Here is a 228,088-nt window from a genome sequence, read left to right as displayed (position 1 = left end):
GAAACAGATGAAGTTGAATCAAGAGGGTTTGTGTAGTTCATCTGTAAATTATGGTTTTACTCAAATAAAATTAATTTTTTTCATTGCTTACTGTATATTTTTAATTGGTTCTGAGCTATCTTATTCTTTATGCTCTAAGATATACAGTGTGTTGTTCAAAGGCCTCTGTTTCATAAGTTCGCTCTCTCCTTGCAGTCATCAGAGAAAGCAGTGTTTTCTTCATCTTCAAGAAATTCTCTACTGTTGCATATTGCAGTAACGGGATGATGTCAAAGCTGTAGGCTGGTACAGTGTGTACAGTGCTGTGCACTTCAAGGTGTGTGCATGGGCAGTTTATAAATCTAGGCCACAACAAGTAAACATGGCAGGCTCTGAGAGTACCAGCTACTGTCTACTTTACTGATGTAATTTAACATAGGACAGAAGAGTGATTGCTTGAACACTCAGAAATTGGAGCCTTGTTTCATGTAAGGCAAGAAGGTGTGTATATGATTCATATGGGAAGCTGTGCTCAGAGTCCAGGTCTTACATATTTGTATTAGTTTTTCCGTTACACCTTGCAATAAAAGAATGTAATTTATTTAACCCATCTGTATTGGGTTTCAGTGCCATTTTCAGTGAGTGTCCTAAAGTTCCAACTCAGAGATTTAAACTGCTTGCATCACTGTGCAATTTTTTTTCTATGGCATATAAAATATTCCTATTGACCATGGAGAAAGACTATAGATATAAACCAGACCACACATAGCATTTGAAAATTAAATCATATGAAATTAATAAAATACTGTGCATGGAGACATGTCAAGCTTTGTCTGCCCTAAAAACCAGTTAACCTGATCCTGATGTTTCTGCATTGCCATGGCTGGTACTTGGCTCCAAGCAGTGCCCAGCATTTCCAGCCCCAGAGCAAGGGAGATTCTGCAACATATCCAGTGCTGCTCACCACCGGTGTCCCCCCCAACCAACGGGACACTTGCTCAAAGGGTAAATAAATCATTTAAAAAATCAGCTGCCTGGTATTGAAGAAAAGGTGTGGGGCAGGGGTTGCCTGTGAAACAAGAAGGGCAAGGAGTTGTGTTGTAATGGAGTTGAATTAGTGGCGCAGCTTTGGAGTTCACCAGTTCAGTACATAACAGCTTTCTGGAGACAGTTGAAGGGAATGTCAAAATCACAAGGCAGAAACGAACTATAGACGTTTCTGGTGATTCTTGTTCTAAGTTTCTACTTGATTATATCCAGTGATATTCCACTGTAATTATTTGCAAGCTGATTACTCAGTGAATTTTTAAGAATAATGTATTTGAATGTCATAAAGTGAGCTTAGTAAACTCACTGGCAAATGATTTAAAATTATATGTCTGTAAATTATTTGTAATTATGGATCCCAGTTAATGAATATCCTAGAATCAATTGAAAATGCAGTTGTTAATAGTGGCTTGGCATAAGATCAGATTGTGTATTTGGCTTCTGTGGCAGGTACAAACATATCATCACAAATTGATTCAAGTAAGAGTAGCACTGAAATCCACAGGAAGACAGATACTGTGTTGAGATAATTTACTTACTCTGCCATAGCCTGTTTCTCCCAGAAAGATTTGTACCTGTTCTTGCTAATGCCATAATCAGTTTGAAAGTTCAATGAAATCATAATTTTGATCTTCAAAAATCAGATGCTAGCTTGTACATGCTTGTGCGTATTTAACCACTTTCTTTTTAGCATCATTTAGTGATCAGGACCGCGCTCAGTCTGTCTGTGGTGAGGGCAATTTCAAATGTATTATTAATTTTCCTTTCATAGCCCCATGTCTCACAGGAGAGGTTGGAAGTCCTAAGGCACCATTCTGAATCCAGACTGGGTCACTGATGCTACTGAGATAACTGCTGCCTTTGAAGAAAAAAAAACAAAACAACAACAAAAAAAAAAAAAACCTGGCTGTAAACTGGTGTGTGCTATTTATGAGTCAGAAGCCTGCAAAGGTGCACCAGGTTGTCTGCCAATGCCGGTCTGGGTAGGTATGCTTGTTTGGGCTTCGCAGCTGGCAATCAATAATGTGTCGCATATAAAAGTGTACCAATGGACGTCCAAAGCTTGGCCAAAAGGGAGACCTTGGAGACCTCACACTCTTACCCCCACTTTTAATGGCATAAGGAGGCAGGCGGGTAGTGACACTAGGTTCAGGGTGAGTCTGTTGTTCCAGGCAGGTTCATAGGCAAGTCCAGATGCACTCTGTTTTCCTGTCATTAGCACAGTAGTATTTTATAGGTAAGGCCTGCTTTTCAAAATCAGCAGTTTGGGATCCTTGCCCTTTGTGTTCTAGTTAGCAGCTTTATGTCTTCAACATCTGTGGGGATTGATTGCCATAATGCTGTGAACAACACCTGTGAGTTGAGCGGCACGAAAGGCTTAGCTACAAGGATGGTAAGTTTTGCTCACAATGTTTTTCTTAATCATCATCCTGTGAACCTAGAACTAAAGCACTGCTGGCACGCAGCATGCTTTTTGTTCAGCCAATTTGTCAAAGCCAGCATCTATGGCAAGTGATGAACACAGAGATTTGCTCCTAGCAGTCATGCAATGTTTTAGTCCATGAGAATCACATAGTTTTCACTAGAGTGTGCTTTTCAACAGGTAAAGAGACCTGTGTCTGGGCATAAAGTTTCAGGTTAATGAAACTGTCTGCAGGGATTTATTTCTACAGACCCAGAATCAGTTATGATTTTTGAGAACATTTTGAAATGCAGTAAATTTTAGTAAGACTTCATTAATGTTTCTTAGATGAGCATTGAAAATAGAGGAATTGAAGATAGCATGGTAGAGCTGCTGGAGTCAGCAGATCACAAGACAATTGGTCTCTCAGGCCTTTCTGTTCCTTACACACATGAGGTGTGACAGACGTCTCTGCTTCATTTCCAGTTCCTAAAAAACGGAGTCAACCAGCTTTCTGATAGTTGAGGAGGAAGAAGAAACCTTTAAAACACTTTTTAGCCAGAGCCCAGAGCAGTGTGTTTCTATGTCACTGGAATGATTCTGCCCATGTCTCTCATTCTTTATGCCTTAGGTCCATCTACCGAGGTTTCCTCCAAAGCCCAACCAAATAACCAAGCTTCAGCATTTAGATCTCTGTGGGCTGCAGCAGCACTGAGTTGCAGGTCACAGGCAACCTGGTACATGTGAGCACCGCCATGGACTCCTCAAAGCAACTGCTAGGACTTTGTAATCTCTGATCTTGCAGTACTGTCACTTGTAGCCAAGTGCTGTGTCTACGTGTGAGCCTCATTATGCCAAAGAAAGAACGTGCGCTGTCCTAAGGAGCTTACAGTAGGACATCAATATTGATTTTTCCCCTCTGCTGCCATGGTTGCTAGGTAAGAAAACATGAAAAGTCATGCTTTATTATTCGCATACCCTTCAGCCATAATGCATTCTATTTAGGGGCACATCCTCTAAACTTTGGGCCAAATGGCAAGGTTGCACAGGCTGCAGAATCCTTGAAAATAATTTTGCGTAATGTATTTCATATTCAAGTTCCTTTTCCATGGTATTTCTTTCTTTTAGAAAAGGGCTTATTTTTTTAAGCAATGGGCTACGTGTAAAATGAAAAGACAATCCAGTCTGTCTTTTCTATGTGGTATTGCTGATAATCACCACTTTTCTCATGGTTACTATGGTAACTTGGCATCCTTATCTGCCACCTTTTTTGGCACCTTGAAAAAAACTGTTTAAATTCAGTTCCCTGATAAACTGAAGGCTTGGCTTCATGATACCCATGGGAGTATGTAAGTGTAACAACAATACTTGTCACTTTTTCTTATTCGGTGTTTAACTAGCTTGTTAGCAGCTGTACAGGCAGTTCTAACTGTGATGTTTTGGGATCCTGCCGCAGGCGTTATCACCAGCGCAAATGCGAACACCCTGGATGAAACCCCAGAAACAGCCGTGAGCTCCCAAGGGGTCACACGCGGCAGCCCACAATGCGAAGACCTGAGCAGGATTTTGCTCTTCTCATGCCACTCTAAAAGCAGTTCTGTTTCCAAGCTTGACAGATTTCAAGAGGAAAAATAATCTGTGGACATTGAACTACATGGGAAGAATTATTATGAAGGTTCCTGTGGTAAATCAACAGTGAATCAACAGCCTTGTAATTTTTTTAATCCCTTTCCAAGTGTGTGCCATCCAGTCTGCATGGCAGATGAGATTGAACCCAGGCTGGGGATGTTGGAGAGCAGGGCATGCACAATGCACTGCTGAGAGGCATTTTTGGAGGTGAGTTCAAGGCCAGTGCAAACATCAGGTGCCCCAGCTGGGCACGGCTCCCCAGCAGTTCCACCTCTTTTTTTTGCTCTAAGGTCACCAAAATGATGCTTGTGATAAAGGTTGTTTTTCTAGTTTTGTCAAAATGAGGCCCAGATACATCCCCTCTGCTCATGCAGCCCCTGTGCTGGTGCCCTCAAGCCTCTCTGCACGGAAGTACCCTCATCACTGGAAGAGAAAAGGAGGTGTCAACACCTGAACAGCTCGTGTTAGCTCCCGGCCATCGGGCACAATGGTCCGGCGTGTCGGCAGAGGGACTGAATATTTGCTGAAGCCAGAGCGTTTGGTGATCCATCCCTGCGGCTGTGGCCTCTTCAGCAGATCTCAGGTTTTTTTCCTTTGTTAGCATGTTCTTTTGCCAAGAGTTTTGAAGGGCAGACACGTTTGAAAGGTATGTGGTTGCAAAATAACAGAGGAAAAATGCTATCAAGAGCCATTCAATAAAAAGCAATTTTATTTTTGCAGTGTGGCTGGAGTGCTTCTGGGGACTGACAGCGTGTCCTCGTCCCACTCCTCACAGATACCCTCGCCTGGCCGCTGCCAGAGAAAAGACAGGGGCTATGCTGACAGCAGGTCCTCTGTGCTGACCAGGTACAGCCACAGTAAAATACTTTTCATAAAGAAAACCAGCTAGGCTCCTAGTACAACTGTTACTACACCGGTATTGCTAGTGTACTTCAAACAATGTTTACATTACACTGCTTAGGGTTTTTAATCTATTAAAAAGTTTATTATTGGATGATTGTGCATTTTATCTGCATGGGAGACCAAAAAACCTTAGGTCACACAAATTACGAACGTCGTTTTAGAGCACTGCATATTTATTAGGCCATCTGCTACTGAAGCGCTCGAGGCAAGAATCTTCGTACAGGCAATCTATTCACAGCTACTGTTTTACCACCTGATGTGCAAAATATCAAAGCTCTGGATGCATTTATTATTGTGCTGAGTAATTTTCTAATGAATTCATAAAAGTCAGGAAATGTCCCATGCAAGAGTTTCCTTTACATGAGGCTGCTGTTCTCTCACCGGGGCTGAGAGGGGCCCCTGAGGAGGAATCCCATCGTGTCGATAGGTTTGTTGTGCTGAACACACGGTTGGGTGGCACTGCGTTTTGTCATTCCAACCTCGGTAGGAGGGATTCTGGCTGGAGGGCCTGGCAGATACCTGTATGGCATTTCCCATGTATCCATGTGAAGCTCAAATTAAAATAGCTGCTCTGTTCCCAAGAAAAAAAAAAAGCAAGTAGCTTTTCAGAAACAGCCAGTTCCAAAGTAGTATTAATGCCTGGGCGAACTGTGTGATGTTCACAAAAATACCAGAAGATGATCCAGCTTTTGGGTTTCCTCATTGTCCTTTCTAGTGACCGGAGAGCCTCCACGACGCACGTACATCCACAGCCCCGGTGCAGCCCACAGCCTGGGCACCACTGCAGCCCCTTTGTGGCCCAAGCATCTTTACCCAAACGTATCCCCGTGTCTTCTGGGACGGAGCCAGGAATAGACCAGTGGCTATGATAGAAATCACCCTCAGTGCTGAGGTAAGTGCCTTGGGTTCAGAGACACACAGATCACAGCATAGCAGCGAGGGAGGTTTGGCAATGCTCGCCCACTCAGAAATACAGCGTTACTTTTCCAGGTACCATCCAGCCATTTTGCTCCCTCCCAGCTCAGTTTTCAGCCCCGTTCTCCTACTTGCAACTGTAAACCCCTGGGAGCAGGGAGAGCCACCCTGTGCCTGGCTCACACCCTGCACCCCAGGGCCTCTCCTCCCCACGCTGTCAGAGCCCGACATTGCTTAATGCAAACTGCTACTGCTGCTTACAATTTTGCAATTAATTTCCAATACTCGGTGTTGAATGATAGAGGGTGAACCGAGAGGGCAGGTTCCTGCTCTGAAGTGTTAGTGTGGTAAAATACAGGCATGCCATCTGTGTGCACACACGTCCCTGCACGGGGCTGTCCATCCCCAGCACACCCTGCAGCTGGGACTGGGCAGAGGAAAACAGGGATGGGCAGGGGCCGTGTGGGAGAGCCTGGACACCCATGAAGGGTTCCTGCCATCCCCAGCGAGCTGCTGGTCCGCTGCAGTGCCACATAGTTCCCCCATACATCCAGGGTCCCAGAGCTGCCTTCTCTGGGGTGATACCAAAGGGTCCAGAGCTAAAAGCTTGCACCGCTGTGAGGCTCCCAGACACGAGCCCAGGGCATCACGTCCTGAGCAGCAATGTCATATATCATTCAGAGAGACGTGTTTCATAAGGGAGTCTCTTACAGCAACAGACGCTTCCCCTGCTCTGTGCACACTTACAGCAAGGCTGGGACTCTTTACGCTCGACCCTATGCAAAACATTGAGACTCCTCCATCTCTGCACTGAAACAGCCGCCTCCTGCCTGTGGGTGTCTGCTGCGGCAGCGGAGCTGGAGGTGAGCGCCTGGCAGCTATTGTGCCATTGATACATGACTCTACAGTGCCCTGATCTCTTGCAGTGCATTACACCTTATTTATTATGATCTGTAAATCCTCGCGTGCCAATAGAAGGAAATGTCTGATCAGTCTGTAAGGCGCTCAAGGGACTCATCTTTTACTGACGTCTTCTGTTAACTTCCAGCTCATGAGCCAAGCCAACACACGCCAGGTGCTGAGACACCCGAGAGGAGCCTGTCGGCTCGCATCGATCCATCACTCCGTCTCCTGCTGTGACTTCCCCTCCAGAGCCACCTGCAAGCCACACGCGCACAGACAGAAGGTATTTATACCTTCCTCCAAGTGAAACATGGGGCTTGATATTACTTTGTGCGCTGATCATGTTGAATGTAATCGTGGGAACACTTCGCCACTGTTAGAAGTTAATGACACGTTGTTTAAATGGGAAAGAGACATCGATAGCCAAATTTGTAGCTGGAGCTGTACCACTGAACGCCAGGCACATTCCTGGCAGCGCTGAGCCACGGCAGTGTTGCCATTGCTCGTGGAAGGGAAGCCGCGCTGAGCCCTGGCAAGGCTGGTGGCCGGGGACCTGCTGCCCTGGCCTCGCTCCCTGGGACACGCTGTACCTCTCCTCGGGCTCTGCTGGCCTGGACCCCATCCATGTGCACCCCGGAGCACCCACAGCCCAGAAAGTCTTGGCCATGGGTGTGTTTGCAGGTTCCTCCACAAACAGCTCTGGTGCATCCAGAGCAGCCCAGCGAAATAAGGATAACGGTGCTAACTTACAAATTGCTTTCCCTTGCCAGTCCTCCAGCTCTGCAGTCCTCTCAGCTGTAAACTCAGTGCCATGAGATTAAAATGCGCAACTATGTAACACCTTATAAACCACATAAATATGAACTGGCAAGGCCCCTTAACAATGAAGGATTTTGCACAAAATCTTCAGGCACTAATTCAATCTCAGGGCTCTCTTTTCATTGCAGTGGTATGCAGTGCCATTAGGAAACCTTGACTGCATTATAACCTTTTATTCTTCTAAGGCATCTTTTTTTCTATCTGAAACAAGGTTTTATTTTGACCCAATCATGAACATAAAAAGCATAAGAGATACAAATGCACTTAGTGATAGATGTGTTTTCTTTGGAAGAGTGTGCAACATTGTGATGCTAGGAAAACAGCTATTAATTTGGAGGATATTTTAAAGCTAATGGATAATTATTATTCTGTGGAATTTTTTTCCCAATGAAGAGTTTAGTTTGCTGGATGGTCCCTTCCATTTGCAGCACTGACGTTTCTCTTCCCCTGCATTAACATGTTACCATTCAGAACAAATGGCTGTGCTTTTGGCTTTGAATTTTTCTTCCCCATTTTTGACAATTGCTTTTTATGTCTTGTATAAATCACTGTAACACAAGATAAAGTCAAGCACATTCAATGCCTGTGAATAGTTAAGTTACTGTTTCTCCTTTGTGCAGTAGCCCAGAACTATATTTTAAAGCAGTTACAGTCTTTTATCAAGCACATGTATTGGCATATTTTTGTAACTGGATTACTGAGCATACTCTTAACAACTGTTAAGCAGCTGTCACAGACTATCGTGTAAATCCTTCTTAATTCATGGTTTGTTGACCACAGTGGTTCTGGATGAGCATCTGATGCCAATTCCCTCCCGTGGGCAGCATGCCACCTGCTACCATGTCGCCATGGAAATTCCCAAAGTTCCTCTTGAAAACCCAGTCTGTGTGTTGCAGACCGTCACTGCTTCCTTAGGAAAACCAAGCCGGAGAGGTCACACCATTTGCAGGGGGTTGATGAATGGAATAGCCCGCAGCCAAGCAGGCAGAAGCCTCTTAGTCCTACTGGCACCCTCAAGCTCGTGGGAAAAGCCTTGGTCTTGTGTGGGACAAGGAAGCGGGAGCGCCCCATCCGCACGAGCAGGGGGGTCAGGTCCTGGGGAGACGGCAGGTGACACCCAGCTCTCAGGGACATCTGTGGCTGTAACCAGCCTGATGGCACCCATGTCTGCAAACTTCCTGGGTGTCCCAAATCAGCATATAGCAACACCCAGGACACGACTTGTTCAGTGCAATCTGCAGTCAGTGTGGGTGGAAGGGGTTTATTTTGCTCATTTTATGGGCTGATTTATGGCTTGTTTAGTTGGGTGCCTCACCCACATTGCTAATGTTGTAACTAAACCTTGTTAAAGTGCTCCCCCCGCCCCCCTCAGGCATGTGGTGTAACTTTTTCCCCTGAACGATGATTATTATATGGGGGGGGGGGGGGGGAACTGTGTGGTGAGAAAGGGTGTCAGGCAGGCTTGATTGTAATAAATACCTATTTAGCAGGCAGGGTATGTTTAGTCCTAAATCAAATTGTATATTAAAAGTGGAAATTGCTGAGATTGGTGTTTACCTGTGAAACCAAAATTCCTTAGTAAAGAAAATAATTATAGATGCAGACTCTCTCAAAAACCAGTTGTGAGCCCTCATTAAATAGTTAAAATCAAGATGCTGGTGTGAAGCACAGCATCAGCACATCACGTGTGGGTTGGCTTGGAGGGATCCCTGTGGCAGAAGCATGCCAGTGGGCTGTGTGTCTACATATCCCACAGAGCTCTACCCCACATTTTTCCGGTGCATTGCGATGCCTTCCAACTTTAAGGTCTTCTGGGAGATAACAAACTCCATGAAGTAATATAAAATCAGGTTAAACAGGGCACAAGGGAGGAATCCTATTACCAGAAAAGGTGATGAGTTCAGGGAATTAGGTGGGGGGAAAATGAAAATTGTCTTAATAATAGTTGTTTATTACCTGTAACCAGGCACCAGACACCCTAATGAGTGAGTACAGAGGCACAGCGCTCACCCCTGGCCATGGTGCCTGTTTTGCAGAAGCCCTTCCTCTTATTTTAAAGCAGCTTCTGTTCAGCTTAACTCAGTGCTGGATTTGCCCAGGAACTTCTCTTCCAAGGCAGACCCAGCAGTTACTGCCAGGAGAGAGTGTCTGTAGATTCGTATCTATATAGATACTTACACAGCTAGGGGTGTGTGAGTGCCAGTGGGGCAGGCAGGAGAGTCCTGGGATGCTCAGGGGAAGCTGCTCAGCGGCACATGCAGCACCGGAGAGGAGGTGTTGGTGCCCAGGTGGCAATGCTGATGGCCCCACAGCAGCAGAAAACCCTGCAATGCCGTACAAAGGCATATTCGAGGCTCTCGCAGGGCCAGGGAGCTGCTCACCGTCACCTAAACCTTCTGTCCTCCTGCGGCTGCAGAGCCAGGAAGAGAGTGGCCCTTTCCTGTAACTCTCTTGCAGCACTGCATCATGAGATGGCTCTTCCAGGAACAGTCTCCTCGTGTTTGAGCTTTATGGCTGAGGCATGCTGGAAGCTCACCAACGACTGCTTGGATGTGGGCTTTTTTTAGTCAACCCTGTCCAAAAGCAGAGACTTTCTTGAAATAGCAGGTGTTCCTCCTGGAAGAGTGTTTTAAAGCCAGATCTGGGAGAGTCATTCGAAGGACAAAGACACAGATGAGCCTTGGGGAAACAGTTTGGTCTGAGCCTGGTGTGCTGCGTGTTGATGCAGCACAGCCGGCAGCATCGGTGCAAACAGCACTGCTCCCCAACACACATCACCAACGTGCTGGGACATCAGTCATTCACCGGCAGTTTGACAGGGTCTTAAAAGTTATGTTAGTTGGGAAAGAATTGTTGAGGTGTTAAAAACAGCAGCTCACCACAGTACATGCAATGTAAGGTGCTTGGATTTCATGAGCTGAAGCAATGTGAGTGTCTTTAGCCCAGATTAGCACTTTCCCCTCCCAAAGATGACAGAGCTGTGGTGAGGGACCCCTGCCAGCCCAAAGGCTTTGACTCTCGCCTGGCAGGGACAGTTTGCCTCAGGAGCTGCACCATTTCTCCATGCAACCCCTGGGTGGACACTCAGTGACTGTCGGAGGTGGGAAGAAAAGGGGAAAAAAAAAAAAAAAAGCTGGATTTTTCTTGTGGAGCTGCATGAAAAAAATTCTTTATAGAGTTTTTCAGGCAATTAGCCAGCAGTACCAGATGGCACATGGAATCGTTCCTAAAAATGAACTGGTCCTGGTGCTGCCCTACATAGAAGTTAATGGATATTAAAACCATGCAGTTTTCAAAGAAATGAAGACAGAAGTGCGGGCAGTTTGCAAGCTGCTTGGAGCAACTATACATTGTGTGTGTGTGTGCGTGCACACATGTGCGCTCGTTAAGGAGAGCCATTAGCTTTGGCATCAGTTCTCCAGAGTCAAACACAGGAGACCAGCTGTAAGGAGAGCCCAGCGGTGAGCTTTTGGATGCTCTAGAAGTGTCATTTATTGATTGGAGAACAGCATCTTGCACTGCTTCAGTCATGAGGGAATTTCTTTAATGTGTTACACAAGTGTCCTTCATGTTTGGCCAGTCTGGCCTGAAGACCTCTGGAGGAATTTGCACCTTTGCAAATTTTACCATTTCCTTTAGTAGCATCAGCCACTCCCTCTGGGACCAAACTGCTGCTGTGATGGCTTTGAACTGCATCGCTGATGAACATCTTCTTGTGTACAGCAAACCTATTGGGAAAACATAAACTATTGAAATATAGCAGGCAGAAGAAAGACTTTTCACCCTCTAAGACCGTAATGCTTGAACTGTTGGTGGGTTTTCACTGTAAGGGACGCTGGGGCCGGAGCTCCAGCATGGGGCTTCACACTGTCTCAAACACCTCCTTCGGAAAGCGAGGAAGGCAACTCCAGCCTCTCGCTCATCAACTCCTTCAGTGTACTTGTCTTAACCAAGAGTAAAGGCTAAATAAGCACATCTAAACAACTGAAAAGCATGTCAACATCCAACTTCAAAATAAAATGCACTGAAGTGTGAAATTATACCTTTTATTCCATAAATCTCCAGCAACCAGCACAGTCCTATAACTTGTATCACGCTTTAATACTGGCAGAATTTAACACACCATGCAAACCCCATAAAGTAATTACATTTCATCTCAACAAAGAAAAAAAATCCCAGCTCATTCAGCCCCCTCCATCTGAGGAAGGATTATAGACGATTCAGTGCATGTCGATTTTTCCTGGTGATAAATCCAAAGCAGGTCACCAGTGAAATGGTAATGTGAATTCCCAAGGCAGCTGATTTACAGGGAAAAATAGAGGTGTTATTTAGTGTCCTTCAAGGCAGTGTCACCCTGCTTTCTGAAACTTCCTGAGGTTTATCCTCTACTTAAAAGAAGCTTAAAAATGTAAAACCTACCTTGAACAGACCATTTCGGCACTTGGCAATTGCCCCTTGTGCAGGTTGGTTATGTGCTTCACACCAGATTCCCCTTCAGCCGTTAAAGACTTATTTCATTTTGCAATAAATGAGGTTATATGAGTGATGATGATGATGATAGAAAGCCAGCAGAAGACACTTGCAGGTCAACATCTTGCAACACTGGCCATCAAGCCCCAGGAGTTCGGGCACTCCAGACCCACAGGTCAGGCTGGAAATACTTGTCATCAGAGAATTTGTTGGCTGCCCTTCTGCCAAACCAAGGGTATGTCTGTACACAACAAACCACAATTAATTTAACTAATTTATCTATTAACTGCCCTCAGATAAAGCCTCCAAACCTTAATTAGACCATTGTGATTAAATGCAATTAAAACCCTTAAAGCAAGTCGACAAGGACTGCAGGCACTCATTTCCAAAGCCCAGCACAATGCCGCAAACACACACAGGAATGAGGGTGATGGCAAAAGACGCTTTTCCCCACCAGGCACAAAGCAACACAGCACCAAAGACTTTCTACTGTAGAAAGCCACTTTTTCTAGTGGCTGACTCAGCCACTGCAACTGGGTGACATGCAAGGGGACACCTGGGAAAGGAGACAGGATGCAGTGGCCTCCTGAGGGATGAGGATGAGCGGCTTAAATGTCCTAAAAGGGGAGATGAATACGATTGTCTGCCATGGTCTATGTTGATGCATCAGCTCAAAATGCGATGATGCCCCTCAGCAGCACTGAGAGCGATGGGGCTCACTGGTGGGATGGGCGCAAGGGAACTCGCTGATCTTCACTGCAAGCACACAGGTTTTTTTCCTTTATTCCTTTCAAACCACCAGGCATCAGTTTGCTTTTCCTCGTGTTTGTTTATTTGCATCTCAGGCCCAGCCTTGCTTCTGACCTGAGCAGACTCCTCCAACACAAAAAATGTTGCACAGTGATGGGAAACACGGCGGGGAAAAGCCATTGCAGCTTCCCAGCGCCTGGTGCTGTTGTATAAAATTCAAGGCATACAATGCAGAAATAACTTGCGCAGGCATTTCCATGCTTTTTCAGGTGATATGACTTGTGAATGTAGCTCAGTTCCCAGTTCACCCCAAGAAACTGAAGACTTCAAATGGTCCACACAATTTCATTGCTGTAGTTGAGTCTTGTGCATGGAGAGGTAGGAGGGAAACCATCACAACTGCCGAGAGAGCGAGCAACATTGGGCAGTAGCAGTAGAAAGGATTAAATTATGCTAAGGACCACCTGAACACAGAGTGGGCTTGGTGGAAGACATAAAACTTGATGGGAAATTTTTGTTTCAAAAAGTTCACAACTTTTCTAGGGGACTGTGAGCAGTGGAAGACCAAAATGAGGCAAAAACCTACAAGGTGAGTGCTAGTCAAGTTGCACAGGGCAAAGAATTTGATCATATTTTGCTCAGTTTTGATAAAATAGGCAAGACAAAACTAGAAAGGGCTCTGAGAGGCCAGAAAATGTCATTGGGGTGGGGGGCAGCAAGGAGGTGAGTGGCAAGCAAGAAAAATCAGGTTTCTATATATAAACCCGAGCCAGGTCCCTCGTTGCAGCTCTGGTCATTTCTTTTGCCCTTTAGACTTTTCAAAAAGCTGACACTATGCTATAACTTTAACAACCCCAAATCATTCCTCCTAATGGCACCTGTATTCAGATTTATATTCTGTAGTGAGTTGGAGAAAAAGGAGAGTTGCAATAGGCACCCTGCGGCACGCTGGCCACCACAGTTCAGTGTGTGTACGCCACCAAGAAAAACCCAGCAGGTGCAGGAGAGTTCCCCGAGTTATTTCCTATTCTCTGTCTAGCAATAAAGACACAGTTATGCTGGGTGGTAACTCTTAGCAGATGGTGACTTTTTAAAGTTGATTGCTGTATAAATGATACTTTCTGAGCTTGTTCCTTTTAATTCAGAGTCTCAGTAGCGTGTTCAAATGTCAGAGAGCATCATATTTCTATCTTTTATTTCCTTTGTGAGCAGAAATCTTTAAGAAGTCTAGGAATTACAGCTTGGGAGAAAAGATAGGCTCTCTCGATAAAAGTGATCTACTTTACAAATGTTACAGAATACAATAAAAACAATAGATGCAAAAAGCCCCACTGGCTTTGTTCTCAGTGGAGAGTTTAATTTCTATTGCACTTTTTAAAGAGACATTTTGTCTGCACCGTAATGGTTTACTGGATTGGTGAGGTCCATTAGCAGCACAAAGGCAGGATTTCCTCTGCTGCAAGCACAGGGAGGTTGGGGGAGTGGGGCTGGAAGATATCAAATTAATCAGCTACTACTGTAGCAAATAAAAATAAAAGGACAGCTGAATGAGAACCTTATTTACCCCCCAGCTGCCTTGCAGTCCCAAGCCAGGGTGGCCGTGTGCCAGACCCCTGTGGCATGCCGGGTTTTTGGGGCACCACACGACCCGGACTGGCAGCCACAGGCTTTAAGGCTGCGCTTTAGTATAAACCAGATTCAGAGAGACCAGAGTCAATGCACTTTGGCTCCAGCTGCAAATCCAAAACCTGTGCAACAGCTCCCAAAGGCGAGAGGGCTGTTATATTGCTCCAAGCTACCTTCCACCTATGGCCAGTGCGTTTACCTGTTTCCCTTCCCTTCTTTACTCATCTGAGCAAGGTAGCTACTGATGACCTGCTGGCACCATGGTCCCAAAGAGCTATACTTGCACCTGGGAGCTGCATCTGGAAGGCTTTCCTGGGTTTCTTTCAGTCCTTCAAAAGCCTATTTATGTAAAGTGAGCATCTGAGAGTGTATACATGTTATCTTTTTAATGGTATTGTAGCTGGAAACCGGATCCTCACTTAACCTTTGTAGCAAGGGAGGGTGTTCAGACCAGCGAGGGCTGCCTACACAGAACTCATGAGGTTGCAGTGCTCGCCCCCAAAGAGGAGCCCCTGCGAGGACGATAGGTTGGCTCTGAGGGGTTCACTCTACATCAGCCACCAAATCGGAAAAGATACGTCTGTCAATAACTGGGTTATATTTTACCACAATTTGCTGCCACCGCTGCCAGCACCAGGTGCCAGCAGCCCCATCACATACATCAGACCTGGCCTGCACGAGCTTTTGCTGGGGTAGGCATAAAGGAGCACGATCTCCCCCAGAGCCCCCTCTGACAGCCGGTCAGCAGGCTGGCATCCTCCACATCACCCTGGCGAGGTTTCCTGGGGGACCAGGAGAGCAGCCAAGGGCCCAGTGTCCAGCCCCACCCCCCCCCAAACCACATCTCCCTGCGGGCCCACACACTCAATGTCACCGTGCTCCCCACTCCTGTTCCCTGCATGAGGCAGCCTGTAATGGCTCACTCTGCCTGATTACAGAAAAAAGCAGCAGTTTTGGAGTATTCAGAGGATGCTTCCCCATAGTCCTGCTCTGTCGTAACTGATAAGCAAATCTGGCCAGCCTGGCACACAGGATTACCGTATGCTCCTGCAAACATTGCTTTTCAACGACACAGGCATATCAGAACCAGCCACAGATAAACTCGCCCCGCTGACCCAGTCCTGAGGACTGCTGCCTCCTGCCAGCATGTCAGTACTCTGGAAAAAAGCAGGTGACAAATAGAGGAAAGCACATGTGTGATTTGTACTACTGCGGACCCCTCCCCACTGCAGGACAGCCCTTGTGTCCCCAGCTCAGGGCAGCTGTACCAAAATTGGTGCTATTGTGGCAAACCGGGGAGATTCAAAGGGCTTTGGTGCAGCCACTAACCTGCCCTCTGCACTTCACCTCCCCTCAGAGTCTGTGTCTTAGCCCATTTATTTATTGCATCTCATCATTGACAAAAAAGGAAAGACGTCCCCTGGCCAGAGGGAAATGTCCCACCTAAAAAGTGAACGATGCAGTAAAACAGCAGAGCATTCTTGAGAGCAGCGGTAAAAGCAGCCACCTCTTGTCCTCAATTTATGCTGCTCCCATCACCCTGGGCATTATATTTGTGCTGACAAGGATCAGTTTAACCCCTGCCTGCAGTCTAATAAAAAGCTGGCGTGGTGGAAGCATGCATAATCCTTCTTCAGTGTCCTAGGAATGGGTGCAATAAAAAACTTCTGCTGCTGCTGCTTGGTGGCTGCAGCTCCTGCCTGGAATAAATAACTCCCTGCTCGATGCGGGAAGTGCTTCGGACCACAGGCTTCTTGGACCCTTGTCCCTTTACACTGCCACAGCCCAGGGTGGGCAAATCATGTCAAAATAGAAAAAAAATGCCGGAATTGCTGTGTGGGTCAGGCCAAAGTGTCTGCTATAACTCAGGAGATGGTGGCCTGTGGCAGGGAGCCAGCCAGCCCCGTTGTCTCCTCCTCCTATTCCTCCTCTCCCGCAGCCACAGGGCACACAGCCTGATGCCCCAGAGCATCTGTGAGCGCAGTGTGTGGCCAGTGGTGGTCACCCACCATCCCTCAGTATTTACTAGGGGCAAAACAAAATGAAAGTCCCAAAGGCTCTGACATCAGTAAACAATGGGATCTTTCCCCCTCTCATCATTAATTGACCGAATCAGTGCTGCAGAGCTGGCATTATGCTCCGCTACGCTTTGTAATGAAATCACTGCCTGTGCATAAGAAACAAATTTAATGATATGATACTAATAGGGTTAGAAATTTCCCATGCAAATATTAATAATTTATACCTACTTTCATTTTTAATACTGTATGTGATCTGTAACAAGAAAGTACTGAGGTCTAGAAGCCCCTCTCACCAGTCTTGTCTGGGGAGGTCGCAGTCATTACCGGGCTGGAGACAGAGGCCCCCGGCACGATTTCACTGGAGGTGCAAATTAGCATTTGGAAATCATGTCCTGGCCTGTGACCATGTCTCAAAAAGGAGATGATGCTTAAAACACGGGCGCTGCTGCATGGCACCAACCAGCAACAGGAGATGGACAGCGAGCTTTGGTGCTGCCCGGGCCCCTTCCTGCGGGCATCCCTGCAACACCCGCACCCAGAGCCGGGGTTGCCAATTGCTGCTGAAACGAACCTGGGTGAAATGAAGCAGTGCCCCAGTAGTTACAGGGCACACCAGGCACCTATCTGTGTTTTGAGGCAGCTGCCAGCAAAAGAAGCAACCTTTGGGCTGCAGTCCTGATTTGGGCACTGCGGGGCAGGGGAGGGGGGGCGCATTTTGTTGTAGAAGTAAGGAGGGATTTGTGTTTAATGCCCTCTTTTGCAGCAGTAAAAAAGTATCTTAAAGAAAGGGCAGTGACTGGGGACCTGAAGGGTTGAAAGAGAAGCTAATTCCCTCGGACAGGCATAATTGCTGCAAGTCAGAATGCTAAAAATGTGAAATTAGGAATAATCAATGGCTGTTTATGATCTGTGTCTATACTGTGAATTCAGCTAATACGGAATAATTACACTCCACTAATTCCTGGTATTTGTCATCGTTCAGTTGCAGAGGAGTCCTGCAAAACAATAAAAACAGATTGGCTGCGCCGGGCCCGAAGACTGGGGGCTTAGCACTGCACGAGCTAATTTCTCTTTTAATGGTAAAAGCAGTTATGATTTCCTTTATTTATTTTTCTCTCCTAGCAGCAAAGCCGGCGCCAGCGGGCTGTGCTGCCAGGGCTGCAGCGGGCGCGGCGGATGCGCTACACAACAGCACCCCCAATAGCCTGCACCACCGCGCAGCCGGGCGACAGATGCCGGCTCGCCAAAACCCCTGGCCAACTAACCACCCTTCTCTTGTGAAACAGTCTTTTCACCCTTTTTGTCCAATATTGTGATATCATCCCTCCTATCAAACTTTGTCCTCGTGCATTTCTTCTTCCAGCCCATCTGGCAGAAGGGAACCCTGCCGGCATTTCATCCGGATGCTCGGGCTGTGCTCGGTCACCGGCACGCCGGTGAAACCTATGGGATGGGTCATCAGGTTGCTGGCATGATTCACTCTTCAGTCCATGAAACACCACTATGCAAAGGTGGGAGAGGAGAGGTGAGTACAGGGCAGGATGGTTTATTCGTGGGTGAATAATCCCCTGCGGCAGCACAGGCAGGGAGGTGCGGAAGGAGGTGCAGACTGCGGGGCCCACCCTCGCCCTCTCACGCATGGCATGCGGGAAATGCAGGTGGTAGTTAACACTAGATAAACAGAGAAGTAAAAGACTGTTTCCTTTTAAAGGTGCTACATTTAACATCTGTAGTATGTGGCTTAGCCCAGCACAAGCAATCTGAAACCACAAGCCACAGCACTTTTCAGGACATTTGCAAAGTGGCAGTGGCCAAACCTTTCCTAAGAGCAGCAGAATTTGTGATTAATTTAGCCCAGCAAACACCTTGCAAAGCACGTGTGTCCCTGCAGCACTGCGGAGCCCCACAGACAAGGGCTCTTTGGGGGGAGCCTCCCACTGGTGCTGAGCTCTCGTAGGAAACAGCTCCTCAGGGGAACAGTGCTGCAGCCACTGGGATTTTTTGGCAGGAGCCACTAGTGCCCCAATGCTCCCCACCACCCACTGAGACCCCACATGGGGCCCATGCAGCCAGTGCTGGCACAAGGAGGGAGGAGGAGGAGGAGGAGGAGGAGAGCAGTTCCTCACTCGCCAGCTCGCTCCTGCTGCTCCTGCCATGGTGCTCATCGCAGTGCGGTGACTTTGCACCACAGATTATTCATTCCCCAGCTTGGCAGCTTTTTGATATCACATCTATTATTTTTTGCTTAATTTCTCTTTCTCTGTATCATGCAGAAGCCTCCCGGGGAAAGCCTGCAGATGAGACTGATGTAATTCCATTGCACTGCACAAGTTAATTATTTGCTGAGTCGAGACTAAGCTGATGCCCTGTTCCCAGCACTTGATGTATTCACTGATGTTATGTGTGATTTAAAAGCACCTTTCTGCCATGTGCCACAGTGGGTGGGCAAAACCTGGGCTACCGCAGGGCATGGGGACAGACACGAGGGGTCCCCGTGCCAGCACCGGCACTTGGGCTGTGCCGCAGCCACATCCCATGAGAAAAGTGTACAGTTCCCCAGCCTTTCCTGCGGTTTCAGGGAAATATCTCGGGTGAAATGTGCAGTTGCAGAAAGCAGAAGCATTTCACACAAGGTTTCTTTGTTGGCATGACAAGGCCCCCGGCCCCACTAATGTTTTTTGCTTGTTTCCTCTGCAAGCAGCAGCAACATCTCCATCTCCACAGAGGACCCAGGAGGCCTCAGGTCCCTTGAAGCAGGAGGAGAAATTCATCACAAAACAGACATCCCCCCAGGGTGCTACAAGCCCCGCGCCACGGGCCAGCTCCTGCACGAGCGGGAAGCGGGGCGACAGAGCAGAGACGCATGCTGCGGCCCGCCGGGGCTTGGGGCACTTCGTTATTGAGCTGAGCCAGTTATTGCCAGCAGCTAAACAAACTAATAGGAAGGATATTTCCCCGGAGAGGGAGGAGGTTTCTGATTTAGACTGTGCTGTTTAAGCCCAGACTCTCACCGCAGCTAAAATTTCCATCTGAGGGCAATAATTATCCCAATGCAAAGCCCAGGCCTGTGTTTGCTTTTCTGCTGCCTGTCTGGAAGGTTTCAGTGTAGAAGCTGTAATTTCCTCCAGTGCACATTCCAGCACCCCTTGCACCCGGGCTGCATCCTGCACCCCTTGCCCAGCATTGGGGACCAGCACCAGGGGGAGGCAAAGAAAAGCTCAGTGCACAGTTTTCTGCAGAGAGCACCCTCAGGTATTGTCGGTCCCACAGGGGCTCTGCTCCAGCCCTCCACCAGCTGCAGTCCCAAAGGCAGCGCTGCCACTGCTGGCCCTATGTCTCCTCCACTGGCTCTTGGATGAAAATTGCTTTAAAAGCTCCGAGAGAAGCCATTTGGTTCTCCTAAGTGATGGGAATGCAAAAAGCAAAAGGAAAAAGGAATGGGAATGCTTTTGTTCTCAGCTGCCACATAAATGAGGTTCAGCTTTGGAAAATGTATAGGGCCTCTAGTGCTAACTGCAGAGCTGGAGTCTCCAAGGAGTGATTTCTTCCTTCAGAAACATAATAATAACAATAAATGATTAAAAAGAAAAAGGCCTAAATCTATACCTACAGTTAACTCAGGACTCCTTTGGAGTTCAGGACTGTTGCTGGATAAATAAATGCTTATTTAAAAAAGGAACCTCCAGCCTCCTGCAAACACGAGGCAGTGAAGCAGCGCCCGGGGCCAGCCCACACATGTGCAGCGCGGCGGGGGGGAAAACCTGCCAGATCGAGTTATTCCAGAATTATCCCATGTAGGGGGGACACTAGTCCTGGCTTCCTGCCCACCCGCTCCCATTGCAGCACCCTCCGCCAGCCACGCTGCCTGCTGTGCTGGTTTGGTGCAAGTGCAGAGGGTCAAGGCTGGTGCCCACCCTAGGAGAGGTTTTTTCCTCTTCTGATGTGGCACAAGACCAAGTGCCAAAGTAGAGAAAAACCTCCAAAGGAAACACATGAGCTCGTGGCTGCAGGAATGACTTCCTTTCCCCTGCTGTGGGACAGCTGCTCCCAACCGCTGCCGGCCACTGTGCCCCGGGGGCTGGCATGCTGGGGTGCCCAGCCCCGAGCTGGGCAGCGAGATAAGGCTCCGGGAGGTGCCGTGAGTCATGGAGGGCCGGGCCGGGCTGGGCAGCCACGCTGCCAGGCTGCCAAGCACATGGTGCCCCAGCTCCCTGGGATGCCCCGGCACTCACGCTGCCTGCGGAGAGGGAAGGCGCGCCTGGGACACTGAGAGGTACGTAGGCTTACCCCCTCCCCAACCGCCTTGCAGAAATGGGGCTTTTAGAGCATGACTGAAATAATGCCTTTCTGCAGCACTTTTCTTTTGACTTGCTGGCAGGTTAGAGGGTTGCACAGGAAAGGTTCTAGTTGTTCTGCCTTCTCCTAGCATGGAGGTGAAGGGGAAACCCCATGCAGTGGCACCTTTTCTGTGGGATTCAGCTATGCTAGTGTCATAGACAGAATTAATGAATTACCTCTGTTAACAGCAGGGATTAAATCCACTTTTCCACCCATTAAGGCACATGTGGTAGAACCAGCTGTGTGATGGGTAGTCCAGGTCAAACCCCTTTATCCATCCTGGCTTTGGATGAATTTGCAGGGTGTTCGCTACGCAACACTCCGGCGTACAGCCCTGAGTGCCTGGACACCTCCCAGGCGCCAACTGGGAGCCCTCAGGGTGCTGGCACCCAGGGCTTTGCTAGCTGCCAAAAATGCATTTCAGGTCCTCCCATACGTGCAATTACTAAAAACCAGAGCCCTTTTCTGTGGCTGCCCAGTGGAGGGCCTGCCGCATGGCCCACACTTACCCTGTGCTTTCAGCCTGAAAAGTGCCTCTTCCCAGCAAACAGCTTGCTGCCAGCACTGAGCACCAACGCTTGCGTCCCTCCTTTTGCCCTGGGGTTTTGGTACGGGCTGCTTTGGTACGACCTGCAATCCATGGCACAGGGATGCTCGCCAAGCTGCCGGCCACCATTCCCATGCTGGAGGGGATGCGATCGCTCCCCTCCATCTCACAGCTGTCACAGCTCTTGATTCAGTGCTTGGGGAAACCTCACCAGAGAGGCGAGCTCATAGCGATTTAGCTTTGGGCTCAGTGACATGTAGAGAGAACTGGGCAAGCGGCCGCCAGTGACAAATAAAAGAACAAGAGACGGAATGGGTAGCAGCCATGGATGGGTGATGCTCCCCTGGCAGCCGAGCGCAGGATGGGGCCGTGCCTGCCCCGTAACACAGAGCAGGCAAGGATGCACCCGCAGCACCAAAAACCGCCTGTGCCCTTCACACCAACCCCATGGCCCGGCTTCCTCGGTGGCACCTCCAGGTGCCATGTCCCACTTGGCTGCAGTCCTGCTCCCAGGTGGGGCTCGGCCATCACCTGCCCACCACCGCGTGCGTCCTCTTTGGCGGCTGTTTCAGGATCTGGGCCTCACCCCAGTTAACTACGGACTTGCGCTGGGGGCAGTTTCACCATAAGATGGCCTCTCCAGCTGTTTGGTGGGTGCGGCAGCTGGCCAAGTATTTTTATGAGCTGAGGAATTTATAAGCCCTAAGGCAAACAGCGCTCTCCCGCTCAGTCAGATTGACTCCTTTTGAGACTAAAAATGGCATTGTAGCGGCCTCCATTCTCCTGTGGTGGGACCAGCCCCAGACATGCAGCGGGTGCGCACCCATCCTGCACCAGGCCCCTTCTGTGCCCTGCATTTAGTTTCACAGGGAAACCCTGACTTTTGGAGGGGTGACTCACTGCCTGTGGGCACAGGTGACATCTGGCAGCCACCCTCTTCGGAGCTGCATCCCCACCCCGCGCTAAAATGATGTCTCATTCATGGTCAGGGATCTGCTGGGGGTGAGAGACACGTGTGCAGCTCAAAAACGGGGGGGGGGGGGGGGGAAACAAAACAATAACACCAGAAGTTTCTGGGGAAGAGAAGTGAAGTTTTCCTCTGTTGGTGGGAGGAGATGGGAACGTTCACCCACCGTATCCTGGAAAACCTCCCTGCAATGGCAAGGATCTGCCCTGGTTTCTTCTTGGCAGCAATAACTCAGCGCTGCCAAGTGTCACTTCAGTCCTGAGCAGGCTCGGGGCAGAGCCTTTGCCTTACAATGCCACAGAGCTCTTTAGCAATATTTGTCTGAGAACATTTTTGTTCCTGGAATAGTTTTTAAGCAAATAACTTTCAGGTTTATTAGTCAAATAACTGTTTATCGCCCACCACAGTTCCTTCCTTTCTCCCTCGCCTGCAAGTCACACTCTGGCAGATGCCAGAGTAGAGCCGTCTTTTTTTCCAGCACAGCCTTAGCAAAAAAAAAAAAAAAAAAAAAAGAAGTAAATCCAAACAATTAAAAGAGAATATAATAGAAAGCTCAGGATAGGGCTAACCTCTTGTAATGCAATCAGGTTCCAGGAATTTCAGCACCCAGGGACTTGCCCAATAAAATTTACCTGAGATTAAGGTGAAGATAAACAGCCCAAATAAATACATGACTTCCCTAAAGCGGTAGTGTTTATAGGTTTATTTTTCCATTTCTCTTCCTCTGCAACAAAATCAATACGTGCATAGAAAAACCACAAATTTGGCAAAGGAGAGCACTGTGCAACAGGTCCCAGTGAGACCAGCATCCCCTGCAGCAGTGGGGACCAAATGGGGATGGTTTTGCAAACCCAGGGGAGTTTTGCTCCACTCGCTGTGTCCAAATCACAGTCCAGGTCTGAATCCTCAACAGCTCCAGGCTCTGCTCACAGCATTTGGATGGGAACTCAATAGGCTCCAAAAGCAAATCAATACCAATTTCGAAGACTTTGTGACTTGCCAAGGAGGATTTTAAGGCCTGCTTTTCTGCTCCCATCACACCCGTCACCTCATCAGGCACCAGGCTGGGGAGCCAGGCATGGGAGAAGTTCCCTACATTTACAAAGGAAAACTTCAGACTGGAAGGAGCAAAAGGCAAGAGCCCGGTGCTGTCCTGCCAGATGCAACCACAGGCAACATTTGTCCTCCAAAACCTTTAAACTGTCCATTTTCAGGTCTGTGGCTTTTCCATTAGCTCAGTGAAACGGGCTTGTTCATGCCAGCTCCGACACGAGGTTAAAACCCATTTCAGGGATACTGTGCCAGGGGGCTGGGATGGGCCAGGACAAGGTGGTGTGGGGAAGGGCTGTGGGTGCTGCGGACCCCCATGCCACCTCCTGTGGAGACAGATTCCCACTCATGGCCACTTTCCTCTGGGAGGAATAACTGCAGAGAGAAGTGAGATGCTGCTGGGAAGCAAATGTCTTTAGTTGATACCCGATAAAAACACACTGCTGTGATACCAAGGGTACACAAATACCTTCCAAGGTATTAAAATGCAGATAAGCCATGAGGCCACTCTCCCATGGGAAGCTGCTAGCTCCCAGCCAGAGTGGCTTCAGCAGCTCCTCGTTGCCACAGCCTCACGGCAGACATGGGTGCAGCGAAGGGTCCTCGTGGGGAGCAGTGCCGGGCTGCAGCTTTGGACAGCTGAAATGTCACTGCAGGGCTGCCGCTCCAGCCAGGCATCGGCCACCCTGGCCCGCTGCAAACTCCCTCCAGGGCTGCAGGCAAAGCAGAAAACAGCAGCTTTCCTCCTGCAGTGCAGATCGCTTTCCCCCTTGTTTTTAAAGTTGCCTAAAAGCCCCATGTGGTGATGATGCAACCTACGCCAGGGTGCAGGGGAAGCATCTCACCAGGGTGCTGAGGGGGGATGCCAGGCCCATCCCACCCAGGGGGTCAAGGGAGGATGCTGCACCACAGCCATGGTCAAGCACATGGCCGTGGGCACTTTGCCTGAACAAAAGCCCTGGGAGGGGACCCGGAGCAGGGCTGGGCAGGAGACAAAGATCTTCCTTATGACGCAGGAGCTCAAAATCAACTTTCAGCCCAGCCCTGCTACAACCCGTTGCTCCTTTTATCCTTTGCTTCCTTTTACCCTTCAAACAGGAAAAGCAACTCTCAGCATAGCTCTTTTACAAATTTTCTACGTCAAGCCTCGCTAAAGGGCTGCTTCAGTTAACATTGGGATCTTTAACTCTGAGCACACGTCTCACGGGTGACAATTTGCCTTAGGACTCCTTGGTGTTTTCCAGGACGGATGTTCACCAGGCTGCATCCCCGAATTTTGAAGGTAGGAGTGGATCCCCAGGAGTCCGGTGCGTGGGGTGGCTGGTGCCCATCCCATCCATCAGGGCTGGCAGCGGGAGGGAGGGGGGCAGATGGACTTGCTCAGGTAGGAAATAGTTTACACTAAATTACAACCACTTCCCATTCACGTGGGTGAAGATGCTGCAGAAAAGTGGAAACATTTCTGTTCTTAAATCAGGTGTTCCCAAACCTGGATGCTCTGCCCAGCTCAGCAGCGCTGCACTTCTCTTCCCTTCCCTTTCTGGTTTTAAGGAGGATGAGCTTGTTCCCACAGATTCCTCTGACTGGGCAAGGCCAAATTGCAGCTTGTCCTCAGATGGCATTTTGCAGCCTCTAATATTTGCAACCTGCTTTGCATAATCCCAGAAGGAAATCAGAAGGAAATGCAGCAAAGCCGTGGTTGAAAATGTGCTCCCTGAGCTCATCACAATAGAAAAGCATGATCTGTTACTGAGAAAAGGACATGAAACATAAGCGCACAGGGCCACAGGCAGTCACAGTGAAGAGTTCAGAGGCTTAAAAATTAAGCAAGCTCAGTCAGTGCAGCCTGCTCCAATGTACGGGAGCCAGGACTTCAACATCAGGGTGGGACCGAGCACATGCACCTGATAAGAATTTATACATCTATGGTGACCTCTTACTTACCGCAAATATGCGTAAGCATAGCAATTATTTTTTCATTTAATATCTGCCTGGGTTTGGTGGGTTATAGGTATGCTTTATGGCATTTCCTTCTTTTTCTCAGGGTGACTCGTGACCACTGACCACCCCCTTGGTTGTGCTCTCTCTCCCCACCACCATGCGGGTGGCAGGTAAGGAGGGAGACAGATATTTACTCTTCTCTGTCCATTTTTCTACAGTTCTTTATGCCTCCTTCTCATTTACATGTCCCCTTCCAAGCCCAGCTACCCCAACCTTCCCGTGCCAGGGCCATGGGAAAGGGCCTTTGTATAAGCATCAGGTTTTAAAAAAGATTTGTGTAGGTTTCAGCCTGTTGTGTTTTTCACAGTGAAACCCTCTGCGGCTGGGCAGAGATGGCTATTGAGACATTCCTGGTTCCATAAGAGCCATTCAGCTGCAATATAAGTATATTTTTCTGCTCTCTTTCCATGCAGGAGTGGAACGTTTTGCTCCAATGAGCACTGCTTTAAAGCCAAATGCCAATCACATTTGTATTAGCAGCTGCTCAGCTGTAGCTAGTGACTAATTGGGGGATAGCAGCCTTCCCAGCACTGGGGATGTAAGAAATATTTGAATTTACATAGCTTTCTGACTAATTATCAGATTTACTTTAATGCAGAGAGAAATATGAATAGTGCCTCCCAGTAGGAGGGTAATGTCTATCTGAGCATTGCCACACGCTCTAGAGATATTAATTAAGAAATCAGAGTCTTTTTAGAGAATGAAGGAAGGAGCATTAGCTGCCTTCTCATGCCATACAAGCGCTGGCTGCCACCCTGTGCCTTGGTCCTGGACACACAGACCAAGCCCCCAAGAAGCCAGAAGGATGCTCTGCTCCCCGACCCGCGCTGCCGCTGCTCTCACCCGGCTCCTCTCCCACCCCTCGCAGGCATGATCCGGTATGTGGCACTGCTCATCACGCTGCTGGGCACCTGGTTCATCATGCAGACATACTTCGATCACAGATGGAAAGCCATCAGCCTGCGGAGCTGGCTCGGTGAGGCACTGGCAGGGCTTCAGCCAGGCTTGGAGGGAGGGTGCAGACAGCCCCATTGCGAGCCAGACCCCAGGGCTGCGCACAGTCGCCATGAACATTTGCACTTGCAGTCCCTGGCCAAGGCCAGAGCCACCAGCTCTGACCATCAGGGCAGGGAGGGGACAGCATGGTGGGAAGCTGCACTGGGGCAGGTGGCTCTGGGGATTCTTGCAGCCACAGGGAGCAGTTTTGGAGAGCCAGTGCCTGAGCGGCTGCTCCTGGCTTGGGGAAGAGCCAGCAGCTCTCCAGGGTGTCTAACCTTCCTACTTGGTACCCACAGGTGTCACCGACAAGCCCAGAAGTGAGTACTGCTCTCGATGACTTCTCTTATTGCGCAACACTGCTCCGGGGCCAAGGGTGATGGTGGAAGCACAATAGCTGCCCTCAAGAGCTCCTTTCCCAAGCAAAATCCCACCCTCCCAAACACAGGGGAATTTCGTTACTGCACACAGCAGCAACGTCTTTGGCGGGCTCTGCAAGCACACAAACCTTCACATGCCCCCCCTGCCCCATCAGAAACACCCCCGGGCCACAGGCTACAGCAGGAAGCAGGTCACGGGTCCCTACCCTGGCCAAGAATGGGGAAGCTCCAGGCAGAAAAGCCACAAGGGACTGGCCTTGAACGAGCGCCAGCTCCAGATGCTCCCCTGGCACACACCTCTCTGCCATCCCCATGGCATCAGCCGTGCCATCCCACTGCTCACACCCCGAGCAGCACCTGGCACCCCGGCCAGCTCATCACACCCCACCCCAAGCCCTGGCACCATAAAGCTTGAACAAGCAGCTGGTCCCAGTCCCAGGACAAGCCTCCTTTGAGCAAGAAGCTGGTCCAGGCATTACCCCCTTAGTGGGCCTCTGTGTCCCGGTGCCAGCCCTGCTCAGCCCCTCAGGGACACGGCTGGTGTCCCCCCGCGGGGGGGCCAATGCCATGGCTTGCAGCTCCGCTCCTCCCTCGCAGGCCAGCAGCTGCCCCGGCACAAGTGTGGGAACCAGAAGAGCTGCCCCCCAAACTATTTCGCCTTCAAGATCATCAGCGGCGCTGCAAACGTGGTGGGACCCTCCATCTGCTTCGATGACGTGGTGTAAGCAGCACACAGCGTGGGACAGGGCTGCCCTGGCTGCCCTGGGCTTGAATAGGGCACGTCTGGCCTCTGCTGAGCACATCAATGGCCATCACAGTGCATTTGTGGTTAAAAATGTTTGGAAACAGTTTTCTTTGCTACTGCTTCTGAGGGCATTTTGTTGTCTGCAGCCACACATTGTCCCATCAGACTGTTTCATTGGCACCAGCCTCTCCAGGGCATCCCTGCACTGACTGGTGCTCTCTGCTTTCCTTTCCAGCCTCATGAGCAGCGTGAAGAACAACGTTGGCAGAGGCCTGAACATTGCACTGGTGAACGGTGAGTTGGGTGGGCATTAACCACCTCCCCACGGCCAGGGTCCCTTCCTCCCCTGGGAGGACACAGGCCACCGGGCACCCCGTCCCAGGCACCACAGCTGACCCAAAAGTGCATCAGTCCAGTCTCGCATGGGGTGCACAGCCACAATTATGGTTGCAAGCACTGCCAGGGAGATGGGAACAAACCCACCTGGGTTGCGCACGATGGCTCCAAGAACTCCACCAAGCAACACATTAGCCACCACAGCAAATATGGCACACTGAGGGAAGAGCAAAGCATTTTGCAGCAGCAGGAACACCAAGCTGGTGGCTAGGCAAAGCCTAGAGCCACCCCAGTGCAAACTCACCGTGCTCTGTTTTGAATTTTAACCTTCCAGGAACAAGCGGGCAGCTCCTGAAAGTGGACAATTTCGACATGTACTCCGGAGGTAAGCGCAGTCGCTTTGCTGCCTGGTAGTTCCCAACCAGGGCTCACACCGGCACTGCTGGCTGCCGGCTATTTAGGCTGCTCCTCTGTCATGTATTTAACAATAAAGTCTAGCAGACTTTGACCAAGATTGCCAGCTCGGGCAGTAAAAGCTCGCCTTTCCCCGAGGCCATTGAGCCTGGAGTCATCATAATGCATTTGCATCCAGATTGGCTTCTTGCTTCTTTTACGTGCACATAATAGCCTGAAAAACATAATTTCTCTAAACTGAATAAACCAGGGCACTCAAGACCTGAGAAAGGCTACTTTCTGAGATCAGGTAGTTACACTAATCCTGAGATTTTGCAGTTTAACTTAATTTTTGAATGCTGGTGGTGGCTGAGCAGCAGCTTGTTCCCCTGCCTTTCGCAGGAGGGTAAATGAGGAGCTCAGGGCACGAGGCACAGAGACTGGTGGCAGCGAAGACCGTGTGCCTGTGCCTGCCAGCTTCAAACAATCTTCCTAACAGCAAGAAGATGCCCTGAGCCGGGGCAGCACCCGCTCACAGCCCAGCTGGCACTGACATACAGATGCTGTAAATCCCACCGTTGTTGCAAATCTGTTACCAAACTCTCTGGAATTTTGGCAGGAGTCCTCAAAATCACATGCTAAAACCACCCCTATAGTGCTTTTGATTTACTCTTTGCTGTTCGAGCCTTCCCCAGGGATCAAATCACTCTTCCTGCTTTTTGGTTTTACAACCTGTTCTTGGTAACTCTGGAGTTTTAAGGAGAAGCACCAATGTTATGAGATTTCCCTCCAAGTTTGCGAGCGAGATGTGCAGTGAGAGAGGCACCAGGAAGGAGAGAGCAGTCAGCTCCTGTACCACTAGATGGGGCATTGGACTCGAGCATCCCACAGATGCAGGATGAGGAATTATTCCTACAACACAGTCGAAGGCTCTGCAGCTGAGCAGACTCATTTCTGGTGTTGGGAAGTAAACTCACGTAACAAGATTTCATAGTGTGCAAACTTTGCAGTTGTGCTGGCAGAAGGAAAGCGCCAGCCCCAGGCGTTGCGGGAGAGCCCAGGTGGGAACACAAGATGAGGAATGCAGCATCTGGGAGCCTGTCCTTCCCCAAGCCCATGACCCCAAATCCTGGCTAGCACCAGCACAGCCTGGATACTTCCCACTGACCCAGAGGAGGTTCCCCCAGCTGCCACGCAGCTGCTAAATCCTTTTTTCTCCCTAATGCTCTTCTGTCGTAGACATTAACAAACTGGATAGCTTCCTCCAAGAGATCCAGCATGGCACCATCGTGCTGACAGCCAGCTACGACGACGCTGCCACAAAGTGAGTTTGGCCCTAGGAGTGATGTCTGGCTCCCCAAAAACCAGCAGCTGAGGGGAGCTGGAGGTGCTGCTGCCAGCAGCAGAGAGGGGACAGGAGGGGTCACCCACCTGGCACCACACTAACACCATCTTACCCTCTTTCAGGATGAACGACAAAGTACGGACACAGTTCATGGAGCTGGGCAGCAGGCATGTGAGTGAGCTGGCCTTCCGGGACAACTGGGTCTTCCTGGGAGCGAAAGGGCTGAAGAGCAAGAGCCCCTTTGAAGAGGTACAAGGCCCTCCCCTGCCACCAGCTCTGGAGGCTCCCATCCTCTTCATAGCACCTCCTGAACTACAGCTCACCTGCTTGTCTTGCAGGAGACGTGGGCCAAGGGTGCTACCCCCCACATTAAGCCAAGCTGCAAGTTTTGCCACATTGCAAACTTGCATTGTGCCACCAACCTCCTCATTCATATTCTCTCTCTCTTTTTTTTCCTGCAGCACATCAAAAACAACGAGTATACAAATAAATACAACGGCTGGCCCGAGCTGCTGGAAATGGAGGGCTGTGCCCCCAGGAAGATGGATTAGCATCAAGCCCCAGCCTGCCACAGAGGCGAGACCAGTCTCACCAGGACACCAGCCCCATCATGGGGACCCCAGCCCTGCCACCGCCCGGTCACACAGCCCAGCAGCGGCTACCTGCTCCCAAGGACCAGCCGTTTCACAGCAGGGGCTGCGCAGGGCTTGGAGGAGAGCTGTACAAGGGCCCCAGAGCCCAAGCAAATGCCTGCAAGGTTTCAGCCAAGCTGTCCTCATCTATGGGTCAATTTGGGGTATTTCATTTTTCTGTCTTTAAACCAAAAACTTCATAAAAGGTTTTTCAGATTTCTTAAATAAGATATCTAATTATAAAACACTACCTTCTCACTTCATTTTCAAACACAGTCCAAGCTTTTCCCTGCAGGCACAGCACTGCCATGCCCTCTGCCTGGTACCAGCTGGGCATCACCATCACCCATCCCACGGCACTGCACACGGGTGCTCCCACCACACACATGGCACAGGGCAAAGTCATCCCTGGGGATGCTCAGGCCTTGGTGGTTCCCCCCCCCAGGCTCCTGCCAACCCCCCGCTGTCTTCTACAGCCACAGTAAGGACAGACGGCCACAGGGATGGCTTGCAGCAATGTAGGTTAATATTTGCAGACCGAAACATTTCCCCCACCCAGTGGCATCTTCCCTGGGTTAAATCCAAGCTAAATCCTCTGTGGTACATCCCCGTCAAAGGTCAGGATAACACCAGTGAGGTGCCAACCCGACTTTGCCAGGCAAAGAGGGAGGGATGGATGTGCAAGTTTCTCAGCCAGCTGAAGTTGTGCAGCATAACCAATAGGTGGGAGCCTTTTACCGGGAGAGCGAGGGCCAGCGTCAGTCTGGAGCAATACGCACACACGGGCTGGCACCCCACTGTGGGCACCCGCACACCCACGTCGCTCCGGGAGCTGCACCCCAACCCAGGGCCAGTCGACACCGCCAGGAGAGGAGAGGAGTGATCCCTGCCCAAACGCAGGCCAGCAAAGCCCTGCAGACCTCCTTCCAGGGTGGTCCCCATGCTGCTGCCCAGCACTGAGGGGGTCTTGGGGGAGCATCTGCCCCCTGCTCGGATCCAGGTGCATTCACCAAAGCACTGTCTGTACCCAAAACCTCCCTGAGAGCAAGCAGTGCCGAGATCAGATAAGCTGCATGAGCGATGGCCTGGGCTTATCTATCATCATGGACATGGATAAATTTGCATCATATACAGACTTTAATTTCCTATGATTGTATCTGGTTTTTCCCCATTCTTTAAAGCAGACCAGCAGTCTTGCAGAACGTGAGGGTGGAACATTTCTGCTGGAGCGCTTGGAGCAGTGCAGGGTAACACAAGGCAATCCTGGACAGCCTTTTCTACCTCTAACAGCAGGGTTTGCCCCAGCCTAGCTTCTGCAGGCAGTTCACATTGGTTATCTGAGCCCAGGTCACCCCATGGGAGCAGAAATAGTGAGGGGCGTTGGCAGGCTAAGGCAAGGAAGATACACAGCCTGTCCTGCACCAGCCAGCTTAGGGATGAAACCCTGGATCCAAAACCCAGTACCACCACCCAACACCAGCAAGGCAACCGGTTTTCCCTAACCAAGGAAGAAATCCCAAAATATATTGTGTAACACCTGTAAGAACTTCCAAAGGCAAAACTGAAATAAAACCCCCGAACAGCCATCACAGAGGAATTCCCCAGTAGCTGTAGTATTTTATCCCAGCTTAACCTTCTACGCTCTTAATGTGCACCTGATCACAACGAAGGAAGCCTCTGCCATAAATCGATCCCTAAATCTGCTGCAACAGCAGCGGTTAATCCCAAGCGCTGAATCATCCCTACCCGTGGCAGCAGCGAGAAATAACACAATGCAATAGACACAACAGCCCTCACATCACACAGCCCTGCATAAATATGCCAACTATTTTAAGCCCCCTCAAAGGATCTAGATTTGCTCATAAGCCAAACTGAAAACAGCCTAAGAGATGTAAGGGTGGCTGCATGGGGTAAACCAGCACACAGCATCAGGTACAGCCCAGAAGACAACCAGCCCCTTTGAGCTGCAGGAAACTCATCCTAGTCCTGTGCAATGCACATTAGAAATCTGGTTTAAAGCCAAAATAAAGGAAATTTATTTTTCAGCACACTACAGATGGTTAAAACTAGATCTGAATCTATTGCTGAGCAGTCACTAAGGTACACCGCTACTTTCAATAAATAGGGAGAGCTGAAAGTGGAACTCCTGTGCAGAGACCTTAATCGTCAGCCAATATGGTGAAGAGCCATTCCTGCCAAAGTCACTGTGTCCCAATAAATAAATCTGAGCTTTTCAAAAGTCCAGAATCTGAGAGACAGAGGTATAAATATGGCTTCAGGAGTCAAATTTAACTTGCTCATTTTTAAAAAAGATCTGAAAAGGGTGGTGAGTGCAGAGGCAGTAATCCCAAATGAGGTTTTTTAGTGCCTTGGCATTTTGAAAGCTGTATTACTGCAGAGACAGGCACCTACCTGGCTGGTTTTCACTGTGCCGCATCCCCCAGAGACTTCACCAAACACAAGTCTTGACCTGCCTGGCCTCCCAGGATGCAGATCCGGGTAACCTGGGCTCACCCAGGGGCCACAGTGGGCTCCAGCAGCAAACAGGCAGCCTGGGGCGTTCGCAGGAGCAAAGTTTGCAAAATCCAGTGCTGCAACAGCAGCCAAGAGCCAGGATGCAGGCACGTAGCAGAGAGATAATCCTGCCTTATTTTGGGGGTACAGATTTATTTCGGCAAAGCACCAAAGCAGCGGCTAGGAAGGATGCCACAGGCGAGGACCAACGGGTGCCGGGGGCCCGCAGCTGGGCGAATCCACATCCTGTGACATCTTGCCCTGTCAAGTGCAATTACTGTAATCTTCCACAGCCTCTCAAAATACGGATCCCAGCTTAGAAACCGGGCATCCGCAGCATGAAAGCTGCCTTTGTGCCCGGGCAGAGCCTGGGCGCGAGCCAGCCATTAGGTGCATGAAGAAAATGAGTTCTCCATGTGCTGGGAGAAGGGAGGAAAAGCAAGCTTTCCCGCACAGCCCCGCTGCAGACAGGCTGGATTTCACCCGTGTCTCCCCACAGCGGCCGCCGAGGGGCCAGGAGCTGCACGGCCACGCATCCCCCCGGGAGTAACGGGGCCAGTGACCACGGGGAACCGGCTGGTCCCGCACCCCGGGTGAGCAGGGCACAGCCAACACGTCGGACCATGGGGGCAGCTCACGGGAAAAAGGTAACGGGGCAGTTTTATTGGGGGCTGCTGAAGCAGTGGCGGGATGATGGAGAAGGCGCCATCTGCTCACGTGTCTCTTGTTTTGCTCCACGCGTGCTAAGGCGGCTGATGGCAGCGAGGCATTAGAGGGAAGGGACCCACTCCTGAGTGCAGGTGTCACTTGTCAGGGCTGAATTAAGTAATTCCAACTGATGGGCTCAGCATGGGAGCATGCCAGGGCTTTCAGGACAGCAAGGAGGGAATCAGAGCATTGCATTAGGACAGGCAAACTTTGGCTTTCTGGGGAGAAACATCAGGCTTGCTCCAAGCGTGTCCGGCAGCCTGCAGGCTGTCTCCCACAGATGCAGCGCAGAGCAAGCCCCGAGTGTTTCTTGGCCTGTGAATTGCTGCCAGCTCTCTCCCGGGACAGGGAGGAGCTGGGCCAAGTCCCGCAGCACCCACGCACATCTCCCTCTCCTCTAAATCCCCCAGGGAGAGCACCAAAACCGCTCCGAAAGGAAACAGGGTTTTACAAAGTCACAGCCATGTGGAGGCAGCTAGAGGTAGTTGTGCTGAGGATGCTGTTAGATGTCATTTTGCTTTCATGTCTGATGACATCAGTGCCTAGAGACGCATCATTGCTATTCAGTTGTGATGCCCTGATCCGGTATTAGACTTCTGGAGCTTGTCTCCCAGCTCTAAGAGAAATGAACTTGTGCACCACGCTAGGTCAGTAGCTTCTATTTCAGTGGGGACAGCAGTGACCCTTTGCTGCAGGGGGGACCCTGTATGCTCAGCTGAGCATGGTCTGTGTCTGTGGCCCTCAGAGATGTGGGCACACCCAAACCAGGTGCCTTGCACAAGTTTGCAAACCTGCTGGGCTTTCTTCCAAAACCAGAGCTAGACACTGTTGCAGGGGTAGCATGCATAAAAGCAACCCCTTGGCCAGCATTACCAACACCCAGAAGGAAAATCCGTGCTGATGTGGGACAAGCAAACATTTATCTATTTTCCTGGACCTCAGAGAAGGGACAGGTACAGGAGGTGCTGCTCCCAGCCAGCCCTCTGTGTCTCTGGCACCCAGCCGATGTTGCACTGGCTTCATACACAGGGAGCCACAGTCATTCCCGGGGCTCAGGGCTACGACAGCACACCTGGCAAGAGCCACGCTTTGCCCACAGCTAATCTCCAGACCTTTACTCACATGGCAGTGACCTTCAGGCCTTGGCGCATTTGTACAGGCATGAAAGCAGCGAAATAAGCTGGTTAGGTCAGGCTTGGCTCAGTGCCACCCAGTTCAGCCCCTGCTGCATTCAAAGTGATCTATGCCAGCCTCCCGACCCCCAGACTGGCTTTTGGACGGCTTTCCCCATTGCTCCCTCTTTCCAAAACACCATGATCCCACCGCAGCCTGGCAGTGAATGGCCTGGCTTTGAAAAGCTCCCAGGAGCTTGGGCTCTCCTGTCGCGCCAGCTCGCCCTCAGCTTGCTGGCAGCCCCAGAAAGTTCTGAGACAGTTCTACTTTCATGGGCACCAAAAGGTCAGAGATTTCACTCCCATTTCAGCCTCCCAAATGTTGCCTCAGTTGACAAAAGCCTGTGCCACTGGATGGCTAGCACCAAGCAGGGACATCTGTGGCGGCTCCTGGGTGGGTGCTTTACTCTTAGGCTGAAGCTGATGGGGGAATGGAAAAAAAAAAAAAAAAAGACAGCTCCTTCTGCTGCATTTCCAGAGTGGGCATGAACAGCAGGCTCCAGCCCTCCTTGAGGACAAGGCTGGGTCCAGGTGATGGGCAGGAAAGCTCTCCTTCCCCCAACCCTTGTAGAACCAGCCCTGCTCAGGGCATGGGGCAGGTCAGGGGCTCTGCCAGGCACAACCCCATCCACCAGCTACATTCCAGAGGGGACCCACACAGGAGCACGGAGCAGGAGGAAGGCTCGGCACCCCTCGCCAGCACTGCCTGCATTAGCAGTCTCAGCTGCACCCCTTTTAAGCTTAGACCAGAGCAGCACTCCAAGGGGATTACAGTAGCGGATTGTAGAGTGCAAGGCAATCCCCAGCTCCACAACAAAAGGGACCGGAAAGGCTGCCAGCATGGCTCCAAGGACATTTCTACTTTCAAAGGCTGCAGCTGCTCCCAAAAAACCTGTTCTGGTATCACCACTGTCCCATGGGTACAAGCCAACAGCAGGGCTCCAGCAGGACACAGTCCCCTGCCGGGGTACCCTTCGCTGCAAGGCAAGGACTTCGACAGGGACCAGTTCAGGGGTGCTGCAGACCCAGGGCCAATTCCCTGCCGATTCCTCTGCTCTGAAGAGCACCAGCCCCACTGGGCGCAGGAATGCAGCTAACATCCCTCTAACCACAGCAAACCGCCTTCAGGTAATCCTGCAAGCACGGTCTCCCCAGCAGCCTCTCCCCAGGCAGATGCTCCCAGACCTCCAGGCAGCAGAGGGGGTTCTTTCCAGGCACCTGCACCTCTCCACTGCTTTTCTCCCCAGTTTCTCAAGGCAGGGTTTGCATAGCAACCATTTCCCCAGGGAAAGTTTTCTGTCCCCAAATTCCCAAGAGTGTCAGTTTACACTAATGTCAGATGAGCTGAGATTAGCCTTGCTGCTGAGCGGGGAGCTTTGCTCTGCGGCTGGTTTAAAACAACAAGAGGCAGCACGCCAGCGCCAGGGAGAGAGGCTCCGCTTGTTCAGGCAAACCGCACTACCTGGCTGCCCATGCTGAAAACTGGGGCTTTGCGAGAATACTTTAAAACTCCTCCATCTGTGCATTGCAGAGGGATGGGACCAGCATTTCTGGGGCCTGCAGGTGCAGTGACTGAACTGGGAAGACCACAGAGCAGTGCTGCTCCCTCCCAGCCCCCCATGTTGTCATCCACCCTTGTCGTGGTTTAGCCCCAGCCAGCAACTAAGCACCACGCAGCTGCTCGCTCACTCCCCCTGCCCCGGTGGGATGGGGGAGAGAATTGGAGGAGCAAGAGTGAGAAAACTCCTGGGTTGAGATAAGAACAGTTTAATAGTTGAAATAAAGACAGTAATAATAATAATAGTAATAATAATATACAAAGCAAGTGATGCACAATGCAATTGCTCACCACCCACCAACCAATACCCAGCCAGTCCCTGAGCAGCAATCACTGCCCCTGGCCAACTCCCCCCAGTTTCTATACCGAGCGTGACGCCATATGGTATGGAATAGCCCTTTGGTCAGTTTGGGTCAGCTGTCCTGGCTGTGCCCCCTCCCAGTTTCTTGTGCACCTGGCAGAGCATGGGAAGCTGAAAAGTCCTTGACTAGTGTCAGCACTACTTAGCAACAACTAAAACATCAGTGTGTTATCAACATTCTTCTCATCCTAAATCCAAAACACAGCACTATGCCTGCTACTAGGAAGAAAATTAACTCTATTCCAGCCAAAACCAGGACAGCCCTGCATCAAACTCCCATCAAAACCTAAAATATAGCCACATCTCCCCAGCACTGCCCTCACATGTTTGTCACCAGCCACCGCTCTCCCCCGACATCGCTCAGAGTTTTTTCTCTAACACCTGCCGATGCTGCCCATCCCTCACACAGCTCACCACAAGGCATTTAATCCACCCAAGGGATTTTCCCCACAAACACAACTCACCCCACTGGTAAGGGTGTCCCCATGGACCAGCCAGAGAGGTGAGCTCTGTGCTGGCTGGGGCACACTCTCTGGTCTTTCATCCACCCTTCTCCTCAGGGCACAAGGGAGGTAGCCTGGGACACACACCAAGTCCCCCAGCCACCCCAGCATGGCTGGCCCAGAGCAGAGCCCTATTTCAGACCAACTTTGGCTTCTGCCAAGCTGCTCCACCAACATGCTTAACTTCACCAGCGATCACACACGTTAGTCACACACTAAGGGAGGTGAAGGTTACAAAAATCAACACTTCTGCTCCAGAATAAAAAGCAAGTCCTAAAAAATATTCTTCTTCAAAATGGTTGGATATTCTTCTTCAAAATTGCTCTGCCCCTCATTAGCAGGGGGCAGCTCTCCAACAGGTAAATAAGTGCCACTGCCCTTCCAGCAGCTCTGCTGTGGGTAATACCAGGGTCATGTTCCTACTAAGTATCTGTGTAGAGGTCAGTCATCTTGTCTGTCAGGAGAATGGTCTCAGTTTTAAAAAGGCATCTGTCTGCTGCTGTCACAGGGCAGGGAGAGAATAAGAGATAAAAGTTGTGATTTTCAGGGTTTTCCACCCATCCTGAAGGCAGGAAGGAACAGTCATATTTTCCCAGCATCACTTAATGCTGAGCAAGGGACTCCCTTCCCCAGACCCCTGGCGAACACTCGAAAGCAGACATCCCTCCCATGGGACTAACCCCAACAGTTCAGCTCCGCATGCACATATCCTGCTTGGCATCAGCCCAGCACCAGGTCCACGCATACAGCGTAACTCCACTGTGCTCAGCACCATCACTTTTCTTGACTAGCACCAGCTTCAAAAACCATGGTCCAACAGGGAGCAGAGCTCCAAAATGCCAAAGCAACTTTTAAAAGGAAATTTTAAAAAGCCTATATTATTAAATGAAATATCCAGATTGACCAAAAAGCTGGTTCTCACCATTCAAGAGCTTAGAAATTCTTACCCTGACTACAAAAATCCTGGGCCCTTGTTTTGGAAAGCACAGGAGTAAGGAGAACAAGAGGATCTATGGCTGGCAGAGGAGAGGTTTATAATGGAAAAAAAGGGGCTGTTTCATGCCAGTGCAGCAGAGCACAGGGAAGAAACTGCCACAAAGGGAGCAGCACGATGGCTGTCCTGGTACAGGGACACCAATCACACGAGGCCAACGGAGCAGCCCCAGGGCCTGTCTTAACCAGCATCTTCCCTTCAGCTACTGGCATGGGTAGCAGCTGGAATTGAAAATGCTTCAAAAACAAGATGAGGAATAAGGCCTAAATGGCTCCCAGAAGGGATGGAAGAGCTCAACCACAGAAAGACAGAGGCATGAAACGCAGCAGCTGTGACACCCAGGAGAGGCTCCGTGGTCCAGCAGCCCCTCTCACATGAGAGGGGGCATTAGAGGGACGCAGCCCTCCGAGGCAGCGGGCTGGGCCACCGCTGCCCCATCGTGCTCTGCAGACCAGCGGGCACAGTGGGATTTTCCTGGCTCTCCCTGACGGCTATTTCAGAAAGCCGGTAGCCAGTGTCCCTGCCAGCTTTTTCAAAGCATCCCTGTGCCCCGGCAGCACAAGAGCCGTCCAAGGGACCCCGCCGGATCTGCTGCTGGAGCAGCAGCCATCCCCCCTCACCAGCCAGGGCTGCCGTTCCACTTTCAGCAAGAGGGGCTGTGGGTGCCAAGGCCCACGAGCAGAACAAGTCCCACTGACAGTCACTGAATGCCATCAGTTGTTTGGTGGCACTGGCCCTGGGAGCAAATCCAAAAATCAGATGGCAACTGGGATCCACATTTCAGTGTCCTGGAGCATTGCACTGCTCAGGGAGAAGGGCTTGCCTTGTACTGCCTGCAGCAAGCCTTGGTTCAGAGGGGCAGGAATGAGAGCTGGTGACTTTGCATACTGGGAAAGTTCCCTAAGTGCCTTATGAGAATGTGGAAATAATCAATGAAAAGCCCATTTCTGGGCAAAATTAACACATACCCAGAAAATAACAGCTCAGGCTCATGAGACAGAAAACAACTGTAAGTCCTCGCTTCTGTCTGACACAGCACAGCCCAGAGCAGGAGAGCTGGGCCAGGGCTGGTCCAAAATCTCCACAGAAACCCCCTAAGGTGACTTTATCCTGCCTCTTCTTTCCTTCTTCTTCTTCAGCCCTTTAAAGTCCCACAGGTGGTGATATCTGGGAACTCCAATTAAGCAGAGACACTGCTCCAGGCTTTTATAGGTTTAAAAGAAAGTAAAATAAAATGCTGTAGCATCCAGCCCTCAGAAGCCAAGCTCGTTACAGTGGGTTGCTCTAGCTTCTGGAAAGACATTACAGCTTTATTTCTTACCTCTTTATCCCAGATACCACAGGTAAACCAGCTCCAACACCTAACATAACCCACTCCCTGCCTCCAGAGAGGCTGACATTTTGATCCTCAGAGGGCTTATATGGGCTCAGTGCAGGCAGGGAACTAATTTGCACGCAGCTGCCCCAGTTTAAGGCTCTGCCTTTCCCAACCTGTACCGCTGCTTCTGCAGCTGTGCTAGATCAGCAGCCTATGTGCTGCAGCCTCCATCAACAGTGCAAAACCAGCTCCCATGACATCCATACTTCCCTAGACAGCTGACTTTGTGCTGAAGCAGCGTAGGGGTGCACACATAAACACAGGACATGCAGCCCCCGTGCCAGTAAGGTGACTGAGCACGTCTCACCAGTCTGTGCGTGAGAAGCTGCGATACATGGGTTTGATCCGTGGTTGAAGGTGTGGGGCAGGACACAGAGGAGCGTGCGGCCAGCCCCTCCAGAGGAAGGGCAGAGGCACCGGCCAATGCTGCCTGCAGCATCCAGGGCTGCAAGGGAGCCACGGAAGAGGGCTCAGCCTGAAGGGAGGTACATGATGCGTTCGTGGGGAGACCAGGAAGATCACTGCATGGGAAATGCAGCAGCTGCCAGGTCTGGGGTGGCTCAGCAGTCCTCAAATAAAAATGGATTAAGGCAATTAAAAGCTTTATTGCTTCGCTCTGCTCCTGGGGAGCTTGTTCAAGTGGCTTCTGCTGCCTCCTCATGAACTCTGCAATAACAGGGATGCTTCACCTCTTCCTCCACTGCTTCCTCCATTTGCAGCCCATGGTGGCGGGCAGCCTGGTGGGTGGCATCTCGTCCCAGATAACAGCCAAACCTTTTTGGCCCCTTCCCTTTGGAGTACCCTCCGCATAGGACCCAGTCAGCTACTGCTGGCACACGCTACCCGCAGGGAGCAGACCACCCCGCTCTGCCTCGCCAGCCTGCTACCAGCAGTGCCTGGGGCTGCCGGGGCATTTCTGCCCTTATTTTTCACAAACCCCATTTCTCCAAGCTAAGGACCGATTCTAGTGAGCCTGGTGAGGTAAAGAGCATGACAAAGTGGTGTCAGAAGAGCAGATTTCTGATGGCAGCACTATCCTTGGCCCCTAACATGTAGTCCCTAGCTGTGAAATGGAGTAATGATGACACTGCAGCCTGGGGGCTCTAGGACAGCATGGCATGGTGCCAGAAATAAATATTGTCCCTATTATTCATGTGGCATAAGCTTCTGGTTTTGCAAAATGCCATTCTTCAAGGCACTTTAGAGTGTCTTAATGGTCTCTCTGCAGCATGACAGCAATTCACTCCAAAACTGCTGGAGCCCTTTTCTGCCAGTGACTGATGCTCTTCCCGTGCAATCAGCAGCATCCCCAGAAATAGTGGAGCAGTCTTTCACATCATCAGTGGTACCACACCTCCAGCACAGGGCAAAAATAAGCTCCTGAGACAGGTAAAAAATGGTTTATCCATAGCAACAGCTTAACTGCTGCTAACAACATTGAGGTGGGTGATGCAGGTATTGCCAACAGATAGCACGGCGAGAATTTGGCTTTGTCCTGGCATGCAGCAGCGTTACGTGCTCTGCACATTGCAAGGGACCAGATTAAACAGCACTGAACTGCAGACAAGGGTTTCCTTAGGACAACGGGTCCATCGGCACCACGCTGATGGATGGATACGCTGCTCCGGTTTGTGCTAGGGAGCTGCCGAAAGCCTCCCCATGCCCTTCACAGCAGGACGTCAAGCTTCACACTCAGCTTGAACGCTGACAAATGAGCCTTGCGCACCAGTTGCTGCGGGGCTGAGCCCCGTCACTGATCGCTGTCATTAATCTGCAGGAAATTTTCAGCTGAGGTCTGGTGTGTCGCACTCCATCTCCCCAGCCGCGGGGCCCCGTGCAGCCGGGGAGCAGCATTTGCTCAGCTTCAGCGGGGAGTTCGGCAGGGGTCCCCACCCCAGGGCTGGCGGTTCCACTGAGCTCCCCTTCCCATGCTGCTGCTTCCCTGCTTTAGCTTTTTTTTGCACTTTTTTCTGGGCAGTCTGTGAAATCGGACTCGATTTGCCACCCTTCATGGCTGCAGGAGGGCTGTGCTTGCCTTCTGGGGCCAGCCCCACCAGGAGGGTTTGGGAGGGGAGTGGCATTGGTGACAAAGACAGGCAGAGGTCAGTGCAGCACTCATCTGTGTCAAATTGTGTTTTCTTTATGAATAAAATAACACCAAGCGCTATTTGAAGCATTTACAATTTTCCATTTGACTAGGTAGCTAAGTGGCCACCTGGCTGGTGCTCCCTGAGAGTGGCACAGGAGCTGCAGTAACGTGAGCCTCGTCCCGTATCCAGACCGAGAGTCCAGCCTCCTTCTTCAAACCTAAATTTACAAATTGCTGTTGTCAAAAAATCCCCAAGGCTGCTGGTTGTCCTCGTGAGAGTGGCCACAAACATCCGCCCTCAGCTCCACTTTAGCCCAAGAAATGCTGCAGACTTGTAGAGGTCAAAAGACTGGTAATGAAATGTTACACCAATAACTTGATATTTCTTAGAGACCTTTGTAATACGATAGTGAAATCAGCTATGGTTGTGGCCGTAATACAAGCTCACAGTTTCGCTTGAAAAACCTGCTCCCCCCCGGGCAGGTGTGTATGGAGGGCTGGACAAGGGCGGCTGAGCGCGGGCAGGCAGGGACAGGGAGCGATGGGGCTGGGCGCTGGGCTGGAGCAAGCACCGGCTGCCGTGGTGGTTCAGAGACCCTGCTGAGACCCCTTCCCATGACAAGGTCAGTGCCGCGGCAGCAGATTTCATAGCTGCTGGCTTAGGGGCGCCGGGATGTGCCTGGACACCGACTCCTGGGCGCCTGCCAGTCCCGATTGCAAAACCTGCCAAAATAACAGTGTTCCATAATGAGCTCGGAGCAGAGGAATGTGCACAGTCAAGCTTCCCCACGGGGAGTAACCCGCCCGAACCCAGCATTGCTCTGCCCCTGCAAGAGAGAGGAACCCGCAGTTTCTCGCAATAGCCCCGATCGCAGCTACGTCGTGACTGCCACTGGGAAGGCAGAGCCCAGTCTGCCGGCTCCGGAGGGAGGGTGTTGTTATACTGCCTTTCCTAGCCCTCAGGAAATTTTGGAAATTCATCCAAACCGCAGCACTTCCTCCGGCCAAGGCCAGCGGGGAATTAGCAGCAATATTAGGCGTTAAGGCATGCTACTGATTTTCTCTGTGTTCCTCCTCATCAAGAAAATGGTGTCATCTCAGCAAACATGTGCACCAGCTTGCTGAATTAAATAAGCCTCAACACCTCACATGGCAAGATTTTGCAGCAAAACAATCAAACTGACAGATTTTTGTGCATTGACATCACAGATGGGAAAAAGTCTTACTAATTCTCAAAAGTTTCTTCCAGTGGATGATTTCACTGAGATCTCTGGATCAGTCCTAGCTGCTGCAAATGAGCACAGATAGACCAGAATTCAGCAATAACAGGAGATTTAGGCAACAGCTTAGAGAGTATCTCAGCATCCAGGAGCACGTAAGAGATGTTTTCATACAGAGCAGCAAGAGGGTATTTGGGGCTAATTGAAAGCAGTGGTAGAGTACAATTTGGCTAACCTCTAAATCACATGTTTGGTGGCTTCATCACACATAGAAATGCTGGCTTTGATCTGCAACCATCAATGCCTTGTTCCAGGTCATGACAACTTCTTTCAAAGCATCTGGGTTAAGCAGTAAGACTATTTTAATCAATTTCATTCACTGAACACCGATGTCAGCAGCTGCTACAGCAACAGCGAAGGGACAGAGTACCTTTCTCTGAGCCCATCTACTCCCAAACAGGCTGGGCAAATTCCAGCCCTGCTAATGGTGCCTCCCTCCCAAAACCAGGTCCGCAGGAGATTCACATCAGTTCTCAGCCTGGGTGGCATTTTGCCCACTTTAATACCTCTTTATCACTGTGATCTGGCTGCAGCAATTCTTGCCTAATTTATTAGCTCAGGCTTTGGCTGTAGTGCAATATAGCTGCTACGATACTGCACCTTAATGGCATCTGTATTGATCTGAACCTGCCTGAAGCCATCCTCCTCGCCCTTTCCGTGGCTCACGGTCTGACCACGCTGACAGCTCATTTCCTTAACTGCTTTCATCAAAGCACAAACATGGTCCAAAATTACCGGCTATCAATTTTGCTGCAAGTAAATATTAGAGTACCCACGTGTAGGACAAGTAACACTGATTAATGGTTTATACAGGGAGGCTGGCTTTAAGCTGTGGTAGGAGCATTGCACTCCCCGAGCAGGGAGCCATGGAGGAGGATGCTTCGTTAGAGCCGGTGGTTCAAACCAGCCTACACCTGCCAAACTGCCTCCAGACATTTGCTGTAGGAGCTCTTTGCTGTGCGTCGGAGTCAGGGCCTGGAACAGTCCTGCTGGGATATAATGATGGCCAGGATGTTTGGGAGTAACATAGAACAGTAAAAGTACAACATGAGACTACTTACCATTAATACTTTATGTTGCTTTGTTGCATTTAACCTCACTTAATAGCCAGGCTAACTCCAGCTCAAGTGGCAGGTGTCCTCACTGACATGGTCAAAGCAGGCTGGGCATCCCAGGCAGGAGCTGGCCTGGGGGCTGGAAGTGGTACCTGCTCCCATCAGCAGTGTTTCCAGGATCCTCCTTCTCTTGCTGGAGAAATTGCCTGGCCAGGGCCGCTGTGGGCTGGTTGCTGCTGCCACCGATGGAAGCACCTGAGGGGCTTGGGGCAGCTCCTCCTTCATCCGACTGCCCCACTTGCATCTGTCCTGCTCACCTGCAGAGGGGCACAGTGTTACTGTCCGATGCCAGATTTTATTATTACTTCTTACTCCTGGCAAGACGCAGTCATACTGCACACAGAAGTGATTCTTACATGGAAATAGGAGGTTTTGGGAAGTAGCAGGCATTTTCCACGCATTTACTGCAATACACCCTCCCCATCTGAGCTCTCCCTGTGACAAACAAAGCCCTCTGACTCCTGGAGTACCTGTCCCCATGCCCAGCTGGATCGGGGACAGAGTCCTGTCCCCTGCTTTGTCCCACGGGAAGCTGGCAAAAGTCTCTATCATCTGGCAATCATTAACTCCCTCCTGTGAGCTGGGGAGGTGCAAGAAGCTGTCCTGCTCTGCAAACACACTAATGGCTCGAGTGGAGATTAGCAGGAGTATGTTTCCAGCCACCCTGCGCCACGGAGGTGACGGCGTATCAGGGACCAGGCAGAGCTCTGACCAGCCTACATGTCCCCTGCCCTTGGCTTTGCCACCACCAAGGTCACTGCCATGGTGCAACCAGCATGACTTCTTAGGTTGTTACGGGATTGCATGAAGTTTGTGCTGGGGGCCGGGGCTCACGGAGTGGAAGGGAGGGCTGGGCTGCCCGGCCAGTCCCTGCCATCGCAGGCAGCACCTCAGCCAGTGTCTAGCATTAACCCAGCGGAGGAAATATTTAACCAGCCTCCAAGACCTCCCTGCAATGGGAGGTGAAACACTGTCTGCCTTCAAGTCCCAGCCCTGGGTGACTTCAGCAGGGCCAGAATTTTGTCTGCAGATCAGGAGCCCAGGCACGACTGGCAGCGATGCTGCACTCCCAACCCCATGCCGAGAGCGGAGATTTAATAAAGATACAGGCAGGCAGGGCCAGGCAGAGCTGTCTGCTCTGTAATTCACAGCTTGCATCGAGGCTCCTTGGCGCTGTGGCCGGGTGGACAGCAAGTCCGTCTCGGCGGCGGCATTATCTCACTGTCATTGCATTCATGTTGGGCTGGCTGCATTACACAACCATGGAAAAGCCAGTATTTGTCTTAGGTACTCCCTTGACATGCGTGGGCTTTTTTAGTACACAGGAGACATGTCCACACAAGAAAGCTCCCAGTGCCGCAGCAATTGGCTAGAGAAATGACAGCCAGCATCACTAGCAAAGTAACTCAGCAGCTAAAAGTCCATCTAATGTACAGCCCCAGTAACGAGGACCCAGCTGTGGGCTCCCCCAGAGCCGTCCTCCTCTTCCCAGCATTCATTAACTAACCGTACAGCCACCCCCCCAGTGACACTCCGGTGCACATTCAGCATAGCGTTATTTTCTCTTTACGTGCACATTGAATGAAAAAAACCACATCACTTCCTCAGCAGGGCAGAGTCCAAGTCCCAAGAAATGAGCCCTGTGTGGCCACATATGCTGGAGAGCTGTGCTGGAGCCACCCGGCTCTTCTGCCAGCTCCTGGCAAGGGGACTCCCCTGGGCTTGCTCCTCTGGGGGTGACACCTCCAAACAGGACCCCCACCTGCAAACCCCCGCAGCGTTCACAGCAACACGGGGCAGTGCGGGGCACAGGAGACGCAAGGAGTGATGCTGTGATGAGCTCCCCGTGTCGCCTTCTCCTGGGACACGAAGCCACTTCATAAGAAACACGGGGGCAGCTGGTGAATGACGCAACTCCTTGTCTGCAGGAGCCACTCCAGATAAATATCACCCAGCAATCATCCGCCTTCACACAGTAACCTTCAGGGAGCTACAGGGGGAATACAATGGCTTTTTGTTAATCCCAAAGACTCAGGAGCACAGGGTGAGATTGCTTACTAATTTAGATAGCAAAGAGAATTGTTGTGCAAGGAGGTCCTGGAAAAACAGCTTTGCCATGCAGAGTCCTTTGGTTCAGGATGGGAGGTCCTAAGCACCCCACAAACCCACTTCCCTGCAGAGAGGAGCCCAGAAGTGCAGCTGGTCAGGCACTAGGGTGTATCAGACAGAAATATGTCCAGAAAATTGCCTTTTTCCAATTTGTTTTACTCAGTCGAAAGCAGGTGTTGATGGATCACAGCCCTTCTCCACTCCCACATCTACCAGCCATAACCACACTTTCTTGGGAGCTCAAAGCGGGTTTAAATTGATGCCCTTTTCCCACTTTGACACATCTCCAGTGAACTCACAGACTCGATGCTCAGCACCTGGTGTTGAGCTTTAGCCTGTTCAAAGGTGACCCCAAGGGGAGTTGTACAGACGTGCATCCATCTCTTTTTCAGTTCAAAACTGAGCCAAATGGTTTTTTGGAGTGTGCAACAAGCAGCCAGGCTACCGGGCAATGGGCGATGTGAGGGGAATTTGCACGGCCACGAAAAGCTCATGGAGCACACAAGAGCTGCGAAGCAGGTTGCATTTGAGCAGACAAACTGCATAACCTCCCCACTTAAAGCCCTCTCCTCTGCCACAGCCTTGGTCTAGGGGTAAAAGCTATGTGGGATCTTCAAAACCCTGCCTGTGTCTAACCCACGCCTGGTTGGGACGGGCTGAATGTGCTCACACAAGCACACGTACGCACACACCACACACAGGGGAATGCAGACCAGCCTGTCCTCTCATCTCCTGCATCTGATGCTCCATGTCAATTAAATTTAACAGCTCCTGGTCAGGAGATTAAAAAAAATATATATTTTTAAGTTTCTAGTAACGAATGACCGGCAACTCCTCCTATGTTTCATCTCCTCTAACAGAGCAATACCTGTACAGTCCTTTCCCATTTCTCTCATCTTTTCTTCCAGAAAGAATATTCCCTTCAGCCCAAGTGCCCGAGTGGAAGCAGGAAGCCCGGGAGCAGCGGCTCAGGTGAGTGCCAACAGCCCACACTGCCCCATGGAGTGCTTTGTGAGGCGAGCTGGGAGAGGCTGGGGCTTCTGTTCACACCTGGCTCTGCTGAGCCCTTGGCTGGAAAACACGGCTGGGATGGGGGAAAAAATGCTGGGATGGGGAGAGGAGCAAAACATGGAGAGGTGAAAATAAGTGAATAAGCACCCCCGTGCCCATGGCAGCCTGGGTCCTTTCTCCAGTCCTTCACGGGGCCAGGAGCATCAGGCCAGGAGGTGGCCATGCTGGTGCGTGCGCCCATGGGTGCAGGGGTGTGGGAACGCGGCTTGTACCTGCACCTCAGCAGTGCCCCCGGGCTTCCCTTATCCCCTTTCTCTGGGTGGAAATGGTTTCGCCCCACCCCTGCCCACCGCCTGGGACCGAAACGCTGGGCATCTGCAGGCTGGCATGGGGTGACCCAGGCAGAGCCAGACCACAGCACCCATCTAAGAGCCAAAGGAGCTGCTGGGGTGGTTTTACTCCTTCTCCACCCTCAACTTTGCAGCCTTTGGTTTCCCAGGCCATGGCAATTCAGGGACGGCTGACATGGTACCTCCAGCCATGGCAAGGATGGGGACAAGGGGCCCAATCCAGGCAGGGGCTGCATCTCAGCAGGATGAGACCCATGGCAGCAGGAGCCTGGGGCAGTGATGCAGTGGCATCACACAGCACTGGTGCCACCAGGATGCCCAGGACCCCTGTGCAGGGGCTGCTAGCCCCTCCCACAGTCCTTACCCATGAGGTGCAGCAGCTGCTCCCCCTGGACCATGTAGCAGTTAGTAGATGATGGGGTGTTGCAACATGCCGGGGAATAATCACGATAACTCGAGCGGTTGCCCTGGTGCCGGGCTTGGCTGTTGCAGTGGTTGCTAAAGAGAGTGGGCGTGCGGCTTCCTCTGGGGCGATCTGATTTCTCTGGGAGCATGGTTAAGGCACGCTTAGGAGAAATCGTCCTTCTTGGAGCAGGGACGCGACCTCTCCGCCAGCAGCAGCAGCCGTGCTGAGCGGGCTGCTCAGGTGCCTGGGCACGCACAGAGCTGTTTGCTTTGCGGGGAAAAAACTATTATCTCCTTCTTCTGTCCTGGGAAAACATCATCCGGCAACGAAGAGCAAAGGGAGCAAGTGTTCAGGGTGGCAGAGGAACCTTTGGGACCAGCACTGAGGAGTGGGCAAAGCCACCAGCTGCTGCCAGCTGAGCTCCAGCCCTCAGTGGGGTCCCTGTGGGGTGGTGAGAGCAGCGGGGAGGGAGTGCTGGTGCAGCGGCCACCTCCACGTGACCCTCCGTCCCCGCTCCCGCTGGAAAGACCGGGCAGGAGCCAGGCAGCTTCGTCGGACCCGGCCAAAAAGTCACGCAGGCACGAGCACAGCCGGGCAGAAGCGGCAGCCTCAGCCCCCGCAGTCCCATGTCGTGGGGCGCGGGGCAGCACCTGCCCCCCGGGCTCCCCAGGGCCACGCTGCGGAAATCAGGTAAGCCCAGGGCCCCCCGAGCCGCCCCGGGGGGTCCCCGCATCTCTGCCGGCTCCCCTCTGCAGGGACAGGCTGCTGAGCCCCCATGGGATTAGGCTGCACTGCATATGTATTTATGCACAGGTGACTTTGGACCCTGTTTTAAATTTTACTTGAGATATCATGTTACTTTAATGCTTCAGTAGCTGGTTGAGAAGCTGCCCTTCTGCTTCTGCCTTTCAAAACAGACCCGTATCCCACAGGAAATTCCCCAAGCTAACCCATGCTACAATTCAAACCTTCTTGGAGAGGCATTGGGCTGGACAGGGGGCACTTGCTAATACAATCCCTGCAAATCAACATGGGAGGATTTTCCCTGTATTCAACAAAATACCTTTGCATTACCTTAAAATATTAATTAATGATTGATGTGTGTCTCTATCATAGGCAGGCAAATGCACAGAGCAAATATTTGATAAGATATTAAAAGTAAGTTTGCGATTATCAAGAAAGACTGCTAAGCATCTGTCACTGCTTAACAAAACTAAACAAGCCGCTCCGCATGCTGCTTGCAAAAGGCATGGGGCTGACGTCCCTTGGTGATTGCTAACAGACTGGGATCCCAGCCTTGTTATCTTTGCTTATCACAGTCCAAGGTAATTAAATGAAATGATTAACCAGCGCACCCAATCCTGCCTGCCTGCAGGCAGAGGGGAGCTTGCTGCTGCCTGACTGTACAAGCATTTCCATCACTAGCCAACACAAAACAGGGTACCGGTAACTTCTACACACCAGACAGCTCCGCTAGCCCCAAACGTGCCAGGATTTTTCTCTTCCAAATACGTGCGCATGAGTGCAAAGCTCAGCAGGTGACCATGGTGACATTGGGGGTCCTTTACATTTAGGGTGATTGCAGCTGATGGCATGTGAGCAGCCCGGGCTGCGCCCAGTGCCCGCCCTGTGCCCCCCTTTTGCGGGTGCAGTGCTGGTGTAAATGGGGGACCCCAACACTGCGGGCTGCAGTGCTGACATGGCGCTCAGTGAGGGTGGGCAGGACTGGGGGCACTGGCTGAACTGGGGAAGCTGGCTATGCTGGTGGAGAACACTGGCTGTACTGGTGGGAAGCACTGGCTGTACTGGTGGGAAGTTCTGGCTGTACTTGTGAGGAGCAATGGCTGTACTGGTGGGGAGCTCAGGCTGTACTGGTGGGTAGTCCCATCCCCAGCATGTGCTCAGCGGAGAGGCAGAGGCAGGAACAGTGATGTGTGGCAGCAGGGCCGGGAGCAGCAGGGCTACGTCTCCCTGCCCTGTTTATATTTCCATTAGAGTTTTCTTTTCCTTTCCGACCCGGCGACCTCATGGGGTTTATTCCTGAATGTCAGGGCTGAGCGAAGACGAGAGGACCCAGTGCGTGCGCGCCTGCTGCCCCGAGGCAGCCACCCGATAGCTGGGAACCGCTTTCCAAGGCAGCCACATCAAGTTACATTCACCCTATTGCATTATAAATACCAGAATTAGCCTTGCTTAATTATTTAAAACTATAGATTAAAAGCAAACAAAGGCTCTTTGCCTCCTTTCCGGAGCACGTGTATCATTTATCAGTGATACGGTCGCCTGGTGACAAGCAAGGGGGAGCGTGCCAGGTCCATCAGTATGAGATGCTCCCAAGCTGCCGGCATGGCAGGAACCAGAGGAGAGGAAAATCACGGTGAAGATGGGAGCTGGCACCCTCTCACCCAGGGAGGGTAATGATTAGTATCTGCCAATCTTTGGGCTTGCCATATTATTATTATTATTATCATCATCATCATCATCATCATTATTATTATTATTAACAACGTCATCATCCATCACCAGGTCAGTAAGCCACAACAGTCATTAAGCTAATGTGAAGGAATGACAGGTTTTTTGTTCCGGGCTTGGCTGCATAACAGCCACATGCAGATTAGTTGGGGTGTTAAGGTGCATTTTGTGGGCTCAGCTGCAGAGACTTGCTTGCCAATGGGCTTCCAGTCACTGAGAGCCCAAAGCCTCGCCTCCACATGGGGCAGCACCCGCATCTCACCCACTAAAGCCAGCACCTGGGTGCCTCGTTCTGCCCTGAACCTACCATGCAGAAAGTGGCTTTCAAAAGCAAGTGCCTGGCTTTGCTCATCCTCCTGGCAGCAGATCCTCCCCAGCACAGTCACACGCCCGAAAACTGCTCTCACCACACAAAGCTTTGGGGCTCACGGAGACGGACACACAATTCTTTCCCTGCCCCATGATGCCGACCCCAGCTATTCTGTGTTTCTAAAACACAATTAATTAATGCTAGGAAAATCACGCAGATTAGCAAATGCCACAAATTCAAGAATCCAAAACAAAAAGACAAATTTTCAGCTTAATTCTTTGTAGGACTTAACACACAGTGTGACCTCTTCTGCCATTACACTCTCATGGGAAAAGCTGTAGGGCCAAACTCCAGCTCCACTTCAGATGGTGGAAATGCATTGACCGAAAGTTCATGCTCTAAAATGAAAAGAAATACTAACTTCTGGTTAACAGGGACAAGTGTGCTGTACCAGTTCTTAAAAGGAACTGAGGCTGGTTTAAAGGTCTCATGCACCTCTACCTGCACATGCAAACCCTTGCAGGGTGTGAGGATGGGCTCGCTCATCTCAGCCTTCCCAAGGAGGAGGGGTGTGAGGGATGGTACCCTCATCCTGGGGAAAGGAGGGCTCCCCAAGGAGTGGATACAATTGGGGGCTGTAGCCCAAAAGGGAATGTTCCCCCCGTGATTGCAGTCAAATGTGTCAGAAACTCACATTATTTCCCAGGCTCAGGTTACTTGTGTAAATAGCTTTAAACTAGCCCTGCTGACCGTATTGAGTGTGTTGGTTTTGCAGTCTCCTTACTTGCAGGATGTGCATGACCAGCTTCTTTCAGCAGCCCTTCGTTAATCTGTCAGTTCTTTAAAAAAAGACGCATTCATGAATAAATCCCAGGCATCCAGCAAACCAGAGGTTCTTCTCTGTAGCCACAGTTTAAGTGATCATTTCTGCCCAGGAAATGGTCCCTTGGGTCAGTGGTTTTACAAACCCAAATCAAGGGCTCTGACCCTGGGTGTCCTGAGGTTTTTGCCCAGTCTCGTCCCTTCTAGCAAATAACAGGGTTTCACAAAATTACAAATAGCAATATCCTCTGTGCTTGGATCCCATTCCTAGAATAATGCCTTCTGCCTGTTTTCACATGGATGGCATTTCACAGAGGCCCATTCTCTGCCCAGAAAGGGATGCTCATACAATATTTTTAACAAAAGCAGTTTGGTCATCTGCCCCTATCTGCATCCCATCTGCACCTCTCCTGAGGTGCTCTAGTTGGAAAATCAGTTCTCAAATGACACAGACAGCAGAAATAAAAGACTGCAAACTATGTTTGCTTTATAGATTTCAGCTAAAGCTAACACTGACCTGAGCTGCAGAAGACAGCATCGACAGCTTTGCAAGTTAAGGATGCTGAGAACCAACAGGGCAGCATTGCATGGGGCAGGGCACGCTGTGGAGCAGGGCTGCCTACCGTGCTGAAGGAAGAGAAACACGGCTTGCAGGTGGCGTGGAAAAGGGCCGAGGGATGAGCAGGGGAAGGATGAGCAGGTTGCAGAGGGGCAGGACGTCAAGGAGAGCTTGGCAAAACAAAAGTCAAGGGGGAGGAGGCATTTCACGTGAAAACTGCAAAAGGCAGCTAAACGCTGGAGTCCTGATGCACCCTCCATTCTCCTATACATTCATAAGATGAGAGGTGCTGGGTAGGAGCCCAGACCTCCACCCTACAGCTTTCTAAACCCAACAGCTATGGATTAATTTTCTTTTCAATCTTTTTTTGTTTTTCCTCTTGTGGAGAACGGCTGGAGCCATGCAGGCAGCCGTAAACAGAGCTGCACCCCTCGGGTTACCTGCCCTTTCCAGGGCCATTAATCCCCTTAACATTCCTGGGGATTATTTCCATCCCGACAGGACAGCGAAGCAGGCTGCCAGCGGCAGCACAGGGAGCAGCACATGGCACGCCGTCCCAACACAGAGAGGCACACAGGGAAAGCCACCACGGAGAGACAAGTCACTTAATCCTAAATAAATGCTCTGTGAAGGGCATCTCCTTCAAGCGAGGAAAAACCAAAAAGCAGCAGCAACAAAGGGAAGCGTAGCTCAGCTCCGGCTGCAGCCGAGCCCCCGTGTCTGACGCCTCTCCCTGGGCATGAGCCAGTCCTCCCCCTCCTCCTCCTCTCCATGAGCAGGCTAAAACCTTTCTCCTTGCCCTGGGCTGCACAAAAGCCACTCAGCACCCCAAGCAGCACACCAAGTTTTACACTGCTAGTAGGTTATATTTAATGTATTATTTGCAACATTCAGGTTTTCAAAGGCATTTAATGTTGCACCAAAACTGCCTGAGATCCTGCTCCCCAACAGACTGGGGCTGAGCATAATCAGAAGTGGAAACAATTTGCCCCAGGATTGCAGACTGATGATTTTATCGCAAGTCTCACAGGAATTGGGGGATTTATAAGCATTTCCATGTGGTCTGAGCAGGAATTTGGGCTTTGCTTTAGGTCAGAACAGACCAAGATACTAAAATGATGTTTTTCACCTCCAGCCAGTCCCACACCCTGGGGCCAGAGGGTGGTTGGTCTCTGGGCCATCTCAAAGATGCTGAATATTCCCTGTGGGGTCTCCTAGAAAACTAATCACAACTGGGAGCATATTTCACAGCTACAGCTGGGAGATGAGATAACACCGCACATGAAGTCCAAGTATCTGCCAATGGCCCTGGCCTCCTCATCCAGGCAGTCTTGCTTTTTATTTACAGAAAAGTCACTTGGAACTGTACCTTTCCTAGAAAGCCTCAGGCTTCTAGAAATGAGGAAAGGGAAAATATTTAAAAGCAAGCAAAAGACTGAGTATGTCGAAGCAAACACAGCTACTTTTTATAAGCAACACTCCAAAGCAAATCTATTTAAAAGGTCACGCTGTCTTTCTGAGTACAGCAGAGGGTATTAAAATGCACATGTATTTCTTTGTTTATATCTTGCCAAGAACAATATAAAAATGTCTAACACCTTTTGCTGATTTATGATGGTGGCCAAGGAGGTGCCAGAGCAGAGCCTTGTTCATTGATCTATGGCTGAATCATGCAAAAACAGATATCCTGCTGTAAATCCACTGCAGAGACCTGGCTTGATTTATACCTCCAGCACTATAAATAATGACAAAAAGCAGCCTGATAGCAGTCTGTCTCCCCTTACACGGACATGAATTACATCAGGTCTTGAAGATGATAGATCTACTCCACAAGAAACATTTTGCACCGGGTCCCTATCTGCCAACCTGCAGGAGAAAGGATGCCCTGTCCTTACTCCCAGCATAACCCCAAGCTGCATTTCAGACGCACCAATATTTTTAATTCTCATTTATTTTTCTTTTTCTGCTCAATGCAAATGAAGACATTCCTTGAATTGTTCCAGACTAAGGTCTTCTGAAAGTTTAAAGTGCTGTTCTTGTTGGGAGGTTCAAGGCTCCTTCCAGTCCTGGTCAGGGACGAGGTCAGGGCTTTGACTTTTTCCCTGGGGCAGCAGTATGGACACCTACTGGAAGCCAAAACCCTCGAGGTCGGTGTCTGAGCACCCCTAGGCACATCTATCGCAGTGAAAACCAAGCTCAGAGCTACCTGCTGGCCCCTGGCCCCCGCAGTATTGTTCAGACAAATTGGACTCGTCGTAAGGACTTTTGCATGCTGATTTAAAAGCTGCCTGGCCAGAAATGCTTCCAGTCAGTTTCAGTTCCTCCCACTCCTTCCTTCCCGTATTTTCTTCATTTCTACTAGTTTCAGGGAAAAGTTCCCCATCTACCTTCAGTAAATAGGTTGATAAATTGCTGCTTCTTTGCAAGCCTCAGCCATGCAATATTCGATTGCTGCAGTCTGGAAATAACCACATTAGCCGATTCAAAACCTCTAAGCTCGCCACGGTGCTCCCCCAAAATGCTGCATAAGCAGAGGGTCCCCCAAGGCCAGGGGGGGGTCTTCCCTGATCATCCTGGGTGTCTGGGGGGTGGAAACACCACAAGACCAAACTGAAGGGCTGGATGACACTGTGCAATAGCGCTGTACGCTGCTGGGCATTAGCCCTGTGTGGATGCGGGGACAGCCTGCCCCAAGCAAATCTCCCAGGGTCTGGGCCGTGGAGGTAGGGAAGAAGGGACTCACACCCCTGAGTTGCAAAAGGAAACCCATACATCACGAAGGCAGGGGGAAAACAGTACTTTATAAGTAACAGTGCCGCACCAGTGCCCCAAGAGCTAGTACAGCTCAGCAGCAGGACCCGAGAGCTACTTGCTACAGAAAAAAAACCACCAAAGTCACTAGAGTTACAGCCATTTACAGCATCCAGGTTGGTCCTTCAGGCTTGGTTGGCCACATAATCCTTCCATGCTCGCTGCTCGTCGCATTATCCCCTAGCAGAGCACAACAGGAGGATTGAAGATGGACAAATCCAAGATTGATATGCCCCAGCCCTTCTCCTGCCGTGTGGCAGGATTTGGTACAGAGCTCACAAGCAGGCGCGGGCATCGCTGTCACTGGAGGCAGCTCCGGTCTAAACAATGGCACAGGAACAGTGGGAAAAGGGTGACAGGACGACACAGTGACACTCAGGCTACTCTGTTAGTATAGCTGTCCAAAAATGGTGTTTGCATTAAAAACACCTGGCATTTTATTTAAGTTACTCCATGGAGAGACTTTCTTGTTTGAAGAATGAAGACATTGCTTTTCCATTTGAAATGGGAGCTCATCCATTTCATTCATGCCAAAACAAACCTTTGCTTTTGTACCCTCCTTCCTTGTCTTTTGTCTGCCTCTTCTCCTGTGAAAAAAAGACCAAAAAAGAGAAGAAGTAGCAGAAGGAAAAAAAAAAAAACCCACAAAGCAATTTTACCCCAGTGAAAACTTGACATGTTTTCTCATTGTTCAAAACCTGGCTTTCATCTAACAAAAATTAGCCATGAAATTGTGCTGCCTTAACCCTTGGCTGTTCTTCAGTCCCTGCATCTTGCTGGAAGGCAACGCTGAGCCCCCAGTTTCAGCCTGTGGAGTCCGGGCCCACAGGGGTTTGAGTCAGCCTGGCACTTGCCATCAAACATCAAACCACACCACCTTCTCTTTTGCCAGCAGTGATGTATGAGCCTAGAGAAAAATAATTAGATACAAGAAATCACTGGTTCCAGCTTCCAAGCACCCTTTAAATATGTACCGAAATATTCACCCCAATTACACTCACGTAATAAGCTCTGATTTGTTTTTCTTTGTTCCCAAAGCAGTAGGGCACTGGCCACATTAACATTCAATGAGAAGTTGTTTGATATTGAATCATTTCTTCAGCAGTATTATTCCTTATACAATTCTGTTTGATTGCAATCCACTTCACATTTGATAAGTACTTACTGACTATGAAAGAATGACCTAGGCTGCTTTCTCTTGCCTTTTTTTATTGATTTCTCTTTTAAAAGGGTTTTATTCCTTTTATACATGAGATTGCAGTAAGAGAGAGAGGCAACATTACTGAACAACTGTTTTCCTTGTTGCTCCACCAACCCATATAACTTCACACTAAGCCCCCAAAAATACTGTAATAACAAGACACTTAGAGACATAGAGCTGCCTACACCCTTTTCCTGGGACTTTTTGTTCTTACTGGTAAAATTCCAAATTGTTCAAGTGAATAGCCAGGAATAAATTGCTCTTTCTGAGCCCCTGATTAGACAGTACACTGAATAATTGTAGGCAACCCCACTGTGCTCCGCATTTAAAGACACAGCCCACTGTATGCAGTTTGTCTTACACCTTGTGCTTTGCACTCACTTTGTATACGTTTTTTTGTAAAGGAGAAATGTAGAGCACTTGGAAAATACCAACAGTGAACATGCCCTGTGGTTTGCGTGAAATCCAAGCTGCCATCACTTCCAAAACAGTGGGCTCTTGTTCTTACATCCAGAACACACAAATTATTACAGCACAATCACATACTACATGGGCAAATTATGCTTTTCTTGGCATTGGGCTCAATCCTGATTATTAGGCCAGCAGGATATCAGCAAAATCTTTCCTTGACAAGAAGTGTCAGATACAGCAGCACTTCCTCAGGCCTGTGTTTTGGAAGCCCCACAAATCCCGCAGCATCCCCTTGTGCTAAGGGACTGACAGCCTCAGCCAGGACGACCAAAGCAGCAGCTCAGCGCAGTCTACATCCATGGCTGCTTCCAGTTTTAGTTAGACCTATCTTGCATTAATTAATCCTTGGCATTAAATGCTGCAGCCACTGAAGCGAGCGGCTGGCAAGTAATTTAAGTGATCTAATTAATATGTGTCTCATCAACAATGTAAAGAGAATACTTTTTTTAAACCTCTAAAAAACCTGCACCAGCACATGGAGACACATGCATGCAGACACTGGCACGGGTGTTGAGCAGCCGGGTCAGGCACCATCTCTTCTCCTCTGTCTTGCCCAGGGAAGGGGACTCCGGCAGGTTCCCACACCACAGCTGGGTGAGATCTCTCATGCAAACACCTCTCTTTTCTTCCAGCATCGATGTACACTGAAATACAGCGGGAACGACCAGACGGTGGGAATATCCTGACTCACCCGGACTACATAGATGGAAACCCAGACCTCATCAAACCTAAAAAGCTCCTAAATCCTGTAAAAGCCTCAAAGAGCCACCAAGAACTGCACAGAGAGCTGCTGATGAACCACAAAAGGTAAGAAGTCACAGCCTGCCGCTGGAGTGGTCTGAGAGGTGCTGAGCCATCGGAGCTCAGCAGCAGAGGCACAAGCGCCAGCGACAGCCTGCGAGTTGGAAGGGCACGATAAATCCCTTCACTTGCAAACGAACACCATGTAAAACTTGCTGTAGTCCTTTCCTCTTTTCTCTGATGCGATGGTTTATTTTAAAACAAAAGCAGAACGAAAAGCCTCCTGCTCTGCCACTCTGAAGCATTAGCTAGCACTTTTTGCAGCTGCTGGCTATTGCCACCCACCTCACGCCACAAGCGCTGGAAGATGCGAGGTATCCCTACAGCCCCCCTTCTCAGTGTCCCATGCATGTTTTCTCCCTGGTCCTGGTTTTTCTATCTCCGTCACTGACTTGCCAAGTCCCCAGTGATGTGCAGCCTTCCTGTGTGCTTTAAGGTCCATCCAGAGGCAGTAAGAGCTGCAGGCTGGATGGAGCCATTGAAAGCTGGGACAGCATCAGTGTGAGATCTTCTGTACAAGAAAAAGGCTGTGTCCCTAAAAATCAAATTAATAAAGATAGGCTAGAATTCACATTCCTGATTTTCCACCCCATCACCCCAATTTAACTCTTCTGGGGGTATCAACAACATCAGGATAATGACACCAGGGACTGAGAACCTATAACCACATCATTCTTTTGCGGCAACTGTCTGAACATCAGTGCAATGAAAGCATATTCAGTTCAGAGCCTTTTTAGCACAGCAAGAAATCTGCTGGCTTTATATTGACATTTTCTGAATACCCTGAAATATTCTGACATGACAGCACTTTGACCATCTAATTAAAAGGAGCACAGCTTCTGTTCAAAAGGACTACAGTCATTACGAGAACCAGACACATATATTAATTCGGCAAACAATCAAGCCTGCCAGTGGGCTGCATTAATCAATACTGGCACTGGCTGGGCTTGGGTTTGATTTGATTTTCACAGAATCAGAAGGATTACAGGACCATGCCCAGGCCATTCTCCAGCATCGAGGCAGAGGTAACTATACCAGCCCGATATTTTTAAAACTCTCTGGTTTGAGAGTGACCATATCCTGCCTAGTGATACTGCTCAGTTTAAAGGCTCACCCACCAGCATTGGTTTTGATCTCGCAGAATGTTATTCCAGTCTAACCACGATGGACCAAAGCATCAAGAAACTCCTGCAATGGAGGTAGCAGAGATGAGTGATGGCAGACAGGGTACAGACCCCACAGCACCAGGCTGAGCTGAACTTCAAACTGGCGAATACAAAGTGCATCATCACTTTGTACTCAAGTCCTGTGCCTGCCACCATGATATATCCACATGTGCCATCAGATGCTGGCAAGAGGCACCCCCTTCGCAGCCATCCTGCATCTCCTGACCCCTCTCATTTCAGTCCAGTACATCTCAGGCATCAATTTAAACCTGCTTCAGCTCTAGCCTCCCAAATATTTTTCAGCAAATATGTGAAACAACCCCTACTGCAAACAATAACCCATCATTGCTGGTTTCTTGCCACTCTCGAATCCACCAGTTTTGCTTCCTGCTACATGTTACTATAGGGTGAGAGAAGGGAGAAGGGAAAAGAGAAAGATCTATAACTTGCTCCTGTTTCTGCTTTGCTGTTGTTTTTTCCCCTTAAGCAGCAGGGAGAAGCAGCTCAAATCAGTAGCTTGTGCAAGAAAACCCTTATCTTAGTCAACACCTCTGGGTACTAACAACACAGGCTGATTAAATCAGAGAGTAGTAACAAATCCACAGGCAACATTGCAAGCTGTGTCTCCAGCAAGCCAAGGCAGGTTTTCTCTCTCTCAAGCCTTGGCAAAAGCATCTCTGCAACGTCTGAGTTCTTCCTGACTTGAAAAAATATCATGAAAGCTCTGGGGCCAATGCTATGGCTACCTTTGCTGATGTTGCCATGAACTTTGTCCCACCATAAAGCAAAAACCAGAAATGACAACAGGAAGCATCGTCAAACGTGGCACTGGAAGGATGCAAGCACTGGTCCCCGGCCATGTTGTGATAGCACAGAGGTTTGCTGCATCTGGAGAGCATTTCCTACTCCTGCCTGCCAGTTCAATTTCTCATGATGTGAGATACCACCTCAGTGTCCGCCACCCTGCCAAGGAAGCTCAGTAGTCCACAGGGTTTGATGTCTCTGCTTTCAAACAACCTTGGCAGAAACCAACCAGCCTTCAGTCAACAGAAACCTCCTGGTGCTGAGATGAACGTTGCATTAATGGCACACGCTGACCCGCCATGCCCTGGGCAAGCCCTTAGCACAGACATGGGGAGGTCCCCTCCTCACCTCAAAACAGACCTTCACCCACAGGAACACCAAACACCCCACATTTTACAATGGGACTTGTAAATACTCTCAGCCCATTGATTTAAACCAGCGTTAAACCCAGGCCATGAAAGTTGTCAGGCCCCACTCCTTCCCTGTGTGTGACAGCTATGAGGTCTTCAACTCCTTCTCCTCAAAAATACAACTTCAGTCATCACTTCTAGTTCTGTATTTTCTTGCAAGATTATTTACAGTCCAGCTACTATTGCAGAAGACAGCCTGCGTAAATGCGGCCTCGACCACTTCTTAATAATCTGTTCTTCAGCAACATGAAACTCTGTGCAGTTGCAATAAAGTCTCCTGAAATTCAGCAAATGTTCAACTTCCCAGCAGCTTCAGGTTTTTGCCTCTCTCTGACAAAGATTCAGCAGGGCAGAGAGTCACCGCTTTTAGTGATTTAACCAGGAAGCTGATGGATTTTATGAAGGCAGATTCCTTTTGGCATGGAGGAGATGAGTTGGTTAAACCACTATCCTGGAAGGGCAGGAACCATCCCACAACCACGCAGGAGCACATCTGGACTTGTTGCGCATTCACCCATAACCGACACATCCACAGGACGAGAGGAAATGGGCTCAAGCTGCCCCAGGGGAGGTTTAGGTTGGATATTAGGAAAAATTTCTTCATGGAAAGGGTAGTCAAGCATTGGAACAGGCTGCCCAGAGAGGTGGTGGAGTCACCATCCCTGGAAGTGTTCAAAAAACGGGTAGACATGGCACTTCGGGATATGGTTTAGTCTAGTCTACCCTTAATTGGTTTAGTGTGGACTTGGTAATGTTAGGTTAATGGTTGGACTGGAAGATCTTAAAGGTCTTTTCCAACCTAAACAATTCTATGATTCTATTCTATAACTACTCCCATGCTTCCAGGGGGGCAGAAGCTGGTGGGAAGTTGGCCAGTGTCAGCTGCAGGAGGTAAATCTTAGTGTCTAAATTCAGGCATGGCAATATTCAAAGTCTCAGATTTCTGAAATTTGTTTGGAGAACTTCTTTCATCTCTTTACCACGTATTCATGCCTTGCCCGCTTGTCCTTGACATGTCTCCTTTCCCATGATCCCACCCCTCACAGAACAGGGCTTGGAGCAGCCCCACTTCATCTGAGATGCTTCAGGTGGCTGAAGGGGAGCCAGGCACCTGCGCCATCGGCAAATGCTCTGGCTTCCAGGAGAAAAGGACGTTTCATTTTAGCCTCTTGACCCAAACTCTCCAAGTCAAGAGGGGTATCACTAGCCCTCAGCTCCGAAGCAAAGGTGGGATGCAACACAGAGGAAAAGAACTGCTAGGACAATTATTGCAGATCAATGACTACCCCTGCTGGTGGAAAAAACATTGTCATTATTTAAAATGCCCTCAATGCTGCTGAAGCCGTCACTGACATAATTAAAACCAGTAACAGCAAGAGCCAACAGAAGGTCCCATTTCCATACCCAACCCTGAAAGTTGTAGCACTTCAGTGTAATGCGATTAGCAAAACTTCCAGTGCCACAAGCCCCAGACACAGACAGCAAATGCCGTGCCCACCCGAGGCAGGCAGCCCAAGGCACCGTCCCGCAGTAAGGTGCTCCTGGTAACACCCTTAAAGCTTTGTGGATGGATTTGTGGACCAGGACTGGTTTGTGGACCAGGTTTCCCTTCTCTCTCCATTTAGGACCAAGAAGAGCTTTGGTGTTGCCGGGCTGGCAGTGGTTACAGCCCAGGGTATAGGCGCTCCAGCCCTAATTTGTCTGTTTTTTATCCACAGAGGCTTGGGTGTGGAGAGCAAGCCAGAGCTGCAGCGGGTACTTGAGCACCGACGGCGAAACCAGCTCATCAGACAGAAGAAGGAAGAAGAAGAGGCAAAGAAATTGCAGTCTCCCTTTGAAAAAGAGCTATTAAAGAGGCACCAGAGGCTGGATCAGGTAGAACTGAGTTTTCAGTCATCCCCGGGTTATCCTAACCACCCCGCATGAGGCACAGTCCACAGAGGAGTTGGGTGGGCTGAGGCTCAACCCAAGGTATAGTGCTGCTACCCCTCCATAAAATGGGAGCCACAGTATGTCCTTCACTGATGCCCCATGCAGCTGCAGTACCCTCATCCTCACAGTGGGATTCACCTCGTTCATACCACCTCGCCCAGCACCCCCGCCATGCACCACTGGCCCTGGGTCTCCTCCGGGTCCCACGTGGTGCCCTTAGGGCATGCTTTCCAGTTCAAAGCACCCCAAATAGCATGGGGGCTCTTACAGCATCCACCACAGGGGTGCTCAGGACCCTGGGGTGTGGGGTGAGAGGCTGCAGAAGTGCTGGAAGGTGCAAACCCTGCTGCAATCACACACAAGCTGCTTTTGGGAGCAGTTCCTGGCACGTACTCTGGCCAAAAATATGCCTGGGGAGAGCAGTATTCAGCATGGGTGCTTGTCAGCAGCACAGCCATGCCCCGGGTGCTATCAGCGCCTGCCCTCTTATCCAAACCAGTGCAAGGAGCAAGTCAGCTTGTTGCCACTGAAAAGAAAGTCATTCCCTGTCCTGCTTGCCAGTATTTGCACTGCAAATAGATGAAACTAGTTTATTTAATTAATGACACAACAACTCCCTTGTAATAATATCAGCCAAGCCAAGATCACTTGAAAATCAAAGCCCAGCACTCTCAGAGAAGAACTGGGAATATGAAACAAGATGGTTTAGGGACAGATCCATAAAGACTTTGCATATAAAAGTGAAGAAGTACAACGGCTTACCCACCCACCCACCCAACCCCCCCTGCCCTTAGACGATAACCTAATGCTGAGAGCTTTTCCCAGGCTCACTAGCCTCCTTTCCTGGGAATGATTCAAACCTCCTCCATGCCAGGTCTGAAGTGAAGCACTCCCCTCTTTTTCTGCCAGAGATGTTCCTCCCTAGAGGGAAAAAAAAAGTTTCAGTTGGCCAGAAAAAGAGACTCAGGGTAAACATGGCTCTGGTGTAATGGTTTGGAAAAAGAGAGCACCAACACATGCCCTACACATTCATTCAGCTTTGGGCAATAAGCAGTGGACACCCAGCAATAATGAAGCCCAGCATTTTAATGTAGCTAATGCACTTTTGTCCTTTAGCACACACAGATAATGGTGACTCTTCTTTCTTACAGTTGGAGAAAGAGCAGGAGAAGCAGGAAGCACATGCACCAGAGTTCATTAAAGTCAAGGAAAACCTGAGAAGAACATCGACGGTGACTGGGGACGAGAAAGCAGCGTAGCTTCTGCCAAAACTCAGCGGGGATCCTACCAAGGCCAGCGCTAATGCATACACACTGACATCTCTGTACATGGTGGACATTCACAGCCGCACCGTTGGGGCTACTTACGGTTATTAACACTTGCTCCAGTAGAAGGCACAGAAAAGGTTTTCCCAGCCCAGGAGAGTATCACTGTGGAAAAGGTGCAATATTCACCGAAGAAGTACTCACATGAGGAAATGCAGAGAGAAATGATGTTATTTCCCCCCGCCCAGATTGTGGGTGCATGCTAACCTCCAGCTAACTCTTGGCTAACCCTTGAGACACAGTGACTGTTTCAGCCAGGGAAGTCTGTGGAGGGATGGTTTGGAGGACCCCTGCTTCTTCCTGGAGGCAGGCTCACCAGGCACAGGGTGACAGGAAGGTGGCTGCAGCTCTGGAGAACCTCCTGGAAACCTGGCGTAGTAACTAAAAGGGACAATCTGCGTATTACTGAGAACAGCCCAGGTAATGGCTTTCCCAAGCATCACTGGTATTGCACCAGTGTGCGAGTCAAGCCTGGCTGAGGCTGTGTGTCCCAGCAGCACACCTGTACTATTAGAAAAATCAACATCTGTGTGCCCGTACCAACGCAGCACAGGCAGGTGCAACTGTTCTGCACGAGCACCTTTAAACTGCATTTCAAACCTGTTTGAAAATAGCTATTTAGGTAGTTCCATGCTGCGGCAGAAGATACATTGGACTGTACCATCAATGCCCCAAGTGGGAGGCAAATGCTCTGTGCAGAGAGCAAAGGCTGGGTGTTTTTAGTGTGGGTGTTCATGGAAGCGTGCAGTGACCAGGCAGCAGATCCCTGTGGATGCAGCAGACAGACAAACTGCTTCTTGCCCCTGGACTACTGAGCTTCAGCCCCCGACTCGGCAGCTGGACATGTGCTACCATAGGGACCCACAAAAGTGTCCTGTGGTTGAGAGGTGGTAATGTCATACTGGTGTCAGGCTGCTGTCCTGTTCACCCTGCACACACCTGACATCTGTAGGCACCAGGGGCTACAGGACATGTAGACACTGATGCAAAACTATTTGTCAGTGCGTCTCATCCCCTTTTCCAGAGGTCAGAGCGGCCTCATTTCAGTTGCCACCTTGCAAAGCTAAAAATCTTCTTGCTGCTGGTAGAGCAAAGCTGAGATAGACGGTGCATTTGCACTATGTGTGGACAGAGCCTACCACATTGATGGGGCATCCGTGCCCTGAGGTGTCCAGAGTTAAAATTGCTCCTTCACAGAGATCTCAGCTTCTTGCTTCTCACATCAGCCCTGACACAAAGCCTAAACAGCATAACTCACCAGCTGCCTTTGAACACTGGCTCTTGAACGGCAAGCTTCAATGGACCTAGTCAGCTGGGAAGGTAATACCTGGTTAAACAATATCTACTATCCACAGCTTCAGTGGATCCATACGTAAATTAAGGGAAACTGGGCATTTTTCACATATTTATTAAAAGGTTACTAATCCATTCCCTAGTCTCCCTGGCCCAGCAGGGTGTTTCATTTCAGAGGACTGTTGCTCGACCTGGCATCTGAGCCAGATCACGTGTCAAGAGCAGTGATACAGGTGTGGGGCTTTTGCCACAGTCTTGGACTATAGAAGCCCTTAACTCAGTTTCAGTCCTCAAGAGTCCCATCTCACGGCACTGTCTCTCTGGTAGTTTTTAGCCCCTTGCTCATCATGCTTTTTCTAGACAAGTTTTTATTTCAGAAATCCAGTACATATGGTCACTATGGGTCAAACAAGATCTGAAAGGATCTGTTATGTCCTTTCCAACTGTGAAGATTTTCATATAGGTTATGATTAAAACCATGAGGAAGAAGCAGCATAGACTATTTTTTCGGGGGGAAAAAAAAGCCAAATTTCTCCAAGAAAAAAAAGGTGTTGCTAAGGATGCTTGTACACAGCTGTAAAGAATGCTGTATGATACTCCATAGATAACATTGGTTTAAATAACAAGCCAGAATTACTGTGCTGGGGTTTTGTGAGTGGTTATGGTACAGAGTAAGTAACCTTGATCAAAGAGCTCAAAAAAATTCAGCAAATTAATTTGTAATTTTGCCACAGATGGAAATGCACTCCAGAAGAGGCAATCTGTCACTCCATATGCACCAGTGAAATCAGTGTTATCGGCTCACCCGGGCTGGGTCGGGGGCATTTATGCAAGTCCTTGGGTGGGAGCCATCCGGTAAGGTCTGGGTAAGCTGAGTGCTCAGATCAGCAATGAAAAGGTTGAAAATATTTTGCTGCGGTCTTCATGAGTACGCAAATATTATCTGGGGGAAAAACAAAATCAAGATGTCACCCTTTGATGTGGTGTCCACCGAGCACAGAGTGGGGGCTGCACACAAATGCAGCTGGGGATTGCTAAGGGGTGTCTGGGTCACTTTCAGCGGGTGTCCAGAAGGGAAAGGGAGGGCCAGGTCATACTGTCCTAACTCAGGCTGAGCTAACAGAGCCACAAGAAATCCTGCCAGCAGTGGAAAGACAGCAGAAAGCCCTGACCCGGCTGCCCACCAGGACCCCATGGGTCCGCACACCGACCCACCAAACTAGCGCTGGCAGCTCCCGTGGGGCCGGGATGGGCTGTAGCAGCCCCGTGGCACACAGCGGGGCACACGGCGCTTCGTCCCCAGCGAGAGCTGCAGGCTCCAGCCCTCCGTGATGGCACGTGGGAAATGATGCTTTTATTGTTGAAGCATTGGCTTAAAAAATCACAGCGTTTTCCAGCACAGCTCTTCTCACCCCTGCGAACTGGTAACCGCCTCCCCGGCTGGGCTCAGACCCAGAGCCTGTGCAACCTTCACCGATGCTCCTGTGCTTCATGGCGCAGCCATGTGGAGGTGGCACCCGAAAAAACATCAGTGCAGGCATCACCAGGAAGATTTGGGGGTATCTTTGTGTCTCTTTTTCTTTTAAATTAATTCCTTCCTATGCCCCTAAAACACATCCCTGAATAAACGTGGTGTATCCAGAAGATGCAGATTATCAGAGTATTGATGGAAGACAATTTTTTGCACTGTGTATGTTGCCTATGTGGTATATAGTCTATATTCTGTGTTGGTGTTTATACATTTATATAAAAATATATGTCATGCAACTCTACTTAATTATCTCACACTGTTTAATGTGGACACTTCTGAAGAAATAAACTAAACGATGATTGTATATTTTGCTCTTTTCCACAAGGAACTGAAAAAGCTCCGAGGATGCAAGCAGACAACAGCCAAATAAACTGAATGAACATAAAAACCAGTGAAGTCTGTCAGCAACTCCTTTGTTAGCGCTGTGTTAACTTACTCATCAACAAGCTGTTTTCATCATCTGCACCCAATGCTGCATCCGTTGCTTATCCGCAGACTTCATCTCAATTTACTGAAAGTTTAAGGGCACAAAAATTGTGTAATCAGGCTTTGTGCACTGAAACTTCCCATATGTTTGATTCCTAACTGGCCACGGATGCCCACCTGCCTGGCAGGGTAAGACCCACAAAGCCAAGGATTGGATTCAATTTAAAAACTCAGTTTTGAACTGAAAGGTAATCCTCACACCAGTGAGCTCGCTTCATTATTTTAAAACATTTTTAAAGTGTTTTAACAGCAACCAAAGACCACAGATTAAATAGATGAGAAAAAGGGAGGATGCTTCACATGGGCAGGTCATACACACCATGCTCCCCGAGAGCCAGGAGTAAAACTGAATGCAGCAAAGCAAACAAAAAGGACTTCTCTGTCTCATTAGCGATATCCTTAACAGCAGAGACGCCAGCTCCCCGCTCAGAACAAGGCAGAGACGGTGCTTGGATGTGTTTGTCTGACACCAGGTATCCGCTGGGGTTGCGCACCGGGAGGTACACAGCCTTCCCAACCCTCCGCACCCTGCGGCACTGGTGTGGGCCATCAGCTCACCAGTAGGGATGAGGGCTCATTGACTAAAGCTGTTCTTTGGGTCAGCTTTCCAAAACATCTTCCCACCTTGTTGCCACTTGCAATAATAGCTCACTTGCTATCCTACCATGGCGGGTTGCGTACTTCATTTCCAGGCACAAACCACACAAAGGGAAATGTCTTCACTGGGGTGCGTGGCCTCTGGCGAGACGCAAGACCAGGGGACTCAGGCAGGACTTTGTAAAATGTTTTATCAACCTTTCACAACGGTAAGGTTTCGATGGGCTACACCCCAAGACTGCTTATGCTAATCACACACCCCCTTTCACACGTGGATGCCAAAGGCAGCCGTTCATATCGTGACAGTTCCACTTCTACGGAAGAGAGTAAGAAACAATCATTTCTCTTCTTTAAAGATACGCTGCCTTTTAGCTACGCAGAAACAGCTCCATTGCCTGGATTTTTCTTACTGCCAGAGTTTTCAGTACCAGCTTTGCAATTTATCCAGGTCATGCCGAGATCTCTTTTCCTATGCACTCACTCCTGAAGTGCTCCTAGATAGTCTGCTGCAGTGGAATTTCCTGTCAGGGAACCCTTATATTTTACTGCCTAATTTACTTCTCATTACCGCCTCAGAAACGGCAAATTCTGGTTTTCTTCCCCAAGCTAGCAGTATCCTCAGGCTGGCCCTGGCTGAACACACCTTCTCAGGAACTCTCCTCTGCCTATCCTAGGTATTTCTCTGTATTTAGATCATCTCTGAAAATTATCTAAAACTGCCACAGACTGACCAATAAAAGCATCATATGAAACCTGTGAGTCGCACACGATACCAGGGATATCCAGGCTTATGGAAATAGGGGAAAATGCAAAATTATCAGCAACATAATAATTGTGGTGTGTCCCAACACACCATGACCAGGTGCTCTTGTGGATTTTGTTGCTTCCCACCACAGCCCATGAGATCTCTGGGCACCCCGCAGGCAGGTGGAGCCGAGGCGTATGAGAACACTGCCGGGTGTGCAGCTCCGGTGGCACTCCAGCTCAGACTTCACTAACGCAGACTGGCAATGACCTACCCAGGCAGCACCCAAGCCTGCCCAAATATAAGCCTGCATGAATGTCAGGTTGCAAAGAGGTTCAGGGACAGGCTTCTTCCAACCTGTCATCCCTGGCCCTTCCTTCGGGAGACCCAGACCCGCTAGCTGAATTGCAAACAGCACTCAAAAAGCACAAGGCTGAGCGCTTCTGGCTCCAGCAGAAGAAAATAGCAGAGAAAATAGAGGAAGCCCATGGATAACTTCAGAAAGATGCTACTGCCTCCCAAGTGCTGGCAACCCCGAGTCACCATAGGATGTGTCCGTAGGTATGGACTGGGATACCAAGCAACAGGGCCATAGGACACCCTATTGCTCTGGCAGGGTGACAGAGCCTCCCAGCATCTTTAAGCTACCAGACTCATCCCTAACGCACTGTCCACTGCCCGTGAGCACACTCATCACATTACAGTCAGCTGTCCTGATTTCTTGTTGCTCCTCACGGCTGCTGGGCTCGGTTCACTCAGGCTTAAGCTTAAAATTATAGTTATGCAAAACTACATCTGATTTCCCATCCTTCGTTTAACTTCCCACGTTAAAGTAACTCTACAGTACAGTGAATGCCACCTGTTTCACCTCCTTCCCCGACAAAGCAGTTTCCAGTGAGAGACAAGCAGGTCTGACGCAGCACAGACTCGCCGATGAACTGCAGGCAGGAGGGACTGATGGAGCCAGGGGGGTGTGAGTTGCCAGCTCCTGCCCACCAGACACCAGGACAGACTGCAGCGGGGACAGATTCAGGACTGCCGGAGATGAAGGCAGCACGCACCCCGTGCAACCTCCATCCGCCCGCCGGCACAGCCCAGCCTGCGAGGCAATATCCCCGGTCTCCTGGCGTGCACCCCAAACTGCAGGAAGGGCTGAGGGCAGCGCCATAACCGCGCTGGGAAAACCTTGAGCAAGTCAAATCCACGGGCGAGTGGCGACGAGCCGGAGGGGTGCTCTCCTCCATCCTGAGCAGACTACAAAACAAAAACAATTAAAAATACCGGGATAGAGGCAGGGTGCCACTTCGGTGACAGAGCCGGAAGTGCAGCCTCCAACACACAAATGGCCTGACGTGAGATCGGAAAAATGGCATTTTTGTTAAATGCAGAGGCTCCAGCCCTTCTGGCACCGGTTGCTGTGGGATTTTACGCCTAGCAGGCGCACAGGCCGCTGCCGGCAGAGGTCAGCTCCGGCTCGCCGCCGCGCACATGCAGAAACACCCACGGGCCTGCTCGGGCTCCGCTGGCCCCGGGGACAAGGTCCGTGCAGCGGGGACACCGGGAGCCGAAGGACGCGTGGGACAAGGTACGCGGGGTTTTGCGTGTGCACGTAGCAGACAGACAGGCGGATTTTTTCCTTACGCAGCCTCACGGAAGAGGGAGCTGGGGGCTGAGCCGTCCCAGTGCTCCAGTGCCGAGCCCGGCGCTTCCTGGGACGACTCAAGGGCAGCTCTGGGTTACTCCAGTCTTGCGTACTCGGCACACTGCTCGGAGAGTTTTCTCCCTCCCAGGACAATAAGACACCTTGTCTTAAAGGTCTAAATATCAGAAAAGCAGGAATTAAGAACATATTTGCAAGAGTTTCCAGAGTTTAAATCTCTTATAGTACTAAACATAGTTCAGGAAGGCAGGCAGCCTCTTCAGGGGAAAAAAATCTGCTTTATTTTCCACACACCACACTTTTTTTTTTTTTTTTTTTATTAGTATCCTGCGACAAATCCTGCTAACACGGGAATTACCAGATTGGGAGTTACCGCAGAGCCGAGCCCCGTGGGAAGCGGGACGGAGGCCGCACGGGCAGAGCCGCCCGCGCTGCGAGCGCAGGCCCAGGAGCTGCTTCGGGCGCCCCGGGGCAGGCAGCAGCGGCAGCCCCCAGCGCGGGGGCAGCGGGCCAGGGCCAGAAACCCCCTCAAACATTAACACATGGTCGCGTGATACTCCAGCAGTAACTTCTCGTAAAGTATCGGGGACGTACTAGCGAAAGAAGAAGATTTTATGTTTAAAACAAATATCATAAAACCTGCATTTTGAGCTCTTACAAGTGCCCTAAATTTTCATGCTCCGTATCATTGCAATGAGGACAAGACCCTGACTAAATATTCACGCAACACCTGTTTGTTTGGTTGGGTTTCTTTTAAGCTAACATGGAAATGTGCCTATTTATGTACAAAGTACATTCCTGCACTTATTTCGCTGAGGACAGTGCCCTGCAATAGCTGTGCCTGCAGCACAGGGAGCCATGCCCCAGGCTGCCTGCGCAGGTACAATATCCTGGCCAGCCTACTGAAACCGCTCCTCGCTGCGCCCAAACACCTTCGTCAACCACCCACTGAAGGGGTGCCAGCGCCTAACGAGCCCCATCCCTTCCCAGAGCAGCTCAGTCGCCAGGATGGCTCTGGCAGAGACCGGCAAGGGCTCACAGGGCTCAGTCCTCGGCAGCGTGAATCCCGACCTCGCCAGCGAGAGGCAAACAGCCTCTTTCAGCGTGGAAAAGCTCACGGCCCGGCTGGATGGCGGCGCAGAGCACACTCGGATCCGCAGGGCGGTGGGTGAGTGAGCCTTACGAAGCCCCTGGCTGCAGGCTGGTGCAGAGCATGCCTACATCCCCACTGTTTCTGCTCCCCCTTTGCATGGTGGGTTTTGTGCTCTCAGGGCTTTGCTTATCGCCCATCTCTAAAAAAAGTGGGAGCGTGGAGTTGGAGTCCCCTTCTAGGGCAAATCAACACGACTCCTCCGCAGCCACTCCCGCTGTCTGAAGCTTTTCCCCTTCCCTGTTCCCATCCCCAGTATCTCTGGCAAGACTGGTTAAACTGGAATACAAGGACCGGGCATCTCTGTCTCTGTGCGAGCGGGATGCGCGCGGGGGCTAGTGCTGCTGCGCAGCCATGCACGCCATGCGTGAATGGCAGCCAACGACCCCCTCTGCACATCAGGCCCATCCAGGTGGGGAATTCCTTGTGTGCGTTGGCTTGGCCAGGCTGAGCTGCTCTCGCTCATGATGGGTGTGCCGAAAAATGACTCTGTGCTCAGAAGGAACAGAGAGGAAAAAAATAAAGCTCTTTTGCCTCTGTAGCTATCCCCATAGGATACCCTTACCAAATGAAAACGGCACAGGCCACTGGGATCGCACGCTTCATGGTGCAACTGGAGTTCAGTAAAACCTTAAGTGTGAAGGGACTCAAAGGTTTCAAGGCAAAAAGGGAGCAGCGGGAGCATTCAGGCTGACACAGAAAGAGCAAACCCAGGAGTCACTTCGCAATGCTGCGAAGGGCTGGTAAAGTCCCGAGCTGAAGCGGTGGTGCCGAGTGGGACACCCAACAGCTCCAGCCGTTAGCTGCCCTCCAGGCAAAATCCAGCCGACCGCAGCTCAGGCTGCCATCACAGCACGGGAAGAGCAATTAGAGACAGAGGGATCCATAGCATTTTCTGTCTGAGGCACAAAGTCACCTCTGACGCCCTGGCCAGGGCTGGTGCCTTACCCTGCAGGGCCACTATTTCCACTCAACAGGAGACCTCTCTCAGGCCCACTCATTTCCCCCCTTCCCTCCTGCTTCCCCAAACCCACTGCTTTTCCGGGTTAGGCATGACAGTCATCAGAGCCAGCACTGGTATCCACGACCCCAGTCCTGCCTGCTCCTCCCGAGCAGGGCTCGAGGCACTGCCTGTACCTCCCCAGCCCCAGGAGAACCAACTCTTCTGTGTTGCTTTGCAGTCCAAGCTATCGAATGCGACCCTGAATTTAGCAGAGAAAATCAGTATTTCCAGAGCCAGAATGAGAGGTACGAAGCAGCAGTCAGAAAGGCTGTTCATCTCCAGAAAAAGATGCACGAGATGGGATGGACTGAGAATGGACCTGAATTTAAGTACATTTACAGGTGATTTTTTTTTTTAGTATACAACTAATTTTTTGTTAATAGTTTTATATGCCAACAAGAATCAGCTTTAGCAAAGGCTGGGAGAGGCCAACAGTTGACAGGTAAGGTTTTGATACAAAAGTGCTGCAGGTTTTTACTTTAGCAGCACTCTCAGGAAAAGTGAAAATTATGATACACAGCAGGGAACCTCTCAAAGAGCAGCACGTTGGTACAGTGTGATAGATCACAGCAGTTCACATCCCCAATGCTATACTTCTACTTCAGCAAGCTCCTTACTTGTGCAACAGTTCTCATGCCACCCCTCAGACATTTTTAAATGTATAACCAGAACTGGAAGTGGTGCTGTTTCAGTTATTCTACTGACTTCTAGATAGAGAAAATGGCATTTATTAATTTATCTGGAAAACCCATATTGTATTGAAAAAAAAAACCAAACTCCTTTGTTTGTAAGTAAATGGAATAAAATATTTTTCACAATCCTTTCCTTAAAAAAACTTTTCTGAACACTTTGCATGGCGTTGAGCTCCAGATTTTAGTTTTAATTGTTTGCCCCTCCTCCTTTCCCCCTTTGCTAAATAGAAGTACCAGTTTGCTGCTGCCTGGTGCACAGTTATTTTGGTGGGTTGCATAACCAGTAAGAAGGTGCAAGTTCAAAAGCGTCATTCAAAAGAGCAATGCCTGCACCTTACAAATCACCACTGACACTCAAAGTCACTTCCCAGTATTTCCTCATATGAAAGATTATAATTTTTTACACTAAGCTCTTTGCCGCCTACAGCGAGTGGGACGGATAAAGGGGGAAATCTTCTGTCAAGAGCTTCTGGACCTGATCATCATATTCCCAATAAAAAGCAGCTCTCCACTCCTCCCTCAGAAGAAAAAAAGATTCCAGCAGATTTTAAAAACCTGACAAAACTCAACCGCCTCTCCCACCTAGGTTTGCTTTTATCAGGCCCCCTGTCGCCAAGGGCTTTGGCAGGGCCAGCCCTGTGCTGCCACATTTTGCTGGATGAAGAGCACAGCCTGCCTCGCAGGACAGCTCTCATCTGATGAACCACCAGGTGAGCACCAAGCTCTTACTGACAAAGTCCTGGTGCCTCCTGGTGCCAGACACAGTGAATCACTTGCATACATTTAAAAGCCAGCTTTTTTAAAATCGCAGTTAAAGTAACATTATTTCTGGTTGGGATGCCAAGGGTTCACTAAGTCTTTTTCTGTTAATCAAAGCAATTTCCCTTTAACTTCTTTGTTCATATTTTTCCCCCCACTTTTTCAGCATGACTGATTCTCTCTCAGGGCCAGTATAAAAGAAAGGGCGCAGTCATTTGTTAAAAATAAAAGGTATCTATGTGGAATGAGATGCGCACTAGAGCACTGCAGTAAAGCAGTGTGCTAACAGCCATACAAAGCCACCGAGAACAGCACACCCACTTATTTTTAGGTGTGAGAGGACATGTACTTATATCTGTGAGGTGATTCAACCATATTCTGAGGAAGCCCAGGAAGAGGGACTTTATTCCTTATATTTTCTTAGGATTTCTCGCACACATGCAAAAACAAAAACCTTAAAACAAATTAGTTTCTGATTTGCACCATGGAAATTACTGTACCCAAGTTCCCATACGCAGCTTCTGGAATAGTGCTTTTTAGGATGTATGCAGCCCTATCAGCTGATGATGGCAAAGGACCTGACCAGACAACAAACCAGGTGTTACAAGGATGTATTTGCATTTTTCCACAAGAAAAAAACATCTCAAGTCAGGCCAAGTCTCCACGAACCCCAGTATTGTTCATAGTATTATTCCCTGACAGTGACTGATAGCAAACACCCAGGGAATAGTACAGCAACAAACCCAATGTACCGAGGTATTTCCCCAGAATGGGAATGGGAAGGTTCAGGAAATCCAGGTCTCAGATGCCTATATGTGTAATTCAGCCTAATGTGCCCCACAGTGAATTGCCAGGGTTCAGGGGTTTTAGGGTAGGTTAGTGAGGGTTTTTTTAGCTCAGCCTTAAAATGTGACTTAAATAATCAGGAAAAAAAATCCCATGAAGTAAAATAAAGATACAAAGGGCTCACAAGCTATCAGAGCCACAGGAGCTTTGGAGCTGGGCTGTGTTTTTAGGAGCTCAGCATCTGCTACTCAGAACAGATAATTCCTCCAAGAGCAAGTGAAATAATGAGCTAACAACACTTAAGCAAACTATGTTATGAAAGAAGGAACAAAAGCAGCTTGGAAGAGCACTTTTCCTGCAATACTGTGTTGATGCTGAACATTGGGTAAGGTATGACAACGCAGAAATCAAAAGGCAGTAGGTGGCACTGTCTTGTGACCGCTGCAGTGTCACTGCCTCATTCATCACATCCCTGGAACTTCATCCGTGTAAGAATATCCCTTGTGCCTTCTCCACAGGGCACTGTCAGGAGACGTCGCATTTCTCCTTCACCGCATCTTCATGAGAAGTATTTCAGTGCTGGGCTCCGACAAACAGATCGCCAAGTGGATTCCTCTTGCCACCCAGTATCAGCTCATTGGAAGCTATGCCCAGACTGAACTGGGGCATGGTAAGTCTGCAAACAAAACGCAGCGTTTCTGTAGGACGAGAGGCTCTGGTCCAGATTCTTGGGGGAATCTGAGTTCAAGCTGTCCGTGCTTCACTGGGGCAGGGGTGGCTGGGGGGCAGAAAATGCCACCTGCATGTTACAGGTTGATGTTCTCAGTGTTCCTCTGCAAGCTGGAGATGCACTAGCTTTGGTTTTGCCAATGTGGAAAAAATTACAAGAGCGAGGGCGAAAGCTCATGGTTAGATAGCAGGCAGTCACCATTGGTGGAGGGGATCAGCCAGGCAGCTTGCCCAAGTTGATGGTTGTCACCATCAACCAGGCAGCTTGCCCGAGTACCATGTGGCTTAAGAGATCTTTGCAGGAGATGGTGTGGGGTTACTGGGAGCATCATCCCACGGTTCTCATCAGGAGGGTAAACCACAAACCCCTGGTAATACCCACACCAGCCTCCAGGAATCCTCCACTCTCTCCATCCTTGAAGAGATTATACCAGGAGATTTTTTTTTTTTTTTTTTTTTAAAGGAACTTATCTTCAGGGTTTGGAAACAACAGCAGTCTTTGATATCACTACACAGGAGTTTATACTGAACACACCAAAGATCTCTGCCATGAAGTGGTGGCCTGGAGACAGTAAGTACCACACACAATATTTTGGTTTTCCTCATTTGCCTCCTTCAGTTACTCGGTCTGCCCTGCTCAAGCAACACGTTTGAGGGCCCAGATGCTAACAGAGGACTTCAGTAAGAGATGGACACATCAAGAGGCAAGTAAGAGACCAAAGGGTTTTGTACAAGTTCAAAGGCCAGAAGGGAGCCACCATCATCTATCAACAGCCCTTGGGTGGCAGGGCTGGAGAACTTCGCTCAGGGAAACTCCTGCCTCTGCAGGAACCAATCTTCTCTTCTTTGTAAACAATACTCAGACAACCAAAAACTGCAGGGAGGCCATTAGCATAAAGGATCAGCATAAAGGATTCAAGTCATCAGCCAGTCTCAGCATAAAGGATTCAAGTGTGAAATTCATGGCTCCCTTCAGGAAGGTATTTCACAGAAAATAGCTGGAGTTACTCTAACAGCCACAGCACTTCCTACTCTCCCAGCACTACATGAACTTTAACTACTTATTTTTTCTCATATGCTGATGCGAAGTGTTCATCCAAGCCTCACGGGCAGCAACAAGAGGCAGAAGGATGATGCAACTTCCAAGAGGCAAGAGCAGGCTCAGAATGCAGATTTAGGCAATCTCCAGCTTCCAGCATCTGTGGATCACACCTACCCTGACCCACATGTTAGCAAGACTAACACACAATTAGCACTGACTGCTGTGAACTGTGCAAGCGTTTGTGCTGTACCTTGTCTTAAGGGAATGGGACTGTTTTTCTTCTCGCAGTGGGAAGGTCAGCAACCCACACAGTGGTCTTTGCTCAGCTGTACGTCCACGGGAAGTGCTATGGCGTGCATCCCTTCATCGTGCAGATACGCAGCCTTCAGGACCATTCACTCTGCCCAGGTAAACAACCCCAGACATCACAGCACTTGTGCAGGTGCTCTGCCTATTTTGCCCTTAGATGTTTTCTAAAACATTGGGCCCAGGGAGAGAGAGTTATAATTGCCAAAACCAAACCAAGACAGAAACCCAAGGCATAGTTATCATTAACCCCAACCTTGTTATCTAAAAGAAGATTTAATGTATCCTCAGACATATCCAGACCAAGCCGCCTTCTTAACCAGAAGCCTGGGCTGCTCTGACCACCTCTGCATTAACACCTCAGTTCTGGCCCCGGCCAACACGGGTAACAGGTGGATCATGGAAACAAACTACCACAAGGCATTCGAATGCCTGCTTCATCCCTCAGGCAAGATCACCCATGCTGGGGAAGAAGCAGAGCTGAATGTGCCCCTCCTTTGAGATCCCCAGCCTGACACAAAATGGGGAGAAAAAAGTTCAAGTAGAAGTAAGCAGGCCATGTTTTCTCCCACTGCAGGCATAACCGCAGGAGACATCGGTCCCAAAATGAATTTTGAGCACGTTGACAACGGCTACCTCATGCTGCAGAATGTGCGCGTCCCCAGGGAGAACATGCTGAACAAGTTTTGTGAGGTATGTATGGACTCACATCACAGACTCGCCCGTCAGACTCTCATTGTACAGCCAGAGAGACAACAGGGACCTGCCTAAATTTAGGACAAAAATCTTCCTTTGAGGTGTCTGCAAGTCTCTGTGGTTTTATCAAGGGCAGAAGTTACCTGAATCCTAAATGAAACTCAGTGTCAGGAATTCCATGTTCAGAGGTTGGGGATCACGGGGCAGGCAGAACCTATCTGAGCCAGAAGCAGTAAGGGTTTGTCTCTTCAAATGGATATGTTTCATCCATAAAAATATTTAGTTTCACATTCAGTGAAGGATTTTGATGTCCATTTTATTCTATGCATAGAGATTACACAACCATCCTAGTGTTGAACTATTGAAGAAGGTGGCATCTAACATCCTCTCTCTGCTCTAGGTTCAACCAGATGGTACCTATATAAGACGGGGGTCACAGAAGATTAATTATTTCACAATGACTACAGTGCGCATTTCCCTCATTTCAGACGAAGTTATAATACCTCTAATGAAAGCTTGCACCATTGCCATCCGATACTCTGTGGTTCGCCGGCAGTCCAAGTTAAAGCCTGGGTAATGCCACGCAAGTCCGCAGTGGTGGGAGGGGGACCATACACCATGTTCCCCCCCACCAGTCTGTACTTCTCCATTTCATCTTATCTTCCAGCACATCAGTGGTTTATTTCCTGGCCCAGATAGGGTATTACAAACATGCTCCCCATTATTTACATTAACGAGCTTCAGTCAAAGTACAAGAGAATGTTTACAGTTCTTTCTAAGATAACTTTCATAGTTTGAATAGCTCAGTGGTTCACACAGACAACTTATTTTTCTTACAACCGGCCTTCCCATGTAATCCCATAACTCAGCAGAATCCAGACAAAGCGGACAAGTTGCTGAATTCTTAGTCCACAGCATCCTACTAGTGGGCGCGACATTAAAATACCTTCCAACATCCACAATTCCAATATACACACTTTACAACACTGAATTTTATTAGTCTGGTAAGAATCCCTGTAATTTTTAAGTAGATACTTCCATTTGAATGGATTTCAAAAATTTCCACTTAAAACTCCTTTCAAAAGCAAGAAGATCCTAATGAGAACATGGTTTGGTTCAAATGCAAACCAAACACATGAGCACAGCATGCTGAACTATTGTAATAACCAATTCCATCATTTGAAGTCCTAAGTGTACTAACCACAGCAAAAGTGGTAAAGAACATCCAAAAAAAGCTCCAAAAGCTTAAAATAATTTAGGTTTCTCTGAAAATATTTGAGTCTATCTACACCCACAGCCACAAGATCCAGTTTGAAAAGCAAGTTTTTCAGAGTGCAGTGCCACCACCTCCCCTATAACACCTAACAACTTGCTGTCCTTGAAGGCTTTGTCCTCGTCCTCTCCTGCAGTCCCTGTCCTGCCTCCGTACTGACCGATCACACGTTGCAGCCTTTTCTACTCTGTTTGGCTGGTTCACCAACACAGCAGAAAAATCACTTTTTTCCTAGTCGGGCTTGTTTCTCTAACAGCTTACCATGCTGGCCAGATTTGCTGCCACAAGATTGGCTCAGTCCTGTTCACATACTGCTTCTTGGTAATGCAAAATGCTGGTTTTCATTATGCAACAGGTAAACTAATAGTAGCTACGCCCATGTCCATGTTTTCCCTACTTCATCAGCTGTCTTCCAACAGGGAACAAGAAGCAAAAATCCTTGACTACCAGACTCAGCAAGAGAAATTGCTGCCTCAGTTGGCAGCAGCCTATGCCTTTCATTTCATCAACGACTACCTGCAGGAGCTATTTGACAAGGGATACAGAGAGATTCAGAGGAAGAACTTCGACACGCTGCCGGAGGTGAGCTGCAGCAGGATTGGCTCGTACAGCTGGCTTGCACTTAGGCTGCACTTCTCATCTCTGAATATCAAAGTATTTTAGCAAACTGGACAAGCATTCCTCTCACCACTAGATAACTGGAGAAAGAGGAAGCACTAAGAGATCAAATAGCTTGTCCTAGGTCCACAAGGAGTCAGCAACACCATTTGCTTTACCACCCCAAATTTTTTGCTTTGGTAACTACTGCAGATTGAAAAGCAAGTCCTTGAAAAGCAAGTCCATTTGATAAAAACCCTGTTCCAAGTAGCTGGTGGCGCAAAGCATTATTTCACAACTCCATCTACAAAAGCACATGTAAATATTCATTTCTGAGCCAAAACCAAAAATGTGACTTTCTAGGTAGAACATAAGATTTTGCAATTAGAAGCTTGAAATGAACACACGCTCTGAACAAGGGCTGCCAAATCCACTGCTGGTTGAGAGAAACCCAAAAATGTATAAACTGACCACAGCGTGCCTAGCACAAGGGTGTGCAGCAGCCCAGGCAGAAACCAAAGGCCAGGTTCAGGGAGCTGGGTGCTACACCAGCATGCAAAGGAGGATCTGACAGGGATTTCATGGTCAGAAATTGCAAAAAATTAAAAAAGGAAACTTATTCTGAAGATTGCTTTAAAACACTTTCACCATTGACACTCTGCCTTTCTTTTTTTCTTTTTTTTTTTTTTTTTTTTTTAAACAGCTCCATGCATTTTCTTCGGGCTTTAAAGCCATGGTTACTCAGTACTGCACTTCAGCAGTGGAGATCTGCCTCCGGGCATGCGGGGGACATGGTTACTCCTTGCTGAGTGGACTCCCTTCCTTGTATACGAAAATACTTGCCTCTTGTATTTATGAAGGGGAAAACACCATTTTGCTCCTGCAAACTGCCAGGTAACAATTCAAATTTGTTCATCCAAAAGCTCGCCCTGTCATTTATTCAGCCTCTACTACTTCTTCAAAACCAGTAAAACCAGCTACTCCTTTCTCACAGCACCATCTTAAAATACAACTCAGGACATAAACTATTCACATCTTCTGTCTAACAGGCATGGAGGTGTGTGGGAATCCGATTATCTCTTCTGGTTTTGGTTTGGGGATGCATGCAGGTGCTGTTCTGCATAATCTCATTTTCCTCTTTGTCTAGTAGTGCAGCAAAAGCATTGCTATACAAGTTTTGCAGTTTATTTTTTTAAGCAACCAATGTAATGCAATATTGGTAAAGTGAGGTTGATTCAGAGAAGGCAAAGTTGTTGAATACTGAAAGCAGATGAGTCATGCTCCAAGAACATCACTTGCCTCTGAACACGCAGACTGATGATTATCCAGAGTAGATGAAATACAGGACAGAGAAACCACAGCTGCTTGAACTTTTAATAACGTGTGTTTTTACTAGAAGGAGAAAAACAGTACACTTCCCAGGGACAGATGTGCTACCACGTAGCTCTGTGCTTGCATGCAGACACCTCTGCACTCATTACTGCTGCTTCTTGCAAGGTCAATAGCAAGGTCAAGAGAAATGCTGTAACCTTTTACTTCCAGACCTGGTCAGTCTAGGTTATAGCAGAGGTGCCAAAAAAATAAGGGAGTGGGGAGTGCTCCGTGGACACATGTTTAGCTCCAAGAAAGGGTCTCATGTTTGCTAACATAATGTGATTCTGTGTTGGGGATCACAGAGGGTAAGAACAAACCACCATTAAGACTCCCAGAGCATTAAGACTCAGGCTGCAAAGTTGATAATGTATCTAATCACCATGCTGCTGAGACTGCTAATAGCCACAGCAAGTTTCTTCCTAAAAATTCATCACCACGGATTGCCGTAGCATTAAATACGGTAGACAGGCTACCCTTGAGACCCATCACAGATCAGGTTATTGCAAATAATATGCAAAACAAAAGGTCGTTACTTGTTCAAGTCCATTCTGGACCACTGATGGGATGGGTCACACCTTGCTGCTCCTCACCCGAGCCCACTTTACTTTTTCAATGACTATTTGCTGCTTGGGGATCACAACCATACCCTGCTCTGACTGTCAGCCTCTTCCCAGGTTCCTGATTAAATGCTTCATGACAGCCAGCACTGGCCAGCCTGTTCCGCCATCTGTCACTTACCTGGCTGCCATGAAACCCGGGAAGTGTCCAGCCAATAACAAGTTGGATTTTCTCAGTCCAGATATTTACACTGAGGCCTATCAACACATGGCAGTCAGGTCAGTATGGAGGATGGGAGACAGGGTGTCTCTCTGACATCAGAAATGTGGTAAGAGCTCAGCTTCTTCCTTGCTTTAAAGGGAGGTAAAATAACATAAGTTACACAAGAATTGACACCATCTGCTCCTGAAAGAGAACAGGAAGACTCACACAGGATTAACAGCCATGTCAAATGTTCAGTATGAAACTTTGACATTCAGAACATTAGAAGTTTTTAAGCCACATGCTACCTAACACCTATATTCCATAGAGTTGACTCTATACCAAGCTGATGGCACTATGTAAGTAAATCCCACACCACATCACTGAGTTGCCATCCAGTAAAACCTTTAGGCAACTGGACCCTGTGCAATTCCATACAGAAAGTTAAAATTTCACATACCTGTGAAACTGATGTTTGTTTTCAATTAACACCACAGCAAACACAGAGCTGCTCATTCTGTCTGTAGCCTTTCAACTACACATTCAACTACTCAACACAAATAAAAATGGTGTCATGAGTGGTCTTATTAGTATTATGTGCATGGTTATGGGCCGTATAGGCATCGTCTCTGAAAACCAGGTAAATAGACAGACAACCCTGCTGTCATTCAAATCAGTGTAAAAACAGAGCCATTCTTCCAAAAGCTTCAGTGTCAATGGGAGCAGGATTTGGATCCCTGTGTGGAAAACTAGAAACATAACGTAACATCCATCCAAATTATCACCACTTTATTTTGTTTTGCAAACTCTCCTTAGACACACACAAACCAAGAAAAACTCAGCAGACCCCCTGATAAACTACCCTGGAAGCTGAGAAGGCAGAAATCCTTCAGTACCGGGGTGGTCTGGGTGCTTCTCCCAATTTGTACTTAGATTTCACATAATCTAAGTCTGCTCATACTGAGCGTAGATAACTTCAAATGTCAAAAATGCCATTTTGCCATACGATCACACACGAGTCTGAGTATGAAATGAGTGCATGTGGGCTGCTATATTCATATACAATATGCTTTTTCAATTTTCCAGACTCATAAGCAGCACAGCAGCTAAACTACAGGGCTTGATTCAGTCTGGAGTCAAAAAGCATGAGGCGTGGAACCAGTGCACAGTGCAGCTGGCGCAGGCTGCAAAGGTTAGCAAAATTTATCTGCTTATTTGACATTTGTCTTTATGATACAATATGCAACAGAAACGGCATCATTAGCTTAAAGTCTTGGTGCTGTTTGTTGTTTTCTGTTAGCATCTAAGGGACACCACAAAAACCAGGGCACCACTGTGGTCTCCATGGTGGAAAAATCATAGTAAGAAGCAATTCCTGATCTGAAAAATTTGCCAATCTGAATAGGCCAGGTAGAAAAAGACTAGAGGGAGTAGAAACAAAGTGGGGGGAGAACATCCATGGTTATGCTGCCACTACTAGCAGAATCAGACCTCCCATCTCCTGCAACAAGAACTCACCATCTCCAGCTAATGCTCATCTTTTTATAAGACTCCAGCATTTCTGGCTCCCCAAGGAATGCCTCCCCAGAGCCACCTTACTGAAAGCTGACGGAGTCACAGCAAGGGTGAAACATGCCTGGTATTTCTTACATGTGCTGCTCTCACAAGGAAAGATAACTGCAGGGAAAACAATGAAAAGCAGTGATAAGTGCAATGTTAATTACTACTGAAAAAAAAAATCAAATCAAAGTCAAATTAATACGAAATTCAAAACCAACTCCCAGTGCACGTGGATCAGACAGGCAACCAGCATGCCTTCAGCTGAAATAGGATCAGGACAGCAGCATTTGTTCCCTACAACAGGGGTTAGTTAGTACAGAACGAAACAGAAAAGAAAGCAAGAGGGGAGAAAAGCCCTAAATTTAAATGAAAACCAAAAACACTGATGCGTCAGTATCTCCAAAACCCAAAATTCTTCTTTTAATACGCAATTAAGTCCAATTCCTCTACAATTACGGTGAAGGTCATCCTTCCTTCCTTCCTAAGCTGAGGAAAGGAAAATTTTTGAAACAGATCCACGGCTTATTTTAACTTCATTCAATTTTAATGAAAAACAGTTTGCTGTAATCTACCTTTCAGCCAGAGACAACCCAAACTGAAATGGCAAGAAGCCCTTAACAGGGAAAAAGGAACCCTACACATACCTAACTGTGGTGATACCATCTTGGTGATTTCATAGTAGGAAACAGCTCCCTTGTAGTCAGTCAATTAGATGAAGTCCTTGATGAGTCAAACTCTGTCTCAGCAACAGCCGAGATCCTTTCAAAACCATCGGAAGCATTGGTCTGCTCATACCAGTAAGCACAGTTATAATCCTTCAAAACAAGAACTCACTGAGTAAGGGAGCAAAGACTTGATCTCAGCAGCAGCATTTTTTGTGGTCACCTGTCTGCTGTGCATCACCCCATTTCCAATTACACAGACTCAGTGAAAGCAGCAAGTAACCAATGCTGTAAGCTTGAAAAAGCACAGAAAAACAGTGTAATTGCCTCAAAAATAAAGGAGACCTCCTATAAACAAAGTGACTTTTAAAAATTACCTTCCCAATAATTGTTTAAATGTAATTATATTTTTAGTGTAATGAAACTGAAGCAAAATGTTCCTATTTGAGATTGCCTCTAGAAAAGGCTCTGACCAGCGCTCCCCGCACACAAACATGAACAAGCTGTTCCCTCCTGCACCCACTCAAATGGGTGGCCAAGGACTCTGGCCTGAAAAGCAGGGGAGACCACGTGTCAGAGGAGGAGCTGGAAGCCAGCTCTCTCTGAGAAGCGAGGTGGAGAACCTAGACACAGGACTTGTCAAAAAAAACCTATTTCTGAAGAGCCTAACATATGCAGAGGGCTGGCTGTGGTATTTGTCAGTGGCGATTGTGCTGCTAGACTCTTTAGAAAATGGGATCTGGGCCTCCAAAGTTTCTTAGATACTTCAGGGAGAAGAAGAGCCACCCAAAACCCTTGAGTTTCCCCCATAACTTTAAAACCTTGACAGCCTGCTGCCTTTTTGGGGCACTTCTGTATTTACCTCTTATTCCACACCTTCCCTGGAGACTTACCCACACAACTGGCATGGCAGCTATACAAACTGACGCCTGCCAGCTCTCAGCTGAGGTGGCTCAGACACTGGGTATGGCTTTGCTGCAGACTCCACGCAGGTTAATGCTCGAGTAGACACCCAGCTTCTCAGGCAGGTTCTGCAGTCCGCGCTGGCCTCCGCGCTGCTTGAGCATGCTGGCAGGAAGAGCTGCAGTGCAGGTGTGCTGTGCTTACACCCACAGCTGGGAGGAGAACTGTACAGTGGGGGAGCGAACCCACACAGATACCAACACCACCAACCACCCGCAGTAATGTCAGCATAACAAGAGTCAGCCCCGCAAACAGGTGGAGTCAGCCTGCTTCATTTGCTCTGGACATCAGCTAATATTTCTGTAACTTGGCAGTTAGACACTCTACTGGTGTCTGACCCAGAAATTATCAGTTTACTTAAAACCACAAAAGCAAGAGGTAAGTTTCGTTGTTCTTCTGTGACAGCGGATGTTGTCAGAGCTGAAGCCCTACAGACACTGAGCCCAATGCACCATGAGCCCAAGGTCTTCAACAAAAGAGTTTTCTCCTGTTGATATATATAGCAAGATTCACTTGCTAGGGGTCACCACAAGCACATTCTAATGTGTTTCCATCACACAAACTCTTTGGGGTATTCAACAGAAATATTTAGAGTAAGTACTACCATGTTTTCTGAAGCGGTTTTTCAGAGTTTACAAATACCAGAGTGTTGACTGTTTACACCCCCAATTCTATCCTCTACTGTCACTGTAAGACATGAATGCAAAAGGCCTGGTCAACCAACAAACAAAGAATACAAGCTGGAGAAGTGCCAGGGAATTGAAAAGGTTTTATATTCTTTGAGAGAATGTTTGAGTCACTTGGCCTACTAAAAGTGTTTTGAGGTGCATTCACTGTTGATTGCATTTGTTTTCCAGGCTCACTGCCACTACATCACAGTGAAAAACTTTGTAGAAACTGTGGAAAAACTCGAGACCACGTCTGGCATCCAGAAGATTATGAAACATCTTTGTGACCTCTTTGCATTACACGGCATCTTCTCAAATGCAGGAGTCTTCTTGCATGATGGATACATATCTGGAGCTCAAATGGACATGGCCACAGCATCATACCTGGGCCTCCTGGCTGTCATTCGGTGAGCTGCTCTAGCATGAGAGGAGATACACAGCTATTCAGTTTGTCCCTGCGATAGATATAAAATGGTGCTGCTGTACCTATGGCAACATCTCCAAAGTCAATTCACCTCATTTGGTTTTTATTTTCATTGCCTGGCAGCACTAGAAATTGATTGAAGCATCTACACAGAGCTCATCTTCACAGCAAAACAGACCTAAGTGTCCAGCTCCCCTACAATCTCTAAATTAAAGTTCTGTAACATGAAATCTTAAATTATAAATCAAGAAATCCTGAACGCTTTCTATCATTTGCAGTAGAGCAAAAGCAGGAAAATAGTCAGAGCAGCACTGGAGGAGCCACAGCAACTGATCACACCCTGCAAAATCTGCTTAAGCCACAGCTAATACAGCCTACTCTGTTGCCATGGCTGAGTTGCAACTGGTACCCAAACAATCCTGCCTACAGCTAGTTCAGATGCATCTGCTCGACACCATTTATTACTAACGACATGAATTCTGAGATATGCTAAGTTTTTAACTTACCACAACACTCACAAAGGCTTTTTGACAAAGGGTTCATCTTTTACTACTCAGTGCTGTTTGTTAAGAACATATTAACTTACGGTGTAGAGAAGCAAGTTGCTACTGTATACAAAATTCTACTTAAGCCACCTGGAAAGAAACAAGAATACACCATAACCAAGAGCCAAACAGGACTGAGCCAAACAAGCATTTTCAGAACTGAAGTTCTGAACAGAATTCAAGTTAAGCAATAAGCTTAACATTACATTTCCAAAAGCCTAACACACTGTCATCTCTGGAATTCATTGCAACTTCTTTGTTTTAGTCCATGCCTTGTTAACAGGATTCAAGAATGGAGTGGGCATTTACCTGGGCAGTTAGAGTCAGTTATTTCCAGTTGGTAGAAAGGATACAAACACTTCCCAGTTTGTAGCAAAAACCTGGCCTTTCCCAAGCACCCAAACAGCCCTCCCCCAAAGGAACTAGTAGATGCAAATGCCAACATTTAAGCAAACCACTTTGCATCCCTGTACTTCAGGTGCGGGGTACAGCCAGCACGACTTCCTACACCCAGGACGATGGGAGGACCAGGAAAAATAAACCATCTCCTGCTTAGGAGAAGATGCTGTTGTTACATACTTGTCCTTGTGCTCCAGCTGTCTGTTGCTGACTGCTGTCAGACTGGCCCCTGGGCCAGATGGGCCCTTGGTGTTGTTCAGTGTAGCTTTGTTCTCACAGACACAAAGAGAGTAGAAGACCTTGACACCCATGACGAGGTAGTACAAATACTTAAGAGTAGAATAAGGTTGGAGATCAGCAAAGCACTTCACATCAATCTAGTAGCAACCTTATTCCATTTTCTAAGACAAACACATACAGCATAAGAAAAAACAAAACAAAACACCGACAAAAATCGAAAGCAAGAACTGGCAGAGTCTGCTGAGAAAACATCTGACATGAGATTGAGTCCTAAATTAGGGAATTAGGGACAGACCCCAGGTGATTACAAGACCCTGCAAATACCCATTCAAGAGTACAGACAACGCAGGGCGTTAGTAGAACATGCCTCTGAGGAATCAAAACAAGCAGGACTTTCCCCACAGTGTAGGCAAGAGGAAAAACTGGCACAGGCTTTTTAGGCTGAGGAACCTGGACAACTGACTTCCAAGTTTACCCAACTTATTTTCCTCCCTTACAAAGCACTACCCGCTTCAGTAATATGAATGTCATTCATCTACTCCGTAGGAAGGATGCTGTTCCTCTAGTGGATGCTTTTGACTTCACAGATAAGAGCTTGAATTCTGCGCTTGGCAGTTACGACGGACAGGTTTACCAGCGGCTTTACGAGTGGGCTCAGAAGTCACCGACCAACAAGCAGGTATGAATGCTGGACTACAGCCAGGCAACTTCTGCATTAGCCAGAGCAGAAATTGTTTGCTTTTCTATTAATAAAAGCAATACAGATAACAGTAAGTGGAATAAGAGCCTTTAATTCTTATTATCTCACTCTGAACAATGACCTGTGATACTCCAATTATGCCACCTATAGTCTTAGCTCAGACATTTAACCTAATGATGAATTACAGCCCCCAGAGTACTAGAGTTTGTACCTAGGAGCTGGACTGTCACGTGCCACCTTGGTTTTTAAACTTCTATCACTTAGGTAACATTGTACAAAATAAGCTAACACAAATGTCTGTTTACATAGCTTACATATTATGGAACAACACTAGATGGCTGCAAGAGCCACTAATTGCAGGACATTTTCCATTCACTGGTACTTTTATTAGTGCAATACTTAATTTTTTTTAATAATATGTTTAACCAGAAAGTATAAACATTAAACAAGGCAATTTCATCCTTTGTGGTCTTTAGCACTTTACTTTCACTTCTTAATACATCCATATTGTGGAGTAATGGAAAATTCTGCACAAATAGCAAATAGCTATTGCTCTGTTTGAAAACTCATTTTGCCTTAAGTGAGATTTTCACTGTGGTAATCAGCAACCCTTTGAAATTCTACAGCTGAACACAAAATTTGCCTTCAGCAAACATTCAAGTTCAAGCATATTTTTTGAAGTTAAGTAGTATTATGCTGTTGCATTTAGGATGAGTATTATGTACTGGTTATGAAGGACAGCACATACTATAGGGAAAGAGACCTTGCATAGCTGAAGTAGCTGGCTGTTTGGGTTTTTTTAAATAGTCGAGCTTTCTATATTTCAGAGGTCATTCTTAAGAAAAAAATTATAGCCTTTTCCTTCTTCTTAATTGTCATTAATTCCCTTCCACATTCTCTTTCTGAACAGATGAGCCCAGCTTATGAGAGGTATTTGAAGCCACTTCTTCACAACACACGATCGAAAATATGAAGACCATGATCTAAGTGAAGGCCACACATTTCCTTCTGATCTTTGTGCAGCATTACATTTATGAAGCATCAGTAATGACTAATCAGAGTTAATAATCAGACGCTTACTTGCAGTTGCAACAAGTATGAAACAAGACTCTTAGCCAGCCATTTGCATTTAATCAGACAGAAGCCAAACAATGCTGAGTGGTACCCACTGCTGTGAGGCAATCTAGTCAGAAATAGCCTAGGGTTTAATGTTCTCCAACCTGAAGCATCCTGATAGCATCAAAACTATGCCATTTGGCTTTCTTATTCTTTTTCTAAATCCACTATATGACAATTGAGGGAAACCCCCACACACATTATGAGCACCCCCTCAGTGTGTTATAACTGTACAGTGCCTTTAAAAAAAAACAAACCCAAAACCAAAACCCACCCAGCCCCCCCCCCCCCCCAAAAACCACCAGCAAAACACCTCCCCCACTTTACTGAAAAACCCAAAGAAGGTAAAAATATGGTCCTTGGTTTCTAGGAACAACTTGCTCTCTTAGATCAAGACGTATATTAGAAAGTACATCTGTTTGGACAATTAAAATAGCTCTTAACTTGCTCAGCAGTGTAGTATTTCTGGCTAATGAAGATTCAGACAAAGCCGATGCCAATTCCAGCCTGCAGAATTTACTTTCCCATTAACAGAGCCGCTCATACTGTCTTTCTATAAATCTCGGGTTCCAATAAAGTGTATTATTTGGAATACTGCTTCTCTAATTATTATACTTCATAATTATGGAAAGGGCAGGCTGATCCAGGCCAGTCATTAATTTGCTAGTAAATTAAGCGTTGCAAAGAACATCTTGTGATCATAATTCAATGCCAGTTAACACAGATAGTTCTTACCACATGTTGCAGGAAGGAAACAACCACTTTTCCTGAGCTTCATCAGTTCAGCTTTTCTTTCCCTCCTTATAGGAAGAATAAAGGTCTTGCTGCCTCTTATTACGAAGTCAAACCCCCTACAATGTATGAAGAGGGCGAGACAAAATAAGACAAATACACCCCTGAGACAGGGATGGAAAGCTCCTGCCTTCAAGAACCAGCAGCTACCATAGAAATCCAAACCCCTCTTACATCCCCAAAGAGCTGTGGTCCGCACAGCCCAGAGAGAAAGCAGTTGTGGCAAGGAACGTTTGTGACAAGAACTTCGCGGGAGAGTGTGATCCATTCATCAAAACAGGTATCAACTCTCTTACTCCCAACAGCATTCAAGTTAGAGCATAACCAGAAATTCTATTAATAACTATGACCAAGTGCCCAAGGTAAGCAGAAACGGCTAATCAACATTGAGTAAAACCACAGAACTTGCATGCCTTGACTTGAATATCATCAGAAACAGCACTCCAAAGTTAAAACTACATATATAAAGTCACTAGATAAATCGCTGACAAACTAGACAACGCTACTTAGCAGCTACAAGTATTTAGGCTCCATGTTCCCTCCATCCCTATCCCTTTAGCCAGTACAAATACTTGCCATCCTTTTGTTAGTTATAATGCAGTTTTCAAAACACAAGCTTTTTCCTATAACGAGGACAGCTGAATCAACTGATTAAGACAAAAAGGAACAAAATATATCAGTAATGGAGGAGAATGAAGCCCTACCAGAGCATCTGAGCTACTCTGCAGAATGGAAAAACAGGTTTTGGGTGGGGTAGTTTTGTTTGGTTGGTTTGGGGTTTTTAAGTATTAGAGTTCTAGAAGACAAAAAAAAAAAAACAACCCAAAACAAAATAGTATTCTGTATTTCACATTTTTATTAGCTTCTTGCTGGCAGGCATTACACTTGGGAATAATATTGCACCAGGCATTAAAAATATGAATTCTACCACAGGGACATTTTGCATTTAGAATTCAATATAAATATTTCTAATCATATTTCCATGGCTACAGATAATATTTGGTTGCTTGATTTATATGCATAGAAAGAAACAGTTGTCATAACTGTAAGAAACTGTACTTATCAAGTACTTTTAAAGGGTGGGATTTGTTTTCCTAGAATATTACAATACTGTTTATTGATTTAGAAACTAAATTAGTCTACATGATAGCAGCTTTTCCCCAACTGCATCTTAAATTCTGTTTGTTTCTCGCACCCAGTATCGTAGCATTAGATGGATTAGAAACCATTTAAACGGAGGTAATTTTAGCACTTTAAGTTGCATCAGAGAATTGTGTTAATGACACAAAATACCCTATTGTACTAATTCTTCGGACTCCCTCTTTCAAACAAAAAGGTGTCTTGACTGAACAGGCACATGCATGTTTTTTTCGGAACAGGACAAAAGGATAGAGCTGCTAGAGAACGAAATTCCTCCAGTCCTTACTGATAAACAATAAATAGTCGTATAAAAAAAGCCCACATTGTTGCTTTAGTCAAAATCCAGACTCTCTCGGGTTTACTGTCCAATTAAGTTGCTAAACACTGAAGTGGCTCCTGTGGAGTCAGAATCAGTCATCTGTTTTCCGTGCCAGTCTACAGAAAGTCCAGTTATGTTCCACTGTGTTTTCATTGGCACGCTCACTCATATGATGAACTCTGGTATTCCTGATCGTGAAGCCTTGCTTTGTGATGTACTCCATCAGATGGACTCTGAGCGACACTTCCTGGTGGTAATCACATGGCCCGAAAGTGAAGGAAACCTGGCAGTCCCTGGTGTCCATCATATGCTTATTCCACTTTGTGAAGTAGTTTGAAATGCCTTCCAGTAACGAGTGGACTTTTGTCGTGATAGTGAGCTGCGTGATGATTACAGCCACCGGGTTGGAGTACTTGGAAAGCTTGCGGGTGCTGGACAGCTCCACCACCTCCTCAAAGGTATCCACGGGATACAGCGGCTTGGGGTCATTAAGACACTGAATTAGTGGTTCAATCTGATAGAAGTCCGCTTCCTTCCGAAGTAGGTCGAACTCCTTGAAGTCCAGTGGCAAAGTGAGCTCTGAGGTCCTTAAAAAGTTAAGAACATAACGGAAAAGTGGTCCATCTCTGTCAATAAAGTAATTGCCCTGAGAGTCCCTGGCAGTGGGGAAGTCTCCCCTGAACATGGCCCCAAGCATTGAGTCAGGATATCTCGTTAGAGTTGTAAGGGATGTCGTATACATGTGTCCACCCACATTTAGCGTGACTGGATCAGTCATCTAGAAAGAGAGAAATTGCAGAGTTTATCAAGCCACCACAAGAAGATTCAATCACCTCACTGACACATATAGCAAATACTGTTTGAAAACTGCAGGCTCTGGACAGAATCACGCTTCTCCCATTCAAAGCCTTTAAGTGGTGTTTAAACCTGAACAAATCCAAGCCACCTAGCAACAAGGCACAACTGGCAACTAGACAGGATGATACTTAACATTCAGAACGCGCATTTCCAGAATGCTTTAGAAATCTTAACAACTGAGCTACTGTCACAGAAGTTTTGCATTTGGGCAACCAAGTTTTTTTCCTATTCTACAGATGGGGAAATGAGAACAGAGAGATTTCCTGAAGAACAAGTTAGTCTGAATGAGGCCCATCAGTGCTCCTTACTTTCACAATCTGTTTCTCATTCTAGAACAAAAACAAGAAGCAAAAAAAAAAAAAAATCAGCTGAACAAGTCTTAAGCCTCTCTCTCCCCCTCAAAAGAGGATGACAGTGCAAGTTTAGACACAGGACAAACAGCTCACAATCAAATAATCCATGTATTAGTTGAGGCATCATTAAAACAAGCAAACAAAAAAGAACTTTCAGCTTTTAATGCTAAAAAGAAATATTTATTAGCAAATTTGCACACTGCATAGAAGGGGGCAGAGCACAAACCAGTCTCCATCAGCTTCCAGATAGCACATGAGGAAGCAAGACAGAAAGGAACATAAATCCCATCTGGCCACCAACCCTAACAACCAGGACTGAGGCCAGCCAGAGAAGAGAGACATATGCATGGCAGCAGAATGTTTAGAGAAAGAGAAGAGGAGAAAAATAAGATGCATTTGTCTAGTTTGAAACAGGGTTTACCAAGGAAAAATATTTTTCTTTATAAGTAAAACGACAAAGTCCTTAAAATTATATGCAGGAAGCACAAACTACTTTCAGCTTTTGTGTGTTAGGAAAACGGTTAACAGTGAGCTTAAGGCATCGGTTAAATACTCACTGATTGTACCTAGGAAATATGAATCTGAGCTCTCCCCACAAATAGCACGCGAGGTGAAGCACTCCAGAGAATGTAAGCTGTTGTAACACGCGCAGTTTTTCTTCTCACGTGACTGAAGCTCTGGATCTACACAAGACAGATCTGGAAGGATTCTTACCGCAAGATCTTGAAAGCCCAGTTGTACCGCACAGCGCACACTTACCATATATCCCCAGTCTCCATTATCCATCTGTTCAATTGCTTGAACTGTGGTATTCCAAGTTTAACAGAAGGCTGCTGAAAGGATACGCAATTCACCTCTTATTATCTCCCTGCAGGAAAAAGCACACACAAAAACACAAAACAAAGAACAAAACATGGCAGACCATTAGTACCTACAAGAACAACCGAGAGGAATGCTTTCTAATCAAAGGCAGGCTCTCTGCCAGGAGAGCATTCAGCTACAAAGCCACATTAGCAGGAGAATCTACAAATGAGCTTTTCCCTCGTTCTCCCTTCACGCTACCCACAGGACTGGCTCCAGAGCACACGGGTAATCACCAGCTGTCTGACCATCCCTGTTTTGTTCAATAACAAGCGATGTGCCACTGAGGATAACGTACATTCGCAAACAGACTACCTTTCACCTGGGAAACCGTGAGTACTTTAGAAGACAGACGTCCTTTTCCCCATTAAAAAAAAGTTTATTTATCCACCATTGAGGTCATACATGTGATCCATTAATATTAGTCAAAATTCCTATGCTCCAGTTTCAAACTGTGCAGAAGAATAAATCAAGCATGAAGTCAATGAACAGTAAGAAGAAAAAAAAAAATCTCACTGAGAAATTAATAATTCAGTAGTGGAGAACTGCAATTGATAGCAAGAACATTAATCTACAGACAAAGAGTATGAGTGGACTTCACAGACACATACACACTCTTGAAAGAAATCTCTTTAGGGACAAGGCAGAGGACATCAAACATTTTCAACAACGCTCCAACAAAAGCAATTTGAGAAGTGGTTCATGCCATAACTTCCCAGAAGATGCTGAACTGCTGACTTGCATAATAAGGGGACACTCTCCACACAAGCACAGCAAGGGAAATCCACAGCCCGGGTTGTGCAACTCGAGGTGGGGAAGCAGTGACCCCAGACACCAGTGGAGATTTTCCAAAGGTGGCCTGTCGACCATGTCAAGCAATGCATGGACATGGAAGCCTGTCGTCAGTAAGCCTCTATCCCTACCCAGAACCTGCCTCTCTGCTAGCATTGCTGAAAATTTAGGTCAGTCTGTTTTAAGTAGGGTACAGCTTCTCAGCTTTGTTTATTTTTACATCTTAAAGACCACACAGTTACCAAGACTTCTGCTCCCATCCTCTTAACTAGCAAACTTCAACACCACAGTCACCCAGTTAAAAGCAGCACCAAGATTTAACAGAGCCAGAGCCCTACATTCCAAAAAACCCTGAAGGTTCACAGTTAATTCCCAACCAAAAAAATTACTTGCCCTTCTCATTCCTAGCAAACAAGGTCGGTCTCATTCTCCACAGAGCAAGGCAGCACATCCCACCTCTCTGGGCTCTGCTACCCTGCCCAAACGCACAGCCCAGGCACAACAGCGTCCAGCAGGTCAGGCTTCGGGGACCAGCAGCATGAGCACAGCCTCAGCTGCATCTTAGATGTATTAAAGAGCAGAAAAACCAAAATGAGTATACGAAAATTGTGAGGTCAGACAACAGAAGATTAAGGAATACTAAGATACAGAACTAGTCATACCAGGATCCTGTTTTTACAAATTAGAGACGAAGCATGCCTCAAGAAAGTACATTAAAGCACCCCCTCCCCCCGACAGCAGATAAACCTGGAATGCCAGCTCTTTCGCCAACCTCTGTAATTATTTTTTTTAACTGCTCACAAATCAAGAAGTGAATTAATTCAGGTATTCTTTATTTGGAATTGTCATTCAAGTACAGCTCATTAACTTTTATCAACAGCACAGACCTTTTAAATTCCAGCACTTATAGGTGTTATTCTGGTCAAGTACACCACCAGTATAACATGCAGATACATTAAAACCACAGGAGAGACTGGTACAGATTTCTGATATTCAAGGAAAACATTCACTCGAAAGTGAAACAATGAAGCCAGACAGAAACTTCACTGGTAATCATGACAGCAGATATTTGCAGTCTTAATAAAATTAACTGAAATTGTATGTTCAGAATATTTTAAAGACAGATAGATGCCCATCAGTTATTTAAACTGGTGGACAGATACTATGTTATTTTGGTCAGCATCTAAGTCCACGCTACAGATGAATCAAGACTTTCTTTATCAGGGAAAGAAACAGATGACACTGCCTGTCTGTACAAGGGCATGAACTAATCTTTGATCACAGCATTGCTACGTAATACCGGAGTGAATAATTTACGAGAGTAATTAGCTGAAATAAACTCAGCCCTCAACATATAAGTGGCATCAAGAAGCCTCACTGACCTTTGGTAAGGACCCAGAATCACTAGGCACGCACAAACCTCCCTGGCAAAGCCAGGGCTGGAGCGAGGTGCACAACGTGAAGGAATGATACCGGGAAGCCATCCTAAAAGGCCTGAGTGTGATCACAACTACTCACTGCTTCCCTCACCAACCTGGGAGCTCTGAATTTCTAGACAACTTCACAGGCAAAAATAGCTCTGTTCAGGTACAACCCAAGATAAGGACTAGCAAACGACATCACAACAAGGGTGGGGACATACACCCTTCATGATGTACACCCTTTCAATGATGCTTTAAATTCTTCCTGAATGAAATACAGTGATGCATCGGTGGGGGTGGGCAGCCACTCACTCCATCCACACCCTGGGGTGGGCAGCCTCAAGCCAGATCTCGTCCCTGTGTCACACAACACCATACCACACCCAGGCACAGTCTCACTAACGTGGCTATTCGTGTCCAGACAGCAGGTAACAGACAACATGCAGTTGTATCCCAAGACAGCCTGCCTTTAATAACTGTAAGAAATACTCATTTAAGATGAAATTCAGCCAGACAAACTGCTGACACCATCTAAGACAAACAGGATGTCATTCTTCAGTGAGAGCAGAAGCGCACTGATTGTGTCAAACCACAGTCCTGCTTTCGTTAAGCTGCTTCTGCAAGCAGGGAGAAGATACACAGCACAAACATGGGCATAACGGCTGCTGCCGAAGCCCAGCACCAAGCACATCCAAAACTATGAGAAGCGAGTACCTCTGAAGAAAAGCACTCAATTCATCATTTTATACTTAATACACCAAATTGGATACCTGCATTTATAAAATGCTCATTCTTATTTCATATGTTATGACTCAGAGGATTACCAGGCTATTTACCAGCAACACTACTGCAACAGGTAGTCCCATTAACTTCAGCAGGGCTTCTCCCAGAACAGAGCTGCTAACATGCAACCATTTTGCAAGCTGAAATTCAGAGAAAGCAAATGAGAGTCAGCTGAACATCTGCATCTGCGAACACATACACACACACACGGACTCAGGACAGGCCCAGGGGATGCCAGCAGCACTGCCAAGCGTTTGCACTGCTGGGACCACGTGCACTGCGTTTAGTCAAGGCCACAGGCCACACACTGCATCTGGAGAAAATCACAGTGTTTGTGTCATATGCAGTTACTGAAACGAGCAGTAGAAATACACCTAACAGGTAAAAGTTAAAAGGCACACACCACCTGATTTGCTCCGAATGTTTTTCATCTAGTTTTTCCAACAAAAGAATTAAAGGATTTACTTGTGGCACTAGTCTTTAATGTACAGTTTGGTACCAATACTACAACACAAGCTGTTTAACCTCCACGCAAACTGCTTAGCCTCAATAGTTACCTTAGATATCAAGGTCAATATAGAGTTGACAGGAATTCTACAAATGGCAACTTAAAAACTAAAAAGAACAAAGCCAGGACTCTACTTAAATAGATAAATATACTTGGTATTCAAGTTACTCACCCACTTGATGAGCTCCCTGCCTCTCACATTTAGATTGCCAGAGACGAGAAAAAGCAGCCCCTGCCCTCAGCACAGGTATGCTGTATGTGGAAAACCTCTCTATTCCCCAGCCAGTCATAACATTTGGAAGGTAAGTTTTTACTGTAAATCATTATCGGGGACTCACCTGAACTGACAAGAACTAAGCTAGCACCAGTGATGACTGTACTCCACCAAACTGTACAGCAAGACGATAGTCTGCAGAGCAAATCCATGAGGATCCAGCACTGTGCTACCCTAACCAAGGGAGCGAGGAGGAGGTAAGCTCTTAAAACAACCATTTACCGAATCTTCTGGTATTTCAGCAGATCAGCTTCACTAAAGAAAGCATCCGTCACCTTGTACACATGTCAAGTTTAAATGACTAATGCAGTTTATTAAAAATTAACTTAGTTCTTGCTTTTCTTTAGTTGCTTTTTACTAATACTTAGTCTTCACCTCAGGCAGGAGGGAAAAACACTCATGCTAGCCACTCAGCGTTTTCACTCCTTTACGTCTATTAAATTCCAAGCTTCTGAAGTTTCCTTCCCTTCCCCGAGGATCTCTACAACATCCTGGTTTAAGTCCAGGTTCCAAACTTTTATTTTAACGGCTACTTGTTTGAAATGCCCGCATCATGATATTACTTTGGCCCTCCTCTCACAAGGGCCAAAAGAAGGCACTGGTATCTAGCCTGGTCCTGCTGGCCCTGTGCTGAAGGAACCCCAGGCACCCAGGCTTTCAGCACCCACGACAACAGCTGGGTTTTACCCATGCATATTGCTTCTGTAAAACTAACTGGTAGTTGTCTGTGTGTGGAAACGGGTCTCCAGTTTTGGAGGATGGCAGGCATCAGAAACACTGAGCCTCCCTGCACACACCAACAGGGCTCGGCACATGCGTGGACCGAGGAGCAACAGCAAGACAGGGGCAGAAATCCTTCCCGCGAGCCCAGGCTAGAGCGGGGCCCAGGCCTGCAGCAGGAGCTGGGAAGTGCCGGTTTCCATCACAGAGGAGCCAGAGAGCTCATGGTGGACGAACTCTCCCCAGGATCACAATGATTCAGCAAAGATGCTGCAAATGAACCCAGACATTTTGCCCCCCCCCCCCAAGTGACCCAAGAGCCCACACCCTCGCCCCCACCCCAAACCAGCATCCCAGCTCTGCCTCCCTCTCCCCGGTGGGGCAGGAGGACCCACGCCCCTCCCCGCGCGGGGCACGACCCACACATCCCTGACCCCCCCTGCCAGAGATCACCGCCGGGCACCCCGGCTCCCACCCCCGCATCCTCCCCCCAGCCCAACCGGGACCAGGACCCAGGCACCCGCTGTCCCATCCCCACCCGGACACCGGGGCCCCAGCATCCCACCCCGCAGCCCTCCCCCGGCACCGAAAAGGCCCCAGGAGCCCAGCCCCGCGCCCTGCCCCTCACCCCGAACCGGGAGGCGGCCATCCCGCCTTAAAGCGCTCCCCCACAGAGGGTGCGGGCTCGGCTCCTCTCCCCGCCCCACACGGGCCCCGGGCGCCCGGCCCCGCTCCGCTCCGCTCCCCCGGAGCAGGGCAGACCCCGCCGCCCGACCCCACGCCCCCCCCGCCCCAGGCGGCTCAGCCCAGCCCGGCACTCACGGGCGCAGCTCCCGGCGCTGAGGCAGAGCCCGGCGGCGGCGAGGACGACTGAGGGCGAGCCCGGAGTTGAGCCGCCAGTGCGGGCGGGGGCGGAGCGAGGGGGTGTCCTGGACAAGCTCCGCCCCCCGGCCACGCCCTCCCCGGTCGGTGCTGGGGCGGGGCCGGCGCCGCCGGGCCGCGGGGCGCCTCAGCGCCGCCCCCGTTCACCTCAGGGCCGCCAGCCGGGTGGCCGCGCTCGGCGCCCGCCTCGGCCCCGCGTCCGGCCGCAGCGTCACCGAGGGGGCTGGGAGGGGCCCGGCCCGGGCAGCCCCGTCGCCGAAGGGCGAAGCCGTGGCCGCGGGCGGGGCGCTGGAGCCCGCGCCATGCGCCTCCCCGTCAATGCAGGGCGGGCGCACGGTTGTCCCCAGCGGGCCCAGCCGCCGCCGCCGGGACCGGAAGTGGCGTACAAAGGCCGCGCCGCCCGCCGTCGCGCGCGGAGGTTCTCGCGAGAGCGCGGAGGGGCGGGGCGAGACCGCTGGCGGGGGGCGGGGCCCCGTCGTCACCAGCGGCGCGCGGCGCCCCGCTGGCTCCGCGCTAGAGGACACGGCCAAGATGGCGGCGGCTGCGGCGGCACTGCGGCACCTGGCCCCGCTGGGCGCCCGCCTCCCGCCGCGGGGCCGCGCCGCCGGGCGGCCGCTGCAGCAGCGCAGGGGGATCCGCCTCTCCGCGCCCGCCCCTATACAGGTAGCGGGGCCGCCGCGGGGAGGGGTGTCCCGAGAGAGGGGCTCGTCCCCCTCAAGGGAAGCGTCCGGCCCCGGGGCGGGTGGGCGGTGAGGCGCGGTGAGGCGACTCCCCGCGGTCCCGGCGTGTGGGGAGCGCGGCGGCTGCGGGCCGTGCCCCCACCCCGCCCGACTGCCGGTGTCTCGCAGGTGACGGTGCGGGACGCGCTGAACCAGGCGCTGGATGAGGAGCTGGAGCGGGACGAGCGCGTCTTCCTGCTGGGCGAGGAGGTGGCCCAGTACGATGGCGCTTACAAGGTGCGTGGATGCCGTTACCGGGCCGTGAAGGGGCCTCAGGCGGGCCCTGACTCCTCTCTCCTGCCCTGCAGGTCTCTAGGGGCCTCTGGAAGAAGTACGGGGACAAGAGGGTGATCGACACCCCGATATCAGAGGTATGGCTGCCCCTGTCTCCTGTCCTGGCGATCCCCTCCTCAGCCGCTCCCCCGGTGCTTATCCTGGGTTTCCTTCTCTTTCAGATGGGCTTCACAGGAATTGCTGTCGGTGCTGCTATGGTTTGTAAATTTGCATTCCTTCTGAATTAAACATTTAAATTATGTTTACGTAAAAACATACTAATATATATTCTAATATATTTAATAGGCAGGGTTGAGACCAGTGTGCGAATTCATGACGTTCAACTTCTCCATGCAAGCAATTGATCAGGTTATAAACTCCGCTGCCAAGACCTGTTACATGTCTGCAGGATCAATCGCTGTTCCCATCGTCTTCCGGGGCCCCAACGGGGCATCGGCTGGAGTCGCCGCTCAGCACTCACAGTGCTTCGCAGCTTGGTACGGGCACTGCCCGGGACTGAAAGTTGTTAGTCCTTGGAGCTCAGAAGATGCCAAAGGTCTGCTGAAAGCATCAGTCCGGGACGATAACCCAGGTGAACACAGGCAGATCACCGCAATACCTAGCACTTGATACTGAAAAGAATGTCTGTTTTTCCCTCCTACCCCATTTCAAACAAAAAAAACTATTGTTAAACCCTAAAACACTTAAGGTTTTACTGCAGCTTTAGGGTAGTTACAAAGGCACAGAAGTATTGACTCAAGTACTTAACTTTTTCCTAACAGGTACTTGGCTTGCTAGCAGTAGACTCTAATTTTGTGCTGTTGCCACCTATGTGTCTTCAATGCCAGTTTGGTATCAAACAGGAAACTTGGAAGAAGCATTTATGAATCTATCGTAAAGGGGTTAAAAAGGATGAAGATGACTCAGGAGGTGTTCCTGCATATACAATGTCTATGTAACTAATTTTTAATGAAATTCACGTGATAAATTCAGAATGTCATTAATTAAAAGGAGGGCAACCTTTGCCTTTGTTCCTCTTAAACACGCATGCAAAATCAAAGACCTTTCTAAAACTAGTGATTCTACCGTCATGTACCAAAAGTTAAATATCTGATCTCATTTAAGACTAATTGTAGACAATTTTTTAAGTAATTCAGCATTGAAGTAAAGACTGTGATTAGTTGTTTTTTTTTTTTTTGCTTCTGCAAACATACTCTAAGTCCTTGTTACGTGAATGGGCTTAGTATCTTGAGCTAGTCTGCTGCAGTACCGTTAACTATCAGTACAGTCCTCTGCCTGCAGATGTGTGCATTAATCCAAGTATGTTTTCTTTTAGTTGTGATGCTGGAAAATGAATTACTGTATGGTGTTCCCTTTGAAATGTCTGAACAGGCACAGTCAAAGGATTTTGTGGTTCCAATTGGAAAAGCTAAAATAGAAAGGCAAGGTAAGCTGAGAATACAGTTTGTTTCCTTATTAACTGAACTGCTTAGGGACTTTTTTTTTTAGCCTTTTTGCTGTTCATACTGCTGTCTTGGGGCACAGAAAAACGTTTCAAATCTTAAGTGTTCAAATGTTATTTTATACTGTAGTATACTTCATTGTTCTGTTGCCCATATAAAGAAAAATCACTTGATTCTCTATATCTTATCTAAAACTGTACCTTCCTAAAAGATTTGTTCCTTAGTATAAAGATGTCTAAAAAGCTTTTTTTTTATCTTAGTATGTAACTTCTGTCAAAAACACAGAAGAGATCGTTGTAGTATTTCAGCCCACCTGTTCAGAATTTACCACTGAATTATATGAATGTTTGAAAAGGATAATCTGAAAACTATATTAAATACCACCTCAGTTCCGTGAATTAAAGGGTTAAGTTATGTCTTCACACAGTCCTTCTGCTACCACTCTTCATGCTACGTATGGGCATAGAATACTTAACATTTCAAATAAATTTAAGGAACTTAAATTTACAAGAGGATCCTAACATTACCTTGAAAGGAGCCTGAGGCCCAGAGAAAAGCTTTAAATCTTAAGGTGGTTTTTCTTTTTTTTTTTTTTTAACACTTGTTTCTATTCTAGGAACTCATGTTACATTAGTGTCACACTCAAGACCTGTCGGACACTGTTTGGAAGCAGCTGCTGTACTTGCCAAAGAAGGTGTAGAGTGTGAGGTGGGTGGGGTTTCTGTTGGTTTTCTCTTTCCCTAGAGTGGGAAAAAAAGCAGGGTCTTCTTGTTAGGCTCCGCAAAACTTCAGTGTAATTACTACAAGCTTCTTACATTTGTAAATGCCTTAAGCGTCAGTCAGCCAAGCACATGCATTTCATGTTTCTGCATTTGACCTTTTCATCACAAAATTAAGGCACAACTGCTAACGGTTTTCAGATTGACCTAGCTGCACAGTAAGCAGAACAAGGACAGTATGTATTAGTGTGGTTGTATCTCGATACAGCATGATTCCCCTGTCTGGGATTTGCCAGGAGCCACCAGAAACTGTTCTGCACAGTCTCTGCCAGGATAAAAAGTTAGAAATTTTATTAAGTCTTGTCTTGAAAGTCAGTAGATGAAAGTGCTAAAGGACAAAACTCACGGAGTCCCCCTTCCCCACCCCCAGGTTATAAATCTGCGTACCATTCGACCGATGGATATTGAAACAGTGGAAGCCAGCGTTGTAAAGACAAACCATCTTGTAACTGTAGAAGGAGGTTGGCCGCAATTCGGAGTAGGAGCTGAAATCTGTGCCAGGATCATGGAAGGTACTGAGTTTTGCAATAAAAGTGTTGATCTCATTCCCTAGACTTCTTGATAAAGCCAGATGAAGGCAAAGTTAGGGTTTTATATCTGAGGAGCTTGAGCCTAGTTGTCTTGCTCCAGAGGTTTTCACAGGGTGGATCCAGCTCTTACTCTGTTGTGAGCAATTCTTATCCCAGGAACTTGACGGTGTGAGAAGCAGGATGAAAACCTTTTGTCTAAACCATAATACATGACGATAAAGAAGCAGGAACAGCGCGCTCTAGAATATTAGACCTACAGGACCAAATTTGTTTAAATAGATTAAGATTCAGAAATTGAATTGAGAGAAAACTGTAGTGCATGGCAACCTTGTTGACAACTGTCTTCTGTTTCAGGATCTGCTTTTAACTACTTGGATGCTCCAGCTGTGCGTGTTACCGGTGCAGATGTTCCTATGCCTTATGCAAAAAATTTAGAAGATAACTGCATACCTCAAGTAAAGGATATAATATTTGCAGTGAAGAAAACTTTGAATATCTAAGTTGTAAATACATGTTTTAAAGTCCTGCTTTAAAAAGTATCAGTGGTGTAAGGGCAAGTTGTATGCATAACTCTGTTGTATAGCTACATGAACTTTTGTACAGTGGGGAAAGTATAGTGACCTCCCAAAATATTTATATGGGGTTACCCTCTAAGCCACACTTTGTATAAGCAACACTGTGTTAATGCTTGTTCGGTGGGTGAGTGCTATTGTATGTGGAGAAATCAGATTCGAAATTCAGAGTGAGGAAAAAATCCTCCGTTGCTGCTTGGCTTGTAATTACCAGGCTGCTGTGTTAAACTGGCTGTAGTGGTGGTTGAGTGAAGAACCACAGTGAGCAGAAGTCCAGCCCTGGAATGCTGTACAGCTCTCGAGGAGCCCATGGTCACAAAGCTTATTAAAGGTGAATGATCAAACTGCAGCAAGCAAAGCCTTGCTTTTCAGTTCAACAGTTGAGTGCAACTATCTCCACAAAGTGGCTTTGGAAGCCTGCGGTATGGGCTAAGAGATAGCTAACGTGTTCAGTTTGAAGAGCACTCCACTCATGCAGGAAAGCTTCTGCACGAGAGCTTAAATAAAGATCCTGATCCTCTTCAGTATGTGATGGGAAACACTACCTAATTTTTCTCTTCACTAGCTGCCACATACAGTGATTAAAAAATACTTGCCCAGATGCTTTATGTATTTTTTTTTTTAAACTCATCACATGGGCTAACAACGGCATGCTCAGACTATAGTTCTTACAGTGCAAAATAAGTTATTTTATTCAGATGCATTGAGCCAGAGTCTGCAGCAGCAGCAGCAGTATAGATTGCAGTTGAAGAGCTGGGAAACAGTTGCAGCAGCCTTTAGGCAGATCACCGTGTGCCCGGGTTTAGCTAAGGGGCCAGTCCTGACAGGCAGGGAGAGCTCTGCTAGGCTTTGTTCAGCAGCTGCCGGTACAGAGTGAAAGCTGCCTAGAGGAGTCTGGCCAGCGTGGCATGCTCTGTGCCACGGACAGGCTGCCTTTCCGCGGAACTTACCTCCGTAAGCAGGCAGAAGAGCTCGGATCCTATTTCAGTCAAGGGCCAGGAATACCTTCCTGGGTTTCCTTTTAGCAGAAGTGCTGTTAGGTTCTTGGGAAGTCTGGCTTGCAGGTGAAATCCTAGCTGAATATACCCACCACCACGCCGCTGAAGGAATTCCATTAACATTTTAATAAAAATGACTGAATATCACAGGTTACATGAAACTTTGTACAGATAGTCTCTGCATAGTAACAAACACTGATGTACTTGAATTTAAAAAATGGATTATCTATAATCCTTTAAAGTGCAATTTGTTTAAGGTTTTAAATCAAAAAGGATCTTTCAATAAAGTTTAAGCTGTAGAATTAACTTGAAGTAACTTTGCATTTAACCAAATGATGAATAATATCCCAGTGCCCTATTAAGTCCCATTTCAACTGTTTCCTCATTTAAAAGCACTTTCCCTTAGAGTTACAGGTAGGATGTCCATTTAAACAAGTTTAATGAAACAGTGTTTTTACTCCACCAGCAAATAGGGTGGGAATAAGACTTAATTCTCCAGTTCCCTCACCTGTGCAGTATGTGTTAAGGGTTGGGGGGGAGGGTATTGGGTTATCTAAACCAAAACTTGCTGATTCAGTGCAACAAGAATTAAGATGAGTTACAACTGCATGAAAAGCGTTGAAAAACTGAGCAGACTAAAACTACATTCCTGTAATTTGAAAAAAGGGGTGGAATAGAGCTAGAAAAAAAATGCATTAATTCACCATGATCATGGTCATTCCTATTTTCAGATTTTTATTCAGCGATATAGAAGTTGCTGTACCCCTGAAACTGTAGCTAGAGAACAAAGTTCTTGAAACCAAGTAAAGAATGGAGTACTTATCACAGCATGGCAACGCAATTCAGACAGGGTAGTGCTGCTACTCAAGAAAAGCTGAAATAGGGGTAAACGGAGCTACAGTGTGATTAGCCGCTATATGCTGGTGGATCAGTTGCCGGTCAGGAGGGTCTTGTTCCCAGACAGCACAGGAGAGGGAAACGGAATTCAATCCTGGCGTGCGTGACCAGTGGCCTCAGCTGATCCTGGGAGCACTGTAGTCACAGGTCTGTGTTTTCTTCAGAGTTCCTTTCTGAAAGTTTTGAATGGAGCTGAGTAAGGCTCCTCGGCTTGCACTGACGTCAGGCTGCGGGCTTGGCTGCGTTGGCACCTCTGCACTCAGAGGAGGAGCTGCTGGTGGCAGGGGCGGCGGTGGCGGTGCTGGGGGTATCGACGATGGTCCTGTTAAGTTGAGGAGAGAAGATGTGGTTTGATTATGCCAGGGAGGTCATGCTGCAGAGGACTGCAGCTGATTAGCTGGACTTGGTCAGTCCTGCATTATTCACGTCATTCCTTGAATGCCAGTGGAGTGTGAAGAACAGAACAGATGAAAAATGCCAAAGTGATCAAGACCCTCTATCTGCAGGTGAGTCACGTCATCTGAGACACCTCTGACATGAAGCCTGAAGTGCCTCAGTGCTCGGGGATGCAAAATGTGACTCGGTGTCATCTTGCACTGAGGGAAATGGAGATCACTTAACAGGACTTCCCAGCTTCAGCTTCTCTTGTTTGTCCCCAGTGAAACAGTTTGCTCTTTGGGTCATGAACAGTAACAAAGACTGGAAGCAAATCCTACTACCTGTTCTTATTTACATGGCTAACTTTACATTCTTACAAAGGACCACGTCGCTATAGTATTTGTGATGACTGCTTGGTCAGATTATATTCCATTTTTAAAGTACTAACTGCAGATAGAGTTTTCTGGAAGTGTTTTACGCTTCCACAATACTGTCAGACTTTCTCTGAACATGTTGTAACAAATGCTTGTGTCACAGGCTGAATGAATCACAACAATCTGCCACTCACACCGCTTGCCTGCCTCTCGTGTTCCCACCAGTCACCTTTGCACTCTGGCCCTTGCTTTCTGCCCCTGTCACATCCATCTCATGCTTCTTCATGCCTTGACTCCCTGGAAGCCAGAGCCCACAGCAGTGCACGCAGGCAGCGAGCCCAGCAGCGAGGGCCTGCCTGGAGGTGCTTCCTGGCAGCTCAGATCCAGGCAAGTTGCCTTGTTTGTCCCAATCAGCTCACCCAAACACCCTGATCTTATGCAACTTTGCTGCTGCGCATCGCGCCAACATTTCTACGCAAGTATCAATCAAAAGATCCAGGCAGGACTAAGAGCAAAGGGCTTCAGAGGTGATCGCTTGCCATTCCACAAGACATCCACATGAAGGTGACATCTGCAGCCCATCACTAGCTATATAGGGAATGATGGGCCTGTCTTGTCTCATACGTTCTGGAATGAGTACGGGCATAATGATTAGTATCTTAGAACTATTTAGCAGTGAATTTTAACCCCATCATCTAGATCATGAGTTATTCCATAGTAAGACCAGAGAGATAAATGGCACCTATAGTCTAACATTTGCTTCCAGTAGCTCTAACCTATAAAGAGGAATATACTGGTACGTGGCAAGAACTACAATACTAAAGGACAACAAAGCAAAACAACATGAGGCCAACTAAGAAACTATGGGCACTGAAGTAGAACTGTTTGCTATGAAGTAGGCAAATACCAAGCAGCTAAAGGACATCCTGCCACACGGACTCAAGAGGTATTCAGTGAAGGGTAAAGCTCAGCTACGGAAAACAAAAAGCAGGTAAAGTTCTCTGTGCTCCACTTCTCTCTCGATTCCTCACTAACACCTGCTCTCAGACTAACAAGTAATAGCAAAAAAAATACCTGCTGTAATTAAAAAGAGCAGTTACACTAGATGAAAGTCATAAGTCAAAGCTGCCTCATTTTCTATTTGTACCAGCCTTTGAAGAGAGACTTTTCCTATATGGGAGCAAGCTCAAAATTCTGAGTATTCACACAAAGCATCCAATTTTGCCAGTGTACATTAATACATGCTGTGATTTTAGTACTTCCAACTCCTCAGAAGAAATTCTCATTGGCATGAAAACTTTCTTGACAACAAAACATGGCAGTACATACGGGCTCATCTTCACTCTCCTCCCTTCCAGAGGAAACACTCAAGTCCTAGTAGAAATACCAGAGATCAACTGAAACAATTTAACATGGCTGTTGCACGTGGATCAACTCTTTTAAGTAAACAAAACATTACACACTGTTAGCACAAATGGAAATAAATTGCATATCGATGCCCTGAGGCCATCTAACTTACCCAAATCTACTTTTTACACTAGCCAAAGATGTAAGTCAATTTATTAATAGAAATACTGGAAACCCATGCCCTAGGTTAGAGTCCTTCTGTTTGTCATGTGTGTGCAGACTGTCAGCAAAGAGCAGCAAAGCAAATCTTGACACTTTGCCAAAGGAAGAACAAGACCAAGAACAGTTAAAGTAACCACTTTTGTGGTTCAAGCGGTCAGAGCAGAACATTGTAGGACTGGCGTACCAATGCTATCACCAAACTGATCAGATGAACTGCTGTAAGACAGCCAAGACCAGCTAATCATAAATTAAATGGCTTGAAAGAGATGCAAGAACTGCAGAGAACAAAGACAAGATTTTTCACTGGAACTGCACAGTGAGGTTGAAGAGGCTATGCAAGTAGTCGTACAAGATGCAATAGCGAATGACCATGAAAACAGTGGCTCTGTTTGGAACACTAATACAACAGTAACATATGCAGTGAAAGAAGGTACACATTTGACAGAGAGAGGGGCAGAAAAGCCACAAAGTGCTTGGATCACTAAGTATTATTAGATCAAGATTCTGTGTGTTATCTTCCAATTTTGGTCCGGTTATTTTACAATGGTGGCAGAAAAGACAGGGAATTAGGGGGAGAGGCCACCTTCCTTCCAGGCAATTTGTTAAATTCCTCAGGACTATTATTGAAATTGAGCTGCCAACAACATCATACAGTTAAACTCCTGAGAGCTGATTACAGACAATGATACTCTTACACCTGAGCTCTGCCTTAAAACATAAATACATACAGTTTTTAGGATGGTATCTGATTAGCTATGAGCATTACATAGTGAACCCATTAATTAAGAGCACGGTTCTGAAAATCTTCAAATCAATTCATTTCAATTAGTCAATCAAAACCAAGCTGTCCTTCCCTTCTTGACACGAGTGGTGCAAAGGAAATCTTAGTTCATGCTGGTGTACTCATGCAGTTACATCTACAAATTAAATTGTTCTGTCCAACAGTGAAATACTTTCCTATATTTACTAGAAAAAACATTTGAGAAAAGAGCTCAGTTATAACTAGACCTTTCCAATACATATGTTGGAAGAAGTTGCCTGCAAACACACATTCTACTCATTCATGCAGTTGTTAGAATAAAACACTCAAACAAGAACTTACCAAGGGTTTTTTACAGGGACATTTTTGTTAAGAGAGTGTGTTAAAAGGAATAGGAAGTAAATCAGATGTTGTAAACTTGATGCCTGAATTGAAACAAAAACTTGATTATGAATTTTAAGTGGCAGTAATTGTGCAAACAGCATTAAAAAGTTGGCTGAGAATGGGATGCAGACAAAATCATTTTAGTGATAGAGTTTTTAAAGATGCTGTATTTCATTAAAATAATCCATAAGAATGTTCAGATCTTTTTCTTCTATTCCCTCCCAATACTAAGCAAGTTCAAGATTTGCATTCAGCTTTCCCATACAGAAACAGAGCATCTTTAAAGAGATAAATCAGCATTAGCTTACTTTTCCGAAAATTCACGTTCAAAATGATGCATGCTCTATTGAAGACAGCAGAGAAAGAGAGAGGACACAAGTTAATCATCCGGTTCTCGTGTCAAAGTAAGAAAAACAGATACCATTAGCTGAAAAGTTAGTACAAAAATCAATACATTCTTATTCACTAACAAATATGAGGATAGCAGATTGATTATTTCATATTACATATACAATACTTTGATTCTGAATAACGAACCACAATTTTCCATGCTATAAGCATTATTATACTTGATGAACAAATACAACACACATGCTTTCAGTTGCACATGCCACAATTCAAACTTTACAGGATTAAAGTGCATTTAGAGAGATTTAGCAAGAAATCTGCAGGAAGATTAGCCATAGAAGATGAAATCCATTCAGTTCAAGGAACATTTCCTGTCATATTAACACCTGTATTTACACTTAAGCTCCATGGATCAGAGACACTCAAGAACAGCGCTTGCTAAAGCATTCAGATTGTCTTACAGAAAGGTAAAGAGCCGAAAAGGTGCACCATATGGGTGTCTATGAAACGTATGTCGTACTGAAGGATTCAGAACAACCGGGACAGAAAATGATAGCTAAAGTTAAGTACAACTCTCCCACTTTTGTTCCCGCGGGGAAGCAAAAATGGCTTCCTCAAAACTTCTTTCTATTGTAAGAGAGCTCGCTGGTATTTTATGTGCTTATTGGATTTAGAGAAGATGCAGTGAAGTTTTAAATAACCCATATCACAGTGTTCTGCATCCCTTCTGATCCTAGCCACAGCTCACAGCCACAAAGAAAAATAACAGATTTTCAAGAAAGCAGAGAATTGTGCAAGTGGAAAAAAAATAATCAAACATTCAAGGGGGAATGTCAGAAACACGGGAAATTACATTAGAATCACTTGCCACGATCTAAACAACGTATTTCAAAGATGACATTTAGGCGAGCATCTGCAACAAAACCAGCCCAAAACATTCTAGTCAATGAGAAAAGCCCACGAGAGCCTGCATTTCTAGTAGACACTTTTCCCCTCAAAGCAGGTCATGCATTCCATCCTACAGTTGCAGCTATCATTACAAAGACAGCTGAAGCCAGCAATCATTTTCTTTCTTAGTATGTGTCCTGGTTTCGGCTGGGATAGAGTTAATTTTCTTCCCAGTAGCAGGCATAGTGCTGTGTTTTGGATTTAGTAGAAGAATGTTGATAACATGCTGATGTTTTTAGTTGTTGCTAAGTACTGCTTATGCTAGTCAAGGACTTTTCAGCTTCCCATGCTCTGCCAGGTGCACAAGAAACTGGGAGGGGGCACAGCCAGGACAGCTGACCTCCACTGCCCAAAGGGCTATTCCATACCATATGGCGTCATGCTCAGTATAGAAACTGGGGGGGGTTGGCCAGGGAGCAGCGATCGCTGCTCAGGAACTGTCTGGGTATCGGTCGGCAGGTGGTGAGCAATTGCATTGTGCATCACTTGCTTTGTATATTATTATTGTTATTATCATTATTATATTGTTATTATTATCATTACTATTTTACCTTATTTCAATTATTAAACTGTTCTTATCTCAACCCAGGAGTGTTTCTCACTCTTACTCCTCCGATTCTCTCCCCCATCCCATCGGGGCAGGGGGAGTGAGCGAGCAGCTGCGTGGTGCTTAGTTGCTGGCTGGGGCTAAACCAGGACAGTATCTTTTGCATTGACTATACCAAGCACTCTACTGCAAGCTAAGTCTCACAAGGCCTTTGTTCAGAGACAAAGCACGTCTCAACATGTGAGAAAAGCCCCTGAAGTGGGTTACTTCCCCAGGGCATGTCAGCCTGGAGCCTGTTCCCCTTTGGTCAGTCTCTGTCTGCACATACCCACACACTACATTGATTTGGTTGGTTACAGGCCAGGACAAGGGCAAGAGCTTCTGTTGGGTACACTTTTCCATGTCAGTCTTCATTTTGCTACAGCATCTTATCAGCAAGATGCTCTGAGACGCCATGATTCTAACACAACCACGACCAAAACAGAAAGACAGATGGAAAGCCTCATTCCCTTTCTGATTGTCATCTCACCACACCGATACCCACAAGCAATTTTGGTTTAGAGGTAAATATCCTTAGTGAGTACAAGGAAACTGGAAGAGAGAGATACAACCTATAGATCCATCAATTGTCACAAAGAAAGTCCTACCATGGGGCCGATGAGTCTTTCACCGAGTCAGTAATAGCATACTTGTTTAGAATAGCTAAAACTACAACATTGCTGGTGAAAAAAAAATCAAGCACACTAGCTTTCTCTTGGAGCTAATATTTGAAGTTTCTTCTATGAATCCTACTCACAAAAGCATTCCTGAAATGGTGACACTTGCCTTTATACCTGATCAAATGCATCAACGCCATCAGCACACTAAAGCGCTTTCCAGTTGGAATGCAGTAGGGCAACATGCACTGTGTCAACGGGGCTGATCACCACGAGTCACCATGAGCACACTGGCAGCAGGATGACTGACACACTGTGACAATGTGGTTTGACCAACAGCCAAGGTCTGAGCCCAGACTTGAGCCATTCTTAGCCATCTGAGCAGCATCTACACATAAACCTGCATCACGTGCTCAAAACTTGAAAAAGCTTTCAAGCAAGTTCCAACACGTTAAAACGTAAGTAAAAGGTAGTTTTACTGCAGAAAAAAAAATGTTGTCTAAACATCTGTCCATTTTGGAGGCATAAGGTTTTCTTTTGCATTTTCAGCTACTTCCTTTTTAAAGCATAAAAAACTGCAAATAAACCCTCCAGCTAAGAGTTGTACATCCAGAGAACAGCGCTGTAATTGTGCAACACAATAACAGTAATTATCTTGTTCAGACTAACTAGGAGAAGTTAGTTCATAAAATATACACTTCAACATACCCTCAACTTGAAGGAGAAATGACCAATTTGAATTTCAGCATGACTGATTTCAATGACATCACACAGACTGCAGTGTCCTTTGAAAGACCATCCACAGCAAACACAAATTTGATTGCATCGCTTCAGTTAACAAGTTGTGCTGTGTAGAAACTTCTTGGGACTAGGAATCATACGGCATGAGTCATCATAACAATCGGCAACGCTATGGACTGCTTCCCTTCTAGAAATGTATTCCATTAGCACCTGTTGCTGTTAATGTTTACCAGTGCTCCTCTTCTAGCCTTTCAGATTGAAGCACGTCCACTAGTGTTCAATATTCAGATTTGTAATCAAACTTCATGAACATTTCTATTGCCCACTCAAGCAGATTCTTCACCACTTCCCACCACCTGCCCTAAGTTAGCAAAACTGCACAGCTACCCAGCAAATTGGAAGAGGGAACTGGAAAAAAATTTAAAGATATTATTTTCAACCCAAATCAGTTTCCGACTTGTTCCTACCAGTTCTACTGGTGTTATCAATGGGCTGTAGCAGAACTGGGAAGATTTCGGCAGCCTAAGCCACTGAATTTGTCACACCCCAAATTCCTGAAACTATATCACAGCAGTACAGACGTAAAGAGACAATACACAAAAACAAGGGATCAACAAATAGTGCTTCAGAGTCAACAGACCATTAACATCAGAACAAATGCATACTGCAACATGAGGGCCAGAAAATGTCTGGAAAGTAGCAATGTCAGTAGGACTGGAGTAATAGAGACGTTTAAGCAAGCACTTACACTCTGAGGGTAAATCCTATCATGTATATCTCAATAAAGGTTATTAAATGAAAAAGAATGGTATAAAAGGTTCTCTATGGCCCTCAAAAGAGAGCAAATGCCCACACTCAGGCTGACACAAGATAAATGTCATCTCTGTGTTCAATCCTTGAAAACCACCATCCCCTAGCCATCCTTGGGAATAACACCCACAGTTGCAGGGATGGGGGAATAAAAAACAAAGAAAAAAGACAAACACTGTAATGACTCTTGAACTTACCTGCTGTAGAGGGCGGAGTGGGGGATGATGGAGATGTTAATGGGGAACTCGCCCCAGAGCCTGCTAAATAAAACAACAGTCTAGTAACTAAAGCTGTGACATTAAAATTCAACACAGTCAGACAAGACAGATTGTTGGAAACAGGCCAACTTTATTGACTGAAGATCCAGTTCTGCTTCCACTGATATCTTGGGAAAGATTCCCATTCATACGTACAGTGTCACTCAGACCTGATCTGAACAGAGAGACTTAACAGTACACAGTATCAGAGGAGGTCCAAACACATAAGAAGCACACTCAACAGTATTCCTCAATGGGAAACACTTCTTTTCTGTTGCTTAGGCTGTTGGATTTCAGCGTCCAAATTCTGTTCTCCTTAAGAGTTGTGCCACTGCATGGATGGCACCCCATTTCTCCTTCTAAGAGATGATTTTCAGTCAGTTGCTGTACTCCACAAGTTACTGTGATATCTGACTATTCCACAATAGGCTGCTTTTGGACACATTTTAGCCAGGCAAGTCAACTCTTAAACTGTTCGGTAGTACCAACCATTCCTTTTAACTAAATGAAGACCTGTCAAAGGCTCTGTTGTTTTAGAATTTGGCACTGAAGCAGCAATTAAACAGATAATTTTCTCATCCATCTTAACACCTTACTACAGAATACAGATCACCACAGAGTTTCTCTCTGAACGCTGCATTACTAAATGGCCCAAATAATGGATGTTACTATTATTCCACTCAAATGTCAAACAGAATGAAGAGATTGATTTTTTTTTTTTTTTTGAAGAATGGGGGATAGAAGAGAGGACATATTGCTTTATATTAGGCAGCTGAAAATCTAACACTGACAATATTTTTCAGCCCTTGATTTATCTATTATTAAATACCCAAAACAGTGGTATCAGGCTCTGGCTATCCAATATTAATGTGTAAACTGATGGTGACCCTGGATCTTTCAAGCCAGAAAATGACAGCAACAACAAAAACACTGACATAGCTGTGTAGAAGCAAGCTCTTCTCTCTGTAGTTACCTGAGTTATTTGAGTTGCTGTATTTTGCTGAGTGTTCTTCCCCACTTTCATAGGCAGAGCGTTTTGACTTCTTTAAAAAAAGAGCAGAAGAAACAGAAGATGGGAATGAATAATTGCTTTCCATGATAAGGATTGCACTGACACACAGATTTGTAACAGCCACCCACTGTATCACACAAGGCTTATCAATGCCCAGCATCCCTCTCCCCACACCCAACATGTGCTGTCATGATGACCACAGCAGCAAGGCTGTTCTGTGCTCAGATATCTCCAGGCAAGCAAGCAGGGCAACTCCAGTGTCCTCTGATCACAAGGGAAAGGCAGAAAAATGACGCACGAAAAGGAAGAGAAACACAGACAGCATGCTGCAAAAGCAGACTACAAAAGGCTCCAATACCCTCACCGGGCAGAAGGAAGCAGCAAAGGCTTCCTTCACATACACATACACATACACATGCCTTCTGTGTATGAGGTGTTAAATAAGCCTGTTTTCATACAGCAACCTCAACCAGGTTAAACCAATATGCAAGTCAGCTACCATTGTAACTTAAACTTCTTAGGAAGTGTATTGCTTAGCTACAGAAGTGAAAACAATCAGGAAGTAGTACAGAAAAACACAGGACAGAATAGACAGCATACCTGTGGTTGTGCATGCTAAACATTCAGAAAAGATACATATCTTTTTCTGTATGAGAAACCTATTTAAAGATTGCTTACTTTTCGTGCTAAGATCTTCCTTTTCTTTTTTTCTTCTTCAGAGCCATGATGAGATTGAGCTCTTGTCAGCCGTCTGTGCTGGTGAATCTTCAAAATGAAGGGAAAAACAGAAAAAGACCATGTTAAGATCTTAAATGTTCTCAGACAAGGCATATGTTTGGGGTACAAGAAAACACACTGTAGTCACTTTACATGTTTAGTTTTCTTTTTTCATTTTTAGGTTTTATCTTTACTGTTGCTGGCAGAGGATGGAGCCTTATCCTGCAGTTAAAATGATCATTTAACTTAGGAGCCACTGCCTGTGAAGCTGCACCACTTAAAACAGTGAAATACCATACAGTCAACAGATGTTCTACAGCTCCTTGTACTGCATTTTTGGGAAAGCAAATCTGTTGATGAAAGACTTTATTAGTCAAAGTCACTTTGAGTGAGTAAAAACTCACTTTCACCATGTAAAAGTGATAAGAGGAAATGGAATGTCTGTAGGAAATACAGTAAAGAAATGCAGACGTTACCAATTTCTGTTCTTCTGTTAACCGTTTTTCTATGCATTCCTTGGAGGTTTTCAATGCCTCTTTTAGCTTAGTAGGAATCTAATACAAAATGGGGGAAAAAAAAAAAATCATAGCACAAAACATGATAAATGAAAACATAACTTCACTGCTCAAAACTCACCATTCATCTGATCACGTTGCCCATTTAAAGCCCGAGGTTCTGACACTATTCCCTTAGTGAAGGAGAAAAGAAGACTCCAGATGCATGTTTTAACTCCAAAACTAGCTACAGATCTAACAGCAGGGACAAAGAAACACTGAATAATGGAAGGGATATTCTAATGGCAGGGACAGCTAACTGTTTTGATACTCCGGTCCCATCCCCAAACTGCCATGAGGCTAACAACACAAGACACAGCACATGCCCTCTGGAAGAAGTGCCCTGGGGCAGCTCCCCAGTGGGAACAGATGTGGCTGCCCAAAAGTCCCAGCACTGCAGCGCTGGAGCTGGCAACAATGTGCTGGTGGTGTCACCCAGCAAAATCAGTTTCCACAGGTGTTAGCAATTCATTTCCTCTTGCGGCAACAGACCCATATTACTTAGCAGCCTCCGCTCAGATAGAGCACCATCATCAGTCACACAAATTAGCTCCAGCACAGGAATTACACTTGCATACTCATGGGTCACACTGTGCCCCCCTTCTAAGGGGTGATACAACATTCTTGGGTACAATTCACCAAAGGAATCCAAATACTGGTGGCAATCGCCATAAAGTCAAATAAAGCCAGCTCTCCTCTACGCTATTTGTCAGTTAATGCATAGCTTACCCACAGCCTGGCACTTCCACAAACATCAGCAAATCAACATTCAACTCTACCTTAAACTGTGGTTTCTCGGAGTTTGTTAGCAGGACGTCACTGAATAATCTGTGAGTGGACGAAAAAACACAGAGGAGGGAAAAAAAAACAGAGTATTATTCCCAAGAGATAGGCAGAACCACAGCAAGAATACTACTGGTTCTCTTCACTTAACTCCCTCTTTCTCCTTTTCCATCTCTGTCCTCATCCTAGGCCACTGCTTTTTTTTTTTTCCACAGGTTTTTATGTACTGCTTTTTATTTTCCAAGCACTGCCGTAAAATTAGCAGCATTCAGCCCTCAGAATGTAGCCAGTAGTGATGGCAGTTAGCAAGACTGTGTGAAGTATTTTGAAAGCTGATAGAACAGGTACAATTAGCAAAGGCAGAGAAGGGTTTCCCCACAAGAAGAATGCCTTTTCCTTAAAAGTATATGGATTCTTTAATGACAAAAGATTACTAGGGACTTTATTTTTCATTTCACCTAAACAAAATCATTGTTCTTTTTAAGAAAACTCTCTCAGCATAACTGTTGTTTTAGCATTAACAAGAACAATGTGAAAGATCAATAAGTGAACTTAACATTTGAAAATATCTGCATTCTTGTCTGTACTCTGGCAAAGGCAGCTAAAGCAAATAGTCTAATATTTTTGCTCTCCCCTCTACGGTATCAACAGCAACAGCATAAATGATTAATCCTTTTGCATCCAAAACAAAGACACTAGAGGGCAATGGCAGTCTGAAAATAAACCTGTTAGTCCCTTTCAGGATACTTTGTTCTGAAGAACATACTAGAAAACTGTCCCAGAAAGAGATCTCACGCCTGGCTCCGAGATAAAGATTTCAGAGATTTTTTTATTGCTGTTCACTATAGAAAATTATCACAGGCCTATACCAGAGCAAACAAATTCAAGTCTAAAATCAAGCTTGTAAGAACAGTATTCCATGAAAAATTCAAATACAAATCAAATCTTAAAAGACTTTTAAAAAACCCATGAATGTTCACCCTTATTTACAGGGCATTTTTCTGACCCTTTCTGATTACATGTCCTTGCAAAATTAAGCAAACTCATAGTTTATATGGTTATAATAAATAATAAAGCTCAATAAATATTTAAGTTACATTAATTGCATTGCACATCAACATAGAACAGTTGTGAAGAGTATTGCTGTGAAAGGAGTGTGGTATAATATCCTACATATCAGATACAGCTGGGCATGGATTGTTTGTTCAACATCTTTTAACACCTGTATATTCCTGTATTCACAGAGTTTTCTTACAGTATTTCTCCCCTGCTTACATTCTCCCCTCTACCTCCCACATCCTTTAAGAGCAGAGTAAGGGAGGAGTAGAAGGAATCGAAGGCTGAGACAAGCCTGCAGTGTCTTTTCCCAACCAGGAAACACAAATCTTGGGGCATGCTCTAAATGTACTGCAATCTGTTTACTGTGAGACCAGACCCAGATTTAGGCATGGGCAATCTGTCATTTATAAGGTCATGACTCTGGCACCTTATATTAAGAAAAAATAAAAGCACTCCTCACTAGGAACCGCGGTTCTATGCTCAGCATGCTGGTGACATGTCACAGCACAGTGACAGCAGACAACTTCCCTGGTAATACTTGTCTCCCAATTGCAGGAAGGGCGGTACTGCAGACAGGTAATCATCTCCAGCTCAGTCACGCACTGACATTGCTCCCTTTCTGCATCCTAGTCTTGCCCCATACCTGCCTTACCACTTCACTGCATCATTGGGAGGACAGCCTGTAAGGAAATTTATTCTGTCTATGCTTCAGAGAATCCCTAAGCCAGCCCTGCAAGAAACCAGCCAGAACTTCTACACAACATTTCACACCCAGACCCAGTCTAAATGTCACTGCAGAGCAAAGCAAGAGATCTATTTTGCTAGTTGTAAGTAAACTGATAGTAAAATCTACTGAAGTAGGTCTGAAGGGGACATGCAAAAAGACTCCTTATTCTAAATGCTTTAAAACAATCTGTACATGATCCTAATCATGCTTGCACTACTTTACTAGCTGGATCAATTTAAACTATAGCACCATGCTAAATAAAATGCATTCTTAACAGCTCCAACACACCAGGAGACAGAGAAATGTTAAATGAGCATCTATCGTATTCACAAGGGATGGGTTCTACAAAGCCTATCAATTTTAAAGCTTCATTTGGGATGCACTATACATCCTTCAGAATGAGGAACAAATCTTTCTGAAAAGGAACAAGAGCAAAAAGGTTCTTCCTCCTACTATAATTAAAAACATTGCTGTGAGTATAAAACAAGTAAAACAAGACTTACGGCATCTGTAAGAGCCGTGAAACAGTTGGCATGCCATTCTTCATAGCTTCACAGGTCAGAATGGATTCCAACACAGACACTACCAAAGCAAGAATAAGAATGAACACATTTTTGCACGGCATGATAGCGAATGATTTAGAATGAACATCTGGCCCCTAAGTATTGTATCAACTAAGCAGTGATGAAGCTCTGTGGCATGTGGTTTTTATTATAATGTTAGTATTACACATACAAACTTTTCAAGAATGTTAGACATGAGGCAAGGGAATCCAGACATCTAATTACTTATTACATACTGCTTTATCACTCAGTTAAAAAAAAAAAAAAAAAAAAAAGAGGTTTTATTTATATGCTATCTACATTACAGGAAGAACACATTTTCTATTTTTACAAATTACTAACTAATTCTTCCCAGTCACAGGCTGCAGAGATCTTAGGCTGTTATATCACAGCACTTCAGCTTAGGTAAAAGGTGACAGTACTCAGGAAGCTGAGACTGACATTTCCTGGATTGTGTACTAACCAACAAACACTGATGGTGCAGGAGGGAAGCTGTCTACTGGAATCGTATCTGGGGGTCTTCCGTATGTCATTTCATACAATAAGTGTCCAAAGCAATGTACGTCAACACCTTCTAAAGTCTGTGGAAGAACAAAAAAATAAAAACACAACTTGCTAGAACTAACCAGTTTTTCACAACTGTTTTGAAAACATGTGATAACATATTAAAGAAAAAGTGGTCTTGCATTTGAATATAGAAAAGAGGAACCATTAAGACAGTTCCTAACCACAACCATTTCCCTGCGTAACTGCAGCTCAAATGAAATCTTCACACCTCAAGCTAAAGAAGCTACTCCTGTCTTTATGTGATGATACAAATGGGATAGCAGTACAGTCATGTTCTGTAAAAATGCATGAAGTAGTAAACTCTTTTCATACACAGCAGTTTAGAGAGCCATACACATCACAACCAAGCACATTTTCCTAGCTAAGTCAAACAGCAAAGAATGAGATTCATAATATGACCAGCTGTCAGTTTACAGGGAGGTAGGTAAGACAGCAAAAATGCATACCAACCAAACGCAGGAGTCTCTTTCACTCCTCCTTAGGTTTGTACAAGCTGTACATACATGCTCAGCTCCCAGACAGCGTATTTCCAAGATATTTGAATCATGTTTAAACAGAAATAGCTCTTCTTACTGGAAGAGGCTTAGAGCTTTGATGGCACTAACAGATTTGGACTAACCATGAACTTTTGATCGTTTCTTTGACAACACAGTAGAACCTGTTTAGCAAGGTCAGCAAGCAGCTGTCTCGTGATGCTGTATGGCATTTATTACAATGAGCACTTAAAGGCAGGGCAAGATGCTGGCTAAAAGACTGTATTGCTGCAATGGGGCAAATTTGTTTTCATATTTTTGTAGGAAGATAATATTTTGCTTTGCAAGCCTGCAGTTAAGAGATACCCTTCAAACAAATAAAAAACATCTTTTAATAGCTAGACATCTGCAAGCATCTGATCAATTTTCACAGTATCCACCAAAGAAAAGGCCGATTACTACTCCTAACTAAGACCAAGTAATAAGCTGCGCTCATTGTACAGACATACAAGTGAAAAAGTGTGGTAGACAATATGCATGTTCCTATGAAATACAAGACCAGGGTGGAAAGACATCTTAAAACAACTACAGTTTACCTCTATTTGTGCCAGCACTGCTGTCACAAAAACACTCACCTGCACTCACCTTCTACCTGCTTACCTTTGGCCTCAGCCTCACTCCAGTGTGCTGCAACACAACTTCTGTGCAGCCAGACAGTGATTTGGAGGAAGCAGAAAAGGGGTTTGATGGAGAAAAATTCATATTAAAGAAAGGGGGTTGAGAGAGGTTTTTTTCATTTTAGTCAGTTCTCCACAAACAGAAGTTGAGGATAAAGGGATGCATAAGAGTCAGCTGAATTAATTGTCTGAATCTTACATTAATTTTCCGAAACTGTGAAAAGTATGATCGATAAAATGATGGAAGGCCCAACAAGGAATTTTCCAGATCCAGTAACTTGCAGGTGTCCCCATCCAGCATCACATTGGCAGAGTGAAGATGGCCATAAGGAAATCCTTTCTCATGCAAGAATTTTAATACCTGAAAAAAATCCAAGACAGGACCACTGTCAGAAGATGCTCTGATGATCTCAAGATCTTAAATGCTCCAATACTAAAGCAGATATGTAATAAAAGAGGCCCCTATTTGGAATGCTTGCTCAACTTGATCTTCTACATCATCTTTCACTAGATATTCATTTCCATTTCACTGGTAACATTTGTCACAAAACAAACATTTGATGCTGATCCTCAAAGCAGGCCTGTAGACACCTCCCACAGAGATCTGGAAACTAAAATTCACAATTCTACTGAATATTATAGTTTGAATAAAAATTTTAAAAAACACATTAATGACAATTAATTTATGGCACATGTTCTGCAGGCTATGAATTACTTCTTTCCCTTTTCCCTTAAGGAAAAAACTACATTACCACACCTCTCCCACTTCAGCTCCACACGTACCACCTTTTTTTTTTTTTTTTTGGTCAGGCATGGCCTCACACATAGATATCTAAATTCAACTCCCAGCAGCTAATCTCAATTTACATTTAGCTTTGAAGTCTGCTGCTGAAATAAAGCTTCCGTGCTCAAAAGTTTGTCTACTTTTTCTAGTTAAACCAGTTGGCCTCAAAAAAAAAAATTAATCAAAAGGCTGGCAAATAAAGCAAAAAGAAAAGATACCTCTAATATTTGCCTTCCATATGTTTTTATTTGCTGAAGTTCAAGACCTTGAATTTTTTTGGGATTGCAATACTTCTTCAGGAACGGGTCTTTTGGCTTTGCCTTTAAAAGAAACACACATATCAAGTATCATGCCCAGAAAAGCCAGTAATTTTCTTAGTTTGCTTAGCAATGGATGGTAAACAGTTTTATAAAACACATACTATGATCATTCCAGCAAACATTCTACCATTTGAGTTGGGGGTGGCAGGAGGGAGACATTACCTTATAAATAAGGTCCTTTAGCGTGCCTTTTTCACTGAATGGTCTAACAACCAGCGCTGAAGATTCATTGGCAGTGGCAAAAGTGATTTTGTAAATATAGGGATGCTACCAAAAGAAGAAACTGTAGGTAAGTTCTAGATGACAGATTCTGTAATTAATTTTTGCTCAATTCACAAGGAAGAAAAGATCTGCCTGAATTGTATGTTTAAAGTAATAAATTGGATTCTGTCAGTGATATTTGCTCAACTTATTCAATCTTAACCTGGAGTAAATGCAAAGAAAACTTCACAAGGACATGGTTCAATTTCCAGATAAATAATAATAAAAAAAAAATCTACCATCTTTTTTTAACAAAACAGACTGGCAGTTTAGACAAATGAAGAATCCAGCCCCATTAATACTTACACATGAGCAGCTTTACTGCAGGCTTAAGTCATGCTAAGCTAATAAATTCATTCATGGTTTTATACAACTATGGCACATAAGGAAACCTGGCATTAATAGCTGTCATAACAGTTTTATGTCTTCAGAAATTATTGTAACAACTTCCTGCAACTTTGTGAAACCAAATGAGACAGCACAGTTGGAAATAAATTACACATACAACATATACTTTAATTGAATTGCAAGTTACGAAAAGACCCCTTGTTCATGTCCTATTTTAATACATTGGTTTCAGTCTGGTTTGGGGATTGAAAAGCCTAGTTTTCAGCCTCTTCTGTTGTGTGCATCTGCTGAGCTCCAAAACTGCACAGAGGTTTACTAGTTTAAATACCATCCTTTTCAGCCAGTCTCTCACATCTTAACATCCTTAAAGAGAAACTCCTTTTGGAGTCAAATGTCAGGTTTTCAGACAGAGGTGCCTATTGGATTTATAATGTGGCACTGCACAGGAGCTTAAATTGTACAGCCTCCCCTGTACCTCTACCAAGATATTCCCGTCCTAAGATTAAAGAACTGAAAAAATAACGACACTTGTTGCACTGCCTTATCCACTGCTGCCTGAGAATACCCCCAGCACATGGGTTAGCAATTACACCTAGACAGCACTATCCTAACAGCCTAAAAGTGTTGGAGCTGAAATAAAAACTCATGATCTCACACTACTGCACAAGAAGAAAAAAATACAATTAACCACAACTCTGAATCTCCTGTAATAATCCTGTAGGATTATTATTTGTGCTGAGAACGTTACCTCATATTGTGTGGGAAATGTAATTAAAAGGTTCACACACCTTTAAATTTAAAATTACAAACTATGTCTACTAGGCTACATGTACTTTGCAAGATCAGTCCTTGACAAGCACTTTTGTGCAGGCACAATTTAAAAGTCTTCTAGTAATACTCACAGAACAGGAAGAAAGAAGTTTCACAGCATACTGCAAGTCTTTGTCAGACAAGTATTTATCAGGGCCAAGATCAGCCTGTAAATAAATAGGAAAAGAATGGCATCATAATAGATGTTGCACTCCATACAGAAAATGTGATCTATATTCTGCTCTCACAAATTAAGACAGCTACTTGAAGGTATATTTTGAAGAGCAAGCAAGGAAATTACATACAGAATGAAATTTGAAGAGGCTGAATAAGGCCATGGTTTCACAATACAAAGTGGCTGACAGTAAGTATTATTGCCTGCTTCCTCCTCTGTATCTGACATGCATTACTACCACTGATTGGACTCTGCCAACCCCAAACTTGACAACTGTGTGCATTGTAAACTGATAAGGCTTAAACCCCACCTTCTTCCTCTCCAGCAAAAAAACCTTCCCTCCTACTGCAGGCTTTAGTGGTATCTGCTCTCCAGTGAAGTCTCACAAACAGCTATGCTGATATAATTAAGAGGGCAGCACATTTCAGCACAGGAACACAAGCAAGTGTTTAGTAACAACAAACTATTTGGTGTCAATACATGTCTACCTTAAAGGAGCAATTCATGCTTCTCCCACCTATTAGTTTGTTGGTAAAGCTAAACATCCGAGTAAGGAAACCCACCACTTTAAAAAGGATCACCTTGTCATTTTCAGTGAGCAAATGTATACTACGGTCAACAGCTACATCATTACAACTGCAGAAACAGGGGTGCAAGAATGGGAGCAAATGACCAGGCACAGAAACCTGCATACTGGATTTGCCACCAGAGAAAAGAAACATAAGAAGTTCCCACACCACACATCCACCTAAGAGCTTTCAAGGCTCTTTCAAAGCCTGAGCTCTTAAGTCTCTCTCTTTGTCACTCACACATGGTAGTCAATATAAATGAAATAAGCCAGGTTCATTAAGAAAGACTTGAGTATGAGATTAAAGTATATATACCCAGCTTAACATTAGCCGTTCCTTTGGTTGATTCTTAATCTTCATTAAGAAATATTTCTTACGTATTCGCCAACCTACAAAAGAAGAGTCATCAACAGCTTTAATTAAAACACTACTAAATCATATGGCTTACAGGCAGGACAAGGTCTCTAAGCAAAGATAGTATTGTAATCTCAAGACAACTCATATAGTTGGGGGGAAAAAAAAAATCAGACTCGTTTTCATGCATACATGCTCTTCTTACCTATATCTTTTAATGGTTCTACCACTTCCCACTTTGGCTCTGATCGGAAGAACATTGAAACATGCTGTAAGGCAATTTCTGGAAAGAAAAAAAATTTGAAAAAGTTTTTAAGAGACTACTTAAGATGATTATCCACATGTCAGGTAAGGTTCAATGCCAGAAGGAAGCCTGCAGGAATTCAGACTGAAAGTCAGCAAAATCACTTTAAAAGGAAATCAGATAAAAGACACAGTTAAAGGGCGTTTGCATTTTTAACCTGAGAACTGAAATCCACAGAGAAAATGGAGAAAGCATTGCATTAAAAAAAACTTAGCTTACTGAGTTTGCATTCTGTCTGTGCTAGATCTACATTTCCAAGTCCAAATCCAATACTCACAGTGAATATTTCCCACACTGCATTAGATCACGAAATGCTTCTGCTATACCTGTAAAAGTGCTTTTACCTCTCTTTAATGTGCATCTACATTGCCATTACTACACGTAAACTAATCAGTTCTGTTTCATTATGTGTTATTCTGTCCTTTTCTGTGCCAGCAAAGGTATTTTTCTAGCTATCATGATTCAACACACATTTTGGGGTGGGGGGAAGGTCATGCTTCTGGTTACTGAATTCTCCCACAGCTGGGAACACAACTGGTTTATTCATGAAGCAATTTGAGGGGAAATCTCAGTGAGAAGTGGTGACAGCAGGGGGAGAAAGGGAATCATGCCAAGAATGAGTTTTCTCTACCATGGCTTATCTTGGCATAGAAACACAGCAAAAAGGTAAGGATGTGCTAATCTTTCTGCACTGTATCTTCTCTCTCCTTAAATAGGCTAGGAAAAAGAGAACAGTGCAATAAGTATCAGCTCACTACTCCAGTATTTAAGAAATTACAAACTGATGGTGTTTCCAAAGACCATAGGCAATGATTTGATTGCTACTACCCCCCCAGCAACTTGCTGAAAAAAAAAAAAAAACTTGATGAAAGCACTCAAAATTAACACAGTGTCTCCTTGAGGATTTCAATTGCTTGCTCAGCATTAGCCAGCCAAACTGCATCTTTAAACTGTTACTAATAATTTACAACTCCTCCACAGCTTATCATAAACATCCGGGAAATGTTCTTTGCACTTTGAAGCTGAAGACACAAGAATGTTACATAAAGGGAGAGCAAAAAGACAAGTGGAAAGGAAGCAGTAAGTTCCTGCTTCAGTAGGCTCTGCTTTTACGAAAACAAGCTTTGCATTTTGCAAAGAGTCAGTCTGCCCATGAACTGAATCTGTGGAGTGGATTTCATTGCTAAGAGGAAGTTTTTTTTCAGTCTGTAAGACAAATATTTAACAATTTCCAATGGCTGAAGCTGAAGTCAGACAAATTCAAAGAAGAAACGTTTAATAATTTTAATAACAAAAAAGAGAACTTATCACTGAGATATCATTTTAAGGGATGCAGTGATTTTCCAGTATTTGGGGGGAAGGGGTGTATGACTTACTAAAGCCTTGAAAAAGTACTCAACCTAGCTCAATTAGTTCTAGGAAGTCTCACAACCTGAACTGATAGTGGGAGCTAGACAAGACGACCACAATTGTTCCTGTTGATTTGAAAAACCTCAGAACCATGACGAATGCAATGTTCAGTGTTCAGAAGACCAGCTGTTTTAACAGAACACAGAGCTGACAAACTTAGCTCCACCTTATGCTGTGGTAGAAAAATAATTTCCAAACACCAATGCTCCCCATTTATCATGAACCATGAAAAAGTAGATGTCGCTCTCACCAACCCCCCTCCCCCAAAGTTCTGCTTATATAGATCTTGACCCTCATCACTCCTCTGTAAAATAATTCAAATATTTAGATTTGACAATCACAGCATGATTCATGCACAGAGCTGGGGAAACATTATCATAAATAATCACATGCACAGTATGATAATTTTGAAGGTTGGTCTCCCCTCCACCCCCCCATGCTCCAGTGTAAAAGTGAAGCTGTAATGCAGTTTTGCAGTTCCTCACTTACCAGTGTAGTTTACAGAATAGCTGTTTGGGTCCAAGAATTTTTTTACCAGTTCACAGTTAGACAGTATGTGATGGGTAGTAATTACATCAAGATAGGCCTGGAGTCCCTTCTGTCTTTCAGCTATGAATTCACGCTCCATATTTCCAATCAATTTTTTTGGAGGAAGAGGTAGACTTAGAGTTGAGATCTTAAAAAGAGAGGAAAAATTAGTAACCTTGCTCTCAAAATGCCTCAGGGATATAAACTAACAACCCAGAAAGTAAAAGACTCTCAGCAGCAAGCTAACTACTGGATAACTCTTCCTGTACTGTGTATATACAAGCTTTTATGTTTTTTCTAAGTACTGTTATCAGGGTGAGCTAGTCAGACAACAGCTCGCATCCCACTGTGAAGAGATTAGTAAGTGGAACGACACTGAAAATGCAAGGAGATAAATTTTTGTTAGTGAGTCATGCATTTAAGATCACTACACAAAACTTTCAAATACTAAATGGGTACAATTTTCAGCCAAATCCTTTCTATGACATACCTCTGCCACAGCACAAAAACAATTCACACCTTAACGTTTTCTCTGGCTAAGATTTACGCTTTCTTATTTCATGAAGTGCAGATTAATAACTTCCCTTTGCCTCTACGGCCTTTATAGGTAATTTAAAGCCCTTACTGTCAGTATTTTAAATCTGTAATTTCAAATATGGTGCAACTTTTCCATTTTCTCTTCTGAATTTGTTGCTGTATAGTTTTTAAACAGCTATACATCTTTCAACCCAGAAATAGCTGCAATCTACCAGTGGATGTGCAGTAGTTGTTTTATGTTGACGGAAGTGATCCAAAACTTCAGATAAAATGAGAAATACTTCGAAATAGGACGATGAAAAAATGTGCAGAAATTCAAAGCCTTATGTAAGTCAGATCAAAGAGATCATCTTTAGAAAACAAAACTAGGTTGCACACAGTGTTTACATTCAATTATGTCATGTGAATTGCCAGAATAAATTTTTCATGTTGTTAACACGTTGTTGTCCTGCAGATCAAAGCACCTGCCTTGGGTATGCTGAGTCTCCATGGGAGTTATCTTTAAGAAATGTGTACTGCAGGAATCAATTACACCAGATACAATAACCTCAATTTCTAAAGCAAACAGTTCACCAGGGAGAAGACCGGGACTTTTGGTGGTTGAACAACTTTCATTTTAACTAGTGGAAAAAGTAAAGGATTAGTTCAGAAGTAGCAATCCCTTTCCTTTTTTTCCCCCCTCCTTTTGAACACAGGAGTTGTCCCCTGCTAACCTTAGCACTTCTACTTCTCCTGTTTCTGACTGCAAATCATGGGCTGAAAAAGAGCTATAACTACACCTGAATTACAGAGGACGTTAATAAAAGTCATCCTATCCACTGAGCATTTTTAATGCTCTCTTACACCCAAGGGGTGAAAATATATATATCCAGGAATAAACCCAAAAGCAGCAATATACCACTTAAAACTAATTTGGTCAATTACTGGCTGTAACACCAGAGGCATACAATACTTTCATTTGTCAGACCACTCTTACTTCAATTCAAAAACAAGTTTCTAAACAAAAACTAAATCCATGCCTGGTATTACTCACTTGAAAAGCACATCAAATCATAATCACCTTTACGTTCTTGACCTGACAGCTAGCTACCGTCAGAGAGAAAAGGACTCTAGTTCAGATGTTTTCAAACCACTATCATTTGTTTTAAAATTTATTTCAATAAACCACACATCTGCTATTTTTCAGCAGAAAGTAACATTCACCCCCAGGTTTTTGTAGCGATCTGCCAAAACACATAGCACAGTGAGAACACTGTCTACCACAAAAGAACACCTCACTGAGATCCCGACCTTGCAAAGACCTTGCATGCTTTCAAACACGAGCAGTACTTCTCAGTGGCCCCAGCTCAGCACTGGAGCCAGGATGGGCTTTCCCGCAGAAGAACCTGGGAATTAACATTCTTATCTTCAAACCACAGCCCACTCAGGAATGTCTGTTCAAAAGCTGCAATAAAATGCTTCACAAAAGCCAGATATCTTGCTGCAAATACTGTACCAGTAGTTCACTTAATAGAACAGAAGAGCGGACAATGATCTCCACACATCTCCATCAAATAAGTGAAGAGGAGGAAATGCACGACAGTCTGGAAGGAGGTTTTCAATCCAGTACGCAGCTGAGAGTTCAGGGAATCCGGCTTGAAACTTTCTGATGCAGATCAGGGATGCAGGTATACACCTCTCATTATTTCCAAGATGTTTGGCAGGACTGCATCCCCTAGCCTAGACAGTTTGGAAATTCTTAATCCTTACTATTATTGCATAGGTAGCACAAGATTAACAGCAGAGAAGTTGCATTCCAACTCAACTGCAGCTGTGTGTTCAAACACAACCACCCAAACCTACAGAGAGGTCAAGTGTGCCATAAGAACTGGAAGAACTTGGGGCTTTACACCCGAAAGAAGCTCCAGCAGTTTTTCTAGCAACATTTTAGTTTTGAAGGAAGGAGATTGAGTTTTGGTATCTTCTTACTGCTCATTGCTTTATAGTAGGGGGGGGAGTTTTGTTTGTTTGTTTGTTTACTCTAATTTCAATACACACAAGATGAGAGTTCTATGAGTTTAAAAACAAGTCATGGGACCTGAATAGTGTGATGAAATATTGTTGCTTAGAGTTCTGGATGGAAAGAACTGAGGAGTGTTGCATGTCTTAATAGATCAGAAAACTTCAGCTCCAGCATCACAAAGAGCAATTTATAAAAAAAACTCCAAACAGTGGGAGAAAAGAGCAATTTTAACATGCTTCTTGCCAGCTACTGTCTGCTGTCTCTCAAGCCCTGGCATACGGAACTAGGCTGGAGGAGCAGTGGTGTTTGTCAAAAGCAGAGCTGTGCATCTTTGATGAAGGCTTAAAACTCTCTTCCTGCCCTTCTGCTGGGCACATAATGAAGAATTACACCTCTTAGGGCGGCTCTCTGTACTAGCCAGAAAAGGCTATCTCCAAGCAGAGATACGTCTTTGCCGTTCCAGACTGTGGAAAGCAGAAACAGGAGTTTGAACATCAAGGGGTGAGCAGTAGTTTTCACTGAAGGAGAGCAAGTGCTAATGAACACAACCTGTTAATTTAGCCGCCCTCTGCATACCCTCCTATCCAAGTTACAGGTATGTCTTGATGATTCTATTTTATCTTTTCTAGCCATCCAAGCAGCTGACATTTTTGTCGCAGGTCTTCGTATCTTATAGCTGCAAAATCTCGCTCTCATTTCAAATTCCTCCTTGTCCCACTCCGCAAGGTGCTCTCAAATAATTTCCTGAACCTTCCACTTTTATCATTCACCTCTGTCTCAGACGCAAAGGCCTTTTCTTTCTGTACTACATCATACATAACCTATTTACCTTCACTTTCTAGACCTTCCACCTAGGCCTAACCTTTCAGTACCTGCCATTTCTAAATTGTAAGTCTTAAAGGTCCATTGCCTTTTCTACTAAAGCTGCCTCATTTGAAAGTTAAATGAGATGGCAACAAAGCTTTTTCATGCCTTAACACATTCTATTCCCCACGGTTAAGAGGAGCTTGTTACAGGTGGCTGCAAAAGTGAACTCTTTCTTCCTTTTAAAACCTTTTCAAAATACTCTCTCTGTGATCTCCATCAAAACTTGACTATGGTTAAGACTACAATGACCACTATGTACTGTGACGGACTAGTACCATCTCATTTCCTTATGTTCCCATGGGTGCTTATCTAATCTTAAATCTTGGATTTCTTTGGAGCAGGAGACATCTTTGTATTCCATTTATTCAGCACATCACACAAGACGTTTCTAGGTCATGATATAAGTTCCTACGTGCTACTGCACATTCAGTAAAATAATTCCACAATGCAACCATGTTGCATCTGTTGAATTACGACTAATTTGCTCCCCCATCCACCTTCTAACATAAGAATCAGTTATAGCTGACTATCAGTGCACAATTCAACATCCTTACGTGTTTTTGCTCACTGAGGTTCATCAAGCAGATAGCTGATTTGATGGGGGGTGGGAGGAGGGAGGGAAAGTGGAAGCAGTATTAAGCTCTTGAATTCACACAACATTTAACGGGAAAAAATTTCAAAGTCACAAAAACCTATCCTCAAATCGCAGCAGCATTCACTTTTTATCTTGCTTGCATAGTGCTATGGAAATCTTGAGTAACAGGTTTCACTCCTGTAGATGCTAGTCACTGCTGCTTCCCCCCTCTTCCCAAACACACTCATATACCCTGTTTTTTCCCACACAAACTGAAAAGAAATAATTGTCCTAAAAAGCAAAAGGAAACACACAGTAAGTCCAGTGTTTAACGAAGGAACATTTTCCAGTGATACAGAAAACCATCACATGATAAGCAGCATCTGGTAGTGCTTTTAGACGAATATAAATAATGAGACACATAGCACTTCAAGGCTGAATTTATAAGGTTGGTATGTGCCTTGGCTTTCTTCGAATCAAAAGAGGAACAAATAATAACACATAAAACCGGAACAAGTCACAGTACTGAAGGGAAAGAATCAGTATCTGCCAATTTCCTCCATTTCTATATAAATTGGTCCTGTTGATGCTAAAATTAAAATTTTACAAGAGAAAACATGAGTGAAAAAAGTATATATTCAATTTACATTTGAAGTCACAGTTTCTCTTTACAGCTATGTGAATTCGTATTTTTTCTTCACTGCAATATATAAAAATATCACAAGTCATTTTAAATATATCCTTCTAAATGACATTTTATATTTATATATCAAGGGTGAAAGTTACCTGCAAGCTGTTATTAAGCAAGTCAAAGTCACTGTATCGCCTCACAATCTGCAAAATATAAAGGCAAAATTCAGGAAACATACTACTTTTCCCATTAGCATTTTACTCTTCAAAATCCTATCAAAGAAAAGTAATTCCCATTTATAATCTTCTCCTTTTAACCATTTTTGCTGGATTTATGTCACGTTGCCAGAGAGCAAGGAAGAGTTTTTCATCACATCTCGACCAGGACGAAAATGCATTTCTAAATATTATCTTAACACAGCTTAAAAAAATACTTGTGACCAAAGCTGCAAACAAAGCATTTTTGCCATATTAGATGCAACAACTTTTCATAGACATCTTCATTAGTACTTCTAGGTTTCATTGGTCATGTATCAGCAAGGCTGTGATTTTAGCACTAAGAAAGGCAAACGGCATTTAAGATTTAAAAATGATGGTTATACCAATACATAGTAGTAACACGACAGGCATTTTTCCTAGAATATTCACAATAGCAGCAGACAACATGCCTTCTGTAGCTGGCAGCAATACTGTTTTTCTCTTAGTTTTTGACCAAAAGTATTCAAGCACTTCATGTTCTCAATTCCAAACCAACACTTCCCTCTCCGGCTCAAATTTAAAAAGCTAGGAAGAGACAATTTTCAAGTTCTTCCTAAAAAAGCATGCTGGTTACATGAAGCACAGTTTAAAGAAATTACCTGCCAACTGTTTTCTGCTGAAACTCCTCTCTGAACACGGATTATGTATTCCTAATAAAAGGAAAAAGTTATTAGAAATGAGAACTAATGAGCTGAAGAAAGTTATTAGGTACTTCTCCAAATATGACCACTATCCAATTAGGAAACATTCAGAAACAGAAACTTCAGATCCAGATTTTAAGTGCCTAGGTGAAGGTGAGAGCTGGGTTTGCTCAGACCCATCACTAGCAGCTTGCTCTCTCTGCTTCATGGAGAAGACGACAAAGAGAGGTCTAAGAGCTTGCAGACCTGTGAAGCACTTAACAGTTTCATTTAGTTAAGGAAAAAGATAGTAAAAGCATACTCACCACACATCTCTGCTGACAAGAGCTGAAGAAACCTCTCCTCCCCTCACCTCCAATATCTAACAATAGCCCCCAGGAATTACTGCTACCACCGTAACAGAGTAACATGCCAGTAAATACCTACAGCTGACCAACCTCTAATTATTTTTGTACAAGAAAGGTTACCACAAAAGCTTTGGGGTGTGCTTGAGTAACCAGATTGCTATCACTTTCTCATGATGATAATTCTTCATTTATATCGCAGGCTTAATGTTAGTTAGTTATATATTAACTATGCAGATATATCTAAATCTCATTGAACCACTTTCAAATTTTAAGAGTTAATAATTCTCCCACCACAATTACATTCATAAAGTACAATTCTTTTCAGTCTCTTCATTTCAAGCTCCACTGTACCTTTTGTAGACTAATACATGGTCAATACAGCAATATCATTATTTGAGATTTATCTAATCTCAAGAATAGATATTAAATATTTTGTACACCTACTCAGACATACTTCAAGGAAGCCATGATTTTGCTTACCCCTACTCTGTTTAAGTTTGAAAACAGCTCTAAAAACTCTTGTGACATTTCAAAGATCATTATCGAGGCAAGTCCTTTTCGTAGAAAGCCTATAATCTCCATTTTAGATACTGTTTAATTAGCAAGGATATAAAATTACTCTGGGCTAAGTGTAGTAACAGATACTTCCTTTACCATTTGCATACACAAAGTTCTATAAATGCAGCTCTTTTTAAAGTCCCATGGCCACATAATTTACACTGAAAAACATGCAAATGGAGAGCCAAAAAGGAAGGTGCTGCCTGAGAATATGCAACTCAACACTGAAGAGTGCTGGAGAGTACCCAGAGTCAGAAGAGGGGGAAGAAGCCACACAGGTACCTATGCTTTTACACTTTCCTTCCAACTGTATCAGTCTGAAGAGTAGGAGAGGCCTACATCCCCAATGCCTTTTTAAGCACATTCATCTTCTCTGCTCTGCTTGGCCAGGGGTGACCAGGACCCACCACCGGTGCTCAAAGTACCACGAAATCCCCCAGGCTTCCTCACTGAACATGCTCAGTCGCACTGCACACCTGCAGCTACAAAATTCGAAGTGAGAACTAGAAATTCTAAACCAAACACAAATTCAAGCCATGGCTCACAGTATTTCTAAGCTGGAACATGCAAAAAGCTCTTTGCATTTGTGCGAAGCAACGCGTTGAGTACCCACCCAGTTACTGCCTGCAGTGCAGCAAGCATCACATGATAAATCATTTGTTATTCAGCTCAGATAACTTCATTCACCCTGGTACAAACTTTCAAATGTATTTTATGTAAAGTGCTGAATAATTTTTCAATTTCAAATGCCACCCAGTTTTGCTGAACTGCTTACATCAATAGGAGTCTTACACAAACAAAAAGGACAGATCAGAGCATTATGCACAATTTTTTTTCAGATATTAAAATTAATGCTGCATTCCAAATTATCATGAATAGACAATAATGAAATAACAACAAATAAACAAAGGCATTTCCAGCACCTTGAGTTTATATACCAAATTTGTCCATTCTGTAACAATAACTCTGTCTGGCATGTACCTGCATACCAACTAGATAATTCAATTAATTGAGTGTTTGATCCATGAAGTATTATAAATTCAGCTTCACAGTTAAAAATCCACTACAGGCATTTATTAGTAACTTCTTTCCAGTACTGTGAAGCATCTTCTGTTTTTGGAAGTTGCCTTCAAAAGCACACAGAACTAATTCTCCTCTTTCAAATGAAATTAAATTAAAAGCTTGTACACTGAACAACAGAAATATACTACTGAATGCAAACAAAGTGGAGCACATCAGAGAATCCCTCCTTGGAATTAAATTCCCATTTAATATTTACCACCATGAAAATTAAGTAGTGTAAATCAAGAATTATGACTATTCCAGACAAGAGGCAAAGACAACACTTATCAGATGGCATTACCTTGTGTGTTCAACCTTAACTAATCCAGAATTTATTTACTGAAGTTTCCTTCCAAAGCACAATGCTGCTCAGGCAAAAATGCTATTCCATTTTCTAAAATTCACTTAAAATATCCTTTATCATCAACAGCTGTCAAGTATCTGTAGCAATTTTGAACTTGAGAACAAATTCAAGATGAGTAAGCATGAAAACCAAAGTGATTTAAAACACTTCCTGTCCTAGCAGCTTACTTGGAAATTACAGAAATCCAAGACATCACAAACCAAACCATGTAACTATTATACTGGAATTAAAGCATCTCTTTTCTGAAAGTCAGCCTGACATGCTCTCTCCATATTCTCTTCTCTTACCTATTTGAAGTTATAATTCAGGTATTTTCCTGCAAAACAAGAAGCCCAAATCCTCATAAATAGTAAGAAAAGTCCACAGAGCTGACTGCAATTCAACCAGTGTAATTATGTTTGGAAACTGTGCAACAGAAACCAATTAAAGGGACACCTGGAAACCCAGATTCCCCACTAACGTGGCTTTTCCTGGTTTGTGATCTTTGCTGCATTTTGGGAAGCAGGAAGAGGCTACTTCACACACAGCCAAAAAATTGCAGCAACTGCTTATTCAGCAAGTCTCAAAGGAACGTTGGCTGTTTGTCTGAAAAAACACGTCAGTGATGATTCACCATGTTCAGTCATTCATCTTTTCTAGGATTTTGAAAGAAGCAGAGTTGTTGCTCAATTCCTTGTAGCACTTACTCGTTATCCAGTGATTAACCTTTTCTATTGTACCTCAAGAAAAAGCTCTCGGGCACGCAGAACACACAAATTCATTAGACAACCATCGAAGCATCTTATTCCATACAGCCACTTTGATCAACGCGACAGTCATCTCTTCTGGAGATTCTGGAGATTCTCACAGTAAGATTATATTACAAAACTAGATTTGGGCCACGACTATTTTTTCCACGCAGACTAGAGCATTTTCCCATCCAGGTCTGCTTTGGCACCCTAAAGCACTAATTGAGCCCCCTTGTTATGTCATGGGTTCACAACCTGAAGCAAGAGAGCATCGCTCCCCCCAGACGTGGTTGTTAGTTCTGTCTGTATGGAAAAGGTAGGTCCCCACCATGCTCTCTCCATCAGCACTGACCATAACAAAGAATCGGCCACCTCAGCACTACCTTGTCAATACAACTAATCAAAAAGCATAAATGGTCTCCTGGGTTTTTTTCCTAAAGTAGATAACGAGATTGAAAGTCAAAGAATAGCTATAGTAGAAAAGCCATGATAAGAAATACACCACCATTCCCAATATCTGCCATAGCTACACATAATCAGCAGACAACAGTACGCCGAGTTTCAGTGAGAAGTTGATACTTCCTATTGCCTCCACACGGCAACAAGCTTGTCTTGAGATTATAATTAGCACCGCTGATATATGCTTCCCATAGGACCAAAGAAGAGCTTTCAACTCTGCAAGAAAAAAGCCTAAATGCACGAAAGCCTTCATTACTCTGCCAAATTCTGTTTTGTTTAGGAAAAAAATCTGAATTACAACAATTTTCTTCTGAGACAGACTGATTTGATAGTGGGACTGAGACTGTGCCCACGGGAAATACATGAAAGTGTAAGGAAAAGAGATAGGGACATTCAGAATCACTTGTGTTTAGCTGCAAGGAAAATATGATGGAAAAAGCTTCAGAAAGGGCTAGTAATCACCAGAGTTCACTCCAGCTGACAATTTTAGCAATCAACAACCATGCTCATTGAGGTCTAGGTTAGCTACACTCATGCAGAAATTCCTATGGCATTTTTCACTCCTATGTGAATGGCTCAAAATCTTTCCTATGACTCAGTTTACCAAGCAACTTCAAAGGAGCCCTAACAGCTTCTAGTTGGCAAAGAAAGGTCCAGCTTGCAGAAGAGAGGCAACCTCACGCTACTGATTTTGCCTGCAGGCAGCAAGCTCACTGGCAGCAGCAACTACATAGGAGCCCCCACCAAGACAGACCATAAAACCATTCCCCAAGACAACCTCCCTGAGTCCCTCCAGACTCACACAGGTAAGGTTTGTACGTCCGCTGCTCTTCATACCAATACTGCCAAACCAGTTCCTGCCACAACCTTGATATTCCAGCAGCAGTTCAATATACATTTTTAAAGATGCCAAGCAAAGCGGTTTTACCTATGGGATTTCCTGGCTGCTCCGATTAGCCAAGAAAGCGGAAACTGGTGCTGGGAGGAGGAGGTAGGGAGTAGGGAAAGCTGTATGACCCCAGTTGCACACTGTCATTTCCTAAAATCTTCCTACCACTAGAGAGTGCTGGATAGAGTTTCTGAAAAAGTATTTTCCAAGCATCCACATGGATCAGTGACAACCACGCTGCATTTCTCCAATCCTTTGCCAATAACAGTTTCACAATCGGTGCCTCGGATTAATGTTATCCTGAACTTACCCATTTTCATGCAGAGCCAACATTTAGGTGGTTTCCCCCCCCCCCCAAATTCACCAAGATTATTCCCTGGTATTCCAGCACTTGTTAAAACATCCGCAGCTCAGAGCTGCTCACATAATTTTTTTAACATTCGTAGGTGAAAGTTACACAGCAAATGTTTAACAATTGCTGTTTATCATCTTTCCTAGTTTTTTAAACAGAAAGCAAACAGGAAAGAAAGGCTTTTGCAGAGACAAAATAGGAAAGAACAAGTGGTGATTTTAGAGATTCATATAATAAAACACAGAGAGTCTTGCTAATATTGGGTAATATATTCTGTTTTCCCAAGAAAACAGTCTCTAAATTTCTGGTTCAGGATAGTCAGTCTATTTTTCACAGATTTCTGCTGTACACCTGTTTAATCCAACAGGCTTGAAAAGCCAACCATTACAAAGATCCAGGTCACCTTCAGGTCACATCAACTAAAAGTTTGAAAGGGCTTTATTTTATGAGCATTAAAGAGAGGAAAGCCTAATTAAGCATGAATACAATCCCTGCTTAAGTAGGCTGGATTGGAACAATTTCCAGTAAGAAGCTCTTCTAAATGTTTATTTAGAAAATCTCCCATGTGAAAAGTAGCAACAAAATCAGGAAAGCCGCTCAGACTCAGGGACCTCTTCACTACAGGGCATAGTACTTACTTGCTATTGCAAAACCCGCCATTAAACCCATCTGAGGTATGAGCAGCAACAGCGGTGTTCACCTGCATTTTAAACAATGCACGTGTTTGTCCGGGGACATTATACACTTCCACACCCACTGTATCACTGGTGTAGTAATGAGTAAGCCATTCAACAAGTGAAAGCTATGAAGTAGGACAACTGCAGAAAAAAAAATAGGACACACATTTACATGTAATGAAACGTACTGAACAAGAAAAGTTCTGGAGAGAGACAAGAGAAATAACAGCTTTTCAGTACCCTGCATCACCATGGCCTTCAGTACTCAGTATTTTTCAGGAAATACTCAGTAGCTGATAAAAATATTCTAATTATATTGCAAGATCTCTAAGGCAATGGATTTACTAAGGTTTGATACAGCAACTAATATTTTGAATATAAACTTTGCAGGAGCTACAAACGCAATACTAATTTAGTAAGTTCACCAGTGGAAACCATAAGGTTGGGTGTCGTGGTTTAGCCCCAGTCAGCAACCAAGCACTGCACAGCTGCTCGCTCACCCTCCCCACTGGTGGGATGGGGCAGAGAATCGGAAGGGCAAAAGTAAGAACACTCATGGGTTGAGATAAGAACAGTTTAATAATTGAAATAAGTAAATAAATAAATAATATTAATAATTGTAATGAAAAGGAAAACAATGAGAGAGAGGAACAAAACCCAGGAAAAACAAGCGATGCAACTGCTCACCACCCAGTGACCGATGCCCAGCCCGTCCCCTAGCAGCGATCGCTGCCCCCCAGCCAGCTCCCCCCATTTTCCATACTGAGCGTGATGCCATGGAATAGCCCTCTGGCCAGTTTGGGGCAGCTGTCCTGGCTGTGCCCCCTCCCAGCTTCTTGTGCAGCTGGCAAAGCATGGGAAGCTGAAAAGTCCTTGACTAGTGTCAGCACTACTTAGCAACAACTAAAACATCAGTGTGTTATCAACATTCTTCTCATCCTAAATCCAAAACACAGCACTATCTATACCAGCTACTAGGAAGAAAATTAACTCTAATCCAGCCGAAACCAGGACACTGGGATATCTAAAATTAGGTGTGATGAAACAGCTATCTTTTTTGAGCTCAAGCCGGGGGAGGGGGGGAATGTGGGAGGTGGTCAAACATACTTATGAATTCCAGTGGGGGAACTGCATTTCCAAAACCTCAAACAAGTGAACTCTAATAGTTTTCTGTCTAAAGCCACTTCTCAAAGTAACTTCATGATTTTTTTTTTTTGAAAGTGAAGGCAACCTTGTAGAGATTGAGTTCCTTATAAAGCAGATGTGCAAAGTCCTTTACAAGCTTTTAAAATAAATCCTACAGTTCTAGAAACATATGGCTCCATTTTTATATCACAGAACAATATAGGAAAAACGTAAGTGCTTTTTCAACATTTTTCTAACCTAAAAGCTATGAGTGTCAACATTCGTCATTGCTTAAGCAAAACAAAAAAACTCCCAAAGTATGTTACGAGAGGGATTTATTTCAGCTGTTCATTTCCAAATGCCTTTAAGACAACAATGTACCGTAGCAAAATTGGCTGTTTCACTACAATTTCAACATGAAACGCATGAAAAAGGAAAATCACTTCAGAGAAGAATTAAGGAACCTTCAGAAGAAGTACATGTATAACTTGCTAGTGGGTTTATGACTTTAAAGTGCTCTAAAACTTGTATGTACAGATGTGCAGTTCTTATTAAGGAATATGTCTAGATTATTGTGAAAGAAAATAGCATCCTATTTTACGGCTTAGAAAGAAAGCCACTTTTAAATAGTGAATACACAGATGAAATATTGCAATATGAAGCAAGCTCAATAGCCAAAATTTATTAAAGCTTTAGTGCTGAAAATGCCTCTGTTGTCAGAGCACAACATTTGGCATTAAAATGAGACTCTTGCAAATGGCTTAATATATTGGACGTAATTCCACTCCCATTGAATTCAAGGAATGCAATGGCAACAAAACAACTTCATTTTCTGCAAAAAGGTTGGTACAGATACCTACCAAGAGCACTGAACCATGCCTATGAAAAGGTGCCCAACACACTCCTGGAAGTTACACATCTCTCTTTTTATGCAGTGCTAGTGAATGAAGCATATAGCAGGATACAAAATGAAGCTGACACGGTTTGCTCATGTAATTTCAAATCTATTAAGTGAGGTTCCACTGGAATGCATCTGCAATATAAATTTATTTGGCTTTCAAAATGAAAAGGACTCCATAAACACTGCACTATAGAATTATTTGTATATAAGTGCACATTCCAACAAAACTCAGACTGCTTGTAACTTGCTTAACCAGGAAAACAACTTTTGTAAAAAAGAAAAGGCATCATTTTCATCTTCAGTTATCATTGGAAATAAATATGCAGGAAGAAAACCTCAGCCGATGATTTCTTTGTTGTAACACAAAAGCATGGAGATCATGTACCGGCTGAGTTGTACTAACTCAAGTGAGAACTTCTCAGTCTTTCTGACTTGAAAGAAACATAAAGAGCTGTGAGCATATCGGACAGTTTTGCAGTTGATTTCCTAACAATCTAAACCCTACATTTACTAGGTTTGTATACTCTTACTAAGCAAAAAGGGCAAACCCTCAAAAGAACATTTAAACACTAGCTTTGTCCCTTCTTAGGTTTCTGGAGAATACAGGTAAGTAGGTAGTAGTTTCGGGCTTTGTTTTCAGTTTTGTTTTTTTACTTTCACCTTCATCCCCAGGAAACAGAAACTCAGCCTCTGCCAAGTACAGCCCTTGATCCAATGCTATTAAGTTTACACTTACCCAGTCTGTTGTATTAAACTTAAATTAACAGAAGCTGCTTGGAACAATAGACAAGCAAACTATTCATTTGACACAAGCTTTGGTCTTCTGAGTGGTATTTCACCATGTCTACAGAGTTTTCCTGAAATTCTTCACCTTTTCCTTAGCTGGTTATTCAGAAGACTGGCTATTTTCAGCACCCATAGAAGGTTTACATTATTACTAGTTCAGTTGCCATGTTAAAGTTGCATCTAACCTGGGCCTAATCATCTTCATATGAGTGCTTTTATAAGCAATGATCTACAGGAAAAAAATTATAAATGCAAGTTTAAAGCAATTCTTGCAACACTAAGTAGCATTACAAAATCTTAATACATACTTCTGACAAGAGTAGAAAATTTACTCATGGATGCCTTTGTATTTCAGCTTTAGAACAAGTCTAGCATGTTAAGACCTAGTTCTCCAAACATTAGTTTGGGAGGAGGAATTGTATAGTTCTACAACTTCTGAAGATAATCGCTTTGAGGTGGGATGAGGAACAAACCCAAAAACCATTCAGTTAATGACAACCTACTTCCTCACATCTGTAATATGACAAAGTAAAATACAGTCTTAACGCCCCACAAAAGCACTTCAACCCGTATTTCTTAGAGGGGCTTCATTTAAACACCTCTTCAAACACAAGGATCTATTTGTGTGGCGTATTTAAACCAGGAAAGTTCAGATCAGGGACAGCGTCACCCACCAAAAAAAAATTATTCAGATACCAGGGACATAAGATGAAGCATCCAAAATGACAAAATAGTTGACTTACGTCAAATAAGAAACCAAGTCTGTGTTACGGCTTCCCGTATTTTGTTATCCCACACTGTCTCTATATAAACCATCTGTGCTACACACACTTCAAGCCATCTTTCAACCATCAACAGGGCCTCTGCAGTAAAACAATTACTAATAGATGTATCTTAGAGACAGATTTTAAATCAAAAGGCACAGCGCTCCAGCATTCTGTTATTAACAAAAGATCAGAACAAATCAATAGAGAATTTTTTCTCAACATCCGTTAGTAACAGAATACAGAGATGAAAGACAGAAGGGGGGAGCAACGTTTGCTGTCACACTCACCCAGAGAAGACAACATACACAGAGTCTGGATCGAAAAACTAATTGCAAGTGCTCATTCTGAAAGAATTTTGTGACTTTTTTCTTTTTTTCCCTAACCAGAATCATGCAAAACAAAGGAAAGAACACCAAAAGCTATTGTCATTTGCACTAGCAAAAAAAGTGTAATAAGGCACGATGGAAACAAGTTAACAATGAAATTAATCCGGACTGCTAACTGGGGAGTATTAGAAGTTACACAACTTCTCATAGGACGTGGCACATGCACCCCTCAGCTATCGAAACAGGTAAAAAGTATCAGGCTTGCCAGGAAATAAACCTTACCAGTTTTATTTATAAAAGGAGTTGCAACAATTGAGAGCCATAGCCTGCTAGATTCACAAACTCTTCTGGACAATTTCTCATAATGTAACTTCTGTTCAGAGGAAGACTGGAAGATTAGTTAATGCGAGTTCCTCACACAAAGAACACTTCTTAAGTGCGGATTGCTTATAGGAAGAGTATTTAATAAGACAGTCTACAGATTAGTTGCATATCCTGCGGTGAACCTACAATTATTGTCATTCAGGTTAAGAGTATTCACCAGATGCAAGGAGCCAGGAAGAGAGATCAGCAACGCCGGAATCAGAGCTGTGTAAGGGGCAGAAGGAACACCCTCTCTGCATTCAAAACATGCTTCCTGCTAGCGTACCTGCTGCTGAAGCACCTCTGGCCTCCTTCTTAGCCCAGCATCCCCGCTCTCAGCTAAAGCGGGAATCAGAAGTGACAGCCAGTTCCCTCTCTGATTTACAGCACTGCTTGGTCATACCATAAGTAAACCTAGTTTTTAAAGTGGAAAATAACTGCAAACAGGAGATTATGAAATTTGGACTACTACTGCGTGCTCAAAGCCAGTGCAGTTCTGACGAAGGCGGTGTGCACGTGCACTAGACGTCCCAGAAGAATTAGTCTATGACATAAAAGTCACGGCAGGGCTCATTCTGCTGAGTGTCATCACTCCCCACAACAAAGAAAGTGGGGCTGTGCCCTCAGTCACGTCTCTGCAGCTTTACACCCCTCGCTGCAGCCGCACAGTGCGACCCGGGGGCCAGCGTAGCCCCTTGAAACGTAACTTCACCTCAGCTACCGAAATGAGGCAACCAGGACCCATCTCTGCCCCAAACGCTGTAGCACACCCCGAGAAAAACAGAAATTACAACAACTTATTCAGCCAGAAGGCACAAGGCCTCCCTCGGGGCGGGTGTGAGTCCGAGGCGAGCCGAAGCCCAGGCACTGGCGGCACCCATCGCCGGGAGCTGTGGCAGGCTGCGGAGGGAAAGCCCGCTCAACAGAGCGGAGGGGAAGGAGCCCAACAACTCCCGGCTCGCTGCAGGCGGCCGGCCAGCGGCGGCACGGCCGCAGCCCCGTCGGGGGGGGGCTGCCCGGGAGGTGCAACCCGCGCCCCCGGGGTCTCGCCCCGCCGCCTGCCCCCACCGCGTCCGTCCCCCCCCCCCCCCCCCAGCACCGCGCCGGCCGCCCGGGCCCCGCACAGCCCCGGCCCACCCCCCACCCGCCCCGGGCCCGGCCCCAGCGCCCTCCCCGCCTCCCGCGACCCTCGGCCTCGCTCGGGCCGGGCTCAGCCGCAGGCCCCCGCCCGGCCCCGCTCCCCCCCCGCACCGCCCGTGCCCCGGCCCAGCCCCGCGTACACCGGACAGCGCCCCGGGCACCCCCGCGCCCCCCCGCCCCCCCGCGTTGCCCGGCTCCCTCCCGTTACCTCACCTCGCTCCCCCCCGCCGGCACCGGCCGCTCCCGCCGCGCACCCCCCCCCCCCCCCGCGGCCCGGCCTGCCCGCCGGCCGGCGCCGCTCACCGTGTGGGAGTGCAGGCTCTGGCTCGCCTCGATCTGCGCTGTCAGCGGCACCGTGTCGTCCAGCAGCACCTTGCCGGCCGGCGGCTTCTCCATGAAGGCCATACCGGGGCGGGGAGCGGGAGCCCGGCGCCGCCAACCTGCTTCCCGGGGCAGCTCCCGGCGCGGCCGCCGCTGTCAACACGGCAGCGCCGCGACGCCGCCGCCGGGCCTTAGCGCCGCCGACCGACCCGCCGCCGCCGCCGGCCGCCAGGGGGCGCCGCGCCGCGCCCGCACGCGCGGCCGCTCGGGGCAGGCCAGGCCTCGCGCGGCGGCTCCCGCCCCCGGGAGCGGGCCGGGGAGGGGGGGGGGGGGGCATGGTGCCGCCCGTCCCACGGGATTAGGAACGGGGGAGGAAGCCGGGGGGCCTGCCCGGTGCTTTGCGCTCGGTACGCCGCCACGCTGCCCGGGGCTGCCGCGGCGGTGGCCTCAGGGCGGGCTGCGGGAAGGCGATCAGCCAGAGGGAGACGGGCTTCAAAGGGCCGCGCGCTGGCTGCTCTTCACCCTCTGCGGCTTTTCTTTGTAGTTAAAAGAGCATTAAAAAAATCAAATAGCAACCCAGTATCTTCTACTCAATTTGTAGATTTTAGTTTTCTGGTGGGTTTTTTTTTTTTTTTGCAAAACACAGATTTGAAGTTGTTGCTGAGTTCCACAACCTAACTTCCACTGTAGCAGCGTAGAAAACTCTTATTTCAATACTACTTAGCACTTGGGAACCTCCTGCCTGTTGAACATTTGTATTTCCTTTTGTCTTTTTACACCGAATACAGGAATTAATGTCACTTCAGATGTAAGAAGGTCTGCAGAGCTCGACTTTGTCATATGCTTCAGTTACTGTCTCTCTGCCTTGCAGGAAAATGGGCTGCGTGCTGTGGTTAAGCAGCTAAATCTCGGGCTGGAACAGCAATCTTCCCAAATTACTCCTGTAGTGACCCGGGAGGTCAGATACACATTTAATTATTGCCCTAACCCCTCACCACCTACCGACCCTCTCGTCCTCACGTTTGATTCGTTTTGTTAAGAGGTGTTAACATGGCAACTTCCCATCTAAAGAGGCAGGTGAACAGGGAAGGAGCATGCCTGCTTTGAGAAACAGTGTTTGTTTTGAGAAATGGTGTTTGTAGGGCAAAAGCCAGCGATGGGGCAGTGACCCAAGGCAGAAGAAAAGGAAATGGGAAGTGAAGCAACAACTACAGACGAGATAAGGAAAGCTCTCGCTGAATACTTGTTCCGTGCTGTGAACAGGCCAAACCCTGTGCTTTGAAAATAGAGGGAGTATTGAAGTCAAGCAGCTTAAACATTACCCCTCCCTCTGATCCAGTTTGACTTAACACCTGGGGTTTGTTGTTACAGTGCAGTTGCATTTAAGAACATCACACCCAGACAGTGTAACTGTTTTACCAGTAGCTTTCATCACAGTTTGAGGACAAACTCTCTTTTCAGAGCAAACAACTTTTGAGGTTACTTGCAGTCAAGAAAAGTTACAAATGCATTTCTGCTGCAGAGAAGATGGGGGGGATAACAGATGTTTTGCCAGAAAATTATGAGAGCCACCAATTAAAGATACAGCCTGTACTTTTACTCCTGATGGTCCCCATCATTCCTGAAAAAAGTTTCTTAGTGTACAATAATCTTATGGCACTACTAGAAAAATTTAACCTGCATGGTTTACTAATGAATTTACCACAAGCATACTTTACCAGCAACCAAGGTACTTTCAGTGAGCAAAGGGGAATACACGTTCACACAGTCAAATAAGCAGAGAGGAGCCACATAGTTAGTACTCAGCAAAATTGCCCCGGCTTGTCTTGCCCACAGGAGCATAAGGAGGCAATAAGTACCAGCAGTGACAATACAGCTTTTTTAAAGCCTCCCTCACTCTGCTTCTGGGAAGCAAGTTTCAAAGGCATTTATCACTAAGGGTAAACTTTTGTTTATAATTGGGTTTTGTAAAGTATCTCAAGAATTTGAAAATATTACGAGCACCGCATCTCCAGCTATATCAAGCAGAGTATATTTTTTTATGTGAAGGCTGACTACTACCTATTTGCAGAGCTAAGGAAGGCTTTACTAGCTAGAACATTGCAAAAGAGCACACTGCAGCAACATCAGCTAGACCCGCCATGGAGATTACAACAGATCTTGCAGTGCATCTGTGTCAATACCTCCACTTCTGTTCTGCTTGTTAAACACACAGCATTGTCCTTCCTAACACCAGAGCTTGTTAGCAATATAATGACTTTGTAAAGAGTGAGCAAGTTTGAACTAAGTGTAGCTAGTGTGGACTGCGATTTTGCTGAAAAGAACAGCCTCAATATAAGCCCTGCCACTCCAGACTTCCCACTGTAGCAAAGGCTCTTCTTAAAACATGCCACTTCTGTCACAAGAAGTGCCTAGTTCTGTTGGTTTCAACTTGGCAGTACGCAGGGAAAAACGAAAAGCTCTCAGTTTAATGCAATTCTATCAAAATTAAGTTTGTGCACTGTCTTTGAAACATTTTGAAGGTTTTTTGTTGCAAATTTACTGGATTAAGTGATGTCACATAAAAAGACACAGGCAAAAACCAAGTGTACATTTCTGACCTTTATAGTAAAGTAGCATAGGAACAACAGCTCTTAACTGTCTGACACCATGACTTTCACCATCCCTTCCATAACAGTCTTCCCACTTTCTTTGACTTTACAAGATACTGAAATGTGCGCAATAGAACCCTTCAGTCGTTTAACTTCCGCTGCAGCTATGACTTCTTCACCAGTATACAAAGGAGCTGGAAATCGGATTTCCTGAGAAAGAAATACACAACCTTGACCAGGCATTTTAGTACCCAGAACTGCAGAAATAAGTCCATTGATCAAAACTCCATGTACAATAGTTCTCCCAAACCTAGATTTCTTTGCAAAATCTTCATTTAAATGCAAAGGATTTGTGTCACCTGTTAAATCAGAAAAAGTAACAACATCATTCTGTGTAAAAGCTTTGGTAAGTTCAGCTTTGTCTCCAACTTTTATGTGTAAACTCTGAAGGAAGGGATGTCCAAGCAGGGAGTTGATAACTGTTAGCTTTGTCAAGGGTCTTTGTCGGAAATCCCCTCCAGAAATTCCACGCCTGAAGGGCTGCAACATTTCAAGTAACTTCTGCTTTGTACAACCAAACCAACAACTGCATTCAGTCCAAGACTAGTTCTCTGCTGTTGCCAGATAACGCAAGAAGAAATGGAGATGTCTAGTTTGGGGGGAAGAAAAAAAAACACAAATATAGCAAGAAACAAACTAAAGCATTTAAAAAAAAAGATCACCATCAAATGCACTCAAAGTTGAAAATACTTACATTTCCCTTTTACATAAAAGGTTAAAAACTTAGAGCTATGCCCAAGCAGATTTTTGCTTAGCCATGGCTTCAGAGACAAAGAATTCTTGGAACCCATTTTATTAAACAGCATCCTCCAGAAAAAAATAAGCTCTGGAAGTGCATGTTCACACATGCATGTTTAAACGAGGTCAGTCAACAGTGACTATTAGAAAGGGAAGAAATGGGGTAGGGGAAAATAAAAAATTGGACCAAGGTGTGGGCCAAGAACAAAACTTTCTAGAAATTATTTTCTTGCAGATGTATTAGATTGGGACTTCGCATTGGAATGAAACCATAAAGTAATGGGACAGCCACTACCGGCACATTTTACAAGGTTCATTTTAAGATGAGAATTGCTTAAACACAGGCCTACACACCTGCACTGAAAAGCAATTCACTCCCAAACCAAGACGTTTTTGCATCTAGGCCACCTGTCTATGAAGAGGCAGTGTGCTCAGCTAGCCAGACACCCTCAGAGTGAGAACTGGCATTTGGGGGAAGCCAACCAGCCCCCACAGGGCTTTACCTGCAGCACTCGAAAGGCACACCTTCTGTTCTGGTAGAAGCCCAGCAATGTTAGCGCACTCCACAGCTTGACAAGGCCACTAAGTAAAAAGAAAACAAAACATATTAATAAAATCCGTTTTCTCAGTTTTCCTGCAGCATAAACATCTTAAATAAAAACACGTTACAGGAAGAGTAACAAAACCTTAACCGAGTTTAACAGCAGGTAATTGCATCAATAAGTTCTAGTAGTAAGACTGTGCCCTGAAGGGTTATTGCAATGACTGCAGTCTCTTATCCTCGACATCTTGAGGCATGTACTGTAACCTTTTCAAGTTCACTTTACCAGCCCTGTTCTTGTTCCCTCTGTGCGTTTAAGCTCCTTCTTCCCCTAAATCACCTGCAGTTGTCTTCACCATTTAAATCCGGTAACTATTTTCATCTTTACTACAGAAAGAGATTTAAAGTCACATATTTCAGTGGCGCTTAGTTCCTGTCAGGCCATTCTGTTTTAAAGCTGTAATGTACTGATGCATGTAGGTTACCAAACCTTAGTGACTTTTTATTTATCTTCTGCACACTGTATGCAGATGTGTGCAAGTTAGACTTAGCTCTTCAAAGGTCATTCTTAGCTTATGAGTTCTGGTTTTTTTACAAAAAATATTTTCATGGCAAGTATCTGAAGTGTGTACCTACTGTACCTTACCTGCTAACGACCCTTAAGATGGCAGACAGAGTTTTTTCCTCATATGTTAAGACATCAACAGGCAAAGCTGCTCCAACCTATGAGAAAATGTTATTAAATAAGTACCATCCTATGCTCTCACAGTGGTTTATAAGCAAGTGAATCGCTGCCAGCATGTGACACCATTGAAGGCATTAGTTACACTCAAATCACACGAGTGTTTCAGCTACACCACCACCAGATTTTATACAGCACCCTTGGTCTCAGAGGTCTTTATATAAAAGTCACTTTTAGTTCCGCATTACAGCTGGAGAAACAGGGACCCAGCGGTGATGTGCTTAAAGGTCACCCAGCAATGCCGTAAACACAGCAAGAAGGGTACTGTGAACTTCCCCATCCAAGAAGCTGTTACCTTCCCGTAGTTCTCCTTTTAAAACCTCACTACAGTGAAAGCATCAATACCCCAAATTCCAAAAGCCAGGTACGCCGGAGCCACTTGACTATCGACGCCGAGACAAAATGCACAGCCCCAGCTTCGTCAGGAGCAAGCTACGAGGTGGGCTGGAGGGCGGCTAACAGGTTAAGGGAGAGGCGAACCGAAGACACTTGTCCTGCCCCCGCCCGCCTCTTCAGCCCGCCGCCAGCTCGACCCCTCTCCCCTCAGGCCCAGACGCTGCTCTGCGGCCAGACGGGCTGAGCTCCGGGGGCAGCGCCGACAGAAAGCCGACCGCGGAAGCCAGGGGCACGCCGGCCGCTCCCGCAAGGCTCTCCTGGGCCCAGCGAGAAGCCGCCAGCCGAGGGAAGGAGCCCGGCCCCGGTCCCGGTGCCGGCCCACCTCTCCGTGCAGCTCCCTCAGCGCCGACACCACCAGCTGCTTGAACTGCGCGACGCTGGGCCGGGCCCCGCCGTCCGGCAGCTCCCTGCGGGGAAGCAGAGCAGAGGGCAGGCTGGCGGGCTCCCCGCGGCGGGACACACGGACACGCACACGGACACGCACACGGACACTCGCTCACTCACAGGCGGACGCGCAGGTAGTGGTGCTCCGCGGCGCTGCGCAGCACTCGCCGCTCGAAGGCGGCGGCCGGCGGCTCGGCCCGCGCCATGCGCCCCCGCCGAGCCAATGGCGGCGCGCAGCCGCCCGGCCCTTCTACGGCGGCCCCGCGGGGTCAGCTCCCCGCGCCCCGCCTCGGCGTCGCCATGGCGACCGGGCGGCGCGAACGTGCGCGGGCGGCAGGCGCCCGGCGAGAGCGCGTCGCCTCAGGCCCGGCCCGAGGCCCGAACCGCGGCCGCCGTCTCCAGCAGCAGCCGACGACGACTCCCCCGAGGCCTCTCCGTTAGGCCACCGCTCGCCGCTGCTTCAGCCGGGGCCCAGGGACGGCCCGGGGGAGCCGCCGGCCCCAGGCGCAGCAGCGCGTTGCCTGGGCCCGGTAGCTGCTCTCCACCGGGCCGGCTGCAAGCGCCGATCCTCCGGGCAGGGGAAGCAGCCGGTTCCCACTTAAACCCCGCCAGGGTACGGGTGGCAGCAGGCCTCGGTCCGCGGGTCGGTGCTTGACCTCGCCGTGCTGCACCTTCCCTGCGTGCCGAGGCCCAGCAAGGCCTGCGCCTGGAGCCCCCGGACACACCGTGGGGGAAAGCTGAGCTCGGCCTCCTCAGACTGAGGAAGGCAACGAGCAGCCTTTGGGTCTGAAATTAATCTCTGGGAAGCTGTGGGAACAGATGGTGTTTCCGAGTGCTACAGGCTAGCTTTTCGCTTCAGAAAGACAAATATTGAACGCTCCACAATAAACATGCTGCTGGAGAGGGGCTAGCAGAGATGCTCCTTCACTTCCCCTTCAAAACAAATTATGTTAGTCCTGATGCAGTTCCTGGGGGAGTGTGCTGTCTGGCACCGTAACACTGAGGGCATTGTGTTATCCTAGCATCTATTTTGCAGTACACACAACTGAAACATACTTAAAATACACAAAAGTAGGTTGGCAGCGCGTCTTTGCGTCTCACTGGTCAACACCGAGCTGAGGAGATAAAATAACGCAATTTTAGTACCAGCATGAATCCCTGTAGCTGATCTGAAGATTAGTGTGAAACACCTCTTTCGGCGAGAAACAGCAGAAAGGATGGAAGTATCTTTGCTCTGCCAAAATGATGAAACAGCGTCCTCAGCATAAGACCTGCACAGAGTCTTACTTCTTTAAAAAAGGTGGTTAATCTAGGAATTAATACTTGCCCCAGCAGGGTAACACTGCAGTAGCCTAGCGCTCATCTGATGCACTTGAGTTAGGGCCCAGCTCACAAGACACCATTTATGTTTGCCATCACGCTGCTCTGTCATGCAAAGGAACTTCAGAGTTCAAGATGTTTCCTCTATTCAGCCTCAGGGTTTTCTCTCTGTCCCTCCGGGAGCCCAGCCTCCTCTGTGCAGGTGCCTGGCAAGCTTTGGACCTGAGCCCTAGCCCCCTGACAGCCTACTTGCATGTCAGGCTGTAAAGGGCAGATCTCCCTCTCTTTTACAGGCACTGATCTGTTCTCATCTTCCTACTGCTGATGTGGCGCAAAGCCTGGAGACAGCGTATTTGGGTCAGCTAAAGCCCTCGGTGATTTTAAAGAGGTATTCGTAAGAAAACAGCAACATATCTCACAAAAGCCTCCCCAAGAGGTTATCTAATCCACCCCTGCCTCAGACAGATATCGTAAGCATTCAGCAGAGCTAGTTTACAACCATTCAAAAAAAAAAAAAAAAATCCCGTGCTGGAAGATTTCACACTCCCCCAAGCGGTCTATTCTAGCTGTCTTCCAGACAGATCTTTTCAATGCTTAATCAACAGATTTCCCTGCTGTGGCTTATTCCCCATATTAACAGGCCTGTCCTAATCACTATGGGATCATTCCTCCTTGTTGAAATCTTTCATATGTTTGAATATTCCCTGCCCCCTGCTCCCCAGTCCTTGTTTCCATAGGGAAAAAAAAAACCCAACCCCGCAGTTTTTCCTTATCATTCTGTAAAATGTAACATTTTCTAGATACTTGTTTATCATGCTGCTGCCCTCTGGCCCTTTCAGGTATCACCATCTTCCTTGAGTTGAAGTGCCCAAAGCTGAAGTACTGTGTTCCGGCAGAGGCTCTCATGATTAGCACCACAATCCCTCTGAACTACTCTCCCAGGCTAATTTAAAAACTGTACATAAAATACTAAGTGTTTAGAAACAAAACTTCAGCAAAAGCAAATATTATTTGAACAAGCAATTTCAATTGTACCGAAGTAATTTTTTTCCAAATTGTTAGTTAGGTTAAAAAAAGGCAGCTTGCCACATAAAAATCAGTAGCTCTAAGCACAGGCCAGCAAGAGACCTCCAGGAATACTGTGTTTCTCCTAGGAACCGAGAACCAGTTAGCACAGTGCTCAAACAATAAATCAGTTCTACGATAATTTGGCAGACATATCAGAGCAGCCAGTTTTATTGGGAGCAATAATATCTACAGAAACTGGTATTAATTTTAAGATATTAGTAAAATTTTATCACCAAACAGCAAAACTTGGTGGTCGGGTAATGTATAAATCTGTTTTGGTTATTGCAACAGGGCGAGTGCTGTTCTCCATAAGGCTCTGATAACACAAGCAAAGGAACTCAGGCACTCCGAGTAAATCTGGTTAGCTGCTGTGAAGTCCACTCCTGATGTAAGCACTGGGGGAGGTTGTGTCAGCTGCAGTAAGTCAATAAAGAGCACACACAGGATTGTACAGGAAGGCTGGACACAACATGTCAGTTTTTTTATTAACCAAAAACGAAGCTAAACCCCAGAGTGGTTTAACTTGTTAAAACCGTATGTTTATATGGCAAGTATTTTTCTTTCATGTTCAACACTATAGTGCAAGAACCAAACTTTGCAGCTGTTCATCCTTTGAGAATCAAGTACTAAATGTAAAATGAATTAAAAATAAGGGTCCCTCAATGAATCAATTAAAAAAAACCCATTTAACTCAAAAGAACAGACCAATTTTAAGAACTGTTTTATGAAATTCTCCCAAGTGAAAGACCTTTAAAAGCACTTGGAGCCTTGAGGTAGCAACTTTATGCAGAATTTAATTCCCCTCCTGCCCCACAGAGCAGAGGAAAATTAGTAGCGCATTATTAGCTCCAGCCAGCTAAGCGGAGTTGAGTGCTCTCCTATGAGGTTAGTGACCTTCTCTTGCATCTTGAAATAGCAGTCTAGTGCTGCAGACCGTCAGGAGGAAACCCACCAGGAAGGCCTCTTGAAATAAAATATATGGTTTGAAAAATAGTTAAAATAATCAGCAATAACCGTAACAACAAAAAATATCTGGAGTGAAAAAACCCAAAGTGTTTGTATTTTGGCAAGACTAGTTTATAAATACATGTCAAGAACAAGAGTCCGCTTTCAGCCAACAGAAAAGAAAGAATGGAAGTGACATTCAAAGGGGTTTCATTTTTTGCCCTCTGTGCAAAATTGCACTTTGTTTTTAAAGTTTTGAGTTTTGCACTTTTGTTTCTAAAAAGAAAGCACTTTTGCCCTTTTTTGTTCTTTCACATTGTGAAACCTGTGCTGTGACATTAAACAGAAATACCATATGCCAGGATATTTGACCACTGAAAGCTCCTCTCACCAACTTCACAACAATCACAAGCAGGGAATCACAAACAAGAGACTTTTTCTCCCCTCTAAGTCTCGAAGACACTATCCTCTTCACCCACTTTGCTGCTGACTTATTTTATTAAAAACTAGATCTCTCTCTACTGCCAATTTCAGAGACTCCATGGCAGATTTACTGAACACTGAACAGTAACAACAAAAAACCTGGGCTCGTTGTCACGACAATCGCAATGAACAGTCATCGCGAAAAGGAATGAGCTGAGATAGTGATGCGCGCAGATCTTCACAAACAGGCGCCTCGCTTCACTCCCTGGTCTTGTTATCGCCACTCACACCCTTTCCGACTTTGCTCATTGCTGGTGCTCTAACGAGATACCTGGCAATGCTGAGTATCTCACTACAAGCTTCTCTCACTATCTTCATGCTCCAAAATTGTACAGAACAGGTTGGTTAGACCAGACCAAACTAATCGGGCACATTGCAAATTCTAGCTTTTAAATGGAAGAGCCTTCTTACAGGCTCATTCTCTTTCAGCTCAAGGTCAAGTTGCCTCTTTGCACCACAGAGTGATGTTACACAGATCCTGGATGCAGGATGGCATTGCCCAGTATGCCTTTCCTTCAGGGAGTCTAGAGAAAGGTAAAACTTCACAACTTCTTGCTCGCATGGGATCCCAATCTTTTCACTTTACGTTCTCATCCTTTCCTTTTGACTTCTAGAAGCTATCAAATCCTCCCTTCCAGGCAGAATTACCTTAACAATCTAACATCAGCCTTGCATGGTTTTTTTGGTTAAGCTTCAGAACAATTGCCAATGTTTGCATATGCTGAGGTATACAATTCTGTCCTGCAGAGAACCAAAGGCTGTAAGAACCACAATTCATCGTAAGGCTGCCCAACCTGCCAGGATCCTCTGGATAAAGGAGAGGATATTCTGTCTGGGAGCAACAAAGGCCAACTGATGATGATGATTCACAGCATGATGATTCTCTTTAGCTTACATGACAGTTTAGGCAGCCCAGAAACTCCTACTATTTTGGAGACTAGTTTATGTCTGGTTCGCAGGACAGTCATGAGCTGGCTTCAAAGACTCTTGTCTTGGAGCCCAAAGTATCTTAAAGTTTTATCTGTTATCAATGCAAGGACCTGATGAGTGTGGGGGTTTTTTTCTTGTTTTTTGTTGGTTGGGTTTTGTTGTTTTTGTTTGTTGTGTGTTGTTTTTTTTTTAAAATTCTGTAATCAAAAGAATTATTTTGTCTTTGGTGTTAAACCTTGGAAGCATGAATGAAGTACCTGCTGCTGCTTCGGCTATAATTTACAACAAAAAACCAGCTCAGTAAAGCAAGGGAAATTCACTGTTCTAAAATACATGCAGTTAGAACAGCCACTAGACATCACAACCAGGACTTTAATAATATGGAAATACCTAGTTTAGTGGTGTCCATTACAAATCATTTGTATTATATAAAAATATGACTCCAATTACAGTAACTGGACAACAGCCATTCAAACTTATGAAGTTTCCATCTTACTCATATTGCAGAACTGGGATGCTCACCCATTTAGGGAAAAAAAATTGTCCAGAAATCAACTTAGAGTTGCAGCTAAGTATCTCGTGCCTTAGAGAAGTGTCAACTGTGGTAACTAGAAGCAGGAATTCAACATTAGCATCCTTCTAGTCTTGCTCACATGGCCATGAATAAAAAGAGCAGGTTCTGTTATACTAGCATCCACAATTAAAATTTTATAACCCCATAAAACACCAGTAAGTTTTGCATGAGCTGCAGAAGAATGCAAATTCAAAGGGTCACTAGATTTATTACCTACAAATTCAGTGTCTTAATATAAATATTCTGTTTGTACACCATAAAAACTTCCTTCTTACGGTCTGATTCTTAGACAATACTCTGATAAAGTCTCAGCAGTATGCCAATTCAGGTCATTAAAGCTATAGAAAGAGTCTACCTAATAAACGCTGCAAATTTAACAGGTATTTTAGATAAGCATCATTAGCTTAGTTATCACCTAAACCAAAAAGACTCCCCAAACACACCAACTGCGTTAGCAAAGACATTTGTTTTACAAAGTCAAATGTTGCCAACTTTTGAAAAGTTTAGCAAATCAACGTGGTATTTGGAAGCATCCAAGTGTCTAATGAAGTTAGAATACTGTGAAATGTTAGGACTGGGGAGAGCTCCTGTAAACAAGTACAGAAGTAGTCTTCATTTAACTTACAAAACATTCACCTCCTTAAAAAGCTTTAAAACTGACCCAGTCAACAACAGTGCCCTGGGAAATCTAGCGGTATAAAGGATCTCTGTAAGCAAGAAAAGATCATATATTGTGATCTCACCACAATAAAATGTACTCGGTGTGAGAACAAGGAACAAATTTGGGGAGATGACAATTATGACACCTTCAGGCCATTTGATCTGAACCACTGCACTTTTTTTGGGCAGCATAGAGTAAAACAATTTTCTTTGCCGCTCAGAAAACACTTACAATATAGTAATGCTTCATTTTCTGCATTTTGTTGCTAAGCAGACTCTCCCATGTCCCCAGCTCAGTTTACTTGGTTTAAAGAGCTATAGTACCTGCCGCCTTCTGCAGGTGGAAGAAAACTTCAGTGCCACCTTATTAATTGGCTCCATTGACATTTTAACTTCAAACCCAGATGCTACAATTAAAAGCAAATTTGACATTGTGTAAGGAAAGCATCAGATGAAGGTAATAAGCCTGTAAAAGGCTTGTATTCCACAGGTTGCCTCTGCAGAACAGGCAACCTCCCACTACAGAATCTGATCTGAAAATTTATCCCAACAGTAACACCAGGAGGAAGGAGGCTTCTATATCTTGCACACTTTGGGTTTCGTATCAGGCACTTGAACTGTTGGACAGATGCCATTCTGAACCAAGTAACTTAACATAGGGTTAAAATCATCTTTACTCTAGGTCTAATAATGAAGTATCAGCAGCAAAGTGGAGGCAGGGAGTGAGCAATCCATCTGTGCTGAGACTTGTTTATGGTTTCTAAAATGCCCAAGAAGACAGCAGCAGTAACTGTTCCGTAGTGTCCGTTTTCCTTGTGAGTTGTGTTGCAGATAGGAGGCTTTTCTGTGTCTTGAACTAAGAAGGCATTGAGGTACCCTGTGCCTAATTCCCTGGATCCAACAGGTCCATGCTAGAGCCAAACATTGCCACCAGCTGCTCCTCATAATGTGTTATATTCCTCTTCATAATGTCCATGCAGGGTCCAAGCAACCTCTCAAATGCTTGCACATCCATGACTGCAAAGGAACAGAAGTGAAAACAGGATTGTTTGTCAAGAAGGACACCACACACCAATCTGTTTTTTGAACTCAGAATACAGACCACGAGTCCAACCCATTCAGGTTTAAGGCTTCAATAGAAGCCACAGAAACAGAAATCAAATTTCTGATTTCCCTCTGTACTGTTATTTGGAGAAAAAAGATTGATGAAATACACACCCAACCTCAAGGATAAATACAGAAGCCAAATACACACCACATTGGCATTAAAAGATCACCTGAAAGCTGTGTGTGACAAACAAGCTGTAGACAAGAAGCTGATGCTACTTACCCCTTCAAAGAGTACAGGCCACACAAGCAGAAAAAACCCAGAATCTGCTGGAAGGAAGCAGCGGTGCTTCTCAAACTTCAACATGGAGATCCGCTCCAGCCCATGCTCCTGGCTTCTCGTGTCTGACCACCAGTTACCAAAAGGCTGCTAGGTTTTGAATAGCTGCTCGCTCAGGCATGGTCCACAAAACAAGCAAAGACCAGAAAAGGGTAACTAGAAACACACAACATGTGCTTACCTAAACATTTCACCTCCCCAACAGCATAGGCAGAGGCTGCTCTGGGTTTGTTGGTAACAAGTGCAAGCTCTCCAAAATACTGCCCTCTGTGACACCGGGCAATCTCCACTTCTTGGTTAGCTTCTTTACTTGTCATAGTCTGTTAAACAGTACATTTTAATTATTTGCATACAGTTCTGTCTTTGTACGAGGCTGCAGTTAATCCCAGATATCTTACAGATGTGCAACAGCTCATGGTTTAGGGCTTTTAAACTGGCAAGTCCCAAGTCATGCTCTGTACTGGTAGAACACCTTAACAGCATGTTCAGTTACAAGTTTGATAAGAAAAGTGTATGCCAGCCCACAAGTTTTGAGACTGGCAGATATTTACTGTTACAGCTTTGGGAACTGCTATTACTTTAGCCTAACACAGGTTTTATCATCCACAACATGTTGTTCCCTAAGGCTGTTTCAGACTGTACAGAGATCCATTCAAATGCCAATGTCTAGTCTGTCACTGGAGATAACAGACCCCAGGTTTTGTAAGTTGCAGTTTTCTATAATCCTAGAAGAAAAGTTTCATCTCCACTCTTAAGGCCAGGAAGAGTCTATCAGGTTAGTTTGCAGAGGATCAGATAACAAGCAAAAGACTTTCCAACTTTACTAAAGTGACTTCTGGCCACTTCAGAACAGGTATGGGGATTTACAACCTACATCACGAGTGACAATGAAAATTATCATAAAATAGTATCTTAAAACAAGTCAGGGTAGGCTTTTTCATACCACATGTATTAATCGATCAAATCAGGGATTGACCTAAAGCCTAATCACCCTATTTGAACTCACCTTGCTTTTAATCAAGATTTTTACTTCACCAGATTCTACAATGTAAAAACAATCTGCTTTATCACCCTGTGAAGAGGAAAAGGTAAGACAAATTATTTTTTAGTTTACTGTAAAAGTATGTATAAATGGTATTAAAGCATTCACTCTGAACTAGACCTTGTACAGAAGTCTGCTAGAATTGACAAACACTCAAATTCTGAACATTAAAAGGTGACTGGTTAGGTAATATACTAGAGGAACCCACAGGGCAAGGAACTATTAGTACACATCATTCACTGAGAGGGCAGGTGGAAAAGAAAAAGCAAAGGAGATTGACAATATATAGCAAAATCACTTAATCTAATCCTGAGGGAAGTATCCAATAGTTAGTGAAACTAAGCAGGGCCTAGAATGTCCAGAAGCAAGTGTTAATAAAACACCGATTTGGTGACTGCATTTCTAGATGTCAGTAGGAAGAAGGATCCATTAAACTAAGTACGAGCTCAGTCAATCCAGAGTAAAATAGTGGGAGATCAGCAGAACCCAGAATAGCTGTATTTGAGGAGCGTGAACATAGAAAGTAAGAGGAGGATAGTTTACAGAAAAGCAAGTCCACAATGCAAGCTATCTGCATAAGGAATGATGCAACCGCTGTGTAAAGGTAGTGAGAATGGTAAGGAATAAAGCACTCGGTAGCATCATGCCATTAAAGGAAAGTAAGTCACATAGGGCAAGTGGGAGAAAATAAAAATTGATAGCCATTTTATATCAAGTTCTAGAAAGATATCACAAGGTGTTGAATAACTGAGTGTGAAATATGAAAGTTTGGTTTAGTCAAATTCAGCTGTTTCTATGAAAAAGTCACTGTGAGAGTGACCAAGCACTGGAACAGGTTGCCCAGAGAGGTTCTGAAGTCTCCATCCTTTGGGGTATTCAAAAGCCATCTATCTGGACATGGTCCTGGGCAACTGGCTCTAGGCAGCCCTGCTTCAGCAGGGGGGTTGGACAAGATGACCTCCACAAGTCCCTTCCAAACTCAACCATTCCGTGATTCTGTGAGAGTTTCTAGAACCTTTTTCACATACAGATGTATCTAAACCGCATCAGATTGCGGGCCTTCAACGGTTCGTAGTTTACATCTGCCCTGGAGAGCTTCACTAGGACTTAATATTTTGAAAGTTTTAGCTGTGGCAAAGAGGACTTTCACTCTCTATACTTGGTATAGGACTGGAAGTCAGAGTAGAGAGCCAGCACATGCCTCCTGCTATGAATCAGAAGCAAAGGGACTAAAGGCTTCATGGAGACAGAGGCTGGATAAGGAATTGATAAGGGAATGGGAGCGGCTCAGCAAAAAAACCTGTGAAACAATGTGAGGAGAGTGACAAATCTGACTAAGTCAAGTGGGCAAGGAGACTGTGAACGTGATGGGAAGGATGGAGAGAGATGGTTATGACTTGAGTATGAAACATGGGCTGGGAGAAGACAATGCAAGATTTAAAGATGGAGTTACAGAAGAAATCAGGCCCTTAGCTAAGCTTCCAGGGGATGGTCATAAACCACCCAGCACAAAGCTTTTCATTCACTGTTGCCAGCTACCACAACATGAACTAATACACTTAGCACACTTCTGAAAGAGTAAGTACTGAGAAAGTACTTATTTTTTTAAAAGAATGAAAATAAACTGAGTGGGAGACATCTTCGTAACATCAGCAGGCACTAAGAATTTTCAAGTGCTTTAAAGCACACTGCCCTTAACTGAAGGGTCAAATTCCAGAAAGATCATTAAAATGCAAAATTATCCATGAGAGAAAAGGGGTTCATGGTATTAATGCAACTGCTGTAATGCAAGAGCTATCACATCTTTTACAAGCATAAAATTTCATCATCTTTAGCAGTGCATTACCATCACCCAGACTTACCCAGACTATTAATCCTCCTTTTAAGGGTAATTACATCCTTGTCCTTAATTCAGTTATTACAAAAGATTAAAACCAACTGCGTAATTGGATCACTGATTGCATGGGTTCCCAGTTTTGAAACTGATTTATAAACTTTGATTTTGCTGAGAGTTCGGTTTTCTCAGGATCTTAAGCAACAAGATTTAACTTAGAAAATTGAGGGTATTTTTGGAGAGAAGTAATTTGGCAGTATTTGGTTATCAGCAGACTAAGGTTTCCTGCATTCAGAGTTATCTGACATTCAAGGCAATTAAGATTAATTCTTCAAGACATTATCAAGGAGTCATATTCTGTTTATAAAACAAGATGACAGTTGTGATCAAAAGCCTGCAATTTCAGGTAAGCCAAGGACTTTCTTGCATTAACTTCTACTTGAACTAGAGCACTTTTGCAACAAAGCAACCCCTAGCTAAACGTGATGCAAAATTCCAGTGTTTCATCAGTAACAGTGCTCCAAAAAGTTGTTTGTGTCACAGCCAAAAAAACCTCACAGCTTTAGCTTGAGTTTGTCCAGCTTCATATTCCACCGCTCTGGCCTTGATCTATTACAGCAGACAAAATATATATCAACAACCAAAGGCTGTTGATTGAAGCTAGACTACTCCACCACTGAAATATTCTTTTTAAGAGTATCAGGGAAAACAGTGGTTTTAATTAACTCTGATAGTTTCTTAGAACAGTTAACTGAGTTGGGTCCAACTAGTAAAATATTGCCAGTGACTTCATCTAGTTTCATCCAAATCATACTCCTGTTGAGTTGTTTGTTTTTGTTTAGTCAAACCTAGGAATTAGAGGTGTCTTTACTACATGCTTGTGACTCCTGGTTTAATTTGGTCAGAGGTGCCTATAAAAAGTCTAGCTGGAGGTTTTCATGGAAAATTACATAGACAGACATTTAATTTCAGCTTCTTAAGACATACTCCTCTTGACACCTTGCAAAGACCATTTATAAAAAAACAAACAGATGAGAGAAGAAAAACCCAGAAGCTAAAGTTGTAAAATAAATTTGTAGTAAAAGACATACTGGCTGTTCCCCAAACATTCAAGAAGTGGTTAAATAAATTGGAAGTATTAAAAGAATAAGTGATGCCAAGTTGGTCCAAGTAATAGGACTCTATAAGTCAATTCCAAACAGGAAAAAAAGAAGCAGAGAAAGGAGAATGACAAAGAGAAATTTAGATTGCAAGTACCTGAGAAATGATACGTTCCCCATCTTGATACACTTTCTCCCCTATAACATCCACTATCTTCATTCGCTCTGATGCCTGGAACGAAAAGGAAAATTAAACATAATCATCTATTATAGTACACCTCTGGTAAACTTTGTAGCCCTGAAATGAAGAGGCATTCACTAGACAGGCAAACACACTGCATCTGGGTACTGAAAAATACAGCCCCTACAATGACATTGTCATACTGCACCACAGCTTTCAAGACTACCATAATCAGTAGGGAAAGAAAATTGTCTAGTGTCCCATTCATGCGCTTTTCTTACCCCCAATGTTAACAAATAACTAATCTGGCTGGTTTAGACCTAAGGAAAAAAAAAAAAATCACTTCCTCTAAGATTCAGTTGAAATTTGAAGAAAACAGTCAGAAAAACATCATAAACTTTCTAAGAACAAACGCCAATGAAAAACACCAGCAACACATTTTCAAAATATTTTAATCACCATATACTGAATATGTGGGGAGTTTTGTGTCCCAGAACTCATTCCTAGACTGGAGAGAGGAAGGGGATATGAAAAGGATACCGGCTCTAAATTGTAAGCAGGCACTGCAACAGGATGCCCAGCAGCAAGGGCAAGAGGTACTAATCTGATGTGCAATGAGACATGCCTGAGTCTTCATAAACAGGAAGGGAGAAAGAACAGTTAAATTTATCTCCAGTGTACACCACTGCCCATCTAGAACACCACAGAACAATTTTATTGGTTCAGAGCAGTGTAAAAAACATATTAAGAAAGGAAGCAAATCCTACAGTTAAAATGAATATCTCAACAGATGATTCAGTTGTAATCCATTTGTTCCACAAATGCACCTCAATCTAGCCTGTGTTTGAGAAACTTAATCCTGATCCACACACGATTCAACTGCAGTGTGTCATGCAAAAAGCCATCCAGTGCTAATGAGTTATTTTTCTGTAACTTTAAATATTTATGAGTCATTTTTGTGCTCAAAAAAAGTCACATTGATGGAACTAGTTTAAGCCAGGCACTGAGGGAGAAGGTGGTGTGCAATTTACCCATTCCACAGCTACCAACATATGTCCAAAATAATATATATTACAGGTTGCTATTCACACCTAATGATACTTTGCAATTTTGTAATTTTCTCTCAAAGGGATTAAAAGCTTTTCTCAAATACTAAAGATTAATGCTGAAAAATATTCTTATGATGAGAAAACAAAGAGAAGCTAAGTTATGGTGTACAGCAAAGACAGACACATACTAATGTCAAAGCAGTTTGGTATGGCTCCAAAAGCCCTCTGAAGATAGAGGCTGAATTGATAGCTTAGAAGTGACAATTTACAGATTGTTCCTAAAGTCATGCACCACACACATAAACATGACATCTGCCTGCTCATTTTGTTCCCAGGTAGCAGTGATTCCCTTTAGCCTATTCTTAGTTTACCTCCTGAATATCAGTTAAGTTTAAAGCAAGACCTACTACAGCCCACATCTTTGCCTCAAATTTAAAATCATTCATGGCTGATAAAGGCCAAATATCCCAGTGATTGTATCATTACTTTAATATTACATCCTCAAAGGGAACCAGAGCCCTAAGTTCCAATTTGCACTTTAATATCTGTTCTCTGACCTATTTATTTTGTCATTTTTTTAAATCTTTACACAGACAAGAGATAAAAACCAGCAAATGGCTTACTGTGAACAAAGGATATGAAAAAAACAGTGTACAACTTCAACAATGCGAATTAAGTTGTACAGTAAACATGATACCAAAGCAGCTCTTAAAATTTCGTTCTAAGCAAAAATGACACAGATTTCTGATATAGCAGAAACACTGACTATGGAGCTAATGCTAATGCACAAATTTGATGCAGATGTCTCTTAGAGGCTTTACCTCCAAGGATTTAAGAAGGGGCACAGACTCAATAAATAATTCATACGTCTTCCTCTTCTTTGCGTTGTTTTTCAATATAATTCTTCTGAATGTCACGCGATCCTGCAAGAAACAGCAGAGAATTACATTATTCCTCTTGACTAAAATGCTGTCTGTTTAAAGAACTGATGAACATGAACTAGTATTTGCAACAAACACTGGGTTTGAGAAGCCAGCTGTTAAAATGATACCATATCCATCGCAATGGTGATCGTAACAGCTCTTGTGAGAGTACTTGTTGCAATACCAAATTGAAAAAGAGGGAGCTGTAAGACCTGGTCCTTCTCAGATAAGCATTTAAGAATTCCATTTTTAGTCTATCTTATACTGGTTTTCAGGGATGAGTTTTTGGGATTTGTTTGGCTGTTTGTTAATACATCTTTCATGTTTCCACCTACAAGGAAGAAGTTATGGTCTTCTTGCTGAAGCCACTGAAAATTGGAATTTCCAGCCCTTATTTGTAAAGGCAACTGCAGGATTAAGTCTGAATTGGATTCTTCTCTACTTGATTCACTGTCCTGGTTTTGGCTGGGGTAGAGTTAATTTTCTTCCTAGTAGCTGGCATAGTGCTGTGTTTTGGATTTAGGATGAGAAGAATGTTGGTAACACACTGATGTTTTAGTTGTTGCTAAGTAGTGCTGACACTAGTCAAGGACTTTTCAGCTTCCCATGCTCTGCCAGGTGCACAAGAAACTGGGAGGGGGCACAGCCAGGACAGCTGACCTCCACTGCCCAAAGGGCTATTCCATACCATATGGCGTCATGCTCAGTATAGAAACTGGGGGGGGTTGGCCGGGGAGCCGCGATCGCTGCTCGGGAACTGTCTGGGTATCGGTCGGCAGGTGGTGAGCAATTGCATTGTGCATCACTTGCTTTGTATATTATTATTACTGTATTATTATATTGTTATTATTACTATCTTTATTTTGTTTCAATTATTAAACTGTTCTTATCTCGACCCAGGAGTTTTTCTCACTCTTATTCCTCCGATTCTCGATGATCTTTCAAGGTCCCTTCTAACCCAAAGCATTCTATGATTCTATGATTCTCTCCCCCATCCCATCAGGGTAGGGGGAGTGAGCGAGCGGCTGCGTGGTGCTTAGTTGCCGGCTGGGGCTAACCCAGATTTCAGAAGTAAGCTGGAGATTCACACTGGTTTCCAAGAGATCAGGAACAGAGCATCAAACAGCAACAGGCTCCATTCACTCCCCCGCCTTCTAGGACGCGAGAGGCAGCTTTTTGCAACGCCTACTTCCTAATCGCCGGCTGTCCACATGTACCACAAGCACCTCCCTGACGGAAAAACGGTTTGGTTTGGTTTTGAAGCCCAAACACCGGGCAAGCTTCCCACCCACCCACCCCGTGCCGCCCCCCCCGGCAGCAGCCGGCGCTGTGCGGGCTCCCGGGCCGCTGGGCGGCGCTGCGAGCCCGGCTGACGCCCGGGGAGGCTGGGCTGCTCCCGCCGGAAACGGCGGGGAGGGCCCCGCTCCCGGCACACACCACACACACCCCCCCCCCCCCCGAAACAGGCCGCCGCGGAGCCCAGCGGGAAGGGTAAGGCACCTGCCCACCAGGTATTTTTGTTAGTGTCTGCCTTCCAGTAATGCCCACGGCCTCTCTTCGGATCGACGCTAAATTACGAACGGAGTGAGAGCTGCCGAGTTTGCCTTACGCAACATGAGGCCCTAAGCGTAAAAATCAGAAAGTCAGAGGAAAGGAGCAGAAATTTGGCTAGGAAAATGGTACCCCCCAAAACCGAAAAAAATCTTTTACATTTACATATACCACAATTACAGAATCATAGAATCGTTTAGGTTGGAAAAGACCTTTACGATCATCCAGTCCAACCATTCACCTAACACTACCAAGTCCACCCCGAAACCAATTAAGGGGAGAGTAGCAATTTCACGTTTCCTGGCTTGGTGGCTGGATTATTTTTTAATGAAAGTAAAAACTAGGAATCATTAAGGTTGGAAATTAGCAGAAACACCCAAAGTCCCGAGAGCCATTCCTCTGAATCTCATTTTCTGAAAACATCAATTGATACCTTAGCAGAGACATTTTGAGGAGAAGAGGTATTTTCAAGTAAGAGAACAGTTTTACAGGATGCAGGCTGCAAATACATGTAAAACAATGACTGATACAGCTGACGCTAGTGGAATATAAAAGTTGAAGGATGTGAAAGATGAAGGGAAGAATGGTATTACTGTTACCCAAAAGAGAACAAGAGATGATAAAGTATGAGGGACTGTTTTGGTTTTTTGGTTTGTGTTTTTTTTTTAAAGAAATTCTTCAGTGGTAGAAGTCTCTTCAAATGTACATATTTGGAGAAGCAGAAAGGCACAGAAATGGTCAGGGGAATAGCAAAAGCATTAAAAAAAAATCAGAATTCATGTGTTTGAGAGTATCAGCGAGGGAGGAGAAGCAGCAGTATTTGAACAAAAAAGGCAGAGCAGTTGAGGAAGCGTGTGTGATCATGAGGTCTTCCCCAGACATGTTCAATAACAAAGGCTGAGGGCATTTCTCTGCTCCAGAAGAGACCCACATTTGGTAACTGCTTTGTGCCTGAGCCTTCCAAGCTTTTGTTGGCCTAGGTCTGCAATGCAGCAGGAATAATCCACATTTCCTAAACAGCAGATAACCCATGAGCTTTAGCAATGACTTCTGCAGACTAATAAAAATATGTTTAAATTACATCAGGCACAAAATAGTACAATAAAACACGGCAACAACAGAATAACTGGAATAAATAACCAAAGTCTTAGGCAGGAAAATGCAGCCTTAGTTAATAAAATATCCACAGGACAGGTAACTAGCAAGAGGTCCCCCTTCAACTACACCTTGCTAATCAAGTGAATGTAATCACAGAAAAAAACAAACCCCAAATTAACCCAATTTGTGCAGTTCTTTTCAAAGGCAAACTGGAACAAAGATTCACCTTCTCATCTTCTTCCTCTTCTGAATGAGCTCAGTTAGTAGGTAACTGCTTTGTTCTGTCTTGTTCAAGAAATTAGATTCTGACATTACTCCCTGGTTGATTTACCAAAATCTTTTCTTTCAGCTCACAAAGAAAAGGGAAGTCAGAAGTCAGATCTCTCAGCAAGTGCTGAGATTGCATAAGCACGCCGTGTGTAGCAGATTATCAGTCCTATAATCAAGGTCACAACACATGGTCAACCCCCAGCAATAGTTGCTGAGCAGCCCAGCACACACAGAAAGCATACAACACTTTTGGCTTCAAAGGCTTCGTTGATCACACAATCCACTTATTATGTGAGACCTCACAGATGAGTAAGAGAGCACTGTGAAAATAACCCTATCCAAATAGTATAGAGAAAAGAACTAAAAAAGGAAACTAATGTCTACAGCCTCACATTAAACACTGCTGGGCTAGAGACAAAGCAACACCATTATTTAGCTTGGAATCTCATAGGTCATGCTGACCTGAGAACCTCTTCCAGGGTAACACAAAGGAACCAGAAACATCATGACAGTTTATTTTGAAGGAAAACAAAGCTTTGGGCAGTTTTCCTAGCTCTTCAAATTACTGACATCATCAAGAAGATATTTAACACCTTCCCATTCCCCTTAAAGCAAACAAAATGGTAAGAAGGCAAGTTGAAAATAAAGAACATAATTTAGATACTGTTTCCCCCTCCCATAAAATACGTGTATTAATGCCTCCACTGTCCTCTGCAGCATGAAAACAAAAACAGGGTTTTTTCCCCTAACAAAAGCCACAATTACAGCAAATACAAAATAATAAAGGGACAGATAAAATTAGCGATACAGTTTTTACAGACAAGTTGTTCTAGAAAGGTGGCCATAAAGATTTGCACAATGGATCTCTTATGCCAGGAGGTAAGATAACAGAGATAGAACAGCTATTAGCACAAGGAGCTATATCAAGAGAAGCATCGGACATGGTGAGTTAGCGTTTAAAGTATTATGGATGAGAACGCAATTTCCTTTTCCTTACCAGTCCCCAAAGGGCTCCTTCTGTTGTGGCAACGATGGTGGCAGCTCTAGGAGTGTTGTACATCAACGCCAGTTCCCCAAAACTGCCATGGTTATCATAGCGGCCCACACAGCGTGACTGGTTGTCTTTTGCTACAACAATATCATACAATCCCCTGGAAAACAATGGAATAGATGCTTTTATTAGACAACATTCCAGTACAAATCATAAAAACAGCTTTTTGCTGTTATACAAATAGTCCTCTTATTGCTGGGTGAGATAGCACATGCTTTACTGAGCTTTCCAATTGCCTGATACTAAGCTGCTTCTATCTACGTTATTTTCACAATAATTCTGTCTTAATAAAGCATTTCACTCCTGATACATCTGGGCAGGATCTACTTGGTTTCCTCTGCATGGTATTTTGGCATTGCTGCTGTTAAGCGTTCTCGCCACGGTGATAGGTAGTTTCATCATTCTTTAACGGTATTTGTCTTTTCACAGCATGGGTGTTACCTAGTGAGGCCTCTTTAGAGTGACTGGGATCCCTCTATACCCATTTTCTCAGTGACAGCATTGCTACAGTAACTTTGGGGTACACTCAATCCAACCACTCACCTGCTCCTATGGTTTTGCCTGAGCTCCAGCTTAAGGGTGTGTCTATATCATAACCCCAAGATGCAACTGTAGCTTGTATCTGCATATGCCCATGCTAAATTCAAACTGTCCAGCCCTTGTATGGACAACAGTGATGCCGCAGAAGCACAAAGATCACAGAAAGGGCCCTTCTTTACATACCTAAGATACTGACTGAGTTTTGCAGTGCAAACTGACCAGTCTTCTTATGAGCAGCACATATTGATCCTCAAGCTGGAGGATTTAAAGCTAGTTCAGGAATGTTATACATGCCACATCTTTACACTGTAGCACAGAGATCTCCAGAGGCAACCATTTCTCACCTAGTATTGGTCTAATAGCTCCCTTATGACCAAAACTTTTATCGCTCCATTCAACTTCACACCATGCTGCAACTCTTGAGCACTCTGACAGTTGAACCAACCAATTTTATCACCATTTTCATGGAGGTATGGCTACTGAAGAATGCAGGTTACGGCATGCAATGTTCAAACATGAAGAAGCAGTTCGACTCTCACAAAGCTCTGTGTGCTGAGGTGCCACAGTAGGATGCACAAGCTTAGGAAGTATGGGTGAGTAACTTCCAGCAGCGTTGCAGAACATTATGGGTTCCACTCTAGTCACACTGGCTTCAAATTAAAGTGGCCGAGCTAAAAGGTTTTTAATTCCCTTCTTGTTGTTGTTGTTGTTATAGCTCACTTCTAGAAACAGGAAAGCTCTCTAAAGCTGCTGACATCTAACCAGGATCTCCGAACAGATCAAGAGGAAAGTGTACAAGTACCAGAAGCCTCCTTGAACTTTGTTCATAGGGAGCTGTAACCTGTTTAAATTGGAAAGGCCTCCTCGCCCTGTTCTCCAAGAGGCATACTTCCTACATTATAATGAAGTTAAGGGAACAGTATCCCAGAATTTACTAAGAATCAAAAGACTACTCTGATGAAGATGCAGGTAAAACTCCAGCGAGTCAAAGCTCAAGACACAAATCTGGACCAAACTGCACCACAGCAACTGCATGTGAAGAAACAGGCTGTGCACAGAAAGGTAGCCCTTTAAAAGTCAAACAAGTGTCTGTAACACCCTCAGGACTGTCTTATGCTTGGGGCTTTAAAAAAAATACTTTAAAAATATAGCTTGGCTAGGCCTGATTAATTCTTGGCTGTGGTGCCAGAGATCATTCAGGGACTAGCCACCAGCGTAACAGACTTTACAAAATATATCATGCCCTGGAGAGAAGCAGGTAGGGAACACCTTACTGGCTTTAAGCAGCGTAACATGCATATTATTTTCCCCAGGAGTTTAGATCTTTGTCAGAAGGAATGGTATTATCTCCCAGAACATTATTAGGCAGGTAAGAAAAAAAAAGAATCACCAGAAATGGCAGGTGAACTTCTCATGGTAAACAAGTATGGGAACAGACTCATTGGTGAGACCTGCCTAGTATTAACAGCAGAGGGTCTTTCAGGATTGCTGATGGACAGCCCTGGGTTTGTTAGTTATCTGTAAGCACTGCTACATCTGAAAAAAAAAAATGTACTACGGGACAGCTTTATGCCAGCTTCATTTGTAGGAGATTCCAGAAGTGGACATTACATGCATCAAACGAACAATTAAAATACATCAAAGTGGGGAAGCTTTGCACAATGACTTGAGGGTCTACTGTATTAAAGCCTTTCAGACCCAGAGAAAAGTTTGGCTACTTGGTCAATAGTAGATGGGCCAGATTCAGACATGTCAGAGACCAAAAAATTCAGTTTCTCTTTTCAACCAGAAAGCTAAAGGAAGAAGCTAGGCGCATGAAGACTGCATAACATCCTTACCAGACACTTTTTACACTCTACTGCTTACTCACATGTAGGAGAGAGAGAAAGAAACCAACAGCACGCTAACAGTAAGCTAAATAAGGATTAGTGCTGATGGAAAGTTTCACTAATTCTTGTAATGTCCAATATCTACTTAATGATTCTTTGAGAGGCACTGGAGGCAACAATCTTCTGAGGTTTTTTTTTGATCTAGAAGAGCCATCTGTGAGCACCTTAAGTAAACTCAAAAACTTCTTCCCATCCCTCAGCCTGAAAGTCACTTACTAGTGCCATTTATCTCCAAATAACTATAGCCACCAACCTTCAGCCAAGCATTCAGCTGTCTGTGGCCCAAGGACTAAATTGGTGAGGCACCACTGGGTGACCTTGACTCAGCTTTATTGAGAAAACTGTTGCTGAGCTGTGAGACAGTCTGTGAGCTAAAGCCCTGCAAGATAATAAGAATAAAAACACAGACTGAAGTGTAATTGTTGGGATGGTAATCATTAGGAGCTCAAGGACTCAAAAGAAAAATACCGACATGAAAAAATATAAAACCCCAAGGAAGAAGCAGAAAAGCAGAAGAGGGCAACTCAGCAAGATTGTGGATCAGTCTGTTCCAAGAGGCAACAGAGGGCAATGCTGCCCCTCCTGACTGACAACTGTTCAATCAGCAGAGACTCATCAGGTGCCTCCTCAGCAGTGATGAGCATACTAATCTTTAGCCACGCAACCCATTCGTCCTAGCTCTCCCTTCCATGCAGTAAGCACTAAATAACTGCTGCATCCTCAAGTTGCATCTGTCCTGCCTGCTGTCCCTCTGCACTTGCTAAAAGACGCTCAGACAAAAGTGATCTGGTGAGGAAGTATTACAACCAGAAGACACTGGAAAAAAAAGGCCTGTGCCAGAAAGCCTATTTTTCTATGCAGACAAGAAGCTAAAGAGTTACATCTGCAACACAAAGTCACTATTCATTCAGACAGGAAGAAACTAATCCTCAGGGGTATTTAGGCATTAATGACTTATCTTAGAGTAACAAGACATGCCTACTGATGCCTTGAAAGAGCCAGAGTCCTCTGAATTTGCACTTGCAGGGAAGTGGAAATACTGTAGCTTTCCATAAGCACCCATATCGTGCTCTTCTTTTGCATGAAAAAATGAGGGGGTGGGAGGTGGAGGAGGACTGGAAGGGAGGAGGACTGTAAAGGGAGAGAGGGAGACAGAAAATTCGTAACTGTAGAATTCTAATAACTGAGTAGACAAGAGTTGCAGCCGAGTTGGTGTTTACAGCAAAGGCTGGTATGCTCTATTGCTAGACAACACCGAGTTTAATTTCCCTCACTGTATAGCCTTTCTGCCACATACTTTTGGCAATGTATTTATGTTACTGGTATATTATACCTTGAGAGTAAAACAAAACAAGAACTTAAAAACCTGAAATCTTCCAACCCAACTATCTCTTGGTAGAAAAAAACACTGTGGAATAGCATTACATCTGTAGAACAGAGACCATAAAAACATTTACCTGAAAATCAGATAAGGTTCCATTTCTCTTCTTTATTTTAGGTTAAAACTCATAGCAGGAAGAGCTTTTTAGTAACCAACAGGTTAAGAGCCTTACACAGAAACAAAGTGAAATATGCTGATGGTATCTAACATTTCTGAGAGGCTCCCAAACTGAGTTTAAGTTTCCTCAAGATTAGGAACCACTGTTCTGCATACACCTCATCTTTGCAGAGCTGGTGGCTCTGGCTCCCATGAGTTCTGATCTGCAGTACCTTACTCTTATCAGGGACAGCCTGATCTCCCCAGTGAACATGGCAAGAGAAGAAACTTGTCCTATCTAGCCAAAGACATGGGATTGGTCTGAGTCAGAAGGGTTGAGGGAGACTGTCGAAATGGAGCACTGGTTTAGGCTAATGGGATGGTATGGTAGAAGACAGGGGAGCGGGCGTACGGTCACAATATATTTGAGGTAGACTTACGTTCTGTAATTCCACTAATCAGAAAGGGGAATGTCCTTAAAATGAAGGGTGATTTAAAATGAACAATTTCTAACCTAGGAGTTCTTTTGCAAATTCCTTAAACACAGCATAAATGACAATTCAAAAGGCAACACACTGTCTTGAAGAACTGCTTTGAAAGCCTTTAATATAATGTCAATGGTGCCATTATTTTAGTGATAAGGAAGATAAGTGTGTCAAAAAAGTACTTTGCTAAGATCGTGTTCCAACAGACGTTTGTAATTCAGTCGGTAATATTCTGTTCAATATTACAGTTTTACAGGAGAAAATAAATCTGTATCCTTAATTCTTTTTCAAATACGGTGATTAAAAGTAACATTAGCCAGAATTTCTTCCAAAAGAGTAAAAGATACTCAAAATGTGCATGCACACGCATAGCTATTATATGCCTGTTGCACATAAATATGATCCACTATCATGTGAATTTACTTGATGCTAGAAATTGCAAAACGGCACCTTAAACTCTGCAAATACAAACCACGTGACCAACAGAAGCGAAGTAACCACAGATCTCTCTGAAGTCAATGATCAAAACTAATTGGAGACAGTCCATGTTGTTCCATGGTAGCCGCTACCATGGATTTTTATTTCCTGTATTCTCCTTCCCCAAAATAATCTCCTATCCCTTCCCTTACCATATTGTTTCTTTTGCTGCTTTTCCCCCTCCTTTCTTCAGAAAAAACACATCCTGGTCTGGAGTCAGCATGTAATATGGCTGGTTTTAAGCTATGCGTATGCTGATGGGCACAAAAGCTAAACTGAACAAATCATAGGCAAGCTCATGCTGCAGCCCTTCCCTCAGAGAAAGTGGTATTTGAGTTTTTACACAGTCACACAGAACGTGTTAAAACCCAGCAGGTTTGAAATGTCCACCTCTGTCAAATTTGATTGCCCCTCAGCCAATGATCCAAAAGTCAATGGGAGCCTAAAGGAGAAAATTGAAAGATCAAAATTCCCTGCCATTTCTAAGAAACTGAGAAGAAACATACTCTACATTTCAAAGGCATGGCTGCTTACCGCTCAATGACATAGAAGTTGTCTCCATCATCACCTTGGTCAATCACATGTTCCTGAGGTTTCACCTTCCTCTCAAACATGGCATCAAGGACCTGAGACAGCTGCTCCTATAAAATGAAGGGGGGGGGGGGGGGGGGGGGGGAACGAACAATAAAAACAGAAACAAACTCTCAGAAGATACATCTTAGCATTATTGCTGGACAAAGGCAAGTTCATTTGACTTGATCTGGATAGTGAAGTGCAACATGCATTGCATTATTTTTACTGCATGCCAATACAAGTAATACTGATATTAAATGTTGATTTCCACTAGTAAGTACCTCACTTGTTTCCAGCTTATTAATGTAAGTTCAATAACGCAAACATACATACTTCCATTACAGAAGAGCTATTATCTCAAATTTATGTCCAAATGGTTTAACTTTTGCATACCATTTCAGTGCCAAAGCACACCTGTACAGCAAGCTCTCACCTGACACAGCTTCACTGCAATGGATACATACTGATTTATGTCAACAGTACATATATTTCATTATATGTATGATGTCTAGAAACTGCACCGTGATTTATTAGTAACTTATTTATACTGTCATCATCTAAGAGACCCAGTCACGATCAGGACTGTACTGAACAAGACTCTATACGGAGTTACTTCCCTAGATAGTCTGTGTTTTAGAGAACCTGCAATTCCAGCACAAGATCAGATAGGTATAGATGGGGAGCACATACAGAAAACAGAATAATGCTGGTCTGCACAGCAGACTCAAGCTAGGTTTCTCTGATGAGCCATGACTAAACTGTTTTTGTAGGCAGCCCAGCCAGAGAAGCTGTGAAAGCCAAGAGACGATGCCATATAAATACCTTGCCTCAATGCTGAGCTGCTTTACCATCTTTGTTATTCTGAAGTACAGTAACAATAGACTTGCATTGCATTGTCAATGACCAGATGTTCAAAGTTGAAGATGTATCTTTTTAGAAACTCAGCTGTGATCTACTGTATGAACACACAAACTAGTCTTTATGCTGCTAGATACACTTGAAATAGTTACTGTGCTCCTTAAGTTGGGAATAATAATTGCAGCATCTGTAGGCACCAGTATATTGAAAATATTGCCTATCTTTTCATTAGAATCATATTTTCTTGTCTTTAAAAACTCTCCTGATATTTAAACTAAACAAACAATCGTTGCATGAAAGCCATTTATTTTAACCACTTATTTCACAGCATGCATTTGAGTAACAATTGTCAGAAAATAAGCAATGCAGACTTTAAAAAGCCTTTTAAGACTACTGTAATTCAATAATGCTTTATTTGGAGGATACACAGGCAAGGACATCATTTTAAGTAAACAAAACACTGAACTCTTCTATCAATAAAAGGACAATCTTCTTCAGATTTCTGAACTATAAAAAACCCTCTTGGTTTAGAAATGGGTACTGAGCATGCTCAGGGGCCTTGCAGGTAAGGATAATAGTCATTGCTCTCACCCAGTACAAAATTCAGTTGTAACTAGAATTCTGCAAACTTACTTATAAGATACTGTGGAGCCTGCGCATGATACATCATACAGAGCTTTTAACAGGAGAGAAGTTATCTACTCCCCCAGCACTTTATATTGAAACACAAATCAGGTTTATCATTGGGGATGCTCAAAATCTCAGGGTTGAACTTGGTGACAATCTAAATTGATTTTAGTCCAAAGTTCAACGTGAACCTTGCTAGAAGTGATCCATTGGACAGTGGCTCCCTTGTGTTTCATACCAAGCATTACAGCAACTATTCATGCAAGTGAAGACATTTAAAAGGGCTGTTGAGTCACTGGGCCTAAATTCAGCACAGTTCAGCTAAATGCAACCAGTGGAAAAGGGATGAATTTGGCCAGGACATTCATATTACTCCTAAAGGGGTTTTATGCAGTTTTGTTGTTGTTGGGTTTGTTTGCTTGTATTTAACAGTTTTACATGACACTCTTTAGAGGTTAAGAAGCAAAAGAACGTATTTTGAGCCCTAATTTGAAAGTGTTCCTCACAATTATTAAAGGACAACATACACTGAGCAAAAGCAGCAGCCATGCATTCTGCCTTTCAGTGGGTATTCTACAGCCAACCTTCCAAACCAGTCACATTATACAGAGGGAATTAGTTAAGAAATTATTGGGAGGAGAGGTGAAAGGATGCAAGTTCCACACTCCCTTTATACCCATCAGTAGGAAAGCTCTCCCCTCTCTGCTAAGTGCCCTTTATCATACTATAATCAGTGTATGGACTGCAGTCATCTTTTTCAGCCATGTGCTATCTTAAAGCCTGAGTCTTTAACAGTTGCAGTTAAGATCAGTTCCATTACTTCTCTCCTCAGCTGCTTAGAAAGCTTTTCCCAGGAAGCAGTATTTTTCCAATCCCACTTTCTCAGCTCAAATTCATTTTTCAAAGTCATCTTTGAATATTAACTGGTTATTAATTTTTGCTTCTGGGTGATTTTGCTGGAAGCTAAAAGGTTGGCCTACTCAATTCGAATGGTGATCACATTTTGTACATATCCCTTGAGCTGCTCAATGTTCTTAAATGTGTTTCATTTTTTACTGTACATGATCAGGTTACTTGCAAAAGGAATCTTTAAAATGTCTTAAATAAATAGGCTTAATGACAACAGGAATTCCAGAACAGTGAAAGGCCAGTCTTGGAAAGGACAGCTTTCAAGGAAACTTTTTGACACAATGTCAATTCCTCAAGGCTGCTGCAATCAAAAGCTTTCAACAATTATTTTGAGAATGCAGTTCAATGACTCGGGGTTTGTACAGCAACCAAGAACTGGAAGAACTTCCTGGTTTTCAGGGAAAGCTGAGCACCATTTCTGAAACTATAAACAATCACATCCATCCTTTCATATCTCAGGCAAAGCTCAGCGATTCAAACCAGGAAGCTTCAGGGACCATCGCTGGTGTTACAGCTTTCATTCTTCCCCAGCCTGTAGTATGTAGTAGATATGTCAGTTCTGTTTTCATGGAAACACCAGAACAAGAACAAGATGCATTTATTCTGTGGCCTCTCAGAGGCTGGATTAGAGGATTTCCAAAGGTCTGTTCCTGAACTATCCTATGATCCTCATTAAAAAAATTCGTACCAATTAAGATTACTAAGTGCGAGCAATGGAGACACTCATCCTTAAAACTCAATGCTGAGGCAATGAGTAATTAATAATCAACTTCAGCAATAAAGATGAGTAAGAATAGGAACAACCTAAAAAAATTACCTTACATTCATTTACAGAAAATTTACTGACACGCTGGCATTTAAGAAAAAGGTGCAGCAATCTGAAATCATGCATATGTGGATAATGTTCAATACCACAATTGTGTAAGTAATTTCCTTTTTAAATTGCCCATAAAATTATGAACTATCTCCTAGGGAAATCAGGTGCAGTGGTACCCAACAGCAAATACTGAAAGATAAGCAAAGGAATTAAAAACAAAACACCAAACTTTTCTCTAACAGAAAAAAAAAAAAAAATTGCAGGGAGAGGAATCTGACAATCATGGTAACTGACAATTTGACATGTTTGTTTATATTGTTCATTGATTGTCGATCTCCAAACACACGTCCCAATCCAGCCTGCATATAATTAATAATTCATAAACTCTCACAATGCAAATGAGTGTCTAGATCATGCTATTACCTGTACCTACAAACCATCAACTCCAGTTAAGATTTCCTTAAAATGATATTACCTGATCTAGGTTTTTGAAGAGCAGGATATCTTTACATGCTTCCTGCAGTCTGCATCGCTGTTCATCAGTTTTTGGATGAACTACCTTTAAAACAAAGTAATGTTTTACTTTACCTTTAAAATTGTCATGACAACAAAGAAATATGATTACAGACTGAACCTTCACTTCAGAGTGAAAAAGCAGAACACAATTTAAGAGTGTCAAAAGTATACAGTTCTTTTTTTGTTGTTTGTATAAACAGTATTTATATATAAATATAGAATGCAAGACAGAATGAAAGAGACATAACAAATATATTATGCTGACAATTAACACATGCAAAATAACAGTCAAGGAAGACAAGAAAGAGGACGCCTTTTCCTTTCCCTTCCCTTCTAACCCAGCCACAGATACACAGTCAAGGCCTGAGCATTTGGAACAGAGGAAAATGTCAACAGTTTTCTTTCTAAACTCTGGCTATATACTTTTTTTTGGCATACAGGTAGTTTATAAGATTTATGATACATATGTATCTCAGCCCATCTAATAACAGAAGTTATTTAAGAAGCGGGGGGGGGGGGGGGGGGGGGGGGGAGGTGTTTCCCAACAAAATTACTTAAAATAAAAGCTTTGCCGTTTGAAAGATTTTTTTTTTGCTATTTCTTTCCAATTACAAACATCTCGTCAGGTTAAAGGAACTATGACTCACCATGTCATAAAAATGTTTATAGATGTGCTTGTTGGGGGCTAATTATGAAAACATATATAAAAATATTAATTACCTCACATTTACCACATTAACTGTATTTCTGGAATAACAAGGATTCCAAAAAACAGTTATGTCAGTAGGCATTTCTAAAAATTCTTTTTCCAAAGTTGAGCAGGTCTCAGATCCTTGTTTTAAAAGAAAATTGAATATTGAATCAGCAGTCAGGAAAATTAAGACTTTTGATGGAATAAATGTGTCCAGCTTTACAAACATTTGGATGATCAGACACACTCATAGACTTTTTTTTCTTTTTATAGCATCTTATTTATGAAGTATCTTCTTTTCTAAGAGAAATTAAATTAGACTTAGATTTTTCATTGCAGAAGTGTAAGCATCCCTGAGATGGAATCTGGAAAAGAAACACCGTTAAGTCCAGAGAGAAAACATTGACCCTCACCAGCCAGGCTACAGGATTTGCTCACATAAAACCATCTCTAAAGAAATACAATTACAGTATCTGGACTTGCAATTCTTAGAAATTCACGACTTTCAAAAACAATAGAAAAACAGGTGGCCACAGTCTCAACTTATTTCAACAAAGTATTTCTCCTACCCAGGCAGAACTGCTTTGACAAGAAAGGCAGTAAAAAGTATGTGAGTAATTTTAAGCACCCATGAAGAAACAGCTGTGGTAAAGCTTAACTAATTCTTCACAACAGTTATCAATGCTCTAGGAATTGCCTCAACAAGCCTTTAAGATAATTGAGAAAGGAAACTATCCAAAATTTTAAAGATGGTAGACTTAAGAACAGCTCTCAAGTCTTTTGAAGTAAAATTGTATTAAGGCTATAGTGACTGAAAAAGTGCATGAGACAAAACGGCCCTAAATTTCAGAGTAATGTCACTTTGGCAGTGTCAGCATACCACACAGCCTCTCAGCATGAAATGCACAAGTGGTAGGGAAAAGGTGACGTACAGACATCTGCCTGTCAAACTGTAGAGAGAAGCAATTCACTCAGTCTTACTTTTTGTTCTGTATCTTCTTCCTCTTCATCTGGATTGAAGGCTTCAGCACAAACTTGGAATAAAAAGAGAGAGGAAATTAGTAAAAAAAAAGCAGTTACATGAGAACATCAAACAAATCCAAGTTTAAATTCCTTTCTTCTATATTTTATTTTCCTACAGAAAAAACAAAATCACTTTTAGTTTTATGTCAGAGGCTTAAATCCTATCTATTCTCTGAGCAGGCACAGCATGGCTGTTCTCAAACTCTCATGTAAAAAAATCTATAACTTACAATAGAAACTAATCTTGCCTAGCAAGTACTCTAAAGCATGCACACAGATTTCCTTTCAATTCTTACCAAAGCATAATAATCTCCATTCAGATTCATTTACAAACATCTTCTCTAAAATGCAGGGGAAAAATACTGCAGCTACTGCTTTGTTCTTTGCAGTGCAATGTATATAGCAAAACACACTTTCTTAAAACAAAAAAAAAAAAAGAGTACAAGGAGGCATGTGGCACTGCACCTCAAGTCAGACTTGCAAGCAAGTATCTGCATTTTGGGTTTTTTTGGATACAGAGAAATCACATTCACACAGAAATTAACCTGGGAAATGAACAATCAGTTTGACCATAGTATATTCTATGACAAAATAATGTTTAGTCCCCTCCCCCATATACTCCTGTATCTTACTACATTTGAATCAAATGAATGTCAAGTTGCAATATAGAAACAACTTTAAAAAATACACAATGTGTTTTTTTTAAAAAGCATGAGAACATTTGTAGAAACTACACTATACACTGTAGAGCACAGGAACAAGGCTCTGCCAAACATGTCATCATAACTACAGGATCAATTGTAAGAGAGGCAATGATAACGGTGAGCTTCTAAAATTTCAAAACCATTTTTGTTTGGTTTTAATACTTCAGAAAAGGCTTATCTTCACTTATCTTTATGCTGTTACACAATTTTACAATATTAAACACAGACACCTTTGGCTGCCAAAAGCCTACGGCTCTAGCTCAGACTTTCTTATTAATCCGTGGACATTTGTAGTTCTTACATGTCAAAGTGAACTCCACATTCTAAGTAGCTGTAAGATAGAGAGAGTCAGTCCTGTTTTCATCTAGCTCTGCTCTTATTAAAATAAGTGTGGTCTTACTTCTGAGGCCACTTGTAAAATTTTACAAGGAAGCACAGTCAAGCATTTGTCTTCCTACTTTATCCAGCACCCTGACAAAACTGAAGACTTGGCAGAATGCCCAGAAGCACACTGCAATGACATCTAACCATTGAATGGACTTAGAAAGTATAAATAAAAATAAGCAGATTTAAAAAAAAAAAATAAATCTAGAAAGCCTAGCATTCAGCAACTTGCAAATAATTTGAAAACACATACAGAACTATTGACCTTGTCATCATGCTTTCAAAAGGACTATAAAAATGCACAAGTCCAGCATAATTTACTGGGAAAGACTTGCCTTCCCACCCCTCCCCTGCCAAAAGGTACAGATCTTTCCTAGCAAATTAGATTTTAATTCCTTTTTTTCCTGGAGAGGTTGAAGAGACTGGAATACAACACAAGCATTCCATTTATCGAACCACAATGTAAAAATCCAATCATGTAATCATTAGGCATTTAAAGAGTAGTTATTGCTCATACAACAAACCCAGTGTCACACCGCCTCTTCTGGTTTGCACCATTTAACAATATAGAAACGATACATTGACAGTGCACCTACAACAAACACATGCTTTTAGTTTAACAGAGTGGTCCACCCACGTTTAGGGCAGATACTTTCCAAAGGATAAACAGCATTCTTCCCCAGCTGAAAAAACATATAGTCTACCACACAGTCCAAAGATGTCTCTATTATGAGAAGGTAGATGCCTACAAAGCTGCAGAACTTGGACTGATAGGCAAAGATCCACTTAATATGCAATACAAAGGCACTAACAAAGAGAACATTATTAGCATTTTGGTGTGAAATCCTTTCATTTTACAGTAAGGATCAAAGTCTATTAGGAAAGCTTTGGATTTTCTTAAAAGAAACACTCTTTGGTTTAAACAGCATGGTGAAACTGGAGATAAAAAGAAATCTTTATTCTTTACAACCAGCATATCTTACCAGTAACTAGAGTTTAATTCTTTATTATGCACTATAGTATGTCCTATAAATGCACTTCTGTACGTTTCTGAAAGTACCTGGCATATAAGCACATTCAATCTGTGTATCTATGAATTCAGAGATCTCTGTACTTCATTATATCGTTCTATCATTTAAATTCTCAGTATTAAGCTGCAAATTAGATTTTGTTCCCAGCTCAACTGCAGGGAAGCTATTACTAAGAATACGCTTTGGAATTGAGGAAGTTCTCTTCAAGATTTCTTTGAGAAAACAAGTTTAATTACCATGACTAAGACTACAGCATTAGAGCAAAACCTTATCTTAAAACACACAGTAATCACACAGTTCTCTGCAACTTTAGTATCAAACAGCTTGGGTTGGGATTTGTACATGTAAGTCTCCCCTATTTCATCTTACCTAGTAAGGGCAACACCAGCTTCATAAAGCCCACTAAGGATAGAGACTAGGACTTAGGGCCCTCCCCTTACATATGGAAATCACTTCTGTAGTGCCCATGAATGCGCACCACAGAAATTCAACAAGAATGTGGCAAAAATACTGCTTCTTCCCATGCTGTCATGTAGAAAGCCTTCCCATTATACTTTTCATTCTTCAACCTCCTGCTGGGATTTCTTTTTGCATGTGGAAACAGTAGGGCAGATGTTTTGGACTTCGACTGACAGCTCTGATTGACAGGACTTTCTTTACTTGCAGGCAGAGCTGTAATGCTTAATGTAACATATCTGTTGTGGGATGGTTAAAAAAAGGGGAGAGAGACAAAAATGATTAATTCTGACCTCAAGCTTAAATTAATATTGTGATATGCTGGAAAGCCCACAGAAAGCTCTTCAGCCTACTCATATTAATACATAACAACCAACAGCATTTTCCAAATATTTTAAAACATGACTAATGCAAAGAAAAGGCGAACATTACGTCAATACCATCCTATGGTTTATCTCGCAGTACGTCCAATTTTTCTTTCCATTGTTTTTAATTGGTCAATTACTTGTGGAAGTCTACACTGGTGAACATATTACCTGTCAAGATCTGTGTGTCAGTCTTACCTTCAATATGTTTTATGTTATCTGTGCTCAAACAGTGTTGCTTCTCTATTCTTCTGACTGAAAAGAACCCCCGTAACTACCCTAAACTCTGCTACCCCTGTCAGAAATCTATGGAAGTTAATTTCAGGTCTCCTGAAGGTTAGTCATTTGCGGGTTACAGTACAGCCAGTCCCAATGAAAAACTGTTTGATCTTTCATTTTGACAGAGTGAAAACATACTTGCCCCACTATTTTATATGTGACTGAATTCATATATAAACTATTTCAGTGTTCCAATAAAACATGTACTCCAAGGCAAGCTTATTCTCACAAGATTATCCTGAAGAAATGTGTTGGTAGCATCTTTTCAGACTCATTGAAACAGCGGTTGGAAGAGATCTCTCTCTGAAGGTCATCCAGTCCAACCTACCCCTTAAAGGGGAGCTATTTGCAGTGCTAGATTGGGGCTGACCTGGAAACCTCCCTGGGCGAAGACTGCACGTCTCTGACTAACCTGCTCCACTCCTGCACCGCCCTCCTGGGGAAGAAGTTCTTCTTCATGTACAGTCTAAAGCTCACAAATATCTTGATACAATTTGAAGTGACTTCTGAAATCACACCTTCCTAATTGAGATTTTCAGCACAACTCTGCCCTTGAGCAAAGGCTAAGCATGAATGCAGCAGTGAAAGTTATGTACAAAGTGTGACGCACACCCCAATTACGTATGTCCAATACTAAGGCTATATTAACATATATCATGTGGACCAAGCTTCCTTCCAAATCTACCCACAGAGTTCAAATAGCTTTGGAACATAAAAACCAGTTTTCAGTCTTAAGAAGCTTTAAGATAAAAAGAAATTCGGGCTTTTATCCTACTATCTACATTTAGTCTCTCTTAGCTTCTGCAGCTTCTAGTTTAGCTTTCTCCTCATACAGCACCTTCTTTGGCTTTCAAGAACAGGCACATCTGTTAACACTTCTGAAGGCTCAGAAATGATACAACACGATCGCTGCTTTGTTATGCAGGTGACAGCATCTGAAAGCTGATCTTTCTAGCTGCAGCAATGACATAAGCAGTGGATGGGTGATGGGGAAGCAAGGGGTGGGGAGAGAATGGGAAGTAGCAAGAAAAGTTTGCCAGTACAACCACCACCTTTGTTTATGCAAGTTTTAATCGCTCCCAAGATAATATTGTTCTGCAAAATATGTGTTTTGTCAAGATCAAAGTCCTCGTACTCCATGCAAATCTGCGTAATAGTTCAGCATTTAGCTCCCATAAGCAAATAAAGCCTTTGTGAGAAATGCATACCATCCCGGTAGTTGAGAGATCACTGTTAAGATTTTTTTCAAAATAGTAGCCAAGAGGCTGAGGCCTGAAGCCCTTCAGACACACACAAGAGGAGGACAAATTCTCATATTGGACATGAAAATTCTACGTTTTATGTAAGGTGAATGCATTGTTAATATTTCTGTTGTTGTTGGAAGAAGTAGCAAAGACATGCTCTGTCATATTCTTGCAATTTTGGATAGCATCTTCTGTACTTCGGAGTGAAATCCTATTCACTCATCTTTACTTATGAGGGTGCATTACCTCCAACTGATCCTATGAGACCCATTAATGAAAATCCACCCAGAGTAGTACATGCAGAACAACTTTTCCAGTTATTTATTCAGATCAGTAATCTTGTGCTATGTTTAAGGCGACGTTCTTTGCATTTGAGTTTGCCGAAGCTTCAAACATTTTCTAAGTCTGTCTCTCAAGGGACAGATGCATAGCCTCTTCTGGGAGCACTATGCCAGCTGGAAAGGTGACCACTTCCAGTGGCTTGTCATTCCCTCTTTGACAGCTGAATTGCTAAAGCAGGCACTTCCAAAACGATGTAGTCGAGATGAACTTAGGAAGCTTAAACAGAGCTTATACACAGGTCTTTGCTGGCACAGCTCAACGTGATTTTCTGCACTGGGGAAAACAACTTCAAGTTTCCTCTCACTTCTGTTGCTGGATAGCTCAGCACTTTTTGGTTTAGAAATTGCACTTTGTTTCCCAAGTTAAAGAGCTCACCATGTCAAAGCAGATGACAGATTCGTACCTTGATCCAGCAAGTGGGAAACAGAACCTGCACCCATTTGCACTACCTGAACAATTTTCACATTCATGACAGTTAGAATGAAAAGCAACACTGAAAGCTGAAAAACAGTTAAGTCATCTGCAGGAAAATCAGCTGTTTCAGCCTTCAATTCACTAATGAGAACCGACTGAAATAAAGTGTAAATTTTTAGTTAAAAAGAATGTCATTGCGCCAGCCCAAAACTCAGATCTCAGGGCTTAGAAGCCTGGTCTTTTACTTTATGTTCCACATGAAAATCCCCAGATGCAGGAGGACCCACAGCAGTACCACCTCCTGACTTCATTCTTAATTCTCAAACAGGCATAACTGAGACACGACTTACAATGACCGGGACTTGAGCAAACAACGCCCCCTCAAATCTCTGTCAAATACCAACGCAGAATATTCAAACACACAACCACTTGCATGGCCATGTATGTCAAATCAAATGTAAGATTTTTTGAGGTGAGAAATAATTCGAAATAATGAATTTAGGTAGCAAAGGAAAAGAATGGATTTTTAGTCCTGGGAACAGCTTTGAATTTCATTTAAAGTTAAAAGGAAATTAAAATAAAATCAACTCAGTTCTTCACAGGCAGAGTTATTCTGCATTACAGATTAACTACAAAGATACAAAGTCACTCAGCATGGCTGTGCCAAACCAGCTCAGTCCAGCAAGGATTACAGGTTCAGGCGCAGCTTCGCACATGGTCCCAAAGCCTGCTCAGGCTGGAAAGCTGCACAGATCATTTTGTCAGCCAAAGAAGCCTATGAGACATCGATAAGCCTGTAAGGCCCTGAAGTCCTGCACTGTTTCACCCAGCTCTGCAAAAAGCCAGCGTTGCCTCTCTGTACTATTGTACATACAGAGCAACAGGTGGAAATGTTCACCTGGCTTACCCAAAGCGTTGCTTACACCCCTAATTCAACTCAAAAATGCCCATCTCTGATGCGGACATGATTGATATCTCTCAAGACCCACTACTTTATTAAAGTAATAAAACTGAGGTCACAGGCAGAGCTTGAAAGGATCCACTCTGTTCAAAGCTATCCCAAGGCACATTGGGATAGACATTTTTGCCCAGGGAGGGTGGGGCATTTAAGAGAACTGGGTGATGTATTACAGTGCTTGCTATCCTTGCCTTTAGAAACCTTTGATAACCATTCTCTCAGTACGATTACATACTTTCAGTAGTATTATCTAAATCAGACTTCTCCAGCTTGTTTTCTTTCCATCAAGACAGAAACGCAACAGTTCCAGTGACAATGGCTTGTGATAAAACTGTAATACCAGTGTCACACACTCCTACTTCATACTACATTTCAGTCATGAGTTCAGAACAGACTGCATAATCAATTATAAATGCCACCTTTTATGGTAATGTGTTTTTCTTCTTTGCAGGAAATCTAACTCAACATGCGCAGACATCTTTTCTCCTAAGATGCGTAAGTACAGGCAATATAATAAGCCCTTTAAAATTGTGACAATTGGTTGATAACTATTTCCATATGTACATTTGTTTTATGTATTCTGAATGCATTTTCAAATATTTTTACTAAATTCATACAGATTAATAAAAATCTGCTTTTAAGTATTTATTTAAAAGGCTTTATCATCAGATATAGAGTAAAACAATTGAGTAAAACAAATGCATTAGAGCAGAACAGCCATTAAAATGATACAGCCACAAATTAAATTTTTTTTCCACTACAGGAAGATTTGACAAAGTATTTAAAATTACATTTCTCTAGGGGCAAACGAGAACTTTCATGATGAAAGAACTAGAATAATAAATGGAAAGTAAATAACCACAGTCTCTTTTAGATTTATATCTTTACATACATATAATGAAAGCATTACATGCAGACAATACTACTTCAACTAGATTTTAAAGACAAACATAAAGCACTTTTAACTTATGACACAATGCATTCCTCCTTAATTAATATTTCAAGGAAGGCCTTGTTCAGGGTTTGTTTTTTTGTTTTGCTTCGCTTAACTCCTTCGGCAACATACAGCATCTAGCATGGAAACCGCCCCAAGTTAACTGACAGGCCTCGCTTTGCCACAGCCATCCCACACATTGCAGGGGCATACAGCACCAGACAAATAACAGACCAAAGGCTCCTCAGCACACTTGAGAACCTGCTCCTGGGATCTATTGTGGAAAGACATTTCCTGTTAAAGTAAGAGGCAATTGGGGCGGGGAAGGCATCCTACTGAACTGCAAGGAAACTTCAGAAGACAATCCTCAGCCTGCGTATCTTTATTTAAATCCTCCTCCTACTCAGGAGCAATTAAAACAAAAAACTTGTGCCAGTGCAGGACTGGGGATAGAATTCTCTTAGGCTCTTCTACCTCTTTGGTATAACCAGAGGAACATGACATTTCCTTTTTCTTTTTCTGTTTTTAATTAAACCAACAACTGCTTATCATTGTATTTGCTTTATGAAGTTGCCTGTTGAATTATACAGAGGCACAACTTTTACTTAATGCCTTTATATAGGAGTTATGCAAAATGCTTTCTCTTATCCTTCCACTTCACATGCTCACAAGCGGTTAAAGGGTCATACCCTCCCACCTCACACAAGCCAGGTGGAGAACAGTAATAGTAAAATCATGCGGCTACTTCATTTCATAGAATAAAGCACTGGCAAAAATAACTGAATAAAATGCTTCTAGATCGCCTAAATACACATTTGTGCATACATTCCAATAATTCTATGTAATTCCTAGACTGAAATTTTTGATAATTTGAAATCCTACAATTTACAGAGGACTTACCATGAAAGCACTCTGTGGACAAACTATAGTACTCTGCAAGTAGTCTCTCTCCTGTACAGCTGCAGAAGCCAAGGAACAAGACTACCTGATTTTACAGAAATCGTCTGCTAACTAAGCCACAACCAGGGCTCCTGCACTTTTGGCTTCCATGTCTCTATTCATAACAGTAGAGCCCAGTGTGCTCTGGACCTTGCAGTAAGAGGTGAGTCTGCATGAAAAATAAAAACAACAAAAAGCTTTCCATCATTGTAGAGGACTAATTAAAAACAAGAAAGCTTTCCATGTGGCAGTATCAAAGAAGTTCACAGCTCTGACATGGTAACAACCAAACCCAAAATATTGTCCCTTTGATCTTGTGGTGGGTTGACCGTGGCTGGATGCCAGGTGCCCACCAAAGCTGCTCTATCACTCCCCTCCTCAACTGGACAGGGGAGAGAAAATACAACAAAAGGCTCATGGGTTGGGATAAAGACAGGGAGAGACCACTCGCCAATTACTGTCACGGGCAAAACAGACTCAACTTGGGGAAATTAGTTTAACTTATTGCCAATCACATCAGAGTAGCGTAATGAGAAATAAAAACTAAATCTTGAAACACTTTTCCCCGACCCCTCCCTTCTTCCCAGGCTCAACTTCACTCTCAATTTCTCTACCTCCTCCCCCCACGCGGCACAGGGGCATGGGGAATGGGGGTTGGGGTCAGTTCATCACACGTTGTCTCTGCCGCTCCTTCCTCCTCACACTCTCCCCCTGCTCCAGCATGGGGTCCCTCCCACAGGAGACAGTCCTTCACGAACTTCTCCAATGCGAGTCCTTCCCCTGGGCTGCAGTTCTTCACAAACTGCTCCAGCATGGGTCCCTCCCACGGGGTGCAGCCCTTCAGGAGCAGCCTGCTCCAGCGTGGGTCCCCCGCGGGGTCACGGGTGCTGCCAGCAAACCCGCTCCAGCCTGGGCTCCTCTCTCCACGGGGCCACAGGTCCTGCCAGGAGCTGCTCCAGCGCGGGCTTCCCACGGGGGCACAGCCTCCTTTGGGCACCCACTGCTCGGGCGTGGGGTCCTCCATGGGTGCAGGGGCACAGCTGCCTCACCATGGGCTGCACCAGGGGCTGCAGGGGAACCTCTGCTCCTGTGCCTGCAGCACCTCCTTCCCCTCCTTCCGCACTGACCTTGGTGTCTGCTCTTCCTCTCACATATTCTCACTCCTCTCTCTGGCTGCAGTTGCGCAGGTTCCCCCTCACCCCCCTTCTTAAATATGTTATCCCAGAGGCTCTACCACCATCACTGATGGGCTCAGCGCTGGCCTGCGGCAGGTCCATCTTGGAGCTGGCTGGCATTGGCTCTATCAGACATAAGGGAAGCTTCTGGCAGCTTCTCAGAGAAGCCACCCTGCTACCAAAACCTTGCCACACAAACCCAATACAGATTTTAAACAGTAATTTAAAATTTGCTACTTCTGTTTCCAACTCCCTTTACTACACTTAAACAAAAATCTTTAAATGGCAGCACGGTATTTTAGAGTTAGATGTTATTATTCCATGCAGTGCAGCCTGAGACATTCAAATGAAGCAAGCTTTATTCTTGCAAGGTAAGAAATCAGAAGACTGAAATGGATAAACATGCTGCTGACCTTGTTCAAGCCTTCTAAGAGAGCCTTACCGATGAGATAGTCATCCATAAAAAAAGGTCTCCTGGAAAACATGATGCTACTACTATTTCAGAGCACCCAGATTCACAATTGTGGAAGTAAGCCTTCTGCTTTAATGATCTTCTGTTTTAGCCTATCGCATAAATCTTACCATATTTCTAAATGGTTATGTAAGCAAGGCAGATAAAACCAGAAATTAAGCACCAAAAATGTTTACGTGCCTGATAAACACAGTGATACTTTATCAGTTAAAAACAGCATGGAGAATGTTCATTTTACATTCAGTTTATATCAAAACACCGCAAGTTCCAAGAAATGGTTCAAATATATACCTTAAAAAAAATAAAAAAGAAAAAGAGGTATGTATCTTACAAGCTTTTAGCTGTGAACAGTAGACAGAAAAGATAATCTCGCTGAGGAATAAAACAGAAAAAGTGTTTTTCCAGCCTAGAAATAAGAAATTCTCTTTCAGTTTCCAGACCAAGGCATTTTTTGGTTTTTATCCTTGCAATTCTGATATGTGAACTGCTAAACCTGCAATAAGGCACATAATACTTTAAAAGAACCACCAGCATCTTCGGAAGAGTGCACTGAAGCACTTGTGTTAGAGGAGATATTTAGCAATGAAAATTACCCACATCTTTCTGATGCCTATCATGACAGAGAATTGAAGGGTGTCAAAGTGTTAGAAGGCATTTCTGAAATTAATGGTTCAGCAACTTAGATATGATTTTTAAAGATTTCTAGAGAATGTCCAAATAGATTAAAAATCACATTACCCCTAATGGAACAAGTATTGCCTATTTACCTGTAGCAACAGCAAACAATATAAAACAAGCATGGCTTTGACACAAAAGGATTGCGTGCAGAGTAAGGATGTGGAAGCCCCCAGGTCCCCATGATTTGAAAGAATCGCTTCCCGTCCTGGCAGGCAGGCAGGCAAAGCAGGGAACGTGGAAACCTACTGTCCAATTCCTTGATGAAAAACCCATCGGCTATCCCCATTTCTGTGCAGCTGCTGAGCAACTCAGATGCCCTGGTGATTGCTAGTAATGGGGAAGGCTTAACTATTTGACTTGATGCAACTCATCTTCAGGATGAATCAGCTCTCGACTTGGTGGCTCACTGAACAAATGGATTTCATTTACAGGAAATACACAGCTGAAGTAGTCTGGCAAAAGACTAGCATCAGGCAGAACTTCATCAGTTAGAAGTTGTGTGCTTTATTTATAACCTCTCAGTTCTGCGTTTTTCTGTTACAGAAGATTAGCGAGGTTAAGAAGATTACACTCCTTCCTATCCCAAATTTTGGAGACATGGGAAAAACACACATTCAGACATGCTAATCTGAATCAGGTAAGCGCTTCAGGCAGCCAAGTACCCATGCACCAGCCATCTCCCAAAGTCAAGCCTTGATTTAAGTCTCTCGTTAAATGAGAGCCCTATAAAGGGCTCACAGCAATTCCTAACCAAGATTACTTGAAACCCATTATATTCCCCATCGCTATTTTTTTAGCATGCTGACTTAAAGCTTTGCGTTATTTGGAGTACACACAGACTCATCAAGGTGTTCTGGTGTTAAAAATGACTGAGTGAAGTTTCTGAAAACACATGGGATATCCTTTCCATATTTAAATCAGGTATGTTTAAACCTTTGTGTTCTACATGGACTATTCAATCCATTTCACACTTAAGTTACAGCAACCTCAACTTGCCATGAGTGTATTAATCAGTATAAGAGCATAACATCTGACTTTTCTAAAACTTTGTATTAAAAGAGAGATAAAGTGCTGCCTTACTTATTCACAAGAAAAACACAAAGTGCATCTAACTCCCAAGGTCACTCCACATATATACATCACAGCACCATGCTTTGCACTAAGTATAAAACCAGCTTTTTAGCCTGTACCATGACATGCATTTTGAGATTTCCTCCACTGTGTCTGCTTTCAGTTTCTTGTGCACAACAAACCATGTGCAAATATTTTCATTTGGACTTTAATTCACATGTTAAAAAACAGCTTGGGTTCAAAACAAAAGGGGGAAAAAAAAAAAAGCAATTCTCTTTTCCATCTCACCTCAAAAAAAGAAAATTAAATTCTAACTCATCAAAAAGTGAGAGAATGAAATTTTACAAAAAAAAAAAAAGCAGCTGAAGGCTGATATTTTCAAAAGTATTTATGTATCTAAAGATATGGACTAGCATTTATGTAGGCTTTTTAAAGATCTTTAATGTAAAAGAATTAATGAAAGTTAATCACCTGCACCTTTTGCCACCTGAACACTTTTGAAAAACTGGTCCTTACTGCATTAATTGCTTAATAAACATGCATAGCTATACCTTACTCTCCCAATTAATAAGAAGGACTAATTTGAGTTAAAGTATTTGACTTCAGATGAACAACTTTTAATTGTTATGTAACACCATAAGCATGAGCAATTATTTAGAAAGAATAAATAAAAAAGGAGGAAAACTGAATGAATTCTACTCCACTGTAGCACTTATATTCACTTATATTTGCACTGAGTCGATTGAATCTGATTTCATCTGACCAGGTATTGCACTGACTGAAGTTTTAAATAAGGATGTTAATTGAGTATCTTATTTCTCTTTATGTCATAAAAAGATCTAGCAATTACAAGCAGAATTATTCACAACAGTGTGAAATCCAAGTAATTGTGAAGTCACGACTGTTAATTTCCAAAAATAAGCTTTTCATTATTCAGTGAATGCCAATTACATGCCAAGAATTTTTAAATAAGACCCAATATTGCAAACAGAGAAAACAAGCTTTTTTTGTTGTTGTTGTTTAACGAATAATGATTCAGGCACTTTCTTACAGGAGAGCACCCACACAATTTATCACCACTTTCATCTGTCATCCCACACACTTGGCTTTTGCTCATATCAACATTTTTCAAAATGAATTATTTTCACTCTAGTTATGATATCAGTTTTGCAATCATTAGGGCTAGCAAAAAATGATAGAAGCATCCGGTTGTTGAAATAGGAAAGCTGTCTGTGCCATTTGTAAAAACGTGATTTTTTTAATTGAAGTCTCTTACAATTTATCATTTGCCTAAAAACCTTTCAGTAGAAGTTATTATGCCATCAGTTTTGTAAGATGGTGAATAATCAATATAGAAATTCATTAAATAGCTGCAAGACAAGAAACCAGATCATGATTTTCAAGTCATCCTCTGATAATCAGATAATCAGTCTGATAAGTAGAAAGCAAAGAAAACGGCACAGAGAAAGTTCGCCACTCAGTCTTCCTCCCTTGATGATTTGAAGTGATGAGATTTTATCACTCAAGTAGTATATAGTATCCTGCAAGAGAAAATACTCAAAACCACCTCCCAAAAGTGTTGCCTCTTGCTTCATTGCTACTATTTAGATGCCCTGGTTTAACAGGATCCCAAAACAGTATTCTTTAGCAAATACTAACATACTGCATGGCAATAATATAAAAGCTTCCTTAGGAAGTGATTTTTTTTTTTTTTTAAAGCTGTCATTTTAAAAGGCTAAAAGCTACTAGAAAGATTTTACTATGTATAATATTACTGTATCCTGACATCTCAACTTGCCAGGGTATGAAGAAAATGCTGTATCTCACTAGAAAGCCCAGAGAGATATCAGACTTCAACAACATATCTACTTTATGAGATGATTGCTCATCTTTGGTAGGAGCCAGCAGAACAAGGAGTTCAAGGTAAAGAGTCCCTATTGTCAAAAAGGAGAACCAGTGAGTCTGAAGAACCAATGGTCATACAGGCCTCTTATGGAAGTTTATCTTACGAGGAAAGAAAAAGCCAGAAACTGTCAGGGAACATCAATTTACACATTATTCAAATACAAAATTCTATAACTACACTCTCTAAAAATATCATGTTAAAATGTTACATGAAGACGGGGAGAAAAAAAAACCCAAAACATACTGTCGTATCAGATCGCTAGAGAGAAGAGAAACTTCAAAAATACCAATTCCAAACCCAGCATTTGTTGGGGACACTGACAAATGTTAAATGTCAGTGTCCCCAACAATGTTAATGTTTTCTATATACAGGAATACAGGATTCAGTAACATTCAAACAAAATTATCCTCTACATCTGTAAACATTTATTCAGCAATCGTATCTTAGGAGAGAGCTTAGCACCCGATTCCAGGGACAGCAGATTTGATCCTTCTCACTTCACTGAGTTTCAGCTGAAAGCTACCCTACCAAAGGGACTAAACTCAAGCAATTCTTGTTCATTTGATTACTTTTTATATTAACATGAAAATAGCCACAGATCCTGACAGTCATGTTACTTCACAGGTATAAAAATATTAGGGAAGTAAATGTCATATATAGCTTCCCTAGATTACATAATCCAATTATTCTGCTTATATAGTTGTTGAATGTAAAAAATTTAATCTCATTCCTATCCCACAGAGGCCAAAAGAAGATTGAGGAGGGAGTACAGGCATATGCAAGAGAGAGAAATTACACCAGGTCACTCAGATAAACAGAAATAATTGGAGAAAACAGATTAAAACCCTCTGTCACACGTGCATGGTATGGGTGTCATATTTTGTCAGATTTTTTTCTACCCCATGAAGAAGTCAGCAAGTCTGCCGGAGAGTGGGTGTTCTGTGGAATGAATCAAAGGTATCTAGAAATGGCAATACAGAAATCTAGCAAAAAACTTTTCTGAAACATGCTAGAACTAAAAGAGGACAAACTATGCCCAAGTGAGACTGTAGTAGGCGTCACACTCTTCATTCCAAAACCACAATTAGCTTTCATTCATATACTGCCAGGAAGAAAATTCTCCTCAATGTCACATATCAGTTGTTATAGTGGGACAAATATCAATGCTCTCTTCCCTCTAGTTTTGAAATAGCTTTGCTATTATTACTTGAGAAAGGAGGGATCACCGATTTCTCCCACCTCCCTGCACCCTGTAGTCACTAACCAAGGGCTGAGCTACTCACTGGTATTCTCTGCAGTCTCCTTCACTACAGAAGAGGAAGTGACTAACAAAATAAAGTTTGTCAGGAGCCCCTGTGCTTGGAGGAAGATCAAGAAACATAAGCAAGCAAGTATGAATTTCAACACAGTCCAACTCTTGGGAGGAAGGAATCTGTATGGTTTTCAGGCCATCCAAACCAAGCCTGGGCAGACCAAGTCAGTCAGCAAACCATGTAACACGAGTTACGCAGACATTGCTAATTCACTTAAAGCAGCAGCAAGAAGACTTTTCTACCGGGTAATCAGCACTGAAATTGCCCGTGGCACCACAGCCTATAGCATCCTATAGCTAGGAGATTTTAAAATTAGTAGGTTGGGTGTTTGGTTTGGGTTTTTTTGAGGTTTTTTTGGGGTTGGGGTTTTTTTTGTTTCTATGTAGGGATAGCTTATAATTTTGCAAACAGAGGATTATTTTAATCAAGTCAGCCACCAGCCAGTGTACAAGTTAGAACTGACCAACACAATGCTTGGGGTTTGTGCGCACGTCATGGAACCTCAACATGTTACATGGCCAAACATTGCTACACACAAGTAATCTGTTCATTAGATAAATTTCTAGGAGAACATCAAGCTTTCATTTCTCTTTCTCCCTCTTAGCATTTCCTGGAAAAGGCTGTTTCTCTTCATGAGAACACTACTATACCACTCTGCACTTCTATAAATAATTCCATGAACATGATTAGATAAGTCCCCCTTTTCCAGGATGACCCTCCTGCACAGTCTATGGAGTTTCTCACTATCCTACCCACGGAGCCCTGCTTTGCTGGCTGAATCTCCGACCAGCACACAAAGCCATGGTTCTCTGGTCAAGAAGCAAATGGGATTCCCTGCAGAGCCTTTATGGCTGTTGAACCATTTGGAAGAGTTTAATGCCAAGCAAGCAAACACCAGCCCTCCCCCTCAGGGAACACATCAGCCTAGGAGATGAGTAAGTAGCAAATGTTGCAGAAATGGGGAGCATAAGTGAGCAGAATGAATCCCTGTGTTCGCAGTACTACAGGGTGAGAAAGAAGTAGTAGGTGAGAATGTGCTACTATCACTTATGGGATATGAAAGCAGTATCATCACTTTTGGTAAATGATTTGAGAAATGTAGAAATAAAATTCATTCTTCTTTTTGTCCAAAAGAACACAAACAAGGTATGTTTTAATGTACAAGGTCGGCTTGACCTTTTTAATAGACTACCATTTGTCAAGCAGTTTTCTTAAATCCCGATTTCTTGAAGTATTTTACTGAGGTACTGCATAAGCTAGAAGTAAACTAATTTGCTCAAGTTTTCAAAAAGTGCAAAAATAAACTTCCTGACCAATTCTTGAGATGTGTCAGAAAACTCCTTATTTTGAGTGTTAAGGAATGACAGCTAAATATTTACAATCATTAAAGCAATATTTGCCAGTATAGTCAAGAGCCCCAGGTTTAAATGTTTCATAACTAAAAATAAACACCTAAATGAAAATTCAGTAATCATTACAACAGGTTTTTTCTATGGGTTTAGGTATCCTTAGAATTTGCATTAGTACCCCAAGGGAATCATGATCATCCTGTCATCTTTAGGCAGCTAATCACAACTGACCAGGAGTAAACACTCCAAATTTAATACTGAGGACATTAATAAAGCAGTTTAAAAGAGACTCTGTAACTGCTATGTGTAAGAGAGGGTCATAAACAATTGTTCATCTCCAAGAACACGTATCTAGTTGAATCGTTTACTAGAACAATTATTAGCCTTCCTAAACTGTATATATACTATAGACAATTACTTTATCATCTTTTCCTTTAATCAGAATTATATTTTTTTCTTTCATTCTTGACCTACTGAACAAGAGCAATGCCATTAATTCCCTGGACAGCCAAATGCTTAAAAGAAAATCCTTGCTTGAATTTTACATCTTTTCTTCAATATGTCCAATGTTAGTTTTTAAATTCTTCTCCTATTTTGTTCTTCCAGAGTACAGTACATCTACAATTTTGTGCATGTAAATCTTGATACCAGCAAACAATTTAGCTCTGCTCTTTACTCCCCTTACAAATATACACTGCACTGGAAACATGACAATAGCCAGTAGGACTGACAAGGTTCAACATGAACTAACAGGAAGTTCTTCTGAATAGACAATCAGAAAAGAATACACTAAATGCAATTACAAAAAAATTGTGTGTCAGCTTTTTTTCTCTATGGTTTGTTCTGCTGTACTTAATTAGTTAAAAACAGATACATTTAGATACAACGCTGAGTAAGCCATAATGAAATTTTTGGTTGTTACTTGTTATTTGTTGGTTTATAAAGAAAAAAGAAATCTTATAAAAATTGCAGAATGAAAAGTTTCTTAAAACCTAAACACACCTAACGAGGAAATCAAATCAAATTCAGAGCACTAAAACCAACAAATCAGTCATTCATTTTATGCAAGGGATTATAAAATGCAGTTGCCTATGATAGCAGGGGGTTGAGTTCAATAACCTAGAACAACCCTGCCAGACCCATTTCTATTTGGGCGACTTCCTGACAGGCACAGCAGGTATGGAGTGAAGAAAAAAAAAAAACCAAAAAACCAACAACTAACACCAAAACAAAACAAAAACAAAAACACCACCACCCCAAAAAAACCAAGCAACCAACTCCCCCCCACCCCAAACCAGTAGGTTTCTGTACTTTTCATGGCAAGAGAAGGAAAACGGGGTCTCCTTGTATATGCATGGTCCCACACTGACCATGACCTGTACAATACATATATAGAAAGTGGAGAAAAAAATATATTTTAATTGTGAAAAGTATTTAACACACAGTAGTAAAATACACATACTCTATTAATGTTTGTCTCCATAAGAATTCTAACATGTACTGTAAACTCTGAATTATTTTGCTCTTCTTGGAGCAGCAGTGTCATTAAGCATCTAAACAGTCCTCCTTAATCTAATTGCGTAAGTTAGCAATTCAATTTTACATTTCTGTCTAGTTTTTAGACCCCTTCAATGAAGGAACCTGTTTTTTAACTAAGAGTAGCTCAATACTATGAGAGCACCAATACTATATTTCAGTATTGGAGATTCAAAAAGATTACAACTACCCTCTGATTAAAGCTCAACTTTTTGACTTTGGGAATAATTCAGCCTTTATTTAAATTTAAATCTGAGATGTATTCACTTCTTTCTTGTAAGATTTCACTCCATCAGCAGGTTCCAGGATGGATTAGTTTAATTAGCAGAGAAATGAAAATGTCCTGGGACTCTGCAGCTTAAGACACTCTATAATGAATGACCTCCAATATTTACTATCAGAGTATCAAACTCCATCAATTCAAGATACAGTTTTATCTGGCCTAAATTTCTCATGCAATAATATACCAAAATAACCAGCACTGTCAATTTTTAAGAGTTATGAAGTTCTTCTTATACTCACAGTTACTTATATGTAGTGGCATAAATACACAGTCATACCCTTAATCATACCCAAGCAAGCAACTACTAGTAAAGCAACTGAACTGCGTGGCTACAAGGACATTTTGCACATAAAATTAAACATTAAACATAAAAAATCTCATATATATTTATACAGCATATATATATTATCAACAACGCCCCACCATAACTACCATACCAAAGAACATGTCAGATCATATATACAAGTTACAAACTGAGTAGACTTGAACTGAAAACTAGAGAGAAAACACTAAACACTGGCATTTTTATAAAGACATTTTTCAAATCAGAACCATAATGACTTTCTAGACCAGCTAAATGTTACAATTAAATATTTGAAGAAAAAAAGTAACATATGCAAAGCAATCCACACTGCACCTCAAATGAAAAAAATAATACAACACCTTCTCATCTACACATAACATTTTGTTCATGTGATACTGTTCAAAAACAACTTTAAAAAGAGTTTGTTGGGAATAACCAATCTTAAATGCTTTAATGAGTAGCTGTTAAGACAGAAAATAAGCAAGCAAAAAAGTATAATCTGCGTCTCCAGAACAAGCGAACAGCCACAAATCCAACAACTTTAAATATCAGTTGCACAAGCAAGGGGCTAAAACAAAGACAGGACACCCCCCACCCCCCATATTTCTGTATTCTAACCAGAGATAAAATTCTTAGCAACATGGAAGACTAGGAGATGCGTTCCAGCAGAAAGAAGCTGCCACTTTTTCAATTCACTGCAGAGCAAGCCTTTGCCGTAATTATTACGTCGCATGAAAGTTCTGGGAAGTTTTTCTGGACAGAACGGTTACTGCTGCTGAAGTTGCTTCAACAGTCTGATCACCCACAAAACTGTTTTCTAAACTACTCTCAATGTGTTAGCCCATTGGTTTCTACAGTGAATTAAGAAACGATTCTCATTATTTCAAATAAAAATACTGCAAGGAGTATGAGAAATGAGGCAGTGATGAAGAGTAAGGTCATTTTTAATGTCATTCCTTTAGTCAAGTACATATTTCAAAACCTTTGCAGAAACATTAAATTCTAAAAGGAGATCATACCTGATACTCTTCTGTTGTATCGGTTAACAACTGGAGCTGCAAAATAAAAAAATCAAAATTACAAATGCTATTTATTTTTACAAATTCAAAATCTTGAATAATCATGATATATTTTTACTACAGAAATACCATACAAATCTCTTTTTAAAAAACAAACAAGCAAAAAGCCTTTAATATAAAGCTTTCATCCACTTATTTGCCAGCCAACAAGCGTTTATTCAAAGTTAAAACTTGATATTCCAGAAAGCCATTACATGGTAAGATGGAAGAGAAGCAGTTTGGGGGGGGGGGGGTTTACCCAATTCTGAAAAAATATACCTCTACAGATGTTACCCAATCTTAACCTATCATCAATTCCCAGCCCACTTTACTTAGCATTATTACAAAACATTCAAGCACTTGAAGTTAGCTGTACCTACTTAACACATCAAAAGCTGGTGGAACTTACTAGCTAAACCATTCTGTACTCCTACACAACACGAGCCATGTAACTGTTCAGGTGGTGCTCCCATACTAACTCCAGTCATCTCTCCTTGACCAAGGTTATCTTCCATAAGGGCACATATTAAATTCTGGGGCACGAAAAATAAGGGCACGAAAAATTCTGAGATGGAGGATCCATTGTTTCATTGCTTTTTGTTCATGCTGTTAGGTATACAAGGTATTTAAACTTTATCTCTGATTTGGGATAAACTTCCTGACTTCCGCTATTCACATACATTTTGACATTAAGCCCACCTTTAGTAAACAGTATTCTTTCCCCCTTTCACTGTAACCAGGTTACAGTCTTTGTGAGTTACTTCAGTCTCAACACAAAAACCAATCAACCTGTAAAACTTCACCCAGAACAAAACATGCTCCCCTTCACCACTAACAACCAAATTTTATTCTGAATGCTCCATGCCTTCCCATTCCTCTTTCCCTCAACTGATAACTGCAATTTTCCTGATACAACCAGTGACCATTGCATTCTTTAAACATTTAAGAATTAGATGAGCCTTTATACCACATCAAAGCATGTGCATCAGAGCCAGATTTATTAAAACACATGCTACCAAAATCTTAAAGATCCCATCACTTCTTAGAATTAGAAACTTTTGAGTATCTCAGCACCACCAGAATATGAGAACAACGTTTTCTTAAGCAAACACATAAGAACTCAGCTTCTTTTGAGCATTTACAACCACCTTGTGTCTATATTAAAACACATAACTGAGAATAATACCAGAAAAAAAAATTATCAAAATTATTATTGTGTATTCTTTTGTAATGATAAAGGAAATTAGAAGAAAGAAGATGTTGCGGGAAAAATCATCAGGCTAACTCCATACAGTTTTCAGCCAAATCTATCAACAAGTAGACCATACTCAGCTTAACAAGAATCTAAGGATTAAAAGCAAGATTAGTTTGAATTTTACAATTTAGATCAAGACCTAAACTTACATAATACAGCATAATCCTTATAAAAATAACATTGACATGGTGTTTCATACATCAAGCTTGAAGGAGTTCAAAACACTGAATGATAAACCTGAGAATTCAAGAAACTTTATTTTCAAACCTTTAAGCAATTTTTGACAGCGGCAACCCTTCCTGCAAATAGGGGCAGCATATATTTCGCTTGTCAAAGGACACCATGGATGCAAGAAGTTTGTATTACCTTAAGGGAAGACAGACATTTGGAACAGAGATCCACACTGGTTTATTAAATAAACAACAAACTCATGCAGCTCCCTGAACTGAAAATGTTCATACATTTTGCCCTGTTCTTAACTTTTCCACGTGGGCCTGCCTGTGGCCACCAGTGGCAACAGAGTACTACTATAGACATTAACTTGCCCTGCAACAGAGCATTCATTCTTATCTCTAGTTTATTGAGCTAGTTTAACTGAGTAACTACTCAAAGTAGGGAAGCAAATTTGGATCTTAAGAAACAGAGAAACTTACTGCTTCTTATCTAGAGACACAGACAAATGCCTACCAGTTCTAAGACACTGAAAACAAGAGGACCCAAACCAATTAGTTCAGTTCCTGCTATAAAGTGATTTATTACAAGAGAAATACTACATTCAAAACATAATTTGATAAGTTTGCAGTAAAAACACCTCATCTAGGTCGTAACAGTTTCAATTAAATGATTAACTTGTCTCAAACATGGATTCAGGTATTTTTAATCAACACCGTTAATAGGTAAATATTATTATTTCAGGCACCATCTTGCACGTGCAGATTTTCTTGTCCACCTTTTGACTACTACACCTATTTCTTACTCATCTTTAAGAATAACATTTTAACGTCTTTGAACAGAACTAATATACTATAGAAAACTCTGACATGCTTCGGGTATCATAGAAAAAAAATACGGTTTCCAAAGACTATGGCTTCTTTTAAAATCTCGATTATTTTATCCCATAGTAGGGTTCAGTGTCATCAAAACAGCATCAAGTTTTCCACAGTGTTAAAAACAAGAAAAAAAAAACATAACCTTTTAAGGACAGTTAAGAAAGCACTATTATTCTGCCTCCACAAAGCTTTTAAGATTAAAATCATAGTTTGCTTTTCTTACACCAGTGACAGTTTTAACATGTATAAAATTTCAGGTTCACTTTTATATGTTGTCAGAAGATGACTATTTTTATGCTAAAGAGATAAAATCTGACATTTCCTACTCCAGAAGATTAACATTTTCCTTTGTTCTGGCTTACCAATGAAAAGCTCTCTTTGTTTATGACTATTTTCAGTATTGCACAGACAGTATAGCCACTCCTATGGCATCCTTGTGTTTTGTCATTAGAAGCACACGGAGAAAAGCCTGGCATCAAGACTGCTGAGAGAACAACTCCTGAAGGTCCCACATACGCTAGATTAGTCTGTGGACAGATTCCAAAAAAATTAGATGGGGCGGAAGGGAATAATACATTTATTGTTAACCCAGCTTGTTTCCTAGGTTGAACACTGAAGGGCATCTAATTTAAAGCAATAGTGATAGATACACTAATAGTAACCTCTTACGCCAGCACAGCCATTGGAGCACACCTCTGCCTACATCGTAACACCACCACAGTGAATCCAGCATGCCAACCTGGTACCACTCAGGAGAGCTGGTATCTTCAACAAGAAAAAGAAATCACTGCTTTGAAACAGGAAACAATTTTTTTTTGTACCCACATTTAGAATTTCTCCCCTGCACACCAATGGGCCATGTCTCAGGTCAGTTATACGTTAATCACAAAAATTATAATGAGATTAAGAGATTTGGTTGTGAGATGATTGTATTTCAAACTCTCCATTATGTCAAAACTCAGGTGCAGCAATATTCAAGTTCAAAACATCTCACACCTTTGGCACAATCCCTGCTTTTACTTGGCTCGTAGGACCTAAGACCCAGTTACTGGGCAAACACAACAGAAACTGAGGTAAATTAAACCATTGTACCAGAAGAGACCAAAACCGCCCAATTTCCTCCCTGGCAGCCAAAGGCAAGTGACACCAGCAGTGGAAAGGGAGATCAAGCTGTACATTCCACAGTGTTGCCAGAACTGACTCAGGAGAGCAATCCTACCCCACTGTTTAATAAAAATCAGAAATGTCTGCTGAACACATGCGTATTTTCCATACTGTCCTGAGGCACTGACTGAATTAAGCATTAGATAGGAACACTTAGCAGGGGCTGTTTCAGATTGAAAAAATTACAGGTTTCTAGCTGTAGGATTCTTTATTTACAACTGCAATTTCTAGAACCAGTCAGTTCTCCAGTTTAAATGAAATACTTATTTAATAAATAGTTATCAACTTCATGTCAGTAACACTTAACCTCACTCATCATTCTCCTTTTCCTGCACAGGGGGGGGGAAGGAAATAGTGGGCATTCATTCATATATACACGAATGCCATATATATACCATAAACACTCAAAGAAGAAACAATGCTATAAAGGTGCTCAGCTTCCCAATTTCAAAAACATTTTATACTAACTTCAATCAGCTAACGCTGCAAAAATTAGTCACGTACATATTTGCTAATAAAAGACTGCACAACCTTTCTTCCTCAAAGTAAAAGTTATGTCATTCCATTTATTTAATAAAAATTATTTTAATCATTTGCATAAATAAATCAATACTTTACATTCTGTTAGTTAAACTGACAAATGTACCTTATATCAAACAGCACTACTGCCGTGCAGCTATCCTAATGCTTGTTAGTGGCTCCATTCCATTTGGTTTTCTCACTTGAAAAATTAGGGACATAATTTCAAAAGCAGAGACTGGTACGTGATAATGCTGGGAACCACTGACCTCAAATACAGGGTTTTTTAAAAATTTTTTAAAAATACTTTTCAAAAGAGAAAGAACAGGAATTTCTTCAATATTCTTCAGTTTGCTTCAGCATTGAGATTTTCTTTGAAATATCTAGTGCTGGGTTTTGACTCACCATGCCTAACTTCTAAGAGTTCTGACTATGGTTAGAGGCAGGTGTTAAAATTCAGCCCCATAGGTGAAAAAAAGGTGAAAAAAATATATAAAAGTATATAAAAAAAAAGTATATAAAAAAAAGGACACAGATACTAATTTCCCACACACACTTTCAAAAACCAAACCAACAATTAAAGTATTTAAGCCAAACAAGTGACAGTAAAATCATTCTCCAACTTTACAAATCAGATCTAAAAGAATGTATTTCCTACAGTGCATGGGATCCCTTCTTTGTCAGTGTACTGAAAAGTGACTGGTAAAAAACACCAGCAAGCTTTTTAAAAGTTACACTACTACCATAATAGTATAAGTTATTTCTCTATACTACTTAGAAGCATTGTACAGTTACAGAAGATGCTAAAGCTTGAAATGAACAGAAAAATTACAACCATCATTCTCCCAGCTATTGCTATCCTCTTCCTACACATACTAAGAACATTAAATTCTTACAGAAAGGATAAATAAAACTCAAAAGATCAGTTCAGGGTCACAGGAAAAAAATTCAGGGACAGAGAAAGAACTGGCATTCCAGGCATGACATTAGAATACTAAATGTTACCACTCTGTACTGCATACCTTGAAAACTTTATTTCTCTTCCTCCACAAGCACTTTGCTTTCTACTAGGACCTGTGAACACTTCCCAATTACGACTGGGGGGGAAAAATCCCCACATGCTGATTGTTTCTGATACTGGATACAATTTATAGCAGCAGACTAAGTTAAGCTATTGTGCACACAAAAATTTAATACAGATCTTTCATGTAACACTCTAATCAACTGAACAATTTTTTGAATGTTTCCTGATGGAAAGATGGAGCAAAGTTTATAACAGGTTGCATAAATTCAGTAGTATAGTACTTGGAGTTCGTAGAGCATTGGCATAAAATACCAGCTTTATTGAAACAGATTAGAAGAAATCAGTGACTTCCAGAGTACTTTCCCATAGAATCACGGCACAAAATCATCCTATGTGAACAGAGACAAAACGAGAAACAGAATGTAAACTGTTCTTATTTAACAAGTCAATTAAGATTAACCAAACAACATGTGAGTTGACACTATAAACTATTAAAGCTGAAATACCAGAGGCAGAGTGGAGTATAAATCTGAGGCGTGACTGTCTCTATGGAATGTTATATCAAGTTACGATAAGGAAGTGCTAGACTACAGCTGTCAAACTGTTTTTCTACACACCAAGATGTTAATGGACTTACATGAATATGAACCATGGCAACTGTGAGAAAATTTAAAGATTCAAGTATCAACTTTTTAGCATTTCTACTAGTTAAAAAGTAGTGTTATAGCAGAAACAAGACTTTCCTCATCAGATATGCAATCATACTTTAATAAATGCAAATCTGAACTTGTTTTTCAACAAATAAGTAAAATAACGGGGTTCCCTGTGACTATTACTAATATAATAGTTACATATCCATGATTTCCTTCAGGATGTCCCTGCTGGACAGTGGCAAATTCCACTTACCCCTTCCAGATCTCGGCTTGATAAGGTGGGGAGCATGAGTGGGGCTACAAACTACTACATTTTTTTCAGAGGCAGTTCTGCAACCTAACAGTCCACCTGTCAACATTTCTTTCAGAAAAGCAAAACAGACAGAAATGGACAAGAGTTTCACAGGTACCAATTTTTTTTTTTTTTACTTCTATTCCCCCCTCAGAAGAGGATGGAAATTCAGAACCTGGTTAGAGACAGGCAGGAGAGATTCTGATGGTGTCAACTGAAGCATGCCAGATATTCAGAGGAAGACAAAAGGTCAGGGAACATGAGGGAGGAAGCGAGTTCTTTCAGAGGACAAACAGAGGGAGCATGGAACATTAAAAAAAAAGGCAGAAAATTGGAAACCGTGGTCTAGGATTGTCTGTGTACACACACACTTTACTTTTCTGCAAGAGACTGTTACATCTATTAAGTTGAAAACAATAAAAAAAGTTACATTAATATTAAACCATGTTTTCCTCTCTGCTGCAGGAGAAGTAATAGAGGCATAGATACCTTTTCATTCCCAGTATTTAAAAATAGCTCTTATCAGTAGCAAGAGATAATAAAATATAAAAACAAAGTAGCAACGCATCCTGGTCTCCAATTTAATTGATTTTTTTTTTTTTTTTTATTTGGATTTAAAAATCACTGACACAAAATGGAAAAACACTGTCTGGAAGCCTCATCTTAAAGAAGCCCCTGATCCTTGCTTTCAGAGATTTTAGAACTCCTCTGATAGAAAGAATGTAATAACTACTTCTGAAGGAGAAAGTTGAGTCAACAAGCAAGGCATCTACGTTAGATAAAAAAAGATGTTTTACGAAGTTATTAAAGCTGTTGTGATATTTTGGGTTGCCTTCTTTCTTTTTTTTAAAGAGAGAAGAAAAATTAATATCCACTCTGGAATGGTCGGACTTTAAACAGCTGATAAATTCAAGAAAGATAAATCTTTACTTGACTGAAAAAATCTGGGGGAACCTCTGGTTATAATAGCACTTCTTGACTAAGAGGTTTTTTTGGGTTTTTTTAAATTAAAGACACTAGGAAAATGTTTCACTATTTCAATATTCTCATTCCATGACTGAATTTGAACAGTCAGGCATGGTACTATTTCAATTATGTTTCTCAGCAGATATTAATTCAGTACCAAAAAGGACCATGACCCTGTTATGCAATGAACCCTGCTCTCAGAATCCAGGAGTTAATACAGCCTGACTGAAGCCTAAGTACAGGAGGATGAATACCTATCAAGCAGCACTCCGTATTATCTGACATTGCAATGGCATGACCCACACAGCCCTCTCCTATTTCTTGCTGACATGTCTCAGATCTAGCCAAACATGGCACTTTTTTTTTTGGTGTTGATTTTTATGAGTGCAATCTATATTATGAAGATCTAATAGATAGCAATAAAGTATGCATTTGCTTTACAGACATGAAATTGGACAAATTCCCAGTGCTAAGGTACAATCTCAGCTGAAAGGACGCATTTCACAGTGATTAAAGATATAATCGTATGCTGATACTACAACAGAGATTGTCAGGGACTGAAATGAAAGACTTTGGAATTTTTTCCAAGGATTAGAAAGACAAAATTATACACTGCACAGAAAAGGAAGGATGTTGCAAAGAACTAGGAGAGTTAAGAAGCAACTGACAAATCTTCAAAGAATTGTCAAAAGAGGCAAGACACTGGAGGGTACAGCAAAACAAGACACAGTAAGTGAAAAAGGGAAATCTGCTTGGGCTTTAGGAGCAAGCTTAAAGAGGAAGGCATTTCAGAGATAGGGAAGAAAAGGAGACACATTAGTAATATCACAGAAGTTTTAAGAGCCAGAATGACATTAGGCTTACAAACCCAACATTAGACAATAAAAATTAAAGATCCTGAACACAGTTGGAAGTGACTTTCATAGGGATTCTCTGACAACGAAAAAGCCAGAAAGGGTCAGAGATGAGTATGAGACTACAGAGTAACAGAAACATCACATCAAGGAGAAATAATGGCAAGTTTACTTAAAAGAGATGCTTCATACAGGAAAAGGTGCATCTTATCTAGGGAACCACGAGGCATTGCCCAGTCAGTAAGAAACATGGGCAACTCACCCTCGTGTCTAGGTGCAGCGGCAAAGGAAGGACAGCCTCTTCCTTTTCCAAGTCTCTTGACTCTTCCCTTCTGTCTTACCACTCCTGCTTTCAAACTTCACCTCTTTATTTACCAGACTCCCATCCCACCAGAAATCACAGATATATTAGGCAGGATTAATACTTCAGGGTATTTAAGATCTTTGAAATGTAATGAAGACAAATTTTGTCTGAAGCCTTTTTGGTAGAAGCTTCAGAAGTGCTGTTGAAAGCAACATTTGACTCTAACAAGTACAGGTTTTTTAAAGCAACATTTGCATTTCAACTGATTTTTTACTATGGTTTTGATTTCTAAGAGACTTAGAAGACTTAACTTCACATCTTCATACCTCTTAAAACATCATACCCTAAGGACTTTTGACCAGATTTTTATCCTTTGGCTGGTTATAAGGTGCAGAGTCATTGCTCTATGTTACAGATTAACACTTAAACCTCTTTTGGCTTACTTGGAAAGCTGAGTTTCACCAAACATACTTGGAGAGTCTGGAGATCATTTCTAGATGAGTCACAAAAATGTCATTTAACTACATCTAGTAAGCTACTCCATTTTGATTATTTCCAACTGCACCTCTTCCATAAATCTCTTTCCACAGATTAATGAACCATATACAGGTGAATGCAATGTGAATAAAGTTAAACCAAACAAAAACTCGAAATATATAAGCCTGAGCCAAATTTGTCTACATTTCACTATCATTAAATACTCACATTGTATCACAGCACAGAGCCACTTCTAAGTATAAGTCTAAGGTACACAAGTCACTGCCCCGAAGAGCATTGTCTTAGTCACTACTTCTGATCTGCCACTGACAACAGCCAAGATCACTTTTTTTTCCATTTTCAGAAACCTAATTAAAAGTCCCACTATTATCCTGAATAACTGAATGCGCTAAACAGTATTATGAAAACTTTAATGAGAGCAACAACCCACTGAAGGCCTCTCATGACAGGTAAGTCAGATTCACCAGGCAATTTCCATACTCCTTCCTAAGGGAAGTGGCACCCACACATGTGGTCTGGGACAACATCATCAAAACCAGCTTGAATGAGGTCCAGACACAGCTGTTCCTCACTCTGACAGTACCCGGTCACTGCTGTCCTCTCCCAAACCTCCTGGACAATTCTGGTCTCAGTCTCACTGTGGTCTAGATTTTAAAAACACTCTTGTCAAATAGTATTATCCTCAGGAATAGCACACAGCCAACTTCTCTGAAAGTATGCATATATTTATATTTACATATAAATAAGTACCCTTGCTGAAGCCAGGAACCTCTTCTTTACAGCTAGGCCAGTAACTTTGAGAGAAACATTAGCCAGGCAATATAATTACAATAGCCAAATATAATCCCAACACAGATCTGGGTGCAAATCTTCATTAAAGTAATATGGATGAAGTGGAAAATGTTAGCACCGGCTTTAGTGTTTCCACAGCCTCGGGTATAAGCTATTGTAAAATTAAGCATAAAAAGGGAGACGAGCATGTCACAGCGACGGTAGTAACACTAGCGAGTTAAACTGTGTACTGGATTTACATATTTCACACCTCCTTGTCACTGCCTTTCCTATCACCTCTTCCCCCTGTACACAACTGCTTGCTCCCTTCTCGCACGCCTGCATTCTGCCTGAGAGGGTAAGACACCTGCAGCAGCAAAGAGGAAAGTTACAATTCCCACTCACATAGAAACCCTTCCACTTTCTGTTTCAATACCACACTTACCCTGTTATTTCCAAGACTTTTAATATATTCCTACTACCAAGGCTTTACTCCGTATCTCAAGGACTGCCACAGAAGCATGATAAATACTTAATTACTTAACCCACACACTTGCACAGCTGGATTGCTGCTATTTTCTGAAAGCTAATTTTGGGTTTGAAACAGACTACATTGCAGTGCACCACTGATGTTCTTGTCGCTCTCTTCGTTTCCCAGTTTTATACTACCTCTCCTAGCCAGGATGAACTTTTCCTAATATACCTCACATAACATTTTCAAATCCCAATTAAATATACATACCTATATACACTTTTACACAGCCTTCATCAATGAACAACAACTCAACTCACAGACATCCTACATTTCAACTATTATCTATTGCCTCATATCTGTCCTTTAGGCAGAGGCATATTTTAAGGCACAGCAAATGTTGCATGCGTCCCTAATATTTTTCTAAGGTACATATGGCATTTAAGACTACTTCAATAAAGCATAATGCTGCATTTTTATTTGGATGCATAATGAAGAGTTGATTTCCTCCTATATGTAAAGAAAGATGATGACGATACACAGATATTCTTGTGGTTTAGCAATGAAAAACAAAGAAAAAAAGAATAATTTTGACTGCCTCTCAGTTTCCACCAGAAACCCAACCTTAATTTTACATTCACTACATTGTATTTTAGAGAGATTCCATCTGCTCTGTCTGTAGTACACATTAATATTCAGAAGACATCTGCAGTGTGCAGACCAAGCTTTTAATTGGAATCATGTCACAGCTACCATCACACAACACTGAATGTAAATGTTGGCTATCTGCACTTGGCAGCTGCTTGGCAGGCTTATTATAAAGTCCTACTGAGACTGATAGTGTCTTTAAATAATGCAGTATCAGGACATAAAAGGTATCTTGAAAAATCAAATATTTACTATCATGAAACAGTTTTACAATGCCATCCATACCTAATGTAGTTTACTAGCACCTTAAGCTACTTATAAGCAAAATGGTTTATATTCAGCCATAATTTTCAAAGAAAGTCAACAAATTGATACAACTGAACACTCACATCTTTCATTATGATAGATATTTAAGCAAGTCTAACTCGTACACAAAAGAGGACAAAGAAAACTGAACTTCAGTGCAACTGAAATTGTGCAGTCTCAAAGCATTTATAAAAATCTAAAATTCAATCATTGCTAAGCATGTAAGAGCACCTGAATAAAAGAATTCCATTATCAGATGTGCTTAGTGATTTAAGACACTTTCCTACAACATCAGACTAATTATTCTAGAATGAACAATAGTTACCTATTTTCAAGATAAAAACAATGCTAAGTTAACAGCATCATCATTTGCTTCAAATCCTTGCCAAACAATAGTAATACAAAATTATATTTTCCCAATCATCTACCTATTTTCAGCTTGTACTCTTCCATAAGTTTCTGAAAAATGTGGTAGTGATCAGCAATCTATATGGAGAAAAGTGTGTGTGTACATATATACACACAAACTAAAGTTATCTCTCCAATACAAGCTACTAGTTGTTACACCGTCAAACTGATCTTATACATGTTGCAAGTTATTGAAATCTTATCAGTAGGTAAAAGGGAGAACTCTAAGAACAGCAACACTTGCTTTTCATGAAATACACATTTTCTTGGGGAATTTGTCTTCCGCTACCTTTGCCAAAGTATCATAATACTTTTTCACAAATCTAATGAAACTTCAAGACCATAGCTCATTAAGATATAGATATGTTGTCACAAAAATAATTGCACAAGTAGAGGCAACCTAAAAACAGAAAGTCACCACAATCCAACTGTTCTAACTCTACTGCCCTTCTCTGAGAGACTAATTGGCTTAACGGATACTGCTTAGCTTCAGTACAGCTTCCAACACAATAAGTGAATTACACAGAAGGGGAAGAAGAAACTGTTTGTGCCCATTTTAGAACACATTATGGTGGAAGGGCAACAAAGAAGAAAAAAAAAAAAAAAAAATCAGAGGACAGAGCAAGGTTTCAGTCCCAAACCTGAGCACACAACCAGAAGATCAATGACCTCTGAACTGTAGCAGCACTTCACTTTGTTTCAATGCAAAGGAAAAAAGGGTTGGTCTTAGCTTTTCTTCAGTGATATACAGCTGGTTCGCTCAAGTTTGCACTAGAACAGAAAGGAAGAATTAACATGGGCAGTTACAGATAAGATGCAGTATAAGCAGCTTTTCCTTTTGCCTCTTAGCTATTTACAGTCTCGGATAAAACAGATTGGAGTCACTGTCACAGTCAGGTACTGTATCTCATGTGACAGACAGTAAGAAACAACTATTACTGAACTGGTTGTACAGAAAAGAGCAATTTAGAAGAAAAATATGGAAGAAGAGAAGATTTGAAGCTCAGCAGAAACAACCAGCAACACTGAAAATGTTTTATATACCCAGCATGGATGTTACACAGCTGTACTTGCTAGGTCAACCTGAGCTCAGGATTGTATAATTATAGGTACATAGGTAGGATTTAAGAATAGCATGCTACAGCTAAAACAGGCGGCACATAAAAGCCCATAGTTCTTTGGCTGGGTCACTTCTAATTTCATTACCAATTCCTACTGCCGTTACTGATTTGGACGATGAAATATAGCATGTTTTTTACATAAGACAAAGCTGGAATGGGTTGTGCTCTCATCTGATTTGATCTGTATAAAAGAGCAAGAGGAATTTCAATTAGAAAGACCAGCATCAAGCATCACTTCAAGCTGATTCAGAGCCTAATCTCACACATCCACATTTAAATCAGGGCATAAGTACATTTGTATATGCCAAGCAAGACACGCTAGTTTCATGGTATCCTGCGCTGCATTAGGAGCAGTGTTGCCAGCAGGTTGAAGAAGGTGGTCCTTCCCTTCTACTCAGCCCTGGCAAGGCCGCACCTGGAGGAGTACTGTGTCCAGTTCGGGGCTCCCCAGTACAAGAGAGATATGGACATACCAGAGAGAGTCCAGCAAAGGGCCATGAAGATGATGGAGTGGAGCATCTCTTGTATGAGGACAGGCTGAAAGAGCTGGGACTGTTAGCCTAGAGAAGATAAGGCTCAGGGGAGTTCTTATCAATACCTGAAGGGAGGTTGCAAAGACAATGGAGCCAGGCTCTTTTCAGTGGTGCCCAGTGACAGGACAAGAGTCAATGGGCACAAAATGAAACACATGAGGGTCTGTCTGAACATCAGGAAACACTTCTTTTTTACTGTGAGGGTGACCAAGCACTGGAACAGGTTGCTCAGAGAGGTTCTGCAGTCTCCATCCTTTGGAATATTTAAAAGCCATCTGGGCAACCATTCTAGGCAGCCCTGCTTAACCAAGGGGGTTGGACAAGATGACCTCCAGAGGTCCCTTCCAACCTCAACCATTCCATGATTCTGTAAAGATACTCGAATGGCTCATTAAAGCTGATACTTTGCTTCCAGTTTAAGTTCCGATGGCAAGAAGGCAAATAGAAGTAAACTTAATTTGCAGACCGATGCATTAAGGGACTCTCTAGTTTCAGGCATCCTTATTCCAGGTAGGTAACTATAAATTTTGACAGAGCCACTGTATAGGTTTTGGGCTGTTGGGGTTTAATTTGTCGGGCTGGTTTTTAAAGGGGGATGAGGAGAAAGGGAAGAAGAGAAGATGCTGAGAAATAGCCTGGGCTTCTACAATTTCTTACCAGGGGCACATTCTCCATACTTGCAAACAGCACTTTCTCAGGCATTTTAAAAAATTTTCAGTGATGACCCTACTGCAACATACTAAACAAGTTCTTCTACTAAGGCCACATAAAAGCCAACAAGCATCCACATGCTGGACAAACCTCAACATACATATCAGCCCTCTTAGCCAGTGTCACAAAGGGCACCTATTATCAGCTGATCATCTACAATAACTTCTGCATCCTTCCCCACATCACTGTTTTCTAGGATTTAGTACTCTAGCCTATAAATGTAATCACCACTGAAGACTGACTCTTGCCTGAACAGTTCATGAAAGACCTTTCTCAAAAGATCAACAATGTAAAGAGCTGGCTCAATTCTTCTTGAAGTCTGATTTTTACAGGGTTTTAAAATTAGGTGCTTAAAAAAAGACCAAAGACGTGTTGTTGATTTGTGAAATAAAAAAAGTGTATTCAAAGAACTAGTGTCCTCATATGTGATATGTTCAAAAAATACACTTGGAGAAAACATTTTATCATGCATCACATTTTTTAATAATCAAAGCCAGAAAACCTTGGTCAGTTGTTTATAAAATGTTCTAGATATACTTGCAACTGAAGTTACTGGTTTTCTAGTTTAAAGGAAAAAAAACAAGCAAGCAAAACAAAACCAAACACACAAAAAACCCCACACCAACCCACAACTTGTGTCCTATATACAGATTTATCTACAGTAGTGATAGATGAGATGCACAGGATTTACAGGATTTTATCCTGTAGCGGCAGCTTCAGAATCAGTGCTGGACACCAGGTTTTCTGCCCTGCTTCACCTCATGTCTAGGGTGCAGGATCCTCTGTATGAGCGTAACCGACTCTACCATTCATGTTAATTCTCTTGTCTGGTGCTTTACTAGGGAGCCAACACAATGTGAATCGCACCCAGCCCTTCCACACCACCGCAGCAGGTAGCACAGCCTCAGCTCTGAGGCAGGATGACAGCCAGCGGACTGAGGGGTGGTGCAAAGCGTAAGATAGAAGGTACAGAAGAGAATCATGGATTCTACGGAAGTATTACTAACATCTCTGGCAATTCTGTGATTCTGCATGTATACAACATGAAGTACTACTTCACTACCAGTACAATTACATTCATCAATAATTCACAAGTGAATCTTCTTCCATTCAGATATAATTTGGTAACAGTTTCTTTTAGTAAACAAAGTATAAATAAAATCGAGTAGATTCTTAATATGTATGTTTTAAAATTTAGAAAAGTTAAAACTTCTTATATCTGGGAAATCTTCAGGTTGTGATATACAACAAAATTATGAGCAAAAATAACTTCACCACCACATCGCAAAATAATGTATTTTATAGCTTTTCTTCTTTCAGATTTATGCTTCTAACAATATTAAGTCAACATACAGCAAAGCTTACTTGAAACATATAGCTGTAAAAAGAATAATCTCCATGCAAAAACTGTTTTGACAGACAACCTCCCCCCACACACACACACATACTTCCAGTAATTGCATCCTGTGCGCTTTCACAGGAAGAGGATTTTGGGGAAAGAGGAAGGGTGAAGACAGACAGATTTGTCCTGTTTCCTAAGAAGGGATAATAGTAAAAATCAGTGTGTACTCCCCAGACCATTCATGTATGCTCATGAATGTTTGAAGTCCCTGCAAGAGGGCACAAGTTAGCATTCATCCTAACATAAATATGCCAGTAACAACAAAAACAAATTCCCTGACCAAAGTGAGCTGCAGCGCGTGGCAAGTGCTACATGGCTCAGCTTCCAGATGAACTGATTTTTAGTAGCGGAACTTCTAGTATAAAAGCTCCCCAAAGTCACTGTTACATACTACTTCAAAGTGAATGGTACACATTGCAAATCTTTTAGTAATGAAAAGTCAACAGTGTTTGCATGTAAAAGCTATGAAAAGTTTAAAAAACCACTAAAAAAACAGTGCACATCATATGAAGTTATATTGTTTCATAGTGCTATTAAAAAATGACACAAGGCACAACACTTAATAATTAAATGCTTTTGGCAGCAAGAAATTAAAATTACTTCACAGGGATATAAGAGATGCTCATACAGAATACAAGAGAAGCTGAAGCCCAGTTTATGGCTGTTTATCATAAAGGTACACAATCTCAAGATTAAAATTAAAATCATTATACAAATTGCATCCAGTGGTGTTTAATTTCTATAGGCTTGAGAAACTGGAGTATTCAAAGTAACATCACCACTCTGAATAGTATTAAGTTTTAGCATTTTAAAACAAGAATAGTTGTGGAATCTTCCCCCCGCCCCTCCCCAAAGGTGTCAGAGAGAGAAGACTGAAAATTAACCTATTTTAATGAGCCCTCTTTCATAACTGATCCCTGAGAAAGCTTTAAGTCTTACAAATATGTATGAATTATAATCAAAAACATTGATAACATTAAATGTTAAAAAACCTGTTTCAGAACAATTACTTTCAAAAAAAACCCCAAAAAACCAGACGAAACTCCGTCATCTTTGCATTTTCATTCCAGAGCTGTCCATGAGACATCTTTCATAGAGAGGTACTCCCCATGTCCATGACAGCCTGAGACAGACCAGTCTTACACTACAGCATGTCCTTGAGGAAGCAATTCTTCCTGAATTATCTGGATTAGCACAACTGTTGTCACAGAAATGACAGTGTTTACTGGAGCCCCAACAGGAAAAAAAACATACAAATATTTCTATTTTTCTTTTCTTAAAATCTCTTCTATGGAATACAGTTTTCTCAATAGGAAGCAGAAAACAATATGCTATCCCAAGGGAGGAAGAACAAAAATGGAAATGAAGGGCCATTGTGACATCCTGCTTTATAACAGTCTGCCAGTATACAATCACCAAGAACAAGGAACTTGGCACTACAATTTATTAAAAAATATGTAGGAAAACTACAGAGTAGTTTCTCAACCCTCATCTAAAAAACACACAGTTCACTCCCCACACAAACTCCACACGTTTTTAGAATACTCGGCAACAAGAAAAGCAGTGCTTGAGGCTTTGGAATCCTTCACTGCATACCACTCAGATTCAGAGGACAGAAACAGTTACAGATGGAAGAACCTCTTTTTACCAAAACCACCACTTCATAGAATCATCATAGAATGGTTTGGGTTGGAAAGGACCTTAAAATTCATCTAGTTCCAACCCCACTGCCATGGGCAGGGACACCTTCCACTAGAGCAGGCTGCTCAAAGCCCCATCCAGCCTGGCCTTGAACACTTCCAGGCATGGGGCATCCACAAGTTCTCTGGGCAGCCCGTTCCAGTGCCTCACCACCCTCACAGTGAAGAATTTCTTCCTCACATCTAAACCTAAATCTACCCTCTTTCAGTTTAACGTCATTACCCCTTGTCCTATCACTACATGCCCTTGTAAAAAGTCCCTCTCCAGCTTTCTTGTGGACCCCCTTCAGGTACAGCAAGGCTGCTGTAAGGTCTCCCTGGAGCCTTCTCTTCTCCAGGCTGAACAACCCCAACTCTCCCAACCTGTCTTCATAGGGGAGGTGCTCCAGCCCTCTGACCATCTTTGTGGCCTTCCTCTGGACTTGCTCCAGCAGGTCCATGTCCTTCTTCTGTTGGGGACCCCAGAGCTGAACACAGTACTCCAGGTAGGGTCTCACAAGAGCAGAGTGGAGGTCTCCCTTGACCTGCTGGTCATGCTTCTTTTGATGCAGCCCAGGATACGGTTGGCTTTCTGGGCTGCAAGCACACATTGCTGGGTCATGTTAAGCTTCTCATCAACCAACACCCCGAAGCCATTCTCCTCAGGGCTGCTCTCAGTCCATTCTCCACCCAGCCTGTACGTCTTGGGATTGCCCCAACCCACGTGCAGGACCTTGTACTTGGCCTTGTTGAACTTCATGAGGTTCGCATGGGCCCACCTCTCAAGCCTGTCAAAAGTCCCTCTGGATGGCATCCCTTCCCTTCAGCGCATCAAGTGCACCACACAGCTTGGTGTCGTTGGCAAACTTGCTGAGGGTGCACTCAATCCCACTGTCCATATCGACAACAAAGATGTTAAATGGCGCCGGTCCCAATACAAACCCCTGAGGAACACCTCTCGTCACTGGTCTCCACTTGGACATCAAGCCGTTGACCACAACTCTTTGAATGAGACCATCCAGCCAATTCCTTATCCACTGAGTGATCTATCTGTCAAATCCGTGTCTCCAATTTAGAGACAAGGATGTCATGCAGGACAGTGCCAAATGCTTTGCACAAGTCCAGGTAGACGACGTCAACTGCTCTTCCCTCATCCACCAATGCTGTAACCTCATCATAGAAGGCCACCAAATTTGTCAGGCATGATTTGCCCTTAGTGAAGCCACGATGGCTGTCACCAATCACCTCCTTATTTTCCATGTGCCTTAGAATAGTTTCCAGGAGGATCTGCTCCATGATCTTGCCAGGCACAGAGGTGAGACTGACTGGCCTGTAGTTCCCCGGGTCTTCCTTTTTTTCCCCCTTTTTAAAAATGGGGGTTATGTTTCCCCTTTTCATCTCCAACTTACAATCCTAATCCTTCTTCACAGAACAGTTTAGAGAGAAATTTTGTGACAACTTGCTCCATTTTGCTGGTAAGGCCCCTGATCATGGACCATCCTGGTTCAGACTCCACCAACACCCAAAAACGAGTGCAGGGTTCCAGACTTTTGTAAGATGACCTCAGAATGAAACCTGACATCATGCCAGTTGGAAACTGAGTTCCTGCAGGCTGTATACCATTTCTGAGGAGAAGCAAAGCTGTTCTCCAAGCCACCCTCAGACACTTAACAGGAAATAGAAGGAGGGAACAGAGCGGCTTAATTTTTTTATAAAAATAAAAAACAAGCTTGTTTGTTGTTTTTAAATTATCATAAAAGCAGTGCTACAGGAGGAATACCTGCAGTCCCTCCCACACGCCTTGAAGGCAGGCTGTTCCTAGAGATGTCTTCTCCCCTAAAGGGAATTTCCAAGTCTATACACAGAGCAGAATTGCCACTACTCATCATTTGCAATTTCTACATAGAAAAGAAATGCCCCAGGATGGAAAGAGCTAATAGCAAAACTGCTACTAATATAATGCTGGGCTTTATTATACACAACTTACTGTATATTTATGAAACAGAGGCCAAATCTGAGCAGTGTAAGTGTAAGACAGGCTTGCTCTCTTCTAAACCTCCTATTTCCTACCCATTAAAGCACACAGAGAACACTGCCATGATCACTGCAATTTTCACAAACTCACAGACAAAACACAAATGACCACAAGCAGCTGCTTGTTCCATGTAACAGACTTCTGGAGTTTTCTCCTGGTAGTCCCTTTTTCAGATCTGCACTTTCAAAAGAAAAGGATCCTTTTGCATTAAAAGATCTTACAGGCACACACCCTTTAGTACAATTAGTATCTTGGTGCAAGAGTCTTATATATCAGTGTTTTGTCCACACTCAGATTTCTCAAATTCCCCACTAGTTACTTTTCTAACCAATGTTCTTACAATTTATGACTTACCTCATCAGTTTCATATTACAGTGATGCACAAAGATACTAAAAATGCAGAGTGCAGAAGAGCACACGTTATTTGCCATGCAACTAATGGCACCTCAGGAAAAAAAACCTAAACCTAGGTGAATCAAAGAATCTTGAGGTACCAAAAGACACCAAACAATCGTTACATACCAAAGAAGTACTGATGCAAAGCCAGATGTGGATCACAAAGATGCAAGTGCAGTAGCATATCTAAAGGAATCTAAAGGACTGTTACAGAGACAAGAATAATATCCCTCTAAAAGAGGAACTGGTACGTTTGTTAGAGTTATATTTGTCATTGTCTCCCTCTTCTTTCACAAAAAAATATGAATGATCATTCATGAAGTTGAAAATGTTACTAAAGCCAGTGAGAAACATTCACAGCTCATCTTGGCTACACTTCCAGTCTTCATTTGAATAATGAGCAACTGCTCTTTGTTAAACATTAACGCTTTTTAATGACTGACTGGTGAATAATTTGAAGCGAGCTTGTTCTCTGTTGTCTCCTCCTCTTCCCGAGATCTCCATTGTCCTATTTTATATAAGAGGATACAACTAAACTTCAGTATTAGCAAAAGGGGAAGATGACACTGCAACACTGACAGAATTGTCTCAGTACTCTAATTTAGTTTATTAATGAAAAAAAAGCACAGTTAAAAAAGGAGCTAGTATTCAGTACAATATCTAGTATTGCAATACAGTAATTTCCTTTAGCTTAATTTCAGAACCAGCTAGAAGAATCCAATTTTAGAAGTTTCACACATTTTTTCTTACAATAAACTTTTTCAACATAGAAAAACAAGCTTTTAAGAATTCAGCAATAATTTACAAAGGCTAGTTACCCAATTCCTTTATAGCTAGTTACGGTCTTTTTAGAGGCTGGTACACAGAGTAATGCGGTTTCTGTTTGCCCAACGTAACAGTAGGATACTAAAAGAGCAAAAACTGAGTCTAGAATTTAATTTATCTATACAGTTATAGCTAGTAGCAAAAGCTCTTTCAGGAAATATCAAGCTTAACAGTTAAGTGAAAAGTTATCAGCATGCAACAGATCACAAATATGAAATTAAAAGGAATTTTTAAAACTACTGCTTGTTTCCTCACATTCTAAGAAGTACACATTAATTAAGGAAAGCAGAATGATTATGTCAAGCCACTGAGAGCAAACTGCAATAAGAGGGTATCTTTCTTGAGAGATCTTAAGGACTGTCTGATAGATGCTACAGAAACATTAACAGTGCTGATGACAGGATGTTACAAACACTGTAAGTATATTATGTCAAAATTGCAAGAAACTTTTCTTTTAAAATTGACACAGAAGTTCTTCCTCCCTGATGTAAATCAATATACACGTAGCAATATCCAGTGAGGTTTGCAAATTTCAGTCAACTCATTTACAATTCTCTGTTTCTCAGCCGGCCAGCAGCTTTTATTCTTTCACTTCATACTTTAAATTCTTTTACTACCTCAGGTAAGAATGATGTATTACACCTGTATTTTAATTAAATTTTCATTTGTACTGAAGATTACTGATGAAACCTTCCTTCAGGCTCCACTGAGATACAAATGGTGACTTCCTTAGAACTACATCACTAAGTTAAAAAAAGTCCTAGTCTAATCTTGTAATACAGTAAGTACAATCTTAAGAACAAACGCTGAAAAGCAAATCTTTCATGATAAGCAAGTACAGAAGCAAAAAGACCTCCAGAAAAAAGTTTTACATATTTTGTCCAAGTAACTAAAAAGAAGTTAAATCAGTCTTCCTTAATACTTAGTTTATCTTCAAAGTTCCCCTGTGTGAACAAGATAAATATAGGGAGTAAAGTTCCATTAGTACTAACACCAGTTACTCTATTTAATCCTGCAGATTTAAGTCAGTGAAAACCGTCTCTGTAAAAGCAAAGACATGTTCAAGTACAGCAGCTGCACAATGGTAGTCTTGGTATTTTTTATGTTAAAAGACGTTCAAGATACTATGGTGCCGAGACCTGTTAAAATCAGAAAGTTAAATGTAGAAAAATATTCCTCTTAAAACATTATCATCATGGATGCATCGCTAATACTTTGCTTTATAATTTAAATCATGTTATTGATGGAGATCAAAGAATAAATAAAACTAAAGCTTATTTTAAACCTTCAGGTTGTGAGGCTTGCTCACACATACACTCTTTTTAAACCTATTAGAAAGAAAGCACATGTATTTTTTTCTTTGTATACTAAACTCAAAGGCTTAATACAGTTAGATCATAATCTAGAGCTTCTTCCTCCATCTCCCTAAAAATCTAGAGACTACTTAAGTAGAGCACAGAACACCTTTGTTATAATTACTATTAAGCTATTAAGCCACATGAGACAGTCAAACAAATTTCAAAGGAAAAAAAAAAAAATGTAGCACTAGCAATTATCAGATTATAAAAATGCCCACTGTGCTACCTAGAGTTTAAATAGAGTAGCTATTCTTTGGACTGAATTTGCATCATACAATGCAGTAATACCGTAAAAAAAGATGTTCTGCAAAGAGAGGCTCTTTGAATGTTAAGAAAAAAAAAAAAAAAAAAAAAGAAAAAAGAGAGAGAGAGTGAGGAAAGAGCTACCGTGCTTTATTCCCTGTAAATTAACAATTATGGAGGAAGTAGGTAGGTGAAAGTACTACTAAAAAGTTAAAAGTGCTTCATTTTAAAGGTGACAGTATCTCACAGGAACACTTGCAATAACCCACGAATCTGAATTACGTCTGAAAACTTGAACAGGATTCTTCAGAAGGACCACTAGTCTCCTTATCCTATCCTTCAAAAGTCTAAACATCATCTGATTTCTATCATTCAATAAATTTCCTTGAATTATTTCAGGAAAACAGCAAGGAGTTATGCCTGACCTGTAAATTGACGTAGACAGAGCATAAATGCTTTGTGATTGATGTAACACAGTAATTCCTGAGGAATTCCATAGGACATATCAGCCAAGTACAGAATAAGAAAGCATAAGCCAATAATGCTTAAGAATAAGAAGTAATCTTAAACAGTTTTAATATTAAGCACTTCTGTTAACAATTAAAAAGATAAAGATTTCAAAGATGGGGTAAACCCTTATTCTGTATCACATCCAAAATCTAATGATGTAAAAGTGCATTTCCCTACTCCCTTCTGCACCCCTTCTGCTCAGATACCCTACTGATGTTTTCAAGATGACATTTAGCAAATCCTTGAATTTTAGTTGAGAAGAAGCTCAGTGCAGAACTAAACAGGATCTTTCCACCTGTTCATCCAGATTCATACGCACCATTTTCTTTCATAACAATAGAGCATACTGAAGAGGATTATTTCAAAAGCAAAAGATCAAGAAGTGTCCTCTTTTGCTGAGGGAACAGCTGAAAAGCGCACAATCTTTCCTTCAATATCAAAGTGAAACCCTGGGAAGGAAAAATTCGATTTGCACTAAAATACTTGTCATTAGCTAAAACATCTGAGTTGCTCAAGTCAGTATATAATCCCAAAAATATTTTGGTTCCACTGTTAGTTATATTTAATATCTCCAACAATAAACACAGGTGATTTTTTTAATTAACTGATTACTATTACAAACAAGGAAACAAAAACCGGAAAGTTAACGCTGCAGCACCTTGCACCTTTGTGCAGTTGCCTGAACTGACAGGGAAGGAAAGCTGCCTGCCTTCCTTCAGATGCGCTACTCACAACAGAAGGATTCCCAAAGCCACGACTCAGTCTCAAACGGTGGACAGACCATTTCTGTGGCTTTAATTTCACAGCCTTAATGCATCCATTCAGAGCTTCCTTGTTAAAATTAGAAGTGTCATAGTCAAGGACACATTTTAAGAATACGTATCCATCCTTGGTTACGTCCTCAGCCTGATTTTTGAAGTTGTCACTTTACATCTTTTCCCAGCTCTATCAACTTGTCAATTTTGCAGTTATACCAATCAAATAAAGGCTCTGAGGAAAGCTTCGTATGTATAAATTCTCTGCCACAGCCCACCAGATAAATGTTTCTGGAGGTTCCCCCCTCCACTATCATAATTTTCTTTACACACATTCCTTACACGCCACTCTCTGAACAGCCACATCCTGACGTCCTTTGATCAAATATACAAAACTATTAAAATCAGGGATGAAACTCCAGGGGGTACAGAGAATAAACATAAACCTGGAAGTAATTTTTTAAGTGTCACAAGAAAATAGAAGCCTTTTTTTGTAGTCCATTAGTTTCAGTGACTTTTACCACATAGATGGGAGTGCCATTACAGCAGAAAAGCAACCAGTGGTGTCACTATGACTACATGAAGACATTTGCCACATGGTTTACACCAAAGGCCAAGAGCTCATTCTGATTTTAAGTTATTTCTTGCTTCTATTACCGTATGCACCCAAAGCATACAAAAAACCCAGATAACTTATCTGAAGTGTTCTCTAACTCACAGCATGCAGGTGCAGCCTAGTGAGATACACAAATTTAGTATTGTGCCAGAAGTAGAAATAGGAAGACAAGCACATTTTTTCTGCAGACATCTTTCATACTCCTAACATATAAGACCAGGTTAATTATTTAAACTAGCTTTAAATTGTTTTAACATAGTACTTTACAAAATCACCGCTGCTCAATTCATCTTTATATTTAAGAACAGCCATGGAAACGTTTTTAAAACATCCATTTGGCCTGTCATTGCAACTCAAAGGTAAACAAGTGTTAACCTACAAAAACAAAGGGACATTAATGGTAGTCTTTCCTAAATTGTCCAAGATGAAAAAATGCAATCTTAGTAAACAGTACTAGGGCCTGTCCAGTGAGATTATCTGAGATTTTTTCGTTTTGTGTGTTTTCTCCATCTTTAAACGTCCTTTAAATGCTGAGCAGTCTATAAGCACACAGGATGTGATCTCCCACAACAAGGTAGAAGTATTGTCCCCTCCGTAAAATTCATAGAGGACAGAGATATCAGAACCTCTAACTTAACATTTTCTCGTTAATAAAGCCTTCTACAATAACAGTTACAACGGAAATGTAAAAAACATGTAGCCATGGTTGACTGCCCCCCACAGCGTTAAACAATGTAAGAAAGAATCGTTTCCATGACCCTACAGAGACCCTCGCCTGCTGTTAAGTAGAACACAGCAGTCTTCCTCCCGCAGGTCTTTGAAACTGTGAGGAGGGTACAGCACGGGTTTTGAGATAAGAAGCAAGACAGCGTTACTGACAGTGCCACTTGCCTAAAGGGCTCTGACTAGCACAAGTGACACTGACCAGCCTCGTTAATTTAATTTTCTCTCTGACTAAGATGGAAAGATGATGAGCAGAAACTTGAAGCAAAGGAACCACCTTTCTGCTTTGGACAGCCTCACCACATAAAGCTGTATTTGAAAAGTTGTTTGCCACCATCAAGTTTTTAGATTTTTACCCGAAAACATTTAACTTCAGAGGACCCTTTCAGCCACACTTGCCAACATTCACCAGGAAAACTTTACACTTACTTCCCTGGAGAAGATCTTTCAAACCCTAAAACAAGATAAACTGATCAAGTAATAGAAAGGTTGCTTTCAATGACATTAAAAGCTCTGGTGGAGTGGGGTTATTTGTTTATGGGTTTTTGTTTGGTTGGGTTTTTTTTTAAAAAGGAAAATGCTATATACAGACATATTGCACATTTTAAAAAATTACAGCCAACTATTTACTGCAATTTTTCCAGTCTAGAAGTTCATTTTTAAATAATACATTTACAAGAAACTGTAACTTCTTGTGTATTTAGAGATGCTTGAAAATATTGCTGACTTGGGTTGCAGGACAAAGTCACTTGTAATTACCATCATAAATCTGTGCTCATGCTTGCACATCCCCTTAACTTCAATCCAGTCGCTACCAGCATCCACCTCTTTAGCCTCCACCTTTCATCTTCTCTTCTTCATGCCCTAAACAGAACCTCTCTCTCATTAGAAAAAATAAACATTCAAATCTAGACAGCAGTTGCAAACTGCTTTTTAATTCATTCTGACTATACATTTTATTGTTGTCCTCTCACATACTTGCATGTCCTGTTTAGGTTGTATATTTTCAAGAGCAGAAGCTGCGTTTTACTTCCCAGACTGTATGGGCTGCAACAAGAGCTGGTCTCTCGATGCTTCCTTAATAAAAACAATTATTTGTCCACAGTTTAGTTTCTTCTTGATTCTTTAAAACTGTAACCAGAGCACAGATGTAAGAACGCACTGCATCCATGAGGTGACATATAGTAATTGGTCTCAAAGAGGATCCTCTATCAATAAAAGTCAGAAACCTTTACTCACGTTATAGGTCAAGGGCACAAGACCTCCAAATGAGGGCACTGAAAGTTTAGGGAAAGCACACCTTTTCTCGCCTTTCCCTCTCCCCTTAAGTTACCTTCTAATAATGAGAGAGCATTCAGTAATTTCAGGTCCAAAATTCTGGGTGTGCCAGGAAGTACCATTCATAAACATTTTAAATAACTTTTTGCATTGCAGCTGAACTACAGACCAAATTATAAACACTGCGCATTGCGCAACACACACAGTACGTTTTGACAGAATAAAAATGGAACTATCACAAGTGGCGTTTCGCTGTCCAGATCAGGTAAGTACCTTTTCTATCTTAGAGAGCTACGGTATAAGCAGGAGTATACAGGTGGGTTTGCATTTTTGCTATTTGGTAACGTATTAAAAAGTTATTTCGGTGCTTTATAATAACCACTTTAAACACAGAGCACCGGCAATAAACATCCTCAGCTTCAGCGAAAAGAGCACTTGTCCACGACGATTTAAAGCCAGAAACGTGAAGATAAGTACAGAAGAGGTTGCACAATAACACATGATCGTTCCTATCACATGCTTGGCAGTATGCTCAATTCACTGCGATAACTCTGGTCCGACCCCGGCGCAATTTCGGCCGTTACAGGGCAGCTCTGTACCTCTGCTTTCTGACACCCCACCCAGGGAAGGAGTCTCGTACCGGAGCCTAGGGGCCTAGCGTTAGGGCGAGGAGGGCTCCCCCCGAGAGGCCAGCTCTGCCAGCGCACAGCTGCCCCACGCCACAGCTGACAGCCCGCACGGAGCCCCGGGGGGAAGGACCCCGCCGAAGGCGCCCAGCGGTGCCCGCCACGGTGCAGCCCTGCTGCAAGAGGAGGCAGCCGGAGCCTCTCCCCCATTCAATCCATGCCGCCCGCTCTCGCCCTGCAGCCCCGAGCAGCAGCGGCCGGGGCAGCGGCACCGAGCCCGGGCTGGCGGAGGCGCCCGGCCGGCCCTGCGGGCTGCTTCCTCCCCCGGGGGCAGGACCCCGCCGCTCCCGGCCCTTCCTCGCCGCCACGGGCAGCCCGGCGCCGCCGCCCCTCGCCGCCACGGGCAGCCCCTCGCAGCCTCCCCTGGCCGCCGGTACTCACGCTCGAAGTCGGAGTCCGAGTCCTCGTCGCCGCGGTCGGGCTCCTCTTCGCCGTTGGACTCGGTCTGCATGGGCTCCCCGTCGAAGCTGACCACCCTGCGGCCGCCGCCGGCCGCCTCCTGGTCGCGGGCATCCCGCAGGCGGGCGAAGTACTCGGCGGCGAAGTCCAGCAGGTCGGACGGCCGGTGCCGCAGCACCTCCACCGTGTAGCCCTGCAGCAGCTCGGTGAGGCCCGGCGGGATCTCGATGCTCATGGTGCCGGGGACCGAGGAGGAGGCCGCCGCCTCCCCCGCTCCGCGGCCGGCTGTGGCGGTGGCGGGCTCGGGGCCTCCCTCCGCGGGCGCTGACTGACTCCCGCCGCTCCGGTCACACCAGCCGCGCCGGGAGGGGGGGGGCGGGGGACGGGAGGGAGGAGGGGGGACGGGAGCGGCCCCGGCTGCGCATGCGCGGGAGCGGGCGCGGGGCCAGCGGCCGCGCAGGCGCCGAGCGGGTAGGCGCGTGCGTCACTGCGAGGCGCGGCGCGAGCGGGGGAGCCGGGCACGAGGGCGGCGGCGGCGGCGCGCGCGGAGCGGGGCGGGGCGGGGCGGGGCGGGGCAGCACCGGGCGTCCGGCGGCACCGCCGGGGCGGAACGGCGGGAGCGCGGCAGGAGACGGGGTGCCGGGACCGGCTCCGCGGGGCGGCCCGGGCCGTGAAGGGGCGGGGGGGGGGGGGCGGGGCGCGGTTGTGCGGCGGGTGCAGCCGGTGGGAAGCGTGACCGCGGCCCGCGCCTGTGCCCGGGGACAGCGGGCCGAAATCGTTACCCAGCAGTGGCGGGGACTGGGAACCGGCCTGTGCGGCGTTGGCAAACCTTTGGGCCGAAGCTGGCAGCGTGGGTGAGGGCAGGGGTAGGGGTCAGCCGTGGCCGCTGGCGCAGGCCCTTGCCTGGCATCAGCCAGCGCCTGGGCGCCCCAGAAGCGGGTGTGCACGGCAGGCAGGAGGCTGCCGCAGCGGCTTTTTCATTTTATTTTATTTCACATCAGTGCCCCCGTATGCTAATTTCTTCTTCTCACGGTGCCTGTGAGGGTGTCTCAAAGCTCCCCCCAGGAGCGGGAGAAGGAGGTTTTCTTTGATCGTGATCATATCTAATCTAAATCTTGGTCTAATTCTTCATTGGAATTAGATTTAGGCCCTCTGACCCCTCTGGTTTCTTGTCAGAATTAAGTCATTAAGTAAATATTCTTAAAACTAGTGAGCACGTGAGAAGAAGCATGCAGGTCTTCGCACCTCTTGGTAAAAGCCGTGTAAAGCCGTAGTGTCATCACCTGTGAAATGGTGGCAGTAGTATTGACCTGCTTAATGCTGAATGCCTGAGAGCATTAAAGACGAAGGATTTCAGAAAGGTGAAACATCTCATGAATTGCTGATGCGTGTGAGCTTTGGAGATACCTATTCATATGTTATTAAATGTGTTTTATTCAGATTTTTGCTTGTATTTTTTGGACAAGACCTACACAAGTAGTGCTGTTATCTGTTTATACGCACCAGGGAGATTTGGCAGATGCCCAGGGGTAGGTGACTGGCTGCGTGGCGGGGAGCCATCGGCCTTTAAGGTTTGACGTTGCTGGAAAGCTAGTCTTGGAAGAAAATAGGCAAACATGGCTCGAGGGGAATAGGGATGTTGGCTTAGTGAGGCCACTGTATGTTGTCAGTGTAAATATTTTTATTTAATTCTTTTGTTTCAACAATAAAAGGGCAGAAATCAACTTGTACTCAAAATACAAAATTTCACGTAGAAGCCTGGAATTGGCTGAGGCGATTTACTCTCTGTTTTGGTTTTGTTTGCTCGTGTGCCAGAGGGTCCCATCGCTTATCCAGATGGTTCTCACCAGACTCCCATACAAAGGTAGTCTGTTCCTCGCCGTTGCACGGAGAGCACGACTGCGGATCCCAGAACACCCCATTCAGTGCTTTTACTGCCTTTATTCTCAGTGAGGGAGGCCAGTTGGAAATCCTGTGGCACTTACTACAGCACCCAGCCTCTCTGGTAAAAGATGTTCTTTGTAATATGGCTCCCATATTTTTTATGCAGGGGAAGATTACGTTTTGCATCTATACAAAATGAACAAATTAAAAACAAGTACAGGAAGTAGATTTGCCACGTATCATCAGTTTGTCTGGAGGTTTCGTATGAAGCCATTTCTCTTCATTTTTATTTTTTACTGGAGGCACAACAATTGCAGTATCATCCCTTTTTTCAAAAGATATTTGGTACTGCTTTTTCATCTACCACTCCTACCATATTATCTTTCTGATGGTCTCAAACAAGACGAGCACATTTCACTGCTCAGTGTATATACTTTAACTACTGGTAGAACTGCTACAAGGAAATGGTTTTGATCAATGAGAAAGCCATAGTTGGTTAGTCCCCCGCAAAATTTAAGTGAGATTTCTGATGAGATCTTTCCGCTGCCAGTTGGGTGCTGAAGATATTACTGGTGGTGAAGAGGTAAAAATGAAATTTAAAAAATGCTGTAAAAATGAAAAAAACCAAAGAATAAAAAGCATTGGCAAGCAGGGTCGGAGGAAGAAAGAGAAAATCTAATTCCAAGGGAATACGCTTTTCTTTCCCACTCTCTTGCACAACAGCCACCACAGACAATTGCCTGCTTTTGGCATTAGTCAGCTCTTGTATTAGCTTTTAACATTTGTTGATAATTTTCTCTCATTTGAGCCTGTGGATATGAATCTGGTTATTTATATGAAAAAATGTGTTATCAGTAAATATTGTTAAGTCTTTGAAGAGCTACATTGTGTTAGCCTTCTGATATTTATATGTCCACACATAACTAATCAGCTTCAGAGGAAAGTAAACAGCAGAGGTCTGTTTAGCCTCTTTCTGAAGGTCAACGGACAAAATAAAAAGCATCCAAGGTCACATGAAGCACATTTGCAAGCTGGTTTACACCACGGTTTCTCCCATTTCTTTATATACCTCTTTATTTTGTGAGGATCAGAACCGATGGCACACATGCAAGAGACTTGCCTGTGATCAAGTTAATTATAATACTGCCTGCTGTGCATACATATAGCTTGTCGTATGCTTTCTTTCACCCTGGATTTGCATAACTTTTTAAATTATTACTATAACAAGCATCCACATTAAAAGGATGGTAGAAAACAAATTAGGAAATGCACTTGCAGCCTTAATTTGATCCCCTTTATAGTAACATTTTTAGTTCATGCAGCATGACCAATGCAGTTTCTTTCTGCTGGCTTCATGGCGTATTCAGCACCCGGTACGGAATTAGATAAAACTTGTGTAACTGATGAAGCTGGTCCCCACAGTATTCTTATCCAAATATATATATTTTTCAGAATCATATTTTTCCTAATACTTTTTTAGTATCCGAAAGCCATCCCCATGTTTATCATGTGTCTGTGCTCCCAAATGTTGAGGTCTCTTCCCTGCGCTCTGCCTGTCCTGCCCAGCGCTATGTGACTTGGATGCACCCTTAGTGAAACCGTGATGGAGCTTCAACGCTTGCCCTACTAGCAGGAGCAGTGAAGTTGCAAGCAAAAAAGCGAAATAGTCTGTGTAGTCTTGCACTGGGGAAAAATAATCAGATTAAACCTCCAGACTGGCTCTTTAAAAAGTAAAATAAATTGTTTTATAACAAGTAATAATTTACTTCTCATAAACCTGTCAGCACCAGCCAGAGCTCAGACACTATATAAACATATGTACATCTTGGATTAATTACCCTCGCCTTCAAATTCGCTGCAAGTAATTCAGTACAAGGACAGCGCAAGAAAACACTAATATTCTGACGGTTGATGTTAGAAAACGCAATCTCTTGTTTAAGGGAAGTTCGATTAATTACTACGAGTATAGCTTTTGCGTGTCGTTGCAGGTGACAGGCTAGCAAGCCCCCTCAAGTCGGGCCTGTCCCAGAGCCGCCCCCCCCACCAGCCAGGCTCAGGGCCTTCTGCAGACACAGTGAATCCTGCCCTCGCCCTGCTGAGTTGTGGAGTTCAGTGCTGTGGGATGCTTTTGGCACAAAAAGCGTGAACCGATGAGGAGTAGACTCGGCAGTGGCTTTGAAATTCAATGGTTGCTTTAGTTTTGAATTATTTGTCGGTTCTAGCCATTTTCCTGGCTTTCCTGCCTGGTAACTACTTCAGTTCACTGCAGATTTTTAAAGCCCCTCCATCCAACGTCATGGAGCCATAGAGTTGAGGACAGAACTGTTCGATAGTCTCACGCCAAATGTTGTAAATGGCCAGGTGTCCCGTTTTCCGCATCCCCCTGTGTCCTGCAGCCAGTGACCAGGGTTTGTCCCTGTTCCAGGCAGGACAGGAGGAGATTCTGCTTGGGAGGGCACATTGGGGGTGTTGGTAGATAGCCGGCTGAACATGAGCCAGCAGTGTGCCCAGGTGGCCAAGAAGGCCAACAGCATCCTGGCTTGTATCAGGAATGCTGTGGCCAGCAGGAGCAGGGAGGTGATTGTCCCCCTGGACTCGGCGCTGGTGAGGCCGCACCTGGAATACTGTGTCCAGTTTTGGGCCCCTCAGTACAAGAAAGACATTGAAGTGCTGGAGCGTGTTCAGAGAAGGGCAACAAGGCTGGTGAAGGGTCTGGAGCACAGGCCTTATGAGGAGCGGCTGAGGGAACTGGGGTTGTTTAGCCTGGAGAAGAGGAGGCTGAGGGGAGACCTTATCGCTCTCTACAACTACCTGAAAGGAGGTTGTAGTGAGGTGGGTGTTGGTCTCTTCTCCCAAGTAGCTAGAGATAGGACGAGAGGAAATGGGCTCAAGCTGTGCCAGGGGAGGTTTAGACTGGAAATTAGGAAAAATTTCTTTACAGAAAGGGTGGACAAGCATTGGAACAGGCTGCCCAGAGAGGTGGTGGAGTCACCATCCCTGGAAGTGTTCAAAAAACGGGTAGATGTGGCACTTCAGGACATGGTTTAGTCCAGTCTACCCTTGATTGGTTTAGGTGGGCTTGGTAGTGTAGGTTAATGGTTGGACTGGATGATCTTAAAGGTCTTTTCCAACCTAGACGATTCTATGATTCTATGATTCTATAACCCTGGCTACCGTCTGCAGCCGGGTCCTCGTGTAGGCCTCTGGCATCTCCAGTTGTGCTGTTAGGGATGTCAGAGGGGACGTCACTGGCTATTTATTTCCATTTCCAGTTCAAGGACCGCTGTTCATGACTCTCTCCTCTTGTTTTGAAACGGGCAAGTGCAGTGCGCTTCCACAGTGTCTCGCTGCAGCAAGTTCCAGAAGTCAAATACCTGTTAGATAAAGCACCACTTCTCTTTCCTCAGTTTTGAAACACTCTTCACAGATTTACCAAATGCCCCCTACTCCTGCTATTGCAGGATTTGGGAATGATGGTTCTGCATGTGCTTTATTTGCTACTTTCTGATTTTGTAAACCTTGATCTTACCTTGCTTCAGCCTTCTAATTAAAGCCTCACGTTCTTACCAGTCTCTCCTCCAAAGGCAGCTGCTTCATCCCCAGGATCACGTTAAATGTCCTTTTCTGTACTTTCTCAACTTTACTATGCCTTTCATGAGTACTGTGTGCAGGTCTGGTCTCCACATCCCAAAATGTGGGCTCACCATGGTTTTACACAGCAGAAAAACAATGCTGTTTTGTTCTCTAACACATTTCCTTGGGGTTTTTTTTGGCTGCCGCATCATAATGAACTGAAGGTATCCAGTCTTCATGTTAAGACATGAAAAGATGAAAAAATTCCCACTTCCTTTGGTCTGTTTCTCCAGTGGTTGATCACCCTCACTGTAAAAAACATACATTGAGTTTCGTATTTGAAATTTTCTGTTTAATGTTCAAACTTTGGGGTTTTTTTGTTTTCTACCTACTGCTTTCTCCTGTCGCTGTACACACTGTGCGTGTACGTCATATAACTTTGTGCATAACATACACAAAACTTTCGAGTTTTCATTTTAGCAGAGGAAGTAATTCTAACAAAAGACGGAGTGATCCTGGGCTTAGCTACCAGGATGCAGAGATCATTCAGCGCAGCGCACAGGATAAAACTGCTTCTCCTGCCTCTGTTTGGTTTTCTTCTTAGGAAAGTACTAAACTTCAGAAGCCAAAGCTTTGGTACTCTAACAAGCCAGTTTGCTTGTGGCAGTAAGTATGATTCAGTATATTTTTTTCTTGTTAGCTTTTAGAGTGAGTCGCTTGAGTACTGTGTATTTCAAGAAAAGATACGGGACTGTCTATCAAGACAGGAGAAAAAAATCAGCCTTTTGAATAAATATATATAAATACTGATGTCAGCTGAAATATGTTATTTTGCCACTACCTTTAGTCCATCAAACATATTTTGGATAATTCTTCGAAAGATACTTTGCTGCATTTGTTGATAAATCTCAAAGTATCGAGTTAGGAAAAACATCTGTATAAATGTCCAGATTTTCATTGGCATAATTTAGTTTAGGAACACAGAAGACACTGATTCTGTTGGTAACAAATAAATTTTTCAGGCAGTAGAAAACATCGATTTTAAAATACCTGATTTTGTAAAACATTTGTCCTAGATGTTACCTAGATGTAAAAAGAAATATCTCTGAATATCAGTCGTGTCATACTTATGATGTAAAATGGCACATGTTTGAATCTAGATAAAAGTAGTCTCTGCGATGTAAGACATGTGGGATGACCATGTTGTTTAAACTACCCTGAGCAACAATACGGAGCAAATGTAAAGTTTATGGTTTCCATGTCAGAGAAGCCCTGAGCAACGGCACTCCGCTGCGTAAGCAGGGGATTTCCAAATAAGAACTTAGCTAATCATTTAGTTCTCTTGATTACAAAGTGAAAACCATACCCATTTTGGTTGTACTTTAGTTTCTGTCCCCAGCACTGAAAATTTACGTGAATAACTTCTCCGGTGAGGTTGGTGTGAATTCTGGGCAGAGGGTGCTGGTGGGAATAGACCTTTGTGCATGTCCCAGGGTAGCCAGTCACTCACCGAATAGCCCTGACCCTGCTGGAATGGCTACCTCAGGGTTTCACTACACAGGCATTGCTACTAAATAAAGGTAAAACATTTTTAGTTTGTTTTCTTTCAAGAGATGACAGCAAATTAACCTGCCTGTGCGTTGTTCAAAGACTAATCTGAATCCGAAGTATCAATTTCTATCTGCGTTTTCCAAGCAGACCCTGTTCAAACAAAAGTTTGTTGGAGTTAAGGGGTGTGTCTGAAATTCATTTCTTCCTTGAGCCTTTGCTTGCAAATCTGCAATTGTCTTTTACTGCATGTACATATTTCTCCCTTCCCTCCCTATCTTCTCACATTTCTGCCTGACAGTTCAGGTTATCAGCGTTTCCACATGCGGTCCTGACCTACCGCTTCCCGCCCCATGGAGCACTTCATACACATATTGCTCTATCGCTATTGCACCAGCTCCTGCTTTCACATATTCCATAGCCACCTTTGTCCATTTAATGTTATTAACCGTATCTCACACCTTGGCATTTTCCCATTCATTATATAGCTTTGCTAGCTTTTTGTCAACCAACCGTCGCCATTCCCAGAACTTCACCTCTGAGGTTTACCCCAAATGCATCACCTATCCCTTGCCCCATCTTGCTGATCTCCCCCGCTTGGGGCACTTTGAGCCTCCTTCCAGACTGAGCCTGTCTCCCTCCTCTTGCAGCACTTGATCCCTAGCCAAGTCGGGAGTCA

General features: G+C 44.1%; 9 protein-coding genes across 34 annotated transcripts; 4 read left to right on the top strand and 5 right to left on the bottom strand.

The window, feature by feature from the left end:
- The first annotated feature begins 26,096 nt into the window (after positions 1 to 26,096).
- FAM3D (FAM3 metabolism regulating signaling molecule D) lies at positions 26,097 to 30,113 on the top strand. The gene is made up of 8 exons (XM_009493533.2): positions 26,097 to 26,343; positions 26,663 to 26,683; positions 27,341 to 27,464; positions 27,724 to 27,782; positions 28,159 to 28,209; positions 29,457 to 29,541; positions 29,685 to 29,811; positions 30,024 to 30,113. Exons 1-8 carry the CDS (start codon positions 26,097 to 26,099, stop codon positions 30,111 to 30,113), a joined length of 804 nt encoding a protein of 267 aa, XP_009491808.2.
- Positions 30,114 to 48,368: 18,255 nt separating this feature from the next.
- FAM107A (family with sequence similarity 107 member A) lies at positions 48,369 to 62,760 on the top strand. The gene is made up of 4 exons (XM_009478662.2): positions 48,369 to 48,432; positions 57,021 to 57,195; positions 61,288 to 61,444; positions 62,653 to 62,760. The coding sequence occupies exons 1-4, from the start codon at positions 48,369 to 48,371 to the stop codon at positions 62,758 to 62,760; spliced, it is 504 nt and encodes a 167-aa protein (XP_009476937.1).
- A 6,154-nt stretch (positions 62,761 to 68,914) lies between these two features.
- On the top strand, positions 68,915 to 87,438 carry ACOX2 (acyl-CoA oxidase 2). 2 transcript variants are annotated; one of them, XM_075714181.1, is made up of 16 exons: positions 68,915 to 69,072; positions 69,621 to 69,632; positions 70,113 to 70,306; positions 71,470 to 71,632; positions 74,047 to 74,198; positions 74,721 to 74,828; positions 75,588 to 75,707; positions 76,183 to 76,298; positions 76,702 to 76,874; positions 77,994 to 78,156; positions 78,875 to 79,065; positions 80,220 to 80,381; positions 81,391 to 81,496; positions 84,347 to 84,564; positions 86,312 to 86,444; positions 87,376 to 87,438. In XM_075714181.1, the coding sequence occupies exons 3-16, from the start codon at positions 70,147 to 70,149 to the stop codon at positions 87,436 to 87,438; spliced, it is 2,028 nt and encodes a 675-aa protein (XP_075570296.1). In that variant the 5' UTR covers positions 68,915 to 69,072; positions 69,621 to 69,632; positions 70,113 to 70,146. The 2 variants fall into 2 exon arrangements, with proteins under 2 accessions (XP_075570296.1, XP_009485434.2); XM_009487159.2 differs by lacking the exons at positions 68,915 to 69,072; positions 69,621 to 69,632 and having other exon boundaries at positions 70,102 to 70,306.
- Positions 87,439 to 89,230: 1,792 nt separating this feature from the next.
- On the bottom strand, positions 89,231 to 97,257 carry KCTD6 (potassium channel tetramerization domain containing 6). 5 transcript variants are annotated; one of them, XM_075714378.1, is made up of 3 exons: positions 97,225 to 97,257; positions 91,803 to 91,911; positions 89,231 to 90,610 (listed from the first exon to the last, which is right to left on the bottom strand). In XM_075714378.1, the coding sequence occupies exons 2-3, from the start codon at positions 91,827 to 91,829 to the stop codon at positions 89,924 to 89,926; spliced, it is 714 nt and encodes a 237-aa protein (XP_075570493.1). In that variant the 5' UTR covers positions 91,830 to 91,911; positions 97,225 to 97,257; the 3' UTR covers positions 89,231 to 89,923. The 5 variants fall into 5 exon arrangements, with proteins under 5 accessions (XP_075570493.1, XP_075570494.1, XP_075570495.1 ...); XM_075714379.1 differs by lacking the exon at positions 97,225 to 97,257 and adding an exon at positions 94,954 to 94,976; XM_075714380.1 differs by lacking the exon at positions 97,225 to 97,257 and having other exon boundaries at positions 89,231 to 91,019; positions 91,803 to 91,836.
- A 558-nt stretch (positions 97,258 to 97,815) lies between these two features.
- On the top strand, positions 97,816 to 102,924 carry PDHB (pyruvate dehydrogenase E1 subunit beta). Its single transcript, XM_075714015.1, has 9 exons — positions 97,816 to 97,947; positions 98,133 to 98,240; positions 98,312 to 98,374; positions 98,459 to 98,494; positions 98,583 to 98,868; positions 99,613 to 99,723; positions 100,356 to 100,447; positions 100,889 to 101,030; positions 101,403 to 102,924. Exons 1-9 carry the CDS (start codon positions 97,816 to 97,818, stop codon positions 101,546 to 101,548), a joined length of 1,116 nt encoding a protein of 371 aa, XP_075570130.1. The 3' UTR covers positions 101,549 to 102,924.
- Positions 102,925 to 103,327: 403 nt separating this feature from the next.
- On the bottom strand, positions 103,328 to 141,040 carry PXK (PX domain containing serine/threonine kinase like). 18 transcript variants are annotated; one of them, XM_075714010.1, is made up of 19 exons: positions 140,939 to 141,040; positions 129,750 to 129,800; positions 129,049 to 129,096; positions 124,244 to 124,430; positions 122,246 to 122,323; positions 122,002 to 122,075; positions 121,035 to 121,109; positions 119,686 to 119,790; positions 119,422 to 119,523; positions 118,619 to 118,780; positions 117,166 to 117,283; positions 116,643 to 116,721; positions 114,350 to 114,398; positions 113,493 to 113,570; positions 112,978 to 113,064; positions 112,261 to 112,330; positions 111,228 to 111,290; positions 107,289 to 107,323; positions 103,797 to 103,837 (listed from the first exon to the last, which is right to left on the bottom strand). In XM_075714010.1, the coding sequence occupies exons 1-18, from the start codon at positions 141,038 to 141,040 to the stop codon at positions 107,307 to 107,309; spliced, it is 1,545 nt and encodes a 514-aa protein (XP_075570125.1). In that variant the 3' UTR covers positions 103,797 to 103,837; positions 107,289 to 107,306. The 18 variants fall into 18 exon arrangements, 17 of the variants coding, with proteins under 17 accessions (XP_075570112.1, XP_075570113.1, XP_075570118.1 ...); XR_012831200.1 differs by having other exon boundaries at positions 103,808 to 103,837; positions 106,939 to 107,323; XM_075714009.1 differs by lacking the exon at positions 103,797 to 103,837 and adding an exon at positions 104,039 to 107,021.
- A 2,466-nt stretch (positions 141,041 to 143,506) lies between these two features.
- Positions 143,507 to 144,138, bottom strand: HTD2 (hydroxyacyl-thioester dehydratase type 2). Its single transcript, XM_009491859.2, has one exon. It carries the CDS (start codon positions 144,094 to 144,096, stop codon positions 143,590 to 143,592), a length of 507 nt encoding a protein of 168 aa, XP_009490134.1. The 5' UTR covers positions 144,097 to 144,138; the 3' UTR covers positions 143,507 to 143,589.
- On the bottom strand, positions 144,102 to 146,614 carry RPP14 (ribonuclease P/MRP subunit p14). The gene is made up of 5 exons (XM_075714314.1): positions 146,529 to 146,614; positions 146,347 to 146,431; positions 145,533 to 145,609; positions 144,849 to 144,927; positions 144,102 to 144,196 (listed from the first exon to the last, which is right to left on the bottom strand). The coding sequence occupies exons 1-5, from the start codon at positions 146,612 to 146,614 to the stop codon at positions 144,140 to 144,142; spliced, it is 384 nt and encodes a 127-aa protein (XP_075570429.1). The 3' UTR covers positions 144,102 to 144,139.
- A 6,657-nt stretch (positions 146,615 to 153,271) lies between these two features.
- Positions 153,272 to 220,639, bottom strand: PRKAR2A (protein kinase cAMP-dependent type II regulatory subunit alpha). 4 transcript variants are annotated; one of them, XM_075713869.1, is made up of 12 exons: positions 220,420 to 220,639; positions 194,397 to 194,417; positions 193,913 to 193,948; positions 174,715 to 174,767; positions 173,002 to 173,085; positions 169,277 to 169,383; positions 163,821 to 163,974; positions 159,803 to 159,904; positions 157,909 to 157,983; positions 154,782 to 154,847; positions 153,957 to 154,095; positions 153,272 to 153,405 (listed from the first exon to the last, which is right to left on the bottom strand). In XM_075713869.1, exons 1-12 carry the CDS (start codon positions 220,637 to 220,639, stop codon positions 153,272 to 153,274), a joined length of 1,191 nt encoding a protein of 396 aa, XP_075569984.1. The 4 variants fall into 4 exon arrangements, with proteins under 4 accessions (XP_075569984.1, XP_075569985.1, XP_075569986.1 ...); XM_075713870.1 differs by lacking the exon at positions 194,397 to 194,417 and adding an exon at positions 214,302 to 214,318 and having other exon boundaries at positions 220,428 to 220,639; XM_075713871.1 differs by lacking the exon at positions 194,397 to 194,417 and adding an exon at positions 202,453 to 202,469 and having other exon boundaries at positions 220,428 to 220,639.
- Positions 220,640 to 228,088: the final 7,449 nt, after the last annotated feature.

This window comes from Pelecanus crispus, chromosome 7 (assembly GCF_030463565.1).
Source record: "Pelecanus crispus isolate bPelCri1 chromosome 7, bPelCri1.pri, whole genome shotgun sequence".
Lineage (NCBI taxonomy): Eukaryota > Metazoa > Chordata > Aves > Pelecaniformes > Pelecanidae > Pelecanus > Pelecanus crispus.
The sequence above is the reverse complement of the archived record's forward strand: the minus strand, read 5'-3'. Positions and strand labels throughout refer to the sequence as shown.

Excerpts from the sequence above, each read along its gene's own strand:
- FAM3D (XM_009493533.2), top strand. The coding sequence starts at position 26,097 with ATGCCATACAAGCGCTGGCTGCCACCCTGTGCCTTGGTCCTGGACACA. Across the intron at positions 29,542-29,684 it reads TACGACGACGCTGCCACAAA|GATGAACGACAAAGTACGGA; the intron begins GTGAGTTTGGCC and ends ACCCTCTTTCAG. Across the intron at positions 29,812-30,023 it reads GCAAGAGCCCCTTTGAAGAG|CACATCAAAAACAACGAGTA; the intron begins GTACAAGGCCCT and ends TTTTTCCTGCAG.
- PRKAR2A (XM_075713868.1), bottom strand. The coding sequence starts at position 220,639 with ATGAGCATCGAGATCCCGCCGGGCCTCACCGAGCTGCTGCAGGGCTAC. Across the intron at positions 154,096-154,781 it reads AAATCTTGATTAAAAGCAAG|ACTATGACAAGTAAAGAAGC; the intron begins GTGAGTTCAAAT and ends ACTGTTTAACAG. Across the intron at positions 153,406-153,956 it reads TGGGGAGGTGAAATGTTTAG|TCATGGATGTGCAAGCATTT; the intron begins GTAAGCACATGT and ends GTTCCTTTGCAG.
- HTD2 (XM_009491859.2), bottom strand. The coding sequence starts at position 144,096 with ATGTTGCAGCCCTTCAGGCGTGGAATTTCTGGAGGGGATTTCCGACAA.
- PXK (XM_075713997.1), bottom strand. The coding sequence starts at position 141,040 with ATGGCCTTCATGGAGAAGCCGCCGGCCGGCAAGGTGCTGCTGGACGAC. Across the intron at positions 122,076-122,245 it reads AGAACCATTAAAAGATATAG|GTTGGCGAATACGTAAGAAA; the intron begins GTAAGAAGAGCA and ends CTTCTTTTGTAG. Across the intron at positions 103,838-111,227 it reads CACTCCGCCCTCTACAGCAG|GACCATCGTCGATACCCCCA; the intron begins GTAAGTTCAAGA and ends TCAACTTAACAG.
- RPP14 (XM_075714314.1), bottom strand. The coding sequence starts at position 146,614 with ATGGCGCGGGCCGAGCCGCCGGCCGCCGCCTTCGAGCGGCGAGTGCTG. Across the intron at positions 144,928-145,532 it reads ATCTTAAGGGTCGTTAGCAG|TGGCCTTGTCAAGCTGTGGA; the intron begins GTAAGGTACAGT and ends CTTTTTACTTAG. Across the intron at positions 144,197-144,848 it reads GTGCCTTTCGAGTGCTGCAG|ACATCTCCATTTCTTCTTGC; the intron begins GTAAAGCCCTGT and ends CCCCCAAACTAG.
- PDHB (XM_075714015.1), top strand. The coding sequence starts at position 97,816 with ATGGCGGCGGCTGCGGCGGCACTGCGGCACCTGGCCCCGCTGGGCGCC. Across the intron at positions 98,869-99,612 it reads AGTCCGGGACGATAACCCAG|TTGTGATGCTGGAAAATGAA; the intron begins GTGAACACAGGC and ends GTTTTCTTTTAG. Across the intron at positions 99,724-100,355 it reads AGCTAAAATAGAAAGGCAAG|GAACTCATGTTACATTAGTG; the intron begins GTAAGCTGAGAA and ends TTTCTATTCTAG.
- FAM107A (XM_009478662.2), top strand. The coding sequence starts at position 48,369 with ATGTCGTGGGGCGCGGGGCAGCACCTGCCCCCCGGGCTCCCCAGGGCC. Across the intron at positions 48,433-57,020 it reads GGCCACGCTGCGGAAATCAG|CATCGATGTACACTGAAATA; the intron begins GTAAGCCCAGGG and ends CTTTTCTTCCAG. Across the intron at positions 57,196-61,287 it reads CTGCTGATGAACCACAAAAG|AGGCTTGGGTGTGGAGAGCA; the intron begins GTAAGAAGTCAC and ends TTTTATCCACAG.
- ACOX2 (XM_075714181.1), top strand. The coding sequence starts at position 70,147 with ATGGCTCTGGCAGAGACCGGCAAGGGCTCACAGGGCTCAGTCCTCGGC. Across the intron at positions 70,307-71,469 it reads TCGGATCCGCAGGGCGGTGG|TCCAAGCTATCGAATGCGAC; the intron begins GTGAGTGAGCCT and ends GTTGCTTTGCAG. Across the intron at positions 78,157-78,874 it reads ACTTCGACACGCTGCCGGAG|CTCCATGCATTTTCTTCGGG; the intron begins GTGAGCTGCAGC and ends TTTTTTAAACAG.
- KCTD6 (XM_075714378.1), bottom strand. The coding sequence starts at position 91,829 with ATGGATAATGGAGACTGGGGATATATG. Across the intron at positions 90,611-91,802 it reads ATGGAGACTGGGGATATATG|ATGACTGATCCAGTCACGCT; the intron begins GTAAGTGTGCGC and ends CTCTCTTTCTAG.